Source organism: Polypterus senegalus, chromosome 13 (genome assembly GCF_016835505.1).
Source record: "Polypterus senegalus isolate Bchr_013 chromosome 13, ASM1683550v1, whole genome shotgun sequence".
In the NCBI taxonomy this organism is placed as follows: domain Eukaryota; kingdom Metazoa; phylum Chordata; class Cladistia; order Polypteriformes; family Polypteridae; genus Polypterus; species Polypterus senegalus.
The window spans coordinates 86,995,381-87,234,205 of record NC_053166.1 but is presented as its reverse complement, the minus strand read 5'-3'; the positions used below and the strand labels follow the sequence as shown (position 1 = coordinate 87,234,205).

At 38.6% G+C, this 238,825-nt stretch overlaps 3 protein-coding genes across 8 annotated transcripts; all 3 read left to right on the top strand.

Moving 5' to 3' along the window:
- Window positions 1-14,682: 14,682 nt before the first annotated feature.
- Window positions 14,683-70,108, top strand: LOC120542060 (V-type proton ATPase catalytic subunit A-like). The gene is made up of 15 exons (XM_039774178.1): window positions 14,683-14,794; window positions 19,530-19,611; window positions 22,014-22,142; window positions 31,206-31,420; window positions 34,142-34,279; window positions 38,876-39,027; window positions 39,899-40,061; window positions 54,846-54,954; window positions 60,573-60,695; window positions 60,894-61,008; window positions 66,086-66,149; window positions 66,450-66,653; window positions 67,901-67,995; window positions 69,240-69,411; window positions 69,701-70,108. Exons 2-15 carry the CDS (start codon window positions 19,530-19,532, stop codon window positions 69,791-69,793), a joined length of 1,854 nt encoding a protein of 617 aa, XP_039630112.1. The 5' UTR covers window positions 14,683-14,794; the 3' UTR covers window positions 69,794-70,108.
- An 8,949-nt stretch (window positions 70,109-79,057) lies between these two features.
- Window positions 79,058-165,528, top strand: b4galt3 (UDP-Gal:betaGlcNAc beta 1,4- galactosyltransferase, polypeptide 3). Of its 4 annotated transcripts, none has more exons than XM_039775412.1 (8): window positions 79,058-79,207; window positions 116,259-116,401; window positions 125,728-126,238; window positions 132,449-132,684; window positions 134,783-134,973; window positions 135,367-135,489; window positions 146,317-146,421; window positions 159,764-165,528. In XM_039775412.1, exons 3-8 carry the CDS (start codon window positions 125,965-125,967, stop codon window positions 160,083-160,085), a joined length of 1,251 nt encoding a protein of 416 aa, XP_039631346.1. In that variant the 5' UTR covers window positions 79,058-79,207; window positions 116,259-116,401; window positions 125,728-125,964; the 3' UTR covers window positions 160,086-165,528. The 4 variants fall into 4 exon arrangements, with proteins under 4 accessions (XP_039631346.1, XP_039631347.1, XP_039631349.1 ...); XM_039775413.1 differs by lacking the exon at window positions 79,058-79,207 and adding an exon at window positions 79,367-79,415; XM_039775415.1 differs by lacking the exon at window positions 79,058-79,207 and adding an exon at window positions 79,381-79,411.
- Window positions 165,529-167,960: 2,432 nt separating this feature from the next.
- Window positions 167,961-214,308, top strand: LOC120542762 (CD5 antigen-like). 3 transcript variants are annotated; one of them, XM_039775411.1, is made up of 7 exons: window positions 167,961-168,024; window positions 191,974-192,009; window positions 192,723-192,866; window positions 196,299-196,610; window positions 203,282-203,572; window positions 211,442-211,570; window positions 213,925-214,308. In XM_039775411.1, exons 1-7 carry the CDS (start codon window positions 167,991-167,993, stop codon window positions 214,083-214,085), a joined length of 1,107 nt encoding a protein of 368 aa, XP_039631345.1. In that variant the 5' UTR covers window positions 167,961-167,990; the 3' UTR covers window positions 214,086-214,308. The 3 variants fall into 3 exon arrangements, with proteins under 3 accessions (XP_039631345.1, XP_039631343.1, XP_039631344.1); XM_039775409.1 differs by having other exon boundaries at window positions 192,723-193,028; XM_039775410.1 differs by lacking the exon at window positions 167,961-168,024 and having other exon boundaries at window positions 191,988-192,005; window positions 192,723-193,028.
- Window positions 214,309-238,825: the final 24,517 nt, after the last annotated feature.

The window sequence follows — 238,825 nt, the reverse complement described above, 5'->3', positions numbered from 1 at the left end:
CTTGATAACTGAATCTGAGACAATATATTTTAAAAATGAGCCTTTGTGTTTTTGAAGTATCTGCTCTTTCGACAGACTCCTCTTTTAGTATTCCTAAGCAGCTTTGGACATTAAACCTGCTGTACTTCATTCTCAATCAACCATCTCTCATCGTGCTGATCAGGACTGGAGTCAGTAATAAAGAGTTGAGTTGGGTGACCTGAGATTGGACTGACATCATTCTACATGCTCAGCAAGAGCATGGTATGGTGATGTGCTATGCCATCAAGTTCCTAATAGGTCCCACCATGCCCTGCATTGGTAGTTTTAACAACTGACCAATGACACTGAAGTGCTGCTCTGTCCTGCTGTTAGTGACTAGGATTGTGCTTATGCAACTATAAAACGGGGTAAGGATACAGATGTTATGAATCATAGTTTTTAACCCATCTAATTTTGTTTGTTTTTATTTTGTTTAAACTTTTGTTGTACATTTTTTAATAGTTTTTATGGTATCACCAAGTCACCATTTTATAATATGTTTTGGTCTGTGGCACACAATTATTTTCTGTTTTACAGGGTCAACACAAGCATTTTGCTGTTAGGTGCAACTTTTGGTTGCTATCATGCTAGACCTCAAGTAGTCCCACTGAAGCCAAGCGTATAGTATATATGTCTGGAGAAAACCATAAATAAATTTTGCTTAAAACTGTGTGGGAACAATTAGATGGCTCACTGATTGTCAGATTTCTAAACCAATCTAACGCCTCGTGAAGTTGGCTTCCAAAGTAGGGGCTGTGATTTTGCAATGCAAAGATCAGAGGGTCTCTCGTTAATCTGGTCTGACAGACAGCAAGCATCTGTTTAAGATGAGCTGTTGATAGCTGAAAAGTCACCTAAAGAAACCCTATTGGACATATAAATGTGTGTTGCATGTGCGGAGAGCACATTACACATCTTGAAATCAAACATACTCTGTTTTTAAAATAAATATTAACCTGATGCAAGGTAAAAACCTTTCCATAGATAAGCATTGTGGTTACAATGTCTTAAAAAGATGCAGCTATTTTCTCATGTCAAGTTTGCATTTTCAATTAGACCACAATGCTTATCTAAACTCTATATGCTGTTGTTATATCATATAGTGATGCAAAATATAATTAGACCACAATGCTTATCTAAACTCTATTTGCTGTTGTTATGTCATATAGTGATGCAAATATAAAATATATTGTAGCAGAGAGGGGCACTTCTCAAATGTGTGGAGCCCAATAGGTGCAGTGGTCTATGTGACTGTCTGTCTCAATTGTCACAGCACTCATTATAACATGCAAATTAATTATTAAGTTTCAGTTACCTTGTGCAACTGAGCTCCTGAATAAATAACAACAATTTTAGCTTTTTGTTTTCTCTCAGCATCAAGACTTTTATTCAATATCTTTTGGTCTCTCCCTGAAACCCCGGCGGTCTGAAATGCATGGAATGGAGAAGCTGAGGGTGGGTTTAAGAAGCCCTGTGGGTGTTGTCTTTGCAGCACAGGTATTTCATTGCTGTGCACTCCACATTTCTTAAGGAGTTGTCCTCAGACGTATATTCTTGTTTGAGAATCATGTCTGGCACCACATAGACTGGACCTCTTGATGATCAATGCATGATGTCATCATGGCACTCCTATTTATGATGGCAGCACAGTTGCTTCAGTGTTTTCTGCTATGCATAGAAAAAAGGCAGACAGAAATGGTTTTGAAAATGACTAGGAGATATTGAAAGCTAATAACGTGGTTGAAACATAAAGCAATGTCAAAAAAGCTGAGAAGTCATAATAAAACCAAAATAACAAGTCAGGAATGTCACCGAACTTTAAGGTCAAAAATTAACATATAGAAAATCTTAGCACAGAGATTCTTTAATAAATAATTATTAATACTACAAATTCATACTTTACATAATTTGGAATACAAGAGGATTGTGTCATTACCTTAAATACCTACAGGATCTTGACATCATGGGCTTGAACCCACAACTTCAGGGTTTGAAGTCCTAAGTCTTGACCACTACACCATACTTGTGTCAGCCACAGTGGCTTGTGTCTCACTTACATGGAATTCCAGAAGCTTCCACTCTGAGTCCTGAAGCTTCTTACCTACTTTTAAAAGAGCATACAATACACTAACAGATACTTCAATAATCTTCTTCTTCTTTTGGCTGCTCCCGTTAGGGGTTGCCACAGTGGATCGTCTTCTTCCATACCTTTCTGTCCTCTGCATCTTGTTTTATTACACTTATCACCTGCATGTTCTCTCTCACTACATCGATAAAGCTTCTCTTAGGCCTTCCTCTTTTTCTCTTGCCTGGCATCTCTATCCTTAGCATTCTTTTCCTTTGCACATGTCCAAACTAACGCAATCTTGCCTCTCTGACTTCAATAATAATATATTAAAAACAATATTGAAAACACTATAGTGAAGACCAATATTTATTATTAACTACTGTTTTAATTTTTGTCATACCTTGCTTTGATGGTATAGTGTGAGCTGATATGTTGGAATTGTTGCCTCCTCTGTAATGGGAGGATGTGTAGATCTTAAATGGTATAGTAGTATAGTAGATGTATTATTGCAAGCTGTCCATATTACTTTTGAAGGGGATTCTTAATGGATATAATTACCATATGCATAAGAAAATATGGTATGTCGTTTGAGCCATCTAATGTAATTATTTCAAAATCTTAATTGTAAAGGTAGCTTTTAAAAGCTAATCATTGCCATTGATCTCTTGTGACCTTTAATATGAACCACTTTTTGCTGGTAAGTTTGGTATGGGATTAAATTATTATCTCTGACACAGCCTTATTCAGCGATTGAAGGTTAGGTATCTGCAACATACTGGTACTTACCCCATGATAACATGACATTTGAAACACACATTGAAGTGCTGTTTTAAAACATCTCTGCACTCAAAAGCTCAGCATAACAACAATACATGACAATCGAGCAACGTGTTCCTATTTACTTTTGTTGTTCACTTGCTACTTTGTTTTATTTTTCTTCTTATTTTCCTGTTTTGGACTGTATTTGATTTATTTATTAGTTATTCTTTTAGCCTTCCTTAGTTAATTGTCAATTTCATTAAAGATTGGGATTAGGTTTTTAACTGATTTTGGTCTTCTCCTTTGCACTGATCCTGAAAACAAAATATTGAATGTGGGATAAATGTGTGACTCCACCTTCTGACGGCTTAAGATTTATATGCCAGAGACTGGAAGGGGTGGAATCAGTTGCCCTCATGGGGCATATTCTAAGCACTGTGGAGAGGACGGATGAGGACATGACTGGCACCAGCGCTTCCTCTCATCCCAGAGTGGTACTATGTACCTCAGATGAACCCTGAATGTGATCCCCTAATATACATGCATGACAGTATGTATTGTCTATACACTGACTGACAGAAGCCAATACGACATACAGTTAGGAAAACCTAGTGTAGTGGGTGTAGTCCCATAGGTGCCAGGTTTTTCTTTGTCAACAAAAAGACAGAACGTTATAAACCTGTATTGTCTGACAGCTTACCAAAATAACAAAGAAAAATGATTATCCCATATCTCTTAACTTTGCATTATTAAATCTAATTACAGGTCATAGCTCCTGGTAATATTGGAAATTAAGGTTAAAACTATCATACGTAATAATGTACTATCTTAATTTAAAATTATAAGATGACAACAAAAGTTCAGAGGCAATCTCTCTATGACCAAACAGTGAACTTTTTGAGCTGGAATGTCAAAGGTCTCAATCACGAATTAAAAAAGGGAGAAAGTATTTTCTCAACTATCAGGTCTAAACGCCAAGATAGTATTTTTACAGGAGACTCACTTAATCAACATGGATCAGTTTTGGTTGCAAGGAGACTGGACTGGACAAATATTCCACTCCAGCTATAGAAAGAAAAGTAGAGGTGTGGGAATCTCAATTCACAGAACAATTTCATTTGCAGTATCAGATGTAGTATCTGATCCTGAAGGGTGATATGTGATGGTCATAGGTATTTTTTTTAATTGTAAATTGATTCTGATAAATATCTACACACCCAATGTGGATAGCTATTATGGGTCAGCTGTGCTTGCAAAATTAGATTTTCAGAGTGTTTACAACTTTATAAGTAATAAAAAAAGTGATAGATGGAAAACCACATTTAATACTATCCCAGGACATTATGATCATAGCGTAATGTACTATGGGTTAATCAATGCCCCGGTGGTATTTCAATCTTTTGTCAATGACATTTATGAGTTATCTTTGGAATTTATGATTTGGTGTATATTGAAAATACCCATGTAAGTACATGTCAGAGATATGTTACAATATCTAAGGAATAGACATTTATATGTTAAACCTGAGAAATTTGAACAATAGTGTGGTATTTCTCAGTTAAGAAATTTCTAGGACCAGTCTAAGGTACAACTGTTCTTAATTGGAAAACCCCACAAAGTTTCAAATAAGTACAGAGATTTGTGGGCCTTGCCAATTATTAATGACATTTCAATAATAATTTCAGCAGCATCAGCTCTCCCACCGCATCATTAAATTAGAAAAAAAACATAACTAATAGTTTGTTTGGTCCCACGAAGCTAAGTTTGTTTGGTCCCATGAAGCTCAAGAAGTGTTCCAACAGTTCAAATATTTAATTTACTTTTCCCCTATACTTTGGCATTCTGACATTAAACTTCAGTTCTTCCTAGTGTCACGGTCAGGAAGACTCAAGGAGCCCACAATAAACATGGGAGAGCAAGCCAAGCAACCCTATTTACTGTTAGAAACACAATATCATGGCTTGTAAATGAAAGAAAAGTCCGATATTGTCTTTAAATAACAGAAAATAACCACAAGAATTTGGGAAGCAAACAAAATAAGGCACATGCACGATTAAATTCTAGTCTGTAAGGTTTGTAATATGGTTAAACAGCCTGCTGCATTCCCTGGTGGGCTAGTCAACCTATGCCCTCACTCAGTTGTCTGTGGGAAGCTACTTCTATACATTTTTTAACGGATTTTCCCCCAGCACAAACTATTCTTTATTATTTTTTTATTAAAATGTTACCTTTTGAATGTTTATATGGTTTTAAGTCCCCTTTAATAGTTCTTTCTTCAGATTCTACATCAGTTGCTAAATGTGGCTGAGTATTTCACTAGGCTACATTCCGTGCTAATAGAACAAGGAAATCTAAAGGCAACAGAGACTACTAAAAAGTAGTTTGCAGAATGTTCGGCAAAAGGTCTAGGTCACTACACAAGACATTCACCTGAAGGTTCCATCCCTTAAACTAGCATGTATGTAATTCTGAAAATGGTGGGTAAAATATCATATATCCTGGCACTTTCTGTTCATCTGAACATACATCCAACACTTCATGTGTCTTGGCTAAAAGTTTTATAAAGCAGTCCATATTATAAACAACACAGTTCCCATATAGATTATCTGGTCCATTGGAGAGGTTATTGTTCCAAGGACAGTTCTTGGGTCCATTATGAGGATATATGTCCCCTCAGTCTGTTGAGTTGGTGCCATATTCACATCCTGAAAATCCTGATGGACGTTTTTCTTTGAACTTTAGACCAAAGTTGTACATGTACATTAGTGTTTTGAATGCCAAGGAATTCATTTCTGATGTTATTTTTTATGGTAGTTTTAACAATGCGCAAAGTGAATGTTCTTCCACTTAAATGGCTTTTTGTATTTATTTTTCCTGATGCATGCTATGTAGTTGCTCTGTAGAGACAACAGGAAGTGCATGACATGTGATGTCATCATCGTGACATTGTGACAGGTCAGCGTCATGCAGTTTTTGGTTTTCCAAGATTGTTTATATTTGAAAACTCTTGGCTCATGCTTTATTTTCTCTTGATCTCCTTGTTGTTTTGCATTATTTTTCATTTTAACTTTGTCTATGATTTAAGACAGTGTTTTGTTTGTGTCATTTCAGTTATTCAGGTTTCTCTGTTACAAACTAAGCCCACTTTCTAACTATGTTTCTTCCTCTGATCCTGTTCACCTCTTTGCACCTCTATTTTTCCTCAGATAGAATACATTTGTAACTTTTGGCATTCATGTTGACTTGGATCTCAACCAAGGAATATACACTATAACCATAAATGCTAAAGCTATTTTTTGTTAACTTATAAAATGCAGAATCATAAAACACAGCTATTCAGTCTCAGACTTAAAACATTTTTAGAACTTCACCTCTTGTAAATTATACTTTACATCCCATTGTCTATGTCTGACAATCACAAAGGACTACCTGTGTGGGGTATTGTTTTAAGGTTTGTTTCCCTGAGTGTAGTTCCAAAGTAGTGTAGTTCTATTAGTAAAAAAATCTAACCCGGTGGTCTCACAGCGCTATTCATCTTTTATTCGCTTTCCAATGAGCTTATCTGTGCTTTATAACCTAATTCATAAATAACAAACCCAGCCTCAATGCTCATTTCACAGAAGTAAATATTGTGGGAGATGGCTGGCTGCCAGATGGAGCCCTCCCTGTAGCATGGAAGTGCCCCAAAGACCAGCAGGGAATCCTAGACAATGGAGTTTCTATTCCCAACCCTGCTGGATACCGTGGGGCCCACCAGAGGACGCTGCAGGGAGGCTCAAGGACTTGCATGTGCATTATAATCTGGAAGTACGTCTTAGTCACAGTGACAGAGGAAATGATGTGCTTCCGGGATGAAGAAGGAGAGTTTTATCCAACCCGGAAGTGCTAAGAAGTCACGTGGACAGGGGTTCAGGAGTACTTCTTTTCCATGGACTATAAAAGACTATGAGAAACCCCAGACGAGTGAGCTGAGCTGGGTGGAAGGGTGGTAACGCGTCTGGGAGTGGAAGATTGATTATTGTTATTAAGAAGTATTGTTTATTGTATGAGTAGTGTGGAGGGTGCGTGGTGCACGTATTTGTCCAAATAAAAATAAGTATTGGATTTTTATCTGGTTTTTGGCGTATTACCTGAAGGTTCAAGGAAGCGATAGCGCCCCCTACTGTTACAATATGCTGTTATGTTTGTTTAATATGGGAAAATCAACATGGGTAAGGTATTGCTGAGTGGAGATGTCAGGTGTTTTTGGCAGTAATTTCATGATGCGAATTTCAAATAACAGTTCAAACCAGTCCATATTGTCATTCCCAAAGTACAATGACAAAAGAATGGAAGCAGATGAAAAAAATGTCCAAAATATGTAGATTTTTAAACTTTATACAATTTTTATTTTAAAAATTTTCAAAAAAGAAACATAGTGCCAGAGATGGTCAAATTGTATGCCTAAAATGTATAAATTTAAAAAAAACAAAAACTGTGTTCAAAATTTCAACTACATTACAATACTTTGTGCTATAGTATGGATTAGTAGTAATTAATGCTTGCCTATTTCAAGTTATTTTGTTCTTCTTTTGGAATGAATAACACAGTTCCATTATGAAACATGTAGGAACAAAGGAATTTAAAAAACATTAATGACACACATATGAACTGGAGGGGGAATTTTTAAACTCCAAGTTTGAGGGACAGCAGGGAGCCTTACTCAGTCAAGATGCCCTCAGGGTGAAAAGACAGGGGGAGACAGCCTGCACAGAGCATTATCTCCCACAGATCACTTGATGGCAGCCCCCGTGGGTTGTGGCAGTGCCCTGGAGTCCCACATGGCATCATGGGAATCGAAGTTCTTTGGCTCAGCCCTGTTGAGTTCTGTTGGTGCCACCAAGGGGTGCTATGGGGACTGGTGAGCCCTACTTTGTCAGGCTCTAGCCTAACCTGGAAGTGCGCCCACGTCACAATTATGGGACACCAGAAGTACTCCCAGGTTTAATATAAAAGAAGCTCTCTGCCTCATCTCAGAGAACCAGAGTTGGGAGGAGAGGAACGAAGTTTGCTGGAAGGAGCGGAGGAGGCAGAGAGTGAGAGACAGAAAGAGGGAAAAGAAGAAGAAGACAAAATATTTCTGTGGGCTGCTTCATTAATTTTAACTGCGGTTGTGGTGTGGAAAATGCTTGCTGTATGAGTTTCCCACAATAAATGTTTGTTGACACTTGTGTCCAATGCCTGTTTGTGCCAGGTATTTGAGGAGCTGGAGAGCTCCCCTGGTGGCCAGACTAGATAAATAATCATTCAAATCAGGCAAGTGATCTAATAAAGGACCAGACTACTTAAAAAACTTTCCAAGTTTGACTTTATGGCCGAGGTCGGAATGGCATACCAACTGGCTCCCTACCTGAAGAGGGACAGTGCAGAGAGCCTATTATGACCTAACTGAGGAGCAGGCTGCTGATTACGACGCTCTGAAACTGGAGGTTTTTAAACGCTATGGTGTATCTCCGGTACAGAAGGCAAGAGAATGGAGGGAGTGGCAGATCGATCCTGAGAGGCCGTTAAGAACCCAATGCTTTGAAGCTTGGGGAAAAGTTTGTCGCTGGCTATGGCCAGATATCAACACCTCCCACAAAATGGCCGAGCTGTTAGCATGCAAGACATTTGTTCATGCCCTCCCTGACCATATCGCCCAGCAAGTCCGGAAGCATAAATTTGAGGATATGGATTCCTTAATTAAAATCGCAGACCGTCACTGGGCGACCTGTAAATCAGGGCGGTCAGAACGCTTCTCTCGCCGGACCCAAGAGGCACGTGGGGCAGCTCCTGAGCCCATCCGACAAGCTCCCGAGCCTGCCGTCCGTAAACGGGACAGACCAGCTGGTGTTCCCCACTGTTTCAAGTGTGGGGAGATCGGACATCTGTCCCCCAACTGTACATTCGAGCCCATGGATTGCTCATCAGTAAAGGGAGAAAGGTATTGTGCCATGGTGACTAACCCTTTATCTCTTCCTTATACAGGTGCAGTTATTATAAATGGCAGAAAGGTAAGGGCTATGTTTGATTCCGGGAGTAACATCTCTATTGTTGCTGCCTGATTCGTTTTACCGCAACAGTGGACTAACATAAAAACTAGTCTAAAATGTATTCATGGGGACATCCGGTATTATAAAACAACCAGATGTGTGGTAACTATGAATCACAATCTAACCAGTATGGCCATGGCTGTGTTACCGGATCCCCCTTTTCCAGTCATATTAGGAAAAGATTGAAATAAAATTACCAGCGGTGAAAACGTAACTGTACCTAAAAAGTATTTGGGCTTAGTAATGGAGAATACTGCTCTGACTGCCTCCACACTGTGTCCCTCAGTAGCACGGACCCATACGGGTACCCAATGTGAAGAAATCGATGTCCCATCGTCCTCTGTGGGAGCTAGTACAGTTAATGTGGAGGACATGGAGGCAGAAGTCCCTCCCATTGAGGTCGAGCGAGACCCAATTCAAGATTTAACTTCCCAATTCTTATTAATACCCTCTTCTTTTAAAAGAGAACAATGGAAGAAACTGGGATCAGTTGCTTCCTCTCATTTTGTTTGCTTATCGGGAAGTCCCTCAGACCTCTACTGGTTTATCTCCTTTTGAATTATTATATGGAAGACAACCCAGAGGACTTCTGGATATGCTAAAAGAAGGATGGTTAAAGGAGGTCCTCCCTACTTCGAATGTTCTTGAATATATCACGCAATTACGCACTAGACTAGAGAAAATTAGACCTATTCTAAAAGAGAATTTGGAAAAAGCACAAGCAGCGCAGTCGCGTTATTACAACAGAAACACCACCATTTGGGAGTTTGTCCCGAATGATAGTGTTATGGTGTTAGTCCTGACTTCTCATTCAAAATTGTTAGCACATTGGCAAGGCCCTTATGAAATTAAGGAAAGGAAAGGACTCGTTGATTATTTGGTTAAACAACCCAATCGTCAACCGAGTGAATGCGTATATCATATTAATCTGCTGAAACCGTGGAAGGAAAGGGAACTTGATCCATCCTCCGTCCCGCCTCGTTCTCTTTTTATGTCATGTGCCCACCTTAATTTTGATTCTGATTTGACCCCTGAACAACAACAAGATCTCAAAATGGCTATCTTGTCTTTCCCTAAAGTCATGGATGAAATACCTGGACGAACTGCATTGATTGTTCATAACATCATTACTAACCCTGGAGTGATTGTCAGAGAGAGACCTTATAGAGTCCCGGAAGCAAAGAAAGCAGAAGTAGAGTTGGAAATTAGACGAATGCTAGAGTTAGGGGTTATTGAAGAAAGTTATAGCCCTTGGTCTAGTCCAATTGTCTTAGTTTCTAAACCCGATGGGTCATGGAGGTTCTGTAATGACTTTTGTCGACTTAATTGGGTCTCTAAATTTGATGTGTATCCCATGCCGTGAGTGGATGATTTACTTGATCAGCTAGGGAACGCACAATTCCTAAATACTCTTGACATGACAAAAGGGTATTGGCAAATTCCCTTAACGGACTCCGCTAAAGAAAAAAACGCTTTTAGTACACCCAGTGGACATTGGCAATACAGGGTCTTTCCTTTTGGTTTGCACAGGGCACCAGTTACTTTCAACATCTGGTAGACACACTGCTACGGCCCCACACTTCATATAGTGCCACCTACCTGGATGATGTCGTCATCTATTCCGGCACAAGGAAGGACCATGTATGGCAGGTTGAAGTAATACTCACCATGCTGGCGTCAGCAGGGCTTCATATTAATCCAAAAAATGTTTTTTTGGATTAAGGGAAGCCACATATTTAGGCTACCTAGTAGGAAGGGGGTGTTGTGAAACCACAATGTAATAAAATTGATGCCATCATGAATTGGCCCTGTCCGATAAATAAGCGGCAGGTACAAGCATTTTTGGGATTAGCAGGTTACTATCGCTATTTTGTACCTCACTTCTCTGAAATTGCTATGCCCTTATCTAATTTCACAAGGAAACGAGCACCTTTAAAAGTGGTATGGGATGATTTGGTTGAGAAAGAATTCAGTGACTTAAAATTGGCCCTTACGTCAGCACCTGTATTGAGATCTCCTGACTTTTCTATTCCTTTCATCCTCCAGACCGACGCATCGGCCACAGGATTGGGTGCTGTGCTGAGCCAATGTGTTGACGGTGCTGAACACCCCGTTATGTACCTCAGCCGGAAACTGCTGGACCGTGAGACCAAGTATGCTGTGGTGGAGTGAGAAGCCTTGGCGATTAAGTGGGCTATCACGTCATTGAGGTACTACCTATTGGGGCATGAATTTACTCTGGTGATGGATCATGCCGCTTTGCAGTGGATGTCCCTTCATTGTGAGTCTAATCCTCGCATCACTAGGTGGTTTTTAGATCTTCAACCCTATCGTTTTAGTGTCATTTATCATAGAGGTTCCTTGCAGGCCAACGCAGATGCTCTCTCCTGTGTCCACGACCTCTTGGTGCAGGTCGCCTGACCCGATTGGTCTTGGCTGAGTAAGGGGGGTGGTCATGTCACACACGTGTAATTAGGAGGCAGTCAAAGAGCCTAAAGGTGAGTGAAATATCGCAAGATAGAGGGTTGTTATGTGGTACTTACCTAAATCTCTTTTCATTAACAGAAAATCAGAGGAAAAGTAATTACCTCCACTTCAAAATGGCTGTGATGATGTCACTTCCGGTTAGGCACGATGACATCACTTCCAGCTCCACAAGATCACCTCACTTCCGGTTCCTGTCTCAACCTGCCAACCATTTCCTGTCCCATAATCCCTCTGTCTATAAAACCGCCATCTTTACATCAGTAAAATGTTCATTGTTCCTGAAAAGACTTTGAATCAGTTTCTTTATTTATTGTCTGTACGATAATATATGGGGATGGTCCCCAAACCTTTATATGTTTATTGTGCACTGTTTTTTCTTCTTTATTGTACTTTCCACAATGCCAAATTCAATTTTGTTGAACAAATTCTCAAATTCAGTTTTTTTTTTTTTAATGTATATGAATATTTCATTAGTTTTCATTTATTTGCATGTCTTGTATGTAGTAATGTACTCTTGTATGTGGCTGACTGGATAAAACCAAATTTCCACTGCTGGACAATAAAGGTAAACTAAACTAAAATAATAATGCAGGAGAGAAAGAGACAGAGCTCGTTCAGATTTCTTGAGGAACATTGGTAATGCAGTCAGATTACAAAAGCAAAACAATGGAAAATTCAAAGGAAGTCAAAAAATGTTAATATTGGGGGGGGGGTCAAAGATTCCCAGAATCGCTCAATAGCATGGGAATATATCATCTACAGTATTCTGCTAGGTATTATATTCCAGATGTCATGTTAATCTGTCTGTCAAGTGACATTGTGCTGAGCTGATCAAGTGTGTATTTTTGATATTTACTATACAACTCTGTGTGTGACTTTGGCAATATTTTTTCTTCAAACCAGATAAGTTACGTGAGGTCATGTCAAACATCATGGCAATAATGATTGCTGTTTTCTGCATTAATGGACTTGTTAATAAAGAGCCTCCCCTTGAACAGACTGTTAATCAGTGACTGAACTGCTGAAGCGTCTGCAGGAAGGCATCAGCAAAAAAAGGGTCCTGAGCTGTGCTGCATGTAAAGCTGCATTTTGGATTGTGACAGCTAACCTGCACATCTCGTTTTTCAGTCAAGGATTTGTTGACCAAAAACAGTGTGGTTGTTGTTTTACATACCTTTTATGCGCCAGATCGTGACTACTATTTGCTCCTGAAATAAAAATTGAATCTGAAGGGAAGATGATTTGCTACTGTGTTAGAAATACAGGAAAATATTGTGGTAGGTACTGGACAGGGTAACAAAAGATGAGTATAGGAAATGTAATGAGGAATGAAAAAAGCACTGAGAAAAGTGTATTGTATCACTTGTATCAAATGCAGTATTTTGATGGTGACTAAAATTGAGTTGCTTTAAGTTGTAAAGTAACATTTTTTTAACAATTCTGGGAATTTTCTGTCCTTCCTCATACTTCCAGATGAACAAAATAAAATAAAATAAATACCCACAGCTTAATACATAAAAAATGGGTATAAATAAGGACTGAAAAGTGGGAATACTGTACATTTTTAGATCAATGGGGTACAACATGTTTTTATGATAAGACATAATTTTATAGTAACAGACAATCTTTGATTTGATTTGCTTACAACAAGTGAAAAAGTGAGATCAAAAGCAATGTTTTAGGTCAGATGACGTTGTTATACAGCTATTATAGATTTTACACCAGCAGACTGAGATGATACCATTCATTTCTAAACTTCCTGATGGTATCGTTCAGATCTAGAGTTTCTAAATTCCATAGAGTTTCTGGCCTGCTCACCAGCTCTTCAATGTACATTCTGAGGCTGAAGCTGGTGAATTCAGTGACTCTACTATGGACGCCAACAGTAGTTTTATAGGGTGCAGGATTAAAAGATTAAAACTGATATGTACAGTAAACCAGCAAAATATTGTAAATGATATAGGTTACCTGCTTTTTCAGGACTGCATCGCATATAATGCATTAATGGTCTTGTTAATAAATATTTAATAAATAAATAATAATTAATGATGTGAAATCACATGTTACCATGGGCCTAGCACATATTTATTTAACATAGTGGACATGTGAGAGTGGCAATGAATGTTCACAGCAGATCCCTCACCTCATACTTATCAGTCTGTTACATTTGTGCAGTTAAGGAGAAAGAAATTAAAATGTCTACATACTGTATATTAATGTTGCTATATAAAGCTATATTGCATCATTGCATATTCAGGTTTCTAATATGGTATTTAAAATGATGAGTTTTGTTTATTTTCTTTTACCCAGAGAATAAGCTAATAAGAATGGGAAAAAGGAAACTCATGCAGGATGATTTAGCCACTAATTTGGATAAACTAAGAAGGTCAGGATAGTGCACTGGACAGTACTTCTACCTCATCTTCTGCCAGTTGATAATCTGAGTAGAGTTTGCACAGTTCATTATATCTGCACTTCTAGATATTTAGATCATTTTAAATAGAGGCTCTAAATGGCTGAATGACATTCCTTTCAGGATGGGTTCCTTCTTTGTCCCTGATGCTGTAGGGATGGGCTCTAGACCCTGTGACCAAGAAAGAGATTAAGTAGGTCCCATTTTATGTTTTTTTTTTTCTCTCCACAGTCCAAAAACATATTGTCAGGTTGATCAGCAAATCATTGGACCTAAAAGTGTGCCTATGACAGTCTGATTTCTGTCTTGCTACTTGCATATACTGAGAGCACCAAAAACCTTTAGCTGGATTATGGTTTACTTTGTAGAAGATAGATCGAAATAAATTATACACACTGCCACAACTCAAATATTGCATTAACATTAATCTGTCACAATTTACAATGACTTCAACTAAAAAATGACCTCTAAAAGTTTTTTTTTACAAACTCCTTCCTCGTCGGATCTGACCTGAAGTTACCATAGTCCTCCTGCAAAGCTGCATTCCCAGTAGCCAGCCACTCGATCGCAGGACTCAGTTCACCAGTAAGGTTCTTAGGTCTCCCTTTTAATAATTCATATACTTGTCCATCTTTGAACAATGTACAAATAAAACAACTTTCCGTCCATGTTGGTATCAGTGGTGCTGATAGCATCTGTGTCTCCTTTTGCAGTCTGTGATATTTACAGTTCTTCCTCCTGTTTTGGGCTCAGCCTCGCTGCCTGGTGAAACCGGGTGGAGCGGCAACACGCGAGTTGGCCGCCGGATTGAACAGGATGCAAGTCACCTACCCATCTTTATATGTAAACAGAACCGTTTTAAAGACAGAGTACAGAGGTGACCGTCAGAAAGGAACGGACGTGACTACTGCACGCAGCCCAACGCAGAGCTGCCGACTGAGATTGTGACTACTTGACGGAGATTTTAAATCCGAGGTACACTTTCTTTCTTTCTTTCTTTCTTTCTTTCTTTCTTTCTTTCTTTCTTTCTTTCTTTCTTTCTTTCTTTCTTGTGGATTCTGTCGTTATGGTTTATTATCATGGCAAAAATGTAAGGATGAAGGTCACCACGATATAATTAAAATAACCTCTGGGGAGTTGGTGGACAGAATTTACTAATTACACGCCGGTTTAGTAGGCTATTTCTTTTGTGTATTACAACAAAACTTCTTATGGCATCACACATCATTGAAAACTGGAAAAAATACATCAAGGTTACGTGCACTTTCATTACCATCCTATCATCAAGCCCATACAGCGCTGACTAATCAGGACACACTGCGCAGCACAAACGTCCTTCCCGTGTGCACAGGTAAGGCTGCGAACGCTTAAATTTGTATTGCGCGTTTACTCGAATGTCGCGGTAGTTCCAACAGAAATGGTCTCACTCACCGTGAGAAGGAATAAGTGCGTTAGACGGAAGAAGACATTTAGGTTCAAACCACACTTTACTGTAAAGTGATGCCTAATGTTAACTTAAAGTCGCAAGTATTGCATTCATTAACTAGCTAAATATATTTCAAATAAAATGTTATGTTGTTTTTCTTATAATTAATGCACCGTTCCGTTTGATGCTGCTATATTCAAAGCTATTACTTACAGTTTGAACCTTGGAGAAATTGCAATTCAAAGCTTGCAGATCGTTTGCAATCGGGAATTGGTTATGCTAATTTCCTAGTGTTGTTTTTGATGGTGTTCTTAATAAAATAAGACTTTGGCACATGAAACTAGGGCGTATGCAAGTAACACCGATGTATTGATGCTCTCTTAATTTTCCTATCAGGAAATAAGTCATGACTGTTTTCAATGGCTACATTTATTGTTATAGTATTCAACAAATAATAACAGCATGAACAATACTAGTAATAACAATAATATAACATTCTTGCTTCTCTTTAATTCAGTTTAGGGTCATAGAAGCCAAAGCCTTCCTGGAAGAGTTGCGTGAAAGTCAGGAACCAACACTCAATGGGTCTGCCCAGGCATACACTGAAACTCACATTGAGCCCATGTAGAAACACAAATTATGTCAATAATAATAATGATAAAAATAATATGAACAGTAATTGCTCAGCTCAGTATCACATCATTATGCCTATGTATTTTTGATTTTTACCACAACGTTTCAAAGCTATACTTATTAGCATTTCTAAACTTAACCATTTAGGTTATGTGTGAATGTGTTAGCCGGGTAACAGACTGGCATCTCCTGCAGAATTCCTTTATGTCTTACAGCCAGTGCTGCTGGCATAAGCTTATAGGGCCCCAATGACTCTAACAAATGCTTGTTTTTAACATACATAAAATTTTGAAATCAACTCAATGGATTCAAAACCCTGGATCCTGGATCTGTATGTCTGCATTATTTACCCTTGACCACACTCCCCTCCACACCGCTCACCCAATCATTACTCCTACTGCGCACATGCTCTCTACACACCACCACGTGACTCTTTCAATGCTAATTTGCACTTCAATACAGTCGGTTGTAATGGCATGGCAGAAAACCAAATCCATTTAAGAACATCAAACTTTAGATCAGGATCGAAAAAGAGCAGCAAGAGCTGATAATGAACGTTGATGAAAAGGAAGTGAACAAAGAACAGCTGCATTTAATAAAAATCAAGAACAAAGAGACTTGTCCAGTAAAAGAAAAAGAGAAAAATATTCCAGGCAATATGCGAACAGAAATAATTTAAACTTTTATTCACTTTCTATTATGTTTTGCTTTTTTACTTCTACTTTTACTTTTTACACGTTTTATTATTCATTGGTATTTAAAATAGGCAGCTTCAGTGAAGTATTCAAGTAATTGATATTTTATCTATAATAACTAAGGACCAAACTGTCTTCCTCCTGCACTCCACATGCTCTTCTATATACCAACTCTTTAAACAGAATTGAATTCTCTAACTGTGGAGTGCCCCAACGCCCTTCGAGTGGCTCAGCCACGAGATAGTGGGCACCCATCCCCCGGGGTTGGCAAGCAGAGTGAGCAGGGGGTGGAGCCCTCTAATTATAATAATAACAATAATAATAATATGTTAATTAATATTTTTTACTTTGCAACCATTGTCAGCTTTTTCTTTCTCTCTTTTCTTTATGCCGTATTTGTCTCAACTTAAATATTTGACCTGAATATGGCAAAGCTGTTGCCTTGACTAAAGCTTGATGGGTTATTTCTTTATGAGCGTTATGTTGGACAAATGAGCATCCATTTTGGTTTTAGTAAATGTCCATATTAAAGACTAAACTGTTACTCTTCGTGATTGTGAATCTCTGAAAATTTCTCTGAGTGACACATTTGAGGCACATATCAAGAACTTTGTCATTTTTGATGTCACAAACACATGAAAGTTGTCAGTTTTCTGCTTTATCTCCTGCCTGATTTGTTTTCCTCAAATGTAAAATAACAGGAAACATTCATGCAAAAGATTATCATTCATAAGTAGTTGACATGAAGTCATCAAAACCAGAATGTTATCAGTCTTTGTTTATTTGTGCACTGATGGATTTTATCACCATATGTGCTAAAGATGTTTGCCTTGAGACAAATTAGTGCATCTAGAGGATCGAATCTCCTCACTTCATAATTTCTCTTTCCAAATGCTTTTGTGTGTTAATAAAAATATGAGTTGATAAGTGGTGCGTGTTCTGTGGTTAGCAGTGCTGCCTCACAGATACAACGCCCTGAATTTGAACCACATGCCCGCTTGTGGTTTGGGTGGAGTATGCACATTCTCCTTCTGGTTGAGCAAAGCTGTGAGTGTGTATTTGTGTGTGTATGTTTGTATGTGTTTTAGGTAACTTTACGGCTCTAAACAGACCTCATGTGAGCCAAACACTTATCTGGCCTGTGTGTGGTTAGTTCCCATAGTATAATTAGAAAGAGGGTATATGTATGTCATAAAGTAGGAATTAATAAGAATAGTTCAAAATGAGAACTCAGTAAGTCACTGTGTATTAATAATTATCTGTCCCTTGCAGCTGAGCTCACGTAGTAGTTAAACAGGGCAAACTTTAAAAATTAATAAACGTTGGCCCGCGTGGGGAAAAAAGCATGTGGCGATGATATCTCTGGCAATCAGCAGCTACACTCTAAAACACACATAGCTCTGATCTTTCTCTCTCAGAAATGTCAAACGTTACTCCTTAACAATCTCTTGATGAGAATGTCTCCTGAACAAACAGGTATCATTAGCTAATTGGAGGCAAGGTAAGCTCCAACATATGATGAGAGGTAGAATGACTGAAACGGAGTCTGGCAGTTTAGTGAGGAGGGCCTCCCCTTGGCCCACAGCCTCTCTCTCAGATTCCTGCAAATAAATTGGTACCATGATACTTAGCACGATGAAAAAAGTCGCAAAATCAACTGGAATGTTCAAGCAAATTATAGAAAAGAAAAACTAAACTAAAACTAAAACTGTTAAGTAGTTCTCTTGTAAAAAGTGGATAGACATACAGACAGACAGACATTGGAGTCATATACAGTATATAAATATATATCCATCCATCCATTATCCAACTTGCTATATCCTAACTACAGGGTCACGGGGGTCTGCTGGAGCCAATCCCAGCCAGCAAAGAGCACAAGGCAGGAACCAATCCCGGGCACGAGGACAGCCCACTGCAGGGCGCACACACACACACACACACCCCAAGCACACACTAGGGATAATTTAGAATCGCCAGTGCACCTAACCTGCATGTCTTTGGACTGTGGGAGGAAACCAAAGTACCCGGAGGAAACCCATGCAGACACGGGGAGAACATGCAAACTTCACGCAGAGAGGACCCGGGAATCCTAACTGTGAGGCAGCAGTGCTATCTACTGCGCCACCGTATAAAAACAAACTGTAAGCATGAGCAACATTATCAGGAAAACAAAACAAAAAGTTAATCATATTGTTATTCAGCGAGAGTTATTGTTGGAATGACTTGAAAAGATGATCAAAAAAGGCAGAAATGCTCAAAATCGAGGTGGGTGTCCAGAGACAATCCAAATGAAGTGTCTTTGTAACATGCTTCAGTGCTCAAAAATATCCCTTCTTTAGTGCCAAGTGCTCCACGTGACTTCATTGTAAATCACAAAATCTTATCTAGAGTTGCACAAACAGAGCATCAGCTGTATTTAGCAAGAATTGTTCAAGAACTGATATCAGTAAACAGAGAGCGGGAGAAAAATGGCACAAAAATTATTGTAACAAGACACCTTCTGAAGAGTGAATAACAAACTTGTCAGTTTCTGCCTGGTGCTACAGTGATAAGCACTGTTGTCTCAAAGCTGTAGGAGAATGGCTTAGATTTGGTGATGAGCGTTAGGTTCCTACAACACCACACTGGGCTAAGTGTGTTTGGAAAATGAATAAGTGAATGAACTGGCAAGGACAGTAATGATGGGTAGTGGGGTGTCAGTAAGGTGGCTGACTCATAATATCTGAATGATAAATTCCCCAGGAGTGTATGCATTTGAATGTCTGCATGAGGATGCCAAGGAAGCAATTACCACACCTTCAAGGCTGTTTTTTTATTTACCAACTCTGTACTGGAATGCCGAGTTTACAAAATGGATTGATTGTTTTATTATTATTATTTTATTATGATTAATTACTGCACCATTTTTGTAATGATGTAACAGCAAATACAAATTTTTCAAAATAATTTTTTGAAGATGGATTTTTCAAAACTACCGAAGATTGCTGATGTCGAACAGGAGAGCATGATAGGATATGTTTTTGGAGTTTCTGGACCAGGTAAGAAAAGCATGCCTAAATCTGGACAGCAGTTTATTAAAATAATTAGTTAATATTCCAATAACATTATAAGTTCATTGTCTAAATGCAAAGACAAAATTTCAACTCCAAAGTTTTGACGAACCATGAATGAGGGCTATGGAGTTTAAGAAAGACACTAAATTTATTATTTTCAAAGTACAGCTAATAAGTTTGAAAAATGTGGAATTTATACACAATATTTTAAGCTACTGTATACTATTAAACACTCCAGCAGCTAGCATATAATAAAATATTTTGTTCCTCATAATACAGAACTAATCTGTTTTTACCACATTTGTATTACAGACTATTAAAGACTCTATTTCTCTGAAGTACTATTTCTAACAGATCTTGCCTAAGAATCTGATTTGCTTCTCCGTATAAAGCAGCAGGGACTGGCATAGAAGTTGGCAGGCAGCACTTTCTGAAATGTTTCTGCAATATCCGCATGGAGAAAAATACAGTAAACTAAGAAAATCGATTATTCATTTTTTCCCCCCTGCATTTACAATTAAAACGATTACAACTGAGAAGATGTTCTTGGTCTTTTTAAAAACAGGTATTATGTTCAGGTAGATGTCGAACGTGTTATATTTTGAATTACTTTCCTTCTGCGGCTGTCTCATGTGCCTTGAGTGCAACGCAGCTTGCTCCAGTTGCCACGGTAACCGTTCTCGTTGTTAGGGGCGTGGCCTCCTTGTTCGTCACGAGCTGGCAATATTAGCGATGGTTTAAATGGGCGCCCACTCTGTTGCGTCTTTACCTTGTTGCGCTTAACAAAAAACTCTTCTAGACCTATTGTGAATATCTCATGTTTTCTGATTTCATCTATTGAGTTCCTGACTTGAATTGTATCCATTTGGTTTAGGTACTTCTCGATCTCTCGGTTTTAACCCTTTGCTGTTGCCCATCTCTTTTGGTTTAGGCTACCCTACAAATGTATTGACTTCCCGACTTTACAATGTTTAAAAAGAGTCTTACTGTTGAGCGAACAGTCAGATCTACAGCATCAAATTTCAACAAATTACAATCAAAATGTAAAAACTGGCGAAAAACACAAATTAACAAATTGTGCCAAGTGATTTAAGGATGCAAACAATGCTTTTCAGCAGGCAGGAATACTTAAGGTTTACACATTAGAATGAAACAGTGACTTATATCAATGCCTTTAGCCTAACCGTGATGGATATACATTAGATAAAGTTTTAAAATTAATTATGATGGAAATGTGTTCTGTTTAAATGTATTTATGTACAGTACGCACAGAATACACATCTTCTTTCAAGATGCTTTATCCTAGGCCAATGTAATGTGTTCTATGCTCTTCAAATGCCTATTTCCTAACTAACAGGTAACTAGTTAACTAGGTAACTTTTATTGCAAACAAGAAGTAGGCAATTTTCAAAACCTACGCAGAGTTCATATTTCACTGTCTGCTAAAAATGAACTATCCTTTCTCATCACTGTCCCCTTTTGAAGGTGACAAGAAGGGGACGTCCTCCAATTCCTGTATTTGGCTTAATTAGGCTGATTCATGTTTCTTTGGGATATGTCATTATCCAGACACTTCCCTGAAAGAAAAACAAGCTCTGATGCATCTGGAGTTCCCATTCATTCCCTTACGGTTTTCTCTGTGGTCCCTAGGAGGTGTGACAAATTGTGGCAGGGCACTGAATGTTTTTTTCAGTGTGCTAATGTTTTTCTGTGTGTATCCTTTTACAGTTTAGAATCTGGAAGTAGAGCATATAGCATTTAAGTAAATTTCATACAATTACAGGATTCTTTAAAATATGAAATGCTGCCTATATTCCACAATATCAGCTCTCTAATAGTAGAAGCAAGAACAGAATCCAGAATGTTCTCAACAAAAGTAGCTTATTATAACAGGCAGATCTATAAATACAGTAGATGCTATATACACACATTACAATCATTAGATGATCATGCAGTACATAACGTACTATGACAGTTTTAACAAACAGTATCTGGCACAAGTTCATTTAAAAGGTGTAGGTCCAAAGGCCTAGATGTGAGTAATGCAGACAGGCTGCAAAATAAAAAAATAAATTAAAATAACCAAATAAAGCAGACTAAATGATTTATATACATCTAGGTTTTGTTTAACATCATATAGTTGGGTACATTCTAAATGCTTGCAGTAATTATTTGAAAACAATTGTGAAAAAAAGATTAAATATGCATCACAATGTTTTTCATTTTATTATATGCTCCAAACCGAAACTTTAAATATGTTGTCTTTAATAAATAAAGTAAATTGTATTGTAGTGAGTATTCAATGTGTTACAGTATTTTGAAATTTGCATCATATGTAAATGTATTTGCTCTTTACTAATCCAGTCTGCATTCTGTCTCTCTAATAGTGGTGATTGCTTCTCAAATGGCTGGGTCAGCCATGTATGAACTGGTCAGAGTGGGTTACTTTGAACTGGTTGGAGAGATCATTCGATTAGAAGGAGACATGGCCACAGTGCAGGTGTATGAAGAAACCTGTATCCTTTAGAGTAATGCTTTACTATTTGTTTTTATGGCATCTTTCACCATTAGATCCATCATGAGGTGATTTTAGAAAACATATTCACCTTATACAAGAACATGTGGCTGTGTGTCTGTTTGGTTGCTATGTATCTGTTATTTCATATGGGATTCATAAAAGAAGTACTGCTTGTGGTGTGCCAACAGTTAGAGGGAAAAATGCAATGCATTACCTAATACATTACATTCCAATAGATGGTGTACTGTAAAGTTAAATTTCAAACCATCATAGACAGCTAGCACAGATAGTTATGAGAGTAAATTGCATAGACACGTCTTGTAGGTAGCCTGTGGAGCTTTGTAAAAAGAAAAAAAGGCCCAGTTTTAAAGAAACTAACATTTAAACACTTCACTTTTGTTAAATTTGTAGGAATCACATGGATGTTGTCAATGATCAGTAATATGCATAGAGAAGGCAACTGCAGAGGTCTATGATATAATGGATGTTAACCTTATGACAGGAGATCCATACAGAGTTTGTTTTTTGAAAATTAAATAAAATATAAAAACATATTGTAGGGTGTTTCAAATTGGATTCCACATCACTTTTGACAATTTAAGGTTTCCTGAATTGCTTGAGTCAGTATCATTAGTATGAAACAAGTATGAAATGTTTTTACGTCTGCATGAAGGAAATGAAGTTGCAGACGTAATGCAGAAAGAAATGTGTCACATTATATGTGATGTATAATATTCTTACATAATATGGAAGAATATTAGAAAGAACTAGCAGGATGAGAGTGGAGCTTGGTAGAAAAAGAGGGAGAAAGAGAGAAAGAGAACATGCCTTCATTTCAATGTCTGCTATGATACCTCCCAGCTGCTGTATAGAAGTCACAAGCCTCCTCATTCATTTAGGGACAGGGAGTTTTCCCAATTAGTTAATTGATAATTATTTGCTTCTGAGTTGGATGGAGGTGCGCATCCAAATCTCCTCATGTAATGATGTGAAAAACAGAGGGGTTAGACTAGAGCAATTCCTCGCTGGTGACAGTGACGGAGCTGATGATGGAATTAAACAATTTACCGAGTAAGCTGATTGCCTTTTTTAATAGAAGGACATATCTTGTGGTGCAGGTAGGTCAAAGAGCAGGAATTGCTAGTCTTTCTCCTTCTGTGTGCATAGGTAAGGGAAAGATCTTGTAAGGATGCTTACATCTTGCTTGAAGAAGGGGCCTGGGTTGCCTCGAAAGGTTGCATATTATAATCTTTTTGGTTAGCCAATAAAAGGTGTCATTTTGCTTGACTTTTCAATACATAAAATATCTGCAAATAGAATAAGGAAATGTATGTTATATGTTGTGGCCGCTAGAGGGCACTGTCACTCCTCAAACCTAAAAGTACAGATACTGAGGACCCAAGTTAAAAGCAAAATGATTTGTTTATTGTGAGGAAACCCTTCACAATGCTTTCCATCACCACAGCCACAAGTAATTAGGTACACAAATGATTCTCTCCATCTCTTTTTCTCGTCTACTCCTCCCAGCAAACTTCGTCCACCTTCCGCCCAACTCTGGCTCCCCAACTGGGTTTCAGGTAGTTGCTTTTATATTGGCCAAACTGGAAGTACTTCTGCTCTTCCACCCACATGGCCTGCCAACACCTCCGAGTTAGGTAAAAACCTTGTCTCATATAAGTCCTCCACAGCACCCCCTGGCATTACCCATGGCACCCAACAGGGCTGAGATAAAGAACCCATGTTACCCTGCAGGAATCCGGGGCACCACTGTAATCCTGGGGAGCTGCCATTTACCATCTCAGGGGAGGCAGTGCCCTAAAGAAGCTGCCTTCCCCCTATTTATCCGTATCCTGGAAATCCCGCAGAGGTTGGGCTGCCAGTCCGTCTCTTACAATGTGTACATATTAGTGTATACTTCTCTTGCAATTTAAATCTTGATAAGGGACAAACACAATTTTTATTTTTTTCTTATTTTCTTCTGCTCTGGAAATGCCCTATTGGAGAGGCTCTGTTGGGTTTCAGTTGGAGCTTGATACCAGCGGAGAGGATCATCACAATACAACTACAGGGTTCAGAGAGGAAAAACTATTCTGATTATTTGCCCCTTTATAGATATTGGATTCTGTGCACAAAACAGTACCTATCATCTACTGACTCTACTACAGGAAGACTTCAGTGCTCATGTAGAAAATGGCAAAAATACCTGGGGCCTCATACATAACGCCGTACATATAATTCACACTTAAACATAGCATATGGACAAAAGCGGAAACGTGCGTATGCACAAAAAAATCCAGATGCATAAATCTGTGCATACGCCAACTTCCACATTCTTATACTCCATAAATCCTGGTCTGCGTAAAAAGTAACACTCGTGTGCATGCCTGCCATCCCTTCCAGACCCCTCCCCGAATTACGTCTCTTTGAATATGTAAATCAAAAGAAATAGCCCCTTATGTTTTGCATTCTGTGAAAAGACAATGGCAAAAGCACTGGGGAAAAAGAAGAATTTCAGCGAATACCAATTAGAGGCAATGAAAAACAAACTATTTGTTGGCTTAAATAGTGATATAAACAACTAAAAGAAGTTGATCAAGTAACAGAGTGGCAGATAAACTCGAAAGTTCAAGTTCAGAAAGTCTCAAAGTGCCCGAAATAAATAAGAAGAGGTCGGATATCAACGTCGCTGTGAAAAGACAAGTCCTAGCCCACCATCTGAGTGTTATATGGTAGTGTATTAGCATACTTTAATCTCAAAATTTCCACTTTAATCACATACTTTATTTTGTCATTAAAGTAGAACGTCATAAACTTCATCTTAAGATCATTTAATTTACTAGTTTCTCAGATCCCGTAACTAAAGTAGCACGTTAAATGCTTCGTATTGTTTATAATCTTTTATGTATGTGTGAGAATCACTATGTGCTTCTTAAATGGACTTTCTTTTCCGCTGACAGGACACAGAATATATTACATTCATGATATTACAGCTCTCTGAACAATTTAAAAATTAAGCTTGTCACGCTTGGGTCACAGATTTGCATAGAAACACAGGAGGTTCTAGAGACAGGAGCTTTATTCAAACACTGCAAACGAACATTTGTCTCTTTTTCCAAAAGTTTAAACGTACTCCATGACAAGACAGAAATGACAGTTCCACCAGGAGCAGAGAATGTCAGAGAGAAAGACAGAGAGAAAAGCAAACAATCAATTCCAAAACTGACAGGTGTTCAGGCTTTTAAGTATATGGAGTACCGTTTGGGAAGCATATTGCGCGACAGACCAGCCCACACACAAGCTCAGCAAGTAAGGGAGCAATGTGAAGGTAGTCTGTCAGCGTTTTTAGGAGGGGTTTTCCAAGGAGCAGCTATATCCTCTAGGGGTGCATTCAGCCCCCCAGCTCACAAGATGTATACTTGATATAATTTTCATAATGATAGATATTAAAGCATGTATTAAACATGGTGGCACAGTATTAGCGATGACCTGGTGCCCTGTCCAAAGATTGTTCCAGCCTCCCGCAACATGCTTGCTGCACCGTGTGTGACCTTCGATAAAATAATTTATTGCAGCAGTACTGTCTCTCTCAAACATACTAACCCCCAATTCCTGTCTTTCTGTTTCTTTCTCCAAGTAACCAATCGCCACACGATCAGCTCTGTAATAGATGCCAAGCCATCAGTAACCTTAGAATGCCGATTCTTCAAAACTTTAATGGAACATCGAAATATCCTCATAGTACATGTTTAATTATTCCATCCATCTGTCCATCCAGGGACAATCTCAGCAAGCATACACCGTGAGGCAGGAACAATCCCTGAACGGGGAGCTAGCTCGTCGCTACCACTGCCCACCGTCTCCTCATGTCTTCAATTATTAACAATACACATTATTTTAATGAAGTTTAAAACTTATCTGTATAATTTAATAAATATACTTTACTGCATTTCATATTAAAAATGATATGAAGAGCTCCTAGAAGATAGCGCTGGAAAATTTAAATTGACTTAGAAGCCAGTCATCATCATATGTAAATACGCGCTTTATAAAAATGACTCAAGTTGTGCAATATCATAACTGTAGTGCAAGTTTACAGTGAGGTGATTGTACTTATAAGTGCAAACAGTTCTACCAGGAGCACTTGATGGACTGATTGAGTGCGTTTAAAGCTCATGGGATGAAACTGTTTCTGAAGCACAAGGTCCATACAAGATAGGTTCTGAAGCATTTGCCGTACTGTATGGGAGATGCTCAAATAGACTGTGCACATGGCTGAGACAGCATGTGCTAGATGCTGTATCCCAATAATCCGATCAGCTGCTGTACAGCTGTGATTCCACACTCAGATACAGTGGGTTAAATACTCTGAGTGGGGCACTGACAGTGACAACACTAAAGCAGCTATAGTATTTGGAATTGTTTGCCCATTCTGTGCATCATTATATGGTTATGGGTTGATTACTATCAGATGCCTTAAACTAATAAACGATATGCGGTTCATTTCAGTGTTTTTGATAAAGCTATGTCAAGGATGTGAATCTAAAAATTAAAGGGAAACCTCACAGCAACAGTAGCACTGCTTTGACGCTTGGTGCCACAAGTTTGCAAAACCGAGCATATAACGTGCGTATGTCAGGGATTGAGCTGCTGTGAAAATGTACATGGCTTCACACCAAGTATAGTTTTTATACATTACGATTTAAGCGTGGAAACGGGTATATGCAACATTTTTGTACATACGCACTGTTTATACATGAGGCCCCTGGTGAACCATGAATAAGAATTCCTGATCTGAAATTGTCTAGTAAATAGTTACTGGATTTTTATGGATTTCTGCAAATTTCTGTGCTATTACTTCTCCATAATCAAACCAAAGTTATTTATAAGTGCACATGGGCCCTCATGCAAAACGCCAGTGAGTAGAATTTGCACTATAACATGACATAAACACAAAGCAGAAATGTGCTTACGCACAAAACAATCCAGATGCATAAATCTGTGCAAACACCAGCTTCCATGTTCTTCCGCTACATAAATCCCGGTCAGTGTGAAAATTAACGCACGTGTACGCACCTGCTGCCCCACTCTAACTCCTCCTAGAAATACGCCTCTTTGAATACGCAAATCAATATAAATAGTCCTTAAGCTCAGTGTTCTGTGAAATAGCAATGGCAAAAGCATCAGGGAAAATAGAATTTTTGGTGTAAACAACAAAAGGAAGTTGATCGAGTGACATAGTGTGTCAGAGAAACTCAAAAGCTCAAGTTCACAAAGTCGTACAGTGCCCGAAATAAAAAAGAAGCTGTCAGATATCAAAGTCGTTGTGAAAAGGCGAGTCGTAGCCCACCGTCTGAGTGTCATATGAAAGCTTATTAGGGTGCAGAGAAAAAAAAAGGCACACAGTGGGAACAAAGCATAAAATGTCAACTTTAATCTCGAAATTTCCACTTTAATCACATAGTTTATTTTATCATTAAAGTAGCACATCATAAACTTCATCTTAAAATTGTTCAATTTACCAGTTTCTCAAATCCCATCATAACTAAAATAGCACGTTAAATGCTTTGTTTTGTATTTGATCTTCTATGTGCTCTTAGTGCGTGAATCACTATGTGCTTCCAGGCTTTCCCTTCCTCCGACAGGACACAGAATCCATTACATTTGTGATATTACAGCTCTCTAAATAATTAAAATACTGAGATGTATATGTGCTATCATTTTCATGATGTTAGGAGTTAAAGCATGCTATTAAACATGGGAACACAGTGGCGCAGTGATTGTTCATGTCTCAAGCAAGATGCTTGCTGCACCATGCCTGGCCTTCGACTAAATACTTTATTGTAGCAGTATTGTCTTTTTCAAATGTACTAACCTCCAATGTCCTTACTTTTCTTTCTCCAAATACCCAATCGCTATACAATCGGCTCTGTAATAGATGTTAAGCCATCTGTAAGCTTAGAATGCCGATTCTTCAAAATTTTTAAGGAACATTGAAATATCTTTGTAGTACATGTTTAATTATTCTATCCATCTATCCTTCCAGTGTTGCGTCAGCATCAGCATCATCGTGAGGCAGGAATAATCTGTCACTGGAGTGCCAGCGGCTCACTAGCGCTGCGGCACCGTGTCCTCACATGTTTAATTATCAACAAAATAGATTATTTGAATGAAGTTAAAGTTTTATCTGTATAATATAATAAACATATTTTACTGCATTTCATCTCAAAAATTATATTGTCATCATATGTAAATACCTGCTTTATAAAGTGGCTCAGGTTGTGCAATATTATAACTGTATCGCGTGTTTACAGTGAGGTGACTGTACTTATAAGTACAAACAGTTCTACAAGGAGCACTTGATGGACTGATGTGTGAAGTGTGTGTGAAGTGTGTTTATAGTTCTCGGGATGAAGCTGTTTCTGAATTGTGAGGTCAGTACAGGAAAGGCTCTGAAACATTTGCCGTATGAGAGCAGTTCAATAGACAGCACGGCTGAGGCAGCATGTGCTTGATGCTGTATACCAATAATTCTCTTTCCGATCAGCTGTTGTACAGCTGTGATTCACACTCAGATACAGTGATATAAGTACTCCGAATGGTGCAGTGACAGTAATATGAAAAAAGATCCGCTGTTGCAACCCTAACAGGAGCAGCTGAAAGAGGAAGAAGAAGGTGCAGTGAGAATAACAACAACAACAACAACATTTATTTATATAGCACATTTTCATACAAACAGTAGCTCAGTGCTTTACATAATAAAGAATAGAAAAATAAAAGACACAATAAGAAAATAAAATAAGTCAACATTAATTAATATAGAATAAGAATAAGGTCCAATGGCCAGGGTGGACAGAAAAAAAAAAAAAAAAAACTCCAGATGGCTAGAGAAAAAAATAAAATCTGTAGGGGTTCCAGACCATTAGACTGCCCAATCCCCTCTGGGCATTCTACCTAACATAAATGAAACAATCCTCTTTGGATTTAGGGTTCTCACGGAAGGACTTGAAAATGATGGTCACGTAGACTTCTGCCTTTTAATCCATCCATCATTGTTGGAGCATCATGATGCTTTGAGTAGGTGGTGGTGGCGCAGGGAACTGGAAAAAGAAACAGAAGAGAGTAGGGGTCAGTACGGATTTTAGAGCGACCATAAATAGTTATGAATATGATGAATTGAACATACAGAGTATCAGGATTAAGTTAAATTGAAGTTATAAAAAGGCCATGTTAAAGTAATGCATTTTCAGCAGTGTTTTAAAGTGCTCTACTGTACTAGCCTGGCGAATTCCTATTGGCAGGCTATTCCAGATTTTGGGTGCATAGCAGCAGAAGGCCGCCTCACCAGTTCTTTTAAGCTTTGTTCTTGGAATTCTAAGGAGACACTCATTTGAAGATCTAAGTTTACGATTTGGAATACAGGGTATCAGACATTCTGATATATAAAATGGAGCGAGATTATTTAAGGCTTTATAAACTATAAGCAGAATTTTAAAGTCATTTCTGAATGGCACAGGTAACCAGTGTAGTGACATCAAAACTGGAGAGATGTGTTCGGATTTTCTTTTCCTAGTTAGGATTCTAGCAGCTGCATTCTGCACTCATTGCAAATGATTTATGTCTTTTTTGGGTAGTCCTGAGTGCGTTACAGTAATCTAGCTGACTGAAAACAAAAGCGTGAATTAATTTCTCAGCATCTTTCAATGATATAAGAAGTCTAACTTTTGCTGTGTTTCTTAAGTGAAAAAATGCTATCCTAGTGGTCTGATGAATATGCGATTTAAAATTCAGGTTACAGTCAACAGTTATAACTGATGTTTTTTACTTCCCTCTTGACTTTTAATCCTAATGCATCAAGTTTATTTCTGATAACCTCATTGAATCCATTGTTGTCAATCACTAAAATTTCATTTTTCTCTTTATTTAGCTTGAGAAAATTACTATTCATCCATTCAGAAATACAAGTAAGACATTGTGTTAGTGAATCGAGAGAGTCGGTGTCATCATTTGCTATTGAGAAGTACAGCTTTGTGTCATCAGCATAGCTGTGGTAGCTCACGTTGTGCCCTGAGATAATCTGACCTAACGGAAGCATATAGATTGAGAAGAGCAGAGGACCCAGGATAGAGCCTTGTGGAACACCATATAGAATATCGTACGTCTTTGAGTTGTAATTACCACAACTAACTAGAATTACTAGAAACTAGAATTTTCTACCTGCCAGGTAGGATTTAAATCAATTTTAAATCAATTTAGGACCCTGCCAGAGAGGCCAACCCATTGACTAAGGTGATTTCTAAGAACTCATTGATGAACACTTGTGGATTGGGAACCTTACTTTAAAAAATGCCTTCTGTGAAATGTTAGCAGGATCTCCTGATTTAAGAGAGAGGGATACCAGCACACCAAAAAGGAGGTAGCTCTGGCAGTTATAGGGGTCAAAGCATTTTTGAGTGGGTGAAGTTTGATGAAGCAGTGGAAAATGGTCTTTGGATGGCCTCAAAGAAGTTCTGGCAGGCCATGTTACAACTTAGGAAATGAAGGCGAAAATGTCTCCCAGGCTGTTCTTAGCATTGGGGGAATGTTGACCTCAAGTTCTCAGTGCTCAATGCTCATATAAAATCATTCAGTGTGGGAACTGGACTATGCCAGGATGTGTCTTGCCTCTTCTCCTGTTTGTGATTATCATGGAAAGCATAAAAGCCACAAATGAGTTATGGTTGATATCTAGGAGTGAACCTAATGGTTGCATCTGTATAGATTGCTGATGAAGTAGAAATGCTGCTTCTCTGGATTGAGAGGAGTCAGTTGAAGATATTTGTGAATGATAGCTTTCTGGGTGCCTCCCCTGGAAGGGTTATTCAGCACAGCCCAATGGTAGAAGATCAACCATGACATGCTGGAGGGATGTCTGACTGGCCCAGCTTACCATGTTACTACTGTGATTTAAAATGAAAAATGATGATGATTGTCATAATACATAAAAGCAGAGATGTTTAACAGCATTTTTTTTAAAGAAACAAGTCAATAAACAGATGAAATTTCCTTAACCTTTTATTTTTAGCGGGTGTGTCTGTTGGTGACCCTGTACTCCGAACTGGCAAACCCCTATCAGTGGAATTGGGACCTGGAATAATGGGTGCCATCTTTGACGGGATCCAGCGGCCTCTTCATGACATCAGTCATTTGACCAATAGTATCTACATTCCACGTGGGATTAACATTGGAGCACTTTCTCGAGATGCAAAGTGGGAATTCAGTCCGGAACGCAGTATCAAAGTAGGTGCCTGTAATTCTTGAATACTTTTTCATTCTTTTACTGCAATAAATTATGATAGGGGTTTGGGGTAAAGGGAAACACCATAATAGACTGTATTGCAAGTCTGGAAGTTACCCATCAATAAGTATTTAAAGCTCACCCCTGTCAGAGTAGCTTAGATTGGTAGGAAAAGAACTGCGGGTCTATGACAGAGAGGGATGATTTTCAGTATCTGGATGGAAGAGAAAATCTTTAGGAAGGGCATGGATATTTTTACAGGCTGAAAGGATAGGAGGAAATGGCCAGTACAAGGGGTTCTTCTATAGGTGCATTCTACACTTGCTTAAGTAAGTTCACAACCAGTTTATTCTGTAGGTGCTTTAATATTTTACATTATGTGCCTTGAACTGGATGAAGCAGGTTTAATACTGGATGTTTGGCTCTGTTCAGTTGAAACTCTCTATTTTGTTTTGTTATAAACATGCCATCACTGTCTGTCAGTCAACACTGCATTTATTTGCTGGGTTGAGGGCCGCCACACCATAGAAAATACCTGATGAAGCATATGATGCTGTCATTTATCTAATTATTATTAAGCAGTCATACAGACACTCCTGTTAATTCTGCCTTTTACCTGCTGGTGGACAGAAAATATAGACAAGGGTCTATACAGTTCAGTAATTAAGATGAACCTCTTGCTTAATTTATCTACAGAGCTACTACTTTCATGCAGGTTTAAAGAAAGACAAAGGAGTGCCAGTTGACAAAAAAAAAATTGGTGTAATGTAGAAAATACTTTTCTTGGTTCTCTCAGGCATGGTGGCATAATTTTATTTTTAAATTGTTAGGAAATAACAAATTAAATAATGTACCTCATTTTGGGAGAATAACAAATAATTGAATTGCTTAAGCACAACTTAATATTAGCTTCTGTGAAATGATGCAAACAACATTGCAAAAAGGTTTGGGACAGCCAACTTGAAAAATGGCTGAAAAAAGGCAAAGATTTGAACAATTGGTCTTTATAGACATTAGTTCAAAACAGAACTGAGGAGACATACAAAATATGGTGGTTTTAAAGCCGGACAGGGAATATGCCATCATCAGGGCAAGAACCAGAAGTGATGTCATCAGGCCCTGACCCAGAAGTGACGTCAACTGGCCCATGGTTGGTCTGTAGAAGAAAAAGAGAAAGGATCAGTACACTATATCACTCTCTGGTCCGGCTTGGTATTACCCTTTTTTGAGCCCTTTAGCTGCCTCCCATATGCATGTGTGTGACACTTCACATTTGAAAAGTTAAATTTAGTAGAGTAAAATTTGCTTGGATAGAATTATTTGTTTATTTTTTACTTATATTTGTTCAGATACTCCAATTGTTATTTCTGTCTTGACAAACCCTTATTAGTGGGCTCATGATCTTTGTGCAAAATGTCCTGTGCTAATAGTGTGGAGTCCTGTTGACTGAATCCTAATATTTTAATTTGATACTTTGAAATACACAGTAAATTAGATATGGAGAATTTAACAGTTAAGATATGCATAGTTTAAGCATAAGAATTGCAGTATATGCAGATATGCAGTCTGCAAAAAAAACCATGGTAGTATTACACAGAAATTTTGCTTTATGTGATGTATATAACGACAACGACTGCTGCAGCATCACCAGGACCACTTTGTTTCTTGCTGAAGTCTAAAGTTAAACACCGACTTCTTTTAAAGCTGATCTCCAATTGGTCCCTGTGCACTCCTGCTGAATGCTCTGAATTAAAGTCCAGTTCATAGCACTACCACAAGATCATCCTAATAATGGGCTTGTTTATTGAACAACTAAATCCCTTAATTTATAACATCATGCAGTGGAACAGACCGGTTTCTCACAGCTTTGTTTTGCCTAACATGTCGCAAAATATTTATTTCTGTTTTCAAAAATGGATATATATTTTTGTGGCTGGCTTTGTGTAGACCTGATGAGGTAGGCCATTGAATCTGGAGACCCCCCGACTTGTCCTCTATGCCATTGTGTATGACATTAATAGGTGACTCTAAAATAACCTTGTGTGACTCAGTATAGGTGTGGCTGGTTTTCCCATGTTCTTTAGTTTTCCCTTTCACATCCAGAAGATGTACACATTGTATTAATTTGCGACTCTAACATGGACTTTGGTCAGTGGATTTGAGTGTGCCGTATAATGTGTTGGTTAGTGCCTTGCCCTTGATGATGTCAGTGTAAGGTTTGACCCCCTGTTGCCCTAAACTGTATTATGTGAGTTTAATAATAAATGGGTGGATGATAAAATGTTAGACTACATTGTAAAAACTGCTAAATACAAATCAAATGTAGCTGAAGCAGAGATATGAACACAAAACAGCTGGATTACAAATGGATACCTAATGAAATGTGCTTGATGGACTAAAGGACGTCCTTTTTATTTTAAAATGTGTTATGAAGTGGTATATTGAAATTTCTTTCATTTTGCTTCATTTTTCGTAACTTCTAATGCAAAACAACTTACAATCAGGTGGGTACATTGGGCATTTCCTTTGACTTCCAACATTACATCTGAATTATATGTTAGTTCTGCTTGTTTACAGGCTCAACAGGAAAATGAAAGTCACTAAACTCTGTACTGAAACCCTAAATTGATAGGTGGGTTAACTGAAGAGATTGGAGATTCTCATTTCTCCAGACAGCATGTTTGAGAAATCAAATGCCCATTTCTTTGTTTTCTCTTTTTTAGCCAGGGTCTCATGTTGCAGGGGGAGATATCTATGGCATTGTGCAGGAGAACTCACTCATCAAGAACAAGATTATGATTCCACCCAAAACCCATGGTACAGTGACATACATTGCACCACCGGGCCAGTATGATATTACAGTAAGTTTTTCTTTATTGCTAATATTGACATTAAGGAGTACAGCAAAAACTGTGGAGATCTTCTTTTTCTGAACAAGGTATTTGTCAATAAGGTACAAATGTAGGAAAGTAACCAAGCTTGAGAGGAGCAACTGAAGAGACCCATGAGATGTAAAACTCAGACTTAGGTTCACTTGTGCAAGTGAACACTTTGGGCAGCAATCTCCCTCCAGAGATTTATTTTAGCTTTGATTTCTTTCCATTTAATGTACTTGTAAATTCTCTTTGAAAGTTTGGATTCACATCTTGAATGATCTGTCCACCTACCATTGTCCTTCACATGGCATCCATCATATTGCAGTCTTTAGATGTTGTTGATCTGGTAGACAAGCTCTGCCAAAATGTCTTGCTGCCTTGCAACTCCACTTCTTGACATAAGATGTTTATTAGTTACCTACTAGTGGAATGTAACACCAAATATGCTGAGGGAACATGCTGAGGTTCTGCATTTTTCGTACAGTGATTTTCCATGTTGTATAGATCATTGATGACATGAGAATTGTTTATAAATGTTCATTTAGTTACAGTGTTGGTAGATGGTGCATTCCAAATCGGCCACAATCATTGAAACACTGGATTAGATTTGCCGATTCTGAAGTTGACTTCTATATCAATACTGCTATTATGCTTGTGCTGACAAGGCAGGTGAATTGTCACACATGTTTTATTGCTTGGTGTGTGACCTTGATCTGTATTTGTTGAAAGTATCTGATCTGCATAACTAATATTTTTTCATTATTTATTCTAAGACCAACTTTAGCAGCTCCTCATTCCAATTTAGTGGTCACATTCTGCAGGAATTCATTTGTTTCAGTTATCAATTTCACATCATCTGCACAGTCAAGATCTGTAAGCCATGTGTTATCTTTCCATGAAATGCCCACACTTTACAGTTTACTCTTTAATTTCATAATGACAAAGTCAGTAGCCAAGAGGAAGAAGAGTGGCCTCAAGCCAATGTTAATGCTGACTTGCTGAGAAAATCAGTGGTGTCATTGTTTGTCTGCACACAGCAGCTGGACTTCTTGTATAAAAAGTAGTGACGTAGTGAAGAGGGATATCATAACTTCTAGTGATGTTCCACTGTACATGTTGATGTAGGCTGTCAAATGTCTTATTTATAGTTGAAGGTTTCGGCCAGTGGTCATAGGAATTTAATTCACTGTTCAATGATGTTGCGCAGTGTAAAGAATTGATCTTTGCATGAATTACCATAATGGAGCTCTGATTATTTCTTGTATCTTTACCACATACTGAGAAAAGAGTGATGTCTCTCCAATTATTATAAACAGTGGGGGTAATAGTATGCGCAGAAGACTGGGAGAGAGCTCAGCTTGACATGTTACACATGGAAACACATTGGTTAGATGCTAAAAACATCCACAGGGGGTAGGAGACCAGAGTCATTGCATTTTGGTAATCCAAAGGTCAGTGGTTCATATCTCAGGACCACTGCTTGGCTAATTGCCACCATACAGCACATTGTTGGAATGAGACAGTAAGATTACCTTTTTACAGAATATTGATGACTACTCCTTTCCTTCAACCTTTAGGGATTTATTAATTTAACTTGTACGTTTAGCAGTCTTATGAATTCTGCTGCCATACTACTCCTCCATGCTTCAGTAATGCAGTTGTGATTTGATCTAGGCTAGTGGTTTTGATGTTCTGTTCTGATTGCATTATCCACTTCTTTTGCTTGATGATTTACATCCAGCTTGTTGATGGTCTGATGGTTCTGAAGACATAGATTTTAGTGATGCTTGGTTGGTTTAGCAATTCTTTAATGTTCAAAGAAATTGAGCATCCTGCTGTTCCTTGCTGAATAAAAAATTATGTTTCTTGTCTTTGATGGAGATATTTGAGATGCTTATTTTTCCCAATACCTCTCAGAAAATGCAATACATTTCAGTATTGTTTCTGTCTGCTGCTTAGGTGCCTCAGTCCCTTACATTCCTATAAGTCTGTCTTATAAGCTCAGCAGTCTTTCTTGACTCAGCGATTCTGCACTTTGCTGCTTCTGTCTTTTCTTCTGGTGACCTTCTAGTTCTCTGGCACGTTGCCAATGACATTTTGTAGTTCATTGTAAAATGTGTGTGTGTGTTTTTTATTTTAAATCCTCAGTTGGCATGTATACTTGTATGATAATGGTCTTTGCATGTCTTGGTTAGAGTATCACACAGTGATAATATGTTTGCTGACTGGTTTCAATCCAATCTGTTTCTTCCCCACTTCCTCTCTCAGTCTCATTCCATCAGAGTCTTGTCTTTGCTGACTAATCTGTTGTTATCTGTCCATTGCCTCTCACTGTACTTTTAGTAGCCATCAAACACAACATGCAATTGCACTAACGTTCCACACTGGTACAACATTTGCATGTTCTATTTCTTGTAATTATTTTGATGCCTACAATTAAGTTCCGTATTTAGCCTTGAACTTGCTTGCAGGTTTCATTCAGTGCTGTCATCAGGACTGAGTCGATTTTCTTGTTCCAGGTTTTCTGATTTTGTGGGATTTTGCTAGTTGTTTCCAAAGCAGTGTTTGTTTTTGGGTTCTATTTCCAAACCCAATGTCTAACCCTTTTCTTTTCTCATCATGAATTGGAACTGGTGAAGTGAGAATCTTTGTAATTAGCACCAAGAAGTACTAGTTGGGTGCAAAAGTGCCAGTTTAGGAGTAATATAATACAATAGGACACTAAAAGGAGAGTTAGCTTGTTCATAACACCGAGAACAACATAAGAGTAATTTAGGAGAAAAAAGGCCCTCTTGCAACTTATTAATCAAAAACAAAGGTGGTCCATGAATCATCATGTGCCATAAAACAAATGACATATGCATTCAATGGTATTTAATCAATTATTAAAATATATTATATAGAGAATCAAGCTGAGGGGTGGTTTAACACAACCTTCTCTATCACTCTAAATTGCAGCACATTTGTGCTACATAGTGCAAATTTATAAAACACAAAAGCAACATCAGTGCTCATTTAAACAGAGGCTAAAGATGGCACTCTATAAATGTCAGTTGAGGTTTTCTTGATGGTGAATTGTTTATTTCTGCCATTACTCAAAAATAATGTAAAAAAATAAAAATAAATGTAGATGCTTTTTTTGCTAACTACATAAACTTGAAGCATTTTCTGAAAAATAAGTCACACTGCTACAAATACTGGAATTTTTCATAACAGTCAGTCAACCACTGATTGAAAACACATAAAAAATAGTCAAAAAATTTGATGATATTTCAAATATTTTTTGAATAAGGGAACTTCCTAAATAAAAAAATGTGCATTTCCTGCAAAGTGATGTTGATATAAAATGAATAGCCTTGACACACACAAAAAGGTTTGGAGGAGCCACCCATATATTGTTCCTGGATGCAAAAGGTTTTTTTTTACAACACTCCTATGCCTTATTGCGAGTTCTCAACTTAACTGACTAGTGGAGGAAAGATGGCGGCTTTATAAGCTGAAAGGCAGAAGTGATGTCATCTGGCCGGAACCGGAAATGACTTCAGTCTAGGGCCCAGAACCGGGAGTGTCGTTGCATCAGGCAGGTTTTCCCATTTTTGGCTTGTAAAGATAACAGAGGTAGGTTAAGTGCAACCTGCCACCCCCTGGCCTGGTGGGTAATTACCTCCACTTGGTCCACTCAGCTCACTACTAGTCGCACGTGTGTGACAGGGGTTATGGTATTTCAAGAGCGTACCAAACCTGCAGTAACTGTGATCGGTTGATCAAGTTAGGCATATAACAAAAATGTAAAGACAGATATGCTAGAAATGTTTAAATCATGTTCTAGGATACCTAAAATGTGTTGTGACATTACAGGCAAAATTTGATCCCCTTTACAACATCTTTCTGTCATGCTATAAGCATCTTTTATAAAACGATTACAGACATAGCAATGGGTGACACTACATCTGTCCAAAATAGGGTTTGTTTCATGTGGAACACAAGCTTATACACAATAGTGAACACTGGACAAGTAGATACTTAGAATCGTGAAAGAGAAATATAAACATGACATTCCAGTCCTAGAAATATAAAAAGAGAAACTTTATACTGAATGTAATGGATATAAAACACTTTATATAGAAACGTCCCTGTGTAGTACACTTCCATCGTGGATTATTAGAACAAGAAGGCACCACATGTGAATACCACCTGCGTATTGTAGAATAGGAACCCTGGTTAATTTGACAGAAAACTGGAGATAAGCCATTCAGTGTGTTTATTATACAGGTCAAGTTCTTTTTAAATACAAAATCTCTGATTACTTAGTTGTGATGATTTGTTTGCTTGAAAATATTGGTATATGATTTATCCTCATCTCTTTGATGTTGAGTTTTATTGAAAAGTCAAATATTGCACATCCCTACATGAGGATTATAATGCATCCCTTTAGATAAGATATTCAAAAAATTGAGTGTGGCTATCTTTGTTGCTAAAAGAAAGATGTTAACAATATTTTAAATTCATAAATTAATAAAAAATACTATCCTGCAAATATTGTATTAGGGATCAGCTTGTCGTTTTTTTATTTTCTTATAGGATGTAGTACTGGAACTGGACTTTGATGGAGTAAAGGAGAAGCTTACTATGATGCAGGTCTGGCCTGTACGTCAGATTCGTCCAGTCTTGGAAAAGATGCCAGCTAATTTTCCACTTTTGACTGGTCAGAGAGTTCTGGATTCCCTTTTTCCGTGAGTTACTCAAATTTTCATTACTGATTGATTTAGAACCCAAATGAATCATTCATTTCAATATACAACATCATTCAGGGCTTGACATATATAAAAAATTAAGACAGGTTTTAAGGAGAATTTACCATTCATTCCAAAATGGCACTTCAATCCTTATTAGCTTACCTTTTTAAAAACTTTTTGAAGTCAGTATCAGTAGGTCCCCAATGTAAAAAGTAAAAAAATCTTACATTAATGTGAAATTTATGTGTAACCAGCATCCATCTGTGCCACTGTGCTCATATTGATGACGTGAAGCAACAGCTGCTAACTTTTCTCCTCGGTCTCCCCTCATAGCTCATACTCAGCAATCCATGACAGGATTATAGTGCAGCATTTTGTAGAAATTCGCTTTTTATGGGTCAAAAAAGAAATGAAGGATATATTTAGAACCTGTATAATTCTGGTTGCAAGTACAGATATTTAGCCAGGAGACAACTAAAGTCATGAATATTTTTGGAATTATCTACTGATAATTGTTTAGTTACTGAAAGGCTTGTGATTGGCTAAATTGCTTAAATTGCCATTGTGCTGCGGAAGGAGCTATGGAAAAAGAGAGTGGGTGAGTCTGAACAATATAAATAAAGTACTGTATAATCAACTGTAGGAAGAAAAATTTACACATTGCAAAAGTTGAAAACTTTCAGGAGAGTGTTTCAGGCTCATTATGAAACGCACAATATACAATAAAGCATTGTTTAATTAGATTAATTTTATGAGTTATGCATTAAGTTTTGTGAGCAATGTATGATACCTAAAGCAGTATTTACAACTGACACACACAAATCTAATAATTTCATTCAAAATTCTTTTTTTTGTCTGTCATATCTAGCTGTGTTCAGGGGGGCACCACAGCTATCCCAGGAGCATTTGGATGTGGAAAAACAGTAATTTCTCAGGCTCTCTCCAAGTATTCCAACAGTGACATAATCATTTATGTGGGCTGTGGAGAGCGAGGCAATGAGATGTCTGAAGTGTTGAAGGATTTTCCGCAGGTATCTAATCACTATGGTTATTTACAGTATATGGTAAAGATATAACATAACATTTTCAGACTTTATTATTCCAATTCAGGGTTGCAGCATGCTGGAGCCTGTCCTTATAGCACTGAGCGAATGTCAGGAAATAGCTCTACATAAGGCCCATTCATACATAGTTGCTGATTCAAATGCAATCAGGAATCTGTTAACCTGACCTGTGTGTCTCTGGGGATATAAAAGGAAAACCAGAGTACTTATAAGTGAGAGAAGGTGCAGCCTTCGCACAGACCACAACAGGGTTAGGGATGCTGAATCCTTGAAATGGCAGTACTATTACACCACCATATCAGTCGATAGGTAGATGGGCAAAGGAAAATCTCCGGTCATGGTTTGGTATCTAATTCACAAATCTGCATGTTTATGTCTTCTTTCTAATAATTCTCTGTTTGGTTGAATTGGCATTTAAAGTGCACCTTTTAAACACTGTGGTAGCCGGCCCGGACACACACAGGCAGACACGTCAATGTCACCCAATAGACGTTTTATTACCATTTCTAATATTTACAAGTGCAGCACACAACCCCAAAGTCCCCAAAAGTCCAGGCCACCAAACAAATGCCTTCTTCTTTCAGGTCGCCTCCTTGCCTCCTCCCAGACATTGTCCTTCTTCCACCCAACTCAAGTCCTCATGTGAAGGAAGGCGGCCCCTTTTATACACACCCGGATGTGCTCCAGGTTTTTCCTGGCAATCTTCCACCGGCACGCCCCAGTGTGGCGGAAGTGCCGGCTGCATCCCCGGAAGCACTCCGAGTGTCCCTGCTCCTCTTCCCCCTAGCACTTCCGGGAGTGGCGGAATTGCTGAGGTCCAGGGCTCCCAAGGCATTGTGGTGTCCCCTGGCGGTGACCACAGGCCCCTACAGGGTTGAGTTTCAAAGCTCTGTACCCGTGGCTCCCAAAGGCACCAGGGCGGTCACCCCCACATGGTCAGGGGGAGGCATAAGCCCTCCTCCAGTCCTCCTGGGCGTCCCTGCCGGGTCGCCCCCCCCAGCCATCTGCGACAACACACATTACCATTCAAAACATCTTTTTGACCCAACATGGTCAATAACCATCCTGAAGATCTAATGGTCACTCATTTAAAGTTTGGTTGTAATTATATCAGTGGCTTTTAAATCCAGACATTATCCAGATATAATGCACCAGATTAGTAAAGACGATGAATGTCATAAATGCAGGGAATAAATTAATACACAGAATGATGGTTCTTTAAACTTAACAATTCAAACATTGAATAATAACGATAAACATAATTTTCTAAAGGGCGGCACGGTGGCGCAGTGGTAGCGCTGCTGCCTCGCAGTTAGGAGACCCGGGTTCGCTTCCCGAGTCCTCCTTGCGTGGAGTTTGCATGTTCTCCCCGTGTCTGCGTGGGTTTCCTCCCACAATCCAAAGACATGCTGGTTAGGTGGATTGGCGATTCTAAATTGGCCCTAGTGTGTGCTTGGTTTGTTTGTGTGTGTCCTGCGGTGGGTTGGCACCCTGCCCTGGATTGGTTCCTGCCTTGTGCCCTGGGATTGGCTCCAGCAGACCCCCGTGACCCTGTGTTCGGATTCAGTAGGTTGGAAAATGGATGGATGGATAATTTTCTAATAAATTCTGAATGTAAGCAGTCTGCTGTTGACCTGTTGTGGGTTTGTGGGAGTATATGCTGAGACACACTGGCATCATTGGTAAGGCTGCTTCCTGCCCAGCCCCAGGTGCTGCAAGGATAGACTCTGGCACATTATGCCCTGGATTTCAGAATCATTCTAGAAAATGAAAGGATGGGCCCATAATTATGGTGATAATTAACTGTTGTATTTATTGTTCTTTTATATATTGTGCTCAAAAGTAGCCTTTGATCCCAGCAGCCCTGCACTGGATAAACAGGCTTAGTAATAAAATATCTGTTCCATTCTGATTTAAAGATATCATTACTGTGTTGCAGGGTGACAGAGTGTTCTGCTGCAGTGATGGAGAATGGCAGGACAAAGGGCAAGGTACAAAGACCAAGACCAAGGTCAAAATAGGAAAATCAAAAGACAATCATCAAAACCAAATACATAAGCCAAACAAAAATGTAAAACATACCTAGTCAGAAAGTTTTAATATCCAAAGAAACCTAGAGATTTAGAACACAAATGATTATGGAAACATCCGCAAACTCAGATACTGAGTTCCACATGGTTCTGACTTAAATAGCATCATGCAGATGACATCTTTTAATGTGACCTATGGTGGCATTCTCATAACATCAGACATCCAAGTCATAATGATTTGTGTAGAAGACGGCAATGGCCATTACTAGAAGAAAAAGGCGTAATTGTAATACAAACTCATATTGATAAAATACATTTACAAGTCCAAAAACAAAAGTAATGAACAAGTGAAACGTAAATCTATATAATGTAGTGTCTCAGAGATAATATGACAAAGTTCAGAAAAAATGTATCTTTAGAAAAAAGTCTGAATTAGCATAAGACACCCTAATTTGGTGTGTTCATAAGAAATGTAATGATTTACTTGATGAGGCAGAAATACATAATAAACAAGAATAGTTGTGCCAGATATTTGAAATTTTATAATGTGTGTTTCAATTTAAATATTTAAAGTCTAAATGTTCTCAGATGTAACAGATATTTGTCATTTCTCACCCTCTGATAGAGATCTGTAGAGGACTAGATCCTTAGTAAAGGATCGAAAATCACAAATAACATCATATTCATAATCACTGACCTTAAAATGGTCTAAAACAGGGGTGGGAAGTGTTGGTCCTGGAGGGCCGCAGTGGCCGCAGTTTTTTGTTCCAACCCAGTTTCTTAATGAGAACTCAATTATTGCTATGGTAGCACTTATTGTTCAAGTGTCATTTTGATGCTTCATTTTAGTGGTCTCACTTGTTAAGGTTCCCCACCCTAAATTGCTTATTTCAGCCTTAAACAGCATTCACTGTTTTTAATGGCTCCTTATTAACAATAAGATGCACATGACAAAAGAGTCAGCAGTTCTCCATCTAAGTTGTCTCCATTTACACCCTTGTGGATTCATCATGCACTTTATGGTTTAATAAAACACTTAAGAGATAAATGTGACAACCTGAAAATTATCCATTTTAGGTTTTGTGGACGATGTTTTCTCTCTTGAGTTATTGCCGAACAGAGTAGGAGTCTCACACCAGATAAAATTAATTAGTAAAACACACTTTATTGCACCTAGACTAGAGAAGCTCTCGTATAGGAAATTCTTTGCTTTTTTATAGCTTACAGAGTCGAGCAAAATGATATCATTATTTCCAAAAATAGAGGCGGCGGTACATATTTCTTACTGCTGACAAAATAAAAAAGAAGAAGTAACCTTATTTGGAGCTTTAAAAACAGGAACTATAATAAAAAACTGGTTAAAGAGCAGATTCTGAGACAAACAGGAACTATAGTAACAGACTTGTTGCTGGCAGATTCCTTTGACCTGCTCACCCAGTACACTCTGTACCTCACACAAGGGTATACATAGAAATGTCACATACACATTTTGTAACTGCTACATGTCACAGGGACAAGCTGTAACTGCTACATGTCACAGGGACAAGCTGTATTTTTTTCATTCCACACTCGACCCCTTTGAGCAGAAAAAGGAATCTGGCAGGTTAAACTTCGGAATCACTTTCAGGGGCCAGAAGAAAAACTTGTTCTTGACGTAGGAGGTAAGCTTTAGATAGAGCAGAACGGAACACACGAGCAATGAGACAGCGGACAAGAGGAAGTAAGCAGCAAGAGGCAAGAAGGAGCAGAAGAACTCCAACAGCAAGGGAGACAAAAATAGATTTGAACCATTGCCCCCAGGAGCCGAACATAGAGGTGAACCAAGAATCCCAAGGAGAGTCTAGGCCAGAGTTTGTGGTTAACTCATTAGAGAGAGAGGTGAGGCCAGCTAAAGCACGAGTAATTGAACCATCAGGGCAGTATTGTTAGGAATGTAAGTGCAGCAAGTGTCACCAAACATTGCACAGACACCCCCTTTCTCAGCTAGGAGCATATCAAGAGCTAATCTATTTTGCCATGTTATCAAAGAAGTTTTATCCAATTGTTCGTGGATACCTCTAATGGCATCTTTAGTAAAATTTAAGAATCGCTGCTGATTATAGTATAAATAATTAATCCAGTCAACATTTTTATTAACTGTTGACCACCAGAAAATAATGGATTCAAAACCAGCGGCAACCTGATCACGAGCTTTGTATTGATTTGGAACCCCTCTGGGGACTCCTATGGAATCTATGTAAACACCAGGGCCATGAAGAGTGTAAGAGTCCTCAGAGTGAGGGCCAGTGTAGGAGTCCTCAGATTGAGGGCTGGAGCGGGGACGGCGACGAAGAAAGATAGAAGAAGTTAAAGAGGGGGAAGAGAAGGGAGTGGGAGAAGGAAGAATACGGAATGGCATAATAAGTTGGACCGGGGCACAAGTACCTGACCAATTAACAGGAAGGGTATCGCGAGTTGGGTGGGCTTACACATCCACCAAATATCAGAACGAGGAGTGGTGTGATTGTTAAGGAACACAGAGAAATTAAGGAAGGAAGTGGAATTGTAGATTTTAGAGCAAGAGGAGGAAAGGAGATGACCAACGTGACGGGAACTTGTTTGGGAGAAGCAAGTGTAATTTCCAGGAATGTATTCAAAAGCAGGAGGAGTCATTCTTGGAGAAGGAGGGAAAAGAAAGAAGAGAGGGGAGCAGGAGGAATTCGGGGAAATGGAAGGAGTATTAAAAAGGGAAAGTAAGCAAGGAAGAGAGTTGGAGGAGTTATGGGACAAAGGGAAGGGGGTGGTTGCGAGATGGGGACGAGCAGTGGCACATACATAGCAATCGGATTGATTGAGCTGACGAGCTGAATACAGGATCCATTGCAGCCAACGGTTCCGATCACCGTACCCAGTTTCAACCTCGAAGGTGGATTCTATGGAAAGAACGGACAGAGAGGAGAATGGAGAAGTAGTATTGGAAGAAGAAGAAGCATTAAAAGAAGAAGATGAAGATGAAGATGAAGAGGAAGATGAAGATGAAGATGAAGAGGTAGGGGAAGTGGAATACACCTCAATCCTGAACTTTCCCAACAGATCTATACCAGAGACATAGGCACCAAGAATGTAGATGCCGGAATCATGTAAAGAAGCATTCTTAATAGTAACCACTAAAAGATTACAAAAAATAGGATGATTGCCTGTACAGGCTTCAGCATGCGGTGTCCTTTTATAATTGAAAAACGAGTCTTTAACCCATGTTGCGTAGCTTGTGTAGGGTTATACCCCCAGTCCTGGTTTCCGGTGTTAGCGAACACATCGCTCCATGAGCTACATTCTGGGACACAAACGTATTTTTGTGAGGAAGTCCAATCATGTGGAGAACCAGTACAGGACGCAACAGAACAAAAGTCCAGGGTAAAAGAATGAGTGGTACCCTGAGGAACTCGGAATCCTTGTGGTTCTCTGGGGGGAACAGGGATAGATAGAACGAAAAGGAAACGGATCAAAAGACAGAGGAATGGTGCCATCTTTTACAATGAGATGCGTGGATCCAGGCAGGTAATCCTTCAACTTTCACAGCGTGAGGGGTTGACAGAAGAACTTGAAACGGTCCTCGCCACCTGGGTTGGTGCCAGTGTTTCCTGCGGGTATCACGAACCAAGATCCAGGTTCCTAATGGGATAGGCGAATCCTCAGAGGGAGGGGTGGATCTCCAGGCTTGTTTCACTTGTTCATGGATCTCCTTCAGAGAGGCTCGGAGACCTGAAAGACTAGAGAGAAGGTCATTGTCCACAGTATGTAGGTTCACATTCCCTATGACCATGCCAACTGGCATGGGTCTACCGGTAAGAATCTCAAACGGCGATAGCCCCAATTGTCGGTGTGTCCGCCCTCGTAGCCCCATCAGGGCCAGTGGAAGGGCATCAGGCCAGGAAAGATTTGTCTGCTCACAAATTTTTGCTAATTTTGACTTCAAAGTGCCATTGCATCTTTCAACTATACCTCCACTCTGTGGGTGATACTTACAGTAGTGGTGTACATTAATTTGGAGCCATGTGGTTAGTTCATTTATAACTGAATTCACAAAATGAGTCCCATTATCAGTCTGCAGTTTCTGGGGTATTCCCCATCGTGGGATAATTTCTTTTATTAACGCTTTAGCCACAGTTTTGGCATCATTATGCTTAGAAGGGAATGCTTCTACCCATCGGGAGAACACATCGACAATTACTAAACAGTACCGATATCCCCTTGACGGCGTTAATTCGATGAAATCCATTTGTAGATGCTCAAATGGTCCCATCGGATTCGGGGTAACGGCGGGACTTACCTGCTTGCCTTTTCCCACATTAAACCTTTGGCACAGCGCACATCTCTTACAGAATTGATCTGCATAACTAGAAAACCCTACTGCTTCCCAATGCTTCTCAACATCCTGAATCATAGCATCTCTTCCAGCATGGTCCAGTCCATGAGCTATTTTCGCCATTCCTGGAAAGGAAGCTTTCGGAAGAAAAGGCTTATTAGTCTGACGGTGGGTCCAAACACCTTCAATCAAGGAGCCTTCCTTGGACCATTTCTTCTTCTCAAGATCCGTTGCCGAGCTCTGTAAAGAAATCATCTGGTTATCTTGAACCGACTCCGAACTCTGTTGGAAAAGAGAAACTGGAACATTATTACGAGCAGCTCGTTTAGCAAAGTAATCAGCCAATTCATTTCCTTTACTAATAGGATCCTGTTTGCCAGTGTGTGCCTGGCACTTCACAATAGCCAATTTAGATGGTTTAGTTATGGCATCCAACAAAGATTCAATTAACTTCTGATGTTGAATGGGCTTGCCAGTACTGGTCTTAAAACCCCTTAATTTCCATAATGCCCCATGATCATGACAGACTCCAAAAGCATAGCGAGAATCTGTATATATAGTAATTTCTTTTCCTTCTGACAGCTGACATGCTCGAGTTAGCGCTATTAGTTCAGCTGCTTGTGCACTGAGGCTAGAGGTAATTCGGTTAGCTTCCAGTAGGTGGTCCCCTTGGACCACAGCATAACTGGTCGACGGAGCTCCATTTTCTAATCTTAACGAACAGCCATCTACAAATACGCTTTCACCTGTTTCTAATGGAGTTTCCTGCAAATCAATTCTCGGCTTAACTTCTCGAGCAATCACTTCCTGACAATCATGCGGTTCTCCCTCCTCATTTGTCGGGAGTAGAGTAGCCGGATTGAGGGTAGAACACCTTTCAATTGTGACATTTGAGAGAGTGCAAAGAACGTTCTGATAATGGATGGCTCTTGCTGTAGTTAGATGAGAAGTTTTTGCTTGTACTAAAATGGAATGAACTGCATGTGGGACTTTAACTGTCAGTGGACTCATGAGTACTATATCGGTGCTAGCTAAGACTGCTTCTGTGGCAGCAGCAACTGCTCTTAGACAAGGAGAAAGAGCAGCTGCAACGGGGTCTAATTTTTTCGAAAAATATGCAACTGGCCTTTGTTTGTCTCCATGTTTTTGAGTCAACACGGCATTCATATATCCCCCCTTTTCGTCCACAAACAAAGTGAATGGACGAGAATAATCAGGTAAACCGAGGCGGGGCAGAAAGGAGGGCAGTTTTAGGTCAGAAAATGCAGTCTCAGCTTCAGGAGTCCAGGAACGTGGCCAGATAAGGGAAGACCGGGAGTGTTGGCCAGATCCTGCAGAGGCTGAGCACGTGCTGAAAAATTAAGGATCCATTGTCGACAATATCCAAGAATGCCTAGGACAGACATAACCTGTTGTTTAGTGACCGGTCTAGGAAGATTCTGAATGGTTGTAATGCGACTGGTGGAGAGAGCTCTTGTGCCATTGGTAATGTCATGACCTAAATATTTAACAGTTGTTTGCACCAATTGTAATTTAGCTTTGGACACTTTATGGCCATTTTCAGCCAAGAAAATAAGTAATTTCTTTGTGTCCTTTTCGCATGATTCCTGTGAATCACTGCAAAGCATGATATCATCAACATATTGAATTAATGTGGAACCACGGTCTGGCCAGAAACCCTCAAGATTTTGAGCAAGCGCTTGTCCATACACACAAGGAGACTCAGTGTAGCCCTGAGGCATAACAGTCCAAGTCCAACGGCGGTTTTGAAACGTAAAAGCAAACCAGAACTGAGAGTCTGGGTGAACAGGGACAGAGAAGAAAGCGTTCGCCAAGTCAATTACAGAAAAATATCGGGCGGAAGGTGGAATCGCGGAGAGAATAGTGGAAGGGTTAGGAACAATAGGGGCCCTTGGGAAAATAGCAGCATTGACTTGGCGAAGGTCCTGAACAAACCGCCAGGAACCATCAGCTTTTCTTACCGGCAAAATAGGAGAATTTACCGGAGAGTATGTAATTGGAATTATAGCTCCTCGTTTCACTAAATCAGAATGAACGGCAGAAATGCCGGCCTCTGCCTCAGGAGACAGAGGATATTGAGCTCGATGTGGACGGAAGGAGGATTTTGGGTAGATCACCAGAGGTTCACAATGGGCTATTCTGCCAAAATCGTTTTTATCCTGAGACCATAGGCAGGAAGGGATATCTGCGAGCCAAGGAAATGAAGGGAGAGAAACCTGTAAGGGAAATACAGAACATGAAGGGGAAGGTGTGCAAAGACTACGATTGACTAAAAAATTAGTTTGGAGAACAACCTTTGTAACTAAATGGTCAGAGGTGTCGAAGACACCAGGGGCAACATATTGCCAATCTGTCCGGTCAAGACAGTGTTGAACCCAAGGTCCAATTTGCACCCACTGCGTGTCATGCGATTTGGCAAGAGAAATATGAGGGATGGAGCCACCCAAATAGTAAATCTGCTGAGAAAGGGTGAGATGAACAGATGCAGCAGCTTTGGTGGAGGACAGGAATAGACAAGGAACAAGTACATTTTCTGGTGTGGGAGCCGAAGAAAGAAAAGATTCCAACCAAGGGGCATCAACGTCAGCGGGGAAGTATTGAGCGGTACAGTGAAGGGTGTCAGGGACTTGAAGATGGGGGAACAAACAGGAAGGGAATGTACTAAGGGCCTTTAATAAAATGGTGTGTGGGGAAATGGAAAGAGTCCAAGCTGCAAAGGAAGGTGTTGGGTGAGATGATTGAAAAAGAATCATAGGGGTGGAGCAGTTAAAGCCTTTGGGGGTCATAGTAATCGATAGGGAAAGTTTAGTCATGAGGTCACGCCCCAAGAGGTTAACTGGGCAAAGGGAATTAAGGAGGAAACGGTGTAATATGGATGGACCAGAAGGGGAACTTTGGACAGGAAGTGGGAGTGAGACTTTAAGGCAATGGGGTTGTCCAGAGGCTGTCAAAACAGTAATTGTGTCGTTCGAGGCAGGGACCTTAGCCAGAGAAAGAGTAGAGCGCGTAGCGCCAGTGTCAACTAGAAAAATAGTCTCTTGTCCATTAACATGCAGAGATAAAAGAGGATCATCCTCAGGATCCGCAGTCAAGAGAGGAAACATGGAGTGGCTAGAGGTCCCTAAAATTCCTAGGGCCAGCCTTGGTTTCCGGGGAAACCGGGTGTAAATTCATCTCCGGGGGTAGTCAAAAGAGGCTTATTCTGACGATTTGGACAGTCTCTTTTATAATGGCCAGGCTGACCACAATTATAGCAATAGTAAGGAGTAGGGAGCTGTTGTTGTTGTTGAGAAGGATCTTGGAAAGAGGTAAAACCACCTCGACCCGCCGTCCTCTCCCTCGAAGCCTCCCGGGCACCGCGTGGACCGGTGACGCCTCCCCGTCCATCAGTGTAGTAATTGAGTTGCGCAGCCACCAACTTAGCTTGGGTCTGTTCTTGCTTGTGCAATGTCTGCCTTTCAGCATGTTCAGCATGTCGCTTAACCTCTTCAAAGGTAGCCGATTCCCAGCCAATGCATGAGATACGGACTTTAGATTGGATGTCTGAACGGAGACCGAGACAAAGGAGGCACGGCTGCACGACGTTGGTCCTCAGCCCGCTCTATGCCCGAATGGGTAGCCATCAAATCTCGAATCCTAAGTCCCCATTCCTCCACAGTCTCATCTTTTTTCTGTTTTGCAGCAGAAATCAAAGCCCAGTCAGTGCCCTTTTTATACTTTTCCTCTAAGTTCGCTTTCAATAGACTCCACTGAGTTTGAAAATCTGCCTCTCCGTACTGACCATCTCCTCGATGTAAAATCTCACGCCAAGTCCACGGCTGTCCATTATTATCAGTGCCATGATTAACAGAAGCCCAAGTTGGGCCCAATTTCCGACGAAGGACTTGTGTCCATTCGGCAGCGTTTGGTTTATACATGCTGTCCAACTGTTCTAATTGTTCAATAAATTTCAGTCCCCCTTCCTTTTTAGGGTCAACTAAGGTGCTGACCACCTCTTTTAGCTCACTTAAGTCCCAAATATGGGAAATGGAAATTGTCAAGGGATTCTGGTCACCAGTAGGTTGATTGGGATTATGCCGGGGATTAGGAATCTGTATTAATGGGAAAGCAGTAGAGGGAAGGAAATCGGGGTCAGGGGCAGTGGGGGAAACTGAAACAGAGGATTTAACGTGTAGGGGATTGAAAGGTGCTTCTATTTGGGCCCTTCTTCGTGTTGTAACTCCTCCTCGGTGTACGATAGGGAGCTCAGGTTTTTGTTCTGGTGGGTCCTCCTCTACCTCCTCCTCCTCTTCGGACCCTCCCGGAAAGTCATAGGGTGGGGGTTCGGGAACATGAGTCCCAGAACCATATAATATAGGGTATAGACGTTTCTTTTTCTTTTTAGAATGGTTGTCAGGTGGTTGGGCTGTTTGTAAAGCTAAAAGCAAGTCATCCTTCTCTTTTTTGACCTTACTTTCATTGGCTCTCAGAACCTCATTCTGTCTAGTGATCGCCTCTAAATTTCGATCTTTTATAACCAATTCCCATCTATCAAACATATCCATGCGATACGGACCTCCCTTGCAACAACCTTGGGTATTTCTACACAATATTTTCCTTATTTCCTGAATCTCACTCGTATCACCGGTGCCGTTTACTGGCCAACGCCCACCGCTCTGTTTATTCCACTTCTTACATGCCTTTTTAAAATCTAAGCCTGTCTTTTTCTCAATTAGTTTCCTAGGTGACCCATTTTTCCGCGACGTCTGTTGATCCTCCGAAAACAGTCCTTCCAGTATAAAGTTAGACCCATCAGACCCCTGCTTAACTTTTTTACTACTAGCGGAACCCATTTTCTTTTATTGTCCTAGTTTCTTCCCCTGAAACTATATCTTTTATTTTCTAGTTTCTTTTCCTGAAACTATATTCAGTGTACACTGTTGCTTTCCTACTCGATTTCCTTTTCTCTTAAATTACCTAACTGTTAACCGTCTTTGTCCGTGACTGACCTTTGACGGGCAATGGGCTCTTTACCTTAGGTGTGCCACGCACCTTTTAACCGTCCCAATGCCTATCCCACTAATATCCCAGTTCGGACTCCTACATCCTTTCCCAACAGTTAATTAAAAAACCTCGAGTAGATAATTAATATCCTGGGCCGCTAGTGTCAGTTTAAAAAACTGTCAGTTACTTATCACTCTTATCATACCCACCACCAAGGAAACCCCCGACGGTACTTACCTAGTCTAGGTATTTAATCTGGTGCGCAATGCAGAGTACTCCACTCGGAATCAGGAGGAGACCGGGGGACTTCTCACTCAGAAGCCGTCCTAGGACAGGGCAGTCCTAACTTTTGCCGGAACTGCTTTTCACTGCTGCCGGAGCTCACAGGCAGTCTGCTTCAAAGAAGACAGATCCGTAAGGCGGGTACCGATCAAGGAGTCAGCCGATCGTCTCCTGCCCCACGTTGGGCGCCAAAAAACTGTGGACGATGTTTTCTCTCTTGAGTTATTGCCGAACAGAGTAGGAGTCTCACACCAGATAAAATTAATTAGTAAAACACACTTTATTGCACCTAGACTAGAGAAGCTCTCGTATAGGAAATTCTTTGCTTTTTTATAGCTTACAGAGTCGAGCAAAATGATATCATTATTTCCAAAAATAGAGGCGGTACATATTTCTTACTGCTGACAAAATAAAAAAGAAGAAGTAACCTTATTTGGAGCTTTAAAAACAGGAACTATAATAAAAAACTGGTTAAAGAGCAGATTCTGAGACAAACAGGAACTATAGTAACAGACTTGTTGCTGGCAGATTCCTTTGACCTGCTCACCCAGTACACTCTGTACCTCACACAAGGGTATACATAGAAATGTCACATACACATTTTGTAACTGCTACATGTCACAGGGACAAGCTGTAACTGCTACATGTCACAGGGACAAGCTGTATTTTTTTCATTCCACAGTTTCAAATCATTTAGATGATATCCTTGGAAAGGGAACAATCTATAACATTGCAGACTAACAAGCCATAAGATTAAATAAGGAATGAAAACCTGCAGCCTCTGCGGCCCTCCAGGACTGTCATTGCCTACTGCTGGTCTAAAATAATACCCCACATGCTTATGTTTGTTATGTGCTCTTAGAGGAGCAGGACTATCGGTAAAGATTCAAATATCAAAATATCATATTCATGATCACAAACTCAAAATAACATAAAACAACATTCCATATACCTATATTACCAATACCCATTTTTTAGAAGTTTTGTGAAAAAGAGTAACTTTGACCCCTTGTATCTTATTAGGGGGAGAACCCTTGGGGTTTGTTTTGTTGCCTGCACAGTTCAAGATCTTCTGATCATTTTTTCTGAAGACACTTGTTTACTCTTCTTCATAAGGGTGTAATTTCCTGCACAAAATATGGACCAAAATGGCCTAAAAATGAGGGTTTTTCTGGGTCTAGAGGGCCAGAAATTGGTGGAACTCCAAAAATTTCAATATGTTACATAACTAGACATCAAGACCAGTCAAACAGTATATCATATATCTCATACTTGAGGGTCAAGAGGTTCTGGACAAAAAAAAAAAACTGAAGTGATTCCAAAGTGTATATAACTAATTCATAACACAAAGTCACAAAAATACCAAGAGTCATGACACCGAGTCTATACCAAGAGTATTGGGAATAAGGAGAAAAACTACCTGTAGACAGGGTGTCAGTCCACTGCATACTGACTCATATTCAGCTGCCATTTAAACTAACAAGAACAAATTTGGAAAATGAAAACTAAACTGGAGAACCCAGAGAAAATCCATGGAGAAACACTAAGAACATGCAAACTCCACAGGAACAGTAAATAGGCTAGGGATTTATCATTGGTTTTAAGAATAGTGAAATGAAAGTTTTGCCCTACTTTAGAACTATAAAATCTTCAAATCATTTCCAAATTTCACTGACAACCAGTAAGAAGACTTGTATGATGTGAGCAGATGGCTTTATTTTTTATTATGTTTCAGTTATTTTTAAAAAGGTGCCCTTATGGAAAGATTTAGATAGATAACTGCAGTGAGTAATCAGTCTTAGAGAGGACGTGCACAAGTTCCTCAGCATTGGAGTGATACAATTATTTTCCATCAATTCCCCCGTTGTCAAACACTCTAATACTGTGTTTATTTAAAATCCTAATAAGGTAAATTTTAAAGTCGTAGAAACATATGTTGGCTCAGAGGCTAAGGATCGGTGCTGGTATCTAGGAGGTTGCCTGTTCAAGTCCTGCTACAGCCAAAAGGGATCCTACTTCATTGGGCCCTTGAGTAATGTCCCAAAGCTGAAAATTGCTCCAAGGGGGCTGTATAATGGCTGAATCTATGCTCATACTCCCAAAGGTCATGCAAAAAGACAATATGCCCTCAGAGATTAATAAAGTAAATCAAAACAAGGCATATACACATTATTTTCTGCACAAACAGTTCTTGAATCTACTTCATCACTTTGTTTTTCTGCATGGCCACCAATTATCCCCCTTCAACATTTTAAAATAAATTCAAGTTATCTTAAGGATTTTAGAGTGTTGGACACACTTCCATCACTGTGTGTCATTCACACATTTTTTATTGTTGTTTTGGGACAATTGTGCATGCCCAGCTTTTATAAGCCGACCAAGTGATTTTTGTTTTAATCCAGTTTCTCCCCACCTGAAAAGCAATAGTCTTATTCCTTGAGATTTGTTTGTCACGTCTAAAAAAACACAACTTTCCACACTGCTGGCATTTCTTTGTCATGCTTGGTGGCAAAAAAGCAGTCAGTAGCTTTTTAGTTTCTCTTCATCTGCTCAGCTACCTTCTGTCTTTCCTATTTGCTTGTTTTGATTTATGAGGTTGTATATTTTGCTCTGGCAGGATAGCTGATAGTTTCTACCATCTTGGTTAAGTGGTAGCTGATAGTTTCTACCATCTTGGTTAAGTGGTAGCTGATATTCAACACTGCTATCTGGAAACAATGGGGTTTTCTTCTAATATGAAACTGCCAATGTTCTTATGTTCTTGCCCTAACAATACATTCTGATTATTCCCCTTTTAAATGTTTATGGTTTCAGAAGGACTTAATAGTTTTGTATCCTGATTTTGTTTCCTAATAGAGATCCTGCCTAGTGCTCAGCTACTTGATATGTACTATAGGGCTAAGCAACTCGGTTAATGAAAAATTTGGTTCTGAATATGGAAAAGAGCTTGCTTTGGATGTCAAACTGCCTTCTCAATACTTTTATTAATCTGTCCTTTTTCTACTAACAGTCTCATCCATTTGGGACAACTTTGCTTATCCTTTCTGCTCTGTGGCTCCACTATAACTCTTGTCAATTTTGCTTTCCTAGTTGACAATGGAGGTTGATGGGAAGACTGTGTCAATTATGAAGCGAACAGCACTTGTGGCAAACACCTCAAACATGCCTGTTGCTGCTCGTGAGGCATCCATATACACAGGTATGAAAATTCAAAAGTGTCAAATATAAAAGTAGATATATAGACCATTTGGGGACTTCATTCTAACTCGCCTGTTCTGGGGGACATATTCTGAGTTTGCTTCCCTTTTTCATTACTGAGTAAAATGAGCACCCTGACCAATCAATGCAGACTTTTTGTATGAGAAACTGTTCCCAAACAGTGACCTTTATAAAATAATTATAAATCTTCCTCCCCAGTTAGCCTGTAGCTGAAAGAAGAGCAATGGATAGTTGAAAAGAAAGTACAATGACTAATGAGAAGAAGCAATGTCACCTTTACATGACATGGACTGACTGGATAGCCTACTGGGAATCCAGACAAAATGTACTCTTGTACATATAAAAAATATTTGCACATTCCTAGATAGTTATATATTTTTTTTAAATCCTAAATCATCACTTGTCAGTTTCCGTCAAACTTCATTTCACATATATAGGTAACTATTTGATTTCTTGTGCAAACATGATTATCTTCTTTGTAAAACACTGGACTGATACAAGAAGTCATGGTCTAAAATAAAAGATAGATTCACTGTCTATAGTAAAGAAACACCAAAGTGGGCATCAGCATGCTTACTGCAGTGCTTTTTTGCTGTCAAAGCTATCTGTTTTTATACTGTTTAAAGCTAGATTTAATATGTTTCAGTAAATTGTTACTTTCCCTGAATGTGTATTAATGGTCCTCTCCATGAATATTAGATATTGGGTACACCTAATTGTCATATGACTAACCTGTTAATAGTGTATTTCTATCAGAAGCATAAAATAATATATTCATAGGCAAATAGGTAGACAAATATTTGTTACATTCTCACTGAATGTAGCAACAGGGAAATACATAATTTTCCATAAAACTTAAGAAACACAAAAGAGAACTTTGCTTAATATGAGGGAGAATCAAAAAGTAAAAGCAACGTTAACACTAGTACTGTGAGCAGATGAACATAACAGTTATATCACTTCTACATGTAGTCTTCATGCAGGTTAATGCACTTCTTGTATCATTCCACTAACTTCCTCAGTCTTGGCAGAAGAAGTTTTTTGGCTGCTCCCAAATCCAGGTCTGCACCACTTTCTTAGCTTCATTATCAGAGGTGAACCTGCAATCGCATAGGGCCTTTTTAAGTTGACCAAAGATGTGATAGTCCCATGGTGCCATATCAGGGCTGTAAGTGGGATGTGGAAGACATTCAAACAGCAGCTGTTGCTTTGCTTTGACCGTTGTGGCTGCTGCATTGAAACATGGGTTATCATGGAACATCAAGATTGCCTATTACAGCATTCGTCTTCTTTTGCTGCAAATTGAAGGTTTCAGTTTCTCTCTAAGCATAGCATAGTATGTTGCACTGGTAACTGATTGTCTGTGTTATTAAAATATGCCAGAATATGCCTTCTTTTAGGACATCATGATTTTCTTGGTGGAAGGCTGTCATTTGAATGTCTTCTTTACTGGAGAAGGCAGGTGTTTCCACTACATGCTTTGTCTCATGCTTGTCTCATCTCCAGTGAAAATCTGCTCCAAAACACTCAGATCTTTTTCAGTGGTTCACATACCTCCACACACTGTTGCTTGTGCACAGTGGTGTAGCTAATTTGTTGATGGTCCCTGTGCAGCGCCCTCAGGTGGGCTCCTTCTGTCTAGCATAAATGTTAGTAATTTATTTGCAACTAGATCCTAGTGCTGGGCAGTGGCATCCGCAACCATGTCACTATCAGATCACACGTTGGTGACAAACAAACTACCTCTTTAAATGGAATTTTGTAATAAGTTTTTTAATCGCTTTATTACAGCCACTGTAAGTTAGCAAAAATAAAATTGTGGGAATGAAATGTGGGAAGTGTGGGTAGTAGTAACAGTACATAAATATATGTAAAATGTGGACCCGCTTACTTTTCCAAGACATCTTTGTGAAGGAAGAAGATTAAAATGTAACGTAAGCTAGAAAGTAGAAACAGTTCCATGCTATAAAATGAAGCTATTTCAATTTGTAACTAATTGAAACAACAACACAATCAACCTGTTTTACACAAGTTCTGAGAAAATGGACATCATAAAGTGGTGTCGCTCACAAATCCTCACAGTAGTGACACTAATGCACTTAAGCCATACTAAGGTACACAATAGAACAGATTACAAATATGTTAAACTGTTAAAGTTTACAAAAATGGAACTGACGATTCATAAAACATATTACTTATAATATCACTAGTACCTTAAAATACTTGCGTGCCTTCTGTTGTGCAAAAGTCTCAACAATGTTTGACACATCAAGTTGTCTGGCAAGCTCGTTTTCGATTGAGAGTACAGCTAAGCCACTAAGTTTGTCTTGCTACGTGCTGCTCCTGAGGTCATTTTTGATGAGTTCACACGCAGCAACAATCACTGGTATGGTCAGCAGTAACATGTAAGCTGTTCAAGCATCACTGAAAGTAGACGACAGTGCACAGTGACCTATCAGCAACAGTTCAGCTACTTTGAAAACAGTCAACTTGGTTGACAGGATAAATTGAAAACATGCACGAATTGACAAAAATTGAATGGAAAACACCAGTGAAATGTCGGTGCTATAGTGTTCAACGAGAAGATCGGCAGCAGCATACAATTCATTGTCAGCCATTGAGGTCAGAGTGGATGGTAACAAGACATTAAATGTTAAAGCCACTGTATCAAGACTGTACAACCGTTGTTTTAGTTAAGTTATTAATGTTTTTTTTTAAATCTAGACGGCCCGAGTGGGCACCCCCAAACTTGTAGGCCCTTGTACTTTGCACAATCTACACAATCCACTGCTACACCATAGCTTGCGCAGATAAGTAAGCTCTTTGGGAACCTATCTTGCACAAACTTCACATTACCCCAAGTCATCATACACAATGGCATGTGCAGGTCTACAGCTGATCTTTCAAATGTGGAGCACCAGCGGACAACGTAATCCATTAGTTTTTTCTGACGAGAGTAGTCAGCATGTATATGAGGGCTTGTGTGTATGATTTTGATGTTCAAACTGACCAGCGTCATTAGGTAGACTTGCTCTTCCCACTTGAAACCTTTCTGCCCATTCATAAACTTTTCGTTGAGTCATGCTGTTTTCACTTGTGTACTGAGCCAGCATCCGTTGGTGAATTTCAGCAAGTTTCACTCCCTCTGCCCAAAGAAATCTCACTACGGCACATTGTTTAACATGTTTATTTATTTATTTAACATTTTATTGAATTTATTAATATCAAACAACATTTCATACAAGCAAGTCCAATTTTTACAACACTAGGTTCAATTCAATTCAACCCCCACCCATGAGAAAGAGAGCTAGGACAAGGTAGTGAAATGTTAATAGTAGAAAAGATAAGTAAGTAAATAAATAGAATAAAAAGGGGAAGAAAATCTGGTTCCTCAATTTAAATGCTTATTCTAAAATGTTATTAATTAGATGCTGCCATAGTACCATATAAGCTGCATATAGTGAAATTTTCTGTTCAAGTCCTTCTCTGACAATCCCCTTTATCTCATAAGCATTTTAACAGTGAACTGCTGTGTATGGGAGTGGATCCCATCAAGATCTTCTTTGTGCAAATGGCAGTGGAGAGAATCTTGTCTATGGGTGATTACAGGGAGAGACAGTGTGAAGGATGAATGTTCTTATTATTTATACATACTATATTTTATTGTGTTTAAATAGAAAATATGAGTGCCAGAAGGTGCAGTTTTAAAATTACGTGACAATAGTTTAGCACCAATGATCCAATAATGTTATCTCCCCAAAGATGGTGGTGATGGAGACACATGCGGTACGCTACAACTATGTGTTTTGTTCTTGCTTCTAGATTTGTTATTACCTCTGCTCTTTATTTTTTGCTGATCTTGAATTTATATAAGTAATACTGTAACATTCAAAAATATATGAGGTTGCATCTTTTGAATATGTTACTGCAGTTATATTTGCAGAAATCTCATTAAATGTATAGACTTAAGTAAATAATTTTGATTCCTTTCATAGCTAGGACTGTGTTTAAGAATATAGTAGTGCCTTGTACTTTAGAGAATTCTAACTTAGAACGCTCCATTGTTTGAACTCTAAATTCGAGAGAAATTTGATCTGGAGTTTGAATGATTCTTCTATGTTCAAACTGCACACATAACGGCATAACCGTCATCTATTGTGCGCTAAAGTCATCTCTCGCTCTCACTGTGAAAGCCTCTCTTGTGTTACGCTCATGTGTTTTCAGTGCTTTTTTTGCTTTATTTTTGGTATGTATTGTTATACAGTATATATAACCCCTATCTATTAACCATGGCATCCACATGGGATATCACCACTCCTCACTAAGGTACAGTAAATGCAATTTTCATTTTATTATATAGTATTTACATATTTTATTTATTGTTTTCAAGATTTAATTTATTATTTAGGGCATTTAGTTATGTCATTTTTACCTTAAATTATGTGTATTTGCAGTTTAAGTATATCGAAATGGTTATTGTTTAGTGTCTGGGAATGGATTCATTCAATTTTCATTATTTCTAATGGGGAAAATTAATTTCAACTTCAAACAATTCAGAGTTCAGATTGCCTCCTGAAACAAATTAAGTTTGAAGTATGAGGCACTGCTGTACTTGGTCCAAAAGACAATTTAGCTGGGACACAGAACCAGAGCTTTAAAAATTTTACCAGCAAAAGTGCAAGTCCCTTATGCAAACTACTGCATTTGAAACTGATTATTACTACTGACAATTCACCCCACAAAAAAAGCAACCAGCTCTGTAAAACAATGCAAAAACAGAAGCTTACTCGAATTAGTCACTATTTTGATGGGAAAATAACCCATTTGGCCAAACATTTTGACTACACTGCTGAAACCTGCTTGTGTGGTGGAGTCCAAAATGACAATTCTCAAAATTACACCATATCTACCTTTGCAAACTGGAGGTTTTTAAGAGTGACCACCCCACTAATCATAAATTACTCTTCTGTTCATGGACCAGAAAATGTAATGACTATTGATTGACCAACAAGTCATTTATCTTCCTCTTTTGTGTGAAAAAATCAAAAGTTCACTTAAATATAACATAGTTGTTTCTATGTTATGATAAGGGTAAAAAGAAAGTATTTTTTAGCAAACATGGAATATTTAAGTAATTCTTAACTTGTAATAACTATAGTTTTTATCTAAGATATGAGAAAGAAGAAAATGGTATGCAAACCTTTGCTGCTCAAGAACATTACCAACTAGATTTAATTGTTTAAGCATAGATTGGCTTCCTCTTTGAATAAGGGACAATACCTTGAAATGAAGAGGTACTGATTATATTTAAAATATTAAGCACCCCATTGGAGTTTGTAGTAATCTTGTTGAATTAGAATGGAAGGAACAAATTATTATGGTAATTATAATCAAAATAAAATGGAAGATAATAAAATGGTTTTCTCAGTTACAACACTGACATCTGTCTTGCAGCCAGTTGATGATTGGTGCTCTGCTCAGCATTAAGCATTTTCATTAACATTCTCTGATGGATCAGAAATGGATCTAGTTGAAATGCTGCTCCTCTTCCACTTGTGAAAATGTGTTGTATGTTCTTCCCACATTTGTACCATGTAGGCATCACTCTGTCAGAGTATTTCCGGGACATGGGCTACAACGTGTCAATGATGGCCGATTCAACTTCCCGTTGGGCAGAGGCACTTAGGGAGATTTCTGGAAGACTGGCAGAAATGCCAGCAGGTACCGTATGTTTTTGTTGTTTGTTTTTCTGTTTGGCAAACTTTAAACCCATCTCTGCACTGAAAACTACTTTATCAGACACATTTTCTGCCATTGTCATGCCTGCTTAAATTCATCTGGTTTGTTCTCATTTTTCATTGAAGCCTTGGATGCTTGGGAGTTTAGGTTCACCTCTTCTCTGTTTCAACATCCTTTTAGATAGCGGTTATCCAGCTTATCTTGGGGCCCGACTGGCATCCTTCTATGAACGTGCTGGAAGAGTAAGATGTTTGGGGTCACCCGACCGAGAAGGTAGTGTCAGCATTGTTGGAGCGTAAGTAGCTGAACATAATTCTTTTTCTTCATAGTAAATTCAATGTTATTCCAAACTGTATCCGGTTACAATACAAAGTATATCCAACACAAACTGACAAAATGACTAATATAATATTTATCTCCACCTGTGGTAGCCTTGCGCCCTATGCTAGCTGGGATAGGCTCCAGCAGCCCCCTGTGACCCTATTTAAGAGTAAGCATGTTAAAAAATGACTGACTGATTTATCTCCACCTCATATATATAAAACTAGCAGAAAATAACGTAACATGATTGTTAATGTAATTGTTTTGTCATTGATATGAGTGGTGTTGTCATATCTATATATATATATATACTGTATATCTATATCTATATCTATATATATATATCTATACTAATAAAAGGCAAAGCCCTGACTGACTCACTGACTCACTGACTCATCACTAATTCTCCAACTTCCCATGTAGGTAGAAGGCTGAAATTTGGCAGGCTCATTCCTTACAGCTTACTTACAAAAGTTGGGCAGGTTTCATTTTGAAATTCTACACATAATGGTTATAACAGGAAGCTATTTTTCTCCATATAATGTAATGGAGTTGAGCTGGATGGCCGTGGGGGGCGGAGTTTCGTGTGACATCATCACGCCTCCCACGTAATCACGTGAACTGACTATCAACGCAGTACGTACAAAACCAGGAAGAGCTCCAAAAAGCACTGAAGAAAACATGCATTATATAATTGAGAAAGCAGCGAAACAATAAAAAGCGAGCGACTGACATTTACAACCATATTCATGAGTGCTGCTACTTCGGAAACAAAGCACGTTGTAAACCTAAAGTTTAAATTAAGTTCATAGACAAGCTGCCGCTGGTGTTTGTCATGCCCACGGTAATGTGGGATACTAGTTTAATGAGAGGATGCAGGATATAAACGAGAGTTTTGATCACTTTGTAACTAAGTTAAAATTGCAGGTGAAGGTCTGTGCTTATGCAAATTCCGAGAGACTGTGTTTGTCGGGGATTGACAGTTAAGGCGGGGTGGGGGAGTCATGTCATCAACTCCCCTCCCATTTACCTCATTTCGCTCTGATCTGAGCTCCACGGCTAACGCCGTCTTCCGAAGCAACTTCATCACACTGCCACGAAATACTCACAGAAAAATCCACAAGTTAATACACACGCTGTCTCTAGAGTTTCTCCACACTCAATGTATTCCTCGCGTCCCCTTTATACCCTCTGATCTCCCATTTCAATTCAGATGCCTCCAATTTCCAGTAAGGCTCTGCTGCGCGATGACAAGTAATACGTCTCTGGGACAGACCCTACAAAACGATGCCATTGATTTCAGGCAAGATTGCTTTTCTCCTGGACAACTATACTTGCATTCTCAAAAGTGACCTCGCGCAGCTTTGTCATATTACAGCCGGAGTGCTGCCAGAAACTTTTAAGTGCCGGGTCTTACTTAACATTAAATTAAGCCGTGGACATCGCAACATCACACAAGAGAGCAGCTCACGTGAACTTACTGAACGCAGTACGAGTGATCACTTCCATGCATCAAACCTGTTCAAAAAACGCATTACACAATTGACAAGGTGATGGCTTTATATGGCGTTCGTTTATAAAGCAGCGGAGAGGCTGTGTGAAGGCAACTACACAAAAAAAGCAGCAGAACGCCACACTCTGAATGTATTCCTGGCATATATACATATATATATACACACCCCGATCTACATACTGTCAAATAAACGAACCACATATCCTAGCGCAACATGAGAATCTTCGCCTTTAGCGCTGACGTCTGAGCTTCGATTCGCGAGAGTGGGTGCAGTTACAGTAGTGTGTACTGCCTGATGAACCCATCAGGCAGTTGGATTTAGTCTTTAAATTTCTATGGTGAAGAAAAATTTATGCAATGATGATTATATTTAACTTTCATTCCTACTAAACATATTTCTGTCAACGAAATAAAATTACTTATATTTAAAATTTAAATAGAACTTCAACAAATACGATAGTTCATAATACCCACGCAGCACTAAGTGCACGTAAGATTAGGAGTCATCCGTTTTAACAAGCAGCGTATTGCAGATACGAAATAGCCTGCCCATTTAATTATTTAGGAATGGATAAATAAATTAAGATTTTGTACAAATAATGTTTTTAATTTTTCTTCCTCAATGGATTCTGGCACCCCCAGCAACAGCTGCTCGCACCCCAAAGGAGATATAGGAGGGAGGCGGCCCCTTTTATAGGAACCCGGATGGGCTCCAGCTGCTTCCCGGCAATCAGTCCTAGCCACACCCCAGTGTGGCGGAAGTGCCGGCTGTGCACCCGGAAGCCATCCGGGTGCCCCCGGTTGTATTCCCTCCAGCACTTCCTGGTGTGGCGGAAGTGCTGGGCTCCAGGGTTCCTCAGGCATCTGGGCGCCGCCTGGCGGTGGCTATGGGCCCCTACAGGGTTGGGCTTCCAAGCCCTCTACCCGTGGCCCCCAACATAACCAGGACGGATGCCCCCTCGCGGTCTGGAGGAGGCACAAGCCCTCCTCTGGTCCTCCTGGGCGTCCCGGCCGGGCTCCTGCCCAGGGCGGGGTCCACACGGGATATTCCGGCATCGGGGCACCGCCTGGCGGTGGCCACGGGTCCCTACAGGGCTGGGCTTCCAAGCCCTGTACCCGAGGCACCCAACATAACCAGGACGGACGCCCCCTCACGATCTGGAGGAGGCACAAGCCCTCCTCTGGTCCTCCTGAGTGTCCCAGCCGGGCTCCTGCCCCGGCCGGGGACCACAATATATATATATATATATGCCAGCAACACTCATGACAATGACAAAACAATTACATTGTCAATCATGTTACGTTATTATTAAAATGTTTCCTTTTCTTTTTCATAACTTCTTTAACACACTACTTCTCCGCTGTTAGTTACAAAGTAATTAAAACTCTCGTTTATATCCTGCGTCCTCTCATTAAACTTGTATCCTGCATTACCCGTGGGCATGACAAACGCCAGCGGCAGCCTGTCTATGACCTTAATTTAAACTTTAGGTTTACACCATGCTTTGTTTCCGAAGTAGCAGCACTCATGAATATGGTTGTATATGTCACTCGCTCGCTTCTTATTGTTTCGCTGCCTTCTCAATTATATAATGCATGTTTTCTTCAGCGCTTTTTGGAACTCTTCCTGGTTTTGTACGTACTGCGTTGACAGTCAGTTCACGTGATTACGTGGGAGGCGTGATGATGTCACACGAAACTCCGCCCCCCACGGCTTTCGAGCCTTAATTCCATTACAGTATATGGAGAAAAATAGCTTCCAGTTATGACCGTTACGCGTAGAATTTCGAAATGAAACCTGCCCAACTTTTGTAAGGAAGCTGTAAGGAATGAGCCTGCCAAATTTCAGCCTTCTACCTACACGGGAACTTGGAGAATTAGTGATGAGTCAGTGAGTCAGTGAGTCAGTCAGTCAGTGAGGGCTTTGCCTTTTATTAGTATAGATTAGAATCAGGTGTTTCAGATTCAAACCTTCTTAGTGAGTGTACAGGTAGAATCTGTCTCATTTAAACCACAGATATCAGGATCTTGTGTTCTCTTTGCTATTAACATGTGCGGTGTCAACATATCAAGATCAAAAGAGTTCTGTAAAGCCCTCAGAAGGAAGGTTGTGGATGTGTATGAGTCTGGCAAAGAATTTAAAAAGACCACCAAATTATCCGGAATTAATCATTCTACTGTAATGAAAATCATCTACAAGTGGCACAGATTTCAAATGACTGCTAATTTGTCTAGGACTGGCCAGCCCAGCAAATTTAGTCCAAGAGCTGATTATTTTATACTAAAAGAAGTATCCAAGAACACCAAAATTCCATTGCAGGATCTGTAGGTAAATTTTGAAAAAGTTGGTGAAAAGGGTACAGAGAGATTGCACATATTTGACTTGCATATGAGGTGTTCCAGTAAAAAAGCTTTTGCTGCCCAAAAAGAACATTAGAGCAAGACTGCAGTCTGCCATTGAAGACACAGACAAGGGGCCTCATACATAACGCTGTGGGTAGAATTAATACTAAAACATGGCGTACGGATAAAAGTGGAAACGTGCATACAAACAAAAAAATCCAGATGCGTAAATCTGAGCGTATGCCAACTTCCACGTTCTTCTGCTAAATAAATCCCGGTCAGCGTGAAAAGTAACGCTCATGCATGTGCCTGCCGCCCCACCCAGACTCCTCCCAGAATTATGCCTCTTTGAATATGCAAATCAATATTAATAGTCCCTTATGTTTTGCTTTCTGCAAAAAGACAATTGCAAAAGCACAAAGGAAAAACAAGAATTTCAGCAAATACCAAGTAAAGGCAAGGGTAGATGTACTATTTGTTGGTTTAATATATGCAGTGATATAAACAACAAAAGGAAGTTGCTCAAGTAACAGAGTGGCGGAGAAACTCAAAGGTTCAAGTTCATAAAGTCGCAAAGTGCCCGAAATAAATAAGAAGTGGTCAGATATCAAAGTCGCTGTGAAAAGGCGAGTCGTAGCCCACTGTCTGAGTGTCACATGGAAGTGTATTAGGGTACAGAGAAAAGAAGAACAAAATAGGGACACAGTTGAAAAAAAATGTCCAAATGTCAACTTTAATCTTGAAATTTCCACTTTAATCACATAGTTTATTTTGTCATTAAAGTAGAATGTCATAAACTTAATCTCAAAATTGTTTCATTTACTAGTTTCTCAGATCCCATCATAACTAAAGTAGCTGATTAAATGCTTTGTATTCTAAGTGTTCTTCTATTTTCTCTATGTGTGTGAATCACTACATGCTTCTTAAATTTTCAGGCTAAATTTTCAGTGTTTTTATTCATTTATATCACCTTTATCTGTAGACAGTGTTTACATGGTGATATATTGTTTGTCTGTTCACATATTTTAAAAGAATCAATGTTTTCCATGGGGTGTACTTGTTGTTTGAGTCAAAATGCTGAAGACACTGAGCAACATGTTGCTGCTGCTTTCCTAAATTGTTTTTTTTTTGTCACCCCATTAATTAGGAGCAAACTAATATTTAAAGTATTTATATGATTTTACAATTTTTTTAGGGTGTCTCCACCTGGAGGAGACTTTTCCGACCCTGTCACATCAGCTACTTTGGGGATAGTGCAGGTAACCTTTCTTTGGCTCCTTTCATTGCCTTTAATGCATTAGTGCCAAACTAGAAATGGTTTGATTGTGACTCCAAATTCCATGTGGCCTTATGAAAATATTTATAAAATAGGTTACATAAATACTGTATGAAATATTAATTTAACTTATGTATGTGCAAAGATTTTAAGGAATACAGCATTCAATAGTGTGTGTTATCAACAGTAACATTACCCAGCCTCGCAGAATAACAGCTGATTCTCTCTTTCCAATGGTTACATTCAGCTTTTCTTCTCATTTCTGCTTGTCATGCCTTCTCAGGTATTTTGGGGACTTGACAAGAAATTGGCCCAGCGTAAACATTTCCCATCTCTCAACTGGCTTATTAGCTACAGTAAGTACACTCGAGCTCTAGATGACTACTACGATCAGCATGCTCCAGAGTTCCCACCACTTCGGACCCGGGCTAAAGAAATCCTGCAGGAGGAAGAAGACCTAGCAGAGATTGTGCAGCTTGTTGGCAAGGTGCGTTTGCAAATAAATCTGAAAAACAAGGTTAATTTTAATGAAATTCATGAAGGTAGTGTGCCTCTGATATTTGGTCTTGGTGAGCATAATAGTAAATTAAATAAATCAATGCATAAATTTTAGAAATCGTGTGTGTGTTTGACCTATTAATTTTACAAATTGTATTGTATGTCAGCATATTTCTATATTCTATATTATATTTTTTCACTTCAACACCTTAGATTTTTGAAAGAGTCAAACACTAGCTCTCTCTTTGTGGTTACTTTGCACTTCTGATTAACATATTTTCTGTGGAGTATTTACACACACCTTTGACAAGAACTAGTATTCAAATAGGCTAAGTTGCTAAGAATGAAAATGAAGCATTGCCAATATCTTTAAAAACCACACAGGCTGAAGAAAGTTGCATTATGGACGCCAATGTAAAGTTTTTGCCACACTTGGGGATGCAGCTAATTCTTCCAATGTGTGCAGCTCTTTGTCTCCTGTACCCTGACAGCCTACCTGGGTGCAATACACTGCTTAAGTGAGTGTTGAAGGCATCCTGCAAAGTCTCACCAATCGGTCAACTTTGCTTTACTTATGAAACAAAACAGTACAATGAACTAGATTGTCATAATAAATCAGTTCTGTTTTGGATTGCATGAAATATTGTCAGTGCTTTTTGTACTTAATGTTAATTCTGTACATTGAAAGGACAAGGACTGAGCAGAAAAACAAAATGTAGTTACTATAGATCAGGAGTTCTGGAGGTCTGCAGTGGCTGCAGGTGTTTGCTGTAACAAAATGTTTAAATAGAATCCATTTATTTACTACTAAAGCAATATGTTTTTGGCTTAGTTTCAATTAACTCATTTGTTACGATTCAGAATCCATACTTGCCTGTTTTAGTTTTAAACAGACACATTTATATTTAAACTGTTGTGTGTTTACTTAACCAGCCAACAGTTGATAACGAGTTAAAAGTGACAAGAGAAACTATCAGCTCTCTGGCTAACATGCTTCCATTTAAACCTGTGTATATGCCACCATATTCTGCTGATACTTCCGTGGTTAATGAATCATTAGAAAGTGTATATTTTGGTTGACTTCATAGTTCTTTAGTCTTTGCCATTTTCTGTAAAATGGAAAATTCAATGTTTGTCTCACCACTCATTTGGCACAAAACCCTTACCTCGATCCCATTACACTTTTAGGTGAGGAAATCTAGCTAATGTTTTCACTTTTGAAATTTATTTATGCAGGCTTCACTGGCAGAAGCAGATAAGATAACCCTGGAGGTGGCCAAACTTATAAAGGATGACTTCTTACAACAAAATGGATATTCACAATATGACAGGTATCCTGGTACCAGGTTTTATGTCTAGTAATATCTTTCTGGTTCACCAAGAAAGGGCCAGGTTAACAGTTTTTGTTTATCTTTTTACATCACTTACATATACTATAAACTTGGTAAAAGCAGCCATAAAAAATAAACTAGAAGAATAACAGGTCACTTTATTCATATTTTATTATAACAATTTGTGTCATATCCTTGGCATTGTCTAGAACCTGCAACAAGGTAATATCAGACCTTCAGATTAGGCATTTCAACAATTAAATTGTCATAACTTGGAAAAAAATAGCTAAGTTATGTCAAGGTGATTGCTCCATCTTACCCAGTGTTCAGGTGAGCAGGCTCCTCAGACTGCTTCCAGAACCATCTTGTATTTTGTTATGTGCTTCAGTTCTCACTTAGAAGTTCTTGACAGAGCCTGCCTGTCCAATAAACTGATAGAATTGCTTAAATTATGCTTTCTTTATTCCAGAAAAACAGGAAAGATATTTATATCAATGGCATATAGGTCTCAGCTGTAAAATATTTACATTGTGAACTTGTTGTAAAAAAATATATTTTTAAGTGTGGTAAATTAGTATGCTTTGAGAAAAAAGACCATCTTGATTGGCTTTCCGTAACACAGCCCTAGACTAAGTGGATTTGGAAAATTAAAAAATAAATAAGCAATGTTTATAAATATCAAAGAGTATTAATGATGTGCAGTTGCATTACTTTAATTCCTCTTTGAATGTAGCACATCATTGAATGATAAACAAGTCTCAACTTCCATTGGCCTTTTCATTTGTGCATATTTTCAATAAACCTATAGCAGCTCTGGTTTTATATGAATCCCTAAATATGGTACAGTCACATGTATAACTTGAAATCTGTTAGGATTAATGTATCATATTTGTGACACTAACCTAAATAGCACCCAACTGTTTATCTTTTATCATAATAACATGCTCCTCAAACTTGGCATCTGCCCAAATAATGACCAAGTGATTGCCTGGCACTTTTCACCATGAAGGATGCACTGACCCTCTAACTCATACTAGTTTTCAGTTTTGCAGTTGTACATGCTCTATACGGAGGCACAATATGATAAACATGCACAACTAGTCTCCTTGGACACTTGATGTAGACTACATGATAATGTTACCTCAGTGTAACTGCTTCCATTTTGTTATCATAAGGGGTATTATATACCAGTTAACATTCACAGTTATGCTATAATAGCCCATTCCCTTATTCTTCTCTTCCAGGTTTTGCCCCTTCTACAAATCTGTTGGAATGCTGCAGAATATAGTAGGCTTTTATGACATGGCACGGCATGCAGTGGAGTCAACATCACATTCAGATGTCAAGGTCACTTGGGCTCTCATCCGAGAGACAATGGGTGATATTCTGTACAAGCTAAGCTCCATGAAGTTTAAGGTAAATAGATGCAAGTGATGTTGAAGGCTGGGATTGAAAGATGAAACTGAAGGATGAGAGAGGCAAATGGAAGTGGTGGCAGGATATAAATGTCAGTGTGAAAAGGAAAATGTCATTTATAATGGAGGAAAGTTCTAAATAAATGAAGAAAAATCATGGAAAAAATGCTCACGAAGTAGGGGGACAAAATGAACTGCAAAGACCCAAGCACAGTTTAGTTATGACTTCCAGTAGCATCTACTTTCCTGTTAATTGTATTACTGATTGTTAACATGCCATTCTTTTACAGGACCCAGTAAAAGATGGTGAGGCGAAGATCAAGCAAGACTATGCTGCACTGTATGAAGAAATGCAGAATGCATTCCGGAATTTGGAATACTAAGCCAAATTGGCCATGTCTTGTATCAGCGAATGCAGGTCAAGTTACCAGTGAGCACAATGGTCACCTTCATCTGACGCAATGCAGATTCTGTTAGCCTGCCAACTGTATCCTCCAATCGTTGTAGCTCTGTATTATTCAACAATCACGTTTACACCTTAAAAGTCTGTTTTGCAAGCTTATTCTTGATCATTTTGGCTTTGCCATTTTTTTAAATATTAGTCTCAAAGACCTTTAAACGGCCATAGTACAGCAAGAATATGCAATCAAAGGGAACTTCTATGTGATTGTGTAAATAAATTATTTTGACTCATATAACATTTTATCTCCTGTACATTTTATTAAGATTGCGCTTGAAAAATAATGTTATTTTATTTAAAGGCTGGCAAAAGAGTATTAGGCTGTAAAAAACGCAGGAATTTGCAATTTATCCCAAAAAATCACTACATTAAAAATAGTTTTTGTAAAATTAAAATCATTCAGTGAAAACAGTGAAAAGTGTGGTATAGCCCTAGTCTTCACCTCACTGTGCAATGTCATTTAGTGCACTTTGTGTCCTCACCAACTTTGTTTGGGCTTTTTCTTACATTCCAAAGACAAGATATTTGGCTTTTATGTTAATTATCTTTTTTAAAATGAGAATATATGAGGGTAAATGTGTGCATTAAATTGAAATTTTGGGGAATAAGGTTTGCTACATTTATTGCTGTAGGGGTTGCCTCTAGCATTACTGTAACCTACAACTAAGCAAGAGTGCAACAGATATATAATTATACATTGGTTAAAAGAGCAAAGAAATTTACACAACAAAAAGCCTTCCTGCACATAAAGCTCATAAAGCTTTTTAGAATGTGAGGTAATAACCAATAAGAAATATATAATTATTTTGAAGAATTCAGGATTGTATCTGTTAACCTTTATCAAGTACCATACTGTATATTAGTTGGTATGGAGATCATATACTGGTAGCATGAGGTTGCACGGGTAGTCCAACTTCTCTAGGATGGCATATCAATACATGCCATTGCCATAAGGTTTGCTGTGTCTCCCATCACAGTCTCGAGGACATGGAAAAGATTCCAGGAGACAGGCAGTTACTCTAGGAGAGCTAGACAGGGCCGTAGAAGGTCCTTAATCCATCTGCAGGACCGGTATCTGCTCCTTTAGGTAAGGAGGTACAGGATGAGCACTGCAAAATGACCTCCAGCAGGCCACTAGTGTGAATGTCTCTGTCCAAACAATCAGAAACAGACTTCATGAGGGGGGCCTGTGGGCCAATGTCCTCTAATGGGCCCTGTGCTCACTGCCCAGCACTGTGGAGCTTGATTGGCATTTGCCATTGAATACCAGAATGGGCAGGTCCACCACTGGCACCATGTGCTTTTCACAGATGAGAGCAGTTTCAGATGAGACGTGATGCATCTGGAGAAACCGTGGAGAACGTTATGCTGCCTGTAACATCGTTTAGCATGACTGGTTTGGTGGTGGGTCAGTGATGGTCTGGGGAGGCATATCCATGGAGGGACGTACAGACCTCTACAGGCTAGACAACGGCACCTTGACTGCCATTAGGTATCGGGATGAAATCCTTTGGTGCAGTGGGACTGGGGTTCCTCCTGGTGCACAACAATGCCCGGCCTCATGTGGCGAGTATGTAGGCAGTTCCTGGAGGATGAAGGAATTGATACCATTGACTGGCCTCCACGCTCACCTGACCTAAATTCAATAGAACACCTCTGGGACATTATGTTTTGGTTGCACCTCATTATGCCATGTTGCACCTCAGACTTTCCAGGAGCTCAGTGATGCCCTGGTCCAGATCTGGGAGGAGATCCCCCAGGACACCATCCGTCGTCTCATTAGGAACATGCCCTGACGTTGTCAGGGACGCATACAAGCATGCGGTGTCCATACAAACTACGGAGTACGATTTTGAGTTCCTGCAATGAAATTTCGGCAAAATGCACTAGCCTGCTGCATCATTTATTCACTTTGATTTTGGGGGTGTATTTGAATTCAGCCCTCTGTAGGTTGATAATTTTCATTTCCATCAAACAATGTGGCATCCTTTCATTCCTAACACATCACCCAGTTCATATCAGCATGATATTCAGCATGCTTTTTTCCTATTAGATCTGATGTGTTTTCAAAGTGTTCTTTTATTTTTTTTGAGCAGTTTATATTAAAGTTAAGCCAGATGCTTTTGCTTTATTTACATTTTAAAGACCAATGAAAAGTAAATAAAAACAAAAAAAAAACAATATCAAAGTTAAGGAGGAGACAGACAGATAGATAATCCTGAAAGAAACTGATAAAAATTGTAGCAGTAATCATAAAACACAGAATACTGCAAAGAAAAAAGTGCACCTCTGTATAAAGCATAACCAAGAACTCAATACCATTCAACAGTAAAAGATCAAAACCACCCCAACAGTAAGACACTCATTAGAGTGTGCAATAGCTTCTTGTAGAACTGACATCATATACCTGCAGCGGTACACTTGAATCAGTTTGTTGCTAAAGACACTTCTTTGTTTATCCAGAATGGCATGCAGGATTTATGATGTATTCTTTTCCTGCATACTGCATCCAAAGAATCTAAATGGACTCCTAGGATAGAGTTTGATGACCTCACCTATAGTTATACTATGGCACCAGTAGATTAGAAAACTACATCGCTACAACAGATTTGAAAAAATATGTTAACAGAGGGCTGCATATTCCAGAACCCAAGCCTAATTAAACAGACCCTTCTTGGGCAGAGCCCCAGTGTTGATAGTCCATTTAGCCTCTTATCCAGATACGACCCCAAGGTTCTCACCTCCATCAGTAGTGATTGAAAAGGAAATAGCCTTGCATCTTCTGAAATCTGCCACCATCTCCTTTGTCTAGCCCACACTGAGCTGCAACTGGTTCTGTCCTCCACCAAAGTCCTGCACTTACCCTTCTGCTTTACCCGGATACACCCCACTATTGCTTTATCAACATAGAACCTGGTGGAGTACCAAAAGTCTGAGATGAACACTACTGTTTTTTTGAAAGAATGTTCACAAAAGGCACTTTTATCTCTCAAGATTCTTTTTTATTGGTGGACAAGTTAATCCTGGAAATGTTTAAATGATTAGCCTTGTTGTACATGTACACTCTCTACTATTAACTTCTGAAATCCACATTAAAACTCTAAAGTATAGCAAAGGCCAGAAATCTATATCCTTCAGCTCCCAAATTGCCACCTTTAAGAAGACTGCCTTGGAATACCTTTGCAAATGCCAGAAGCCTGTATCCTTCAGTTTCTGTTGCGTTATAGAACACAGACTTTTCCAATATCACTACCAGTGAAAGGATTATGAACAAATATACCTAGCAGGGACTGTCTACCTTAAAAAAGGCTTGCAAGAAATACTCTAATACAATTGCTGTGTAACCTATATCCTACAGTTCCTGGATTGCTACCTTTGAAAGAGTTTAAACTGAACAAGCACATCTTGCTACATTAGCACTCATCACTTGGGGCAGAATTGCTAACATCAGTAAACAAGGTAGTTTCAGTGAGACAGTACCCAAACTTTCTTTCATTTTAAGCGTAGTTTATTTGCAGATAAACTAGGCATATCAAATACAAGTCAAAATAGAAGAAAACATACAACCTGTTTGATTCAATTTAATATCCATACTGCAAGCTTTGCCTCAGTACAACCAAGAGGAATGTCCATGAAAATTGAGAGTTCTTTCTTCTTAATCCAACAAAAGTATTCTTTAAAAATGTGAGCCATTGCACGGCCTTTCCTCCTAATATGTGTGTCCAGTGGGGTGCATTTTCATTTTGTAGGTGGCACTGTTACTTTCATCTTCTGCTATAGTGGCTCTCTCTCATATCTTCCATGCCCTCTCTCTTACAGTGTATACCAAACACTATGTCTCAGCTCTCATATCTTCTCTCTCGTCAAAAGCTATGTGTCATTCAGTACCCTCAAAACTCTTTCTTTAATACAAGACTGTGGTAGCTGATTATGTAAGATTTAGGTTAAATCAGTATAAATCATATAACTGTTGCTTTCACATGGTCGTTAATTGTCAGTTAAGTTACTTCTAACTAACTATAAGCACCTATTTCATAGATAGATAGATAGATAGATAGATAGATAGATAGATAGATAGATAGATAGATAGATAGATAGATAGATAGATCTTTATTTGCCCCCAGGGGGAAATTTGGCTTTTTACAGAAGTTCTTTAAAAAAATAAATACATAAATAAGTAGATAAGTAAGTAAATAAATAAACACACAGACACATACACACTTTGGTGTGAACACACACCAGAATAACTATAAAGCAAAAAAAATGAAAAAGAAAGGAAAGCTCTGACTTGGTTGCCACAAGCATATTGCTACTGGTATAAAAGAATCCCAGTAGTATTTCTTGACACACTTCTTCTGAATAATTAATTGGCTGAAAGTCCTCAATGTTAGTGTGTCAGAGATAGGATATGCAGCATAGTTCAATATGGCAGTCTGTTTTGTTCTAATTCTCTCCTTTGCTACGACCTCCAGGGAGTCCAAAGTGAACTTGACCTTTTAATTAGCTTGTTGATTCAGTGGGCCTCTCTTGAAGTGATGTTGCCAGCCCAAGACACTAGAGCGTAGAAACCTGCACTGGCCATCACAGAGTTGTAGAAGATGTGAAAGGAACACATATTCTTAAGGAAAAAGAGCCTGCTCAACCTTTTCTTATATAGTTCCTCTGTGTTCCAGGACCAGTCCAACTACAGCTCAACTATATACAGTAACTATAACTATCACTAACTAAAAAAAACCCAATGAGGAAAACAAAATTTACTTGACTAGATTACTTAAAATAATCTAAGTAATCTTAAATACAACTTTCTCGATAAGTGAATAAATTTTACAATAAGGAAAACAAGATTTAAGGGCTTTATATAAATACTTTTCAATTGCTTAGATTTCAATATTTGCATTGTGGTTAGTTTATCTGAGTCTAAACATATACTGTACTTTTATATAAAATAATAACAATCTTTTTAGTATGTGCTTTAAGATTTGCATATCACCCAGTGTTCTATCATATTTGCATTATTTTCAGATTGTTTTTGTCTCTATTATTATCATATGGATCATTGTCATGTGCTACCCAGACAACTGCCTCCTAAACTTTTAAAATAAACACAATCAAAAATAATGGTAGCTTTCCCTAAGAGTTCAACAATACAGACATGTTTAAACAGTGCATTCATTTAAAAGGTATATTTTATCTAAATAATCCTACAATAATCCTTATATCCACAAAGATTAATTATTACAAGTCTTATTTTACAAACTGTTAAAAAGCACTACTTTTTCAACCCCAAGACCGTGATGAACAGGAAAGGAGCCAAGTGTTCCCTGTGCAGCTCCTCCTCTGACTATGTCTGACTCACTGGCCTGTAACCGTGCAAACAGTGTTCTACCTGTCAAATAGTCCATAATCCAGAATATTATGGGTGCATCTGCTTGCTTCAAATGCAGCTTCTCTCAGTCAAACAAAGGATATATTGTGTTAAATGCACTATGGAAATCAAAAAACATGACACTCACAGTATTTTGTGTTTTGCTGAAGTGGCTACTCGTACACTCTTAAATATAAAGGTGCCAGAGTGATTTTTCAGAGAGATGCCATAAGGGAACCATTTTTGGTTTGCAAAAGACTCATTTACATGAAGGTTCCAAAAAAACCTTGATTTATTTAGATCAGTAATAGGATCCACACACTGAATCACCATGAACAAAAGTAACAGATTTGTGAAATACCAATGGCTTGTAATTTCAAAGGGACTCTTGCTGCATACGTACAAAAACACAGGTTACATTCAGATATTCTTAATTTGCCACTAAGAACAGATGTTAAGCTAACTGCTGTAGGTTTACTTCCATACCACCAGCCGTGAATGTTCTCCCAAATCATAAGTATCATTGTTGTTTCAATTGCTAATATAATCCACTTTCTATATGACAAAGTGCAATGGCCAATGGCAGCTGGAAGCCCACCAGGAAAAATTCTGCCTCCCCTATCAGCCAATCCTCCCCTGTCTATAATAATATTATTTTCATCTGGATGTTTTTGTAGGTGCAATTCTCAGAAATGCTTTTATGTAATGCCATGCAGTAACAAATAACACTTGTAGGTCAGGGTCATATACTACACTATATGCCCAAAGGTATGTGGACACACCTCCAAATTACTGAGTTTAGGTGGTTCAGATGCACCAGTTGGTTACAGCCACATTAAACCAAACAAATAGACATGAAATCTCCAATAACAAACATTGGCAGTAGAATGTGTCACACTGAAGAGCTCAGTGACTTTAAAGGTGGCACTGTAATAGGATGTCACCCTTTGCTACAAGTCTGTACATGAAATTTCTGGTCTGCTTGATCAGCTCTGGTAAACTATAAATGCTATTATTGTGAAACAATAGTATCTAGAAGCAAAAACAGCTCATGTGAACTCATGGAGGACCGCCGAGTGCTGAAGCACGTAGTGCATAAAAATCGCATATCCTCTGTTGCATCACTCAAATCACAGTTCCAAACTGCCTCTGGGAGTAAAATCAGCACAAGAACTGTGCTTCAAGAGCTACATGAAATGGATTACCATGGTATGGTCATTCAGCTACACACAATCCTAAGATCACTATAAGCAATGACAAGCATTTCCTGAAGTGGTTTAGAATATGTTAGCATTGGACACAGTAGCAGTGGAAATGTATCCAATAGAGTGATGAACAGTGCTTCACTATGTGGCAGCGTTACCTTCTGGACTGCATAGTGCCTATTATAAAGTATGCTGCAAAAAGGAACAATGGTTTGGAAATTTTTTTCAGGGTTCGGGCTAGGCCTCTTGGCTCCATTTGGGTAGGCACATGGAATGTCTTGTCTCTCTGGCATGATGACCATCTTCCTCTGCTGTTGGAGGAGCTTAGTAACTCTTATGCTTAACAATTATGCTTGGCACTCTATGAATTATGCAAACCTGGGACTGGCCAGATCTCTGTAGGTGGGCACACTTTTTGTTGGTCTGGTCTCTCTGATGGCTGTCATACTCATTGCTGTGGTGGATTGGCTCCTTTTGATCGTGTCTGATGTCACTCCTTTCAACGAGTGTATTTGAGACTCTCTGGGTGCCTTGTCTGTTGTCTCAGTGTGTGCTCTGACCGCAGTGAGTGATGTCTTGGTGAAGAAGACATTATAATCACAGCTTCACTTGCTGGTTGATAGGTGCCCATGAGGTGACACTCCTCTGGTCATGAGTGACTTCAAAGTGACCACTGGCACTGACACCACTGGCTATGAGGATTGTGTTGGTCCCCATGGATCTGGCAACTATGGTAAAAGTAACTCCATGCTGCAAGTGCTCTAAGGGCAGATAAGGAGGCATTTGTTAGAGGATTTTGTGAACAACTGACACACCACTATGGGCATGCATGCTTGCATGGACTGGGTGTTGGGCAGGGTTTTGGGGTCCAACAACTGTGGGACATCTGTTGATGAAGAAACATTCAATGATCTTGACTTTGTAGATGATGCTGCGATCTTCATGGAGTCAATGGAGGCTCTGATCAGGGCTCTCAAGAGACTGAGTGAGGAGTCTGGGCTTGTGAGTGTCCTGGATAAAGACCAAGATCCAGGTGTATGCAGTGTGTGTGTCTGTGGAGAGAGTGTCAACCATGTTGAGAGTTTTACTTACCTTGGCAGTGAATTTATGTCTCTAGGGACTCTTCATATGAAGTCAGTAGTCAGATTAGGAGAGCATGGGTGGTCAATGGAAAGGGGTGTGTGTCGCTCCTGATATTTCTGCAAAAGAACGAATATCCAAGTCCTTAAAGTCTCGGTGCTTACTGTTTTGCTATATGGTTGTGAGACATGACATTATCTAATAACCTGAGACGAAAACTTTGGTATTTTGTCTCTTCAGAGAATCCTTGGGTACCGCTGGTTTGACTTTGTGTTGGACGAGTGGTTGCTCACGGAGTCCCAAATGAAGCACATTACCTGTATTGTGAGGGGGTGCCCTGTGGCACGATCCCGACTGTGATCTGGCTTGCAGGATTCTCATTGCTGAGGACCTGAGCAGCTGGACCAGGCCAAAGTGATATCCAGGTAACATGTGGCCGTGGCAGATAGATTGTCATTTTGAGAGGGTGGGCTGGGCCGCATGTCTGCCTGGGGAGTTTACAACCCAGATCCTGAGCTATTTTGTTGTGTGGTGGGTGCGGTAATGTGCTGTACCAGTGCATTCTCCCCAACCTGACCTGATTGACCTCTTGGTTCCAGTAAGGGTACTAATAATGCTGCAGCATACTAAAACATTTTAGACCATTGGGCACTTCCACCTTTGTGCCAACAGTTTGGGAAAGTCCCTTTTCAGTTTCAGCATAACTTTTCCCCTGTGTACAAGCCAGGTCCATAAGGACATGGAGAAACTTAAGTGGCCTGCACAGAGCCCTGCCCTCAATTAATTTTTTATTGCCCCAAGAGGGAAATTTTGTTTGTCAGCAGGTTTCACAGAAAGACAATGACATAACAGTAAAACACATTGCAAAGAACACAGCCATAAAAACATAAACTTAGTTTAACTAAATAAAATAAAAACATGAATACATGAATATGATACTTATGGTGACACATTAGATCAAACATATTACAAATAAAAATGACATCCACATTTAGATTTGACTCATGAATTATGCAAATGATAACTGTTCAGCCCATGATTTAAGCCTATGGATGCTTATTAAAATGAACTTAGTCCAGTAACAGAACTCTATAAATAAAGTATATGTTTAGTTTTAATCCAGCTGTTTTGAAATAGTTTTTTGGACAAGTGTGGTCTGAAGGTGTAGCAGCTAGTCTTCAGACCTTGAACCTTTGTGGGGCACAGGATGGGGAGGGAAAAATGATGAATGTTATTTACTTTACAGCACATGATGGAATAAACATATTTTTAATTAAGAAGTATTATTGACACATCTCCAGTATTCAGTGTTAAAATAGGTCAATACGAAAAAATACGGAAATGTTTACATACAACGTGAACTGCTAAATTGTGAATTATGCAATAAAAGTAATATTGATTATATTTTCACCATACTTTTTTGACTTCATTTAACGTACGGAGTTAATCACCATTCAGTGTGGAATGTTTCGTTTTCAATGCGGCGACCCACATTTCGTGCCACCCATTGACGTCACCCGCACAATTTGCCCCGCAACATGGCGACTCCCGGTATTGGAATGTATGCGATGGGCAGGTGTAGTTTGTCTCCAGGAAATGTTTCTTTGATTTGACCTGTCATACCAAGCTGTTATATACATGGCCACAGTCTTCTCGATGCAGCGAAACAGGAGTCAACATTTTTGAGGTACACAAATAATACGATTTGTTGCATTAATGTCTTGGCCTTATGAGATTTCAGCAGCCTTGGATTTTAGTGAAACCACATACGGGTTTGCAAGAGGGGTGGGGGATCGTTCCGCTACGCGCTTCTATTGCGCCCGTGCACTCTGCAAGCCCTGGCAGTTCTGGTCAGCCGGGAAAAGAGCCGCACGATGTGCAATAACGAAAAGTATGTAAGTTAAGGAAAAATATCAGATGTCGATGCTAGTTGTGGAACTTTCTTTTTTTTTTTTTATCATTCTCTGTTCGTTCGGTTTCGTACTAACAGAAGCCCCAAAAATGTGTGGAGGTCCTTCTCTCCGGCAGCATGTTAGTACAATTCGGGCGATCGGGAAGCTCTTAATTGTATGGTTTTGTGTTCATTTACGTCTTCTCGTTTTGAGACTTTGTTTAGTTTTATCCACCTGTGGGAGCTGTGGCTGCTGCTGGGTTTGGGAGTGAGCTCATATTTGGGTTGAAATAAGGAATATATTTAATTAACTGTATGCAACTCTGGATTCAATGACAACCAAGGCGAAGACACGAGGCCAACTATAGGGTGGTTCAGATTTAATTATGCAGGTCCAAATCATCTGGATGACTTTGATTTATGCGGGGACGATTCTTCATGTCGTCAGTTCGCACACTTTTCGATGGTCCGGGATTTTACGGGTGATTTATCTATGTAATAAACTTAAGTTTTATAGCGTAATGAAAATTGCATAATTCGATCTGGAGCACCCTATAGGTGCGTTATGACAGAGGTCATTTACAATTAAATTTTTCATATCTATATTTTTTCTCTTTCTCATGCCGAAATTCCACGCCTATTTTAATAAATTACAAGAAGCTAGTTTCCTTGAGAATTATTAATTTAAACACTTATTTGAGGGTAATATTTTTGACAAAACAGAACTGTTGGGAACGTTAAATGTTTTCCCTTCTTGCATCTATTTTCAGAGCCATTTAGCCTACTTAATTACTAATCAGTAGCTGGAGCTTTTGTCCTGGCAACATTGGGCAAATAGGATAATTTATAATGTACCTGAAATCGTTCCGTACTAACACCGTAAGAAGATAAGACTTCATGCAGTACTGGCAGTGAAGGATCATTAGATCTAAATCGCTTTTGCAGTTGACAGCGTTCGGAGATAAGGAGGGCAATTCCACCAGTTAGGCAAATCTAGTGTAACTCGACAAACCGGACTTGTTCCAGCCTGTTTGATTGTACCAATAAGAATTAGGGAAAGTCACATTCGGCAAGTTAAGTGTCACCCCTTAGATTGCGTCGTACCAGTTTAAAGGCGAAGTTTACTGTAGTGTTGTGGATTGAGAGTTCATGAAACTCCCATTCGATGAAAAACAAAGTCTTGGAGAAAGGTTCCCTTTTTTCCTTCATCTGATGCTGTATTTTGAATTACATCATTTATCGATTATGTTCGTTACCAAATAATACACAGATAACACCACGGTTAATCACAGTATGCAAATGTAAATCCATTAAAATGTTTTATTTGCATTCATGAACGCAAAAAATACTGTTAGAATGTTTCCATCATGTCACATTTAAGTATAAAACTGAAAATAAAATGTAATTAAAATTTACCAGATTATACAATTCATTCATGTATAGAATGTTGTTCGAAATCAATGTAACATGAACATAATCAATTTAATATTTTTAAACATGTATATAAGGAAAACAACAATAACATTTATTGGCTTAATGTGAATATATCTTAACATTGTTTTTATCACTTCTTAGTTTGGTGGTTCATTGTTTGTACACTTTTTCTGGTGCATCACTTTGAGCCATCCAGCAGAAGTCCACAATCATTCTGACATTACAACGTCACTGGTACCTTCATTCCATGTCCTTGATATCCTGATGGAATCTTTCACCCAGTTCTTCACTCACTGCTCCAGGATTTTCAAGGAAAATGTGAACTTTGAGGCTGTTGTACCTGAATGCCATCAAATTCTGCATTAGAAATCCTTTTTCTAATATTGGATCCTAGCCTCGGACAAACCTAGAAACATTTGGTAAAAATACACCTACAACAAGGTTCATCTCATGACTGGGTATTTTAAAAACTGCTTCATTAAGTCATGCTTAAAATGCACTTTATCTCGATCCATCAGGCTAGGTCTGATAATAAGTTTATGAACAAGCTATCGCCTTTTTTCTAGCTGGCCGTTCCTTCTGAAACTAATTTAAATTCTTGCTTCGCTGTCTCAGTCATGGGTCCAGACGTCTCTCTAGTTGCTTCACATGCTGCTACCTGCTTTTATAATTCTTCGCCATATTTATTATAAGCCATGTTCTGACCTTTTTATCAAAAAACTAACTGTTTTGCTTTAAACATAGAGTTTAACATTGGAAAATATTAAATTCAAACAAATTATCATAAAATAAAATATTAATGTTTAATTATAGTGCAAAAACAATAAACTATAATTGCCATCTAAAATGTTTTGTTAAAAAATGTAATGTGATGTAGAAAGAGTTTTCATTTTTGAATTAAACATCCAAAAAAGTAAAACGAAAATCACATGAAATAATCAAAAGCAATTTTTTCAAAGTATACCACTATAATATGTCAAATACAAGAATATTTGTTTCTCATTTTTGTCAGTGAGAGGCCAATGAAAAACATGTACAATCCTGTATGTAGTAGAAAAAAGTCTGGTGAAGAGATTAAAGATGTTTCTATAAGAAGTGTGTGGTGAAAGAATTTTCCATCAATTGAGGGTTTCAGTAGCTGATCTGAATTGAGATATTTTTGGAAGAAATTATAACTACAGTATATGTATTCTCAAGGGTGCCCATCAATATGTGTGAGGTTTTCCTCTACAGTCCACAATTTAAAGAAGTATGTATCAGTTTTGTTAGGGTCTGTTAATATGGGCATGAGAGTAAAGACACAAGGCAGCTAAAATGGACTAAATTCTGATTTTTCACTTGTATCTGATTTTTGTTTTTTTTTGTATTCCTGTTGAAACTAATGTTCACAACTGACCCAAGCCTTTTTACCAATGTTTCAGAAAACATACTTTTCACACACTCAGACTTCCAGCCTCAGTGTATTTTGCCTTTGACTTTTCTTCATACCTCTACCTAAAGTATTTCCTGCAATCACCCAGTTTTGTACTAGACACACTTTCACATGAATCACCTTCACACTTTTCACCATGCCCTGATCAACATTCCTTACCAGTGAGTAATCTATTGCGTTTGTTACGCATCCATATTCATATGCCATCAGCATTCTTTTTTTCCTCCTTCTCAAACATGGTGTTACACATAACCATTTCCATCACAACACCAAACTCCAGAATAGGAGTGTGAGATATGTATTATCTATGATAATATCTTAATTGTTGTTTTAAACGAAGTTCAAGCTGAAATTATAGAGTAAGTCACTCACTTTGCCAAAACAATGGAAAATACGCCTTAAGATTCCACGCATTCATTGTCTGATGTAACCCAACAGGATAGACTACTGTGTGTGTGTGTGTGTGTGTGTGTGTGTGTGTGTGCACTGTCGGTGAACCATAAATGAAGCTAACGTAGCTGCCTAAAACTGAGTGAGCAAACAGCTCCAGGAGATGAATAGCCTCTCAATGTACAGGTGCCGGTCATAAAATTAGAATATCATGACAAAGTTGATTTATTTCAGTAATTCCATTCAAAAAGTGAAACTTGTATATTAGATTAATTCATTACACACAGACTGATGTATTTCAAATGTTTATTTCTCTTAATTTTAATGATAATAACTGACAACTAATGAAAGTCCCAAATTCAGTATCACGGAAAATTAGAATATCAATTAAGACCAATGCAAAAAAAGGATTTTTAGAAATGTTGGCCAACTGAAAGGTATGAACATGAAAAGTATGAGCATGTACAGCACTCAATATTTAGTTGGGGCTCCTTTGGCCTGGATTACTGCAGCAATGCGGCGTGGCATTTAGTCGATCAGTCTGTGGCACTGCTCAGGTGGTTTTAGAGCCCATGTTGCTCTGATAGTGGCCTTTAGCTCTTCTGAATTGTTGGGTTTGGTGTATTGCATCTTCCTCTTCACAATACCCCATAGATTTTCTGTGGGGTTAAGGTCAGGCGAGCTTGCTGGCCAATCATGAACAGGGATACCATGGTCCTTAAACCAGGTACTGGTAGTTTTGGCACTTTGCACAGGTGCCAGGTCCTGTTGGAAAATGAAATCTGCATCTCCATAAAGTTTGTCAGCAGCATGAAGTGCTCTAAAACTTCCTGGTAGACAGCTGCGTTGACCTTGGACCTCAGAAAACGCAATGGACCAACACCAGCAGATGACATGGCACCCCAAACCATCACTGACTGTGGAAACTTTACACTGGACCTCAAGCAACGTGGATTCTGTGCCCCTCCTCTCTTCCTCCAGACTCTGGGACCTTGATTTCCAAAGGAAATGCAAAATTTACTTTCATCAGAGAACATAACTTTGGACCAACATTTAGCAGCAGTCCAGTCGAGATGCTTCTGACACTGTCTCTTGTTCAAGAGTGGATTGACACAAGGAATGCGACAGCTGAAACCCATGTCTTGCATACGTCTGTGCGTGGTGGTTCTTGAAGCACTGACTCCAGCTGCAGTCCACTCTTTGTGAATCTCCCCCACAGTTTTGAATGGGTTTTGTTTCACAATCCTCTCCAGGGTGAGGTTATCCCTATTGCTTGTACACTTTTTTCTACCACATCTTGTCCTTCCCTTCGCCTCTCTATTAATGTGCTTGGACACCGAGCTCTGTGAACATCCAGCCTCTTTAGCAATGACCTTTTGTGTCTTGCCCTCCTTGCACAAGGTGTCAATGGTCGTCTTTTGGACAACTGTCAAGTCAGCAGTCTTCCCCATGATTGTGTAGCCTACAGAACTAGACTGAGAGACCATTTAAAAGCTTTTGCAGGTGTTTTGGGTTAATTAGCTGATTAGAGTGTGGCACCAGGTGTCTTCAATATTGAACCTTTTCACAATATTCTAATTTTCCGAGATACTGAATTTGGGACTTTCATTAGTTGTCAGTTATAATCATCAAAATTAAAAGAAATAAACATTTGAAATACATCAGTCTGTGTGTAATGAATGAATCTAATATACAAGTTTCACTTTTTGAATGGAATTACTGAAATAAATCAACTTTGTCATGATATTCTAATTTTATGACTGGCACCTGCCAACAGCTGGCAGGGGAAACTGTTGAACACGTTGTAAAGTCGACCAGTCATAACTTGCATAGGTCGTATGTTGACGAGTACCTGTATTTAAAACACTCATACATATCTTTGCCTTCTAAACCCTCTGTGATGACACAAGGGAGGGAGGAAAAAAGAAAAGAAAAAAGACTTTTAGCAGGTATTAAAAAAACTTTGCATGTTGCAAAGTGTTTCTTGATAACTGAAGACAGAATTAGATAGTAATTATATTTGCATTTGTGATAGTTAAGCAGCGCCAGGAAGCAAGGATAACTGTCATGGCTCAAGAAAAAAAAATAGAGAAGAGTGCAACAAGTACAGATTGAGTACCTGTGATTTTAATTGTGAAGCTGATGAGATGTGTGGTGTTTTTGGAATACCTAGGGAAAGTAAAGGACACAAGTTACAGGCCATCCTGTTTGGAGCATTGTTTTTTTATTTCTTCTCCAAATGTTGTAAAATGGAATAAACTAACAGAGGGAAAGGTGGGCTTCTTAGCAACAGAACAATAATTGAGTTGTGCAAATGGCACAAATCTGTAATAATAAAAAAAGGAAATGCATCCTCTTAAAAAAGCTAAATAGGCTGTGTAGCAATCTATAGGAAACCAAATAAACGCAAAATTGCATGTTTTTGGCTTTGTTCAAATTTTTTAAAAATTCTTTTTAATTTAACAGTTTGATTGTAAACTTTACCAGATTGTGAATGGGGTATTTAAATGCATTGTCTATGCTGTGTATTCATTATCAGTGATGTGAAGTGCATTTGGCTGCAAAAAACAATTACATACGAGAGATAAAGTATAAGAACATGGTTCAAAAACACTATACAGTTATTCAAACATATATTGCACTTTGAGCAATCAAAATGAATGCAGCAGCTTCTGTTGCTGGTGTGTGGCTTTCTTCTTCAAACCTCACTCCTCCAAAGGATAATAATACAATTGGGCATATACATCAAGGTCATTTTATTTAAAAATGGACTTAACTTTACACTGATGCTATGGAATATTTGCATTTTAAGTAGTCAGCCTCTACAACAAGAAGATTGATTTCTGCAGCACACTTTCATACACAGGATGTAACTCAAAGTGCTTTACAGGCTGTCTAAAAGAAAAATTACAAGAAAAGAAAAATTCAGTTAGCTAAGACTAATAATATTGAATACATAATAAAAACAAATCAATGCAGGTTTACATCAAAATAGGTATACAATTAGTAGCTAGGTGGAGCCGTTCTATGTTGTGTTGCATTCTTAGTCTCTAAAGATAAGAACAATGATAAGGTCAGATGACTGTGAGGGAAAAAATGTAAAAACTCTAGTTATGCTGGATTGGAAAAAAAAAAACAATCTGCAGGTGTTCCAAGATCAAAAAAACGTCCAGCCCCCACTGGGTATTCTACCTAACATAAATTGTTCTGTAAGTCGCTGTCATTGTCTCCAGGCTTCATCTCAGAAGATGAGAATACAATGGGTCTTGTGGACAGCTGGGGCATCCAGCTTTATTTATGCTGTACAGTGCCTTGATCAGATGGTGGTGCATCAAATTCTCTGCATCAGTAGTCAGTTGGGAGTACAACTAAAGTATAGCTACGAAACAGCCAAATTTAAAAAGTGTGTTTTAAGGAGTTTTTGATGATCCAGGATGTTAGCCTGGCATATCTATATCAAGAGTCATCATTTTTGGTGGATAACAGCAAATGGCCACCTCACCACTTCTTTTATACCTAGCTTTTGGAATGATAAGAAGACCACCATTAAAAGATCTAAGTAACTACTTGATGTTATCTATATCTATGTTTATCTATACTCGCCTAAAGGATTATTAGGAACACCATACTAATACAGTGTTTGACCCCCTTTCGCCTTCAGAACTGCCTTAATTCTACGTGGCATTGATTCAACAAGGTGCTGAAAGCATTCTTTAGAAATGTTGGCACATATTGATAGGATAGCATCTTGCAGTTGATGGAGATTTGTGGGATGCACATCCAGGGCACGAAGCTCCCGTTCCACCATATCCCAAACATGCTGTATTCGGTTGAGATCTGGTGAAATGTGGGGGCCATTTTAGTACAGTGAACTCATTGTTATGTTCAAGTAACCAATTTGAAATGATTCGAGCTTTGTGACATGATGTATTATCCTGCTGGAAGTAGCCATCAGAGGATGGGTACATGGTGGTCATGAAGGGATGGACATGGTTAGAAACAATGCTCAGGTAGCCCGTGGCATTTCAACGATGCCCAATTGGCGCTAAGGGGCCTAAAGTGTGCCAAGAAAACATCCCACACACCATTACACCACCACAACCAGCCTGCACAGTGGTAACAAAGCATGATGGATCCATGTTCTCATTCTGTTTACGCCAAATTCTGACTCTATCATTTAAATGTCTCAACAGAAATCGAGACTCATCAGACCAGGCAACTTTTTTCCAGTCTTCATCTGTCCAATTTTGGTGAGCTTGTGCAAATTGTAGCCTCTTTTTCCTATTTGTAGTGGAGATGAGTGGTACCCGGTGGGGTCTTCTGCTGTTGTAGCCCATCCGCCTCAAGGTTGTGCGTGTTGTGGCTTCACAAATGCTTTGCTGCATACCTCGGTTGTAACGAGTGGTTATTTCAGTCAAAGTTGCTCTTCTATCAGCTTGAATCAGTCGGCCCATTCTCCTCTGACCTCTAGCATCAACAAGGCATTTTCGCCCACAGGACTGCCGCATACTGGATGTTTTTCCCTTTTTACACCATTCTTTGTAAACCCTAGAAATGGTTGTGCGTGAAAATCCCAGTAACTGAGCAGATTGTGAAATGCTCAGACGGCCCGTCTGGCACCAACAACCATGCCATGCTCAAAATTGCTTAAATCACCTTTCTGTCCCATTCTGACATTCAGTTTGGAGTTCAGGAGATTGTCTTGACCAGGACCACACCCCTAAATGCATTGAAGCAACTGCCATGTGATTGGTTGATTAGATAATTGCATTAATGAGAAATTGAACAGGTGTTCCTAATAATCCTTTAGGTGAGTGTATATTATACATATGACAGCATTATGAATCCTTATGGTCTTATGAAGAAATTAAATCTTCTAGAAGTGATTACATTCCTAGGAATAATTCAGAGGATGAAGGTGAATAAAGCTCCCTGGTTTCCTGATATTTGGAAGCCAGTTTACATTGTAAGAGAAGTATAATTGTGAGCAACAAAAGTAGACTGAAAATGTGTGACACACATGAATACAAACATGCAATTTTGTCCGGATTCCTTCTGTGCATAACGGGTAGAATGAAACTCGTACAGTCAACTGTGTGGTGCAGTACTTTTTTCTTTGATAATGTCATATTGTGGAGAATGAAGAATTGGCTTTTGCCCTTGAATTACATTCAGCCTTCAAGTGCTCCAGTCAGTATGAATTTAGTCAGCAAATACTCAACCACTATTTCACCTGAAATGAGTATATAACCTTGGGCTGTAGAACAGTCTGCTTTTGACAAATCAAAGGCGGTGTTCTTTGTCATTCAGACAAAGGCAGTCCACTTCTTTAATGCCAGCAGATGCTGTCAAAATGAAAATGTCAATAGGCTGTTTGTGAAAATGTGCAAAGGTAACTTGAAAGTCCAAAAAATCCAGAGAGTTGCATACAGAGTTCAAAACTGTGACATGGCCGAGAACCAGCTGAAATTTTAAAATGAAATCTCTATTTTGAAACTATGATGTAAAAGAGTTCTGAATGTAGAGTCCTAAAGCAAAAGGAATTTGGCCTTGGCAAATATATTTTTTAACTTTGTTTACTATAGGTGGTGTATAGTGGAAGTCTGAAATTCTGGGAGTTATAGAAATCAGATCCAGATTTTCTTCCTCATTATAGTGTTTGTTTTGTGTACTGTGATCCATAAACTGTTTTAATCTCTTGTGATTCAGAATTCACTTAGAATTAGGTGGCAGTGCAGGTGGTATTCCAAATCAAAGGTTTATCTTTGTCAGCTGCACCTTTTACTTTCTATCAACAATATTTTTGTTTTTGCAATGCCTTTAGGTTACATCCTACTGTATTTGCTTAAGAAGCACAACAAAGGCTACCAAAGTAACTTATCCTTTAACCTTCTTACAGTCTAATGCCATTAAATGTTTTTGTTACTTCATCATTAGATTCCACTTTGTTAGTGTAAAAAATAAAAAATTCTTACTTATATTCACTCCTGTTGACACTGGGTTAACAAACCTGTACTTAATAGTTGTCTTTCTAGCTAGTCTTTTGTAATCATTTCGTATTAAATTTACTGGGATGCCTGATAAATAAGGCTGGTACATCACTACATGTCTTCAAGTTGGGTAGCAGATTACACTAATGATTGCAGTTGTTGGCTGTTTTTGCTTTGATGATTTCAGATTACACAACTGGAAATTGCAAGGGATGACAGATTACGCTACTCCCTCACAACTTTCAGCAGTTTCAGATTTCCATTATATTGCAAGTTTGCCACATTTTGATAGACAATTAACACGCTAACCTGACAGTGCCTGTGGCTGTATGAATGCCCTCTCTTCCTGTCTTTTTATCTTCTTCCATCGTTTTGTGGAATGACAATCATTAGATGTAGGACAGATAAGTCTGTGTTCTGTTTGTGCAGTATGCAGTCCAAAACACCTGTTTTCTACCTTTAATTAAGGTCATATTGCAGGGCTCCAGATAGCGACAAAAATGGTCGCCAGTGCGACTTGATTTTCTATTTTGCGACAAGTTTTTTCATTCCAGTCGCCGGTGGCGACTCTCTCTCTCAATCTAAGTTTTAAATTTAAAGCAACAGAAATGGCTTTTAATTATGTGCGAACACACTCAGTGTGTCTGCCTTTCCTATTACACTATCACGTGATTAAAGCCAAACCGAAGCGAGGCATCATCTGACATGCCCACTCTGCTTCAAATGTCATCTCGCTAAATGCTGCGGGTAGGGATCTGAAATAGAAGAGTGCTTGTAAAGAAAGTGACAGAAAATGAGATGAATTAAAAAATAAAATTCAATGCAGCATATATGATTGCACTGGAGGAAATGCCGTTCACAAAGTTTAAATCTCAAATTCTGCTGATGAAGAATGGCATGGATGTGTCAAAAACATGATAATGATAATGCATGTGCAGAGTTTGTAGGTTGCATTGCAGATGAATTAAAAAGTAATGTGCTGGAAGAAGCTTTAAAGGTAAAGTACATTTCTGTTATAACTGATTGTGGAACAGATGTCTCAGGGAAAGACAATGTCATCACATACTGTAGGTATGTATCTGATGGAACACCTAAGACTCATCTAGTAGGTTTGGCCAAGATTGATTATGGTGATGCAGAAGGGATTCAAAACACCATTAAATCACTGCTTCAGAATGCTGACCCAACCAACCCAAATTGGTGGGTACATAAAATGAGTGCTTTTGGAGCAGATGGTGCAAGCGTGAACATGAGTGCCACAGGGGGAATAGGGGCACTTTTCAGAAAAGAGATATTTGAACATGCTCTGTCTTTCCACTTTTTTACCCCATCGGCTGGAACTGGCAATGCTAAACACACAAAGGTCAGTGCCAATGATTGAAAAAGTTTATGACCTTCTACAACTAGTGTGGAAAATGTATCATTTCAGTCCCAAAAGCAAGCGGGAGCTGAAGGCTATAGGAGCAGAATTAGGATACACAGTACGAAACCCATCCGCAGTAAAAACTCAGCGCTGGTTGTCACACATTTATCGGCACACTCAGTTTTTCTCCATTCAAACTATGCAGCAGGTCAGGGGCAGTACACTGCTGTGCATCATCATACGGAGCACCTTGCAGTCATGTCCAAAAACATAGACATAAAGGGAAGAGCCAAACACATTGTTCAGCAAATGGAAAGCCTGTCTTTCGTTGCATTTTGTCACTTTTTACATGACCTTTTTTCAGAGGTCTCAAAGCTGAGCCTTACACTTCAAAAAATTCTCATATACTTCATCAGGCAGTTGCTGCAATTGTAGGCTGTGTGGTAACAATTAAAGGATTGAAGGAAAATGCTTTGAGAGAAGGGAAGCTGCAGGAATTCTTACAGCACTTAGGTTCTCAACCTGAAGGTTCAAGGCAACAGGAAGGGCCATCAACAAGCAGGAGGGAGAGGGCTGCAAGTAGCCACACAGTCCTAACCTTCCAAAATGTTAAATTGAAAGGCCCCCAGAATCAGGCCACATTCAGAAGTGATCTAAAGGCCACAATTGAAAAACCAGCTATCATTACTGTTAAAGAATTGGAGATCAGGTTTGCAAGCATGATGTCAAGTGTTACATAGCACTGACATTCAAAGGAATCAGAAATCATCAGGTCATTTTCAGTGTTTTGTCATGATGCATGGCCAGAGGACATTGATAGCTGTGGCAAGTGTGAGATAGATGCACTTGTTAAATTGTACAGGGAGCTCTTATCAAACAATGCTGTGATGTCACAGCTGTGCAGAAGGAATGGCTAATGTTGAAATATTAGTGAAGGGTCAGTTTATGAATAAGACTTACGTTGACCTATGGACAGTGATGCTGAGCAAGGAGCCGTTCTGTATAGATTTTAAAAATCTGCTTCACTTAGTCAAAATAATGCTGGTGCTTCCGATATTTGCAGATCAGTGCGAGCAAGGATTTTCAGCACAAAACAGAATAAAATCAAAACTGCTGAACTCCCTAAGTGTAGAAACACTGGAAGACTTGGTAAGGATCAGTACAGAGGGCCCTACACTTGAACTTTTTGACCCAGAGCCCAGTGTAAAGCGCTGGTTGTTAGCCAGCAAAAAAAAAAGCGCTGACCAAAGTATACTGGCTGGCCTAATGATGCTGACATTGTAATGGTTAGTGACAATGAACTTGAAGAGTAATTAATTTCTTAATAATTTTGCAATGAGTGTACAAATATAATTTCAGAAATGATTGTTTATAATGTTTGTTATTGTGTTAATTCTTGTGTTATTATGTGTAAGACATTTTCAGTGTTTGTATTTGTAGTGTTCCTTACACATGTTGTGTATAAGACTCTGGACTCGAAGTATTACTTATTAGTAAACATTTGCACTGTTCACATTTATGTGTCATTTATTCTTCTGTTATTATTATCTATACGACCTTGCAGAGGACACTAGTAGGCAGGTCAAATAGCTCAGATAGGAGAAAGGAAAGGCAGTGTGAGGTAGACTGAAGAAACAAATAAACAATGCAAGTTAAATATTATTTGTTTATTTCACATTTGGCATTCGGTAGTGATTATAGCTCCCAAAAAAGCATTTGGCTCCTAAATATTTTGGGTTTAGGAGCCAATGGCTCCCAAATTTTTTTTTCTGTCTGGAGCCCTGTATTGTATGTGTTGTATTTCTGGCTAAGTGCTCATTGGTTGTTCACACTCGTGCACACAGGGGTCCACCCTGTGACTAAAGTGAATCAAACCTGTTTGATTTTGTTGTGGCTTATCTCTGAGTGCTACGACTGAGTCATTGGGGATGTCTCAGTATACGACTGCTGTATACGGGCACATTTCTCCTCTGTTGACAATTCTCTTCAGTTATATAAAGGAAAGCTAAACCTGAAAATCACTGAAAAAGTGATGCCAGTTTTACTTGCCTATAATTGCCAGTGTTGGCACACTCTCCTTTATATGACAATTGTTTCGTCCTAAGATATCATTTTATAGTAGTAAACAATTAGAACAATCTAGACAAGAACAAGCCATCCAGGGAACAAAACTCACCAGGGGTCTCACGTATAAAGCCGTGCGTAGAACTTGCACTATAACATGGCGTAAGCACAAAATCGGGAATGTGCGTATGCACAGAAAAATCCAGATGCAGGAATCTGTGCATACGCAAACTTCCACATCCCAACTCCTCCCAGAATTACACCTCTTTGAATATGTAAAATAATATATAATATAAATAGCCCTTAAGATCAGCGTTCTGTGAAAAGACAATGGCAAAACCACGAGGAAAAATAGAACAATTTCGGCGAATACCAAGTGGAGGCAAGGACAAACGTACTATTTGTTGGTTTAAACAGTGGTATAAACAAGAAAAGAAAGCTGATTGAGTGACATAGCGTGTCGGAGAAACTCAAAAGCTCAAGTTCACAAATTTGCACAGTGCCCAAAATAAATAAAAAATAAAAAAGTCACATATCTAAGTAGCCGTGAAAAGACGAGTCGTAGCCCACCGTCTGAGTGTCATACAAAAGTTTATTAGGTTACAGGGGAAAAGAGAAAGGCACACAGTGGGGGAAAAAGTACGAAATGTCAACTTTAATCTTGAAATTTCCACTTTAATCATGTAGTTTATTTTGTCATTAAAGTAGAACATCATAAACTTAATCTTAAAATCGTTTAATTTACTAGTTTCTCAAATCCCTACTAAACCTAAACCCTCCTAACTAAAGTAGTACGTTAAATGCTTTGTTTTGTATTTGATCTTCTATGTGCTGTATGTATGTGAATCACTACATGCTTCTTAAACAGGCTTTTTCTACCTCCGACAGGACACGGAATCCATTATATTCATGACATTACAACTCTCTGAATAACTAAAATACTGAGGTGTATACATGATATCATTTTCATGATGATAGGAGTTAAAGCATGTTATTAAACATGGGAACACGTTGGCGCAGTGATTGTGCGCGACCTTCGATAAAATTAATTTATTGCAGCAGTACTGTCTCTTTCAAACGTACTAACCTCCAATTCCTGTCCTTCCTTTTCTTTCTCTAAATACCCAATCACCACACAATCAGCTCTGTAATAGACGTTAAGCCATCTGTAAGCTTATAACACCGATTCTTGAATCATTCTTCAATACTTTTAAGGAACATAGAATAAACATGTACTATGAAGATATTTCAATCCTTCACGCCAGTCCCAGTGAAGCATACAGTGTGAGGCAGGAACAATCCATGAACGGAGCGCCAGATCCTTGCTAGTGTAGCGACACCATGTCCTTTATTTATTAACAATATAGATTATTTAAATAAAGTTAGTTTTATCTGTATATTATAATAAACATATTTTGCTGCATTTCATCTTAAAAAATGATATCGTCATATGTAAATACGCGCTTTATAAAATGGCACAGGTTGTGCAATAGTATAACTGTATCAGAAGTTTACAGTGAGGTAATTGTACTTATAAGTACAATTAGTTCTACAAGGAGCAGTTGATGGAGTGATTGATTGCGTTTAGAGCTCTTGAGATGAAACTGTTTCTGAACTGCGAGGTACGTACAGTAAAGGTTTTGAAGCGTTTGCCATGTGAGAAGCAGTTCAAATAGAAAGCATGGCCGAGGCAGCGTGTGCTTGATGCTGTATACCGATAATTCTCTTTCCGATCAGCTGCTCCGAGTGGTGCAGTGAGAGTAATATGGAAATAGATGATCTGCTGGGGCAACCCCTAACGGGAGCAGCTGAAAGAAGAAGAAGAAGGTGCAGTAAGAGTAACAACGCTGAAGCAGCTATGGCATTTAGAATAGTTTGACCATTCTGTGGGCCATTATATTGTTACAGGTTAATTTTAATCAGATGCATTAAACTAATAAACAATATGCGGTTAATTTCAGTGTATTTATAAAGCCGCGTCAGGGATGAGGATCTGAAAAAGAAAGATAAACCACACAGGAACAGTAGCATTGCTTTGACGCTGGGTGCCACAAGTCTGCAAAACCGAGCGGAGAACTTGCGTACGACAGAGTACGAGGTACTATGGAAATGTGTGTGGCTTTACGTCAAGTTTAGGTTTTATACATCGTGATTTGAATGTGGAAACGTTCGTACGCAACATTTATGTGCGTACACACCGTTTATACATGAGGCCCTAGTTCTGTACGATTAATTCTTCTAAAATTACATCAAGTCAAAGCGAACTTTATCTTCATCTCAACCATATACAAGTACCGTATTTTGCGCACTATAAGGCGCACTTAAAAGCCTATAATTTTCTCAAAAATCCACGGTGCGCCTTTAAATTCGGTGCGCCTGATGTGTGCACTGAGTTCCATAATCTGTAAAAATGTTGTTGTGCATTTTAGTAAGTGCTCTGCTTGATTGACTGTCAGACCATTTCCTGCCGACATAGGGACATAGTAATACGTACACTACGTACGCTGGCAGCGATAAACCAATTGCAGAACATTACGTAAAGCAACGTACAGATGTACGCTTACCTCCGCCACACCTACGGCAGGTAGGTATATTGTACTACTGGTGCGCTGCGAAACAACTTTTGTTTGGCTGAGGACCCAGAAAATGGCATCAGAGAAGAGACATGCTTACGCTGCACAATTCAAACTACAGGCTATCAGTTACGCGGTTGTAAATGGGAATAGAGCAGCAGCGAGAGAATTCAAAATCAATGAATCTATGGTTCGGAAGTGGAGGAAGCAGGAGAATGAATTGAGGCAAGTTAAAAAGACAAAACAGAGCTTCCGCGGGAACAAGGCGAGGTGACCAGAGTTGGAAGACCAACTTGAACAATGGATTCTTGAACAAAGAGCAGTCGGGAGACGCGTCTCTACAGTCACCATTCGACTGAAGGCAATAATGATAGCACAAGACATGAAGCTCGAACACTTTCAAGGAGGTCCGTCTTGGTGCTTTCGTTTTATGAAAAGGCGCCATCTCGCCATCCACGCACATGGCGCAGCAACTGCCAGCGGATTACAAAGAAAAGCTGACCATCTTCCAAACCTACTGCAGCAACAAGATTACCAACAAAAAAATCCAGCCCAACCACATCACCAACATGGACAAGGTTCCTCTCACTTTTGACATCCCCGTGAACCATACTGTGGAGAAAAAGGGGACCAGTACGGTATCCATACGCACCACAGGGCATGAGAAGTCGGCTTTCACTGTTGTTCTTGGTTGCCACGGTAATGGACAGAAACTACCACCTATGGTCATTTTTAAGAAGAAGACGCTGTCAAAAGAAAAGTTTCCAGCCGGAGTCATCATTAAGGCCAATCCAAAGGGCTGGATGGACGAGGAGAAAATGAGAGAGTGGCTGAGAGAGGTGTATGTGAAGAGACCGGGCGGGTTTTTCCATGCATCACCGTCTTTGTTGATCTGCGACTCCATGTGTGCCCATATCACCGCTACTGTGAAAAAACAAGTGAAGCAAATGAATACGGAGCTTGACATCATTCCGGGAGGATTAACAAAAGAACTCCAACCGCTGGACATCGGTGTAAACAGGGCGTTCAAAGTGAAGTTGCGAGCGTCATGGGAGCGATGGATGAGAGACGGCGAACACACCTTTACTAAGACTGGGAGGCAGCGCCGGTTGAGTTACGCCACCATATATGAATGGATTGTGGATGCCTGGTTTAAGGTGTCTGCTTCGACTGTTGTCCGAGCTTACGCGAAAGCTGGAATCATTGCTGAACAGCCACCCGGCAACGAGACTGACTACGACAAAGACGAGAGGGAACCCAGCATGTTTGATGGCGAACTTGCCCATCTGTTCAATTCAGATACAGAAGGTGAGGACTTCGATGGATTTGTGACAACAGACTGATCAAAAAACAATGTGAGTGTATTTTTAAATACGTAGTAGAATAAGGTGAAAACAGCCGTGTCAAATTGGGTTGTATGGATTGATTCTGAACGCGACTGAGAGAATGAAAAGTGATTTTAAAAAAAAAAAACAAAGCTAACCTTTACAAGGATAATAAATTACACCGGCTGTTACAGACTAAAATCAAATGTATGCTTTTATTCTAAAATAGTAAGACTAAGAGGAGTTTACTTCTCAAAACGGAGTGGTGCAGGTTCGAATTTGCAACCTTTTGATTCCCAGTCGGCAGCTGATTCTATTGCACCATGAATGTGTTTACACAGATTACTGTAGAAACGGAACAGACATGAAATGCGTGTGTTCCAAATAACGATCTATTATTTCCACTCTAAAACTTCACTTCAATCAAGGCATCAGCTGGGAGAAGTTCGTGCACGTCCTAAATTGGTGGGGGGATGGAATATCCGGCTGCTTCTAGCTTCTCTTTATCAGCACATTTAGAGGACAAAGGATGCTGGCGGAGAGGTGTGAAGGGATTTAAGAAGCGATTTAAGGTGGGATGGATTTACAAGTTTTTTCGTAGGCTCTGGTAATTCTAGTGTTAAGACATGTGTAAACAATGACAGGTCAGAATGTTTCACAGCAGAAGCATATCAAGAATGTCAAAATACTTAAAGGTCAGTGTGAGATTTTCAGTTCTTTTCTACATGCACACTAGTCTTTGCAGGAAAGTGGCTTGCATGTATAAAAGTTCTGTTTTTAGAGGTGGTTGAGGCAATGTGGAAGATCCCAGGTGGCAGCATTGTATTAAGGAGTCTGACAGCTTGGGGGTAAAAACTATCCTGCAACCTGGCAGATCTGACTGAGATGCTGCAGTATCTTCTCTTGGATGGCAGAATTATGAAAAGTCCATGTGCGGGGTGTAAGGGGTCCTGCACAATGCTGCAGGCCTTGTGGACACTGTGTTTGTAAATATGTCCTGTAGTCAAGGGAGAGGCACCCTAATATTCTCTGCTGTCTCTACTATCCTTTGCAGACACTTGCAGTTGGATATGCTGCAGTTGCCATACCAGACAGTTATGCAGCTGGTCAGAACACTCTCAATGGTGCCTCTGTAGAACATGGTGAGAATGGAAGGGGGAAAACTTGCTTGCTTCAACCTCCTCAGGAAGTGTAGTCTGTGCTGGGCTTTCTTGACTAGTGATGAGGTGTTATGCGTCCACGTAAGTTCCTCAGTTATGTGCACACTGAGGAACTTGGTACTCCTAACAGTCTCCACATCTAAACCGTTGATGCTGAGTGGGATGTCGGTAAGATGTGATTTTCTGAAGTCCACGATTATCTCTTTTGTCTTGTCGACACTGAGAGAGAGATTGTTGTCTTCACACCATGCAGACAGCCATTCCACCTCATCTCTGTATGCTGGTTCATCATCCCTGCTTATCAGTCCCAGCACCGTCATATCATCCACAAACTTGATGATGTGATTGGTGTTGTGCGTGGCTGTGCAGTTGTGAGTCCGCAGGGTGAAGAGCAGTGGAATAAGCATGCAGCCCTGTGACGCTCCAGTGCTCATTGTGATGATGCTGGAAATGTTGCAGCCCATCCAAACTAACTGGGGCCTCTCTGTCAAGAAGTCCAGGATCCAATTGCAGAGGGTGGTGTTCAGGCCCAACCTACTCAGTTTTTTATCCAGATGTGTCAGGGAGAGGTGAAGGGCAGAGCATATGGCATCCTCAGTTGACCTGTTTGAGCGGTATGCAAACTGAAGAGGGTCAAGGGAGGCAGGTAGATTAGTCTTTATGCATGACATGACTAACCTTTCAAAGCACTTCATGATGATTGGTGTGAGTGCAACTGGTCGGTAGTCATTCAAGCATGTCACTGATGATTTCTTCAGCACTGGTATGATGGATGGTGATCAAGTCTAGTTTTGAAAGATCCCTAAAGTCCTAAGGTATTCCACTCTACTTCCATCCATCCATCCATTATCCAACCCACTATATCCTTACTACAGGGTCACGGGGTCTGCTGGAGCCAATTCTAGCCAACACAGGGCGCAAGTCAGGAAACAAACCCCGAGCAGGTGCACGCGCACACACACACAACATGCACACACTAGGGACAATTTAGAATCGCCAATGCAGCTAACCTGCATGTCTTTGGACTGTGGGAGGAAACCGGAGTACCGAGAGGAAACCCACGCAGACAATGAGAGAACATGCAAACTCCACGCAGGGAGGACCTGGGACGCGAACCCGGGTCTCGTAACTGTGAGGCATCCACTCTACTTGGTAAGTTTATTCCATGTTTCTATGGTTCTCTTTGTAAAGAAAAACTTCCCATTGTTTGCGTGAAATTTACCCTTAACAGGTTTCCAACTGTGTCCCTGTGTTCTTGATGAACTTGATGTTCCTTCATAATTTTAAACACTTCAATCATGTCACCTCATAATCTTCTTTTTCTTAAACTGAAAAGGCTCAGCTGTTTTAATCTTTCCTTATAATTCATCCCCTATAGTCCTAGAATCAGCCATTTCACTCTTCTTTGGACTTTTAGTACGGCTATGTCCTTTTTGCTATGTCACAAGTGCATTATAAAGCCTGAGCATAAACTTCTTGGACTTGTACTCTACATATCCTGCTATATAACCTAACATTCTGTCAATCTTCTTAATGGCTTCTGATCACTGTCTTGCAGTTGATAGTGTTGAGTCCACTATGACTCCTAAATCCTTCTTATAAGGTGTACTTTCAATTTTCAGTCCTCCCATTATGTATTCAAACCTAACATTTTTATTTTGTACACGTAATACTTTACATTTACCTGCTTTAAATTTCATCTGACACAAATCTGCCCAAGGCTGTATGATGTCCAAGTCCTGCTGTAATCATTCAGTGGATTCTGCAGTAGATTATCTGGCAATCCACCTATTTTGGTATTATCTGCACACTTGACCATCTTATTACTAGCATTCCTATCCAAATCATTTATATAAAAGTAAAATCCCATTACAACGAATATCTTTACAATGAAATTTTCATTACAACAAAGTATTTTTTTATGGTCCTGACAGTTTCCCCATATGACACTAGTCTATAGAAATCTCGTTACTACAAAATACATTCAGCAGATACTTTCATTAGATAGATAGATAGATAGATAGATACTTTATTAATCCCAAGTGGAAATTCACATAATCCAGCAGCAGTATACTGATACAAAGAAACAATATTAAATTAAATAGTAATAAAAATGAAAAAAAATTAAAATAAAATTAATGTTCGCATTTACTCCCCCGGGTGGACAACGAAGTGCCCAAAAAGCCTTGGAATACCAAAAGAGTTGCTTACTTTATGAAGTTTTTTTCTTTAAGAAATGCAGTTAGACCTGTTCTGAGCAGTTCTGACAGGCTCCAAGCTGTTCTGCGTTTGCAGCTCACTTCCGTAGAAAGATCCTGACGAGAAACATTGTAAAAGTTCCTCAGAGTTTCCTTCGCTGTTTAAAGTTGCGTTAAAGTTTAGCACCGTTCTGTTGTGCTTTTCGATTGCCCTCAATAAAAAATGTCAGACTCGAAAAAGTGACAGCAGTTCACCTTTGAAAAAAAGCTTGAGATGTTTGCGGTTCTTGATTCCGGTTTAAAGAAAAAAGAAGTTGCCAGCAAATTTGGAATTTCACTGTCAACACTCTCAGCCTTCTTGAAGCACTGCACAAAAATCAAGGAGAAATCTCAGGAAGGAAACCTTGGGCCTCAGCACAAACGTATATAATCTGCAGCGTTTGAAGATGTTGAAAGAGGAGTTTTTATGTGGTTGCAAGATGCTTGTGCGAGAAACATTCTGATTACTGGCCCACTCATCTAGGAGAAAGCAAAATAAATGGCTACTGCCTTGGGGTATGTAGACTTTACTGCAAGTTTGGGGATGGCTGATTCGCTTTCGAAATCACAGCAAAAGAAATCTGTGTTGTACAGTCGGCAGTTCCACTCGAGACAGTAAATGAATGGAGATCCAGTGAAGTTAAAAAATTGATCGCTCTCTACAGTCCTGACGATGTTTTTAATGTTGACGAGACAGATATTCTGTAAGCTGCTACCACAATGCACTTTGGATGCCAGGTATGATTCCTTGTCGCGGAGGCAAAAAATCGAAGCAAAGGCTTATGACTCTCTTTTGTTGTAATTCCTTGGGGACAGAAAAGTTTCGGCCACTTATCATTGGGAAGTCGGCAAAGCCTCATTGTTTTAAAAATGTGATGTTTCTCCCGTGTGAATATAAAGCCAACAAGCTCGCTTGGATGACTACCCCAGACTTCGGAGAATGGCTTAAACAGGTTGACAAGGACATGAAAAAGAAGAATCGGAAAATCCTGCTGCTCATTGACAACTGTCTAGCCCTCAATGTCATTCCTCGCTTAGAAAATGTACGCATAGAGTACCTAACACCAAACTGCACAGCTGTTCTTCAACCTCTGGATTTAGGCATCATTTGAAATGTGAAAGTACATTACACGAAGACGCTTTTGCGTAAAATGCTAGCCAGCATTGCTTGCGAAAAAAGTGAGCCTGAAGTTAATGTGAAGGAAGCCATAGAAATGATTGCTAGTGTCTGGTTGTGTGTCACAAAGGACATTATTGTGAAGAGCTGGGAAAAAAAGTAGCATAATTAAGCTGGCTTTCAACCCAGATGGCGGTGAAGACGAGGAAGATCCTGTGGAAGACCCACCAGTTCATGAGCTGTGGGCTAACATTGCATGGAAGTCATCTGGAATCCCTGCAGAGCTCAATTTCAATGACCTTGTCACCACTGATGACCAGGTACTTGTCACGATTGAGATGACTGATCAAGAAACTTTGAATAGTGTGACCAACGTTAAAGCTCCAGGAGCGAGTGATAGTGATGAAAAGAAGATATAGCTATAGTTACCAAGGAGAAGTGCTGGTGAAACTTTCAAGCACGTCAGAAATTTTCTGATCTATTCAGACGTGGCAAATGATGACATTTATGATGCCTTGAAACAAGTAGAAAATGCAGTGCTAACGTTAGTAACTAAACGTTTTTTACAGACAAAAGTAACAGACTATTTAAAGAAGTAAATACAGGTATGTTTAATTTTATGTTCATAAAAAAATAAAATACTATAATCTAAACAAAATTCCATTATAACAAATTTTTCAGTATAACAAAATTTTTTTAATTCCCTCCAGATTCGTTGTAAAGAGATTTTACCTGTATATTAAAACTAGCAGCTAAAGCACTGACCCTTGAGGGACACCTGTTAACATCAGCCTAGTTAGGGTTAGGGTTCTGTTAGGGTTCTTTGCACTAGACCTCTGCTTCCTGTGTCTGGGCCAATTCTTTCATCTACAAACACCACCCAGAACTTCCACTTCTTTTAGTTTGATGTCCAACCTCTCATGTGGCATATTACAAAATGCTTTCTGAAAGTGCAGATAGTCATATGCTTCACTTTAGATCATTTACTTTTGTTGCTTCCTCATAGAATTAAGGCATGTTGATTAAACATGACCTCCCTCTTCTGAACCCATGGTGATTTTTCATTAAAACACATTTTTTTAATTATAAAACATTGTTCATGTCATGTGCTGCTTAATTATTTTTTTAACAAAATTATGTTTTGTTATTTTATTGGTTATATTTAGTACTAGCAGAATACCCGCGCTTCGCAGCGGAGAAGTAGTGTGTTAAAGAAGGTACGAAAAAGAAAAGGAAAAATTTTAAAAATTAACATGGTTGTCAATGTAATTGTTTTGTCACTGTTATGAGTGTCGCTGTGATATATATATATATATATATATATATATATATATATATATATATATATATATATATATATATATATAAAATACCCGGCTTAGCGATGTTATGTGTTAAAGAAGTTATGAAAAGAAAAGGAAACATTTTAAAAATAATGTAACATGATTGTCAAAGTAATTGTTTTGTGTATTTGGCGGCAGCGCCACAAAGTTGTTTTCGGTAGCTGCATCAGAAAATGTACCACGACGCCTGACACGCCTCCTTTTACTGTTTTCTTACAGCTTGGATTGCTGCTGTCATATACACACACACACACACACACACACATACATACATACATACATACATACACACACACACACACACACACACACACACACATATATATATATATATATATATATATATATATATATATATATATATATATATATATATATATATATATATATATATATATATATATATATATATATATATATATATATATATATATATATATATATATATATATATATATATACATATATATATATATACATATATATATATATATATATATACATATACATATATATACATATACATATATACACATACATACCTATCTACATCATATATACACACACAAATTATATATGTGTGTGTGTATATATATATATACACATACATATACTTGTGTGTATGTTTGTATGTGTCTATATGTGTGTATATAGCTTTGGTCACTGAGTGCAAGGGAAAAATAATAAATTATAGTCTATAAGTTATTAAACAGTAAAACATTAACGCTTTAAGAAGTACAGGTACATTGAAATTACATTTTCTATGTGAACATTCAAATTTGTGCCTCTGGTAATGTGCCTTACCGGCATTTAAAGAAAATTAGTTTTGTGTCCTCTGCAGTGTTAAGAGAGAAAGGCTTTGGTTTGGGATAAAAGGAAAAAAGGTGTATAGAAAGGAAAGTTGCCTTTTTCTTTTATATAGTATAGAGAGATGTGTTCGCTGACGTTATGATCGCCTTTTGGGGACAGTCGCGTGGGTCTTGTGTAGACTGGTGAGACGCCCCGCCATTAATCGGCTGTGATGGCACTGTCAGTCCTCCACTCCTGTGCGTGTCTTCATAATCCGAACTGAGGACCTCATAATCGTACACGTGCAAAAGAAAGTGTGAATCGCCTTAATATTATTTTGCCGTGGTGTAGAAAAGGGGTCCCGTGTTTGCACTTGTCTGGGCTATAGCGCAGGGGGAGGATGAAAAAAATGAAAAGTGCTCACTTTGACTTAAGGCAGAAGCGCAGTCAGTGTCTCAAAGGCCTGCACAGCTATGCACACGCGCTGGCTGCTCGACTTTTGCAGGGCAGGAGACCCCAGTTTTTGCAGACACATTCATGATATCAAAAGTCTCGCGCTCTTTGAGGTCATTCATATATATATATATATATATATATATATATATATATATATATATATATATATATATATATATATATATATATATATATATATATATATAATACCCGCTACCGCAGCGGAGAAGTAGTGTGTTAAAGAAGTAATGAAAAGAAAAGGAAACATTTTAATAATAACGTAACATGATTGACATTGTCATGAGTGTTGCTGTCATATATATGCCTGCCTAAATAAGTCACCCTCGCTTTGCTCTTACTTTTTACCGCTCATTTAATCATGGCTAGTGGCGGAAAAATTATAAAATGGAAGGAGGATGGCTTTACCAAAACAATTATTGATGGTGAATCGATTATTCATAAAGCTTGAATTGGTGATCTGTTTTTCTGTGTTAACCTCATATTTTTCATACTTCTTCTCAAACTAAGGTGGTGCGAGGGTAAAATGAATCGGGATGCGCTGATCAAAGTAATCGTGTACCAGGAAATCATGCATTGACAAAAGCTCCCTTTGCTTGTAATGCAAAGTGTGATTAAATGCATTATTTTTAGCGTTATGGAGCACATGCATCAAGCTTCTCAGCTGTGCTTGTGCTAAGAAAAGGAAAGATTTTAAAAATAACGTAACACGATTGTCAATGTGACCTTTTGTAAGTAGTGCCTGGAGGATTCAGTGTGGAGAAACTCTAGAGACAGCGTGTGTATTAACTTGTGGATTTTTCTGTGAGTATTTGGTGGCAGTCTGACGGTTGCTTCGAAGACGCGTTAGCCAGAGCTCAGCTCAGAGCGAAATGAGATGAATGGGAGGGGAGATGATGACGTGACTCCCCCACCCGCCTTTAACTGTCAATCCCCCACAAACACAGTCTCGGAATTTGCATAAGCACACCCCTTCACCTACAATTTTAACTTAGTTACAAAGTGATCAAAACTCTCATTTATATCCTGCGTCCTCTCATTAAACTTGTATCCCGCATTACCTGTGGGCATGTGAAACGCCAGCGGTAGCCTGTCTATGAACTTAATTTAAACTTTAAGTTTACACCGTGCTTTCTTTCCGAGTTAGCAGTACTCATGAATATGGTAGTATACGTGACTCGCTCGCTTCTTATTGTTTCGCTGCCTTCTCAATTATATAATGCATGTTTTCTTAAGCGCTTTTTGGAGGTCTTCCTGGTTTTCTACGCACTGCGTTGACAGTCAGTTCACGTGATTACGTGGGAGGCGTGATGATGTCACACAAAACTCCGCCCCCCCACGTCTTTCCAGCTCAACTCTATTACAGTTAATGGAGAAAAATACCTTCCAGTTATGACCATTAGGCGTAGAATTTCGAAATGAAACCTGCCCAACTTTTGTAAGTAAGCTGTAAGGAATGAGCCTGCCAAATTTCAGCCTTCTACCTACACGGGAAGTTGGAAAATTAGTGATGAGTCAGTGAGTGAGTGAGTGAGTGAGTGAGTGAGTGAGGGCTTTGCCTTTTATTAGTATAGATACAAAACATAAATAAGATCAAAAAAAGAATATACTGTAGGTGAGACTTAAACAATGAGAACACCATTTGTGTTATTCTGTAACCACTTTAGATCTTTCCAACTATTAAATGCAAAGCAAATTTGAAGTGCTGTTTATTCTTTTTTTCACAAATATTTTTTTTTTGGTGATGTTAGGTTTTTAAAGACCTCAGGACTATGAAATTGTTTCATTATTAAAAAGTTTCTTTTCTTGGGTTATCTGAAAATATCTAAGAACCTCTTGTCAGTCAGTCTGGCACATCTAGCTTTATGTGCTTGTACATACATACATGCACACACACATATACATAAAATCCAACGTGTGTCTGTAGGTCTGCCCACTTTTCACGAGAGAACTACTTAATGGATTTAGATCAGGGTTTTTTTTTTTCTGATAATTTGCTTGATCATTCCGGTTAATTTTGCAATTTTTCTCATCACACAAAGAATCATAGTTTTCTTGCAGGAGCGATATATTTCCACTAGTTTGAGACAGAGACTGCAGGCCGAGGGGAGGGGGATGCATGACATCAGGAGTGGGGAGCTGGGCAGGGCCCTCCTCACTGTCCTTTTTCACTAGTACGCAGGCAGAGCCACGGGGCACGGCTAATTTATAATGATTCTGTGTGTTGGTGCGAGTATGTAGGTCGGCGAGACATTTCTGTTGGTCGCAGCTAGGCTGTATGTGCCTTTTCATTTTTTTGGGATGCTTACCTTGAAGTGAAGGAAACAGGAGGTATAAAATGGTAGTGTCAAAATGCAGTTTGGGTCAGTAAGAAAGTATGCACCAAATAAAGAGTCAAATGCCATAGTCGATAATTGTTCACATTGAAGAACTGAAGACTTGAAGATAAGCCTAAGACTAAAACTCTGCCAGGAACACTGATTTCTCGCTGTTTTTGTGGAGGGATATAATAGCTGTGGCAACCATTGTTTATATTGAGCTTGGACGGACACGAGCGAAATTTTATAAGGATTTAGTCCTTTATGTGCTGTGATTCAAATAATATTCATCAACTTTTTACATCCTCGACTTGAGCCACTGATGATTTCCTCCATGAACATTGGCCTCTGAATTCATCCAATAACAATGTTTCAATATATCATTTGAAAGATGCAGGATTAAAACTTAATTGCCACTTCATTAATATGTTTCTGTTACTGGATTGCACACACCACACTGTTCTCTGCTTGACTGTGCAATTGAGCGCTGCAAAGGACCAGCATACCTATACTGTACTTCTGCTTTTTGCCTTAAACCCAGTGAGTCTGGGGTAATAATGCAGGTAATTTTACTTTATTTTACTTAAGTATTACATGAGGTTACTTGTTACTTTAAAAAGTAATTGGACGACTTAATGCACATTAATTTAATGTGTTAGCCCTACACTACTCCCAAAATTCAGCTGAACATACAATGCTAAGATCAGCTACACATCAACATAAACGTAGAGATTGGGAGCATATGCTGATAGCGCATTGCTGCACCCACCACATAACGAACCACCTGGATACCTGATACCTCAGCACCACAACTGGAACAGTGTGAGGTTTTTGCAGTGGCTGGAGGGCCAATCCTGCTACCAACCCCAAAGTTTTCCTGTAAATTGTATGACCTGCTTGCAGGGCTGGATGTAGATTAATGTCATACCCACGCTGAAGCAATTGCAGGTTAATGGCCTTGCTCAAGGGCCCAGTGGAGTAGAGTCACTTGTGGTGTTTAAGGGATTTGAACCAGCGACCTTTCAGTTGCTGGCACAGATCCCTATTTTCAGAACCACTACCATAAATGTAGTGATTGCTGAAATTTTGTGTGATTATTTCAGCCAGAAGAAGGAAAAATGTGATCATCTGAGCATTTCCCTCAAATAATATGTATCTTTGTGGATGCTTCTACTTGTGGCTGCTGAAAGCATGTGCAAAGCATACACATGTACAAATGAAGAGAGGACAGCAGAGATGCACAGACTACAGAATCCTTAAGTGTAACCCACTTAAGGTTTTGCATGGTCAAATAACTAGGTTACTGGTGGAGAAATAACCCGCTCCAGTTATAACCCGCTCATGTGGTGTCAGAAAGAACAGAGGAAAACAATGCATTACAAAATAACAATACTTTCTGCTAATGTCATTTTGTTCTAACACACTAATCCGAGAGTAACAGTTATAATGGTCAGTCAGTCGCTTCTTTTCTTTTTTTTTTTTTTTTTTTTATTTATTTTATTCTAATCATTCTATACAAATAGCTAAATTTTTACAAAAAAAATAGGATGAAAACAAATTAACCCCCACCCCTAAGAAAGAGAGCATGGCCAACGGAGTAAAACTTAAAGCTTGTAAACATACCTAAATTGGTTAGTTTAAAAGGGCAATAGAGATGAATGGAGAAGAAAAAGAAATGCGGAAAGAATTGCTTCCTCGGTGCTTTAAGAGCTTATTCTAAAATATTATTGATTAGATCCTGCCAGGTTTTGAAAAAATTCTGTACCGATCCTCTAACTGAGAATTCGATTTTTTCCAATTTCAAATAGTATCAAACATCAGTTTCCCACTGACTTAGAAGAGGAGAGTTAGGATTCTTCCAGTTTAACAAAATAAGTCTGCATGCCAATAGTGTAGTGAATGCAATCACAGTTTGTACATAGCTCCCATCAGTTATAACCTGCTCATGTGCTGTCAGGAAGAACAGAGGAAAACAATATGTTACAAAATAATGTTTTTTTGCTAATGTCACTTTGTTTTAACACACTAATCAGAGAGTAACAGCTATAATGGTCAGTCAGTCGCTCATTTTCTAACACATTTTGTCCTGCCCATGGTCGTGAGGGGTGCTGGAGCCTATCCCAGCCAGTTTGGGGTGCAAAGCAAGAGCAAACCCTGGACGGGGCGCCAGTCTATCACAGGGTACGTATACACACACACACACAGACCCCAAACCATCTGACTTGCATATCTTTGGACTGTGGGAGGAAATTGGAGCACCCCACGCAGATAGGACGAACATGCAAACTCCATGAATGGAGGACATGGAATGTGAACCCTGGTCTCCATAGGCCGGAGTTAGGGCTCATTTATACTTCACGCGACGCGACGCATGCTGCAGCGGACGCTCCTGCTACGCAAGCGTTGGAGTGTTTATACTTGCGCGCGTACTTTACGTAAATCTGGAGGAGTCCACCAGGTGGCAATGTGAGATATTATCACGGCGAGAACATGTTTGGCTTCTCTGTGTTGTGAATTGCCTAAAACACCTATTAAATTCCGATAACACCTTACCGCAATATCTGTGAAAAGGATGTTTATTGATTAAATCCATCAATCCAGGGATGTGTCCATTCCAACAAGCATTGGGCACGACTGAGAAACAATCCCTGGACGAGGTCTCCGCTCATCGCAAGGTGAATACAAGCACACGTACACTAGCGTCATTTTAGCGGCACCAAATCCCCAAATCTGCTTATCTTTGAAAGGAAACCGGAGCACAGTGTGGAATACAAGCAGGATATACCAGCAACGTAACTCCCTGCGAGACAGCAGTGCTATTGCTCCGCCACCGTGTTACCCCCATGTGTGTAATTATTAACAGTATTCATTATTTAAATGAAATTATATGTAAAATGTAACATACGCACTTTAATGCATTTCATCATGAAAGTGATATCAAGTATGAATCTAAAGATTCTAAATGTGCAGAGAGTTGGAATATCATACATTTAATTTGTTCTGTGTGGTGATCTTTTGCTGCTTGCCGCAGCTGTCAGGTCCAAGAAGCTTGTAGCGATCAAAAACTCGGATGACGTTTACGACGGTCTGCTTTAATGATAAAGTAAACTACGAGGTTAAAGTGGACAATTCGAGATTAAAGCCGAAATTTCCACTTTAATCACAAAATACACGTTTTCACCGTGTCCTTTATTTTTTTCTCAGTGGTTCAAATATAACGCTATACATTATGTTGCTGTTGTTTAAGTTGCAAAAATAAAAAAAATAAAAAAGACGACACAAAAGATGGTATGTGAGACTTTTAAAATGTATCGTGTCATTACGATCGGGAATATGCGACGCTTGAATATAAAAGCACCACGAATGCATCTGTATGTCTGCATTTTGCTTCAACACTTTGAACCATTCAACAAACAGCAAAGCGCGCACATCGATCCCCGAAGGATCTCCATAGAGGCTTGCTGTCACATGTAGATAGTAAACAGAGACTCTGACGTCACGTTCCGACTTTTAGCACACTGCCCCGACTTTTTGCTGGTACTGCAACTCGCGCACGCGTCGCGTTAATTTCTGAGGACCTGCTCAGAGGACGCATGAAATGAACGCTGGGAACGCGTGGCAGCCATGATGTGGACACGTACGCGTTCTGAGCGTGAAGTATAAATGAGCCCTTATACTTCACGCAACGCGACGCATGCTGCAGCGGACGCTCCTGCTACGCAAGCGTTGTAGTGTTCATACTTGCGCGCGTACTTTATGTAAATCTGGAGGAATCCAGCAGGTGGCAGTGCGAGATAGAGAACAGGTTCGGCTTCTCTGTGTTGTGAATTGCCTAGAACACCTATTAAATTCTGATGTCACCTTACCGCAATATCTCTGAAAAGGATGTTTATTGATTAAATCCATCAATCCAGGGATGTGTCCATTCCAGCAAGCATTGGGCACAAGTGAGAAACAGTCCCTTGACGAGGCCTCCGCTCATCGCAAGGTGAATACAAGCTCACACATACACTAGCGTCATTTTAGCGGCACCAAATCCCCAAATCTGCATATCTTTGGAAGGAAACCGGAGCACAGTGTGGAATACAAGCAGGATATACCAACAACATAACTCCCTGTGAGACAGCAGTGCTATCGCTCCACCACCGTGACACCCCCATGTGTGTAATTATTCCCCCATGTGTGTAATTAACAGTATTCATTATTTAAATTAAATTATGATTATAGAAATTATATGTAAAATGTAACATACACACTTTAATGCATTTCATCATGAAAGTGATATGAAGTATAAATCTAAAGATTCTAAATGTGCAGAGAGTTGGAATAGGTCCAAGAAGCTCATAGCGATTAAAAACTGGGATGACGTTTACGATGGTCTGCTTTAATGATAAAGTAAAGTACGAGGTTAAAGTGGACATTTCGAGATTAAAGCCGAAATTTCCACTTTAATCACAAAATACACGTTTTTACCGTGTCCTTTATTTTTTTCTCAGTGGTTGAAATACTGTATAACGCTATACATTATGTTGCTGTTGTTAAGTTGCAAAAATAAAAAAGACATCACAAAAGATGGTATGTGAGACTTTTAAAATGTATCGTGTCATTACATTCGGGAACTATCTACATGTGACAGAAAGCCTCTATGCAGATCCTGCGGGATGAATGCTTCGATGTGGAGAAGCAAAATGCCGACATACAGATGCATTCGTGGTGCTTTTATATTCAAGCGTTGCATATTCCTGATTGTAATGACACCAAAAATTTTAAAAGTCTCACATACCATCTTTTGTACCATCTTATTTTTTTTCACATCGGCAACATAATGTATAGCGCTGTATTTGAGCCACTGAGAAAAAAATAAAAGACGCGGTGAAAACGTGTATTTTGTGATTAAAGTGGAAATTTCGGCTTTAATCTCGAAAAGTCCTCTTTAACCTCGTACTTTATTATTAAAGCAGACCATCGAACGCTATCCCAGTTTTTAATCGCTACGAGCTTCTTGGACCTGATAGCAGGTAAAGTAAAAAAATAAAAAAATAGACGGCACAAAAGATGGTATGTGAGACTTTTAAAATGTATCGTGTCATTACGATTGGGAATATGCGACGCTTGAATATATAAGCACCACGAATGCATCTGTATGTCGGCATTTTGCTTCACCACTTTGAACCATTCATCAAACAGCAAAGCGCGCACATCGATCACCGAAGGATCTCCATAGAGGCTTGCTGTCACAAGTAGATAGTAAACAGAGACTCTGACGTCACGTTCCGACTTAAAGCACACTGCGTCCCCCGACTTTTTGCTGGTACTGCAACTCGCGCCGCTGTCGCGTTAATTTCTGAGGACCTGCTCAGAGGACGCGTGAAATGAACGCTGGGAACGCGTGGCAGCCATGATGCGGGCGTGTATGTGTTCTGAGCGTGAATTATAAATCGGCCCTTACTGTGAGGCAGCAAGAGCTACTACTGTGCCACCGTGCCATCCCAGTTAACAACAGCTCAGTTGAAGCAATTTAAACAAACCAGGTACCCCTGCCACTGCAGACAACAGCGTAAAAAAAGATATGATATACAGTGTATATGTGTATATATATATATATATATATATATATATATATATATATATAATTGTATGACTTACCCTTGTTAAATCATTTGATCACATCCCTTAACTCTGCAGGATTAATTAGCTGAGTTTTAGTTAAATACAGCTGTTGGCTTGCTGTTCACACAAAGAACTTCTTGTTTTAAATGGGAGAGCTGAAATCTCCATTGAGACACCCAAAGAGAGGGAGTGGGATGGGAACACATTTTTGGCCAATATTCATCATCATCTTCTTATTCTTCTTTCGGCTGCTCTCGTTAAAGGTTGCCCCAGTGGATCATCTATTTCCATATATTTCTGTCCCCTGCATCTTTCTCAGTTACACCCAGCACCTGCATGTCCTCTCTCACCACATCCATTAACCTTCTCTTAGGCCTTCCTCTTCCTTGGCTGCTCTATACTTAACGTCCTTCTCCCAATATACTCGGCATCACTGATCTGCACATGTCCAAACCACCGCAATCTCGCCTCTCTGACTTTGTCTCCCAGTGATCCAACTTGAGCTGACCCTCTAATGTACTAATTTTGAATCCTATCCAGCCTCGTCACATCCAGTGCAAATGTTAGCATCTTTAACTCTGCTACCTCCAGCTCTGTCTCCGGCTTTGTGGTTAGTGCCACCGTCTCCAATACATATATAACATAACTGGTCTCAATACCATCCTGTACACCTTCCCTTTCACTCTTGTTGATACCCATCTGTTACAAATTACTCCTGACACTCTTCCCCGCCCATTCCACCTTGCCTGCACTTTTTCACCTCTTTTCCACAATCCTCATTACTTTGTGCTGTTGATCCCAAGTATTTCAACTCAACCACCTTCACCAACTCTACTCTTTGCATCCTTACCATTCCACTGACCTACCTCTCATTGACACACATGTATTCTGACTTGTTCCTACTGACCTTCATTCCTCTCTTCTCTAGAGCATAAATATGCAATGTAACTCCTTCTGGCCTTCTCTATACTTCTCCATCAACATCCTCAGAGCAAACATCGCATCTGTGGTGCTTTTTCTTGGCATGAAACCATACTGCTGCTCACTAATTATCACCTCACTTCTTAACCTAGCTTCCACTGCTCTTTCCCATAACTTCTTGCTGTGGCTCATCAATATTATCCCCCTATAGTTACTACAGTTCTGCACATCCCCCTTATTCTTAAATATCGGCACCAGCACACTTCTTCTCCACTCCTCAGGCATCCTCTCACTTTCCAAGATTCCATTAAACAATCTGGTTAAAACCTCCACTGCCATCTCTCCTAAATACCTGCATGCTTCCACAGGTATGTCATCTGGACCAACAGCCTTTCCATTTTTCATCCTCTTCATAACTGTCCTTACTTCCTCCTTGCTAATCCTTTGCACTTCCTGATTCACTATCTCCACATCATCCAACCTTCTCTCTCTCGTTCTCTTCATTCATCAGCCTCTCAAAGTACTCTTTCCATCTGCTCAAAACACTTTCCTTGCTTGTGAGTATGTTTCCATCTTTATCCTTTATCACCCTAACCTGCTGCACATATTTCCCAGGCCAGTCCCTCTGTCTAGCCAATCGGTACAGGTCCTTTTTTCCCTCCTTTGTGTCCAACCTCTCATACAACTCATCATACGCCTTTTCTTTAGCCTTCGCCACCTCTCTCTTCACCTTGCGCCTTATCTCCTTGTACTCTTGTCTACTTTCTGCATCTCTCTGACTATCCCACTTCTTCTTTGCCATCATCTACCTCAGTATACTCTCCTGTACTTCCCTATTCCACCACCAGGTTTCCTTTTCCTCCTTCCTCTGTCCAGATGTCATGCTAAGCACCCTTCTTGCTGTCACCCTTACTACATCTGCTGTAGTTGCCCAACTGTCTGGTAACTCTTCACTGCCACCCAGTGCCTGTCTCACCTCCTCCCTAAACTCAACCTTGCAGCCTTCCTTTTTCAACTTCCACCATTTGATCCTTGGCTCTGCCCTGATTTTCTTCCTCATCTTGATCTCCAACGTCATCCTACAGACCAACGTCTTATGCAGCTTAACTAAACATTCCCTTGCCACCACTTTGCAGTCTTCAATCTCCTTCAGATTAACTCTTAGGATGTAGTCTATCTGTGTGCATCTTCCTCCAATCTTGTACGTCACCCTGTGTTCCTCCCTCTTCCATCCTTTTGGCAAAATCATCTGACCTTCTTCATTCCTCTCCTTGACACAATACCTACCCATCACCTCCTCATCTCCTCTATTCCCTTCACCAACATGTCCATTGAAATCTGCTCCAATCACCACTTTTTGTCCCTTGGGTATACTGTTCATCACTTCATCCAACTCACTCTAAAATAATCTTCATTCTCATCCATCGCACACCCAACTTGCAGGGCATATGCACTAACAATACTCATCATCACAGCTCCAATTTCCAGCTTCATGATCATTACTCCATCTGACACTCTCTTCACTTCCAAAACACTCTCGACATACTGTTCCTTCAGAATAACCCCTACCCCATTTCTCCTGCCATCCACTACATGATAGAACAATTTGAATCCACCTCTGATCCACCTGGCCTTACACCCCTTCCATTTAGTCTCTTGCACGCACAATATATCAATCAGTCTGGTATCTCTTGCCTTACCAGTCATTCTGCCATCATTCAAGGTTTCTACTCTCAGTTCCACTCTCTGTACCTTCCTCTTCTTCTCTTTCCTCTGGACACATCTCTCACCTCTTCTTCTCCTTCTTCGACCAACAGTAGCCCAATTTTCGCCAGCACATTGTTGGCTAACAGTACTGGAAGCAGTTATTGTTAATCCCCGGGTCGACCGATTTGGTATGGAAATTTGTATTGTTGTCCACATATTGATTTGGCAAAATTTTACACCAGATGCCCTTCCTGACATAACCCTGCACATTTATCCAGGCTTGGGACCATGAAGAAACACACTGGTTTGTGCATCCCCTGTGGCTGGGTTGGCCAATTTTCCTCTGGAAATAGCAAACAAAAAGGCACATTCAGTGTTTGTTTGAGTCAAAATGCTAAATACAATTTAATAGCCAGGTGGAAGATCTTAAAATTTACACGAAAATTATGAGAACACAGTCATTCTAGCCAAGCTATGTTTGCCAAGCTCATGGTACTTCTTCAGCTACTCTCTTGTATTGGTTTTAAGCTGTTTTTCAAAACTTTTTTTAGCATGAAAAGTGTACATTTGTTGATGACTTCTATTATAAGTCATCAAGTATTATTTGCAAACCTTTTCTACTCTGTTACTATTTACATTTTTTTATGTATTTTCAGTTGTTTATTTTTAATATGTCCTGTTTAAAAAAAAAAAAAAAAAACTGTCTTTAACAATAAAATGATTGTTCATTAACTTGTAGTTTTATATTTAATTTAATTGAATGGCATACATCTATAGTGAAATTTTATGCAATGGTACAAAAACAAATGAGCAAAAATGAAAAAAAATTATATTCATTCAGTATTCGGCATTTTTGTGAAATTTGATTTCAGCCAAGAATTTTCATTTGGTGCATCACTAGCACAGTTGTAAAAGAAATCACTTGTAATGAGAGAGCGGTTGATAGTTAAATAATGGTTAACTCTGTACAATTACAGTGGGGAGGCACTCTTGTACACAGAGGGCCATAATTCATGCCTGTAATGTCTTAGAAAATAATACTGAGATTAGCTGTAGTTTAAATAACTAAAGAATAAGGAAAACAATATGTTTTTATAAGCCACATTTCCAAAAAAGCTGTGACTCTTTCTAAAAATGCATTAAAAATGAAAATCTGTAATTTGGTAATTCACTCAAACCTTTATTTAACAGGTAAAAGGACAAAGAAAAGATTTTTCAGTGTCTTCACCTACAAACTTAATTCTTTTTGTTATACATAAACAAATTTAGAAATTGGTGCCTGCAACACATGAGTTTACCACTGTGTCACATCTCCTTTTATTTTAATTGCACATCTTAATCATTTGGGATCTGAAGAAACTAATTTTTGCAGTTTTTCAAGTGGAATTTTTGCCCATTCTTGCAGTATATGAGACATGAGCTGCTCAGCAGTCCATGGTCGCCATTGTTTGATTCTCTTCTTCATGATGTGGCAGGCATTTTCAATAGGAGACAGATCTGGACTGCAAACAGGCCAGTCAAGCACATGGACTCTTATGTCTACAAAGCCACACTTCCAAATTACAGATTTTGTTTTTTATTGCATATTTAGAAAGTGTCAGAACTTTTTTTGGAAATGGGTTGGTATTTAAAGAAAAAAAAAAATGATACAAAGCAGTCAGCAGTCTCTGAATAGCAATTGACTTGAATGGTGCTTTACTCAGTTCAGTGTTCAGCTTGTACCTTAGCTACCTTAGCTATTCCCAGTACTACATCCTTTTTTTTCTTCCTACAACCCGAGAAGCACAGTGGGCACACTACTATTTATAAAAATCATATACAGGATAAAGCAGAAATGAAAACATGAGAATTGGAATCCTATCCCCTATCCAATCCTCCATCTGAACAGAAAACAGATAAAGCACCAGTGTGTGTAGGAAACTGAATTCTGTCAGGAAGAGTAGAGCACAGTACTGCAGTAGACAAGAGGAGACAGATAAAAAAATATTTGGCTGTTCAAAAAATAAACATACTCTGGCAGTTGTGAAGCCTGCTACCACCTTTTTTAAATCACATTATTTGAGTTAGACAGCAGATTATGCCAACCTAAGGTCTATTGAACTGAAAAAGATGAGGGAAGCTTATAAACATGATATCCTTTATAAAGTGACTTACACTAAAATGCATTAATTATTCTTTAAAAAGGCAAACTTATGAAGGTAAATCAAAAGGTAAAGGCAATTAGAAAATTATGCACAAACAGCTATGGATAGAAGCTGACAAAATACAACCTGTTTGTGATAGCTAATGGGTAGTTCGAACATGTGCAGTGCACTGCCATTAGTCTGTCAAATGAACATGGATGCTGCACTGCAGGATTGTACCACTGTTGAACAATGCACTGTAGTGAGATTTGTTTGGTCAGAGAGAGTGAAACCTGCTAACCTTCACCAAAGGGTATTGGACATTTTTCCTTGTACACAAGTGCCAGTGTTAAGGTAAGGAAATCATGTAGTGTCATGTATTGCCAAGCTAATTGCATAATTACATTGACAAATGTAGACTTTGTAGAAAACTATTTGTGTTTTTGCAAATAGCTTCTCCTTTTTATACTTTTCAAGGTATTAAAATGGATCTAAATAATGGTGCCTGGCTGACCAGACGGCGTGACGAGCTGGAGCCTCTACTCTTATGTCACATTATACTTTGAAACGAAGGGGAGTATTATCATTCTGAGAACCGGGTGTGCCTCCATTTTACACAGGTATGGCTGTTGCTAATCCAACTTTCTGTCTTGTTCCATTGAAGAACTGATGCACAAATTTGCAATTTTTTTAAAGTATAGAAGATAGCAAATAAAAAAAAATATAGAGGCTATTGCAGGATATATAAATAGTTTTAAACTTCTGACTTAAAGCAATGGTAGTGCTATACCAATAACATGTTTAGAATTATTACAAAGTAAATGATACACAAAGCTGTCTTAAGATATTCTTCTATGATATTTGTTTTGCACAGAAAATTATGCAGCTTTGTAACCACTACCACTGTGTGTCTGTGCTGCATAGTTGCAATGTTATAATAAAATATATATGTGTCATTGTGTTTTATAAGATACAGCAACCTAATGGCTATAAGATCTCTTCCTGTGAATAATGCGAATTTCCTTATCTTGATCGGCATTGTTTATAGCCATGCAAATTAAATGTGCCATTTTCTGTTTTGTTTAGAGGAATATTTAACCACTTTGATGTTGAAAATGTAAAGTATGAAAGAGGAACTTTTAGATTTTGTGTTTAGCCTTTTCTAATATTGCAGTTTCTCTACGTAAAGTATGCTGCAGCCATCACATTGCGTACATCAGTCATCGGTCATACAGTAAAATTTGCTAATGTCTGTTTTAGTCTTCAATAAGCACAAAAGTTTGAATGTGAAATATGAATTTTACTTTCAAAGATACAGACACAAACTTTTCAACAACTGCAATTTTTTACAGCTGCCTCTCTGCAGATGCAAACTAGGAAGAAGCATTGTCTTATGCACTAAGGGGTTTTTGGCCTTATTGTGCAAAAATTACATACCCAAAAATGAATAGCTATTATTCAGCTTAGGTAATAAAGGAGCTGCAAATGGCTGAAGAATAGTGAGTATAGCAAGCCAGATTTTTAAAAGAAAGTATTAATATGAATAAAAACCTCTGTTAACACCAATACCACCTAAATTAAACACAAAATAAAAATGGACACTTTAGGGTTTTCTCTCTAAGAAACAGGATTTTAGAGTACATAACCAAGACATTTTCTAATGCACAACCCTGGAATCAATTTTTGATTGTACCTTACTCTGTCGGCTATAATTGTACCAAGTTTAGATTTCATATCTCATAGCATTACAAAGTTATACTGCTTGTCACAATGTGCCCCCCTTTTTGAGAACACTGTGTCCCTTTTTGAAAACATTGTCTTTTGTGCTTCAAGTATTGCAACTGCAGTTATAGTGATGCTCTGATTGATTGGCTGCCAATCTACTGTAAGTTGAAGAATTTTTCTATACACAAGATTCATTCAATAAATTGAGAGATTTTTTAAAAAAAAAAAAAAGATTTTTTCAGCATCTTCTTTTCTATACTATATGGTAATTTAATTGTTGTGCTCCTTTATGCAAGCAATTACGGCAGTTAAGTAAGTGCAAGTATTTTTTGCTGTGAACTTCCTATCAACAGAGAGTAGCAAGGCTGACTTTACTAGAGGGATGGAAGACCAGGATATTGGCTTTTACATTAAAGAAAGTAGAATAATACACTGGAAAAAAAAGGAATCTGATGAGCCATCCTGTGAAATTAGAGAAATGGCAAAATAAAAAATGCTTTAATGAATTCAGACCTTTTTACTTGCATTTCTTGCATTTCTTGTCTGAGTGAGCTTACGTTAAGTACAGCAACTTATATTTTCATTTAGAAAAAGAAAAGATAATGAAGAGTTTTAATTTGCTGCTTTGTAAACCGTAAGCTTGTTAGCCTAACTGTAAAATTTGTGTATTTTACTTGTAAACATTTTAAGCTTGTTAGCCTTCTATCTTTTTAATAAACATCTTATGAACATTTGATAGATTTGCATTGTTTTTAAAGATTTGTCCTGTGTTAATTGTTTGTGTGCATCTTACAGTATAAGCTTTGATAAGAAACAAGTACTGCATAATTAAAATGGTAATCCATATTTATAATTTCACTTCAACAATTAGAAATGTCTAGCTGGTCTACTGGGAGAAAAACACCTGTATAAATGTACAAAATGTATATTTTAACAGCAAAAAGCTGTAGTGAAAGTAATGATTAAAATGACTAAAACATCTAGGTATATTTACTTTTAAGCAGTGTTTATCACAATCAGAATCAGAATAACTTTCATTTGCCAATACTTAATGTACAGAAATTTGACTTGGTACACTTGGAGCTGCTTATAACCGAACACAACATTACATAAAAATAACATAAATAGCTTAAAAAAAATTCAAAAAATTGCAGAATAGTACAATTATAGAGGAAATGTGCAAAGGATGTTGTGAAAGTGTGAGTGTGTATGCAGGTGCACATACAAACATGTACACATGCTGTACCCACACACACCTTTGTATAGTATATGACAGAACACATGAATGTACAGAGAAAACAGGCTAAATTACTAGTATGAGAGGGATATGGCTCAGAGAAAGAAACTATTGGGGTTTCTATTAGTTTTAGTTTTAACTGACCTGAAGCATTTACTAGAGGGAAATTTTTGGAATGATGAGTCTGTGGTGATCCTTATGACATGGTTAATGACACGAGATCTATACTGGTCTTCAATTTATTTAGTTGGTATAAGAAGTACAACTACTGCTGAGGCTTTTTAGTGATGGAAGCGGCGTTATTGTACCAGCTGAGAGTGTTTGTGATAGTTGTGCCCAGATATTTGAAGAAATCTACCATATTGACTGCAGAATTATTAATTTGTAATGGAGGGGTTGTTTGCAAAAGTGATCTACCATTTCCACTGTCTTGGTGGTATTGAGCTGGTGGTATTGGTTGTTGGAAGCACACCAAAACACAAGACGAGACAGCACTTTTCTATAAGCTGTTTTGTTACCATTAGTAATTAGACCAGTAAAAGAGGTGTCATCCGTGAACTTAATGATTTTTATTGAAGGAATAATTGACCTCCAGCCATTGGTGTACAGGGAATAAAGTAGGGGGGGAAGTACACAGCTTTGAGGTGCACCTGTGCTAATATGGAGACAGTGTGAGAGGAGGGAGCCCACACAAACATACTGTTTCCATTTACAGAAAACTGTAAATCCATTTACAGATGGAAGGATTTAGTTCAGTCTGCAGAAGTTAAGTTAACAACGGTTCAGGGACAATGGTGTTAAAAGCTGAACTGAAGTCTACAAACAGTATTCTGGCGTCAGTTTCTTTACAGTCCAGATGCTCGGCTCAAAGTGAAGGCCCATGTTAATGGCATTGTCCACAGATCTATTTGCTTCATGTGCAAACTGAAGAGGGTCAAGATCTGTAGCAGTAGCAGACTTCAGATTGGTTTAGAACAAGCAGTGCAAATATTTTAATTAGGACTGATGTAAAGGCAATAGGCCTGTAATCATTAAGGCAGCTCATTTTATCACTTTTGGGAACAGGACCATTGACAGAAGATTTAAAGCAATCTGGTATGATATACTATGCCAAAAACACTTCAGAAGTGGAGGAGCAGTGGGACTGTAGATAACACAGTACAGTAAAACTTATTAACTTTATCAGGGAGGGATGAATGTAAGTAAGCACTGGGAGATGTCTTTTTGTAATTTGTAATAGACTGAAGACTTCTCCATGCAGATGAGTTGTTGTTTGCAGAAAACTGAAGCTTCAGTTTATTTTTGTGTTTCCATTTAGTATATCAGATTGCATTGTTTATCCTATTCCTGGCCTGTCCATAGGCATTCTCTTCACCAGTTTAATGGGTTTCTTTAGTTCTTTGGTGAACCATGACCAATGCAAACCTCTTCCCAGAATCTGCTATAAGATGTAACAGTGTCAGTCAGCCCATTAATGTTTTCACAAACATTTTTAAAAACATCCCAATATGTAAAGTCCAAATAACCTTGTAATGATTCAGCTGACTCATCAGTATAAGTGGGTAGCAACTGTAGCATAACATGGATAGAATTACCCAGTGCCGCATGAGGTAAAGCCTGGTATGTGTCCTTATAGCGCAATAGCAGTGATCCAAAGTCTTCAAGTACTGGTGGGGCATTTATCAAGCTGTTTTATCTGGGATTCTTGATTGGTTAGGTTTTTGTTATTAAAGTCGCTCATCGCTATAATTGTTTGCATGACTGTTCTCCAAATTAGTGATATAGTCTGCCAACTGCTGCTGCTCATCAGTTATATTTGCCTCAGGCAGGATGTAAACTCCAACAAGAATTTATAAAGATAATTCTTGAGGTGAATAGAATGGTTTAAAGTTAATAGAAAATAGTTCCAGAATCCTGGAGAAGTGCTTCGATAATATGGAAACATCACTACATGAATGTTTAAACTTCACTGCCTTTTGACTTGTCGCAACGATCAACATCACTATCTGCTCTGTAAAGCAGAAACCCTGGCATTTCTAATGCAGAGTGAGGAACTGATGCAATAAGCCATGTCTCCACAAAGCAATACCCTGAAGAGAGAAAATAATCCTTACATGTTGAGAGGAGAATATTAAGTTAATCTGTTTTGTTCCTCAGTAATCCGATTGTAGATAAAATTAGACTGGGAAGAGGTCCCTATAAAGTGCGGCTGCTGAACGGCATGAGAGACCCTACGTGTTTTCCCCCTTCTCCGCTTAAGGTGCAAGTTACCTGGCTGGGACACGAAGTTTGCAGTCAGAGGGTTCATAAATAGTAAATCCGTATGTAGGTGTCCTTGATCAGATGAGGATAAATGAAGTCTGTTCCCAATAGATAAGAGCTGATCTCATGTGTAAGTAATCCTCATATTGTTACAAAAACCAAAGTTTACAGACAGAGCAACAGACACATAAGCAGCAACCAAACTGCTTCAGCCCTGATCGGCACCATTGCAGTTCATTTAACTGCCAATATACTTCATATAGAGCACAAGGCATCCATGCGTCAGGTTATGTACAAGGTTAGCGTAAAAGTTTTTAAGGAGATAAAGAAAAAAAAATTGGTATCCGAATCAGCCGATCCAGCACCATGATGTCAATGATCGGTATAAGTATTAAAAAAAAAAAAACCCTGATTGGAGCTTTCATCCCTATGCACTTAATTTGTTTTTAATGAACGCACATAAAATACAATACAAACACACGCACTACACCTCTCTCTGAAGCAACAAGTAAACAATTTGTAACTATATACATACTGTATACTGTAATTACATACTCATCCAAACCTTTATTTTAAAAATAATTTTTCCTGTCTGTCCTTGAAACAATTTGTGTTTACCACTAGAGCCAGTGAAGTTTTATTTTTGCAAAATAGATAGTGCTGCAAGTCACACATTTATTTACTGGAGTTGCACCACAAAACGTTTTTGCATGTATTTATTATTTATTTTGGTATTGTTTCTTTTTTTTTCTTGCATTTCACCTTTGGAATGAATTTATTTATGCTAGCTTTTTCCAGTGCTGCATTATGGGAGTAGGGACAAGGTCTTTCCTTGCAGCCCTGGGCACAGGGCAGGACACAGAACTAGTCAAACACACACCCCTAAACCAGTGTTTCTTAGCTACTTTTGGGTCACAGTGCAGATGATACTTGTTCATAATATAATATACCCCCGTTGAAGATATCTACAGAGTTGTTTAATTCCCCCCAAGCTACATCCCCCAGGATGCACTTCAATTTTATTTCCTGTTTGTAATTGTGCTCATTTCTGCGTGGGAGTAGCCATTGATCTTTATTAGAATTGGGCCTTCAGGTCGTAAAGTTTTGCGGAATGCTGACTTAAACCATTCACACAGGGGCCAATGTAGAGTGTCCAGTCAATTTTTATGATGATGCACTTGCAATCGATTGCTTTGAAGAGAGGTTGAGGGGTGGGAAAGGGGGGGTGAAGCATGTGTGATTAGAAACAGGACAGATGGGATAGCTCTTATTTTTATTTCTTCATTACTCATCATCTTCTCAGTTTCACTATTACAAAGTTACATAGTTTATTACACTTTTAGTTCCAAGTTTACGTAACATGCATATTTTCTTTAGCAAGCTAAGCATTTTTTATATCTACAGTACATTTATTTATTGTAAAATAACATATATGTTTGGCTTAAACTGTATAATGCATATATACGTATAAAAATGTAGGGCTTTGACAGAGCTTATTGTGATGAGATTATGCTTCATTTTCCAAAACTGTCATTTTGGGGAAAAGTAAAGAACTTCAAAGATAGGCCGTGTCCACACAGGCATTCAGATCTTGGTTAAATGATTGCGCTCTGAGCGACCTACTGTAGGCCTTTAAGTTGTGTATTGTAGTGGTGCTTAATTGACTTCAACATGACATTACATTCTCATTCATATGCTTCTGATAAATGCCAACCTGCAGCCTAGATTGTAGTGTCTTGTGTTTTAATGTGGAGGGCAGTTACCATGCAGTCCAGAGTGTTTTTATCCTGTGGGGTTTGAGCTTTGGCCTTTATTGGATTCATGAAATATGTATCAGTTGGCTTTATTAGACCTGAACACTGAGCTCCTTATGTTTAAAAATCCTCCCGATACGGCGACGTAGACAGAGAAAACATTGCCGCCGCTACTGGATTCACCCTCTGACTGCACATTGTGTGTGTAATCTATGAAGAAATGTGAAAAAAGAAAAGCTGGTACAACACCATATTACACGCTGGTCAACCAATATGCGAGACAGTGTTAGCCCTTAAGAGTGGCTACTTGTCATCTACTGGTCACCTTTAAAGTAAGCAAAAATACAAACGGTACTCGCCTATGCACTCACCCACCAACATTAATAATCCATAATAGCTAAAGTTACTTCATTAGCGCGAACCTACAAACTGTTTCAAATTCTCCATTATTGTCATTATTTGATGATAATGTGTGTGTGTGTATGTGTATATATAGTAGTAATGTTACATATCTGTCCTCCAGAACGTTAAATGAATGACATGTAAACGCAATACAGAAGTTTTCTTCACACTCATCGGGATTTTGGCTGAAACTGACCCCCAAAAAAAGCTGCATGCAGCGTTTTTTTAATGTTGTCTGAATGCGCATCCAAATGAATGCAAGTAGGCAAAGCCGGTGTGGACGGTCTGATTCACTGCAATGAGAAGAAGAATGCTTGCCATTTAATCTGCACTCATCTGACACTATAGATGGCAAAAAAACCACTCCATTCAGTCAAGGCAATTTTCTTCTCCTAAACCACAGTCATAGGCACAATATTCTTTTTAAGCCCTGGCCAGTCACTTATTTAGTAAAGTAATTAAACAGCTCAGTAGGGCTTTTTATTTATATATATATATATATATATATATATATATATATATATATATATATATATATATATATATATATATATATATATATATATATATATATATATATATATATATATATAATGTACAGTATATAATATATAAAATACAAAATACAAAAAAAAGTGTTATTCATTTTGGACTCCATATTTTTAATGTTATAATCTCTCCCTTACAGTGCCCCTTAGAAATCAAAATAAAAAAGACATATGAAAGATCAAGACACTGCATGAATTTAGCACCTTTTAATGAACAACAGAAATATAGCATCTAAGCCTTTCATTTTGAACCTGACAAGAGTATCATTATTTAATTAAAACAAAAAGTAGTAATTTTGGTTTTCTATCTGCATTACAATTTGCGTCATTACTTGATGCAATCTTTATAATAATGAAGTCAAAATAAAGCTTTCTCCTAAAGTTAGTTACTGTTCTGCAGTCAATACTTATTTGGCTTGGTACATTTTCAATGTTAAAACGTGTTTCCTAAAATAAATATCACTGACTCACAGAACTAGAACATTTTATTATCCTAAAATGAAAGATTAATGAAGGAATTTTGTATTTAAAACTAGGCATCCACATGTAGCATTAATGCATTTTAAAATGTATTAACAAAATGGAAAAATCTGAAGGTTCTGTGCTGAAAAGGCTTAGGAACATAATATTGCGTTAGAAGTCAGGCTAATTATTTTCAGCATGAAATTATGCATTATTATTATTATTATTTTACTTTTGCTTATACTTTTCATATTTGCCTTAAATAAGATGGATATCTTGCCTTGTTATTTGTAAATTAAATGCAGTTGGTCCTCTAGCTTAGTACATATTTTGATCATCTTACATGTGTATATGAGGTACTTTACCCATCACTCATACATGCAGCCCTTAACAATTTCAGTTTCTACCTGCACGTTGTAGGTATAAAGTTCACCATGTTAAATATGAACAGAAAACAAACAGCAAAACCAGGCCCATTAGCTATCACATTTTCCAATCAAACTGCACCCCACCACATCGAATGGGCTGAGAACATATAATAAGTAATGGTTTGAGTTGTTGATAAGTTTGGTAATAACTGTTTCAGTTACATAAAAAAAAAACAGAAAAACCAGGTGCACGGAGTGTCTTTTGAAATGTAAGCAGTATTTTAAAGGCGACATACCCATAGCAATTTGTGTGATCAAATGCCACTCTTTGTTTTTTGTTTTTTTTTTTTCATAAGTCTTTTGCCTTCCTTAGTGCCACCAGTTAGTGTGTTTTAAAAGGCCCTGGTCATGTTTTTGCTACCTAACATGCTCCTTTGTGCTGCAAAATGTTGACAGCATCTGTTGATAAATTATAAATATTACAATAAGAAATGTTTATTTAATAACTGCAAGTGGTCAGTGCCAGTAAATTACATTTCTAGAAACTGGTGTTAAACTTATCCATATTGTATAGTTTTTGCAATGAAATAGCTTACATTGTAATAATGTTTTCATAAGTTGTAGTAAGCAGTGGTACAGTGACTTCACAAGCCAAAAGAGTATGCTAGTTAGTGGTCCTTAAATTGAAAGTTGATGTCACTGATCACTGGGTGCTAACAGAATAGGAGAACATTTAATTTTTTTACACCAATGTCCCTTATAATTGATTTCATGTAGCAGGATTTTTCATTAACCATCATAGATCATAGAGCTGCCACAGACAGAGCCGAATGAAATATTATAGCAATATAGAAGAATCTGACTTAAACTTAAAACTTAATTTGCTGGACAGAAAATACATCTTTTGCTGTCCTAAAATTAAAAATGAGAAATCTATTTTTGTTATAGTAGTGTTGTCTTAGAAACAAATAAAAAAGAATCTCGTAATACAAAGTGTAGCGATTATCATGCCAATTTAGTTCTTAATTTTGTACTGCAATTTCAGATTTTTGTCTGTTCAAAATTTGTTTACTTTTGCATTCTTTGTAGCTATTTAAACTGATGAAAGAATATATATATTGCACAAACATTAATACAATGTCTTAGGTCAAACTTGACCCTTAGGCTTCTGTTTTTCTTCTTTTTCAGATCTGTTTGCACTTCTGACTTCAGGAAAAGATCACTACATCTGTTTTGAATTTGCACCAGTTACTTCTTTCATCCTCTTTTGATACAGTGTTGGGTTTTTCCCCTGTAGACAATCAAGATAGATGTGCCTCTTATCTGTAAACTGCCTCCTTCACGCTGAAAATACAATTTTTGTTTGACTCCACTCTTTCATCTCACCACTTTTACCATCTCCTCATTATATTTTTTAAAAGTAAGATGCCCTGCCCCATTCGCTCTCTTGATTCCCCATGCACTTTGGCTTTGCTAGTTGGATTCCAGTTTGCCTTTGTAGTTTACTTTTCTCTGGGTGGGTTTAAGGGCATGGTGTCAGTGCTTATTCGTTCATCTGAGCCCCAGTTTGACTACTCCAAAACCCAGGATGTCTACACAAACCTCAGCCTGATGAGTTCATCTCTAAGCAAACCGGAAACATCAAGAGATGAAAACAGGGTCTACCTCAAGGACTGTCCAGAGATCTCTCCTTATCTAGGTTAGTCTGTAAGCAACTTTATGAAATGAAATATGCTGTACTGCCTTTTTAAGGCTTCCTTTTCAGACTAGAATGAAAGAAAATTAACTAATTTGATTCAAACATTTCAACAAAGCTGGCAGCATGTGTTCAGTTCTGGTACTAACAAAGAAAGAAACTCTTTTAACAAAGAAAACACAGATAAAACTAAATTTATATAAACAAAATATAATTTCAGTTAATTAGATTTAATTTGTGAAACACAAATTACTAAACTGTACAAAAGGCAGACCTTGTTTCAGAAAGTCATACAAGGTATCTCCTCAAGAAGGAGCGCCTGACCTAAGCTGTTACAGATGTCTTCAGTTTTGAATTAATTCATATTTTTAATTACGCTTCTGTGTAATCATGAAATCTTGTGACCATTTCCAAGCTAGTGCTATGTGTCTTTTAAGCAGTACTTAACAGATGTTTTGAATAAGAGAAATTAAGGGAGAAATCATATCAAAATGAATTTAGTGGGGCATTCTAATTGATTTGTTAAATTTAACATGTGGTAACACTTTTAGGCCAGGTTTACACTTCACGCAACGCAATGCATGCTGCAGCGGATGCTCCTGCTATGCAAACATTTTACTGTTGATACTTGCGAGTGTACTTTACGTAAATCTGAAAGAATCCACCAGGTGGCATTGCGAGATATTATCACGGTGAGAATAGGTTGAGCTTCGCTGTCTTGTGAATTGCCTGGAACACCCATTAAATTCCGATGACACCTTACCACAATATCTCTGAAAAGGATGTTTAATGATTAAATCCATCAATCCAGGGATGTGGAAATCCAGCAGGAAAACATGTAAACTCCAGGCAGGGAATACCAGCGATGTGACTCCCTGCGAGACAGCAATGCTACCGCTCCACCACCATGTCACCCCCATGTGTGTAATTATTAACAGTGTTCACTATTTAAATGAAATTAATGATTTATCTGTAAAATTTAACATACATACTTTAATGCATTTCATCATGAAATTGATATCAAGTATAAATCTTAGGATTCTAAATGTGCAGAGAGTTGGAATATCATACATTTAATGTGTTCTGTGTGGCAATTACTGCTGTCAGGTCATTACTATCAGGAATATGCGATGCTTGAATATAAAAACACCACTTTTTATCATTTGTATGTCGGCATTTTGCTTCACCACATCGAACCATTCATCAAACATCGAAGCGTGCACATCGAACATACTTGGATCCGCATATAGGCTTTCTGTTACATGTAGATAGTAAACAGAGACTCTGACGTCACGTTTGTTGGTACTGCAACTCACGCATGCGTTGCATTAATTTCTGAGGATCTGCTCAGAGGGTGCATCAAATGAACATGTGGCAGCCATGGTACGTGCGTGTACGCGTTCTGAGCGTGAAGTATAAACGAGCCCAAAGAGTTTAGGTACTTCAGAAATACACCTATTTCTCATATGGATTTGTGTAACAAGATCTTAACAAAGGCTTCTTTTTGTCTTCATTAACAGTTACAAAGCATCATTAAAGTGCTTATTTGTCCCTGTGCAGTTTGGCATATTAAGAGTCTATGATACCCTGGAAAATTACTTGTGACTATGAAGTATTCACAGGTCTTACACTGAAGTATGTAATGTCTAGAGCAGTGTTTCCCAACCTCGGCCCTGTGGCCCCCTTGTTGCTACAGGTTTTTGTTCCAACCAGCTTCTTTTTTTTAATTGGACTCCTGGTGATGTGTTATTATGTGTTTTGGGAACAATATTGAAATTAGAAAACTAAGTTTGGTAAAAAAATATATATATATGTATATGTATATATATATATATATATATATATATATATATATATATATATATATATATATATATGTATATGTGTGTGTATATGTATATATATATGTTGTGAATGATAGGGGGCGCTCTCGCTCCCTTGAACCCCTGTCCACGACTCCAGACACCAGGTAAAAGTCCTCAAGTTGACTTTATTTTTCTCCCACAGTGCACAAAGCACACTCTTCTCCACAATACTCATATAATTACAATACTACACAATAATAAACAATAAATCAATCCTCCAGCTCCCAGACGCGTTGCCACCCTTCCACCCAGCTCAGCTCGTTGTCTGGGAGTTCCCATAGTCCTTTTATAATCCCTGACCCGGAAGTGTTTCTGCCCAATAGTCCACAAGTCCTTTTCCTTCCGGGTCAGGGTAAATAGTCCCTTTCTTCAACCCGGAAGTCCGTCGCTCTTCCTGTGACGAACCTCCGGGTCACAGGGCACGAAGAAGCCCTCGGTCCTCCCTGCAGCTCCCTCCTGTGGCCCCCACGGAATCCAGCAGGGCTTTGCATAAAACTCCAATGTCCATGATGCCCTGTTGGTCTTCTGGGGACCTCCACGCTGCAAGGAGGGCTCCACCTGGCTTGGGGTATTGGCCGGGATAAATGGCCGGCCATCCATTACAATGTGTATATGTATATATGTATGTATATGTATGTATATATATATGTATATATATGTATATATAATATATATGTATATATGTATAATATATATTATATATATGTGAATAATGTTTTTTTTTTTTTTTTGTTTTTTTTTAACAATATTTTCATCTTGATTTCCATTCTACTTTTCTAGGTGTTCTAATTGTTTAATTAATCCGTTATTTACAAATTAGTGGGTCTGATGCTAAAGTAGTTGCAGCCTTTGATTATTCAGTGTTGTTTGCCAGCATGTCTGCTCTGCTCATTTTTAATTGTCATTAATAAGATACAACAAAGGGGAAAAACTGCAGAGAGAATGGGCAAAATATAATGAAATCAACAAAAGAGAGTTAAGCATTTAAATCTATAGCAAAAGCAGAAATATTTCTAAATGTCTTATAAATGTAAAAATCATGCTGCTCTGCTTTTCTGAATGTAGAATAAAAGAAAAATAATGCCAACTAATTAAATGAGATCAGTGCTATCGGGTGTTGTCACTGATTAGGGATCTGGTTGGAACAAAAACCTGCAGTTAGTTAGGGTGCACAGGACCAAGTTTTGGAAACTCTGGTCTAGAGCAATATGTCTCACCTAAGCCACCTCTGACCATTCCAAAGATAACTTATTTTAGTAGGCTTCATTGCACAGAGATGAATAACTGCTTTACTGATGCTTTGCATGAGTTATTAAGAGCAAAAGAAGCTTTTAAGGTTTTGTTATATAACCACATATGAGTAATAGATACATTTTTGCAGTACCTAAACTAAAATTTTACCTAACTTCTCAAAAATAGATGATTTGTCTTTTTTCTATGGTGAGTTGAAGGACCCTATCACGTACCATTGAGCTGCTGTTTTTTTTTTTTTAAATTAATATATGATATGATCTAAACCAGGGTTCTCAAACTCCAGTCCTAGAGAGCCGCAGTGGCTGCAGGTTTTCATTTTAACCCTTTTCTTAACTAGTGACCAGTTTTTGCTGCTATTTAACTTCTTTTGAATTAATTTTAATTGACTTGTTTTTTAAGATTTGTTCCCCTGAATTCCTTAATTGTTCCTCTGAATTGCTTCATTTCTTTTCTTAAATGGCACCCAAACAAAAATGAAATGTGAAGTGAGTACACTAACAGAAGACCCACAAAGCCAGGGCCTGAAACTCCAACCAATTTCACTCCAAGCAGTTGCTTAAATAGGCGCAGAGTCTTGTTGTTTTTTCAACCCATCCTTTAATTCCATGGCTTGTTGCTGCTCTCATTGTGCAATAGCAGATATTCCTGAAATTGTTGCTTTTCTCTTTTCTAAGAGCACTGTTAAAATGTTTTGGGGACCTGAGCAGATCAGCATTCCTGAGACCTTCATTTTTCTTTATTTTCAAATATTCTATAATGGACATAGTTTGCTAGTCATGTTTTGTATCATTTTGTATCTCACTATTGTTTGGCTGCTAATTAAGGAAAAAGAAACCATTGAGGGGTTCGAGTCTTCAAGAGCAAGTCAATTAAAATTAATTCAAAAGATGTTAAGCACCAGCATAAATAGGTCACTAATTAAGAAAAGGGTTGGAATGAAAACCTGCAGCCACTGTAGCCCTCCAGGACTGGAGTTTGAGAACCCTGATCTAAACCAAACAAAAAAAACATATGGCTTTATATATCTGACTCAAATTTTATGTGTGCCCTCACAAAAATGTATATTTTCTCCTAAAAGCCTACTAAAGCAACTCACATCACTGTTCATTCTGTCATATTAAAATAGAGCTGTAGTAAATATTTACTGAGGCCAATAAAGTGTTTTTTTTTTGTTTTCTTTCAGAAAATGTTATTCCACTTTTCTGTATGAGAAAATTATTTTCAATCCAAATGAAATCAATGTAAATTGAAAAAAAATGTGCATTTCAATAGATCATGTAGTTTATTTTGAATACAATCTGGAAACAATCTGGGCTAGATTTAAAGTGGATTCAGAAAGTATTCAGACCTGTTCGGTTTTTCACATCTTATGTTGCAGCCTTAAACAAAAATAAGTAATTTTTTCCCACATCAAGCAACACTTGTCCAGAATGACAAAGCAAAAACAGGATTTTGGAAATTTTTGCAAATTTCTAAAATATGTAAAACTGACATAATGACATTGACGCATGTATTCAGAACCTTTGCTATAACACTGAACGTTTGGCCCAGGTGCACCCCATTCTATTGATTATCACTGAGACGTTTCTACACTTTGTTTGGAGTCAACTTGTAGTCAATTCAGTTGATTGGACATGATTAGGCAAGGTGCAAACCTATGTAAAGTCCTGCTGGTCAGTGTGTGTATAAGGAATTGCCTGCAGAACTTACATACAGGATTGTGTTTGAAGCACAGATCTGGTGAAAGCAACAAAAATTCCTGCCGCATTAAAGTTTCACAAGAGTAAAGTTTTCTTTATAATTCTTAAGTGAAAGATGTTTGGAACAACCACAGTTTTTCCTAGAGCTGCCCAAACTGAAGAATCATGGGACAAAGGTCATGGTAAAAGAGCTGACCAGGAGATGAGAGGTGATGGTATTCTCTGGTGTGCTCCCAAGAACCTGTGTGTAGGTGGGAGAAACTTGCAGAAGGACAACCTTCACTGTAACACTCCACTGATGTGGGCTTTATGACAAAGTGGCCATATAGATGCCTCTCAGTAAAAGACACATGGAAGCTCATTTGGTGTTTGCAAAAAGGCAGCTAAAGGACTGTCTCTGGGAAACAACATTCTGTGGTCTGATGAAAGCAAGATTAGCGTCCAGTCTGGAGGAAACCAAGCACTGCTCATTTCCTATTCAACACCATCTTTATCATTGTAAACAGCAATGCATATTATACTAGATAACACAGCAAAGCTTCTATATAACCATGTAATCCGCCTTATGGGGCGGATAAAAAAATAACAGTTAACATGTACAATTCCATTTCAATGGTGAAGCACGGTGGTGGCAGCATCATGCTGTTGGGCTGGGAGGCTAGACAGGATAGAAAGCTGAATTGAGCAAAGTACAGAGATATCCTTAATGAAAATCTTCTCTGGAGCACTTTGGAATTCCTGCTCGGTCAAAGCTTTACCTTTCCACATTACAATGACGTTAAGCTCAAAGCAAAGACGAACACAATGCCCTTGAGTTGCCCAGCCGCGGTCTGAACTTGAACTCATTTGAACAGCTCTGGTGAGACCTGAAAATAGTTCTTTATTGACAGTCTTCATGTAACCTGACAGATCTTTATCTGGGAAACGAATGGCAGTAAAGCCCCAAGTCCAAGTTTGCAATGCTTGTCACATCATACCCAAGAAGACTTCAGGCCATAATCGCTGCCAGAGATGCTTCAACTAAGTACTGAGTGAAGGGTCTTGAATACTTTTGACAATATGATATTTATGCCAATTATTATATAGTTACACAATTACAATTGTCCATTATTAATAAATTTGCAAAAATCTCTAAAATACTTTGTTCACTTTCCTGTTCTGGGGGATTGAACGTTACTTGATGTGGAGGAAGGTTCATTTAAATGATTTTAGCATAACAATGCAACATAACACAATGTGAAAAAAGTTCAGAATTCTGAATATTTTATAAATTCACTGTAACATCCTTAAGTAGATCTTGACCTAATAACAGTAAAAATTAATCTTTCTTCAGGACTTCTAGTAAAGCTGTTTTTCATCTTGTGTAATTGCACATATTTTTATCTTCTTTGCAGTGGGTCCAGTCACAGTTCTGCTCTCTTCTGCTTATTCAGTCTCTCAAATTCAGCAGAAGAACCCCTTAGTTGCTCTGGGAGGTCGTTACCATCCACCAGACTGTGAGCCACGTCACCACACAGCTGTCATCATTCCTTACCGAAACAGACAGGCACACCTGAACATTCTCCTCTACCATTTGCATCCCTTTCTTCAGCGGCAGCAATTGCACTATGGCATCTATATTATCCACCAGGTTAGTGCTGCGTTTTTTAATTTTGCAAGTCTGTTAATGTACTTCACTTGATTTCAGCCTGCCCTATTAAGTGAATGACATTAGAGAGCATTATTTTTGCAATAATCGATAATTGACACTACTGTTAAAGTAGATTTGTCAAAGTCTGATGCATAATAAACGTTATCCAAATAGATAAATTACAGTGTATGTTCTCATCACTATCCAAAGAACAATGGAATAGTATTCAAATGTTCTTTAAGACAGTGGGTGCTAATCCATCCATCCAATAATTAATCATCTCACTTCTTATACAGTTTATGGTCATAGGGATCTGCAGTCTTTTCCAACAGCACAGGGAGCAAAATGGAAAGCTGCCTTTTATAAGACATTAGTAAATTGCAGTGAATTCATCCTTAGGCAAAGTAGTTGCTGTTATAGATTGTATGTGTTAGTGCTGAATTTGATGAAAAAAAGTTTTGTAAAAGTATCTAGTAATAAAGAGATTTATTTTTGTAAAGTTAACTTATGCAGGTTCAAAGGAATTATTTATGAGACGCCCAGAGTGTGATGAATGGGTACTACGTGAAAATTGTAAATGTTGTAAAATAGATTGGTTGTTTGGCTTTTTCTTAAATGCTTAAATACTCGTGTACATGTTGGTGAGAACCTGCAAATTTTTATAACTGCTTTGGTGACATATTTATATTCCAAGATTGTTCTCAACCTTGACAACATGCTATAAATAAATATTAACATGAATGCTATCCAGGATCTATCACACAAAGCGGAAACAAGTCCATTGCAGCACACTTACCACTAAAATATAGATACTAGGGTAATACTGGGGCTTTTTGTCATTCAGAAACGTTTTGTAAACACAGTATTTTTGCACTTGGGTATGTGTGCTGGATTACATTGAACTACACTAATTTAGACAGAAGGTTTTTTGTTGCCATATAAGAAATTCATTTAACAAGCATATTACAAGATGCTGGACAAAGAGATATAGAAGGATTCAGATCCCATACATTTGTAGATCATTAAATGACAATGGCTTTTGATGGCTATTTTTGTGGACAGAATTCTGCGGATAATATGAGAGTAGACATTAGTATATTGATAACTATGATGTTTAAATTTTATTTGTTCGTAGATGTTTTTTTTTTCCTCATTTTTCTATTTGTAACGGCAATTCAGTTCATTGTCCTTAATGACTTATGTTTTTAAGAACCTGTAAATGTTCTGAAATAGTGATGATGGAAAAAAAATGAGTGCAAAGTATAGTGTGCTTACAGAACAATTGTTTATCCAGCTCCCTTTGGTCTTTCTACATAATGATACCTTGGATCATCTTTCGGTTAGTGGCTGCACATTTTTTTAAATTTTCAGTGGTCCAGTTGTAAAAATATGTGCCAAAAGTTGTGCATATACTGTAGCTTGGCCTTTTTGTGAGCAATTTTTTGTACATTTGTTAAACATAAAATTATCTGAACACTTTCCTCACTGTTACAGGTTTACTAAGGGTTAACTTAGTATGCATCAAATATAAGTTAACTAAATAAGCTATAGTTGCATCTAAACATATATAGTATACAGTATAATTTTATCCCACACCTTGTCAGAGATTGAAACAACAACATACTTTATTTCTAAAATACCCTTTTCATTATCGCCTTGCATAACATTAATATATAATTAATTAATGCATTGAAAGAAATTACATTTCATTTCATATATTAGTACTAATTATTTTTACATTTTTAAGCATGCAAAAATCTTGGAATAAATATTTGGCATACATCCCATAAGTAATTTTGAAGTATAAAAATATGATTAGTATTGGGCAAAACAGGTGTCTCCAGATTAGATCACATTCTTTTTAATTATTTTGCACACTGGAAAACAGATGATATTAAACAAATAACAGCCACAAAAGTAGTAGCATATCAATTTTTGAATAATTTGTTTAGACTAATTCAGGTCTGGCTATAATTAAGCAGAAAGAACTCATTATTGTAGCAGTGGAAAAGAACAACACAATTAATAAGTGGCTGTTTTAGGATTATTACAACAAAATCTGGATTGTGTTTTTTTTTTTTTTTCTTTCATATTTCAGGCTGGGAATTCTACATTCAACCGTGCCAAGTTACTTAATGTTGGAGTACGTGAAGCTCTGCGTGATGATGACTGGGATTGTCTGTTTCTTCATGATGTAGACTTGCTTCCTGAAAATGACAAAAATCTGTATATGTGTGACCCTACCTCTCCTAAGCATGTTTCTGTGGCCATGGACAAATTTGGATACCGGTATGTATGTTGTTGGTCACAATACCAGAACTGCATTTGTTAATGTTTTTAATAAAAATGTAACATAGTTTTAAATCTTAAATCAGCAGCTATTGTCAAAAGACCTTGCATGACGATCATGAGGCACTATCATGATGTCATGCCATATCACTTCACATTATACAACTTAACAGATTTTTGCCCTGTCTCTTATTATCTTGAAGTATTTGCTTTTAATTATGAGTGTGATGCAGAAACTTTGCAAGAGACACTACTTGTTTCTTTAGGGAAATGTTTTTCTGTTATGGGAGAATTCAATGTTAAATGAAATATGTATCTACAGAGTACACCCGATTTAATCAGTGCTGGTCTGATGTATCAGGAGAATCAATTTGTCCATTTTACCTTCGTCAGGCTTCCGTACTCTCAGTATTTTGGTGGAGTTTCTGCCCTTACTCCTGACCAGTACCTGAAGATGAATGGCTTTCCAAATGAATACTGGGGCTGGGGGGGAGAAGATGATGACATTGCTGCCAGGTAATTTAGCTTTTTATAGCTTAGCAATGTGTTGACCTGTCTGGACAAGCTTAACAAATTCTATACAAAGATTGAAGTTTTTAACTACCATTATATTATAAACTATGCATCCTTTACTTTCTTTTGTCTTGTTGTTAAACTAAAAAAAATGATTTGGTAAAGCTAATAACCATATATTGTAGTTAGTAATAAAATTGTTACCTATTAGGCACGAGTTATACTTCACGCGACGCATGCTGCAGCGGACGCCCCTGCTACGCAAGCGTTGTAGTGTTCATACTTGCGCGTGTACTTTACGTAAATCTGGAGGAATCCACCAGGTGGCAGTGCGAGATATTATCACGGTGAGAACATGTTCGGCTTCTCTGTGTTGTGAATTGCCTAGTACACCTATTAAATTCTGATGACACCTTACCGCAATATCTCTGAAAAGGATGTTTATTGATTAAATCCATCAATTCAGGGATGTGTCCATTCCAGCAAGCATTGGGCACGAGTGAGAAACAGTCCCTTGACGAGGCCTCAGCTCATCGCAAGGTGAATACAAGCACACACATACACTAGCGTCATTTTAGCGGCACCAGATCCCCAAATCTGCATATCGTTGGAAGGAAACCAGAGCACAGTGTGGAAGACAAGCAGGAAATACCAGCAACCTAACTCCCTGCGAGACAGCAGTGTTATCGCTCCACCACCGTGACACCCCCATGTGTGTAATTAACAGTATTCATTTTTTAAACGAAATTATATGTAAAATGTAACATACACACTTTAAGGCATTTCATCATGAAAGTGATATCAAGTATCAATCTAAAGATTCTGAATGTGCAGAGAGTTGGAATATCATACATTTAATTTGTTCTGTGTGGCGATCTATTGCTGCTTTGCGCTGCTGTCAGGTCCAAGAAGCTCGTAGCGATTAAAAACTGGGATGATGTTTACGACGGTCTGCTTTAATGATAAAGTAAACTACGAGGTTAAAGTGGACAATTCGAGATTAAAGCCAAAATTTCTACTTTAATCACAAAATACACGTTTTCACCGTGTCCTTTATTTTTTTCTCAGTGGTTCAAATACTGTATAACGCTATACATTATGTTTCTGTTGTTAAGTTGCAAAAATAAAAAAATAAAAAAGACGACACAAAAGATGGTATGTGAGACTTTTAAAATGTATCGTGTTATTACGTTCGGGTACTATCTACATGTAACATGAAAGCCTCTATTCCGATCCTACGGGATAGATGCTTCGATGTGGTGAAGCAAAATGCCGACATACAGATGCATTTGTGGTGCTTTTACATTCAAGCATCGCATATTCCCGTTCGTAATAACACGATACATTTTAAAAGTCTCACATACCATCTTTTGTGCCGTCTATTTTTTTTCAACTTCACATCGGCAACATAATGTATAGCGCTGTATTTGAGCCACTGAGAAAAAAATAAAAGACACGGTGAAAACGTGTATTTTGTGATTAAAGTGGAAATTTCGACTTTAATCTCGAAATGTCCACTTTAACCTCGCAGTTTACTTTATTATTAAAACAGACCATTGTAAACGTCATCCCAGTTTTTAATCGCTACGAGCTTCTTGGACCTGACAGCAGGTAAAGTAAAAAAAAAAAAAAAAATAGACTGCACAAAAGATGGTATGTGAGACTTTTAAAATGTATCTTGTCATTATGATCGGGAATATGCGACGCTTGAATATAAAAGCACCACAAATGCATCTGTATGTCGGCATTTTGTTTCACCACTTTAAACCATTCATCAAACAGCAAAGCGCGCTTATTGATCACCGAAGGATCTCCATAGAGGCTTGCTGTAACATGTAGATAGTAAACAGAGACTCTGACGTCACATTCCGACTTTTAGCACACTGCGCCCCCCGACTTTTTGCTGGTACTGCAACTCGCACACGCGTCGCGTTAATTTCTGAGGACCTGCTCAGAGGACGCGTGAAATGAACGCGTGGCAGCCATGATGCGGGCAGGTACGCGTTCTGAGCATGAAGTATAAACCGGCCCGAAGTGTGAAGGTAGAAGTACTTTTTCTAAAGATTATTTTCTTCTCCTTTTGACTTTAAATTTTTCTTGTGGGGGCAATTACTCAAAAGACCCACTTTTTACTACTTTATATAGCAATTGTGACTGTGTGTATTTGTGCTTGTTTTTTGATGTTAAATAAGAAAATAACAATTACAATAGTATACTGTATGCATGTCTTGCTCGTAATAATCTCTCTTTGAGTAAAATGTCTAAGTATGCCCTGTTCTGCACTGATGTGAAGAGTAGATAAAGAAAGTGTGAAGGAAAAGTAGAGCAGGATGTGTTAAATATGGTTAAGTGATGCCAGTGTGCAGATATAAATTGTGTCCTGCTTCCTGCATAACCAATCTATGACTTCTGTTAGTGCATTGAACGAAAAGTGTCAGAATTTAAAAAAAGAAAAAACAAAAAACTGACATCTTAAGACTACTTTTAAATCTTTCTTAACATTTATTGTTTCTAGTCAGTATAACCTTGTTGTTGGTCACCAATACAGACATGAAAGAAGGCAATGAAGGAGAGGTTAATGCTGATTACAGCCTAAATCATAAAACAAGGTGCATTAGTAGTAGACTACTTTCAGTTGTAGGATCTCTTTCCTGTTGTTACTGTTGTTGTTTTTTTTAAATCCATGTGGATGTATCTAGGAAATCCATCTTCTCGCAAAATTAATCTACACAAACACCTGACATTCCACTGTTCACACTGCAAACAGTTAACTGTACATTTCTTCTTTGAACTTCAACTTTTTACTTATGTATTATTTCCTAGATACAAGGCTTGATGTGCCTTGCCCCTTCGTTGCACTGTCTTGCCCTTTTTAGTTTTGTACTGGGATTTTGAACACTTGTCATTAATCAAAACTAATTATTATTTTGTCAGTGAACAGGTAATTTCTACAGTCCTGGTTTTAATTTGTTTCTTTGTTTGTTGTGCAATTTTCATATCAGGGTGGATGTTTCTATCTGAATTGACTTTTGTTTTTCTACATTTAAGTCTCATTAAAGTACCTGGCTAAATGCAGCAGTAGTATTAAGTTTAGATAGTTAGATTAGATCAGGGGTCCTCAATCACAGTTCTGGAGGGCCACAGTGGCAGCAGATTTTTGTTCTAATCGGTTTGCTTAATTAGAAAGCAATTCTTCTCAATGGTTTAATGTCATGGCTTGTTAGTGCTTTAACTCTGCTATGTCAGGTAATTCTCATATCCTAGATTTTACTCTCCCTTCCTTAGGATATCATCCAATTGATCTGAAGGCTAAAATGGATGAGTAATTTTCAGTTCTTCACTTTTTTCTTTTCACTTTCCTTCCAAGTATTTAATTAAACACAATACTGCATGATAAATACACACGGCATGAATTGTAACAAGCTAAATGGAGAAATGCTAGTCTCTTTTGTCATTTGCATGTTATTGCTAATTAGGAGCAAGGAGAATACAGCTGTTGAAGACTAAATTAAGCAATAAGGGTTAAAAATCTTAACAAGCAAGACAACTAAAGTGAAGCAGAAGTGTTACTTGAGCAATAAGTGCTTCTTATTAAGCAATTGCGTTGGAGCAGACCCTGCAGCCACTGTGGCCCTCCAGGACAGTGATTGAGGAACCCCCTGGATTAGATTATACTTTGTTTCCATGCCAGAATCCTTAGTTAGGTGACACATGGTCTCCTTTGGTTCATCTGACAAAATACTGGTATTTTGTTCCCCATACAGAGACCAGAACTTAAGTTTGTGTTACAATCTGGGGTTGGGGTGATTTCAAGGTCATCAGTTGTATAAAAGGTCCTCTGTTACTTTTGTGTTGTGATTGGAGTTCACAGGATAGCCTGAAAGAGTATTTTGCCATAGAGGGTGAAGTTAAATGTGAAGGTATAAGTAATACTCATTTACAGCAGGCCTTGGATTCATGAGCATGAACAACTGCTCTATTTTGCTCTTTACACAAAGGGCAAAAACAGAGTTTGCATCTCTTTAGGATTTGTAGTGATCCACATTTGGGAGCACCTGATGATTTTACTATTGTCAAACTGGTCCAGGTTTGCTTTTACTGATTTCTAAAGTATCACTTTTAGGAAGAAGACTTATTTTAAGCCAGCAGCTTTTTGTTAATCAAAGCCAGAATAAGGTCCATAGTAAATGCACATAATATAAAACACTATACCTTTTGGTTTAAGTACCTGCAGATAAGGACCATGAATTTCTGCTTTCTGCACTTCATAGAAATGTATATCAAGAGAACTGCAGTTTTATTGACAAATGGGTAAGATAACTTTTTTTTTTTTTTTAACTGTAGTGTTTTTAGTTTATCGTATACGAAGTATAGGGGGAAGTATTTTAATCGTCCAAAAATTCCATTTCGAGATTGTTATGAATCTCGACGTTTTAGACCTCCCTGAGTCTGAAAATACCATTTTTGGAAGTGTGTGTGTATGTAAACACGATAACTTCAGTACACTTTCCCTTAGGTCAACCAAATTTTGCATACAAGTATTAGGTACAAAACATAGATTTCTATCAACTTTTGGGCTATTTCTGTTAACCAGAAATGGTACTTTACCTTTTATTCATACAGCTGCAGTGTCTTTTAATAGGGATCTGAATCTGTTACACTTGTAACAATTGTTCAATATATTATTAATTTGATTTGATTTGTTGTTGATGGTTCTTTAATTTACATAATATAAAAATATAATCATTGTCTTGTGGTTTACTCCTCAAATATCCATCCCCATATCTGAGTATATGAGAAAGTCTAGGGGAGACTACTTCCTATTTTTGTTAGTGTAGATGAGGTTACCTAGCTAAAATACTGTGATTGTGTTGCTTAGGTCGTCGATTTGTAGTGCAGCTTGCTGTAATAGGTATGGACTTGTTTGTCTTGACTTAGAATTCCTAGTAGGCTTATTTTGATTATGTTTTGATTGTGAATGCATCATATGTCACTGAGATGTTATTAGTTTAAATTATTTCTCACAATGTACCTTTGCTTTTGGTACGGTTTCGTCTTTAGCTGGGCTGCATATGTAGCAGACTTTGACACACTTCACCACTGCACACATTTCTGGCATTCATTATTATACCAGCCAACTCATCTAGAGAATCAGTCTTTTGATAATACTGGCCAAATTTCAAACATTTTAATCAGTTTTCTGTTAGTAAAGCTATTGGCAATATTTATTTTTAATTTTATGACATACTAGCTATGTTACCTGGCTTTACTACCTGGCTTCACTTGGAAAATTATGTAAAGCAATAGGTGTAATAGGTGTCAGTTATAATGCCATTGGTGTTTCCGAAGTACTATGTAACTAGCGAAGTTTTCTAACATTTTTGCATTTTTTTTATCCAATGTATACAATTATGTGGTGTAATGCTTAAAGATCTGGACCTAAGACTTCAAACCCTGAGGTTGTGGGTTCAGATCTTACTAGTGACACTGTATGACCATGAGCAAGTCACTTCACCTGCCTGTGCTCCAATTGGAAAAACAAAAAAAAAGTAATTATTTATGTTGAATTAATTATGTATGTTGAAGGTCAGTTTTGATAAAGGCATCAAAGCATTACTCAAAGGCCACTGGACCAATTACACTGGATCAGTTCCTGCTCTTTTCTGTTTTTCCTAGCGACTTTGTTGATGGTCATTGTAAATCACAATTTTACAGGTCTATTCTTTTGAATTGAGACTGGTAATCAGTAGGAATAATGTGACTTTTGAGTATATATCATTGTCATTATTAGATGTATACAATTTTCATTTCTTTGTCATTCATTCAAGTACAATAATTCTTTTTGTGTCAGTTGTATATAGTCTCCCTTTGAAGTCTGCAGATGCAAATGTGTTTTCAAAGCAGTGCTTGAAGTGAATTTACATAAGTGCCAGTACCTTATGTGTTACACTGATGTATTAACGTGAAAACTGTGGAGCACAGAGCAATAGCTTTGAATGTTGCCATACAGTTGCTGTGGTTTCCACATTAGAAATATAAACACCACTATCTTAGACCAATGCTGGTGTATTCAATTGCCTTGACTGAAGAGCCGGTGGGCCTCACTCGAATTCTGAAGCACCGCAATTGAAGACCACTTGAGGACGTTCTCTCTTAATGTTTTAAGTGCCACAATCAATGAGTGGGAGATGGGGTTGGACCCCTTGTAGTTTTCAGTACTTCAAATGGGGCTTTGCAGCTTCCATGAACTTCGTTGAACTTTCCCTTTACATTTCATAACATGATCACGTCTCTTTTTTCCTGTCCAGGACACCACCCCGTCTTCACTCATCTGCCCATCCTATTGGTTGAGGTGCTAATCACGTGGCTGTCAATTAATTCTCCTCTGTCTATCATTTGCATAAAGCATGCTCTCAGCACAGCACAGGGCATGTAAGTTAGCATAATATTGTTAATTTCCTTAAAATACATACTGTACTTTAATAAAATATGTACAAAAATATTTACTTAAGTATTTTTCAGTAACATGATTCTTCAGAAAAGGAGAAAATAATTCTTTATGATTAAAAAATGTTTTACAAAGATAGATCTCTAACAAAATTTTCAAGGTGCTTTAAGTAACTCACCAAAAACACATACAAGGTAGTTTATTATCTTTTCAAGCCCTGTAATGAATAATATTTGCATAAATTATTAATTTATTTGTGGCATCTGTTTCCTTCTTAACATTTTTTTCCTTTTTATTTTGACATTACCTCTGCTTTCTTTGTTTTTATTTCTGCATTTGTCTCTTAATCTTCATTCAGCCTTCTGGAACACTGATGTCTCAGGTGAGATAGAGATGGAACCCGTAGAGACCTTATACATAGCAAATTTTAATAGAAGAGTAGCTAAATACTTTCCTATTGTGAATTCCCCTTAGTTTTTATAGAGGTCTGGATGTATGGTTAGATGCTTCATCTCTGGATTTCAGTTATTTTAAAGGAATTGTATTCAATAACCAATGCTCATGTATATTTATTGTTTGTTTCCCAGTAATACAAGTCTTAATGTGTTTGTCTTTAGGCAGTTTCTGAACGTTCATCATTTGCAGAGTTCTCCCAGTTATTATAATTCATTCTTTTTATTGACTGTCACTCCTAGAAAGAGAGAGAGTGAAAAGGAACTAAATAAAAACAACTCCACCTCACATCTACTGTCCAACTAGAAAATGTGATTTATAAACAAATTGAAGCAGACCAGTGTTTCTCACCTCTTTCTCACTGTGCGTTATATTTAGATTACAAAAAAAAAAACAAAAACCTGTTAACAGTTTTAGTCACATTTGTCATCCTGCCTACAACAATTTTTATGTAAACATTAAACAAAATATATACAGTTAACTCTTAAAATGTCATTGCTAAAATAACATTTTTTGCTGAAGATGTCTGGATTTTCTTATTTATAGTAAATTTATTGCTGGTTATAAGATAATATAGGATGGTGGAATGGCCTTAAAAATAACAGTGTCATGGATTTTTTTTCTAGGTGGTGGCAATGTCATTTATTCCCAGTGAACAGGATTATTTAATTCTGATGAGTAGTTCTGTGAATTAAACTTGTTAGGTCATCAAATAAAACAGCTTTACTTTAAATCAATTTAATTCATCAAGGGTGGCATGGTAGCACCATAGTTGGTGTTGATGCCTCTCAACTCCAGTAGACTGGTTTGAAATCTTAGCTTGAGTAATTTCAGTGAACTTTGCACATTTTTTTTTCTCTCTCTCTCTCTGTTTTCCTGGTCTTTCTCTCACATCTCAAAAATCTGCATGGGAACTGCTTGCTTGATTGGTTCTTGCCCAGCCTCATATACTTCCAGCACAGACTCTTGCCTTCTGTCTCCTTAAATTGGAATGAAAAAAGTGTTGAAAATGGATAATTGGATATTGTCGCTAATTTTTTACTCCTCGTGCCTGTTCAGCAGTTTTATCTTTTCTTGGTCAATACCATGTTTTCAGTGGAAATAAAGCAAATGGACAAAGCAAGGGAAAGTAGTGCTCAGTAATTACTAAAAAAAAAAGGTTTCCCGGTTTCTCTAGCAGATTAGTTTTTCACATTTCAATAAATGCACATTGTAGTTAATACACAAGCACAAATCAATGGTGAGTCAGAACTGTGCACCAGAGTTAACAGTGTAAACAAATACCAAGAACTTAGAAAATAATGCAGAGTCGTCCTACATTGCAAGGCTTGAGCTCTACTACAGTATATTTTAATATATGTGTCTGTTATGATTGCAGCAAAATGAATTGCCTTTTGCTTAAATGTTGTAGTAAGTGGTTTAGTCAGATCTTAGTTTATATAGTGCCTTTCATGGACCCTAACATCACAAACACATATATAAATGAATGTTTGTTAGTCTATTGCTCAATACAATATATCATTTCCATGTATTGTCACAATACACCTTAAAAACCAAATGACTACAAATACAATTCCAGATAAAGTACGAGACTGGTGGTAGCAGCAGAAATTAATAAGTTCAATGTATGTGTAATATATTAGATGCATGCTGCAGGACAAATGTAATAATCAAGAATACAGGGTCACAGGACATATAATACTGCCAATGAATGAATCAATAAACTTAATTGAATTGACATTTGTTTATATATTGGGACCACTGGGGCACATACAGTCGCCCTAACCCGACACAGACAGGCAGAGACATGAGTATGTCACACAGCACACATTTTATTTACACTCTGGAAACGCTTTTCTCTCGCTCCCCACAGTACAGTCCAAAGTGCCGATATATAGCACAGTCCTTTTCCTTTCCTCCTTCTTCCTCTGCCTCCACTCCATCTACCGGCAAGCCTTGTCCACCTCCTCCCAACTCTGGCTCTCTGAATGAAGTGAGGTGGGTCTTTTTATTTAGTACCTGGGAGTGCTCCAGGTGGTTAATGAGGATTACCTGCAATTAATCCCAGGTGTGGTGAAAATCCATTGAATGGCTCTGCAGCTCCCTGGCAACAGGGCTGCACCAAACTCCAGCTCCCTGCATGCCCTGCGGGAATCCATGTTGCCACAGCCACCCAGGAGGGCTGCCATCTAGCTTTCCAGGGGAGGTATTGCCTCAGCAATGCTGTCTCTCCTGGTCCTTCCATTCCATTGGGGTCCTGACCAGGTAATTGCCAAGGCCGTCTGTCACAATATATAATACACACCATTAATGTGGAAGGTTGGTTACAGCTTACAGGTGTTCTCTCATGGAAACAGAGTGTATTTGTGACACAGATAGCTGTTCACCATTTAGTGGTGATCTCATTACAACTAACAGACGAGCGTCTGCTAGATAGACCTGGATGATCTCTGGTCTGAAGCCCAAAACAGCTTTTTCTCCATCTTGAGAACTGTTGGGGACATAGAGTCTGAACTGACCAAGTTTAAGACCTCATTAGTTGAGGTTTGCTTGATAGAGCTGTGACCACAGAATTATTACTTCCTGTAATGAGGGAAACACAAAATCAATGTTGTATACCAGTAATAATGAAACCAGACAAGTTGAAGAAAAAGATATTTCATTGACTATTAGAAGGCACATCTCTGGATATGAAGAAGATGTACAGGCAAACCAAAAGCACGGCATCTGCAACAGTGGCCAAATGCATGTATGAGAGAGGAGTTTGAAGCAATGAGAAACAATTTTCATGTGACTTCATAGAGGATCAGTCAAACCATTCAAGTACACAAATACTGTAAAAGAGATGTAACACATACAGTTCTTAATAAAGATATGTTAAGAACTGTTAAACCCAAGTGGGGGTGTTATCAAGGGGTTAAAGAAGGAGTTTGAGGAACTACTAAGCCTGGTGGCTATTACCTCCTCTGAGGAGGCACTGCCAAAAACACTGATTGGGATTGGGTCCATTTCTGCAGTAATGGGACAATCCTAAACTTGTGCCCTGTATTCTCTGAGGTTCCTGTTTGCATAGACCTAGAAATAAAAGTCCCAGCCAAACCTTAAGATTTCACCTGATAGCAGGTAATTATATTCTCTGGGTTTCAAACTGTAATCTGCAATGTTCAATGAGTAGTTTACAGCTGAGAGGCTTATGTTTAGGATGATAATTAAACCTACAAAATTAAAGGTCATGGGTTCTCCTGATGAGAGTGGCTTACAAGTCTTACAGCAAGTGACAACACCTACGTTAGGTGGAGAAGGTAAGTATCTTAGGGTTTTATCATAAGAGATGGTAGGAGTAATTGAGATTGGCTAGCAGACATACAGTATGCAATGTAAACTGTTTTGCAACAGTTGGAAGAAAAGTAAGAGAGAGGTCCTCAGGCAAAGCTTTCTTATTATCAGTCTGTCTTATTCCCATCTTCACATAAGCTCATGCAACCAAACTATTAAGATAAAGAGTACAAATAATAAAAATATGATTTTTGAGCAGCATTATTATATTTTCTGTAATAACAGAAGGAATTCTGTGATACATACAGCACTTTGGAATTGAATATGCAGCTTCTCCAGGTAAAGGGCAGCCAGTCAATATAGCTTGGATGGGCCTTAAGCACCTAGGTGCATCAGGCCTGTCTGGGAGAAGATACAGGAAAGAAAGAAATGCGACATTCTAGAGAGACTGTATCTCTCGACAGACTTTGGATTGCCTGGGAACTCCCCAGGTGGAGCTGAAGAATGTTGCTGGGTTAATGTGAATTAATTTTTGCAAATAATAGCAAGTTCTGGCTGAGATAAATGTTATTTAAGTATGCTGACTTTGGCCATTCATCACTTATTTCAGTGTCTGATACTAGCTTTATTAATTCTTTAACTTTTAACTTCAGGGTTCGGCTGTCTGGAATGAAAATAGTACGACCTCCAATGTCCGTTGGTCACTACAAAATGATCAGACATAGAGGAGATCGGGGAAATGAAGAGAACCCACACAGGTATCTGAAGGATTATGTAATTTGAATTTTATTGTGAACATATTTCAGTTCTTTCTTTTCTTGATTTTACTCATGCCCTTAACTAAAATTTGTTTTATTTGGGAAAAGAGAAAATAATCCCTTCTTCCTAATCAGGATTGTTTCTGCAAAGGCTCCGTTTACTTGGAGAACTTTTTATTTGATATAAAAGATTTTTGTTTTACTGTATAAAATGTCAGTGTATCTACTGCAGAAAACAAAAAATGATCAATTGATTTAAATGTATTTGACATTCTTTTCTTTGACTTGTTTCACTATTAGGTTTGGTGTTTCTAGAGTAAATCAAAACTATAAAGTCTATAGCATATTCATTGCAGTTTTAGCAAGTTAAAAAAGAAAGAAAATACTTTAATAATAGGAGGAGATGGATACTGCATTCATATTGCAAAAATGAATAAGTCAGTTGCATTTTGCGTCAAGCGTAAAACAAGTTTGATCAGTCAATGCATTTTCTTCATGATTTAAAGAGCCTAAACTAATCATGAAACTTTTAAAGCAAACAAAAAATCAGAACAGAACTGAAAACCTAGGATATCTTGAAATCTAGAAATAGTCTGGTTTGTTATTTTATGTCTAATATGTGAAGTAAGCCCAAGATGTCAGTGCAGGTGCAAAGTACCTCAAATGTTCTTTACCACCTGTGCCTTTCTGTGTTTACTTTTTAGATTCCTAGATATCACTGCATTTTCCAGCATTCACTTTTAAGTGAAAAAAATCATTGTTTGAAAGTTTTTAAACTGTTTTAAGTCTTTGTTTTATGTCTTTACTATTATGCCATACAATCATGGCCGAAATTATCGGCACCCCTGGAATTGTCCCAGAAAATGCACCATTTCTCCCAGAAAATTGTTGCAATTACAAATGTTTTGGTATACATATGTTTATTTCCTTTATGTGCATTGGAACAACACAAAAAAACAGAGAAAAAAAGCCAAATCTGACATCATGTCACACAGAACTCCAAAAATGGGCCGGACAAAATTATTGGCACCTTTTCAAAATTGTGGGTAAATTGTTTTATTTCAAGCAAATGATGCCCGTTTGAACTCACCAGTGGCAAGAAACAGGTGCTGGCAATATAGCAATCACACCTGAAGCCAGTTAAAATGGAGAAAAGTTGACTCAGCCTTTCTGTTATGTGTCTGAGTGTGCCACACTAAGCATGGAGAAAAGAAAGAAGAGCAGAGAATTGTCTGAGGACTTGAGAACAAAAATTGTGGAAAAATATCAACATTCTCAAGGCTACAAGTCCATCTCCAGAGATCTTCATGTTCCTTTGTCCACTGTGCCCAACATAATCAAGAAGTTCACAACACATGGCACTGTAGCTAATCTCCCTGGACGTAGACGGAAGAGAAAAACTTATAAAAGACTGCAACGAAGGATAGTCCGAATGGTGAATAAACAGCCCCAATCAACTTCAAAACATATTCAAGCTGTTCTGCAGACTCAGGGTGCAACAGTGTCAGCTCGAACTATCCATCGACATCTGAACGAAATGAAACGCTATGGCAGGAGAGCCAGGAGGACCCCACTGCTGACACAGAAACATAAGGCCAGACTGGAGTTTGCCAAAATGTACTTGAGGAAGCCAAAATCCTTCTGGGCGAACGTCTTGTGGACAGATGAGACCAAGGTAGAGCTTTTTGGTAAAGCTCATAATTCTACTGTTTACAGAAAATGGAATGAGGCCTACGAAGAAAAGAATACAGTACCTACAGTCAAACATGGTGGAGGTTCTAAGATGTTTTGGGGGTGTTTTGCTGCCTCTGGCACTGGATGCCTTGATGTGTGCAAGGCATCATGAAATCTGAAGGACTACCAAAAGATACTGGGGCACAATGTATGGCCCAGTGTCAGAAAGCTGGGTCTGCGTCAGAGGTCATGGGTGTTCCAGCAGGACAATGACCCCAAATATACCTCTAAAAGCACCCAGAAATGGTTGAAGACAAAGCGCTGGAGAGTTCTGAAGTGGCCAGCAATGAGTCCGGATCTAAATCCGATTGAACACTTATGGAGAGATCTCAAAATTGCTGTTGGGAGAAGGCGCCCTTCAAATCTGAGAGAACTTGAGCAGTTTGCAAAAGAAGAGTGGTTGGAAATTCCAGTTGAGAGGTGTAACAAGCTTGTTGATGGTTATAGGAAGCGCTTGATTTCAGTTATTTTTTCTAAAGGGTGTGCAATTTTATCCAGCCCGGTTTTTGAGTTTTCTGTGAAATGATGTCAGATTTGGCTGTTTTTTTTGTGTGTTGTTCCAGTGCACATAAAGGAAACAAACGTGTATACCAAAACATTTGTAATTGTAGCAATTTTCTGGAAGAAATGGTGCATTTTCTGAGAAAATTCCAGGGGTGCCGATAATTTTGGCCATGAATGTAGATTTTAAAATAATTATTTACTGTTTGTAGGGTTTTTTTTTCCTAGCAGTGTTCTTTTTTGATAGTAAAGCTAATTTTGCCTATTTATTTAGTCATTTGTTTGATTTTAGATGTACTGAAAGGCAGTGTAGTTGCCCTGTATTTCATCCACTCTCCTCACCCCTGACCTGGGGAACAGATTACATTTTACTTGATTTCAGTTAAAAGGAATGGCTTTTTAACAGGGTATTTTTCTTAAAATACTTTTTTTTTCAGTGGGGGAAAAAAGCATTGCACTATGTTAACTGCTGGATCAATTTTTTTTGCACCATCAATGTCAGTTAGATGTTGCACTGTCCGAGCAGCCCACATTATAAAAAATAAATGAGCAATCCTAAATTAATTTGTTTAGTATGCTACATATTCTGAGTTTAAAACCAAATCATAAAGGAAAAAAAAAAAAACACTTCAGTGATGTAAACAAATTGAAATGCACAGCAATAATAATGAATGAAATACTCACAAACTACAAATACTCCATGTTTTGATTTTTAGGCTTAGTATCAAAGGTTTATGTTTATTCATTTAATAATTGTCAATCTGCCATTCATATCAACTCCAGTTCATAGCCTTAAGATAAATGTTGTTAAGTTGAACTTTGGAAGGGCTAATTTTGAGCAGATGCGACAAAGTTCAAGTAGGATAGACTGGGATAAGCTTTTAAATGTGGAGACAGTCGATGTGCAGTGGAACAGGTTTAAAAATGTTTTACATGTAATGCAGGACAGATACATACCTAAATTTGGAATTAATAGGAAACTAAAAAAAACTCCACGATGGATTAATAAAGTTTTAAAAAAGAAGTTGCAAAGGAAAAAACTGCTGTATAAGGCATATAAGACTAATGACTGCAGAGTGAATCGTAGAGCATATGAGAACATGAGAGCAACCATTAAGAAGGATATCAGGGAGGCTAAAAGGCAGTTGGAGAGGAATATAGCAGATAAGGCAAAAGACCTTTCAGTATTTTAGTAGTAAAAGAACAGTTAAGGAGGAGGTCAAGTTCATCAGTAATAGAAAAGGGGAATTAAAAGATACAGACAATGAAATAGCAGATGCCCTAAACTTACATTTTTCTGAGGTGTTTACAAGTGAGCAAGTGGATAACCTCCCAGAGGTAAACACAACTACTAAGGAGGTACTGAGGGATTTGGAAATTGTAGAGGGAGAAGTGCTGCTCAGATTAAATAAGATGAAATCAAACAAATCACCAGGCCCAGATAATATTTATCCTCGTGTTCTTAAGGAGGCTAGTGAGTACATATATAAACCCTTGACACATATTTTTAGGAAGTCACTGCTCACTGGAGAGATTCCGAAGGACTGGAAAATGGCAAATATCATCCCGTTATATAAAAAGGGTGACAGGGCAGATCCAAGCAACTATAGGCCAGTAAGCCTAACATGCATCACAGGAAAATTAATGGAAGGAATTAAGGATAAGATTGAGCAACACATGGCAAGGACAGGAGTTATTCTGAACAGTCAGCATGGGTTCAGAAGAGGGAGGTCTTGTTTTACTAACATGCTGGAATTCTATGAGGAGGCAACAAAAGGATACAATCAAAGTGGAGCTTATGATATTATTTATCTGACTTTCAGAAAGCATTTGATAAGGTGCCACATGAGAGGTTGGGCATCAAGTTAAAAGAAGTGGGAATTCAGGGTGATGTTTTTAGATGGGTGCAGAATTGGCTCAGACACAGGAAGCAGAGGGTGATGGTGCAGGAACCTCATCAGAACTGGCCGATGTTAAGAGTGGTGTTCCACAGGGGTCAGTGCTAGGGCGCTGCTATTTTTAATATATATAAATGATTTAGATAGGAATATAAGTAACAAGCTGGTTAAGTTTGCAGATGATACCAAGATAGGTGGATTAGCAGATAATTTGGAATCCGTTATATCATTACAGAAGGACTTGGATAGCATACAGGCTTGGGCAGATTTGTGGCAGATGAAATTTAATGTCAGTAAATGTAAAGTATTACACATAGGAAGTAAAAATATTAGGTTTGAATACACAATGGGGTGGAAAATCAAGAGTACACCTTATGAGAAGGATTTAGGAGTCATAGTGGACTCCAAGCTATCAACTTCCTGACAGTGTTCAGAAGCCATTAAGAAGGCTAACAGAATGTTAGGTTATATAGCATGATCTGTGGAGTACAAGTCCAAGGAGGTTATGCTCAACCTTTATAATGCACTGGTGAGGCCTCATCTTGAGTACTGTGTGCAGTTTTGGTCTCCAGGCTACAAAAGTGACATAGCAGCGCTAGAAAAGGTCCAGAGAAGGGCGACTAGGCTGATTCCAGGTCTACAGGGGTTGAATTATGAGGAAAGATTAAAAGAGCTGAGCCTTTACAGTTTAAGCACAAGAAGATTAAGAGATGACATGATTGAAGTGTTTAAAATTATGAAGGGAATTAGTATAGTGGATCGAGACTTGTATTTTAAAATGAGTTCATCAAGAACACGGGGACACAGTTGGAAACTTGTTAAGGGTAAATTTCGCACAAACATTAGGAAGTTTTTCTTTACACAAAGAACGATAGACACTTGAAATAAGCTACCAAGTAGTGTGGTAGACAGTAAGACGTTAGGGACTTTCAAAACTCGACTTGATGTTTTCTTGGAGGAAATAAATGGATAGGACTGGCGAGCTTTGTTGGGCTAAATGGCCTGTTCTTGTCTAGAGTATTCTAATGTTCTAAAATAAAAAACAGCATGAAAATGAATTCTACCTTTAAAAATAAATAAAGTTATAGCCACTACTATGTTGTTTTATTACCTTTTGAATGCTTATTTTTGAATATAAATTGCTTTTCTTTTAAATACTGATACATTTCGCTGCTTCAAGGAAATTGAAATGCAATTCAAATAAAGCACATGGAAGATAATAACACAGCATGCATTTTAAATCACATACAAAATTAATGAGAAGCATTTTAAATGTATTTTGAAATAGGGAGCAGAGAATAGTATTTAATTTAATAAATCACAGTCTGACTTTCATATTACTCATTCATAAGTTCTAATCTTATCTGATGCTGCACTATGCACTATTATTTGTGCATGATTTTTTTTTCAATATTATAATATTGTTCTTGAAAACAAAAATTATTTTAACCTGTCAAGGAACTTATAAACAGCAAAATAAGGGTAAAGAAAAAGCAAGTGGTGGCGAAAGTTGTTTTAATTGCCTAGAAACCAAATGTATATTCAGCACGATTTACATTTTAAACCAGGAGATTAAACATTGAATTGATTACAGTTTATCAATGTCAATGTCAAAGTTTAGGCAATGGAAAAGGTGACAGTTAACTTCATGATGTAAAATAAAAGGTTGGGCCTAATGTTTTGGCTGTTGAAGAGAAACGTAACTTTCATCAAGAAATTGCCATTTACTTTTTTTTTCCCCCTCTGTGGCTAAAATAACATTAACATCTGCATTAAACAAAATAGGTATTACAGTAATCCCTCCTCGATTGCGGGGGTTGCGTTCCAGAACCTCCCGCGATAGATGAAAATCCGCGAAGTAGATACCATATGTTTGTATGGCTATTTTTATATATTTTATGCCCTTATAAACTCTCCCACACTGTTAACATTATTAGAGCCCTCTAGACATGAAATAACACCCTTTAGTCAAAAGTTTAAACTGTGCTCCATTACAAGACAGAGATGACAGTTCCTTCTCACAATTAAAAGAATGCAAATATATCTTCTCTTCAAAGGAGTGCGCGTGTCAGGAGCAGGAAATTTCAGAGAGAGAGAGAGCGCTCGTTAAGAAAAGCAAACAATCAAAAAATAATACGTACTTTTAAGTATGCCGAAGCACCGCGATAAAGCAGCATTTTTTAGAGGAGCGTCCATATCCTCTAGGCAAACAGCCTCTGTGCAAACAGACCCTCTGCTCACACCCCCTCCATCAGGCAGAGAGAGTGAGAGAGACAGAGAAAAGCAAACAATCAAGCACCGCGCGGGAAGCATATCGTATATCATGGAGGAGTTTTAGTTAATACGTAATACATGCTCTGATTGGGTAGCTTCTAAGCCATCTGCCAATAGCATCCCTTGTATGAAATCAACTGGGCAAACAAACTGAGGAAGCATGTACCATAAATTAAAAGACCCATTGTACGCAGAAATCTGCGAACCAGCGAAAAATCTGTGATATACAGTATATTTAGATATGCTTACATTTAAAATCCACGATGGAGTGAAGCCGCGAAAGTCGAAGCGAGATATATAGAGGGATCACTGTATGTATAAACTGAATTAATATCATATAATAATTTAAGGCACAGTACCTAAAATTTTAAATTGGCCTTCATTTAGTCCTGCCTGTTTTGTCAAGCGCAAGGTGCAACACATGAAGCAGGAGGAGGAAGCACAGACTGGAGTCAGTCCCATCCACTATCATGCTTTTGATTGAAACACTGCAGTACATTAAGTTGCACAACAACAGTTAAACAGACATTTTTACATTTATTGTACAGGTGACCTAGTAATAACATTTGCAGGAGCTGCCACACACAACCAAAGGAAGGACTTGGTTACAAAAAAATGTTTTTTTATGTTGTGACAATAGGGGTCGCTGTCGCTCCTCCAAACCCAAAGACAACACGTTCAGACACCAGGTAAAATTAGAAGAAATAAATTTTAATTATTTTCTTAATGTGCACCAAGCACCTCCACCTCCACAATACACTATAATAATCAATAATAACCAATAAATCTCAATAATAATCCAATAAATCCTCCTCTCCTCCCAGCAGCTCTTTCACACTCCCTCCCAACTCCGGCTCAGTCTGTTGGGTTTCCCACAGTCCTTTATATAGTTCGTGACCCGGAAGTGCTTCTGCCCTTCAGTCCATGATTCCTTAGCACTTCCGGGTCAGATGAAAACTTCTTCTTTTCCTTCAGCCCGGAAGTACTTCGTTTCTTCCGTCCCTGCGACTAGGAAGTACTTTGGGGATATAATAGAAACACTCATGCCTCCCTGCAGCGTCCCCTGGTGGCCCCCAAGGTATCCAGCAGGGCTGTGAAGCTGAACTCCATTGTCCATGATCCCCTGCGGGAATTTGGATGCACATCCATGTTGCAGGGAGGAATCCATCTAGCGGCGTGGGGGTGTTGGTCGGGATAAACTGACGGCCATCTTTCACAATGTAAAATAAAGGAAAAAGAGAATGTGTAAATTTTATTAGTTTTGGCCTCAAAACTTCGACTATATCCAGATTTAAATGGTTGGCCTTATATGACCTATATTATTAAGTCAGTGTCTTTTGATATGCAGGTCGTCAAAATGACTGGTATGCACAAATAAAAAAATAGTTTCTAAACATTTTATATTATTATTTAGCTAAAGTATAGATCTGTGTAAACACAGAACTGTAATAGTTCTTGTGGCAGCATTTTAGATTAACTAGAAGCTATGTAAAGAACAATTTGAACATCCAGTGAAGATCGCATAACATAACGTTGCATCACTTCATCAGTCTAGTGAAATTTCAGATGAACCTTACAAGAATGTTGGTATCAGTACACTTTACCATTCTTGCAAAGCCCACATATAAAATGTAATAGAAGTAATGAAGTATGCGTACTTAGGGTGTGAGGGTTAGACTTGGTGTCCTTCAGCTTCTTGTCAAAAAGGAAACCCTGCCTATATAAGGGTGGAGTTGACTCACTCACTCATTCATCAACAGCAACACTATTTCCCAAACTCCATTGTCCATGATGCCCTGTGGGAATTCTGATGCACCCCCCATGTTGCAGGGAGGACTCCATCTAGCGGTGTGGGGGTGTTGGCCGGGATAAACTGCCAGCCATCTCTCACAATGTAAAATAAAGGAAAAAGAGAATGTGTAAATTTTATTAGTTTTGGTCTCAAAACTTCAACTATATCCAAATTTAAATGGTTGTCTTTATATGACATATATTATTAAGTCAGTGTCTTTTAACATGCAGATCGTCAACATGACTGGTATGCACAAATAAACTAGTTTCTAAACATTTTATATCATTATTTAGCTAAAGTAAAGATCTGTGTAAACACAGGTGACAACATGGAAGCCAGAGAACACTTTTTCTTTTTTTTAAATGCCATTTTAATTTTTTATTAGAACTATCCATATTAACATCATTAGAGCTACACATGCTATGAGGCACCAACAGGTTGTCCATGGCCACTGAAACTGCATTTAGCATGCCATACTACTACAAGACTATATACCCCCAAACTCCCGTTCTTGCACCAACTCCAAACTAGTGCCACAATTCGTTCACCTCAGAGGTTTTCCTGTGTCATTCCCATCTCTTTTCCATTTCTTAAAGAAGGCTTTACTTGTCAGTCATTTCAATTTGATTGTTTCACAAGTTGTGAGAAGGGTGTTGGTGGTGCCATGGAGAATATTTATTATATTTTTGTGCCATAGAAATGAAAACTCTTTTTAATATGTCAACAGCATTGTTTATAGGATATGTCTTGAATCACATACTACCATAGTAAATAGTGCACTAGACGGAGGACATTATGTTGCTCCCCACAGAGTTCATACTTGGATGAGCTAGACTAATTTTACCACACAATTATGTGGCAACCCATCCCAAACATATCAATAAACCAAAGTTTCAAAGAAAAAAAAAACACTGATAAAGTATTGCAGTGAGCTGGTGCCCTGCCTGGGGTTTGTTTCCTGCCTTTTTTTTATCTGCCTTTCATTTGTTTTATGCCTTGATTTCAAGAAACATTAAACTGGGTTCATTTCCATAAAAACTGAAAAAACTGAGATTTTCTAAAACTTTTGACCAGTAATGTACTGTATATACAAAAATATCCTGAAGTAAAAAGAGTTGCAGTTGCTAAATAAATGAATAAACAGCTAGAAAATCACAGGGATGCTGTTATTAAATATACCTCAAAACTAGAGTAAAGAATCCTGTGTTTGACATGCAAATCAAAACGATATTGGCCTTGGCTCAAAAATTGCACAGATGGGTTTAGTTATAATTCACACATTGATTATGAATCTAATAAATTCTTACAGGTAGATAGATAGATACAGTAGATACTTTATTAATCCAAAGGGGTAATTCACATAATCTAGCAGCAGTATACTGATTAAAAAAAAATATGAAATTAAAGAGTAATAAAAATGCATGTAAAAACAGGCAATAACTTTGAATAATGTTAGCATTTACTCCCCCGGGTGGAATTGATGAGTCGCATAGTGTGGTGGAGGAGCGATCTCCTCAGTCTGTCAGTGGAGCAGGACAGTGACAGCAGTCTGTTGCTGAAGCTGCTCCTCTGTCTGGAGATGATCCTGTTCAGTGGATGCAGTGGATTCTTCATGATTGACAGGAGTTTGCTTAGTGCCCGTCACTCTGCTAAAGATGTTAAACTGTCCAGCTTTATTCCTACAATAGAGCCTGCCTTCCTAACAAAAAAAACTAAAAAAAAAAAAAAAAAGGTACCCTGAATATTTAATTTGAACTGATGAATCACCTGGAATATTTTTAAAAAGTGGAAAAATCAAATTATACATTTTTGAAGATGTACCATGGCCTAAAAACTTCGGAGAACATTTTCTCAGTGTTATAAGCAAATATGATGACCTCATTTGGTGCAAAAAGAAGACAATTTCATGCCAAATCTCAAAGGACAAGGGCAGCCGTATCACTGCTGACTTATGAAATTTCCTAGGCAAAGCTGGGTGGCGCAGCCAATTAACACTTAAGTACTAGCACTGGTGTATTTTGTACAACAGTGTCGGAAGTTATTTTTGTCCAATGTCCTTTTACTTGAACCTACCAGCAGCATCTGACATCTATCCTCAGCCTCATTCACTACAAGTATAGTGTCGCAGCGGTTTCCCTCCAGTGTGCCCCTAGCCGGCTTTATGAGTGGATGCACAGTTGCAAGTTCCAAGTGGTGCATTTGGTACACCACAGCGGTTATTAAATATGTATGACAATGATGAGATGTTCTTCTAGCAACGGCTTTGTCTGCAAAGAACATTCAACAACTGAAGTGAAATGTGCACATTTCTTTTTGTGCAAAATTCTTTTAGTCTGTCTAGAAATTGTGACTCATTAACAGGTATGGTATATTTCACTATGTTATTAATTACCTGAAGACCATGCCAGACATCTCTCCTGTCATTGTTACTATTATTTTTATTTTATTTGCTTTTTTATATATTCAGCTTTGACCATTTCTACGGCATATTGATAATTCATAGCTTTGAAACCAACCCCATCTACTTTAAAAAATAATTAAAATCCCCCTAAAGCAAGGATGGGAGGGTCAAGATATGAATTGTCGACCTCAGTATTTTTTGGCACTACACGTTGAACAGCTGATGCTTCATTTACTTGAAGTGGAATGTAAATAGCCAGAATAACAGAGGAAGTGTAAATTTTGTCTGCTGTTAAAATGATTATATCTATAGTTAATGATAAGAATTTCATCTCACATAACCACATTTTAAAGGAGCCTTGACATCTGGGCACCATTGCTGCTGCACATTTACTGTAAGAAGACACCTCTACATTGAGCTTAAGTGAAAGATTAGCTAATTGGTCAGGCTGTTGCAATGAGAAACCTGACTGTTCAACTTACATGGCTGGCACTGATGAGTGCAGTTATCATCCACTTGAACTTAAATGAAATGGGATGTGGTTCTTTTTCATTTTCTCATATACAAAGTATAGGGAAAGTATTGTAATCGTCCAAAGATTAAATATCGAGATTTTGATGAATCTTGACATTTTAGACCTCCCTGACTTTCTTGTATGCAAAGTGTAGGGAAAGTATTGGAATCCTCCAAAAAATCAATTTTGAGATTTTAATGAATCTTGACGTTTTAGACCTCCCCGAGTCCAAAAATACCTTTTTTTGAAGTATGTCTGTGTGTGTGTGTGTTTGTAAACACGATAATTTGAGTAGTCTTTCACTTAGGTCAACACAATTTTGAATACAAATATTAGGTACAAAACGTAGATTTCTATCAACTTTTGGGCTATTTCCTTTAACCGGAAGTGGTACTTTACCTCTTATTCATGCAGCTGCAGAGTCCAATTTATTCAATAATAATTGTTCAATACATTATTAATTTGATTTGTTGTTGATGGATCTTTAATGTACGTAATTTAAAAATATAATCATTGTCTTGCAGTTTACTCCTCAAATATCCATCCCCATATCTGAGTATATGAGCAAGTCTAGGGGAGACCACTCCTGATTTTTCTCTAAATGGGTTGAGAGAGTTTGTACATTTTACTTTGTGGAGAATGGAATCCTTCTAGTGGTGGATTGAAACTGTAAGTGGAGCTATAATTTCTGGTGTCTGATGGACATCCCGTCTATTCCTACAGTATTTGCCTGAAGATGAGGATTGATGCAAAAGTCACAGATCTTACTTGTTTCTATTTAAAAAAGTTTACTTTCTTGTTAACTCTTTGCTTTTTATGTTTGTGTATGCCACTTGCAAACGGCTCACAGTTAGGTGAAGTATTTGCTCTAGATTTAGGTTGAAGCATTTCATCATGAACCCAATGCTAAGTATCACACGTGTTTGTACATGTTTACAGTCTATGTACAGGCAGGTCGACAATTCCACAGTATTGAGTGGTGGTGACTCTGCTGTACTTAGATAGATACTTTATTAATCCCAAGGGGAAATTCACATAATCCAGCAGCAGTATACTGATACAAATAACCAATATTAAATTAAATAGTAATAAAAATGAGAAAATGAAAAAAATAAAATTAATGTTAGCATTTACTTCCCCGGGTGGAATTGAAGAGTCGCATAGTGTGGGGGAGGAACGATCTCCTCAGTCTGTCAGTGGAGCAAGACAGTGACAAAAGTCTGTCACTGAAGCTGCTCCTCTGCCTGGAGATGACACTGTTCAGTGGATGTCTTATAGATGACTTCTTGTCCATCTATAACTTTGTGGCTGGATACAGTTTTTTTTTTAACACCACTGCAAAAGGCCTGATCACCAGCAATGATTAGGTGGCTAACAGAGTAAATTTGCATTAGGGCATATTATGGTGCCAGAACAACAATCTCTTCCTTAATGCCAGCAAAATCACGGAGGTGTTCAAACCATATTCTCATCTTCATTGTTGTGAAAGCTGTAGAAAGATCCACAGGTCCTTGGCATCACAATCACAGATGACCTAAAGAGGGCAGAACACCACCTTTCTCAAGAAATCTACCAATTGCCTTTACTTACCCTCATAACTGCAGAGTACCTGGATATCGCCACTATAGGTACACAGAGGAGTCGATACTTTAATGGCTGCATCACATCCCGGCACAGTGCCCACTCAGCTCATGACTGCAAAAGCCTATAGAGGGTGACGAAGGCAGCACATAATATTACTAATTTACAGTTCACTTCTGTTCAGAATATACATATTACGCATTACAATAAACACCTTAGCCATGCATGCACAGTCACTTTTCTCCCTCTTCTCTTCTAGCAAATGGTACAGTACCTTAGCCATCATACAATTTGATTTAGGGACAAGTTTTATTCTCATGTCACTAATCAGCCTCTCATACTGTCTTAAGCTTTAGCACACCCGATGTGTGCTTGGAAGTTGCTAGCCACGAATGAGCACTTCTTACGAACACTGAAATGGAATAAGCAGAGGTGCTGCTCTTGTCTGGTTTGTTGTACTTCTGTGTTATTTTTGCAATTCAGGATATCGAATTTTTTCAAAGTTTGTTACTTATTTGCTTTCCTACTTCTATCATACATCACTGGTTTTCCAAGCTTGCTCAGCCCATGACTATGAAATTTACAGTTATTTCCTGCTTCAGGAAAATGTGAGTAATTGTTTCCTCATTCCATTTCTTTCCCCTCAGATTTGACCTGCTCCTGCGTACTCGTCGATCTTGGAGGCAAGATGGAATAAACACTCTGACCTATAACCTACTTTCTAAAAGTCTGCAGCCCCTCTACACCAATGTCTCAGTGGACATTGGTGATGATCCCAACAAGAATCGGAAGAAAGGCTCTAACAACGCGGTAAGCCTCCAAAACAAACTTCCAAATATTCAGAGCCCTACAAAGGTCGCAGTGGAAGCAAATATCCCAAAAAAAGCTGGGACTGAGAAGTCACATGTGGGTGGCATTGAAAAAAAAGACGGCAAGTTTGCGACAGAAATGAACCATATTGGCAGTTGAGCTAATGAGCCTCAGAGTGACACTGGCAGGAACAAGGCTGCAGGTAATTTCAGGCAACTTGAGGGACACGCTTAAAGGATTCATTTTGACCTTACAGTAATTGAATCAAGTGAAATATACCTGATTTGTGCAATATCATTGCTTTTGAAAGACAAATCATTATGAATCGTGCATTAGTGATTTTTCTATCCAGAATTAGTCTCTGTACATTCATTTGTATTTGTGCCTTGTAGTGTTACTGATTATTTATTCATTGGGTATATTTCACCCATTTATTTTTTCATTTGGTTCAGTAGCAGTACACTTTTTTGTTTTTGTTTGAGCAGGAATGCGTTATGCTGTGAAGAAAGCATCCATGATTTTATTGCAAGGTGCACTGTATTACACTTTATTTCTCCTAGGCACATTGGTTGTGTATTAAAATGTTAAACTTAGCAAAAATGTTTATAAAAGGAATATCATGTTTCCTTGAAATCCAATAGGGAGTACTAAGCAGCTGTAATGACAAAACCTAGAGTATGTATCTGTGAGGTACGTAACGTGTTGAAAACACAGTACTGTGTATTTTAAAGAATAAAAATCTTATTGAGGTACTGTATGTTAAAATGAAAAGCATAGTTTACACCAAATGATATTTGTAGAGCATATTAGTTAACAAAGCAGCTTTCAAACCGAGCCTTAAAGCAGCGTACATTTTACGATGCTCTTTGTCAGCATGGTTTAGATCTCTTCAAGTCTTACTTCAGCTTTGCTGCCTTATTGAGAGTTCATTTAGCTGTTTACTACTCAGATCATGTCCCTGGTAGCTAGCGATTAGGTTACAGCGTTTTAGTTTCAGAGTGCTCATTCGCAGTAAGGCTATTGGTCATATCGGTGCTATTTTCCCTTCATTTTATTGCTGGGTTTTTTTTCACCCTTTCATGAAATGGTTCTTCTCAGTTGTGCCAGCATTTACATTGTCTATTCTTTAAATACCGCTCATAGAACTATTTTAGCATATACAGTTTAAAGCTTAAATTATTATTTCATTGTAAAGTAAATTTCAGGACCTTGGAAAATTGTTTGGTGTTTCCTCTCACCCCCAGAGAAGCCTTGAAGTCCTCTTTGCATTTTCTAATGCTTCAAAAGTTGAGTTAAATTAAACTTTACCAGGGCCAGTAGCTTTATTATTATTATTCTTCCTTTGTATAAATCACGTTATGTTGTTCTCCAGTCTCAGTGATAACTTTTTTTAAGAAGTGCTGCATATAATACCATTTTCCTGGAAGATACTGTAAAAAGAATTTACAGAATTCCTGCTAGAATATGTGGTGCACTTCATTCCATGCTTGAAGCACAATATGGTTAAATCTGTACTTTGATTTTTGTTCAATTACATGTCCTTCATCTTTAATTAGTATTGTTCTACCTTTCAGTTTTTTGGTTTTTTTTTTTAATATACTGCTTTGCTTCTTCAAAACATGTAAAGTCTGCTTTAAAAGAACCCCAGGAAAGAATTAAAGCTGGAGCTAAAGCGCTGTAATATGCCAGAGGTACAATTATCATGTCGACAAGTCGTTTTTAGGAATCCTTATCTAAGGAACATATTAGTAACAAGATGACCTGAACAACTGATGTGAGTGATAAGGAGGTATTATACACGATTTTAAAAGCACAGAGAGAAATTGACTTGCATGGAAACATTTTCTTGTACACTTAGATGTGCCAGTAAGTTCAGTCGTACAGTTAATAATTTATTTTTTGCTTTGTTGTAATTGTTCCATATTATTTACAAAATCAGTCGAGCATTTTCATTCATTTACTAAGGTGAACCTAAAACCCACCTTGCAGTGTGAATCATTTTCATCCTGTTTAATCCAGGAATTCATGGGAATCCCTTCTTAATACTATTTAAGATGATTTGAGGACTTTCTGTAGTACGCTCACTGTCTAATTAACAAGTTGTACAATCTCAACATTTCCTCCACCACTGTCTTGATCTGTCCGTTCTGTTAGCTCTCGTGCAGTGTCACGTTGCCTCTTTTTGCCCCTTCTAATATCTTTTTACTTTTTGCTGTGTCTGGTGCCAAATGGAAATTTAAACCAATGGCTCTTAATCATTAGAGGTCCACATTGTCAGTGTGATTTACTGCCTCTTTCTTAAACCTAATTTGGCAATTTAGTGAACTATTTATACATGCCCATATGAATTTAAAATGTCATATCTTGAGTCACTTTTGGACTCTTTAGATTGCATATCTGCACTCCTTTAAAGCTTGCCCTTTTTTTTCAGATCAAGCATGATAACCGTTATACTGTACTAATTTTGATTGGAACCTGCAGATTGTAATGATAATGCAGGCTCCAATGTACTGCATTTCCTACAGAGAAGCACCTAATTCATTGACATTCACACTTGACTATCAAGTCTGTAGTTTGGGAATTCTTCTTTGAAAGCCACAGTGCGGATGTACATCATTTATAAAGTGGCAACATTTGTAATTTGGATTTATTACTAAGGCCTATGTTTTTGATTTCAAACATGAGGGAACACATTTTCTGTAGTTAATGCGAGAGCCTCCAAGAGTCTCCACACTGGGGGATAACGGGTGTTTTTTTAAAAATTGCAATTTTAACCAATTTTTAAACATGCTGCCAGCATGGAACAATGTTTATAAGGCCTTTAAAAATTGATCCATGAAATCTGGCGAAATTGTTTTTGTCCTTTATCAATAATGTGCATGTTGCCAATTCGGGGGAAAAAAAAATACAATCAATGTTTTAAACAAACCTCCAAACAAGAGTCTTTATATCATAATGATTAAGTTAGTGCAATCTGATGGATTTCTTTTTAATTATTTCTTGTTTTTTTATTATGTTTTCTGTTTGTCTTCTTTATTTCTGAATCATCTCTGTTCTTGCATTTCCAGTGCAGTTTAGACATGTCAAAGAAAGGAAAACTGTGTGATCTACATGATCTGCCTTTATCACCTTTCTGCCTTGTCCTCATATGTATATATGTGTGTGTGTGTGTATATGTATGTATGTATGTATATATAATAGTCAATCGTGTGTACGGATTAGATGGTGTTCTTGTTCCCAGATGAAACTATAAAATGGATGAACGTGGGAAACCGTTCTGGTATGTTAGGTGGTAGCTTGGGAACTGGGACTACCTGGGAACTGTAGTCCTGTTGGACAGCCTTGTTGCGTTCCATGGGTGCCACTGGGGGGAGCTGCAGGAAAGAACAAGGCTTCCATCAGACCCCAAAGTGCTTCATTCATGCAGTGTCCTGGCACTGGATGTGCTTCATGGTCCAGATTAAGACAGGCCTCCTCATCTTATTCAGGGATTTGTGTGGAAGGAGTGGTGAGAGGGAAAACTGAGAGAAAGAGAAGAGAATTGTGCTTTATGGAAGACCTGTAAAGGTGGTATTGTGAATAAAGGGTTATTTGAACCTGTGACTGGTTGTGGTGCAGTTGTGTTGAGGGTTAGATATAGATAGATATATATAGATATAATATGAGAGATAGATATGAAGTGTTTTCTTGAGTTGTCATATCTCGTACATGCTTTTTTGTAAGTCTTTCTCTCTATTACAGAGTCATTATAAATACTACGTGAAGAAGACTTTGACTTGTTAATTTTTGTTAATATGAACACAAGTGTTTATTTTGCCCCTATGGTCTCTACTCCACAGATTTCCAAATTTACGGGTTTATAACTTACTATTTTGAAGAGTGTTTATATCAAATATAATAGTACAGTATGTTTAGTTACTTCTTATTGTATGTCCCCAGTGCCAAAGAGACAAATTGACAGACATTTACTTCCCATTTTCGCTTTGGACATTTTGGTGTTTTTATACCCAAGTGCTGAATCTCGGTATATGCCATAATAAGGCAACATTTGTTACTCTTATGTGTACTACAGAGAGATGTCATACACATATTTCAGCCCTGCTTTTTGTGTGATTCCAAGAATAACCTTACCATACCCAACCACTGAAAGTTTGTGAATATTACGGGCAGACCTGTTTTGTTCAGAATCATTATCTTGGTGATTCCTTGTTTGTGTTGCTTGCTTCATGTGGAATTTTGCTCTGCAGGGAATGATGTCAGCACCATGTCTGCATTACACTTGTGGTGGGAGAATAAGAATCAAATCCTGTCATAATCATATATGTTGCATAATGTGGCATGATGAGTTTGCACCTTATGTAAAGGAGGAAGAAGTGTTACTGTTTATCCCACTCTTGTTCGTTATAATACAGTGGCGTCTATAGGCTTGGTGGCAGTATTGCACATTAAAGCAACTACTGTATCTTGGTTTACTAAACCTCCATACTTATCCTACATTAAACAGGGTTGTCTATTTATTTTAACCTGCTTAGTTAATTTCAAAAGGGTAAATTGTTCATTCTTCATTCGAATAAAACTTCACATTATAAATTGTATGCCCAGGAATGGAACAGGAATGTACACAGTTATCTTTCTCACCCCTTTGTGCATAATGATCAGTTGATAAACACCACACAAACACACACACGGGTACAACTCATAACTCGATTAATTTGCTCCCTCTGCTTTATACTTGATTTGTACATTTTGCTTCTTAAGGCAATTTTAACAAGTGTATTGAGTTTAATAAAAATAGGATTACAGAAAAATGTTTTTTTAGTTATTAAAAGGTTATAATTAAGGTTTGTACATTATCAAATTCCATGGATATTTTTCAGATCGATAACAATTGGATAAATGAATTTACCAAATGTCGCCCAAGAATATAGAAGTATTCCCTTTTTACGGTGTTATTGTTTATAATATAATACTTTTGTAGCAACTGTTTTGTAGATATTCTTCAAGGCACGTTCCAGTTAAATTATTTGATTTGTATTGCTGACATTGACTTGATACGTGAGTTACTATATCAGCCCAAACAGTATGCTAAAGATGCAGTTGACAATTCAGACGACTGCAGAAAAATGCAGTTGAAATGTGTAAATGTAATTTAACGTGTTAACCATTTAATGAAGTGCAATTCATATTCCTCAAAAGCCCTTAGAGTGAAACAGTACAAGTGGAGTTTACTTTTCCTTCAGGACCCAATGAATTACAGAATTTATCCTTTTTAACGTTTATGTCATAATGGAGAAGAAATACTATGATTAATATATAAAGAGAAAAAAAAATCAAAAGCGGGGTGCTTAAGTAATGCTTTCTGTTTTCTCAGTCTTTAAAGAACTAGTTTTATATTATCGCTCAGAGTATTTAAACAAAAATGTGTCAAGAGAAATTTATTTTTTGTGGTTCATCTTCTGCCCCAAAGCTGTGTATCCAAGTAAAATGATCAAATGAATGAAACTTTGATTACTGGCATCTCATTTATGTGTCTGCATTCCAAGAGAATGCCACTTGTACAAAGCTCTTTATAAATAAATCAATAAATAAAACCTTAAATCCCTGTGCTGCGTTTCTGTTTTCATTCCACTTTTATCTTCATGCTTCTAGAATTTGGTTGTGGTTAGCATCTGCTTAATTTATCCATCTGTGTCTTTTTTGCGGTGTTGGAGTCCAAGAAAGAAAAGAGGCCTCATGGAATGAGAGGCCATCATATGGTGTATTATTACAGCCTTGGGCATACGCACATCTCATTCCATTTTAGAGATGCCATTTAGTTTAACTATTTGTTTGTATGGAATGTACATTCTACATTACCATGCAGAAGGGACTTCACACATTTATTAAATGCATTGAGAGAGACAGATGTTCTAATAGTGATGGGCAGCTTGTTCCACCAGCCAGGAACCACTCATCAAGAGTCTGGACTGAGATATGGCAACCACACAGAGGTGGCATCAACAGATGCCATTCATAAGCAGATTTGAGTGGTTGAGAAGGAACATAGGACTTCAGACATGTCTTTGTGTACAAAGCCGTTGGCCTACTGACTCCATCGTCAAGGATTTGATCTTAAAATGTCCCACTACAGGGAGCTACATTAGTGATCTAAAGAGAGGAATGACATGTGCCCTCCTTGCCGGCTACAATTTTAATCATTTGCAGCAGCTTGGTGACACATGCCAGTACTCCTGCTGGCACAGTTGCAGTAGTTCAGGTGTCACAACACCAAAGCCTGGACCAGAAGTGGTGCTGCATGCTCTGTCAGATATGGTCTGATCTTGCAAATATAGCATCAAATGAATCTGCAAGACCGAATGACTTGTAGCAACATTGTCCCTGAACGACAGCTGGTCATCGATCACCATCCCAAGGTTGAGTACCAACTTGATGGGTATTAGTGGTAATGAGCTGAGCTGATCAGAGGTGTGTTTCTGAATAGACAGACAAGCTCGGATGACAAGAAGGGCTACCTTTGCCAGGTTGATCTAGAGATGGTGTCAATTCATCCAAATGGCAATATCAGTGAGACATGCAGATATAATAGTTGATCTGGTGTGGTCCTCTGGAGGGTATTCTGGTTACAACTGTGTATAATTGGCATAGCACTGAATGAGAAACCATGGGATTGGATGATGTAACCTGGTGAGGAGGAGCGGAGAGAGAGAATAAGGGAGGACTCTGCACCCCTGTGTTTTCTTGGTGCACCATTTACATTTCTCCATGCCAGGAAACATGAAGTAGGACTCGGCTCCTGAGAGCAAAATGTACAAGAAGAACCGGCATTTTGGACAAACACACAAACTAAATACAGAAGAAACCTGAAAAAGAACTTTGAGCCCGACATTGAAGCTTTCTGCTTTGTGCAGCCCTTATTTATATGCTTTGTTTGATAACTATTTGTATGTCTTAATGTTGGATGATGTAGTGGTCGCCACTCATGCCTTACAGTTTGTACATCCTTCCTGTGTTCATATACTGTACATTTTGTCCCATGCTCTTCTGGTCTCTTCCACCCCTTTTAGATTAGTAACTGAACCTAAAAAAAAAGTTCCATATATGTAAGTTAAGGTGCCCTGCAATGGACCGATGGACTTTCTGCCTCAAGCCCAAAGCTGCACAAATGGGCTCCAGCTAGGATTTTGCCTAAAAAATGGGATAAAAATTTGTTTTCTTCAACTTTTTTGTCACAGTGTGTCCTTGAGCAGGAGACACTGTGTCAACTGCTGGCCAGTTCCTTGTTGTCATTTTGAGAATTCTAGTCAATGCTGGTCTGTGTGTTGTGACAGCCATTAAGGACCCCATAGCACTATAAATGTCCTCTGTGTTAGTGCAGATTCTGCCTTACCTAGTCAGGTTTGGGTGACATCGCAGTCCCAGTTTCGGCTGATGACTCCAGGAGAATCAAACCCTGGTCACACCAAAAATATCAAGAAAATGGAATGTAAGCCCCACTGGGGAGCGTATGGGTCAAAAAGGCAATGAAGGGCAGGAAAACCCTTTTGCACTTTGCACTAGTTGTGGACAGACTCTCAATAGAAAATGGATAAGGGGAACTTGGAGTGCAGACTGGACTCCTTGCCTCACCACCTCTCATTGGGATCTGAGCCAGAGTGACCACTCACATTACATATATTGGCCAAAGCAGTGTTTGCAAGGGAGGTTTATGTTGTTTGCTAAATGGAAAAATAATCAGAAACATTAATCCACCCTTTCATCGGGCACAAGGCAAGAATAGGACCTGGACCTAAACACCCTTGACCTTTCTCACCAGAGCAGATAGGGGACAAAATGTCACCATTTTAAAAAAGTCACCTCCTGCACTGGGATTTGAAAAGGTTTACAAGTACCTATCTGTTGCACCCCCATGAGATATGTAAAGAGCTGTTAGAATAAAAATGGGAAACAAAAATTACTCAACACCAGGGGAAATTACTCAGTGATGTGATACGCCTGACACTTCCTTATTTTGCTATCTCATTTTCTCCCCTGCAAGTTTGAGATAACCTTGACTGAGGCAACATCATGCTACTCATCTCCATTGCCCTCTTTCTTCACGGTAAGCCTCCAATTTTCTTATTTGTTTTGCTTTTCTTACACTTCTCAAGTGGAGTAGCTGGCACCTTCATGCTTCGTTGGCTAAGCCTGATCTGAGGGGGGACTGCAGCGTCTGAAGGTTTCATTCCTTCCATCGAGCATCATAATAGAAAGCCAGTTCTGTGGTTATTGGTACATAGTGGTCTATCTGGTGATCTGCTGAAATTCTGACTATTTTATTTTATCTGCTCTTCTCAATTTTGTTATTTAAAATGTTATTAAAAGAAAAGATAAATGATTAAATCACCCAGGTGCAAATGTTACTGGGTTATTTGTGCTATGAACTAAAGAAACTTACAACTCTAATCAAGCAAGTGAAATAAAATGAAGCACAAAGTGCACAAATTGATTTTCCCCTTGCGCATATAAAGCTATGGCAAGCAGAAGTATCTTTCTAAATTTCAAAGAGGAGTAAAAATCCTAACATTACATTTATAAGACAGCAGAAGAACGTGACATCAAAAGAAGAGACTGGTTGCAATGAAAGCCTGCAGTCCTTTTAATGGCCACCATGTCCTAGACCAGGGTGTGACAAAGGGGAAGGCTGTGTCACAATTCACCAAAATGGAGTGTCCGACGTTATTGTAGTGCAATCGGTGTTATGCAGTGTGTCCTCATTTGTAGGTCATTTATTAGTTGGTGCTCCCTGTTCTCTGATATGAAAAGAATCGAGCATTGTGGGCACAATTATTACCCGGGAATGAGCTGGAGAAAGTGCATTCTTGCGGGTCCCTTTCTGCAGGCAGAGCATTCGTAAAGGCAAATAACTTTTTTAACAGAAAGTTTTAATCTTGCAGTGATCCGTAAAGAGAAGGCCGATTTCTAGTATTGATTCTGGGTAAGCCCTGATTGTGAAATGTCACTAATTTTGAGGTTTCATTGCCATTTGTGTCCCTCAAGTGGTATTGAATCGGATGCAACACCTGCTGCTTATGCACAACCCATCTCTCCTGTTGGCAGTCCTGGCAGTAGCGAAGCAATTTTGACCTGCAGTGCAAGTGTTATCAGCAGGCAAAGCTCGTCGACTTTGCTTCATTACTTAGCGGCGTACCAGCACCCGTTGCTTTACAGGGGTCTCCATACCCCTCAATTGTTGATTGTGTGTCATTTCTTCACAGTGTTTGATGGGTCCCAAAATTAATAAAAATATATTAATGAGTATTTCATGTTTGTTTTTTGAATAAATATTCCTGCTGCTAGTCTTTAACTCTTGTAACTTTTAACTCTAAAACAGAAAGTCATCTACCTCAAGCTGCCCGTATGTATTCATCCAGTGAAAAGTGCCTGGTGGCGGAGGATGGCTGTTCACAGGGGTGTAAAACGTGTGACGAAGAACGCGATGTGCTGTGTGATGACAGTGACAGTTCTTTAGGAGCTGACAGTAACAGCATGATAGATTCTGATTCAAGTGTTAGTGAAGCATACCAAAGTGATGGTTTTGCTTTGAATGTGCTCAGTAGCCAGAGGCGGACTTAGGGGCGTGTGGGGCCTAAGGCTGACCAACCTTACATCAAACGCACTTACCAGTATGTGTGGACTGCATAAACTTGCACGCGAATTAAATAAAAATAATGTTAACATACACTGGATTTTCTCATTACAGTATTCAGCTACATTTTTGTAAGATTATATCATTATATTTTGATAAAGTCTGTGTGTAATCTATTAAAAAAGTGCAATTTATAATTCATGAGAATACCACTGGAGAATATAACTTGACAAATCCACTTGAATGGGACATGCAGACCTCAAAAGTGTGGCCCTTTTAGGCACGGGGCCTGGGGCGGTCACCCCACTTGCCACCTCCAAATGCTGCTCTTGTCGTTAGTTTTCAAAGCTGCCATTTGTTCACTCAATCTCTGGGCTCAAGAGAGGAGTATTAGATACAGATAATCCCTTACAGAATTTCAATTTGTTCATAAATGATGACATGTTAGCTGTAATGCTGACTGAGCCCAATATACAGTATGTATACAGCAACTAATACAGCAGCACTTAGCACACTAAGCCAAATTCCAGGCTACATATGAGTCTGAAGTCCATTATGGTGAGCTGCTGCATGTCTTTGCACTTGTTGTATATCAAGATGTAATCAAACGCCTGAAGTCGGAATGTTGCTGGTCAACAAAACCTTTACCATATGGATGGAAAAATCATGAGTGTGTAATGCTTCAGTTTATTTCTCAGGTGTCTGCATTTTGTTATCAATAATTCACCTGCTCCTTTGCATCGGAGAAATTGTTTGTGAAAATAAAACAACACTGATTGAGAGACTGACAATGGCAACATACTAGATCTGCATAATGTTGCTGACCAATAACGTTTGCTTTAAAAAGATTGTTTAACTACAAAGCGACACAAACCTTGTGAAACTCTGAGTCAGCAATGTCTCTACTGAACTACAGGTAGGTAGGTGAAGAAAATCTGCCAATTAGTGAAAAACTAAACCTAGTAATTTGTTGTTGTATTTATTCTGTATTTATTACTTTATCTTTTTTTAGTTTTACATTCACAACTCAAATACCTGATATTGTGAAAATAATCCGGTGGCAAAAATTATGCTTTAAAATTTTTGTCCCCGCCTTTTCGATCTCTCTCTCAAAATAGATAAACCGGTTTATATGATGTATAGATTGTTCCTAATCTCAGATGCTGTCTCTGTCATTTTGTGCTCGTCCATACACCTATTTCCTACTATTGCTCTACTCATTATGGGTTTACTGTTCTTCTACATAGGATATTCAAGTCTCACTACCTCTAACCTTAACACTACATGCTTGTTTTTCTTTGTTTCCGTCAATATAGCTATGTGGGGTCTCCACACTGATTCAAGCCTAAGAGCCCTGTTCTTCCCAAGCCTCCATAAGTTTCATGATCATACCTGTCAGAACATGGTAGAAACTGTTTACTGATTTTTGATATAATTTCAGGCCTTCAGGTAGCAAAATTCTGTTTATAAATTGTATTTGCCTGAGACAGAATCAAAGATCAATATAGCTGGTAGAAAGTAACAAAGCCCAGCACGGAAGATTTTTGAAAACGATATTGAAGTCATTAAATATAAGCACATTGTCTTGGAGCAGGATATGTTGTGTGCTGCAGACATTTAGAGAAAAAAAACCCTCAAACCTTAAAATTCACTTAAATTTCATCACAAATTGGCCCATTCTGGGCAAGAAAAGGAAAAGAAGAAAAGTGCCAACAGTCAGCGCACATTTGTTCAGCACAAATGAAATAGAAAGTATTTTAAAAACTATAAGATGATATCAAATTGTTCATATTCAGTATCCGGTTTTGATTATGCTTGTTTTTATCAGATGAAAACAAAACCAGATTGTAAACCATGTAGTGAAGTAAGCTTCCACTAACATTAAACTCATATCCAAACCTGTAACGTATACAGTTCTCCTTAACCACACCATAATTACTAAAACTGAAACTAATAGATTTAAAAACAACATAGAAATGTCTTTGAGAAATAAAACCTATATTCAAACTAAAAATAAACAATGAAGGAAAACTGAAACTAAAATGAATGTACAAGTGAGATCAGAAATAATATAGAAATAAAAACTAATATAAAAAGGCAAAACTATTATAACCTTGACCACAACCCCCAGGATCATCAAACAAGTGTCTAAGGTTCATGGGGGACATATTTACAGGATTATTAAGATTTATAAAGGTACATTACTCAATTTATAGTTAAATTTTAGGCAGTGAGTTAAAAGCTTATTTTTTTGAGTTCACTCACAGTATTGTATGTGGTTCAAAAATGAAAAATTTGACTTCTTCATCTTCAAATGTGATATTACATTTTCTGGGGCTGTAAACAAAAAATCTAATATTTTCTAGGGCGGCAGGGCATACAAAAGGCTGGGAACCACTGGCCCAGACCCTTGTAGCTATCATTGGGCCACTTAATGTCTGCAGCACTTTAATAAAAGGATAAGTTTCTGTGCGTCCTTCTGATTGCTGTGTATCTGTCATCTTGCACATCCAGCGCCATCACCACCATTATGGCAAATTACACATTCTCCTAAAGTGCAGATTGTGATGCCTCCAGGGGGCATACCACCACCCTAACTCAGACACACACAGGCAGGACACAGGTTCAACACAATCTGCAGAGCCACAGGACCATACGGCACCGCAATTCTACGCTTGCAGTTTCAGGGCGGAAGTGACATCACCCAATGTCTAGACCAGCAGTTTCATAATAAACGTTTATACGTCGTCACAAATCAAATTGATTGACATGCTAACCACACCAAACCCTAACCTTTAACCAGTTATCCTACACACTAAACATACTAACAACTCACCTTAACTTTTGTCCTATAGCTGCTGGTCTAGAACTGCTGACATAGACCTGTGGTGACATATGGTGCTCTGGCTCTGCAGTTGGATATTATTGTACAACAGAGACATATGCATTGCATTTGTCATTCCAACAGATGGAGCATCACAAACATTGTAGTAATGTCTGTCATTTCTACATGCATTACAAAATACATTTCTATAGATGATGCAATGCAAACATAAAGCTGAGGTCTACATTGATAATTTAGATTTCAACCCATCTTAGATGGGTAGCACAACTAGTTATCTATACTAATAAAAGGCAAAGCCCTCACTGACTGACTGACTCACTCACTGACTCATCACTAATTCTCCAAGTTCCCATGTAGGTAGAAGGCTGAAATGTGGCAGGCTCATTCCTTACAGATTACTTACAAAAGTTGGGCAGGTTTAATTTCGAAATTCTACGCGTAATGGTCATAACTGGAAGTTATTTTTCTCCATATTCTGTAATGGAGTTGAGCTGAATGACCGTGGGGGCGCAGAGTTTCGTGCGGTGTCATCACGCCTCCCACGTAATCACGTGAACTGACTATCAACGCAGTACGTAGAAAACCAGGAAGAGCTCAAAAAAGCACTGAAAAAAACATGCATTATATAATTGAGAAGGCAGCGAAACAATAAGAAGCGAGCGACTGACATATACAGCCATATTCATGAGTGCTGCTACTTCGGAAACAAAGCACGGTGTAAACCTAAAGTTTAAATTAAGTTCATAGACAGGCTGCCGCTGGTGTTTGTAATTTAGTGCCTGCCCATATAAGGCCGTCCGTCAGCAGCAATCCAATAGAAACACTGCCGCTAAATATTCACGTGTGAAGGACTGTGCTTATGCAGAGGAAGATGAGATGGTCAGGGTGGTGTTTGGCACAAACAGCGAAACTGCGAGAGAAACTTTTAAGTGCCGGGTCTTAGCTGACATTACATACAGCCGTGGACATCACATGAGATGGCACCAGCACAGCTGAGAACCTTCGATGTAAGAACACCAAGCGGCTCACGTGAACTGACGCAATGCGCAGACAAAAAGCAACAGTTCCAAAGAGTGCTGAACAAAAACCGAATTACACAATTGAGAAGGCAGCAAAAAAATATGAAGCGTCTGACAAGCATATTCATAAGTGCAGCTACTGCGGAAACAAAGCACACGGTGGAAAAAGTGAATGTCCCGCTAAAGGAAAACCCGTGCATGCAGTGTGTCACGTCTCAGATAAAGAGGAAGACGAGCTGTTTATTGATGCAGTAAAAAAACGAATCGATGAATGAAACCTGTTATCTTTACAACGATTGACAAACACAGAATGTAACTTGAACACAACACATCGTACAAATACGAACCTGATTGAAACAAATAATGATAATCAAATCCTTGATGACAGCAACACTCAATAACACTCACAAAACAATTACTGTATATTGACAATCATGTTACGTTATTTTTAAAATGTTCCCTTTTCTTGTTCATAACTTCTTTAACACACTACTTCTTCACTGCGAATATATATATATATATATATATATATATATATATATATATATATATATATATATATATAGACAATATATATCCCGATCTACATACTTGTAGAGGCTTTGCCTCTAGTGCCAATATCCCGAGTGCCATTCCCGAGAGGGGATGTACTGAGTATGTTTTTTTTATTACATTATTATACATGCTACTGACATGTTTTACTTAATGTGCACAATGTAGTGTTTGCGTGAAAATATATATTCTAGTATTATTAACTTTTCAAGTCAACACCGTTGTAGTATTAGGTGTCAACCTAAATGCATTGTAATGACTTGTCCCCTCATAAGGTATTAGAGTCTGGTTGCGGTTCGCAGCATACACAGTGCTTCTACTACACAACATATCCACTACAAGACATGACTAATCAATAGCTGTCATTGCTCCTGAGTAACAGGGCTTGCAGCTAGAAAATGATTCATAATTGTAATCTTACATGTGTCGGTATGGTGCATTAGCAGCTTCATTAAAATTTCACTTACCTTTCAATTAATGCTTTCATTTTATTGCAGAAATCCAACTTGTACTGATTTATTTCATATTTTAAAGTCAGGATGAGGTAGTTAGCTATTGTTTACCTATATTCTTTATATATTTATTACCTGAGGCTGCACTGTACAGAACATCATGAAAATGTCACTTGTTTTTTCATTTAATGTTTCAGTTTCTTTTACTATCCATCTTGTATTAATTTACGTGATATTTTCAAAGTATGAAGAGGTATTTAACTTGATCTTTCTGTGATCCGGCATTTCCATTAATCCAACACTCCTCAGGTCCCAATGGAGATTAGAGAAAGGTCTACCTGTGCATATATATATATATATATATATATACAGTAGGACATACATAATTCGTTCCAAAACTCTGGTCATAAACCGATTTGGTCGGGAACCGAACCAACTTCCCCCATAGGATTGTATGTAAATACAATTAATCCGTTCCAGACCATACTAACTGTATGTAAATATATATATTTTTTAAGTTTTTAAGCACAAATATAGTTAGTTAAACCATAGAATGCACAGCGTAATAGTAAACTAAATGTAAAAACATTTAATAACATTGAGAAAACCTTGAACAACAGAGAAAATTAACACTGCAATAGTTTGCGCTATAGCGTTACCAACCGCTGGCTAAAAGCACTTTTTAAATGAGTTTTAAGCACAGGGAAAAAAATTAACACTTGCAAAAATCTGTACTTTAATAAACCACCAAGAAAAATAACATTGCAACAATGTACGCTACGAACCAATAGCTGGAAACAGAAGTGAAAACAAAATCAAGCCCAGTGCATTCTTTAACTGCCTTCCTACATTAATGCATCCAGTGTGTGTGTGTGTGTGTGTGTGTGTCGCAATCTCTCGCACGCTGCTCTCTCTGGCGCTGCCTCTGTGTGTGTGTGTGTGTGCATCTCTCTCGCGCTGCCTGTGTGTGCGTGCGTGCCTCTCTCACACTGCCTGTGTGCGCGCTGCCTGTGTGTGTGTGTCTGTGTCTGTGTGTCGCGCTCTCTCTCTTGCTCTATCTGCCTGTTGCTCGCTGCACAGGAAATGCACAGGGAGAGACTGAACAAGTACAAACCGAAAGGGAAACTGGCTTGTTCGTATAATGAGACCTTCGTGAACCGAGGTTCCACTGTATATATATATATATATTGTAAAAAGGTGCTATATAAGCACCTGACACAGATTGGACATGGGAGGCACGTATAAAATAAAAAGACTTTTTATTTTTCTTCAGCTGGAGGGCTCGTCTTCCCTGTGTCCCCCAGCCATAACACAGTCCCAAAGCACCAACACACAAAAGTAAAGCACTCTTCCTCTGCACCACCACTCCTCCCAGGCAACCTCGTCCTCCTCCACCCAACTCTGGCCGCTGAGTGGTGGTTGCTGGCTCCTTTTATTGGACATCTGGCTGCACTTCTGGGTGTGGCAAAACTAGTGCCCAGAAGGGTCCAGCAGCTCCTGCTGCAGCACCCCCTGGCGGCGCATCTGGAACCCAACACTGCTGCACAACACTCCAACCGCCATAAAGCCATGGGGGAGTCCGAGGCACTGCTGCAACCCAAGGAGGCTGCCATCTAGTGTCCAGGTGGAGATATTGTGTTTCCCTTGCTTGCTCCCCTGGAACATATGCTGCAGGGGTGTCACGGCCCTGGCCATCCGTCACAATATATAAAATATAAAATACACATATTTTAGATATGATCTTATAATATATACTGCAATTTAAGGTTACTCATTTCTTTACAAGCTGCATTGATTCCCATGTGTTTTGTACTTTTATTCTTTATCTTGAAGGGCTTTATATGTATTAGTTTTCATACTCAGTATATGGGCATTTTACCTGAATACTACAAAGGAAATGTTAGGGAGGTAGGTAGACTTTATTATCCCAGAGGGAAGTTTGCTTGCGGCAGATAAGTACAAAATCATAAGACATTGTTACACAGATGCAAGAAAAGTAAGCTAAAAACAACAGCTAACATCTAGTGTTATCATACGTGCACATGTGATTATTACAGAGATCTATAATTACCTTAAACAGTACACAAAATAATACATCAGTGCTACAAGTAATACAATTCAAAATGCTTTTAGCAAGTTAAATCTGCTGGGGCCTCATGTATAAACGGTGCGTACGCACAGAAATGTTGTGTAAGAACATTTCCACGTTCAAATTGCGATTTATAAAACCTAAACTTGGCATAAAGCCACACATTTTTCCACGGTATCTCATACCTTGTCGTACGCAAGTTCTCCGCTTGGTTTTGCAGACTGGTGGCACCCAGCGTCAAAGCAGTGCTACTGTTCCTGTGTGGTTACCCTTTCTTTTTTAGATCCACATTCCTGACACAGCTTTATAAATACACTGAAACTAACTGCATATTGTTTATTAGTGTAATGCATCTGATTGTAATTAACCTATAACAATATAATGGTCCAGGGAATAGCCATAGTATTCCAAATACCATAACTGCTTTGGTGTTGCTACTCTCACTGCACCTTCTTTTTCTTCTTTCAGCTGCTCGCGTTAAGGGTTGCCACAGCAGATCATCTTTTTCCATATTACTCTCACTGCACCACTCGGAGTATTTATATCACTGTATCTGAGTGGAGAATCACAGCAGCAGCTGATCGGAAAGAGAATTATCGGGATACAGAATCAGGCACACGCTGCCAAAGCCACAGCAAAACGTTTCAAAGCCTTTCCTGTATGGACCTCGCGGTTCAGAAACAGTTTCATTTCAAGAACTATAAACGCACTCAATCAGATGCACCTTGTAGAACTGTTTGTATTTATAAGTACAATCACCCCACTGTACACTTGCACTACAATTATAATATTGCACAACCTGCGCCACTTTATAAAGCAGTGCAGGATTTACGTATAAGCTACACAAGCTATAGCTTAGGGCCCCCGCCTTCTTGGGGGCCCCCAAAACAAATCATATTTGGCACTTACATAGAATATCTGAACTTATAAAGGGCCCCATGTCTCAAATAGCTTAGGGCCTTATCAAGTCTAAATCCGGCCCTATTATAAAGCGCGTATTTACATAGGATGACGATATCATTTTTAAGACGAAATGCAGCAAAATATGTTGATTATATTATACAGATTAATAATTAAACATGTGAGGCCATGGTGCAGCAGTGCTAGCAAGTTCACATATTGTTCCTGAATCGCGCTGTATATTTGCTGAGGCTGGAAGGATAGACAGATAGAATAATTAAATACGTACTATGAAGATATTTCAATGTTCCTTAAAAGTTCTGAAGAATCGTTATTGTAAGCTTACAAATGGCTTAACATCTATTACAGAGCTGATTGTGTGGTGATTGGGTATTTGGAGAAAGAAAAGTAAGGACAGGAATTGGAGGTTAGTACATTTGAAAGAGACAGTACTGTTACAATAAATGATTTCATCGAAGGTAGCAACATGCAGCAGCATCTTGTGTGAGACATGAACAATCACAGCGCCACCGTGTTCCCATGTTTAATAACATGACTTTCATCCCAATCATGATGAAAATGATATCAAGTATACATCTCAGTATTTTAATTATTCAGAGAGCTGTAATATCACGAATGTAATGGATTCTGTGTCCTGTCGGAGAAAGAGAAAGAACGGAAGCACGTAGTGATTCACACACATAGAGCACATAGAAGATCAAATACAAAACAAAGCATTTAACATGCTACTTTAGTTACGATGGGATTTGAGAAAATAGTAAATTAAATTTTAAGTTGAAGTTTATGATGTTCTACTTTAATGACAAAATAAACTTTGTGATTAAAGTGGAAATTTCAAGATTAAAGTTGACATTTCATGCTTTTTTCCCCACTGTGTGCCTATTTTTTTTTCTCTGTACCCTAATAAGCTTTCATATGACACTCAGACAGTGGGCTACAACTCGCCTTTTCACAGTGACTTTGATATGTGACTTCTTTTTTATTTCGGGTACTGTGCGACTTTGTGAACTTGAGCTTTCAAGTTTCTCCAACACACTATGTCACTTGATCGACTTCCTTTTGTTGTTTATACCACTGTTTAAATCAACAAATAGTATGTTTTTCCTTTGCCTCCACTTGGTATTCGCTGAAATTCTTATATTTTCCCCTGTGCTTTTCCCATTGTCTTTTCATAGAACGCTGAGCTTAAGGACTATTTATATTAATTTGCATATTCAAAGAGGCGTAATTCTGGGAGGAATTTGGGCGGGACAGCAGCTGCGTGCACGAGCGTTACTTTTCATGCAAACCGGGATTTATGTAGCGGAAGAACGTGGAAGTTGGAGTACACACAGATTCCTGCATCTGGATTTTTCTATGCGTAAGCACATTTCGGCTTTTGTGCTTATGTCATGTTATAGTGCGAGTTCTATGCACGGCGTTATGCATGAGGCCCCTGGTCTTTACCCTCAGAAACCTAAATCTGGCTACTTTCTGACAGAATTTAGTCATGCTGCAAACCAATAATTTTACTGCTAGTTTACATAATGTTGTTAAGATGGTTTATATTCGTAGCCTCCTTAGTGTTTGTTATGTTTAATCTTGGAAGAGTCAAAAACGTTTCAATTTTTTTTTTCAAAAAGAAAAAATGTTATTATGTATAATAGAAACCTGTACATACCAATTCAGCAAAATAATTACAGTAGGAAAGGTAAACTTAGTGTCCAGTGCTGTACTGAAACAGATTTAGGACACATCATTCATGTGATTTGCTTTGAAACCATTAATAAGGCGCAGCCCAACATTACAATCGGGACCACAGAATGGTGTTTCTTTGCACACTTTTCTAATAATATCTTCTGTTACCTGAGCATGAGAGGGTAGAATATTAGTGATTGAACCACACAACTGACCTTGTCCTCTGTGTTATTATTGTAGGTTGCAACAGTACAAGGCTTAGTGACTTCCACATTTCCTCAGTTACTGCATTGTGAACGGTGCTTAGGGGGTTAATGTCTTTTTTGTTCTCCCACTTGATCATGATCACTTTTATCTTTGTGCCACAAACCTACTAGCACCGCAGTGAACCTTCAGGTTACTGTACTCACCAGGCATATCACACCGAAGTCATGCTAAATGGCACTGAAGCTCAATTTAAGAACATGAGCTCCTTCTCAATTAATCTTGGTGATGGTGTCATCAGGCATTCTTCTTCTGCAAGGAATCTTGGTGTTATTTTTGATTCTTCCCATTCGTATTCTGCCCACATTCATTACTTTAAAAAACTTTCTTACTTCCACCTCTGTAACACTTCCTTTGTTCACTCATTCCTCTCCTTTTCCAAAGCTGTGAAACTCCTCATTGCTTTTATCACATCCTGTATCGATTCTCATAACCCTCTACTGGCAGGTGCCCCTTCTAATCTGTTATCACAGCAAATTGCAAGAGTCCTTACACAGACCTGCAACAGCGAGCACATAACACTCATCTGCTTCACCTTCACTGGCTCCCTGTGTCTTACAGGAGTGAATATAAAATTCTATTACTAACCTATAAAGTTTTAAATTGTTTTGAACTGGACTACATCAGTGACCTTCTCCATCACTATGGTCCTCTGATTCTGGCAATCTCATTGTGCCCCACACTAACATGTCCTCTACGAGTGACTGGGCCTTCAGATTTATAGTGCCCAGACTTTGGAATGACCTCCCTAAATGAATGAGTTTAGCAAAACTAGGGGGCTTCGCTTGCCAACCCCCGGGCCAGCACTATGTGCAAGCCACTTTGCATTTCTGCCACTTGGGCATGAGGATGTGGATGTACAATTTAAAGAGATTGTTATTTTCATGGGAATTGTTACGTATGTATAATAGAACTAACTATTTTACATTACAGTCAGTAATTAACCATATTAAAAAATAGTAAAAAGTAATAATTTGAAAGTAAATTAAATTTCATGTTGCGTTTGTTGTGTTATATGATTTCGTTCTATTTGGCTTTGAAATTAACACGCAGATGCTTTTTAAACTTACACTTTTACTGTAAAACTTCAGGAAAAACATTTTTTTGAATACAATTTTAGTCAATAGTGCATTGAATTTTGATTCTGTGTTTGGACTTACATCGTGACAATACAACGTATAACTGCCTGTAAGTGAATTTCATTTCTTTCTCCCTAATAAATAAACCAACTTTCTTGAATGTTTGTCTTTGTCATTTGTTAATTGTCTTTGCAAAAGCTATTCTAATTGGAAACTATTAACGTTTTAATACAAATGGCATATCAATATCTCCTTTGTTGTGTAATGTTGTCCGCGGAAGATGTACTACATTACCTTTCTTGGATACATCCTTCTTTCAACAGTGATTCGGGTGGTGGAAGACCGGACGGTGTTAACGGTTGTAGATATTCTTCGGGATTTTGTAAGTTGATGTTTTCATCTTCCGCATCACCACCAACTGTTTCAGCATAGTCTATTGATATGCATTTTACCAATTTGCCGTGAAACCGATCAACAATTTTCACAGTAATTTGTTTGACTTCATCATTTCTCTGTGCTAGGATGGCCCATGTACTCATTTCTTGAGTTGATAATCCTTAAGGATTTAATTCTTCAATAAGATTTGGACATAATAAGTCTTTATTTGGCATCTTAAAGTGAGGAAAACGTAAAAATATATAAGAGCTAAGAGATCAGGAATTGTGTCTGTCAAAAGCATTCACACAAATGAGAGGTGAGAAGGCCATGTGCGTGGTTAAATGTGGTTGAGAGGAGGGCGGGACTTGGAAAAAATCTCATAGCAAAAGTCTTATCTTGCAAGATTTGAAAAAATCTCTTGGAAATTGCCTTGTCTCATCTCATCTCAGGATTTTCTTTTATAATAGGGAGACAATGTAAAGCTCATTTGTTCAGGAAGGCATTTAACTTGCCCTGACTTTCTGACCCTACTTTCAGCTTGACCTTTATGTCCAGATGCCTAGGAAGCTTTGTGTTTGTACCACAAATTATGTTATTCATTCAGGGGTTATCCTGTAGTTTTTTTTTTCATATTTTTGTATTTCATTCTTAGTTTGTTGTCGCTTATTCTATTTAAGTGCTTTGTATATTCTGTATTTATCTTTATTTGGTATGTAAGTAGTACTAGGGTGTTGTACCATGTTAGCCATTTTGCTTGACTTTTCACCATATTTGGTATTTAAGCAAATGTTATTTGTATCCAATGTTATATATGCCCTGTTTTTCTTTCTGAATTTTCTTTAAAGCACATTGTGCACGGTAAAGGTTGCATTTCAATAAAATTTATTATTATTACTACTATTTTCATTATAGCAGTTTGGTGGTGTGGTGCCGCATGCATCAGTTTCACTTTTCATGTCTACAACTGATGACCAGTTTACATTGTCATCACTATTGTTTGATTCAACTAATGGTTCAGTTTGTTCTAAAACTGGCTTTACATTTTTTCATTTACACACCATTGGATGTTTTGGATGGAAGCTCCTCCCCTTCATGAATATTGATGAGTTACCATGGAGTGGCAAAACACATAGAAAACACATGATTTTTTTGCAGCATAATGTTATATTATCCACTAGATGGCAGCTAAATACTGCCCCAAGTGCTGTGGCTTAACAGTATGAACAATACAGCTTAACCTGAGAGACACTCTGGCTTAACCATAATTGTATAGAATTCCAAGCCAAAGAGTCACTCTGGGTTAACACCATGGAGGTTGCTAAACTAACAAATAAAGGCAATGTAACAACCGATTCAATGAAGGAATTGTTAAAAAAAAGTGTTATTATGGTTTTGTTGAATTTATAACAATGTCTGCTGCTTGTGATAAAAAGCATTTGCCATCCATGGCAGTGAACATTTTTTTTTATTATTAAATAAAACAGTGTGCGCAGCCTCATGGGAGTGTAGGCGCCCTTGGTACCTTGGATAAGTGGCTCCGGGAGTGTTGATGAGGGAATTGGCATATGACCATGTTAATGTGTAGCCCATGGTTCTACTGATTTCTTCAGTTAATAAGTATGCCAGTGTGGCCATATACAGTAGGTGCTAGTGGTGTAGGAACAAGACAAAACCAGACAGCACAATTGTGTGTTTAACTAATGGACAAACACCCATAACTACCACTTCTTCCACACTACTTTTTAAATGAAAACAATCTTTATCCATACTAGTGTTTTCATATCAGTTACAAAAGAATTGTCCACGAAAAGAAATATGTCCACGCTAAAATGGCAGAAAACACACATGATGTAGACATTCACCTTCACTGGACATATATGCAATGAAGGAAAAACCCTTGAAGGGATGGTAAGCATTCAAACAGTATAAAATGCAATTGACATGCATACTGGTAAGCAACACCAAAAACACCCTTGGAAAACAACTCTTCCTATGTTGGAGTATTGTTTCAATCTGTGACCAATCAGGGAATGAGATTTTGTAATGATTGGGATCCTATCAGGGAAGGGCTACGTAATAATAAAATCAGGACACAATTAGAGTCTGAATTTTCACCCATTCACACTGTAATGCTGAGTCTGTGTTTTCAGAAGTGTACAGCTCTGTAAAGTATTTTCAAAAGTCTCTGTATTTAGGAGTGTAAAACCCTCTGGTAGTGTAGATGAAAAGAGAAAATGAAGACTAATGCTTGCAATTTTAAATGAAAAAGTAGTAGTGTGGAAATAGAAATCAGACCCCACAACATTCCAAGATGAACACCTGGTATCCTCTAAAGGAGATTTCTGGTTTGAAACATATTGACATTATTCTCATAAATTAAGGAAAGCTGTTAATGTTTGATATCATTAGCATGGCTCATTTAACAATATATACTTCTTCTTTCAGCTGCTCCCGTTAGGGATTGCCACAGCAGATCATCTTCTTCCATATCTTTCTGTCCTCTGCATCTTGTTCTGTCACACCCATCACCTGCAAGTCCTCTCTCACCACATCCATAAACCTTCTCTTAGGCCTTCCTCTTTTCCTCTTCCCTGGCAGCTCAATCCTTAGTATCCTTTTCTGAATATACCCAGCATCTCTCCTCTGCACATGTTCAAACCAACGCAATCTCGCCTCTCTGACTTTGTCTTCCAACCTTCCAACTTGAGCTGACCATCTAATGTACTCATTTCTAATCCTATCCATCCTCATCACACTCAGTGCAGATCTTAGCATTGTGAAGGATGGCCGGCCATTTATCCCGGCCAATACCCCCAAGCCACCAGGTGGAGCCCTCCTTGCGGCATGGAGGTCCCCAGAAGACCAGCAGGGCATCATGGACAATGGAGTTTTTATGCAAAGCCCTGCTGGATGCCGTGGGGGCCACAGGAGGGAGCTGCAGGGAGGACCGAGGGCTTCTTCATGCCCTGTGACCCGGAGGTTCGTCATAGGAAGAGCGACGGACTTCCGGGTTGAAGAAAAGGACTATTTACCCTGACCCGGAAGGAATAAGGACTTGTGGACTGTTGGGCAGAAACACCTCCGGGTCAGGGAGTATAAAAGGACTATGGGAACTCCCAGACAATGAGCTGAGCTGTGTGGAAGGATGGCAATGTGTCTGGGAGCTGGAGGATTGTGTATTAGTAGTTTATTGGTATTTATATGAGTATTGTGGTGGAGAGTGTGCTTTGTGCACTGTGGAAGAAAAATAAAGTCAACATTTGGACTTTTACCTGGTGTCTGGAGTCGTGGACAGGGGTTCAAGGGAGTGAGAGTGCCCCCTTATCGTTCACAGTGGCGTAGTCGGCAGGATACTCTAGCGTCATTTGCAGAGGACCTGAAACAAAAATTTCTGTGGGAAACGAACCCTGAACAGACGACGGAGTCAGGAATCGCCACAGCATCGCCAAAACCCGAAAAACTGAGTCCAAAATGGGGAAGAAGAAGGGCAAGCAAAGCGACAATGCCAGCGGGAGTGCCTTAGGTGCAATGGCCGACGCTCGGGAGGAGTTAAGGAGAGGCCTTACAAGTCCGGAGAAACCTCCAGGAAGCAACGATCACTCTAAGGTACGTGCCGGGAACGACATTAAAAATCCTTTTATTGTTAATCACCTTGTCCCATGCATGTACCTTGGAGATGACCACCTGGAGGCTCCGAGGGAAAAAGGAGACTGCCCCGACGACGACGGCCTTCTTCTGTCGAAGCCAGAGCGCCTAGGAGTCGACTTCCACATGACGGCAGCCGACGAGGGACACGGTAGCAAACCCGGTGCATTCTGGGAAGGAGGAGCTCTGCGTCCTGCTGTTTGCGCCCTCGAGCCCGAAGGAACGGACTTGGTCTTTCCGAAGGGGAAGGGGGAGGCGAGCGAGGCATCGCTCAACCCACAAGAAGGTAAGGAGGGTCGGGAAGTAGCTGATCGGGATGTCGCAAAAGTATTAAAGACAGACCGCAGTTCGGCGAAGAAGGCAACTCAACCCTCTGAGAACTCCAAGTCCCAGAAGCCTCCGCGAGACCCGTCAGAGCACGTGCCTGAAGCGGGCGGGCTCATTGGCTCCTGGCAGGCAGAGAAGACAGACAAGGAAGTAAGTCTTATGCCGGTCGAAATAAATAATGACTTGCGGGAACTCAAACGCTTAATCGAGCCCGTAGCAAGTTTCTTACAGGTCCTGACGACCATTGAAAAGATCGTCGGGAAGTTGGGAGCTGCAGCCAGAGAGCCGTTGGAGAAGGTGAGGGCCTACGTGCGGCGATTTGGTGGGGAGCCTCCCGTAATGAATAATGTGGCGATACAGGTAGGCGAGACCCGTATCGTACATAATAGAGGGACGCGGTGTGATCCGGGCATGCGTTTATTAAGTAGCGGGTGCCAATACACGGCGTGCCCTACAAGAGAGGCCGGTACGTTAACCGAGTGGTCAGCGGAAGGGCTAATCGATCCGGGGCAGCTAGACAGTGCTGATTCCCGGAGCAAGACGGCCCTTAAGACGCCGCCACCGGTAATTTGTAAATCAAGAGGGGTGCAGACAGTAAAGGGGCTCTCTTCTTGTAATAGAGAGACCCAGACTGTATATAAGCCCCAGATTAAACAGGAGGGCTCTAAGATTAAACCGAGGTCTCCTGACAAGAAAGGAATAGAGACAGAAATAGAGAAAGCACCGTTAGAGTTGGCAGGGGTTTCTCTCCCAGCAAAACAAGGGGCGGACCTAACATATCCTAATTGTTTTCAGTCCTGCAGGGGGAGAATACCAGGAGGACAGAGGCAGTGTTACGGGTGCCGAAGGTTGGGCCATATTTGGCGGAACTGTCCTTGGAGAGAGGGGGACAAGATGTCGATTTGGACTAATATTCCCCCTAGGTTCTCCAGGGACCAAGACGGTCGAATTAATTAAGGCTCAACCAGAACGTCCTCTTGGAGGAAGACTTCCCTCTCGGGGCAGGCCGCTCCGAATAATAATTCGTCGCTGGGGGGGGAATACTGTGAAGGATGGCCGGCCATTTATCCCGGCCAATACCCCCAAGCCACCAAGTGGAGCCCTCCTTGCAGCATGGAGGTCCCCAGAAGACCAGCAGGGCATCATGGACAATGGAGTTTTTATGCAAAGCCCTGCTGGATGCCGTGGGGGCCACAGGAGGGAGCTGCAGGGAGGACCGAGGGCTTCTTCGTGCCCTGTGACCCGGAGGTTCGTCATAGGAAGAGCGACGGACTTCCGGGTTGAAGAAAAGGACTATTTACCCTGACCCGGAAGGAATAAGGACTTGTGGACTGTTGGGCAGAAACACCTCCGGGTCAGGGAGTATTAAAGGACTATGGGAACTCCCAGACAATGAGCTGAGCTGTGTGGAAGGGTGGCAACGCGTCTGGGAGCTGGAGGATTGTGTATTAGTAGTTTATTGGTATTTATATGAGTATTGTGGTGGAGAGTGTGCTTTGTGCACTGTGGAAGAAAAATAAAGTCAACATTTGGACTTTTACCTGGTGTCTGGAGTCGTGGACAGGGGTTCAAGGGAGCGAGAGCGCCCCCTTATCATTCACAGCATCTTTAACTCTGCCACCTCCAGCTCTGTCTCCTGCTTCGTGTCAGTGCCACTGTCCCTAACCCATACACAGAAATGGGTAGAGTTGCCAAAAATTGTACTCAAGTAAGAGTAGCGTTACTTCAAAATAATATTACTCAAGTAGAAGTAAAAAGTAGTCATCCAAAAAAGTAAGAGTAAAAAAAGTATTTGGTGAAAAGACTACTCAAGTACTGAGTAACTGTTTGATCATAATAAATTATTTATTTTTTTAGAAATGTAATAAGACAAAAAGATATAATAATGTACAAATTCTGCTATTTCCAAATAATAAAATAAAAAATGAGTCAAAATAAATAACATCTTTACAAAATAAAGATGCACAAATAACACAAAGTTGCAAATTTCAGTTTTTCACAACAAAGCTTTTGAAGCCAATACCTACAGTAGGTAACATGTATGTTTGAACAGTGCAAACTACTTACAGTGACAACATATACTGTACACTGACAGTATAATACTGCATATTCATTTGCCCTCCAAATAGCACAGCTGATAGATAATAACATTAGAACAAGGCAGCTTGTGCACGTACAAGAAGTCTCACTTTACCTTGACTGTCTGTGTCTGTGCATGTTTGGTTAAAATGTGCTTGTTCTTCACTCAGTAAAGTGATGGTTAAGCTTCAGCAGGAGTTGGCTGCCATTTTTCATGTACAGTGGAAGCTTGGATTGCGAGTAACTTGGTTTTCAAGTGTTTTACAAGAGGAGCTAAAATTTTTTATAAATTTTGACTTGATAAACGAGCGAGGTCTTGTAATACGAGAAGTCCGTATACGCTTTGTCTGCTGAGCATCACGTGATCACAACTGAGCTGATGGTTCTTCTCTCTCTCGCTGCGGGATTGTGACAATTGTCAGTTGGCATGCCTCACTCATATAGTCAACATCTGTATGAGCGTATACTGTTTACTACAGCATTGTGACCATGTGTGTGTGCTGTGATGTGTGAGTCCCCATCTTGCACCCCAAAACATGAAGCTGAGTCTCAATACTTTTGCGACACCATCTTTATTCAGCTTGAAACAGGAACAGCGTGGTTATTTATTGTAGCAGGATCTGCCACTCTCCTATACACAGACACAGCAGTCAGGCAGGGTCTTGCCTAGGTTAGTGGCCAAGTAATACTGTGCCCTGCACATTTATAATGTTACTTGTAATCATCCATCAACGGCAGGTGCTTATAGCATGACCCCGATATTTTTGGATTCTCTTTTACGCCGAACTGCTACAGCGCTGGGTGCCTGCAGTTGCTTCGGGATGCTCTTCCGAGTTTCATCCCGTTGGGTGAAATCCCACAAGAGTTTAGAAACTCACTCACCCCAGCCATGATTCTTTTCAAAGGTAAAGTGCAGGTTAATTTGTTTTATGTATTTTTACTTTATACAGTATTTTGTATTAATTATTTTTATATGAATAGTTTTGGGTTGTGGAACGAATCACCTGAGTTTCTATTATTTCTTATGAGGAAACTCACTTTGATATACGAGTGCTTTGGACTGAGAGCATGTTTCCGGAATGAATTATGCTCGCAAACAAAGGTTCTACTTGCATTCTTTCTTTCCCTGTCCGCTGTCTGGAGTTTGTACTGCTATGCCGCCACAGTTTGTGTGTGGTCATGTGATTGCATGGCTACGTCTGATTGGTGAAACGGAGTCTTGTGATTATTGTTGCTACGTCTGATTGGTGAAACGGAGTCTTATGATTATTATTGCTATGTCTGATTGGTGAAACAGTCATGCAGTAGATCCACTGGTGGCTTCTCCCTGGCAAAAATATAGTGTATCTAATGGAAAAAACGTAACAATTCGAGTGTAGCCCAATGTAGCGGAGTAAGAGTAGCATTTCTTCTTCACAAATATACTCAAGTAAAAGTAAAAGGTATGGTGCAGTAAAACTACTCTTAGAAGTACAATTTTTTAAAAATGTTACTGAAGTAAATGTAACTCGTTACTACCCACTTCTGCCCATATAACATAGCTGGTCTCACTACTATCCTGTAGACCTTCCCTGCTAGTCTTGCTGATACCAGTCTATCACAAATCACAATACTGTATGGTCAAAATGATCTCATTCCACTACCATCTCCCTAGAGTAAGGAGTGACCAATTGACAACTCAGCACTTCTCTTTCTCCAAGTGTCCCGAGTATTCAGCACCAGTGAGTTGATATCATTGACCTTTGTGTCTGGTACACATGTTTGAATGTGGGCAGTCCACACCTTGCACCAGATTTAGATCGGCATGGTGTTGTTTCCTATCATTTCTGAGCTTTGAAATCTTCTCTGTAGGACTACAGAGTCTGTGTTACCTGTTAAATGCAGCATACATTTTCATCCATTCATCTATCCTTTCTCTAACCCTCTTCTTCAGTGCAGGGCAACAAGGAACCAGTGCCCATTCTGGCAACATTAAGTGCAAGAAGAGATCCAACTTCATGCATGGTGCCAGTCATTGCAGGATATTTTCACTCACACAGGGCCAGCTTAGTCAACTTAATACTTAAAATGTTTGGGATGTGGAAGAAAAACCCATACTTGACACAGAGAGCACAGGCAGTTCTGAGACTGAGGCAGCAGATTTGTGTAGAAAACAAATGACTTCGGCTCACTAGTAAAAGAACTGATTTGGATCAGAAATGGACTAGCGACAGACAAAGTCTAAAAAACAAAGTTAAGTTAGATAATTTAGACATGATGGAGGAGAGATGAGCTGAAAAACTGAGAAAGCCTTCTATGGCTGGTCTTGGCAAAGTACACAAAAACAGAATGATAAATTCAAATTTAAGTGACCTTTTCAACTCACACATGTCATAACTAAAGTTGTCTCCACCAAAATATTTAACTAAATGATAAATACTGCACTTTTCAAAGTAATTAGCTTGAGACCTTTGGATAATTGTGACTTAAATTAGAATAACAAGCAAAGAAATGTAATTTTAAAAGTACATGTAATTTTAATGTTATATGTATAACTTAAAGATAAGAAAAAAGCAAAGGTGAATGGCCAGAGAAGAATGACTCTTTAAGGCTAATGGTTGTTAGAATCAGAAAACAGGTTTTTAACACATTTATGCTTTTAAGTTCGGAGCGATACACCAGCTGCAGTCAAAGATCTTCAATAAATAATCCTCCATAAAAACAAAGTAATCGTGAAGTTAAAATCAATAAATAAATCAATTTGCTCCTCTTTCCAGCTTTTGTCCCAGCCTGGTCAGCACTGGGACTTTCGGAGCCTGACTCGTCACCCTGCCTTCATCCCTCAGGATCCCAGGATGATCTTTGGAGCACTCGGCTACTCCTGCTCCAACTATCGGTCAGCAGAAGCGACCTGACACTGGAGCACCCATCCTCTTGCTCCATCTCAAGGCCACCCAACCACCACACCTGGTACCAACCCAGTTCTGCACTTTCTTTCTCTTCAGCTTTCTCATCTCCAATTTTTCTTTTCTTTTCTTTCCTACTCAGGACCTTTTTATCCTTGTGAGTGCTTCCCTTAAGCGTTAATGAGGAATGGTTGTGCTAACTGTGCTCCCATGTGAATTAATCACTCTGGGGCCACATGGCTTTCCATTAGCGTGCACGTACTCCCACAAAGCCTGACCCACCCTGTTTTCAAAACCTTACATTCCATGGACCCCTTATATGCTGCATCACATTGGCTTACAGAAAGCTTGAAGGACTGAGTTAGGTATTCCATTTCAAAAATTCTTAATTGTAAAATTATTTTATTTTAATTGATAACTTAAACTTTAGTTGTATTGTAGAGGTTATACATTAAACAAGAAATAACATATTACATCCATTTCATTATATTTTGCTCTAATAAACTTTTTAACATCAGTATGGCTTAGATTCTGACATTTGTCTGGCCTCAGAAGTTCAACTTAGTAGTCTGAAGAGTTAGGTAAGGTTAGAGATGTGAACTACAGGATGAGAGAGGCTTCAAGTATCAAGTAACCAGACCTGTTAAAACCCCATCACCAGGTGCTAAGCCCAGAGGTCTGGAACTGCTGAGTGAACCTTACAGGCCCAGAGATCACCATTGCTTCCAAAATCTCTCAGCCCTATGCAAGGGAGACAGATAGATATATACCTGGAGTGTCCCCCAGGCCAGGTGCTAGACACTACCCACTACCTCTCAAATACTCTGAACACTTATTAGGCACATTCACCTAAACAAAAGTCGACGTTATCCTGTTTATACTTCAAAGTTTGCCCTGAAGTGACCTGTCCAAAGTTCTTCTCACAGGACAGGAACACTGTAGGAGAAAAACCACCAATAATCAAAAGTCTAAAATATATTGTGCTTTTTTTCCTACAAGTATCAGCACCCCAAGTGAAGTGATTTTCCACATCCCAAGACTAACTGTGAACTGCTAAGGTCTATTTGGTGTAATTTGAATACTTGATAGTTCTCATTAAAGCTAAATAAACCTTTCCACCAGATCAAAGCACTGGGTCCCCTTACTGAAAACAGGGGTCTGTTTGACTAATGGGACTGGGAGACCCCCACAACCGAGTTAAATTCAACCTAAAAAGAGAGTGGTCAGGTATATCATATATTTAGGATACATCATAAAAACTATTGAGTGTAAATCGAGGGACATTATGCTGAAACTATATGGAGTGAAGTTCTGGTCGCCACACTACAAAAAAGACATAGCAGCAATTCAAGTGCAGTGGAACGCATTCTGAAACATACAGGACTCGAGGAACGTCATACTCTGACAGGTTTAGAGAGTTAAACAAGTTTTGTCTTTAACTAAGGAGACTACATGTTGACCTAATCCAAGTCTTCGAAGTTTTCAAGAGTAGATCCAGACAAATTCTTTTAACTAAATAGTGAATCACGTGTATAAAGGCACCAGTGGAAATTAAGGGGAACTGCATTTAGGGATGAAGCCAGGAAGCACTTCCTTACAGAAAGAGTTGTGGGAATCTGGAACAAACTTCCAAGCCAGTAGTTGAAGGGGAAACTTTGTCAACCTTTAAAAATTATCTGAAAGAGATTTTGGGACAGCTTAGCTATTAACTAAACAAAAGAGCTTGATGGACTGACTGGACACTTCTCATTTGGTCAAATTTCATATATTTTTAGCTAACTGGCATAATGGAGCAAATTTAAAAGAGCAGCAGTACTTTAGAAAGAAGTCATTAAAATAAGCCAGCACAGTGTCATGGAAGACTGTCTCACACTCCTTCCTTCTGTGACCCTGAACTGACTTAACCAGGTCTGATGCTGGATGGATAATAATTCCAGTGATATCTTGTCCTGTTACAATATCTTCATAAAAACCTTGGCAGTTCTGTGCCCCTTCTGTATATGAGCACGCTCGGCTCTGCCTCTGTATTTGCCTTTAAGTCATGCAGATCTGATGGATTCTCAGCAAGCAATCCTTGACGTTTGCGTGGTGCACGGCATTATCTTGCATTTCTGATGCTTAGTGTTCTCACTGACTTAGAAACTGCTAAGCCAATTGTAACATTTCAATGTATTTATTCTGCTGTAACCACATTATCTTTACTCTTTCAGGTTCCTTTTTCAGTTGGAAGATCATTGATGAAGTGGGTATGCTTTCAATTTCTTCAAATCAATGTAGTTAAACTTGTCACATTGTGAAATGCAACAACGAAGTAAAAAAAACATAAAGTTATAAGGTCAAGGTAAACTTCTCAATCTCACTTTGGAAAATTCATGGGCACAATGGCAAATAATAAAATGTAAACAGTAAGCTTTAGAAAAAAAAATCTTATATTTATAAAACATGTAATACAATCTATTCATTTAGATATAGCAAATCTGTTAATTTTCTCATTACTCCAGTAACAAATGACCTCTGGATTTTCTCATTTTCCAATAAAGGATTCTATTGCTTCTCATTCAGTTACAAGATAATTTATTGTACCAAGATTATGCAAGACCATTAAGGATGTCATGAAACTTTTTAGGACAAGGTCTTCGTTTTCAATAGACATTTGGTCAACCTCAGTCACCGTTCTATTTTAATTGATATTTGAGGTTCAATTTTGTCTTGAACTCTAAGGTTTCCAAAACCATTCAAAATTCACCAAACAACTAATGAATAGAGCATTTTTTAGATATCTGACCCTCATTTAAAAATCTTCAAGCCACATGCATAGATTTTGCCAAGTGAAGCCGCAGACTAAACGATGATAATGGTCGTGCCTTACCTCATGTTTGAACATCCACAAGTGTTTCAGATTTCAATACAGCATCCTTTGTTCTGTTTCCCTAAACTCTGCTTTTGCCCCTCATCTTAGGTGGTGCCCATGTCCGACTGGTGAGAGGGGATAGTTGCTGTTCTGGCACAGTGGAGGTCTACCAGAATGGGATGTGGAGATCCATATGCAGCAGTGGCTGGACTGAAACTAACTCAAAGGTGGTCTGCAAAGAACTCAACTGTGGTTTGTATTTGAAAGATGTGAAACCGACTAAACAAGAGATGCCTGAGCACATCCTGGGTGGTGTGTCCTGCACTGGCAATGAGAAATCACTGCTAAACTGTGGCAACTTTGGCACGCAAGTCACCAATTGTAACAGCTCTGAGGTCAGCATTTCTTGCCAAGGTAGGATCAACAAGATCTGAGGTAGGAATCGGAAATGAAGTCAATGGACATGCGAAATGTGTGTTTGGTCCAGGTATAAAGCACGGCTCCTGGCAGGCAAATGTTGTAAGAACACAGATGTACTGACTTTTATAAACATGTCTACAACACACAGTATCAGGCACAAGTTCTTCATACTTAGTTGTAAAACCTGCAAATGTACAAGTGAGGACGATTTCACCAATACAGCCATTTAGTATGTCAGCAGTACAATACTCAGACACTAAGTCTTTCCTTCTGTCAGGTTCTGAAGGGCTAGGACTGCTCTGATTCATTGTTATGACCACCACACCTTGCTTTAGGAAATCAGAACTTTCATCATAATAATACAAGGTAATGCAACACAGGGGCCACAGACTTTGGGGAAATGATCCAGATAAGCAGCAGCTTAGTGACTTTAGTAAGTAAACACCACAGTTCACTCAACATTAAAAGTTATCAATGAGTTATAAGTAACATATTATGTTTTAATTCCGTGAATAGTAAAATGAATTTGTTCCATCAATTAATTAACACATTCACATATTCTCAAACTCGAATTCGTCCAGTTCAAGGTTGTGAGTTCATTTTACACATACTGTGCAAGTGAAAAATCAACCATAGTTGAGGTGCCAGTCTATTGCAGTCTCATTCAATAATGCCAAACTTAAATGCATTAGGACAAGGTTTTCTGAAATCCTTCAGAAAGAAATAACAGACATAAATCCCAAGTGTATACTAGACACAAATTACTTCCTAATCACTTTAAAGGCAAAAAATGTCCAAAACTAAGAGAACCAAAAAATCCTCCTGAAACTGGTAAGCCCTGGTTTGCAGAGCCATGCATGAACATCTAACAATGTTCCTTCCTGCCTGCCCTTATAGTTTACAAGACTCATTTATTAGGTAATGCAACTAAGTAAGTATAACACTTCACACTATGAATTGGACACACCAAGGGATCCAATTAAGATATGACTTGCATATGTCAGAAATAAGACAAGCATGGAGGCAGTGGTCGTGGGCAGAACCCAGACCATATCTTCATATGAAAGAGTGACGGGGGGTTGTTTTAAACCTGCGAGCAGCAGGAGCCAAAATGCTAACATGGAAAAAAAGAAGATGAGGAGAAGGATAGATTAACAGGAACAAACAAGACAAAATCTCCAAAAAAAGACCAGGGGTCCCAATACTAATGTCTTCTTGGAAGCTCTTTTAAGCTTACTGTATGCTAGTGAGAATAGCAGTAGGCAGGACAAACCTAAAATATGTTCAAGGACAGGCAAGAGGTCAGGGATACAACAAAATAGTCGGAGGAATGATCAACAAAATCCAGTACTCAAAAGACAGAAATCAAGGTCTAGAAACAAACACACTAACTTGTTTTGATTATGCTAACCATTATTATGATAAATGTAGAATTATAGTCATGAGTGTCATAAAAAATGCACATTATGTCGGTGCCCATAACAGGAACAACTTCGCATAATTAACATTAGAATGTTAAAAATACTTGTTTCTGCAAAAAGAAAAAAAAAAGAAAAATACATGACAAGGGGAGTTGTTTGATATTTTATTATTGGTATTGGTATTTTGACTGTGATATCTGACTCCAAAGGAGGTGGCACCCCTGACACTGCAGCTGTGGGACTGCCCCCTGTCTATATGAGACCTCTGACTCAACATTTTGGTAATCTTCTGCTCATGTTGTTTAGTTCTCTATTTTAGATACTTTCCTCAGATTCCATTTATTGTAAGTTCTAGTTTTTATTCCTTCTGATTTTTTAAAACGTTTTTTCTGTTCTGCTCTTGGTTAATGATTTTTTCTTTGTGGGTTGTAGATTTAGTTTGCTTTTGAGTTACCACTTTGAAGTAAAAGTTAGTAATTTACAAACTACTTTTGAAATCATTGCTTGTTTTTTATCCTCTTTTGAACAAACATTTGGAGAATCATATGATTATTAAAACTCTGCTTTGCTCTTTGGAACAGGTATTCTTCCTGCTCCCCTCTCCCTTTTGAGATATACAAACTTTGGTCCCTTATTGGTGTGCAGGCCACAAGACTGATACTCAAATTTGAGGGCAGGCTTACTTCAAGTGTATAAGGACTAACTAGTATTTTTTAGGCCAAACCAGGACACAGATGTTTTGTGAGTCTGGAAACACAATAAATTGAAGAAGGGACCATAAATAATTTGTCATCTAACTTAAACAAGATCTTGGCCTACCTCTTTGGGTGTGTGTACTACAGTTTGTGAACAGTTAGAATAGGCTTTTTAAAACCTTTCTCACATACTTTTAATCCATGTGCCCGTCAATAACTGGATGGTATGTGGCTTCTTGCTTTTTGATTGCCACCTGCTTTTAAGTTAGCTGATCCCATTGATTTGAAATTAACTCAAATTTTGATACCCAGTTCTTGCCATTCCCTACGTCTTGTGAACCATAGCTTCTTCTCATTACATACCAGTTACTAAACTGACCTTACCAGTACAGCTATGATTCTAGAAGAATTTTATCTCATAATACAATCTAAGACAAAACAGCTGCATTGAACAGTAGTGGCAGCCCGGACACAAAGGTGGTCTTCACACTGAAGCCTCAACTGAAACCTGTCTTTTGGGTTCAAAATGTTTTCACTGTCACTTATAGCTGTGCAATTGCTGTTCCTTCAGCAGGGTGACGCGGTGATTTGCAGCTCTAAGCCAAACTGTTGTGTATTTGGAGTTTGCACATTCTGTCTCCATCACCAAACATTTTCAAGATAGGTTGATAGTCATCTGTTGTTGGCTATGGATGTGTCAGTGAATGTGCCCTGCAGCCAATGCTTATAAGCTCAGACGTGGTAATGTAAGTAGAGAAAAAAGCATGTTTAGAAAATGGATAGATGGAGACTTTTCAACAACCACCTCTTCACCCCTTGGTAGGGCTAGATCAAGAATTGTGAATTGCTTTGTGTCACCAGCAGGTCTGTTTTGGACAGGTATGTGCTGGGCACCAGCATGCTAGGTGATTCCCCATTACACACAGATTTCTGCATTTTAATCCCAATAAATGTTGGCCAAGTATTCTCTGTGAAGTCATTTTCAGATTTAGATATTGTTTTACATGGATTTTATTGAGCCATGCAGTTTTATAACGTATACTGTACAGTTTTCAACCAAGCTTATGCAATTCTTTATTTCAAATATTAAGGTGTATACATTGCATTTTAATCACACCTTCTCATCTCTCTTGTATTCCCCTTCTCAGAAAAGCAGAGTCTCAGACTGGTGAATGGATACAGCTGCTGCTCTGGAAGAGTGGAAATCAACAAAGGCACCCAACAGTGGGAAACAGTAAGCCAGAAAGGCTGGAACAGGAATATGGCCAATGCTGTCTGTGGCGAAATTAATTGTGGGGAGGCTTTGTGGACCAAATCTTCATGGAATGCTGATTTTGGGAATGGTGACAATCCAACATGGGTTTCTTTGGAATGTGGGGAAAATGCAACGGAGCTAGAGAGTTGCAAGAAAACAATGGAAAGCAATTATACAGGGAATGCAGCCGGGGTCATATGCTCAGGTCTGATTTTTTTCAACAATTTCATTAACTCTTTGCTTGGGGCTGAATATTTTTTCCAAAAAACAGTTTCTGAAAAGCACTTTCACACAGAAATCCACATTAAATGTCTGTTGCTGCATGCTGTGGCTGGCAATTTGCTAAGAATGTGCGGCAGACTTGCTCCCAGGCTGTCTTCGTATGACTGGGGCAGCAACAGCAGTCATGGTCACAGTGCACTGCAATCTGGTTTCTACCTCTTATTGTTGTTAAGTGGCAGTCCTCCCAGGCGAACATTCCCGTAGCCGTGTCCACTACATGAACCTGTTCAGCACCACAATTAGCTGGAGACCAGTCAGCTGAAGCTGGAACCTCACATTCGTTTTCGATCACCTATATCAAAATCAGAGTCCAATAAGTCATAGTCTAGTTCAGAGATAATAGGCAAAACGTCGTCCATGGAGTATTTTGCTTTACGCATTCGCTTTGATCTCTCGCCATTATGTCAGTGCCATTTTTGCTGTTGTTTGCCTCTTGCTACTCACACGAGAGCAGGAAATCTCAGTCAAACCAATTAATCTAACTTTCCTTCTAGCAACGAGAGTCCAACTAAAATGTAACAGCAGGTTTGGTCACAGATTACAGTCGATTACCACTGTCAACTCCTCCTTTTGACAAAAGTCAACATCCACCCTGAAAGAGTTAAAGTATTTGTATAAACTTAACTTTCTTGTATATGGAAACTAATGTTTTACTATATGGTTGATCACAAGATCAATATGGTCAGTTTTACCTCCTCTGTGCCAAGTGGATTTTTATCTGTTTCTTTGTCCTTATGGCCTTGTGGTGTGTAGGTGCTAGAAAGTTGTTCCCTTATGCTGGTAAGAATGAGCACTTTCTAAAATAACCAGCAATTAAAGCTGATAGATCACACAGTATCAAAAATAAACATTTTTATTCAAAAACAAAACACTCAGAAGTGATGAAGAATGGGTGAAAACAAAGTACAAAGTTAGGAAAGGACCAAGCAACTATTAAGGGCAAAATATAAAATAAACCAAATAATTCTTAAAGGCCGAACAATTTTAAAAGCAAAAATGCCAAAGCTAATAAAGTAAAGCCCAAACAATACCAAAGGCCAAAAATATAAAATAGGCCAAGAAACACAAAATGCCAAACATACAAAAAAGCCAAACAATACTTAAAGGTCCAGAAATACAAAAGTTCTAGAAACCAAAATGGCAAAATGTCAAGAACCAGGTACATCATTAGTTGAGGTAAATACTGTATCATGGGTTTAGCCATCACAACCCACCCCAGATTGGTCATCAGATTGAAGACTAGGAGGTACCCTGTGGGTTTTTGCATGAGTTGTACATGTTGCAGGAGGTGGGGGGTTGGTTCATTTGGGAGGTCTACTCAAAACTCAGCAGCTGGACACGTGGGATCATGGGCTTAAACCCCTCATGCTCCTACACCCTAACAATACCACTGGAAGTAACAAATCCGAAGTAAAACCAAAGAGGGGAGCCACAGGCATTAGGAAGAACTCCGTGCTAAGTTAGTTGGGGACCTTTACACACTTTAAGAATGAGTGAACACGTTGTCTTCTTCTTTCAGCTGATCCCGTTAGGGGTTGCCACAGCGGATCATCTTCTTCCATATCTTTCTGTTCTCTACATCTTGTTTTGTTACACCCATCACCTGCATGTTCTCTCTCACCACATCCATAAACCTTCGCTTAGGCCTTCCTCTCTTCCTCTTGCCCGGCAGCTCTATCCTTAGCATCCTTCTCCCAATATACCCAGCATCTCTCCTCTGTACATTGTACAAAGTGAACACATCATACAAAGATAAAATGACAAAGAGCAAATTAATTATTCTACCATACTGGGTCTAGATGTACAGGCTTTTAACTTAGCTGTTAGGTGGGGGGCTCCCCTATTTTCCCATCTCCCATTACTAATGTATTACCTCAATAGCCATCTTTCTCTGCTTTGCCTCTATTCCGACATGTCAATCAGCCTTTGATTAAAAAAACCTACAAAAAAAAAATGAATGAATTGTGCAATGAACTCATATGAAAACCCTACCAGTCTGTATTCCATTACTTGTAGTTGTTCTTCTTACACGTTTAAATAACCAGGCTACTCTACCTTCCTTCCCTTTTGAATACCTGAGCTGCTTTTCTTGATGTACTTGTAGATCAGACATCAGAACCATGCACCTCAAAATAATAAGATTAACTATGCTAGTTTACGTTATTTACTCAATTATGCAAAGATCATTCAAAAAACGTAAATATGCATTATGACAATTTTGACAAGAACAAAATAGCAAACGTCACCAATTCGATCCATCTAATCTTTCCAAAAGAACATAAATTCAAATTTTGATGATCTCAAAAGGCTCTCTCTACCACACTTCGTGTTAATTTATCCCATATGTCTATGTTTCTCTATGTGAAAAAAACGTGTAATATTTGTAGAAAAATTATACTTAAAAAGCTTCCATTTGTGTCACTGTTTTCTTGTCAAATAACTCATTTCAAGGTAACAGATGGGACCCCCTGTATTAATCTCATAATTTTAACACCTTTAATCATGTCTCTTCTTAATCTCTGTTTGTGTAAACTGAAAAGGTTCTGCGGTCTTTCCTCATAACTCATAACTTGCAACCAAGTCGCTCATCTCTTGACTTTTTCTAATACTGCTATGTCTTTTTACAGCTGGATGACCACAACTGAATGCAGTACCTTAAATGAGACCCACAACTGAAATAGAAACTCCTTTGACTTGTCCTCCACACATTGTGGTATATGACCTAGCATGCTGATAGCCTTCTTTACACTGTCTGGACGTACAAAGTAATAGGTCCAGTGCAACGTATAACATTAAATTTCATCTGCTGCAAATCTTCCCAAGACTATATAGGGTCCTCTTTCCTTTGTACTGATCCATTCTAGATTATCTGCCATTCTGCCTAGTGTTGTTCTGCAGAGCAGATGGAATGCTAAAGGGACTAGAAAAAAAAAAGAGTGAGTCAAATAATAAGCCAAGATTGTAACCGTAAATTTAATTTGCTCTTTCGCCAAACCGAAAAGCAAAACCTTCATCGTAATCGAAGTTCAGTTTGGAAAAATCTTTATATCTTTAGATCCTAAAACAAACCCCAGTTGCAATTTTTACCATCATTACTAATGTGACATAACCCAAAAAGCCTTAGGCTGACCTTTTATGCCGTCATGGCGGTGAATGGGAATTGCATATTACCAGATCAAATTCCTCAGTAACATGGCGGCAATTCCACTACAAAATGGTGGCATCGGTAAAGATATCAGAAAAAGTTGCAAATATTTTTAAATTACTTGAAAGTGAAAATAAATTTTAAAAAACGACATTGGGAATGGGTTCAGCAACCCTAAAAACCATAATAGTCAAAAGTTTAATTGCAGAAATCTCTTGATAAAGAGGAAAAGCATCATCAAAAGTTAGGTATCATCTGCAGACTTGTCCAGCTTGATGTTCTTACCCAGATTATTTATATTAAAAAGAGCTGCGGCCCCAGCTGAGGAAGAGGACTTTAACAGACCTTCTACCTACATCTTAATTACATTCCAGAAATTAACAATTTCACAAAACGATAAAAATACGTTAAAGACCAGGAAAATGTTAGATACTGACATGTAACTTAGAAATGGGCGTGGACCGTTTTGATGCTTTGTGGTGAAGTGCAAATTGCAGTTCTGAGATATTTTGAACTTTTAAAATGAAAATATATCTTAATTTTTTTTTGACATGCATGTAACTCTTATGATTCACACTTAAAACTGAAAAAAATACGTTATATGAAAATGCCACCCTAACCAAAGTGTCACCAGTGGTGACCGTCAAGTTGTGTCACCTTGCCCTGCGCACCAAACATGTCCTGATGCTAAAGTGATGTGCTGATTGAAGTGGGGGTAATACCAAGCCTGCCAAGGTGTGGAAATTCCATACAGTTGGTGCAAACTTTACTTTCCAGTTACATGTCAGGTATCATTGAGGTGGTGATTTTAGCAGGCGATTTCCTGCTGCATTACTGGTCAATGCAATCCCACTGGGTGTCAATGCAGAAATCTTTTGGTAAAAGAGGATTATCAAATGGGCTGAGAAGTCTCGTGTTTTCTAACTGTACTCCATACAGATAGTGGGGAGCAGTGAATGCATGGAGTCTCATGTTGTTTGCCCATCAGCAGTGACAGTGGACCAGATATACACTAAAAAAAAGATACTTTTCATAATCAGGAGCATGAATTAATTTCTTATTTGTTACAGTTCTGCATTGTATTAGTTTTTTGCAACATTTTTTTTTTAATACAATTCTTGTGCAACAAGCAAGAAACAACTTTTAACACTAAGGGTAAAATCACAACCTCCAGCTGTACTGATTCACAGTTTATCAAACTTATTTTTTAAATGGTTCCTGTGACGATGCGGGTTCTGCTCCATGCTCCCATCTAGGCTTCTGGGGAGCTCTCGAACCCGACACCGTCGGTAATGTCACCAATGAGCTAGACAGTGAAATCATCAACAACGAAGCAAGACGATGGGGCAAAAAGTGCAAAGTGCTTTACTTACAAACAAAGCCAAAAACAGTGTCCAAATAAATAAGTGCAGTGCATCACAAATCTTTAAATAAATAATCCATTAAAACAGAGGTGAATCCGTGGAGGTTAAAATGATAATGGCTGGAAGCAGTCTTGTCTTAAAACTCCGGTGCTTTGTTCTTTCTACTGGAGGCTCCCCTGCTTCTCCCATACGGGCCCCGCAACAGGGGAGTCGCCCTACCAGCAAATGCAGCTCCCTCCTATTCTGGTCCTATAGCCTTCCCATCCCCGGCTACGTAAGACTCCAGCCGGACCGAGACTTGGGTTCCCTTCCCAGTGGCCAGGGCGCTCACGCTGGGGCTCAACACACCCAAAGCCTCCTCGACTGCTGCTCTCTTCAACGGCCAGTCGCCTCCACTGCCGGTCACTCCAGTTCTTTAAAACTGCTTAGCTGGAGTGACCGCGTCAATCTGCCCCCCAAAGAGTTGGCCAAACACTCCTGTAAAGCTTTCCTACCAGCTGCATTCAACCTTCAATGAGCCTGTTCTCACTTGTGCTCTCACTCGCTCACGCACTTTCTCTTTCCTGCTGCCTTCTTCTCCCTTAACCTCTGCTCCCGTTCTTTCCTTTTTATTTTTGACTCTCCTATCCGCCTCGTGCTTCTTCTATATATTACAGGGACACGGATCAGGTTTGGCGATTAGCAGCTCTTGGCATCAATTACGGATACACCCGGGAACCGCTCCGGCCACACTACCACGCCCCCTCTTTAAGCCGCAAGTGCGCCAATTATCTATTAAAACTGACCTTTTCAATTTGATCAGTGGACCTGCTATACCACAGTTCCATCATTCATTTTTAGGAGTGTAATCACCTATTGTCATCCTCCTGTCTATCTCTCTGTCTGTCTGTGTGTCCACAAGAAATAATTTGGCTCCCAGTGGACCAATATTATTGACATTTGACACACTTATTCTTCAAGGAATTTTGTTGGGACAGTTCAATTTTCATTTACACTGCTCCAGATTTGCTCTTCATAGTAAAATAATGTTAAAGAGCGTGTGTTTAATGTAGTCTACTTACACATGTAGTTGCATTATATTACTACTGTTATTTTTGAATATGCTTCACTGTTACAAAATATTTAATAAATAAAAATGTGATAACTGACTTTTTGGTGAACTAAGTAAAAAGACTTCAAATGCTCCAATTCGGTACACTAAGTCCCTTGAATGCAACTAAAGGCTATGCCATTCATACATTTTCTAACTTTTCAATAATTATAAAGAGTTTACAAACGTTTGGCTCAACTGCTCTTTCTCTGAGCTGCTGACTGCATGAGTGGACCTTAACCTGACAATAATTTTTTATAAGCAGGATGCTCATATAACATTTTTTATTGGAAAGTTGGCAAAAACCATTTAACTTAAAGAGGTAGATGAAAAAAATGAGGAATGAAGGACATGTTTTAAAGCAATAATAATTAAATTCAAAGACAGCTACAAACACTCTTCTGTATATGGTAATAATCTGAATCATCTACATAACAATACATCACAGATCCAGCCTCCTGGATTTGGATGTTGTTTGTGTTAAATGTGCATGTTCTCCCAGGGTTTGCCTCCCCTTTGTCCAAAGATATTCATGTTTGGTTAATTTCCAGTTCCAAATGTGTTTGCGTGCCTTGCCGTAGACTGGTATCCTGTTCAGATCTTTCAAGCCTTTTGTCCAGTTCTGCCAGTTTAGGCTCTGGCCCCTTAGTTGGATTAAGAAGGTTTGAGAATGTTATGTAATTTTATTTTTAGGGTTAGGAGCACTTTCTTTTCATTCCTGACCATCATGGTGAGAGCATTGCCTTTTGTCTATTTACTTTTTTTAAGAGCCTTCAAATGATGAATTAAGATGCAGGATAATCCTTATTTATTAATAAGGCTAAAACTCTATTTCAGTCGATTTTATAGCTCACAGCAACTGTTCTCATTTACACAGCCAGAAGAACAACATCTAATAATCCACTGTTAAAACTTGTATTTTCCAAAATGCTGGGGTGACCCCCAAATTGTCATAAGGGATGCCTTTATTGTGACCAATATCTCTTTTTTTTCAGATGTAAGGCTCATCAATGACCCAAATTCCTGTGCAGGACATTTGGAATTATATTCCAAGATATACAAAAGGTGGGATAAAGTCTGTTATGAAAATTGGGAAATTAATGATGCCTATGTGGTGTGTAAGCAGCTGCAATGTGAAATAGAAGCATCAGTACAAATTGGAGAGGAAGTCAAATCAGCCGTGTTTGTGTCAACTGCTTGCAACGGTACAGAAGAGAAGCTGAGTATGTGCATGAAGGGGACCTGCAAAACCAGAAAAACGGTCACCATAACCTGCTCAAACAAACGTAAGACTGATGACCACTTCACCGGATATACAATTCTTTCAGTATTATTAGTGTGGTTTTTATCAGATCTGAAAATATTTAGGCTAGGTAATTGTCTGGATGTCTGCACCTTATGCGTCTGTTTACCATTATAATTTGTTATCGATCCATTTCCCCATATTTTCCAGGCAGAGGCATGATGCAATGTCCATGTGTGCCGAACCCTGTTGGATTGTGTGCAAGGGTGTATATTGATTTACTTGTACAGCACAGTATGCTTGTTCCATCAGGGATGTTCTTGCTTTTTCCACAATCAGCTTCTTCTCACTGAGACTCTGTAATGGCTATATTTGTACTCACAATGCTGGGCATTTTTTTGTTTTTTTTTTTGTTGTGGCGTGTTTCCTCTATACTGTTTGAAACAGAATCAAGAACATGTATATTCTCTCTACGTAAAGATTTTACTCCCAACTGTACCCTGCCCTGCAAAGAGCAATTCAAATGATAATATACAGAGGTAGAGGTGTGCTGTCCACTGCTGCATTTCTTGTGCAATGACAACTGGATCCATTAGAAGGAAACTCTAAGGTAGCGTTTCTCAACCTTTAAGTATTTGCGACCTGAGTTTTCATAACAGTTTTAATCGCGTCCCCCCTAACATTTTTTTTTTGAAATGTAGATGCATATTTTATTATACCTACTTAACTTTTATCGACATTTATCTAACTCTATATTTATTGTTCTGTAGTTTAAGTTAATGTGTTTTGGTTTCAACAGATGTTTTTTTTCATATTTTTGATTCTTGTTTTCTTTTTTTCATATCTTTGCGCCTCCCTTTTTGTTACTTCACACCCCCCCTAGGAGGGCCCGTCCCACAGGTTGAGAACCACTGCTGTAAGGCATTTCTTGAGAAATGTTTCGGTGGGATCTGCCACACCATGGTGCCTCTTGAATCCAGAATTCTGAGTGTGGATCCCTCACTTAGTTGCTTTCTGAATGGAGCTTCAGAGTGCTCCCCATGTCTAAATGCCTTTCTACAGTATGTACCTCAGTTTCTCTCCCTTTTCCTAAAGGCATGCATGTAATTCTAAACTCGCTTCTTGTCATTGTAGTGATGTATATGAGTTGGGCCGTGAATTGACTAGTAGCCTGTGCAAGAAAAGGTCCTTGTTTTTGCTCTGCTGTTGGCCAATATAAGCTGACCTGTGACCCTGAATTGGATAATTGTTATGTTAAATATTGCACCTAGCTTAGAGTTTAAGATTATAAATCTGTTAAGACAGTAAAACAAAAAACTGCCTAAAAATTCCTGGCAGTGGGGTGTAGTGGTGAAGGTGATGGACTTTAAATCACTCATTTCTGCCTCTACCTGACTATGTGACACTGAGCAAGTCACTTAAGCTGGATGAGTTATATGTATGTAGTTAGTTTTTTTTTTTTCTTTTTTGGAACATATTTATATACTGGGGGCTTTGCCATTTGCTCGCCAACCCCCCGGCCAGTGCTAAGCGCCAGCCACTTTGCGTCTCTACCACTCGCATATGTGGATTTCACTTTCACCAAACAACAAATGTTTTAATTCTCGTGGATATGCCTCTTCATTGAGAAGAAACACTACTTTTCCCTGATGGCAACACGAATTAGACGATCTACAAGTCTCCAACTTGAAGTTTAAAGCCAAAAATAACTACATACTTCTGTCACATCACCTATGTCTATATATTCGATTTCTGTTCCGTTATTTCACCGAGGATTAATTTCCGTTTGTTAGCACTAATTCGATTTTTACTATCACTTTTTTGAGACTTACGAATTCCACCGCTTTCATAATCTCTAACCTACTCTGCATGTGTATCGCTCCAATGTTTTTGAACCTCTTTACAACGTTCTACTTTGTCTTGTCCGTTTTGGTCCAGATTGGTCACAGGGTGCAGGATTGTAATACTTTCTCTGAGCCAACAGGTGGCACTGGTGTGCAAACTTTTAGCATACAGGGGAGAAAACCCCCACTGGGAACCCCAGGGTCAGTATTTTGAGTTCCAATGTAGCCTATGCAACTATGCAAAATTTAATCCAGATTGGTCAAAACGTGTAGGATTGTTTTGGGAACATTCAGACAGACATTCTATTTTTAAATATATGCATCTCTAAAAAAGAAAGGAAGGCATCAAGATCGCTATGAAATGATAAAAAGTATTGTTATTACACCAGCAGACAAAGGAGGTGAAACAGTCACTAATTCAACCGGACACATGTCTAACCAGGACACAGTACAAGTAAGATTCAGGGCAAATACTAAATGTACCAGAGAGCTGGCCGAATTGTGGCAATAAAATGAAAACGCCATTAATAGACATTTGGACATGAACCCAGCAAGCTTAAAAAGAACATCCAAATAATAAAAAAGACTTTAAGATCAAACACCCTCCGAACCCCACCTTAGTAATCCACCATTCTTACACCCACCTACCCTCCCCGCCCCATTTGCTATATATTGCCTTTGTTTCCTGAATCATTTTCCTTTGATGATGACATTTGATAATTTGTTGAATGGTCAAGAATAAAAGACAATTTTAAGATATGTGATTCATTTCTTCCCTTTGTAGATTTCTACCTATAAATAAATATGCAAACTGTATCAGAGAACTGCGTTTATATATATATATATATATATATATATATATATATATATATATATATATATATATATATATATATATATAGGGAAGAGAAGGTCTGTGATACGGTTTGCATATTAGCAGCTGGAGACCCACAAAGGGAGAAAATGAATCACGCATCATAAAGTAGTTTTTATTCCTGAGCTTTCAACCCCTACCAGGGGTCTTCATCAGAGGATAATGCTTAGACTTACAAGAGTCAAAGGCAATATATAGCAATACCTTACAGGTTTGTTGGGAGTAAAGTCTTGTTTATTAAGAATAAGTTCTTCTTAAGTTTGCATATGCTGGATTTATGTCCAAGTGTCTGTTGATGGCGTTCTCATTTGATAACCAGGATTCAGCCAGCTCTCTGGCACTTTTATTATTGGCTTTAAATTTTACTTGTACATCGTCCCAATTAAATGTATGTCCTGTTGATTTAGTATGCTTATAGATCAATGACAGTCCGTCCTTCTGACGGCGTTGCGGTGTTCCTGTATACGTGTTGCGATTCTTTTTGAAGTTTGTCCTATGTATACCGCTGAGCACGAACTGCATGGAATGCTGTACACTGCGTTTCGTGTTTCTGCTGTCGATTTCTTGTTTTTAGCATTAAAGAGGACCGTGCGCAGATTGTTCGTGGGTTTGTGTGCTATTCTGACACCTGACTTGGCCAGGATGCGTGCAGCACCTTCAGACACATTGTGGTGATAAGGGAGTGAGTGCCAGGTGGGGTGGGGGTTATGACTCAAGTTGATTGTTTGTTGAGTTTTTTGGCGTCTTCTGTGTAGGCTTCGATTAATGAATGTTTTCGATTATCCGTTTGAAGTGAAAAGGTGGAAGAGATAGCGTCTCTCTTTCATTTTTGTTTCCTTCGTATTACAGTGGGTGTGGACTCTTCTGAATAGAGTTTTAACACAGCTCCGTTTATGAGATATCGGGTGGTTGCTGGCGAAGTGTAATATCTTGTCTGCATAGCATTCTTTACGGTAAACACTAGTAGTCAGGGTGGCGTCTTTACTTCTTTCAATGTAGATGTCCAGGAAGCTGATGTGTCGGTTAATTTCTTTCTCCATTGTGAATTGGATTGCCGGGAATATTGAGTTGATGTGCTTGTAGAATTCATTCAGCTGATCATTTTTTATTATGACGAATGTGTCGTCCACATAGCGTATCCAAATTTTGGGTGTGAACTGAGGTAGAGCCACGTTTTCAAATCGATGCATTACCAGTTCTGCTAGAAGTCCTCATAACGGCGATCCCATTGGCATGCTTTCTTTCTGAGTATAGTATTTGCCGTTAAAATGAAAGTGAGTTTTTTGGCAGAGTGATATTAGGTGTAGTATGACTTTAATCGATAGCTTAGTTCTTGTTTCTATAGTGGGGTCACTTTCCAGTTTCATTAAAAGTGTTTCTGTGGCTAGATGAATCGGTATCCTGTTGTATAGCGACACAACGTCAAAAGAGACCATGATTTCATCCTCGGCGACGGATAAATCTTTTAAGCGTTGTAATGCCAACTCAGCGCTGTTCACAGAATATTCTGAATCAAAAGTTAGATGTTTGAGTAATTGGAAAAGTCTTTCTGATAAGTTGTAGGATGGTCCGCCTATTAGGCTGACCACTGGTCTGAATTTCAGTGGTGTTTTATGTATTTTCGGGAGTCCGTAAAATTGAGGGCAGATAGCATCGTTGGATTTCATTTTATAATAATTCTGTGCATCGAGGTGATTGTTATTCCGGAGTTTGGTCAGAGCAGTGTTTATTCTGTTAAGTGTGGTTTTCGTTGGGTCTTTACTCAGCTGTTGATAAGTGTTAGTGTCAGAAAGCATTTCTTCTATAGCTGTGGTGTATTGTTCTTTGTCTAAAACGACAGTTGCACCTCCTATGTCGGCTGGTGTGATGATGATGTTGCTGTCATTCTGTAGCGATCGTAGGGCTTTTTGTTCACTTGTGGAAATATGTTTGGTCGGTTGTCCTGCGTGTAGTTGGCTGGCGACATTGCACCTTATTTCTTGTGCATTTTCTATCGGTACTTTTTCGGTTGATAGGATGAATACATAGGACAAACGTCAAAAAGAATCGCAACACGTATACAGGAACACCGCAACGCCGTCAGAAGAAAGGACGCCCTGTCATTGATCTATAAGCATACTAAATCAACAGGACATACATTTAATTGGGACGATGTACAAGTAAAATTTAAAGCCAATAATAAAAGTGCCAGAGAGCTGGCTGAATCCTGGTTATCAAATGAGAACGCCATCAACAGACACTTGGACATAAATCCAGCATATGCAAACTTAAGAAGAACTTATTCTTAATAAACAAGACTTTACTCCCAACAACCCCACCCCCCACACGGACCTAGCCAACCTGTAAGGTATTGCTATACAGTATATTGCCTTTGACTCTTGTAAGTCTAAGCATTATCCTCTGATGAAGACCCCTGGTAGGGGTTGAAAGCTCAGGCATAAAAACTACTTTATGATACGTGATTCATTTTCTCCCTTTGTGGATCTCCAGCTGCTAATATATATATATATATTTTTTATACAGTGGTGTGAAAAACTATTTGCCCCCTTCCTGATTTCTTATTCTTTTGCATGTTTGTCACACAAAATGTTTCTGATCATCAAACACATTTAACCATTAGTCAAATATAACACAAGTAAACACAAAATGCAGTTTTTAAATGATGGTTTTATTATTTAGGGAGAAAAAAAATCCAAACCTACATGGCCCTGTGTGAAAAAGTAATTGCCCCCTGAACCTAATAACTGGTTGTGCCACCCTTAGCAGCAATAACTGCAATCAAGCGTTTGCGATAACTTGCAATGAGTCTTTTACAGCAGTCTGGAGGAATTTTGGCCCACTCATCTTTGCAGAATTGTTGTAATTCAGCTTTATTTGAGGGTTTTCTAGCATGAACAACCTTTTTAAGGTCATGCCGTAGCATCTGAATTGGATTCAGGTCAGGACTTTGACTAGGCCACTCCAAAGTCTTCATTTTGTTTTTCTTCAGCCATTCAGAGGTGGATTTGCTAGTGTGTTTTGGTTCATTGTCCTGTTGCAGCACCCAAGATCGCTTCAGCTTGAGTTGACAAACAGATGGCCGGACATTCTCCTTCAGGATTTTTGGTAGACAGTAGAATTCATGGTTCCATCTATCACAGCAAGCCTTCCAGGTCCTGAAGCAGCAAGACAACCCCAGACCATCACACTACCACCACCATATTTTACTGTTGGTATGATGTTCTTTTTCTGAAATGCTGTGTTCCTTTTACGCCAGATGTAACGGGACATTTGCCTTCCAAAAAGTTCAACTTTTGTCTCATCAGTCCACAAGGTATTTTCCCAAAAGTCTTGGCAATCATTGAGATGTTTCTTAGCAAAATTGAGAGGAGCCCTAATGTTCTTTTTGCTTAACAGTGGTTTGCATCTTGGAAATCTGCCATGCAGGCCGTTTTTGCCCAGTCTCTTTCTTATGGTGGAGTCGTGAACACTGACCTTAATTGAGGCAAGTGAGGCCTGCAGTTCTTTAGACGTTGTCTTGGGGTCTTTTGTGACCCCTTCGAATGAGTTGTCTCTGTGCTCTTGGGGTAATTTTGGTCGGCCGGCCACTCCTGGCAAGGTTCACCACTGTTCCATATTTTTGCCATTTGTGGATAATGGCTCTCACTGTGGTTCGCTGGAGTCCCAAAGCTTTAGAAATGGCTTTATAACCTTTACGAGACTGATAGATCTCAATTACTTCTGTTCTCATTTGTTCCTGAATTTCTTTGGATCTTGGCATGATGTCTAGCTTTTGAGGTGCTTTTGGTCTACTTCTCTGTGTCAGGCAGCTCCTATTTAAGTGATTTCTTGATTGAAACAGGTGTGGCAGTAATCAGGCCTGGGGGTGGCTACGGAAATTGAACTCAGGTGTGATACACCACAGTTAGGTTATTTTTTAACAATGGGGGCAATTACTTTTTCACACAGGGCACATCCATCCATTGTCTAACCCGCTGAATGCGAATAGGGTCACAGGGGTCTGCTGGAGCCAATCCCAGCCAACACAGGGCACAAGGCAGGAACCAATCCTGGGCAGGGTGCCAACCCACCACAGGACACACACAAACACACCCACACACCAAGCACACACTAGGGCCAATTTAGAATCACCAGTCCACCTAACCTGCATGTCTTTGGAGTGTGGGAGGAAACCGGAGCGCCCAGAGGAAACCCACGCAGACACGGGGAGAACATGCAAACTCCACGCAGGGAGGAACCGGGAAGCGAACCCGGGTCTCCTAACTGCGAGGCAGCAGCGCTACCACTGCGCCACCATGCCGCCGGTTTGGATTTTTTTTCTCCCTAAATAATAAAAACCATCATTTAAAAACTGCATTTTGTGTTTACTTGTGTTATATTTGACTAATGGTTAAATGTGTTTGATGATCAGAAACATTTTGTGTGACAAACATGCAAAAGAATAAGAAATCAGGAAGGGGGCAAATAGTTTTTCACACCACTGTATATATATATATTCATGGCATTCATAGTCTGAATCACAATCTGATTGTACGGGTGGTTACCTACCAGGTAACGCTTGTGGATGACTTGCAATTTGCCAAACATCCATCAAGGGGCCCTCTTTCAGTTGCAAGAAGCAGATCAAAGAATGGTTGACTAGTTTTACTGTCAAATAATGCAAAGAGTACGCTACACGTGTTTCACCCTAATTCTGGGCTCATCAGGCGTACACACTCACTACACCCCATCTTGGGGATCGAACCTTGGACGTCAGCAGCGAAGCCCCTTTACGTTGAGCCACGGCGTGTGGTTCGTTTATTTGACAGCATGTAGATCGAGGTAATTACATTCATGGCATTCATAGTCTGAATCACAATCTGATTGTATGGGTGGTTACCTACCAGGTAACGCTTGTGGTTGGTCTGCAAATCGGCAAACATCCGCCACGGTGCCCTCTTTCAGTTGCGAGAAGCAGATCATAGAATGTTGCAAAGTTTTACTATCAAATAATGCAGAGTATGCAACACGATTCCCGAGAGGGGGCGCAGTGAGTGTGCACGCCTGATGAGCCCAGAATTAGGGCGAAACACGTGTCGCATACGCTTTTTATATAATATATATATATACAGTATGTAGTATATACTGATTTTAGAAAAAAGGCAGTTATACACACATATATACAGAACATTCACAAATTTTATTTCTCTTGCAGATTCACTTTTAAGAACATCTCTACTGCCTGTTACTGGTGTTGCTGTCATCCTGCTGCTGGGGATCTTTCTTGTTTTCCTAAGATGTCAAAAGCAACGTCAAAGAAGCATGAGTTTTACCAGTCAAAAAAGTAAGCCCCTCATGACTGCAGAGTTCAGAATGTGTATTTACATGATGTCTGTGAACTGCCTGCCTCACTTAATAATGTCCTGGGCACCACACTCTGGGTATATCCTATGTGGCTTTAGGTTTGTCACTATGGGTGTATAGGTACATCCTATATATATAAAGACATTAAGAGTTGTTCACAGGTAGACTTAGACACTGTCTTTTGCCCAGATCTTTCATTTGCTGGCTTTTTGTGTGCAATACTGATGAGGCAAAACAGTTTGTGCGAAAACTGAATTTACAGCAAAACTCTGCATTTCGTTTCATAAGTACCCCTATTAAATGGGGTCAAAATTGATACCTCATATTTATTTACACTAATTATGGTTAAATTAAACATTGTGGACATTGTTTACATCATTTTTTTATATTAGTAACCACAGTTCATTATGTTTTCTTCAATTTCATACCATGGGCGGCTTAGCTTGTTATCTGTTCATTTATCAGAGACAATGACTTGTTTCTCTTTCACATACCGGGGATGATGTAGCTGACTCCCTCTTTATTATCTTCATCAAATGAACAAGTGTGTCCTCAAGCTGCCTCTAGGGAACTGCAGTCTTTACTAAGTATTTTTGCTTCATGCTTCTTCTGTCACTTTAGACTTTATGTGCAACCAACAAGACCACACACTATTGCTTGATTCCAGTACACTACACATGGGAACTAAAAGAAGGATTTAGTAGATAGAACAACCCAGCTTTTGAATAAGGGAACAGTGCTTCTCATACTGGAAATAGTAGGACATGGCTGAAGTGTTGAAGGAGGAGTGCAGACAGAGAATTCTTGGACTATCCTGGAGTGTTTCAAGATGTTATAATGGATAAAGGAAATAGAATATGCACTTTAATTTTTTTCACACTAGGAGAGTGAAAGTGTGTGTAACACCAATGGTATCTGAATCAGATCATAAAGTGAGGATTTTCATCCCAAGAAGGAAACACCAGCTGGCAAAGCCTACTTGCTACAAGTCTTGTAGGGAATCTATGGTGATGGAGCAACCCAGGAGGAATGTCACCTAGTGATGCCTTCTGCACATACTCCCTTCCACTTTAAAAGTGTCCCGGCTGGGTGAGGGTGTAGGCCATCTGCTGCAAATCCTATGGTCTTTTCTGCTGTCCAAGTAACGCGCTACAGTTTATGTTTTGAGTAAGCAGTATGCATTGCCATACCAGAATGTAATGGAGGGAGTGATGATGCTTTCAATAAACAGCTCTAAAACTCTACCAGCACTGATTGGGACAGGTTAAAGTTTTTAAGCTGAAGCGGTTGAGCTGTTTTGATAAGAACAGTTATGTTTACATTCCAGTTCAGATTGTGATAGTTGTGCCAAGAAATTTAAATGACTCCATCTTCTTTGCAGTGGCATAATTTATAACCAAGGGAATGGGAGGTGAGTAGTGTCTCCTAAAATCCACAAGAATTTACACTGTTTTGAAGGAATTCAATTTAAGATTGTTCAAGGTGCACCAACTGCCCATCTGATCTATCTCCTTCTAATATGGCACCTCATCTCTGTCTGAAATCAAGCCAATCAGGATAGTGTCTTCAGCAAGCTTCAGCAGTTTTAAGAGATGAGTCAGTGGCGGTGCAGTCATTGGTGTAGAGAGAGAAAAGGACAGGAGAAAGAACACAGACCTGAGAAGACCCTGTGCCCTGCATCAGGGGACCTGACTGATATTCACCATCTTCACTGTCTGATGTCTGTTCCTTAGAAAGTCAGAGGTCCAGAGACATGTGGCATATTCCAGATCCATACTGAGATGTTTGCTATGGAGAAGCTCTGGTATTGTTTTAAATGCTCAAATAAAATCCACATCCTGGCATTGGTACTGTAAATGAGGTGTTTAAATTCTGCAAGATGTAGAGAAGACCAATGTAGTGTATCAGCATCCTCAACTGACATGTTGGCACAGTACTGGGTCAAGGGGAGAATTTGTGACAGATTCAAGATGCCAAAGAATCAAAGGCCTCCATTATTACAGAAGACCGCATTACTGACTTGTAATCATTTACATAAAATTTGTCTCTTTCTTAGATACATACATACTCTTATGAGCTGTTTGTATCTAAATACATTAATTAAATACATTATTATGATTCTTCACTAGTAATAGTAATTTTTAAACCAAAGTAAAAAAAACGCACTGAAGTGGACTGCTTATTAAGTTTTTCAATATTTAGCATTATTTACACAAGTATCATGTTAACTCTTCCAAATAATAAACAGCAGAAATATTTAAACTATTTATATACAGTATTTGCTATTTCTGGTAATGCTAATAAGAATATTTGAATACATTTGTTTTCCCACAGTAATCAACTTGAAGAATTCTGAGAAAATGAAAGTGACAAAATACTATGGAGAAATGGACAACACATATATTGATTCTGACCCTGAGCCAGTTTATGCTAATGCTTTCTTTCTTGCCCAAAACACCGCCTCAGAGTCGATTTATGTTAATTATCAACAATAAATACATTTTACTGGAACATTTAAAACTTGATCTTGATCTCTCACTGTATTATAAATTATTTAGCTTTAATATTTTTATGTATCTCATGTTATCCTGTAGTAATTAAGCTGTTTAGTATGTTAGTAAAAATGGCAGTACTGTAGCGTTCTTCAGTGTAAATCTACTGTATATGTAATAAAAGTCAATGTCAGTGTGAGTGTATGTATGTATGTTCCAGCATCACTTCCAAACAGCTGGAGCGATTTTCATGAAACTTGGTACACGTTTCTCATTGCTTGACTAAAAATTCTGTAGGGTGAAATCAACCCTAACCCACCCCCTTCTGGGTAGGGTGGGGGGTGATCTTCCAGTCTTGTATGCATGTTATTATCCAGCTGACACTTGGAATGACCACCAGAGGGCGAACTGGAGGTGACTGCCAGCATTCTTTATGTTTGAGCACCGCCACACCCCTGTTGCTTTTGAAATTAAATAGTGTTGCCCGGTTCCGATCATCAACTAGATGATAACATACATACAGGACCACAAGACAAGCACATTAGCGAGTCTTCGTTGTTTGTTAATTTATTTTTATTTTTAAAGTTGTATTTTTTTTATTATATTTTTCTCAAAAAAAAAGCAACATTATTTTCCTCCCGGGCAACACTGGGTATGTTAGCTAGTAATATAATATTCTATTGGCAAATAAAGAATGAGGGAATGGGATAAAGAGCATAATGTAGAAGGACCATAAACCTAATATTCTTCCATAGCGCTATCCTGCCTACTCCACCACTCCTTCCATTTTGTTCTTTTTTTTATTCATTTAATTTCATCAAATAACATTCCATACACGTAACTCAAGTTTTACAAGAAAAAAAAAGGTTTGAAACAAATCAACCCCCACCCCTGAGAAAGAGAGCTAGGCCAGCAGTGCAAAACTTTATGCTAGCAATGATAAGTGAATAGATAAATTAGCAAATGAATAAAGATAAATGGAGTAAAAGAGGGGAGAGAACCTGCTTCCTCAATTTAAATGTTTATTCTAAAATGTTATTGATTAGATCCTGCTAGGTTTTAAAATAAATTTGTACAGATCCTCTAAGTTCGAATTTGATTTTTTCCAGTTTCTAAAAGTATATAACATCAGTTACCCACTGAGTTAGAATAGGAGAGTTAGGATTCTTCCAACTGAGCGATTACAATTTGTTTGTCCTTCTCCACTTTAAGCCCATCTGGAAATACCCCAAACATAGCTGTTAATGGGTTAGGAGGGATTTTGACACCAAGGCTGTCTGATAAGCATTTTAAATTTTGGTCCAGAATGATGTTAATTTGGTGCACAACCAAAACATTTGACCCAGCAAGGCCGGAGCTTGAGTGCAGCGTTCGCAGGTTCGATCTTGCCATGGAAACATTTTGGACAACTTTAAATGAGAGAGATGCACTCAATGTATAATTTTGAATTGAATAATTCTTGAGTGAATTCTGTGTATTGCTACTTTCCTCTCCTTTTCTGAGATATTGAGTGAGAGATCCTTTTCCCACTGTACTCTTGGATCTTTGAAAGGGACGGACTGTAAAATAGTTTTAGATATTACAGAAATGCTATCTGAGTCCTTGAGACTGAGCAATATTGTTTCCGGCATCGAGGAAGGTGGGAGGTGAGGAAAATTGGACAGCTTCTCTTTAACAAAGTTTCAAATTTGAAGGTAGTGAAAGAAATGTGTTGCTGGAAAGTTAAATTTGGAGTGTAATTGTATGTAGGATGCAAAGACGTTGTCTATGTACAGATCTCTAAGTGATTTAATCCTGAATGTTTTCCATGCTTTAAAAACTGCATTTGTTGAGACTTTTTGTTCTATCTATTCTATTTTTAGTTTCTATTTGTCTCAGTGTGTTTTAACAAATCTGTATTTATATGTTTAGCCGTTCTTTATTTAGTAATCAGCATCAGCTATACTTGTATTCTAACTGAGAATTGTTCACAGAGCTCTGTGCCTGGACTCAGTGAAGAGTTCGATATGAAAAACAAGTTGTATCGTATTGTACATGAAGTTTTTTGGAACATTTTATGGATGTTAGCTTATGTGGTGAACAGTTCTCAATTCTGGTACAAAAGCATCTTTTTATTATTTTCACCCAAAACTGAGAGTACGCTCTCTAGATAATGGGCAAGCTACAACACCCCTAAGCAGTGATTTTCATACCTGGAAACAAGCATCCTAATTGTGCTGTTTGAGGTCAACAACAACAACAACATTTATTTATATAGCACATTTTCATACAAAAAAAATGTAGCTCAAAGTGCTTTACAAAATGAAGAATAGAAAAATAGAAGACACAATAAAAAATAAAAATAAGTCAACATTAATTAACATAGAATAAGTAAGGTCCGATGGCCAGGGTGGACAGAAAAAACAAAAAAAAACTCCAAAGGCTGGAGAAAAAAATAAAATCTGTAGGAATTCCAGACCACGAGACCACCCAGTCCCCTCTGGGCAATCTACCTAACATAAGTCAAACAGTCCTCTTTGTATTTAGGGTTTTCATGGAAGGACCTGATGATGATGGTCACGTAGACTTCTGGCTTTCAGTCCATCAATGTTGGTGCATCATGATGCTTTGAGTAGGTGGTGGTGGCGCAGGCCGCCACAAAGAAACCGGAAAAAGAAACAGAAGAGAGAGTTGGGGTCACTACGGATTTTGGAGCCACTATGAATAGTTATTATGATGAATTGAACATACAGAGTATCAGTATTAAGTTAAAGTGAAGTTAGGAGAAAGCCATGTTAAAGTAATGTGTTTTCAGCAGTGTTTTAAAGTGCTCTACTGTATTAGCCTGGCGAATTCCTATTGGCAGGCTATTTCAGATTTTAGGTGCATAGCAGCAGAAGGCCGCCTCACCACTTCTTTTAAGTTTAGCTTTTGGAATTCTAAGGAGACACTCATTTGAAGATCTAAGGTTACGGTTTGGAATATAATGTGTCAGACATTTTGATATATAAGATGGAGCGAGATTATTTAAGGCTTTATAAACCATAAGCAGTATTTTAAAGTCAATCCTGAATGACACAGGCAACCAGTGTAGTGACATCAAAACTGGAGAAATGTGTTCGGATTTTCTTTTCTTAGTTAGGATTCTAGCAGCTGCATTCTGCACTCGTTGCAAGTGATTTATGTCTTTTTTGGGTAGTCCTGAGAGGAGTGCGTTACAGTAATCTAGTCTACTGAAAACAAAAGCGTGAATGAATTTCTCCGCATCTTTCAATGATATAAGAGGTCTAACTTTAGCTATGTTTCTTAAGTGAAAAAATGCTGTCCTAGTGGTCTGATGAATATGCGATTTAAAATTCAGGTTACAGTCAACAGTTACCCCTAAGTTTTTTACTTCCGTCTTAACTTTTAATCCTAATGCATCAAGTTTATTTCTGATAACCTCATTGAATCCATTATTGCTAATTACTAAAATTTCAGTTTTCTCGTTATTTAGTTTGAGAAAATTACTGGTATTTCTGAATGGATGAATAGTAAGACATTGTGTTAGTTTTATCGAAAGAGTCAGGGTCATCAGGTGCTATTGATCGGTTATGAAGTGTACATTTAAAGGCTGTTAGATCCACCAAAATAACTAAACATGTTTATTTAAAATTCATATAAACTGTTACATTAAAAAAAAACTACATAATTTTCATTCATTCAACAGCTTCTATTTTCAACATGCATTCAATCTGGAACTTATGAAAATAGCTAGCGGGTCCACTGTAGCTTAGAACATGGCTGTCTCCCCCACTTTATGCCTGTTCTTATGGACTGATTTCCAATCCCACGTACTCTAGATTTTATTTATATTTATTTTGTGGGTTTAACTCAACCTGAAGTACTGTTACCATGGGGTCAAAGTTCTCAACAGTCATTAGCTATTTGAAAACAGCTGTTATTTTATTTTCATAAGTCTTGATAACCAATGTGCATATGCAGTGCTTCTCTGTTTTGTAATAAATTATTTTAAAGCAATTTCAGTTATCCTTCTTTTTATAATAATAAACAATGCACAAACGCTGAACATATTTTTGATGCATTTTTGCAGGTAATATTTTATTTCATATTAAACACAGGTAGCAAAGCAGAATATAACAGAGCTGAAGGTTCAATAGGTTTTTATTCCCATAGATGCCTCAGTGTGTGATCTGCTATGATTTGAACAGTACTGTCTGTCTTACTGAGCTGTAATTTATTTTCTTGGAATCAATGAAATAAAAATACAAATATTGAGGCTTCAGTACCAATGAGATTGTCTTTTAAATACACACTTGTTTTCTTGACTTTCCTATTGGCTCACCTCATTTTAATTGTTCATATTCATCTGTTGATTCATGCATGTTGCACGTTAATTAGGCAGCATGGTTGCTACACTGAAGTAACATCCATTATCTGCCCCACTGTATCCTAACTACAGGGTCACGGGGGTCTGCTGGAGCCAATCCCAGCCTACCACAGGGTGCACACACACACAAACCAGGGACAATTTAGAATCGCCAATGCACCTAACCTGCATGTCTTTGGGAGGAAACCCACACAGACACGGGGAGAATATGCAAACTCCACGCAGGGAGGACCCGGGACGTGAACCCGGGTCTCCTAACTGCAAGGCAGCAGCACTACCACTGTGCCACCATGCCACTGTAGTAACATGTTCACATTCAAAGAAAAGGTTGTTGATTTTAAAGGTCTGAGTAATTCCACCAAAATGAAGGGTCTATACAGGTAAATATTGTTTTCAGACTTTTGTCACTTTGACACTTGTCTTAGAAATAGCTAGGAAAATGCCCCTTAATAATATGTTTCATTGTAAATATACTGTATTTATATCTATTTCTTTGTTTATCTTTGAAAATGCTTTTATTTTTTAATGGATATCTCTTAATAGGTACTTCATCAATGCAAATGTGCAATTATGGTATTTTTGAATAAATGGGTGCAAAAAAAAAGCCAGGGTCCTCTGAGCTGCAGCCTGGTTACTGTTATTTACAGTGCTACCATATATAGGAAAACAGTACACAATATTCCAGAGTGACCACTACAGCGGTCAGAAATAAGATCAGTACATTCATCTTAGTGTATCAGGGTACAAACAGAAAAGATACCCTTATAGGCCAAAGTCTGATTAGTTAGTTAAGCCAAATCAGTTCTCCTTGGGCTCAGCACACTATGATGGTTGCCTTCCACGTGGGCTATGGACTTAAGTTTGCATCCCAGGTGCCCAATGGGGATAACCAGCTTACAGGGCACTACATGAATACATACAACTTTGTTACATCTGTTATATCCAAATGGTTAGATCAGGAGCTTTTAGAACCAGTAGAGTTTTTAGCATGAAAATTCTGATGGGGCCAGAGTGAGCTGCTCTCAGAAGGGACGGGGCCACCCTGAGAAGTCATGTAGAGGCTGTGTGAGTGTGTGAAAGAAAGAGAATAAAGTATTTAAACAGAAGAACTTACAAGGCCAGCTACTCATCTTAAATTCAGCAGCCTAAATATGTGGCCACTGGCAATCCTATAAGGATTCTGGCTTAGGTTTGCTCACTGAGTTGGGAAAAGTGAGTGCAGATGGTGCTGCAACTGACTCCAAGTAAGCAGCGTGAGGCAGAGCTAACAGTATTAATGGGCATACAGTAAATGTGCGGGCAAAGAAAAGATCATTGGAGCCAAGTGGAAGGAGATGTGGAAGACTGGAGTGGTAGTAGCAGCACTGGAGCACAGCCAAGGAATGAGATGACCTTCAGTAAACTTCACTTGTGGGAGCATGAGAGAGACACTGCGCTTCACAATGTAGCAGACAAGCAGCACTAGAGATGAGAAAATGTCAGCCGAATAATGCAGGAAAAGCACACAAATAGAGATCTACCAACATATTGTCATACAATAAAAGATATCTCAACATCAAAAGCAGAAGTACAATAAATATTTACAAATTTCCAATTTTTGTTCAAGTAATCAGTGTAACTCATGATAAAAATGATGTCTATTCCAAATCAGCAACATTATGAATTAGTTACAAAACCACTTCCAAAAATGCTAACTACAGGGGGGATATATGATATACTAGAAAAATAGGCAAACTTTATAAAAAAATAAAGATTTGTTCTTAACAAAACTGTATTCCAATAGCAATGACGCTCCATGGTACACAAAAGACAAAATGGAATTGCCTGAGAGACAAGGCGATCCAAAGAAAATAAGTCTCAATACAGCAAATCAAAGTAAAAAAAAACACAGCAAAAAATCTAAAATCAAAAAGATCACATGCATTACAAGGCGTAGCAAAAACACAGAAAATTGACAAAAAAAGTTTGGCACCTTTGAAATAAACTCCTAGGGACTGTGAGATACATTCTACTGTAGATTTATAGGGTGGAGGGCAGTTCCTGGTACTGATTGGCAGGTGGCCCCACCTCTTGGGTGACCACCCACGAAACACATGGAACATAAAACCCAGGCATCTTACACACATAGACAGAATGAAAAACAAAGAATAATGCAAATAAACAACAAAACTAACATCAATATAAATAAAAGAATCAAAAATGAACAAAACAGATCTAACACAGTCATTTGAATTGGACCTTGGCTGAAACACAGCAAGCTTGATGTGCAAGTTGACGCACACTTTAAATTGTGTCACAAAAATCAATCAATGGGTTGCTTAAAGGGCTCTGGCCTTTGGGCCCCAAGGCGGAATTGCACAGATGAGCAAACGTATGCTGCAAGGTTGTAATGGTAGGTTGAAACAACCTGAAATCAGGCTAGCATCACCAGGCACATATTCCAAAAAGAAGATTAAGATAAGATATTGCATTGCACATACCATGGAAAGCTTGAAAACTTTTAATATGATGACTAAATTGTGTTTTGCTATACCTGTAGATGTTAATGACTACTTATTTTACTTATTTAATTCTTGCACAACAGCACCATCTGCTGGGAGATGTGTGTGTTATGCTCCATTTCTCTGTAGCCTTCTTGTTACCCCTGGAAAAACAAGGCAAAAATGTTGAATTATTTTTTTTTTTTTTTGACAATAAAAAATTATGTTATGCCTAACAGAAACATGTAAATACCAAAAAGTCAACATAAAAACAGTATGAAAGTTATGACTACTGTCCCATGCTGTACTGATGCAGATTTAGTACACATCCATTGTGTGAGATTTTTTGAAGCGATCACCAATGCACAGCCCAACGTCACAATCAGGACAGCTGAAGTGTGTTTCTTTCTGCATTTTTCTTATATTTTTTCTGTTGACTGCACATGAGAGGGTAGAATGTCTGTGCCTAATCTCAGGGCCATCTTAACAGCATCATAGGCCTCTGGGCAAAGTAGTACGCTGGAGCCCCTGTTTCGATAGTAAAACAGAAACATACATAAGCATCAGGTACCCATATGCTCCTGTGGGCCCCGGCCAGTGCCCATTCCGCCCAGATCTTAAGACAGCCCTGCCTAATCTACATCATTGATGCAGCCCATTGGTTTATTATAGGCTACCGCAGCACAAGGATAAGTGGCTTCCATATTTCCCTTGACACAAACATTGATCGAATTTATATATACTGTGAACTTGGCCCGGACACAGACAGGCGGACATCTTGTTTAAGAACCACCACACGTTTATTTACAAAATTATTTACAATAATTTGGTCACTAAGACCCCAGTTCAAAGGTCACTCAGACCCAGTTCAGTGCAAAAACGAACCCCAACACAAAGTCCTGGCCACAATGCCTTTCTTTGGTCCGCCTCCACTCTCTTCTGCTTCGTCCTCCTTCCACCCGACTCTAGCCTCGAATGAATGGAGACGGCCCCTTTTATAGAGGACCCGGATTAGCCCCAGGTGTTCCCGGCAATCTTCTTTTGCGCCCAGCGTGGCGGAAGTGCCGGCTGTCCTCCCGGCTGCTCTCCGGGCGCCGTCATAAATCTTGGGTAACAGGTCCCCAAGGCACTGGGGCGCCTCCTGGCGGTGACCACGGGCCCCTACAGGGTAGGGCTTCCATGCCCTGTACCCATGGCCCCCAAAGCAACCCGGAAGGCAACCCCCACGTGATCCAGGGTGGGTGCAGACCCACATCCAGTCCTTCCTGTCGTCCCGGCCGGGTCATGGCCCCTGGCATCCCTGACAATACATACATAAAACCAGGATAAGGTGAGTAACCAGTTTAAGGCAGAAACCTGGCGACTCATGTATAAAACATATTTATGCTCAGAAACATGTGTAAGCCATTTCTTACAAAAACCTGAATTAAAGTTACAGAACATTTTGACCAGCCATAAGTCCTACGCAGACTTTATTGGAGTTGGCATTGTAGCGACTCCAGGTGAGGTGAAGTGAACTGAAAATCTCTCTTCATTGTATATTTCAATGAAGTGTCAGTTACATGCTCATGTATGTCTATTCATCTAACCATTTTCTAAACCCAGATGTTCTAACCCTGTAATGGAACAGGGAGCACATGATTTCTGCATTCTGATCTCTGTAATGTACACGCCAGTTCAGCACGCAACTCCAAGAGGACAGTTTTAGAGGGTTTAAATTGGCTTGTTAAGACAGTCATTATCATGGAAAAGGACGCAAATACCATTACTGATATTTAAATAACAGAAAACATTATGTTTGTTTGTCTATGTATTTTAACTATGGTAAAACAAACACTTTCTGATTTTAAAAGTTAGAAAATGTATGTATAGTGTAACATTTGGATCTGACTTATTATTCGATTTAAAGGTTGGAGTGTTTTCTGTTATTTATTTGCGTCATCAAAGAGACAACTATCACATTTTTGCTTTTTAAATATTTGTCACAGTAGTATGTGTGACATGTGATTTATATTTAATCAGACTACATGCCCCTTTTTATACAAGCAGTCATAAGCTACAGCCATATGCTGTACTGTTCAGTCGCTCATGCTGACTATCGAGGATCTGTTTGCCGAGCGGAGCATTTTTCAGGCATGTAAAAGAGGAAATTCCTAGAGTTAAATCTGAAACATCAAACTAACCTTGTCACAGCTAGGATGGACCCTTTTCCCTTACCTGGCTGGAAGGTTAGGATAACTGAAGGACAGAAAGGGAGGCATTGATGTTCTCTATCACAACCAGAAGGCAGACATGGAGAAAAATTAGGGCAGCTCGTACTGTAAGACTTTCATCCCAGCTGCAGAAGAAGGAAATCCCTTACCCAGCTGGGAGGCCAATGTAGTGGAAGGTCAGATTTAAAAGGGAGCCCTCCACTGTGCCCAGGGAGTTGGAGTCGGGTGGAAGAGGACAAAGTTCATCAAGGATGAGATTGCACACTGCTGAGTGAAAAGAAACCTTTCAAAGGAATCTTTGTGAAAGTAAAATGAGTTCATTTGAATCCTGGACTGTCTTTGTGTAGCTGTGATTGGGATTTGGAGCTCAGTGATGCCCTCTAGTGGCCACACCTGTAACTGAAATTGTACAGTATATTTATCTGGTTTATTGGATTGGCAACATGATAGTGAGAGTTGCTTTGAGTAGGACAGATTATAGTATTCATTGAGCCTATCTAAGCCACTTATCCAGGGCAGGAGGCTGCTGGAGCCTATCCTAAAGTGTAACAGTAATAATCCCTGGATAGAGCGCAGCCCATTGCAGGGTGAACACACCCACACATATACATCAGAGGACGATATTATATTGACAGTTCACCTAACCTGCATGTCTTTGGACTGTGGGAAGAAACCAGCATCAACCCGTGTGAATCCACATACAAACTCCACACAGTGAGCACCCAGGATGTGACCCCATGTGGCAGAATATATGCTCAATTTGCATGTGTCTCTTCAGGGTTTGTATTCTGCTCTGTTAACTTTAAAACCTATTACTAGGAAAATATATGTAGTTGTTAAATAATAAGTGATGAACTGGGTTTCATATATGTTAAACAGTTACATACTAGATATTTTCCATCCATTATCCAACCCTCTCGCTATATCCTAACTGCAGGGTCACGGGGGTCTGCTGGAGCCAATCCCAGCCAACACTGGGTGCAAGGCAGGAAAAAAACCCCAGGCAGGGCACCAACCCACCGCAGGCTAGATATTTTCTTTAAGTCCCAAATCTGTACCTTTATAGGTACTGTAATAAATACAGACAACAACGTCCAAGGTTTGGGGTTTTTAGCCCAGTACACTGCAAAAAATAACAGTCAAAATAATTCCAGCAAATCATTAGACACACAAGGATGGGTAGACGGACAATTTATGGAAACGGACCAGAAATTAAACAGTGGGAGGCTAGGAAAAATGTGGTGATGGATGGGTAAAGGACGTCATCAAACGGGGACCAGAGGGTAGAAAGGGACCCGGAAGTGTTGTGGTTCTTTGAGTCTTCTGGGCGGAATAATGGCAGTGTTGCTTTGTCTTTTCTGAAGAAATAGAAAGAGAGAGGTTAATATCCTGCCTTTGTCCCCTGGCACGTCATGTTTCCAAAGCGCTCATGCATGACAGTACTTGTTAAGTATAAGATACTTATAAAATATGTCTACAGGTAGACATCCGAGGTATGTGAAAACAATGTTATGTTCTTGTGTAAAGAGTAACTTAGAGTCCAGGCACTTACTGATAAGACAATTAATTATCTCTATAAGCAATAAAACTGATGAATGTTTGCTAACTAAAGGTCACCAGACATGACCTAAATCATATGAAATAACAGTTTGTCATTGATTTATGGAATGGCAAACATGGGGTGACGATTTTAAGCTATAAAGGGTGTGCATTGTGTAACTTTATGCTATTAAAGACATCGTGTCTAATTCATTGATTAGCAGATTTACATTAACTGTGTCCTTAAATATTGAGAAAAAATTCCCTTTATATTCGTGTATTTGTTGGTGGAGCCATGTCTCCCCTGCCCACTCCTTAAAATCTGCCAAATGTTAGTAATACCTCAGGCTCACATTCACTGAAGTTTCGTCTTCTATGTTTTTCCATGGTTTGAAAGTAAAGACGTCACTTAGGGACACGGTCAATCTTCCATTCTGCTGAGGTAGGAAGAAAGAAGGCATTAGACCACAGTGTCATCCCCTGGTTCGGCAGGTAATTACCATCACCAGAGCCCTTAAGCTGTCTCACATGCGTACGTGTGTGACAATGCACAGTACTGTACATGCTCACAGATTTATTAAAAACTTGCCCTCTTAATTTGCGAAAGTTAGATTTCTCCTGTGAAGCACGTTCCTCTGCAAGAGACAAGTGAGCCTTAATCTGAAGGATATGCACATCATGAGTCTATTTCACATATGAAACACAATGTTAATAATCCTAAGAATTTACTTTGAATTTGCATAATTCACAAAATACCTCAGGAGGACACGGTGATTTTCTGGATTGGTACAAAATGTTTGCAACCTTCAAAGTCTCAGTTGCTTTTGAAGAATGAGAAAATTGATTGGAGAACTTAATCGGTCTTTTTTAATTTCTTATTCTTATTTGAATCACAAAAGGTGTATTTGACACATACATAATGCAACAGATAGGAAAGTGGAAAACAAGAGCCAAATATGAAGCAACAAGAATCAGAAGTTAATGCTAGTGTATTTTACTTTTTCTCTAATATTAGTTTCAACCAAGCAAGCACCACATACCCCACTCCTGCTTCTTTTACCAAATAAAGAGAGTCGCTTTGAAGAGAACAACACATGGTTGCGTCTGTTGGTAAAGCACACGAACTATATCATCCTCGGCTCAACTAAGTCAAGGTCAATCCAATATCCAGACACTTTCCAAATGCAACTTTTTGTGAAATGATCAGGCTGTTCCTAGACTTTTGCTGTGCACACTATCAAGTTACTAATGACTGGTTTAAATAAAGACACTCATCTGAAAAGACACATCCACAAATTGTGTGTAATTCATGATTGCATCTTTTCTAATTATACATGGTTACCATGGTGGTGGCCCAAATCTTGGACTTTTACACAATATTAGGATAAACTGCATGGATAAACCTCAAACAGAATGGTAGCCTGGCAACATTTTTAACACATGTCATTATGCACAAACTGTAACTGGAGGAAGCCATTGTGAACATGGGGCTTACACAATGTACAGAGAACACTTCACTCAGGCAGCTAAATTTATGCGTGTCAGAGATGTCACTTGCAAACCTCAAAGGACATGCCTCTGAGTAGCAACCCGGCAGATTCAGTTCACACCGCAAGGCAAATACAAAAGTGTGTCAGGTAACGACAAAGGTATGTGAGAACTCAACCTGCTGAAAGGTGGCTGGAGGTTGTAAGTATAAAGGTCTTGCATTTAGTCAGCTACACAACAGTGCCACCCTCTTTCTTGACTGACTTTCACATTGTAACTGAGACTGTCCTGCTCAAATTTAATTTTGGTTTTTTTCAAAGAAGATTATTTTTGGTCTGAATTAAATCTTGAGTAATTTTAGTACTGTTTTGATTTTGCTCGTTCATTGTCTTTATCTCCTATTTCTTTAAAGAAATAAATAAATCTTTTTCATTTGGACAGACTATTTCCAAATAGTTATAATAAAGTGAACAAAACAAAAACAGATTGCTCAGAGCAGAAACACAGCTAGAGATCAACTAATGCCACTGTTCTTGAGTACTGGCAGCCAGTGCTTTATATAACTGTCAGGTACCATTGTAAAGCTTAAAGGCAGCATCTGATGGCAAATACCTAATCTGGGGTCTTGCTACACAACTTAGCCTTCAATTTAATAACATTATGGACAAAAGATTAAGAAGAATTAGCTAATGTAACAGTGGTAACCAAAATTACATAACTAACAATTATGAAACAATGAACAGAAACAAGACCAAAATAGAACAAGAAAACAGAAAAGAAACAAATCACGCAATAATCCAAAATACAAAACTCAAAGCAAGACCTACCTGAAACCACAATAAAATACCATAGCTGACAGCTTGTCACACTGCAATATTTTACACACATTTTCACACACTAAAGCAGTGGTTCTCAAACTGTGAGGCGGGCCCCCCTACAGGGGTGCGAAGTAACAAAAAGGGGGGCACGAAGATGTGAAAAAAAGAAAGCAAGAATCAAAAATATGAAAAATACATCTATTGAAACCAAAACAAATTAACTTAAACTACATTCTGATACTATACTAGAAAGATAAATATAGAGTTAGATAAATGTCGATAAAAGTTAAGCAGGTAACATAAAATATGCATCTATGATATATCATTAATTAAAAAAGAACAAATTGGTATTAGTGGGCTCCTTTCAAAAAAAACGTTCACTGTTATGAAAACTCGGGTCGCAAATACTTAAAAGTTGAGAAATGCTGCACTAAAGAGTCTCCTCTCACAGTAGACTCTAAACTACAGAGATCTCTTTTTTGGTTACCACTTTGAAAATGACATCTATAAAGGATAGCAGACGGTGTCTACATGTACAAGGAAACAAGGCAAATACCCATTCACTGTTTGGATTTTTCAGTGTATTTTCAATTCTCAGGAAGGGTTTCCTACTTTTCGGGGACCACCACAAAACACATGGAACATAACACAGAGAGCCTACATATACATAAACAAAATCTAAACCAAAAAATAACATAAATCAAAGAATCAAAAATTAACAAAGGAGATATGAAATGTGAATGTGAACCCCAGCTAGATGAGGAACCCTGGCCGAGACATTACATCTATTGCCTTAACTAGAATATCTTGATTTTGATATTTCATTATTTTATATAACACTTCAAAAACAAAATGATATTTATTGTATATTTCGGACAATTTGAACATTATTGTTTGAATAATCTGGCATAGTTTACATGAATCCTACATCAGTGGTTACTACATTGTACAATGTACAATATAATGCTAGCTCAAAAGGGTTTGCAGCACAATTTTTAATTTCTAGTAATTTATTATCGAATGATGTGAACATTATTATGGGATAACTAGATGTATTTGCTAGACTCATCCTTTCTCTATATAATTTTGATTAACTTCAACAGCTTTGTGCCAGTGTCCATCCTGCACTCGCAGCCACCTCTTCATTTTTTCAGTAATCTTCATATCGTTTTGTGACGGATAGCTGGGGATCTTTCCCTGCTGGAAGGCTGTCATAAAGGAAGGACTGGAGGAGCAGATGTTCACAGGGTACTGCCTTCCCTGGAACGCTAGATGGTAGCCCCCCTGGAATGCAGCATGCAATACTCCATGGGTATTGGAGTTTGGAACAGCCTTGTTGGGTATTATGGGGGCCACCAGGGGGAGCTGCAGAGTCCTTCTTTAGGCTTTCACCATACCTGTGAGTACTTCTAGATAATGCTGATGGGCCAACTGAAATGCTGCATAAAAGCGACTGCCTCATTTCATTCGAGGAGCCAGAATCGGGAGGAAGAGGGACGAAGCTTTCCAGAGGTGGAGTGGAGGCAGAAGACAGAGAGAGAGAGAGAAGAGAAATTGCTGTACTGTCTGTTTATGGAGCTTTGTAGGCTACAAAGAGATGGAAATCTAACAAGAAAGAGGTGGAATGTAGGGCAGATGAGCAAAGACAGTTCACTCAAGTTATGTCATTGCTTCCTTTGTTTTTAAATATGTATGTGGTCATGTATTATCATATTGAGTTTTAAAAATTATTTTTGGGTGGTCAAATTATCCTTAAATTCTTCCACAGCTTTTTTTGAGTTTGAATGTGGAGTTCTGAGTTAATAATTTGACCATATGGCACTATTGTCTACGAAAAATGAAATACACTAGTTATATCTTTAGTTGTTGAGGTATTGCAATAAGCAAGATGAGGTAATGCCATTGGCTGTCTCTTGGTGTCTTGTTCAAAGTAGTGGACCTAAATTTCATCCCAGTGATAATCTGTGAATAAAAGCTTTCATCACAGAAAAAGCTGTGAGCACACCTCTTTCTTCACAGTGTCACACACTTGCGATTAGGAGACAGCTAAAGGGTGTGAACAATAGTAGTTCCAAGCCAGACCAGGGGGTGGCGAAGCGCACTGACTTTCTCTCTCAATCCTCTGCAAACCATCCACAAGAAATCCTGCACGGTTCCGGCACCATTGATGACATCCCTTCCACTTCTGGCACCATTGATGTTGTCACTTCTTATCCCGAAGACATTACTTCCGTTTCCAGTGCCTTTGATGGTGTCGGTTCTGGTCCAGATGACATCACTTCCTGTCTCAGCCTTTTAAAGCCACCATCTTTACAGCATTAAAATCAGTTCTGTTTTGCGCTGGAACCAAACCCATTTTGCAGCCAGGGCACAATATACGCATGGCTGCCCCAAACCTTTTTGATGTCTTTTCATTATTCTTGTGACAACAGTTTTGTGACTTCATGCCCTCATTTTTGAACATCCTAACATCAATAATGGCGTTAACTCTATCCTTGTCTACTGAGAACTCAGATGCTGGGTCTGCTTGTTTGGAGGTCATCAGTAAGCTGAAACTGCTCTGGAGTAACTGCTGTTATTGACTGGACAAAGCAAGGTGCTCTAATAGGCTTCACTTGACATTTCTCAGACCCCAAAGACATTCACTGCTTTAATGAACATTGCATATACCTTTTTTACTTGCTTGCTTTTATTACTGATTCCTTCTCTCCCACTAAAATGTAATAATTGCCCGATATTTATAACGCTAATCACTGCATGACAACATTTTGAGGGCCAATTGCTCATGTTAGGAAATAAATCCATCTCAACTCTACAGTAGTTAGATGGGCATTTAAACTTAACCTTAGAGTGAGTTGCAGATATTTACAGTTAATTGTGCCCAAAAAGTATAGAAAGGTTGCAAAGTTTAAAATAAGATACAAAACCATAATCCGCAGGCTGGCTGTTCTTGTGGACTTGCCACATCAGTGAGTGGGAGACACCCAGTGGAAACCCACATGGCAGGAGGCCTCTAGGTCCAAAAGGCACCTTTATCAAATCTACACAAAGACAGCCACAAAGTATAGATTTTAATTTTTGAGAACAGAAAAACTTGTTTAGCACATTTTTAGAAGAAGCAAAATAATGAGAGACTAGACTGTCACGTTGCTTGATGCTATAAATTACTCAATGCCCATTGAGTTTGCGGAAAAATATTACAAAAGTTCAGAGAACTTTTGACAGGCAGGACTGCAAGATGGCAGTCTGTGAGTACGAGATGAGTGCCTGGGAGCAGGCTTGGTGGGGCTGGATGTTTGAGTGGCAGAAGGCCAAATCCTCTAAATCACACAGGATTAAAAGAGAGTGTGGAGATTTTCTTATAAAATGAAAAAAAAAAACACTTGCTTTGAATAAATTCAATAAAATGTTAAAAAAGGGGCGGCACAGTGGCGCAGTGGCGCAGTGGTAGCGCTGCTGCCTCGCAGTTAGGAGACCCAGGTTCACTTCCCGGGTCCTCCCTGTGTGGAGCTTGCATGTCTGCGTGGGTTTCCTCCGGGCGCAGTCCAAAGACATGCCGGTTAGGTGGATTGGCAATTCTAAATTGCCATGGGTGTGTTTGTGTGTGTCCTGCGGTGGGTTGGCACCCTGCCCAGGATTGGTTCCTGCCTTGTGCCCTGTGTTGGCTGGGATTGGCTCCAGCAGACCCCTGTGACCCTGTGTTCGGATTCAGTGAGTTGGAAAATGGATGGATGTTAAAAAAGGAAAGAAAGGAAAAAATCAGAAGCCCACTCAGGCATTGCATTATTACTGTATTTAGATGTTCAATAAATAGGCCTGTTATTGGTCTATAGTCCTGTGGCAGTGATAGCAAGAGGACAGCACGTGATTTATAAGAAGTTAGTGCTCAACTTCTGACATCAATAGAAAATGGTCCAGGTGAAGCTCTGGTGGTCTGTGACAGATAGTGGTTAAGTGTGAATATGTCGCAAAAAGAGATTTTTCCACATAAAGCTGATGTGTTTTTGTTTTTAGACCATACATCGCCATATACTGAAATTTGCTAAACATATGCATATCCCAACTGATGATATTCTCCATATTTAATTTATGGAGTATTCTGCAGTAGTAAAGTAAGATTCTGCCGTACAGGCTATTGGACTCCCTTGACTACCATGGGATATTTTGCACACTAATTAATTAATATGTGCCAAGCAACCTGCCAGTCCTAGACCCGGGTAAAAAGAACAAAAATAAGCAAATAAAAACACTGGAATCTCGAAACATTTCATTATTATTCTGTCTTTGAAAAACTGCTTAGTTCAATAGTTTCTGACTTCAGAAGACAGGGAGGAGGTTTAAAACAAATGCTTTTGTTTTCATGGAGAGGGGCCTACCTCCACTATTGCTTTGGGGTTGCAACGAACTTTATGCCCCACCAGCTTTGATGTTTGGAAAAGACAAACATTTAGTAAACAATTTATTTTGTATACCATGTTTTGAATGACTTTCAAAAAACTGTAGAGAGGATGCAACCACGCTTGTGTATTAAAATCAACAGAGCATATCTTCCACCCAAAACCATCTGACTTAAAACAGATTAATTTCTATCTTGATCAAACTCTTCCCAATTGGCATCAAACATCAACTAACCCAAGAAAAGCTTCAACATCTCATTATATGCATGGATTTTGTGTGTACCTGTCATGGGTCACTTAGAACAGCTCTCTGCTGTCTTTTTATTCCTTGGACAGGTAGTCCTTTAACAGACCCCCTTCATCACAGGTAAGGAATTTGAGCCTGTGGTCAATAAAGAAAACTTGAAACTGAATCTCTCAGGTAGAAGATGAAAACACAGGTTCTTAAATCACAACTGACAGATCTGCTGCTTAGCCCAAGAAGATCTTGATTAGCCAGCAATAGATCGGGCTTTCTTAGCTTGTGCCAGTAATACCCTGACTCTGGAAAGTAAATTGGGGCATCACCTGAAAACAATGGTATATTGGGATAAAAAGTTGTTTCCAATTCGGGGTCCAATAACTTTGGAGTCACAAAGTGAGCAAATGTGAAGACTTATTGGCAGAGTAGAGAGCAAGTTATCAGTTTAGACTGAGAGAAAGATAGAAAAGGATAGATGAGTGGCCAGAGCGAGGGAGTGTTATTTTGTTTTAGGGATGGATGAGAAGATGAGGAGGACAGGAGAGTTTTTGGTTGATTTCATTTTTTGTTTAATGCTTTATGGTCTCCATTTTTCCATCACTTCCGGTCATGAGTTTGGAGGATTGACTGGAATGTCTCCCACAAACCAATTTATTTTATTTGTGACTGTTTGAGAACTCTGGGCAGAGCAACACTAGACCCTCTGCAATTTGCCTGAAACTAAACTGAAAAGGCTCAGCCCTTTCAATCTTTCCTCATAATTCAACCTCTATAGCCTTGGAATCAGCCTAGTCATCTTCTGTGGACTTTTTCCAGCGCTGCTATGTCCTATTTGTAGCCTGGATACCAAAACTGGACACAGTACTCCAGATGAGGCCTCACAAGTGCATTATAAAGGTTGAGCATAACCTCCTTGGACTTGTGCTATATAACCTAACATTCTCTTAGCCTTCTTAATGCTTTCTGAACACCTTCTGGCAGTTGATAGCATTGAGTCCACTATGACTCCTAAATCCTTCTCATAAGGTGTGCTTTTGATTTTCAGACTATTGTATATTCAAATTTTACATTTTTACGAATAATACTTTATATTTACTTACATTAAATTGCATCTGCCACCAATCTGCCCAAGTCTATAGGCTGTCCAAGTCCCTCTGTAAATCTTGATTCAACGGAATCTAGATTATCTGCCAATCCACCTAGCTTGGTATCATCTGCAAACTTAGCCAGATGGTTACTTATATTCCTATCCAATCATTTATATATATATTAAAAATGGCAGCGGCCTTAACACCGACCCCTGTGGAATACCACTCTTAATATTAGCCAATTCTGATGTTCACACCATAACCCTCTGCTTCCTTCATCTGAGCCAATTCATCACCCATACAAACATCACCCTGAACTCCCACGTCTTTTATAGTTTAATGCCCAACCTCTCATGTGGCACCTTATCAAATGCTTTCTGAAAGTCAAGATAAATAACATCATAAGCTCCACTTTGATCATATCCTTTAGTTACTTCCTCATAGAATTCCAGCATATTGGTAAAACATGACCTCCAATTTTCTGAAGCCATGCTGATTGTTTAGTAAAACTCCTGTTCTTGCCATGTATTGCTCAACATTTTCCTTAATAATTCCTTCCATTAATTTACCAGTAATGCACATTAAGCTTACTTGCCTATAGTTGCCTGGATCTTCCAAATTACCTTTTTATACAACAGGATAATATGTGCCATTTTCCAGTCCTTCTGAAGACAGGGTGACTTCCTAAAATATGCGTCAAGGGTTTAAATAAGTACTCACTAACCCCCTTAAGAACTCGAAGATAAATATTATCTGGTCCTGGTGATTTGTTTGATTTCAGCCTATTTAGTCTGAGCAGCACTTCTCCCTCTACAATTTCGAAATCACACTGTACCTTCTTAGTAATATCTTTTACCATTGGGAGGCTATCTACTTCCTCACAACTGAATACCTCAGAAAAATGAGAGTTTAGAACATCTGCTATTTTACTCTCTGTATATTTTAACTCCCCTTTATTATTCCTGATGCACTTCATTCCTCCTTGACTCTTATTCTACTACTAAAATACAGAAACAGTCTCTTTGGGTCATCTTTCGCCTTATCTGCTGTATTCCTCTCTAACTGCCTTTTAACCTACCTAATATCTTTCTTAATGTTTGCCCAGATGTTCTCATGTTAGTAAACTTAAGATTATTATAATTCTTACTGTATGTATATTTGTGCCTTTTTTGTCTGCTGCCGTAATCATGCATTCCCTTTGGGATTAATAATCTATCTATCTATCTATTACAGAAAACTAGAAAATGAAAGCAGGTCGCTGTCACATGCAAGTGATGGACTAGATGATTCAATATTTTGACAATTGTTTGCAAATTGTCATTTAAGAATTAATAGTGAAATAAATAAAGAAGCAGCTTTCTTTAAGTAAGCCCCTGTGATTTATTTGCCCCAAAGCAGGAATTATAGTTCATATGACTGAATTATTGGCTACCTGTGACAGAGAGAGGGCTAGTTTTATTACTTAATAGTTTGAATTTCCTTTCTTTGTTTGTTTCAAAAATGCCAAAAAAATGGACCCGAGGTGGTGGTCTGCTGTGTCTGAGTTATTCCATTGATGAATGGCCCAGGAATGTGTGTGCTATTCAGGAACTGCAGACTGACAATAACAAGAGATTAAAAAGTCTTGCTCTCCTCCATTTAGAGAAGACAAATCTGTGTTAGCAACCATACTGAAGAAGGCTCTCTGGACCTGTGTAGATGATAAGCTGACCAGGAAGAATCAAATGCAACTTTAAGTTATTGGCCCATCTGAAATGATATATCTAGCATTATCAGGTATGGCTTTCATTTTTCAAAGCCACATTCTATTTTCTTGTGTGGCAGTAGTTATAAAATGTAGCTCTTTTTCTGGCTTGTTCCTTTACTCTATCTCAGTGATTCCCAACTGGTGGTTCGCGAACTCCCAGTGGTTCACGTGCTTTATAAAAACTTTACAAAATATTGTGTAGAAGGAAAAATTTTTATTAGCATAAGGGAATAGCAAATTAGCATATAGAGTCATAGAAAGTAATTAAAAGCTTCTAAAACATTAGATTAAGCATAAATTAGAATATAAAAGCAAAATACGATAGGTCTAGCAAATGGTTAACTAAAAAATCAGTTATATTGCATTATTTTATAGGCTTACAGCAAATTTTCCAAAGTAATGAAAAGAATAGCTAAAAGAAACAGCGAAACCAGTTTTGGACAGGATCAGAGCGGAGGACACCTGTGATTCAAGGATAGGAAGAGATAACTTACAGAAAAGGCCTTTGTATTCAGCTGAGTTGCTGAATCAGTAGTAAGGCAACAAAAGGCCTTTGCTACAAGCAAGGTCACACTATGCATGAAGAGAAAATCTTAGCAAATGCAGGCATTAGCAAAAATATTATAAGAATATATTAGCAATTAACTTTAGTGTAGAAATTAAGACAAATCAAGCATGGCAAGCAATGATCAAATGAAAAGCACATACTATACTTCTTTTTAATTAAAGCTTAAGCTTCAGGTCACTATAGTAAAAAGTTTGGAAAGCCTAAGAGAGGAAAACCCATATATGGATTAGTAGCCTTGGCCAGTTAGAAAAAATGGGAACAGAATAGAAAAATAACACATTCCACTAGGAGACCAGTATGAGGAGATGATAAGGGTTCCCATGGAAACTCAAGATTTGGTCGAATGGGAGTAAAAGGGGAGTCAGCGGAGGTAAGCAAACCAGCTCATTAGAGCAAGGTCAGAAAAGATAGGAAATTACATCAGGAAAGCCCAAAGATGGAAAGAGGAAGCCATCCACCCAGTCTTAGACCAATCAGAATAAGCCAAACAGACACCAAGAGGAACAATGAACAGTTGAACCAGGTGCAGAGTCAGCTAATTGAATGAGCCAAAATGATAAGGAATTGTTATAAAAGCTTCAATGGCTGAAATGATCGTCGCTCAATCTAATTTGGCCGTATTGGGTTGAGCCCTTGTTATTTTTTGTGTTGATTTATTGCAATAAATCCTTAAAACTCTGTCTGTCTATCTTGAGTCCTAATAGCCTTTACTTTTAGGTAAAAAGCCTTCTGATGATGAATTTTTCACCACGACAATTGTAATGGCGGAATTTTAAATCCCAAACGTAAAAAAATATAGCGACATATTAAATGTAGGCAAATATATTCACAGTACTATTAATAATAGAATAATAAAAATGGGTCAACAAATCAATTAAATGTCACTTGTCGAGTCGCAACAGGTAACAATCTCTAACGCGCTGAAACGTTACGCTGGCGTTGCGTGTACATTCTCGTATGATCCAGAAACTTCCAATTCAGCGAACCGAGAACCCTGAATGCGCTTGAAAGAATGAGAACAACGTCTGCCGATATAAAAACGCTGCGATCAGACAGAGTAGAGTCAAATTGAATCGTATGAGGCGCTTAAGAACCAAGAGTGACTTTAATAAGGTACATTGGTAGTGCATAGTGTGTGTAAATAAATTACGATAAAGACTTTTTACTTAAACGTGTTCACGTCGAATGTGAAAGTGAATAATAATTACTGTGTAATTTTATTATGGATCGATGGTTAAAATGGGTAGTTTTACCAAGTCTGACAAAAAGCTGGACGAGCAATCAATTGCTTCTTCTACTTCAGTCCCTGATTTGGTACCAACACAGGGTGATGATACTGAAAGTTGTCGTGAGCTACCGTCTCTACAGACTGAAAGCAAAATTAGCAGGTAATAAAAAGTGTAGTGTTTCTTCTTTTCTGTCAGCTTCAAACGCAGATAGTAAAAATGCTCTTGAGGCATTATTTCGAGTAAGTTACAGAACTGCAAGATCTGGACAAGCACATACATTGGCAGAAAGTTTGATTGGACCGTGTGCGAAAAACATCATGAAGTGTATGCTTGGAGAAAAGGCGGCAAAGAAAATTGACCTGGTTCCCTTATCAAATAACACAGTGTCGCGAAGAATTAATGATTTGGCAAATGATGTGGAAAGTGAACTTTTGAAAAGAATAAAATTTAATTATTTTGTGATCCAACTTGACGAGTAGACCGATGTAGCAAATGCTGCAGTATTGCTTGTTTATATTAGATACATTTTTAAGAATTCCATTCAAGAAAATGCATTATTTCCAAAACCTCTGAAAACCACTATGACAGGAGAAGCAATTTTCGATATTATCAATGACTATTTTGAAAGAAATGAGGAATAAACTGGTCTTTTTGCTTGGGTGTATGCACAGGTGGTGCAAAATCAATGACCGGAAAATTTTCTGGTCTGGTGGCGCAAGTAAAGAAGATCAATGAGAATATTGAATGGACTCATTGCTGTCTTCATAGACAAATACTGGCATGTAAACGTATTTCTGTAGAGTTGGCCAGTGTTTTAACTGGCTCTGTAAAAATTGTAAATTTTATAAAATCGCGTCCTTCAAACTCCAGGTGCTTTGTGAGGACTTTGGAAGCCTTCACATTTCTTTACTTCTTCATACAGAAGTTAGATGGCCTTCTCGTGGAAAAGTTTTGACCCGCTGGCTTGAATTGAAGTCTGAAGATTCTTTCTTGACAATCCTTTTCATTTGTCCTCTTGTAAATTTGATATTCTTTGGCTGCAAAAACTTGCATACTTAGCTGACATTTTTTCAAAATTAAATGATTTAAATCTGTCTTTACAAGGCCCAGGTGTCACCATTTTCAGTGTGCATGATAGAATAGAAGCCATGCTAAAAAGTTCATCTTTTTGAATTCACTGTCTGGAGACGAATGATTATGAATGTTTTGGTTCTCTCCGCAGCATTTTATCAGAAAATGAAATTCAACTTAACGAAAATATTAAAAGGGATATTACTGAACAGCTTCTCAAACAGCTTCAATTAACTGTCAATGACTATTTTCCTAATATACCTAATATATCTTGATCAAACAACTGGATACGTAGTTCTTTTCAAGGAGATATACTGTAAGTTCATATACTTCTATAACTTTACTGGAAAAAGAAAAGCTCACTGATTTATCTTCTGACAGTTCCCTAAAAGCTGTTTTTAAAGATCACTTTTTAATTGACTTTTGGATCAGTGTAAAAAATGAATATCCTGTTTTGTCAGAAAAAGCCATTAATACTTTAAATAATAAAGATAATAAAGCATTTCCGAATAATATTTAGTAAGGTACCTAAAGGAACCTGATGATAGCATAGCCAACCATAACACAGATGTCAAAAGATGTACTTGCTCCTAGAGTTAATGTTGCCAGCCTAATTTGGATGTTTATTACTTCTGAAATTGGCTCAATTCAACCAAAAGTAAGAGCCTCATAGCATCCTCTTACTCAGTGTTAGGAACAGCAGAAGACATGATAAACCTCCCCAGCCCAACTACCATCCTGGTGGATCTTCTGTTCTTATACACACCATTAGACATCAAATACTTTGTGCAAGTAATACAGATGCGGGGAGACTTCTGGAATCCCACTGCATGAGGGAGAACTCATTTGGGAGCGTCACTTACTAGTCTCTTCTATTTGGGTGGATTCCAGTTTGTGCAGATTAATATATGCATAAAAATCATGTAAACATTTACTAAAAGCACCTGTGCTGTGCCTTTTTAGTTTCAGAGGGCTTAGTTATTGCCATTTGTCTCATTATCACACCTGAGAATTGTATTATGTAGCAGTTTTGATTATGTATTTTAAGAATGACAGTAAAATGAAAACTGCTATTAAGGCTTAATCAAAGGGTAAACTCAGCAATAATACAGGGGATATATGATATGGCCATTGTATTTAAAAAGCCCACAATACAGATTATGTGACAGTCTTTTTTTTCCTGGTTTCTTGAAAACTGTTACCTGCCCAGCATAGGCGACATTCTGCTCAAGTGTTTTACAGGAAGTACTGTACAGTAGCTTTTTCTAGTTAGCATGAGCTCTTTTGGAGTAAGTGCAGTGACACTCATCTTTTATAGCTGATCTTTAACCTGCAATTGCTTTGTTCTGGGTATGACGTTAATCTGCATCCAGTCCTGCAAGCAAGACCTCCAATTTACAAGGAAAACTTGGGGGTTGATGGCAGGTTTGGCACCCCAGCCACCGTAAAAAAACTCGCACCATTCCAGTGTGGTCCTGAGGTGTCTCCTGCTGCT

What these genes read in the sequence shown, in the direction of transcription:
- LOC120542762 (XM_039775409.1), top strand. Translation starts at nt 167,991, where the DNA reads ATGCTACTCATCTCCATTGCCCTCTTTCTTCACG. An exon ending in CATTGCCCTCTTTCTTCACG is followed by an intron (nt 168,025 to 191,973) that starts GTAAGCCTCCAA and finishes TTACTCTTTCAG; the next exon opens with GTTCCTTTTTCAGTTGGAAG. An exon ending in GAAGATCATTGATGAAGTGG is followed by an intron (nt 192,010 to 192,722) that starts GTATGCTTTCAA and finishes CCCTCATCTTAG; the next exon opens with GTGGTGCCCATGTCCGACTG.
- LOC120542060 (XM_039774178.1), top strand. Translation starts at nt 19,530, where the DNA reads ATGGATTTTTCAAAACTACCGAAGATTGCTGATGTCGAACAGGAGAGC. An exon ending in TGTTGAAGGATTTTCCGCAG is followed by an intron (nt 40,062 to 54,845) that starts GTATCTAATCAC and finishes TTGCTTTCCTAG; the next exon opens with TTGACAATGGAGGTTGATGG. An exon ending in TGAGGCATCCATATACACAG is followed by an intron (nt 54,955 to 60,572) that starts GTATGAAAATTC and finishes TGTACCATGTAG; the next exon opens with GCATCACTCTGTCAGAGTAT.
- b4galt3 (XM_039775412.1), top strand. Translation starts at nt 125,965, where the DNA reads ATGCCCTGCCCCATTCGCTCTCTTGATTCCCCATGCACTTTGGCTTTG. An exon ending in ATGGACAAATTTGGATACCG is followed by an intron (nt 134,974 to 135,366) that starts GTATGTATGTTG and finishes TACCTTCGTCAG; the next exon opens with GCTTCCGTACTCTCAGTATT. An exon ending in GATGATGACATTGCTGCCAG is followed by an intron (nt 135,490 to 146,316) that starts GTAATTTAGCTT and finishes TTTTAACTTCAG; the next exon opens with GGTTCGGCTGTCTGGAATGA.